The 251,602-nt window shown below is 39.5% G+C and overlaps 9 protein-coding genes, 1 long non-coding RNA gene and 1 pseudogene across 10 annotated transcripts; 10 read left to right on the forward strand and 1 right to left on the reverse strand.

Moving 5' to 3' along the window:
• The first annotated feature begins 8,423 nt into the window (after positions 1-8,423).
• On the forward strand, positions 8,424-20,940 carry LOC132149747 (cytochrome P450 2K1-like). Its single transcript, XM_059559152.1, has 16 exons — positions 8,424-8,760; positions 8,850-9,012; positions 9,106-9,255; positions 9,339-9,499; positions 9,614-9,793; positions 10,488-10,629; positions 10,711-10,895; positions 10,992-11,133; positions 11,210-11,396; positions 17,913-18,052; positions 18,227-18,387; positions 18,501-18,680; positions 18,769-18,910; positions 19,856-20,040; positions 20,244-20,385; positions 20,600-20,940. The coding sequence occupies exons 1-16, from the start codon at positions 8,554-8,556 to the stop codon at positions 20,794-20,796; spliced, it is 2,664 nt and encodes an 887-aa protein (XP_059415135.1). The 5' UTR covers positions 8,424-8,553; the 3' UTR covers positions 20,797-20,940.
• On the forward strand, positions 12,164-17,458 carry LOC132149601 (cytochrome P450 2K1-like). The gene is made up of 2 exons (XM_059558985.1): positions 12,164-12,393; positions 17,064-17,458. The coding sequence occupies exons 1-2, from the start codon at positions 12,196-12,198 to the stop codon at positions 17,244-17,246; spliced, it is 381 nt and encodes a 126-aa protein (XP_059414968.1). The 5' UTR covers positions 12,164-12,195; the 3' UTR covers positions 17,247-17,458.
• Positions 20,941-39,050: 18,110 nt separating the features above from the next.
• On the forward strand, positions 39,051-49,538 carry LOC132149588 (cytochrome P450 2K6-like). Its single transcript, XM_059558966.1, has 9 exons — positions 39,051-39,268; positions 47,467-47,629; positions 47,744-47,893; positions 47,975-48,135; positions 48,222-48,401; positions 48,489-48,630; positions 48,801-48,985; positions 49,066-49,207; positions 49,287-49,538. Exons 1-9 carry the CDS (start codon positions 39,059-39,061, stop codon positions 49,472-49,474), a joined length of 1,521 nt encoding a protein of 506 aa, XP_059414949.1. The 5' UTR covers positions 39,051-39,058; the 3' UTR covers positions 49,475-49,538.
• Positions 49,539-57,709: 8,171 nt separating this feature from the next.
• Positions 57,710-102,060, forward strand: LOC132149591 (cytochrome P450 2K1-like). Its single transcript, XM_059558970.1, has 9 exons — positions 57,710-57,928; positions 58,012-58,174; positions 99,651-99,800; positions 99,893-100,053; positions 100,213-100,392; positions 100,557-100,698; positions 100,803-100,987; positions 101,367-101,508; positions 101,870-102,060. Exons 1-9 carry the CDS (start codon positions 57,725-57,727, stop codon positions 102,055-102,057), a joined length of 1,515 nt encoding a protein of 504 aa, XP_059414953.1. The 5' UTR covers positions 57,710-57,724; the 3' UTR covers positions 102,058-102,060.
• A 15,528-nt stretch (positions 102,061-117,588) lies between these two features.
• On the forward strand, positions 117,589-136,553 carry LOC132149589 (cytochrome P450 2K1-like). Its single transcript, XM_059558967.1, has 9 exons — positions 117,589-117,829; positions 117,913-118,075; positions 124,411-124,560; positions 124,648-124,808; positions 134,634-134,813; positions 134,918-135,059; positions 135,149-135,333; positions 135,428-135,569; positions 135,911-136,553. Exons 1-9 carry the CDS (start codon positions 117,626-117,628, stop codon positions 136,096-136,098), a joined length of 1,515 nt encoding a protein of 504 aa, XP_059414950.1. The 5' UTR covers positions 117,589-117,625; the 3' UTR covers positions 136,099-136,553.
• On the reverse strand, positions 132,618-138,532 carry LOC132149604 (uncharacterized). Its single transcript, XR_009435041.1, has 2 exons — positions 138,188-138,532; positions 132,618-133,019 (listed from the first exon to the last, which is right to left on the reverse strand). It is a non-coding gene; the product is annotated as an uncharacterized LOC132149604 (long non-coding RNA).
• A 12,698-nt stretch (positions 138,533-151,230) lies between these two features.
• Positions 151,231-168,007, forward strand: LOC132149748 (uncharacterized). Its single transcript, XM_059559153.1, has 18 exons — positions 151,231-151,472; positions 151,562-151,724; positions 151,856-152,005; positions 152,089-152,249; positions 152,365-152,544; positions 153,906-154,047; positions 154,129-154,313; positions 154,407-154,548; positions 154,625-154,810; positions 155,985-156,214; positions 160,708-160,870; positions 161,514-161,663; positions 161,838-161,998; positions 162,112-162,291; positions 162,379-162,520; positions 165,663-165,847; positions 166,044-166,185; positions 166,398-168,007. Exons 1-18 carry the CDS (start codon positions 151,266-151,268, stop codon positions 166,583-166,585), a joined length of 3,057 nt encoding a protein of 1,018 aa, XP_059415136.1. The 5' UTR covers positions 151,231-151,265; the 3' UTR covers positions 166,586-168,007.
• A 1,763-nt stretch (positions 168,008-169,770) lies between these two features.
• On the forward strand, positions 169,771-179,548 carry LOC132149584 (cytochrome P450 2K6-like). The gene is made up of 9 exons (XM_059558963.1): positions 169,771-170,041; positions 170,168-170,330; positions 170,500-170,649; positions 171,198-171,358; positions 173,815-173,994; positions 178,059-178,200; positions 178,363-178,547; positions 178,635-178,776; positions 178,856-179,548. The coding sequence occupies exons 1-9, from the start codon at positions 169,796-169,798 to the stop codon at positions 179,041-179,043; spliced, it is 1,557 nt and encodes a 518-aa protein (XP_059414946.1). The 5' UTR covers positions 169,771-169,795; the 3' UTR covers positions 179,044-179,548.
• Positions 179,549-182,200: 2,652 nt separating this feature from the next.
• On the forward strand, positions 182,201-186,707 carry LOC132149586 (cytochrome P450 2K6-like). The gene is made up of 9 exons (XM_059558965.1): positions 182,201-182,467; positions 184,472-184,634; positions 184,739-184,888; positions 184,970-185,130; positions 185,217-185,396; positions 185,484-185,625; positions 185,773-185,957; positions 186,038-186,179; positions 186,259-186,707. Exons 1-9 carry the CDS (start codon positions 182,258-182,260, stop codon positions 186,444-186,446), a joined length of 1,521 nt encoding a protein of 506 aa, XP_059414948.1. The 5' UTR covers positions 182,201-182,257; the 3' UTR covers positions 186,447-186,707.
• Positions 186,708-201,660: 14,953 nt separating this feature from the next.
• LOC132149749 (ecto-ADP-ribosyltransferase 4-like) lies at positions 201,661-202,326 on the forward strand (annotated as a pseudogene).
• Positions 202,327-228,795: 26,469 nt separating this feature from the next.
• On the forward strand, positions 228,796-230,469 carry LOC132149596 (ecto-ADP-ribosyltransferase 5-like). The gene is made up of 3 exons (XM_059558979.1): positions 228,796-229,168; positions 229,258-229,373; positions 229,449-230,469. The coding sequence occupies exons 2-3, from the start codon at positions 229,323-229,325 to the stop codon at positions 230,196-230,198; spliced, it is 801 nt and encodes a 266-aa protein (XP_059414962.1). The 5' UTR covers positions 228,796-229,168; positions 229,258-229,322; the 3' UTR covers positions 230,199-230,469.
• The last annotated feature ends 21,133 nt before the right edge of the window (positions 230,470-251,602 follow it).

A 251,602-nucleotide genomic window follows, 5' to 3' on the forward strand; every position in this document is an offset into this window, starting at 1 on the left:
GTCAATCACTGCGTGAACAAGGCGGGGCTTGCAGAAGGTCAAGAGACTCAAATCTCAAGAAGAGGATTCAAGTGAGAGAACATGGATAAGACAGTTGTCCCGTGTACGTTTAGATCATTTCGATTTATGGCTTCAATATTTCATTTGCACTTGTGGGCGGAGATGAAATACTGCTTTCATCTGATTGGTCGAATCGTTCCACCTTCAGCTTGGTCTTTTCATTCTTTCAGGCAGAATAAGAGTCAGTGCGAGTGAAGCACTGTAATGTCTGAAACCACCGCTCACTGTTAATTAGCATAATATTTAAATCAGATGTAGCTGGGAACATAATTCGTGCTGCTGAGACCTGCAAATTATTTCTAGATTGTAGTATTGTATGAATATTGTCCCTCTGATAAATACAGTGCAAATAGTTCTGTCTCTTTGGATAACAGTGAAACAGTGGAAATGATAACAGTGAACAGTGGAAATAAAAATCAATAATAGACTGAACAGTTCCATGTCTGTAACATTTACCACTTTCATCTTTTAAGTCATAAGGAACTATGTATGTGTGTGTGACATTAATAAATAATTGTAAAAATTTATATAGTTACATTTCTGAAATAAAAATAGTAAAATTAGCTCTATGCTGCTCAGTGCTCCTGTAGCCTACCCCAGAGCGCCCTCTCGCGGCTGTAGACGGTAATGTTTTGTCTTGGTTCTGAATAAATGCGACTTATAGTCCAGTGCGACTATATAGGTTTTTTTCCTTGTCATGACGTATTTTTGGACTGATGCAACTTATACCGAAAAATACGGGTAACATTATTATTATTATTTATTATGAGACAAATTGACACAGACTAGAACTTTAATGTTTCACCAAATTCAGCTCAGATCTTCAGACTCGCTTGACTCGTGTTGCTGTATAACTGGCCAGACTTACCTTCCCAAATAATCCTATTTAACTTTATTTCATAAATTTAACTATATTTATTTCCACTTCACTGTTATCCAAGGAGACAGAACTATTTGCACTGTTTTTATCAGTGGGACAATATTTATACAATATTATAACCTAGAAATAATTTAACGGGGTCTCATGCAAGTCGCAGCAGCACGAATTATGTGCCCAGCTACATCTGATTCAAATATTAATTAACAGTGAGCGGTGGTTTCAGACATTACAGTGCTTCACTCGCACTGACTCTTATTCTGCCTGAAAGAATGAAAAGACCAAGCTGAAGGTGGAGCGATTCTTCCAATCAGATGAAAGCAGCGTTTCAGCTCTGCCCACAAGTGCGAATGAAATATTGAAGCCATTAACCGAAATGATCAAAACGTACACGGACCAACTGTCTTGTCCATGTGCTCTCACTTGAATCCTCTTCTTGAGATTTGAGTCTCTGACTTTCTGCAAGCCCCGCCTTGTTCACGCAGTGATTGACATGGCGCGAGGGGGCGGAGACGTGATCGGCTCGGAATGCACATTGAATTTTGCTACATTCATTGCGGGACATTGAATAAAAATGCAATCGGAAGTGTCTTGACTGTGGGTGTTAATGCATTTAAGAAAAATAGCATTTAAATGATAATTTGGCCACAGTTTTTGCTTGAACATATTATACATATCTAATCATTTCTGTAATACATTTTCATTTTCATTTTGCAACTTATAAAGCGTTAAAATTAGTATTCATTTTACATATTAAAACTGGTGTATTAAATGGCAAATGAAAATTATGTAATTTCATTTTCATTTTCATTTTGCACCAAACGTTGCACAAATGTTTTGGAAAATGTAAATGTAAATACAGAAATGCATTGCCATTTTACATATTGCATTGTCATTTTGCATATTACATCCCAAATTGAATATTGCTACCCATATGCTTCCATAGCACTGCTCATACAGCCATACTTGCCAGGTATGTGTGACAAAACTAGCCCATACCAGTCAAAAACAGCCCAAAAGTAGCGCAATGACCATATCAAATATCAAAACTCTAAATATGTAACTTCCATAGCCTAAGACATATTTTACGATCACTGTCATGTATATCATAAACACAGCTAAAAGGCTCCCTACTATAGTGGCCCTTCTTCACAAAACTTAATATCTATCAGTTTATCATACGTGGAATGCAAAATGTTTCATGGCAAACCTATATCCATACATGAGCTGCAGGAATCAGATTCGACTTCTTCACTCATTTAGATGTTTTCTCTGTTTTGGAGGTATGAAATTATTCCATATTCATTGTATCAAAATTGGTTAATACTTTAGGGTGAATAATTTTATCATAGTTTCATATTCATGCACCAACACATTGCTGCATCAGTTTTCAATTCTATCTAAACTTAATTATACATGCTGACACTCACATGATGAGTTTTAAACATCAGATTAGTCATCCAGAGAACAAAGTTTATTTTTGAACATAAAACATTTACAAAGGCTTTTCTAGTAGAATTAATTATTAGTTAACAACACAACAATAGTTCAGTACAAGAATTAGCAAAAGTTAGAATTTTTAATAACTTTTGCTAAATATTTTTTGCTAAACATTCAAATGTAAATATGCAGATATTTTAAACAACAATCTTTAATTAAACATTATACAAGGTTGCAGAATTTAACATTATATGAGACTGTTATTTAAGGTAATGATTAACTTCAAATGGTCTGCATGGTGTATCACAGACATACAGTTTATGAATCACTTTTTATGATACTTTTATGGAGTTTTTGTGTTCTTATTCTCTTTATCGTGTGCTGTGACAGATTCAGTTCAAAACAGATTTAGATCCGGTTCCTGCTCAGTTCCTGCTGTACAACAACAACCGATCACATACAACATCCCTCCAGCCTAAAATCTCAAGTTGTAATAATGTTTAAATATGTGCAAATGTTCTTCAGTTATACTGATCTGATTATGCTGAGGTTATGCCTGTTTAAAGTTAGATTTTTGATAGGTATATCTGTGGATCGGACCTGCTTGTTATTTGTTGTGCATTGTTGGAAAAGTAAATAACTTTTTTTACATATATAAACCAAAATGCATGTTTTAATGTGAATGCAATAATATTACTGCAATGACTGTGATAAACCTAAACTTTTATTTTATGCAGTAATATTAAATTATGTTCTTGTTTTATTTGAATAGGCTCTATAAGAATAATGATTCACCAGAGTCACATACAGCACATAGCAAGGCAAGGCAAGTTTATTTATATAGCAGATTTCATACAAAATTGTAATTCAAAGTGCTTTACATAAAAGACAGTAAAAAAAAATCATGAAGAAAAATAATCACAAAAATAAAACAAGCAATTTAAAAACTTCGAAAATCATAAAAAAATTACCTAAAAATAATTTAAGAAAGTTTAAAAAAGGAAATTATTTGACAAAAAATACAGTGCAATACATAAAATATAGTGCAATCAGTTCAGACATTGCATAGTGCTCATTCAATAAATGCACAGCTAAACAGAATGGCTAATGTTTTAGCACATCTGATCTCTTCTGTAAGTTGATTCCAACAGGCGGCATAATAACAAAAAGCAGATTCCCTTAGTTTTGTGTGAACCCTTGGTATTTCTGGCTCGACTTGATCCTAATGATCTGAGTGGTCTGTTAGGTTTATATTCAGTAAGCATGTCTGCAATCTTAGGTAATTGAGTGACTTATAGGTGAGTAAAAGTGCTTTAAAATCAATCCTAAATGTAACTGAAAGCCAATATAAGGATCTGAGGTCTGGTGTGATAAGCTCAGATTTTCTGGTTCTAGTCAGAATCTTTTTGGGAAGGCTGGTGAGGAGGCCATTACAATAGTCCACCCTGGTGGTGATAAAGGCATCAACAAGTTTCTCCAAGTCTTGACTGGAAACTAAACATCTAATTCTTGCATTGTTTTTTAAATTATAATATGCTGATTTAGTTACTGCTTTGACATGACTACTGAATCTAAAGTCTGTCTCCAGAATCACAACAAGATTCCTGACTTGATTTTTAGTTGTTTGACCCCTAGAGTCAAGATATGCATTCTCCTTGAGAACTCCATCTTTGTTCCCAAACGCAATGACTTTTTTCCATGTTTAACTGAAGAAAGTTCTGGCACATCCAGCTGTTAATTTAATCAATGCATTGGCAGAGGGAGTCAACGGGGCTGTAAATCTGGGTATCATCAGCATAGCTGTGATAGGCAATTTGGTTCTTTCTCATTATTTCAGTAAGTGGGAGCATATATAGGCTTAATAAGAGCGGTGCTGGAATCAAGCCTTGTGGGACTCCGCATGTCATGAGCATCCACTTAGACTTATGCTCTCCTATACTCACATAATAGCGATTGCTTCAAAAATAGACATAGTATATTTTTGTTATTGAGGCCGAATCTGTCTGACCTCTGCATAACTTTGGGATGTGCTAATCCCCTTCCTGACAATAATGATCCTCCAAGAAAAAAAGGAAGCATTTGCTGTCTGAGAGCATTTCACTGTGAATCTGACTTGGGTGGTTTGTCAGTCTCTCGAGTCTCAACAGTAGCAAAAAGAGTGCGAGTGTTGTTTAAGTTACTATTTATAAGGTCTGAGAAGAAACTCTGTCTAGCTATGGCTAGTTCCACATTGAAAGCACAAAGATTGTCACATCGCTCAGCTTTTCTGCATTGTCTTTTCATACTCTGTACTGCTGTTGATTTTCTCCAAGCTGATTTCTGTCTGTTTGTTTTCTTACTGACTATTATTGGAGCAATATCATCAATAACATTCTTAACTTTTGAGTTATAGGAATCAAGGAGAAGATCAACAGAGTCTGCAGAAATGCTTGGTGTTAAAGATAAAGCCTCCTTGAATAGTAAACTTATGTTCTTGTTAATGCATCTCTCTGAAAGAGACAGATCTAGATTCAGTGGAAGCAGAGATCAATATATCAAAGAAAATACAGAAATGATCAGATAGTGCTACATCCTTAATAATAATGGATGAAATGTTTTGACCCCTACTGATGATTAAGTCTAGAGTGTGTCCACCTTTTTGTGTGGGTGGGTCCATGCACATGCTGAATCAGGTCAAAAATGTTTAGAACTGTTATCATTTCTTTTGTAGTTTTGTTAGCCTTTTGTAGAGGCTGGAGAGTATTTTGGAGGCCTGTAAATAATGATAAACATAATGCGTAGAGCTCCTTTCAACACAATCCCTAGATATTCAAAAGACAAGTACTGACCAAACACACTTGCTTGCATTGATAGACATCTTTAAATAGAGCAGCTACACCTCCACCTCTCTTAATAATCCTGCATACACTCATGAAAGTAAAGTTAGGAGGGGCTGCTTCATTGAGGACTGTTGTACTGCAACTGTCTTCTAGCCATGTTTCATTTAGAAACATAAATCCAAATTGTTTGTGGTTATTAAGTCATTGATTAGAAATGATTTATTTTTAGTGAGCAAATGTTTAAAATGCTAACTTGATGGCAGTGATTTGTGTCTTTACAGCAATCTTAGTTTGATGCCTAATTGGCCACAGATTAGATGAGTTTGCCCTTCGGCTTGAGAAGGCCTTAGACTTTCTGTCACGTAATATAACAGAAATAGAAAAAGCTACAGGCACACTGGGTTTCAGTGGAATGTTGCTGCTATTATAAAGAAGACCTGACACATATCACTGAGAGCTGCTTTTAGTTGTTTTTGGTTCAGCTAGAGCAGATGGAGGGTTTGGACCCTGGCGTTGTGGCAGTGGTCAGAGAGCTCTCACTGGAGCAGGGCACTCAGGCATTCATGGTTGGGGGGCCCGCCATTTATTAGTTGATATCTGGGTGCTTGCAGCAAAAGACTGGGATAGTTTGGTCCCAGCAAACACCAATTCCTCCATTTTCTGTGAGAAACATAGGAGTGGAGATGCTGGAGAGAGGGATAATGTGTCTGGTGAGCGGGGGCTGTGCCTCTAGTGTTTCCAGGGCTGTGATATGTTGTCCTGGCTTCCCTGGCTGTTTTCCAGAAAGTTGTCCTTTGGTGCTGAGTCTTGGAGCTGTTCTGATGGGTCATACTCTGTCTGTGATGCGGGATGGTGTCCTTGAGCAGTGCTTGTTGTGATTGTGTGGTGTTATCAGCGTCCTTGTGGGATGTATCAACCACATTACGACTCGGACCAGGTGTCTGTGTGCTGAATGGATTGACACTCTGCTGAAGGATGACAGAGGGAGAAGTAGATATTGTCCTTAAGCACTCTTGCACCAAGTTTGCACCTTTTATATTGCAAGATCTTTGTAGTCGTTTGTTCAGCCCAAGCAACCGTGGAAACATTTTGTCCCCCTTGAGTGGTGAGTGGTCCACTGATGAACGACTGAACTTTGAGTCTTCAAAGTGTTTCAAAGAGTTCACTGAAGTCCTGCTTAAGGAGTTCTGACTGCTCTTTCTGAATATCATTCTTCCCCACATGGATGATGATTCAATTTGCAGTCTTGTGCTTCATCAGAATATTCTGAAGTTCCTTGTACATGCTGGTGTACTCACAACAACCCATTTTTCTCATGGACTGTTATTTATTTATTTATTTATTTTTTGATCACACAAGGTCCCTTCCTTACACAGCCACTATAAATGTGCTAGTGCATCAGTTGAGGAGAGTGCATCAGACAGACACCCATCCTCCAGCTCTCCAAAACTTATGGGAACATATATTCCAAGTGTTTTTGGGTCCCAAAACAATGTGGTCTAGTTGGATACAATATTGTCAAAGAATCTCTTGTGAACCATGCGGAGGAGTTTGTTGACTGAGATGTTGCTCATATTTTCAAGATAATGAACAATGAGAATGGAAGGATTTTTTTCTTTTTTCTGTCTCAAATGAATCAGTAAATGCAAGACATTTCACAAAACAAAGATGTTGCACAAGAATTCAGATCTTTAGTCAGTGTATGTCTACAGAAAAACATTTGTTTGCATTCAATTCGACACAAAAATGAACTAGACACTTAAACGTGAAAAACCTACAAATACATTTATTCATGGGGCTATTGGCTATGAAATTGTGTTTTCTTTGTACAGTTATTAATCAAGGTCTTAAGTGGAAAATATGTTGAATGTGGCATGTGCATTTCCATAAATCTGGAAGACTTTCTTAATGTATATAAGCAGTAGAATTTTTTAGAAAGGTAAATTTAAGGGAGAAAAAATAAGAATTTTAGGGTTAATCAATAAATTATGAATAATTTGTGACCCTCTCTGTGAAAACCCATCCTACTGTACATAATAAAAAGAACATTCTGTGAAAATATAACCTTAATATCTTTATATTAATATAGATTGAGTTAGACTATGTCAAAGATTTGCTTAATTTCTGACTCAAATCATGTTTTTGAGAAATTCAAATGTAAAGAAAAGCTTATATTTAAAACTGCAACACATTTGAACCATAATTATCCGGACTACTATGTGCCATATTCCATTTTAAAGCTCCTATTTTCAGTGATAAATACGTGATAATATGTCCTGGCCACAAGATATTAATAAGTGAGAATGTCATATTATGTAGTGGCCGCGTAATAATTTTGTAGAGATAACGACATCCTTATGTCGTGGCCTCGAAATGCTATTGTATGTTGAGGAAACGACATCAATTTCTCGTGGCCACGAGTTTAATGCGTAAACAAACCTGCGTTACCACAGCAACCCGGGTTTAACACAGATTTATTCATCATAATATTTATTTTGAATTAAAAAAATATTATATTATTTATTATAGAAAATATTTTATTATGAAATTATTATATTAACCATATACCTTGGCTACAGGACTTTATTATGTGCCAGTGGAGGCGCTAGCCCCATCAGAAACTTGCTTAGCCCCTAGTTTCATTTGTAAATGAAAACACAACAGGCTCATTTATCGTTTATCTGACAATTATGCCAATAAAGTTTTGACATGATGTGGTGATAATTGAGCGTGTTTTGTTTTAATTTACGAATTAATTTAATAATAATTCTAATAGTAATTCAAAATAAAATATTAATGAATACATCTCTGATAATCCCGGGTTGCTATGGTCGCGCAGGTTTTTTTATGCATTACCAACTCGTGACCATGAGAAAAACATGTCGTTCCCTCAACATAACATTTCGACATAAGGATGTCTTTACCTCGTCAAAATGATCTCGTGGTCACGACAAAATATTACATTCCCATGAGTTAATAAGATATTCCCAAGAATTAATATCTTGTGGTCACAACATATTATCACATTCCCACGAGTTATTATGTCGTAGCCATGACAAATCTCAGTGAACCGATCATGTCTTCTCCCAGGCACCGTAAAATATACATTTTAAACGCCTTTCTTTTATTTTTTTCTAATCGTCAGAGACTTTTTCACAGCATTGTGCTTCATATCAGATACTGAACTGATCATTCAGTGAAGAAGTATCAAGCTGCTGATGCAACAATAACAGCTCTATATTCTCATGGTTACTTTGTTTTGAATGAGGAATTCTCCCTGGGTTTACTTGAGGCTCCTCCCATTTGTACGTATTATAAGGGTTTGAAGGCAACAGAGTGTCTTTGCAGAAGTGAAAAATGGCTGTTGTTGAGTCTCTGCTGTATATTCCAGGTGTCGCAGGTACATTACTGGGAGCTTTGCTGTTGTTATTGCTCTTATCTCGCCTTTCCTCAGACTACAAATCTCAGAAAGAAGGGAAAGAGCCACCGGGACCCAAACACTTGCCACTATTGGGAAACCTGCTGACACTTGACCTAACGAGACCTTTTGACAGCTTTTGTGAGGTGAGAACTTTACATAAACACATTCAAACAGTAATAGTATCCTACCATTTTGAGATTTGTTTGTTAATGTCTTTCTCTGTGTTCTCCAGCTCTCTAAGACCCACGGGAACATATTCCAAGTATTTTTGGGTCCTAAAAAAGTTGTGGTATTAGTTGGGTACAAAACCGTCAAAGAGGCTCTTGTCAACTATGCAGATGAGTTTGGGGAGCGAGATATTACACCTGGTTTCAGGATACTTAATAATGGTCATGGTAATAATAACTACATTTTTTGATTTAAATCAGTTGATAATTTTATTAGCCTAGGACACTAGGCTCATTGTCTGATGGTTTTGTGTTGATCAGGGATAATTTTTTCCAATGGAGAGAACTGGAAAGAAATGCGACGTTTTGCTCTCAGCAACCTTCGGGACTTTGGGATGGGCAAGAGAGGAAGTGAAGAGAAAATCATAGCTGAAATTCAATATCTGAAAAGAGAATTTGATAAGTTTGAAGGTACAAGTTGAGACACGAACATGCAATCATGTTTTTAGATCATAAGATCCACTGAGAGACAGTTTGTTGTTTCCTCTTCACAGAGAAACCCTTTGACACGACACAGCCTGTGAACTACGCTGTGTCAAACATCATCTCATCTATCGTGTATGGCAGCAGATTTGAATACACTGACCCTCGATTCACTGAAACGGTCAACAGAGCAAATGAAAATGTCCGGGTTAGTGGATCGGCATCTATGATGGTATGGAAGTAGGATTTATATGTTAACCAGAAATTATTTGGTGACTTTGAATTTTTATTTTATAAATCGTTATTACATTAATTTCTTTCCTCTCTCTGAATATGTACTTATAAGCTATACAATATATTTCCATGGTTGGGTCCGTTCCTAAACAGCAAAAGGATTATTATGAGGAATTTGATGAAAAATAGAGCAGAAATTGTGAAATTAATAACTGGACTGCAGGAGACTCTAAATCCACATGACCCAAGAGGGTTTGTCGACTCCTTTCTCATCCACAAACAGAGTGATGAGGTATGGAAATCACCATGTAGCATAGAAATGCAGGAAAAGTAAAAAGTAATCAGTAGCTTTAATTAGTAAACCAATTTATACTTGCACACAATGGGCCCTATTATACACCCAGCGCAATGCGGCACAAGTGTTTTTGCTAGTTTCAGGTCGACACAGTACCCATTTCCCTGGCCTACGTCATGTTGTTTAAATAGAAAATGCATTTGCGCCCATTTGTGCGCTCATGGGCATGCTGGTCTGAAAATGAGGTGTGTTCAGGTGCATTGTTGGTGTGTTGCTATTTTCAGGAACTCACTATAAGACAGCAACATAGACCAACTCAAGCCTGTTCTAAAGTTTGGCGCAATTTTTTCTTTGTTATTTAAAGAGCGCGTTTCAATTACACCCAAAAAACACCCATTACCCATTAAGCGAATAGGGACAACCTGTTTAAATCATGACCATTTTCCTGTTGTTAAACTAACAAAAGTGGATTTAGACATGCCCTGAGTGCACCTGAACTTTAGATTATGCACTAAGATCATTAAATAGGGCCCCATATGCTAAACTTGCAATGGTTTTTATTTTGAATATATACAGTTTAGTTGAACATTTTGAATGAATTATAATAAAATAAGTACTTTGCAACATTTAGTTTTACTTGTTATTTTGGTAAAAAGGATAACTTTGTGCTTTGTGGATTTGAACTTGTCAGAAATCCGGCAAGAAGGACTCATACTTTCACCATGAGAATCTTCTCATGTCGGTGGGAAATCTTTTTGTCGCTGGTACTGACACCACAGGAACAACTCTGCGCTGGGGTTTGATGCTTATGGCCAAATACCCTCATATACAGGGTAAAAACACAGCAGAGTATTTCCTCAGTGCTGAATGTAAAGGTGTCCAAAGGAACAAATATGTGTTGTATTTGTGTGCAGCTCGAGTTCAGGAGGAGATTGACAGAGTGATCGGTGGACATCAGCCAGTGGTGGAAGACAGAAAGAAATTGCCATATACAGATGCTGTGATTCATGAAACCCAGAGACTGGCAAACATAGTACCCTTGAATCTCCCTCATATGACCAGCTGTGACGTTACCTTCAATGGATACTTCATCAAGAAGGTCAGAGACAAGAAGGAATCATTACATAACCAAATGAATTATAATACAGTACATGTAAAACATATTTATATTTGCTCTTTTCTCTCTATTTTTTAGGGCACCACTGTAGTCCCTTTGCTGACGTCTGTTTTGAAGGATCCAAACGAATGGAAAAAACCAAACAGCTTTTACCCAGAACACTTCCTTGATGAGAAGGGCCAGTTTGTGAATAGAGATGCTTTCATGCCCTTTTCTGCAGGTTTGTTAAAATTCACCCAGTGTTTCGTAGAAATAAATATTTGAATTGTAATTAAACACATTTTTTCTTCTCTCAGGCCGCAGGATGTGTCTTGGAGAGAGTTTGGCCAGGATGGAGCTCTTCCTGTTCTTCACTTCCCTCCTTCAGAGCTACCGCTTCACAACTGCACCTGGAGTGTCTGGAGATCAGCTGGATCTCAAAGGAGTAGTCGGAATAACGTTGAATCCGTCTCCACACAAGCTGTGTGCGATCAGACGCTCCTGATAATTCACACTCAAAACAAATGATGGCTTATTTTAAGTAAGAACTGTCATGATTTAGCTTGATCTGAGTAAATGCACAAAATGTTTATTTTGCAAATAACTTCAAAAACCTGATGAGAAATGTGAAAAAAAAAATCACTTTTTTTGGCATAACTCGTCTGTATGTGTTGTATTTGTTCATTTTTGTATTTGTTGTGATGTAAGAATTTTGTGGTAAAAAAAAGGTAATTTAACAAAAGTTTCTTAATCATTTTCTTAAACATGTTAACACACAAACTATTTTAACAAGATAAGACTACGTTAATATATTAATGTGTATTAGAATAATATTGCTAATGAGATAAACGTAAAGTTATATATATATATATATATATATATATATATATATATATCACTTAATAGCATTTTTGTTCTCACTTATCTATGAAAAAAATTTTATTTCCCACCCTTTGCTATTTGCTAGATCTTGTGCATTTTTTTTATTCATTACTGACAACAAATGTGCTGTACAAAAGCCTTGTCAGATTTGTTAATTTAAGAAAACATAAAATCACTATGGTACAGTAAACGTTTTAAAATAGATAATTGGATGAAAAATCTGTGCTAATCTGGGATTTGAAAATTACAGTGAACCTGTTTAAAAAATTTAATTTTGAACTGTTGCTTTAATTGTAATCTACTGTACATCTACAACAACACTGGTCTCCTCCTCCAAGACCAAATGTAGCCACTCCCACTTCACCTATCCTACATTTGAACTGCACGAGCCTCAAGGTCTTCTGGGTATTGTTCTGTGAACATGGCTCTCATGGAGGCATTTCTTCAGGTTTCCAGCACAGGAACATTAATCTGCTGCTTGCTTCTGCTCTTAGCGGTTTATCTCCTGTTCTTCCGGTCTCAGAGAGACGAAAATGAACCTCCAGGGCCAATACCATTGCCACTTTTGGGAAATCTGCCAATGGTGGACGTCAACAAACCCTATTTGAGCCTGTGTGAGGTAAGTATGAATGAGATCATTACTTTTGAATGACCAGTTCAGCTTTGCTTCGATCAGATTGTTAAAAAACCTGCCTGACAAGTTCCTAAAGAGCATAATTCTGTTTTTCACAGAAAGAAAATATATAATAGTTCAACCAGAATTGACAATTCTATCTTCATTTACTCACTCTTATGTCTTTCCAAACTCGTATGACTCCTTTGTTCCGTGGAACACAGAAGATATTTTGAACTTGCATAAAATGGACTTAACATTGTATGAGTTTGGTTCCAAAACGAAATAAATCCATTTTGGTTAATTTGAGTAAAAAAAAAAAAAAATGTTTTCTTCAAAGATGAAAACCACTATTTTCTGTTTCAAACTTTCACATCTTTAGGTCATAATATCATTAAAATAATAAATCCAGGTTTTGATTTTCAAAGATTTATTAGAAATTACTTGATAAAGTTATTTTTCATATTGAAACTGATGAAAATACACAACATAGTAAGTTGATCCACATATGCCACCCTCTGAACTTGGACTACTGGACTAAAAATATATTCATCAGTCCTCACTCCCAAAATGAATTCAACAGGTCATCTTGTTAATGCTTTAAATTAATTCCAGCAATAAATAAAAATTTCATCATGAACAACAATATCACCTTAAACCACACAATTTTCACAATGACATTTCCCTTACATTCAACCTCCAAAAGTGCAGTCATCTTTGCCATATTACATTCATTTAGTTGACTAATGCTGTATGCTGTCTAAACAAAAACATAAATAGCGTTAATACAAATACTTACCCTGACGAGCTACGCAATATCGCGTTCATAAAATGCGATTCATCTAATGAACGCGATATAGCGTACAGTAGCTTGTCAGGGATGGCATACAGACATACACTGTGCGATTTTCATCCGATTTTTAGCCGAATTCTGACCCGTGCGACTCTTTTTCGGGTCGGGCCGATTTTCAGCATTTTCGTTTGTCGTGCAGTGTTCATGCAGTGTATAAGGGGAAACGAAAGGCGATTAACCTCTCCCGACCGACAATCGATTGGTCGGATGGATTTCTGACATGTCAGAAATTTTGGTCGCTCCTCATTACCTCGACGATCGGACTGTACAGTGAGCACATAAAAATCGTGAGCTTTATTGGATTTACATCACATGCAATCTACTCGTGCGGTGTGAGGTGGTACCTTGCCGAAATCGCACAGAAATCGCACAGTGTATGCCCGGCCTAGTGACACTCACGCGGTGTTTGCATAGTTGATCACAGATGAAGTGAATTAAATGCAACATTTGTCAAAAACACGGCCGTTTCAGAAACGTTTTCATGAGCAACAGAAACACTTTTTATATACTGCTTACTACGGAGCCATCTGTTCAATAAAAAAGTTCAACATACTATTTAAATACTACGTAGCCCGGCACATCACCTGTAAGAGAGAGAGAGAAAAAAACAATCCGTGGTGACAGTTTTGCAGTACATCCCCTCAGTTTCTAAACTGTGCTCACGAATTCTTAAACTGTTCCTTCGGTTTAACAAATTGTGCCCACGGATTAATAAACCGTACCAACGATTTTCCAATCCGTGTGCACAGATTTTGTAAACCGTACCCTTCGGCTTTTGAATCCGTGCGCACGCTTTCGCAATCCGTTCCAACGGATTTATAAACCGTACTCACGGATTCATGTAGCAAGCGCCTACGTGTTAACATACAGTTTTAATTGAATATTATTATGTGGAATAGGTCTACAGCAAAGTGTCTTAAGTGATTCTCTATCGTACGGAGCGCGGCACGTCACCTGTAGGAGAAAAAAATCAATCCGTGGTGACGGTTTTGCAATCCATCCCTTCAGTTTATAACCCATACTCACGAATTCAGAAACTATTCCCTCGGTTTAACAAATCATGCCCACGGATTAACAAACTGTGATCACAAATTTCCAATCCGTGCACTCAGATATTGTAAACCGTACCCACGAATTCATAATCCGCGCGCACGCTTTTTAATAACCTTTTACAGTTTTGGAAATGTTTGTGTAGCCTACTATTCTTTCTTAACATTAAGACTTTTTGGTGATTTTATTACACTAAGCTCCCCCCAAAGTGAGATGCATGCTTCACTGTTAATGTTATTATTAAATAATTAGGCCTATTATAACATTATATTCAGTTAGGAAAGTAATGACAACATAACCGGCACATTATTTGTTTTGTATTGCTTTTTACCTTTTTTCTTCTTCTTTTTACCATTTATTTTAGACTATAAAACACAAGCGGCAGTGTCTTATCCTATTGGTGATTAATGTTAAATAAACGCCAAAAAGCTGATCATGGCCTTATAGGATACTATGAAAAATAGTGTTTAATAAACACAAATGAATCTGCCGGTGCGGGCGGAGCCACAAATCCGTGAGTTTACAAATCTGTGGGAACGGATTGCGAAAGCGTGCACACGGATTATGAATTCGTGGGTACGGATTAAAAAACTGAGGCTATGGTTTACAAAATCTGAGCGCACCGATTGGAAATTCGTGGGTATGGTTTATTAACCCATGGGCAAGATTTGTTAAATCAAAGGAACATTTTAAGAATTCGTGAGTATGGTTTATAAACTGAGGGGACGGATTGCAAAACGGTCGTCACGGATTGTATTTTTTTCTCCTACGGGTGACGTGCCAGTATTCATGAAGGAAAAAATAGTAAGCTAAATCGTGTGCACGTTCTAGGCTACTAATTCGTTCCCTCAATGTACTAAAACGTGCCCACGATTACTATTGCGTTCCCTCGATTTACTATTTAGTTCACTCGATTTATAAATTGTGCCCACAATTTACTAATAAGTTCCCTCGATTTGCTAAATTGTGCGTTTTAGTACATTGAGGGAACAAATTAGTAAATCGTGTGCAAAATTTATTTTTTTTTTCTTGCATGTCATGAACAGGGCTCCGATTTGTGAGCAGTATTGGAATTAGGCTGACCAGACGTCCCGAAAAATTTGGAACAGTCCCGAAATCAAATCTGTTGTCCCGAATCTGGCCCTAATTGTGCCAAAAATTATACTAAAGCAAAATCTAGAGTGGTTATTGTCTGATAAACATTAAAAACTATCTGCGGAGGTTGAGTCGTCCTGCAACCAGCCCCCGCCGGCTGCTCATTGGCTGCAGCATCTTTTTTCTAAGTTCTAAAAAAATACCGTAGGCATCTAGGCACAAATTTAGATATTAATTTATCTAATTAATCTATATGCACAAAGACAATATGACCTTTTTGTCCCCTTTTTGTTTTAAAGCTTGATGAAGAGAGCGCAAGTTACTGCAGCTGCAAGGAGGACAGTGATGCACGCGTATAGGAGTGATTGACAGTTCACGGCACTGTGTACAAAATATACTCTGCTACACAATTATTTCGTTATTTTTGTTTAAGCTTATGATCGTTAGCGTTACAGAAAGGTCTGATTTACGCACTGTTACAACAGTCATTGTTTTTTTGTTTTTTTACAATGACATTTGTGTTTGATTTTAATGTTGTTGTTTTTTGTGGCAGACTACAGACTAATGACAGACTGTTGATCTTTGAATAAAAATGTGTTTAGTTAAGGTTTGAAATTCATTATCTTTTATTATAGGCTACAAAAGTCTAATATCATAAGCCCCCCATCCTGTCACCAAAGACCACAGACAATAAATACATATAAATATAAATAAATACATACATAAATTAAATATGAGAATAAATCATAGACTGTATAAAAACAAGTACATAGTGTCCCTGACGTCACCCCTAGGCTTCCGCAGAGCATTTTTAACGCTCAAAATTAGCCATCTTGGCAGCGCGTCACTATGCATCACATTCCTGGATAATTGAAAATCAGTGTCAACAGTGGCAATCTATCTGTCACTCAAGTGGCCATGCCCTTAATTATGTGGAACATTAAGGCTTTATATAAAAGATGTCATGAAGGGCAAAATATAGCTATATTGACCAAAATTATTTATTGAAGGCTGTAAACATTTTTTTTTCACTGTAAAGTTGGCCATTTTAACATGGGGAGTCTATGGGATTGACTCCCTTTTGCAGCCAGCTTCTAGCGGCCAGTCGATGAATTACAGTTTTAAAGGGTTAGTTCAACCAAACACGAAAATTATGTCATACTGTAATGACTCACCCTCATGTCGTTCCTAACCCGTAAGACCTCTGTTCATCTTCAGAACACAGTTTAAGATATTTTAGATTTAGTCCAAGAGCTTTCTGTTCCTCCATTGAAAATGTATGTTCAGTATACTGTCTATGTCCAGAAAGGTAAAAACATCATCAAAGTAGTCCATGTGACATCAGAGGGTCAGTTAGAATTTGTTGAAGCATCGAAAATACATTTTGGTCCAAAAATAACAACAATTATGACTTTATTAAGCATAGTCTTCTCTTCCGGGTCTGTTGTGAGTGCGACTGCTGTGGCTGTTGAGGTACGACGCTGCTGACGTGTTTTCTGGTGCGCCCGATAACAAAGATAACACGTCAGCAGCATCGTACATCAACAGTCACAGCAGTCGCACTCACAACAGACCCGGAAGAGAAGACAATTTATTAATTTATTTAATAATTTTTTATTTCTGCAGGTACGGTCCTCCATACATAAATGCCTATAACACCTCTTTCAATCTTAATCAGATGGCAAAGCAGTACGGCCCAGTTTTCACAGTCTTCTTTGGTCCAAAGAAAGTGGTTGTGTTAGCCGGCTACAAAACTGTGAAGCAAGCTCTTGTTAATCATGCAGATGAATTTGGAGACAGAGAAATCTCGCCACTGTTCCATGATTTATCTAAAGGGCATGGTAAGATCACCCCAGTCTGATTTTTTTATACTTATTAGCATATGAGTTACATACAATGATGCATAGTTGCGTAACCTGCTACAAGTTTTTGGACACTTCTGGACATTTAAGTCACACTTATAGTAGTCTGTTATTCACATTTTAGATGTCACATTTCACATGGATTAGGTGATGCTCAATCTTTTCTCAGAACCAACTCCACTTTTCTGAACCTCTTTTTAATGTATTTTTAACCAGGTCTCTTTTAATGGACGTATGAATTCAGTTCTGAATATAAAATTTTCCAAGACTTATATTATAAGTCTTTATATTTTATATTTTATATAAGTATTTATATTATTAATGGATTTATATTTTGAAACAATCTTTATTATGTGAAATGTTTTCATTGAAAATATTAAACGTTAAAATGTATTGTAATACCATGATGTTTTGTTATATAATGCAAATATATTTATACAATTTTAATTGTGGCTCAAGTCCCCAAAGCCACTGTATATGCATAAATCTCGCATATGATTTACATTTATGCATTTTGTAGACACCTTTATCCAAAATGACTTGCTTCGCTTAGAAGGTCTTTATTTTTTATAAATTCAAGCATTTCCTAGGAATCAAACCATTGCTAGCACCACAGGAATAAGATTATCTGTAAGATTAATTTTAGAATTGAAACATCTTTGTAGGTATTATATTTACCAATGGAGAGAGATGAGACGGTTTGCTCTCACCAACTTACGAGACTTCGGGATGGGAAAGAAAAAAATTGAGGAGAAAATCATAGAGGAAACATGCCATTTACTAGAGGAATTTGAGAAGTTTGAAGGTAAAGTACAGTTATTAATTCAGCCAATGCTTTTAACAAAGAAAGATGCAACAACACATGATTTATCTTAAAGACACAGTAAGAACGTTACAAAAGTCTCCTTGAAAAAACACATGGAGATAAATACAGCAATGCAGACAGATGTGCTGAACACTACAGCTTGTTATTTTGTAGAAAACCCTTTTGAAACCACACAGCTGATGAACTACGCTGCCTCAAGTGTCATCTGTTCCATTGTGTATGGACGCAGGTTCGAGTATACAGACCCTCAGCTACGGAGTATGGTGGATCGAGCCAATGAGAGCGTCAGGCTGAGCGGGACAGCATCCGTGCAGGTTCTCATATTATTTAAATATAATCAGTGAGAATAGAGATAATTAAGTGGTTTATAATGGCATACAGTATTGCAGTATGGTCATAAATACATCTCTTGGTTTTTGTTCTCCAGCTCTACAACATGTTTCCTTTCTTAGGTCCATGGCTCAAGAATTTGAAACTAATCATGAATAACCTAGCACTCGATGTCAAAGAGATATCAGAGGTGGTGAGCAGTTTACATCAAACACTGAACTCGCAGGATCTCAGAGGCTTTGTGGATTCATTCCTCATCCGCATGCAGAATGCAGAGGTATTTATATAGGTCAATTTGAACTCTTATCTTATCTTGTTTTTGTTTTTTTTTAACTCTATACATCTCTAACGTATCATTTGGTCAGGAATCGGGAGAGAAGAACTCACTTTTCCAGAAGCAGAACCTTATTTTCACAGTCGCCAACCTATTCGTCGCTGGTACAGACACTACTAGTACAACACTGCGCTGGGGCTTGCTGCTTATGGCCAAATATCCACAAATACAAGGTATAATAGAAATTCTTAAAATATTCAGGACAGGAATATTCTGGGTTAATTGTGGCATAATAATAATAATATTTCCACATCAAATGCATTTCCTTTAAAAAATATCTGTGTTAGGGTGAGGCATAATATTAAAACACTTGCTATTCCAATAGTACAGCCACACAACGTGTGTTAACAAGATTTTCTGTTCAAGTTATGTCCACATTTCAAACACTGTAATCATGACAACACAACGCCATAACCATAAAAACAACATGTTTAAAAAAAAAAAACAGCTTTAGTAACCATTCACACAATGCATTTTCACACAAGAGGCAGGGCAGTGGAATGATAAAATAAGTATACTCCATTTTAAAAAGATGCATTCAGCTGTGCTGCCTTTGTATTGTTTTTCCATGTTAACATGCCCGCGATAAACTGATTCACGAACTTGGGAGCTGATTGAGAAGCACCCATTGTTTATAAGCACTTATGTTTGTCTGTGTCTCAGTAAACTCAGTGGTGCACACATTACTGTCCCCAATTTGTCGACATGATACTATGGCATTATCTGTGCAAAATACCGTTTTATGTGTTCTTAAAGGGGTCATATGACTTTGCTATAAAAAAAAACATTATTTGGTGTAATGACTAATGTAATGTAATGAGTTTATGCAGTTTAAGGATAAAAACGCATTATTTTCAACAAACTGTATGTTATTGTTTCTCTTCTATGCCCCACCTTTCTGAAATGTGTCAAAGCTCATTGTTGTGAAAAGCGAATTGTGCTCTGATTGGCCAGCTATTCAGTGCGTTGTGATTGGCCAATCAAAATGTCTCAAGCATGTGACAGAAATGTTATGCCCCCTAACATACTGTGATGCTGTCTCCCAGTATTAAAACTCGTTAACAATGAGCCATTTGTTGCATTCAGTGGGGACATAATTACTGATTATAATGATGCAGATCGGGTTCAGGAGGAGATTGACCGGGTGATTGATGGACGGCAACCGGTATCAGACGACAGGAAGAACTTACCGTATACAGACGCTGTGATCCATGAAACCCAGAGATTTGCAAACATAGCACCCATAAGTATCCCACATATGACCAGCTGTGATGTTCACTTCAATGGATACTTCATCAAGAAGGTTAGCATATTGTTAATTAATATAAGAAACAGAATTATTCCTAATACAACTGCAGATTCCTCCTACACTACCCCATTCCACCAAATTAAAATAATATGTAAAAATAGATAAAAATGAACATACATTTTTAAATGCATAAAATATTCATGCATAAAATAATATTTTGTGAGAAACATTAAGATGCTCTGTTTTTCCTTGAGCAGGGCACATGTGTATTTCCTCTTCTAATGTCTGTGCTGTGGGATGAGGATGAATGGGAAACACCCCAGAACTTTAACCCCCAACACTTCCTGGACAATCAGGGGCGATTTGTGAAGAGAGACGCCTTCATGCCCTTCTCTGCAGGTACAGTTTTCCATCATGCAGGGTTTGATTGTCTTCTTTATTCATGAAATATCCTTTTTAAATGGTCTCAAACAAATGTAGATGGGACAAGGCTTCTGTTTCTATTCCCTGATGAAAGGAAACAAATAGTTTATTTAAAATAGTTTTGATCATTATGATGTGTAGAGGTTAGTGGCCTTCTTTCTCTCTCTCTCTCTCTTTCTCTCTCTCTCAGGCCGCAGGGCTTGTCTTGGAGAGAGTTTGGCCAGGATGGAGCTCTTCCTGTTCTTCACCTCCCTCCTTCAGCGTTTCCGCTTCACTCCTCCTCCAGGAGTGTCTGAAGATGAGCTGGAACTCAGTCCAGCGGTGGGCTTCAGCTTGAACCCGACCCAACATAAACTGTGCGCAGTCAAACGAACTCTTTTACAGTAAAGTTGATGAATTATTTTGCGTTCAAAAAAATACAGCCTGCAATACATTTGTGTTCATTCTTTATATGCAAGGTGAAAGCTCAAAAATCATTATTTCATTTCGTTCAGCATTCACCAAAACAAACAAACAAAAACAACAACAATTTTTTTTTTTTTTTATAAAAAAACACCATGAAAACCATGTCATAATCAAGTTTGTCATTTTTTTGCACTATTTTTTTTTACCTTGCCATTTTGAATCAAAATGGTGTTTGGCAGACTGAAGCCCCTCCCATTCTTTCACTGGATTGCAATCTCAGAGATCTGGCTCCATTCAGTCAACAACCAGAAGATAGAGCCAAAGCCCAGTGTTTTTATTGTTTGACAATCAGTTTCACCTGGATGTACCATACAGTACAGAACAAAAGATCCAAGGATCTACAGTCCTATATGCATTTTAACATGCTGGTAAATTAACTTTTATTATTGCTTTTGGTGTTTTGTTTTATTTTATTTATTACTTTATTACTGTAGCGCTTTGGGTTTATGAAAAGCGCATTACAAATAAAATGTATTATTATTATTATTATGATTTCTGTATAGCATATTAAATTTAAGTCATTATACTGAATTTCTAAGGACAAGATAAGACATAAAGGTGTTTACAAATAAGAATAAGAAATCTATAAGGAGTTATACATTTACATTCTTATATTTAATTGGGCAAGATCTAGTTTCAAGATTTTTTCATCTACTTTATATCTAGTTTTCAAGTTGAGTACAAATGTGTCTGTGTATTTTTGAGACTTTGGGGCCCCCTACAGTTAAGATAATATTTAACTAAATTTCGCATACATAAATGTAAATTCAGTAAAATCCAACCTTTGTTTTGGTTCTTAAAAATAAATATAAATTATATTTTATCAAGACTGTTTATCATTAACCTATTTACTTGATTTGCCTACCCCCTGGCTGTGTGCTTTTTTGTATGTGTTATTGCAGTTCTGATTACATTGACTATGTCTGTACTTTTCATAAAATGTAATAACAATAATAATAATGGTGTATTCAAAATTATTTTTAGTTAATTCTTTTGATTAATGTCTGTTAATCATTAATCACACTTTTTTTTAGTTTTATTTTTTCTCTTTCAAAAACAAACATACATATATACTTAACGTCAAACAGAACATAAACAAAAATATACATATAACAAAAAGATACATATAACAAATATACATCATGAAGGGTAAAAAAATAAATTTTACACATAACATTTTTCAATATGAAAGGTGTTTTTATACATTTCTTGTTCCTAGTGATTGAAATCAATGATTCATAAAATATTTTAAGTTCTTTACAGAAAAATCATAAAGAAGGGAGTAATGGACATTATTTTTGCTTTATGGAACTTCTCAAGAAGATTTATCATCTTCAAAATGTTATCAGCTACATCTGATCCAGTGTAACAATTAAAAAAAAAAAGGATCATAGATTCATTTATTTTAATTATTTTATCAAATATATCAAAAACCAGCATATATACATGCTTCCAAAAGTCTTCGAAATATTTACAGTTACAAAATAAATGTGTAAGGGGTTCATTTTCTAAATTACAAAAAGAACATTTTAGTGAGACATCTTTTCTAAACTTGATAATAAATGTGTTACATGGATAGTACCTATGCAGTATCTTAAAATGTATTATTGCATATGCATTTGCCTTATTTGGCAGTAAAAATGTATTAGTTGCTGACCCTATTTTCTCAGTCGAAGGTAAGAAGAAGAATTGTTTCAAATTTGATGAGTGCTTTGGGATAACAGCTGACATCATGAGTAAGACATTTTCTAATATGTGAGTTAATACACTTAATATCCATCATATTAATACCTCCAATAACAAAGATTTGGAATTTGTCAGACCACTGAATTATAACTGAGATGTATTTTCACAAGGTAAAGCAAATTAGGGGAAATGCTTTTCACAACCAAATTATAATCTCTACAGGAAGATTCAATCCCTGAGAAAGAAACAAATTGCTGATGAGTATAAATCTCAACAATAGTATTCAGTAAGTCTGAAATAAATATAATCCCCTTATCAAATCATTCTTTTTTTTAATATACTCTTGTTTTTAGACAATACAAATTGGTTATTCCAAAGTATGCATGTATGTGAAGAAAAATTTTGCTTAAAGGCTATTTTCCATGCTTCTAGTGATTGCTTAGGCAAATTAGATAATTTTATAAAGTATACTGTGTTTGAAGTCACATGATAGTAGAAAGGATAACCCACCTCACTTTTCAAAAAAACAAGTTGGCGATATAAAACTATATAGATTTACTCTGGGCCAAGCAATGTTTAATCCAACTGATTTTAAAAATAATATTAAGAGTGCTAAAATCAAGGACAGTACTAATACTGTCTAAACTAATAATAGTTTTTCTTTTCACATATTCAGTGCTATTTTTCCAAAAAAACTTAAATAAAGCCCTGTCAATATCAAAACACATTTTAGGGTTGACATACAAAGACAGAGCATGATATACCAGCCTCGAAATTCACTCAGCCTTGGAGAGCAGAACATGCCCATGGATAGTCAGATTCCTTTGAGACCAGCAATTAAAAACTGTTTTTGCTTTAAGTAAATATTTAGAAACTTTGATTAAATTCTTTCAGATGAACATTTATGAATTATTATACCAAGATATCTAACAGTTAGTTTTACCTTAATTCCACATACATCTGATATACCAGAATGATGAATTGTCATAATCTCAGATTTATACTGGTTAACAGAAAGGCCAAAGGAATGCGAACACATTTTTAAAGCTTCTAATATAATAGGGACCTGCCTTTCGTCTTTTAGGAAAATACATGTGTCATTGACAAGTTAACTAATAGAAATAGTGCAGTCTGCAATTTGGATGCCCTCAATATTAGAGGGTGACACGGGACTGGATTTTCAAATCAGTCCCGTCCCATTCCCGCAAAAAAAATTATAAGTATAAGAAGTATAAAGTCGCTAATAAAAGTCATCTACAAATTTCTTGAAACTTTGGTTTCATCGGAAGAGCCATTGGTACCAGGACTGAGATCCTTTTTAATTCACCTCTTCTTTTTTCTAAATTAAATTAAGTAAAAAAAAAAAAAAAAAGTAGAATTTCTTTCTCTAAATTCTAACCATTTACCCCATGATCTAACAAATGCACATTTGGCCTTCTCTGCATAAACAACATCAAGATCTTCCTTCAATAAAAATAACTTCTCCTTGTCCTGCTCACTAGAAGAGGACAGACATAATATATTATTTATTTTCTTTATAATTGCAGAACTTCTCAACTCCTTTGCCTTAGAAAGCTGTTTGCCAAACTGTATAGAGAATTTCCAACACTCAAACTTAGAAAGTTCCCATTTTGCAATAGCAGACCCTGAGTTAGCTTTAAAATGTTCTATTATATTTTAAATACCTGAACAATCTAGAGGATTTTGTAAAAAAGAAGTATTCAGTTTTCAGTTTCCTGGACGTCTCTGAAAACTATTATGAGTCCCGGATATTTCAAGTGTCAGTACAGATAAGGGCAGATGAGGCTGAAAAATGGTAACTTTATTATCAGAAAAGTGTCCAGAAAATCCAAAAACCCAATTCAGGAAAAAATAGCTCAGGAAAAGCAATCCACCACAGTGAGAATAACAGTATTGCCACTGGATTGAGGGAGTCCAACCACGAAATCCAGCACAATATGGGACCAGGGACGGGATGGGATGGCAAGTGGCATTAACAGATCAGCGTGAGGAGAATTAGACGATTTATTTTGAGCACAGACCGAACAAGCCCCCATGAACCAGCTAATGTCCTCCGCCATGGCAGGCCACTAAAACCGCTGGTGGGTGGCAGCCAGCGAACTTCTCACTCCTGGATGGAACATGATCCTGAAGGAGTGACCCCACTGGAGAACGGTGGAGCGGAACGACTCGGGCACGAAGAGCAGACCTGTGTGACACCCCACGGGCACCCCAACTCCCTCCTGTGCTCGTCTGACAAGCTTCTCGATTCCCCGGGTAAGCGCCCCCAGTACGCATCCCAGAGGTATTATAGTGTCGGGGGGCAGATCGCCTGGAAAGCGAAAAGACGTGACAGTGCAACTGGTTTAACGTTTTTGGACCCGGGTCGTTGACAAGTGCTTGAAAGACCGCTGGGACATTGGATAAGCCGAAGGGAAGAACCTGATATTCAAAGTGCCCACGAGGCGTGTTAAACGCGGTCTTCCATTTGTCCCCCTCTCTGATCCGTACGAGATGGTAAGCATTGCGAAGATCCAATTTGGTGAAAAACTCGGCCCCCTGCAAGAGATCAAAGGCCGATGACATCAATGACACTGGTACCGGTTCTTAACGGTGATGTCATTCTGCCCTCGATAGTCTATGTAGGGGCACAGAGAGCCATCCTTCTTCAACCCCGCTCCGGCCGGAGAAGAAGAGGGACGAATAATACTGGCTGACAGAGAATCACTTAAATACCTCTCCATTGCTTCACACTTGGGCGCGGAGAGAGCGTACAACCGTCTGCGAGGCGGAGAAGTACCAGGAAGGAGATCGATGGCACAATCATACGGTCGGTGGGGATGAAGAGATACAGCCTGGGACCTGCTGAAGACCGCCCGCAGATCGTTGTAACAAGCCGGGACCCGAGAAAGATCCGCCTTCTCCTACTGTAGGGAAACAGAAACAGAGAACGGGGAGGGAGCAGACAAAACTGCTTGTCTCCACCTTGGAAACTTCTGAAGTGTAGGTTCTAGGTTGTAGAGAAAACACCACCTCGCACTGAATAAGGAATGATTTACAATTAGTAGGCTCACCAGCATACGTGGGGGGGCTATTCACTCTCGGCTCAGAGGAGAAAGTGGACGGGAGAGGCACAGGGGGTGGAGAGGCAAAATCTTCTTAAGTGAGATGATCGAGTCGACCCACCAATTCAGCGATTTGAGCCAACAGGGAGTCTACAGAGTGACGGGTGGAAGACAGTTCCATCTCATGCCGGCCCAGCATTGCTCCCTGATGATCCAAAGCAGACTGCCAAGTTGAGACTTCCAGTGGGTCCATTCTTGGTCAGTGTATGGTGTCAGGACAGATAAGGACCCAAGAGCAGATGAGGCTAAAAACTGGTAACTTTAGGTGGTGGTGTCCACTATGGTTTCTTCAGAGGTGGCGACACATGCTGCAGAACCTCAAGAGGCTGCAGCACTCACTTCAGCTCCTCCCCAGCAACTCACTTTCATCCTGTTATGTCACTGTCAAAGCAACCATTGATGAACAATGTTTGTATTAATGAACTCCCTCTTTTTTCTGTGGGTACTGCTGTAGAACTTCCAGAGGTGGCAGCATCCACTGCAGAACCTCCAGAGGTGTTTGTTAAAACTTGCATCTATCTACGTAGTACTACATTGTGGTTTACAACATTAAATAATAAAAGTGTCTGCTAAATGAATAAAGGCAAGGCAAGGCACCATTGTGCAGCAGCAAGCATCACAAAAAAAAGATCCTCAAGGTTGATCTAGGTAAATGTGTGCAAATGTATAGGGCCCCTTTCCTATATTTGCTCGTGGACCCCAATTCACTAAACTTGTATTTATACTCGGGACATTCCCGAATGGGTAACATTTCTTTCACAGGACATTAAAAGTACAAAAAATGCATGAAAATGAAATCTAAAATACAATTTATTTGGGCTACTATCTGAAATTCCTCCCACATTATTCTGCTACTACTGCCCCACTACGGCGACTGCTGCATAAGAAGAAGCTCAAGGTCCAGCTCACCACAGCCCCAGTATTGGCATACTTTGAAATCTTCAGCACCACCTGGGTGACCTGCGATGCTTCAGCTACAGCCATAGGAGCAGTGCTGTCACAGACCCAGCAGGGTGTTGAGAAGCCCATCACATTTGCACCGTCACAGGCCCTCAATCAGATGGAGCAGCGGTACTCAGTGGGGTACTGAGGCTACACCGCAGCATTTTCCATAATAGAGCAGGAGCTGTCCTGCTGGAACGAAACCTGTGTGGCACGCACCTTTAACACAGTCATCCCTAGCAGTGTGTAAGGCATTCTTCTTCTTCTTCTTGCATTATGGTGGATCGCATAATTATAAGTGCATTACCATCACCTATCTTTCAAGTGGACCATTGCCACTCCTAATTGAGATTGTCAATGGTCCATTTGGCAGTAATGGACTTACAAGTCTGCTGGCACCATTGTTCAGCAGGAAGCATCATGACAAAAAAGGAACCTCAAGGTTGATCTAAGTAAATGCAGTCAAATGTATAGGGTCCCATTCCTATATTTGCCCCCAATTCATTAAATCTGCCCCTGAATTTAATTATACTTGGGACTTCCCAAATGGGTAACATTTCTCTCCCCAGGACATTAAAAGTACAAAAATGCATAAAAATGATTTCTAAAATACAATTTATTATTAGAGAAGTGTCTTCACAGGGACGTGAAGCATTAGCCTGCATTAGCCGCGCTTTCACCCTAAGGACAGATCACCAGGCCCTGACTGCACTACTTTCCACATCTGGGAAAGGCCTCTGAGTCAACACCATGGCTAATGGTGGCATCGAACGCTTCCATCAGTCACTAAATGCACTTCCTCATCAGACACTGCTGCACTACAGGGCCACCCAACACTCTATGACGGGGGTCTCTCCAGCTTTCCTCATGCTTGGCTGTGAGCTTCACCTTCCCCTTGACAGGCTCAGCCCCGCACTGCCTCAGGAACCACTACCGAGAGTCAGGGCCTCTGTCACCCGCCAGCAGAGGAGGATGAAGCAGAAATTAGATTTCTTAGCATGCGTTAAAGTCCCTGACATAAAGACTGTAGTGATATCTGATTAGTGAGATCGCTACTGAGTGAGCCACGCCCCTAAGCAGTGGGTTTTGACACTGTGCGAGTGTTCAATAAAGTTCAGTTTCATACCTACTATGCTGTGTGATCAGTACGCTGTCTTGGCTCATCCCTGAACGCAACATGGTGTCAGAAGCGGCTAGAACAGTCTCCAACAAATGATAAACTGTTGAATAAGACGATAAACGCTGCGGCAACAGAAATGCTAAAGTAAGAGCGTAGTTTATGCTGTTTCCAACAAGAAAAAAGGAAGGTCAGCAAGCGGATCAGCGCGCGCTTACCCACCGCATCGTAAGTTAACAGCGGGGGAGGGGTGCGGTCGCCAGGCAACCGGGGTGCAGGCATTGGCAAAAAGGCCCACAGAAGTGTATTATGATTTAATGTACAAATGCTGAATAAATCGCAGAGGTTCGGAAAGATCTTCAAAAAGAAACAAAAATAAAACCAATAATAATAATCTACAAAGCAAATGGAGGAATTACCATCGCCTATATCTTCATATCAAATCCGACCTCCTGATCCATTTGATTTTACAAAGCATAATGACTTTGAAAGATGGCTCAGACGATTAGAAAAATTCAGAGTTGCAAGTAATCTTGCACAAGCATCAGATTTGCACCAAGTTAACACACTGATTTATTGTTTGGGAGACAAAGCCGATGACATTTTGTGCAGATTGGCCATGACAACAGAAGAGCGTGGAAAGTATGAAACTGTGCAGAATATTTCACTGGCAAAAATAAATGTGATCTATGAGAGAGCAAAATTTAACTCCAGGAAGCAAGAGCCAGGTGAACCAGTTAAGGATTTTATCACTGCACTGTATTCATTGTCAGAACGCTGTGCTTTTGGAACTTTGAGAGACAAACTTATTAGAGATCGAATTGTTGTCGGGTTGAAAGATGTCAAACTGTCAGAGCGCCTTCAACTACATGCAAACCTAACTTTGGAGAATGCTATAACTATGGCCAGGCAGAGTGAAATGGTGAGAAAAAAGCAGGCAGAACTTAGGCATGAAGAGGACGAAGAAGACCTAAAGCTAGAGGCTGTACACAAAGAAAAATACAGACAGGATTCGTCCAAAAGGTCAAACAAGTCAGGAAAAGGCAGAAATTGGACAAGTTTCCAGAAAAATGGTAAAGAGTCTGTCACTGTCTGTCACTGTCTGTCATCAGTGCAATAGGACAGGCCATTACATGAGCCAATGTCATTCAAATACAGTGCTTCATGAGGTTAAAGAGGACTGTGAAGGGCAAGCATTCCTCGGAGCTGTTGATTCAAATACTCAAGGCTGGTGCACAACCGTTCATATCTTGGAACAGCCTGTGGAACAGATGTCACGGCGATACCTGAATCAGTCTTCTCACAGCTTACCTCAAATAGCAACACTGGTCTGAAGAAAAAATGAAAAACAATGATGGGACCAGGAAAGCATGTCCTAGATGTGAAAGGGGTATTTTAAACCAGCATCTCTAGAAATGAGAAAAAAATAGAGGAAGATATCTATGTGGTCAAAAATCTATTCACACAACTCCTGGGCAGACATACCATTGAAAAACTTAGCCTCATTGCAAGACTGGATAATGTCACGGAATGTCAGTGGCTAGAGAAATTTCCAGAACTTTTCACAGGTTTAGGTGAGCTGAAAGAAGAGTACTGTATCAAGTTACAGCCCAATGCAACACCCTACTCTGTTAATGTAGCAAGACGGATCCCAGTATCATTGATGGAAAAAGTTAAAGAGGAGTAATCCAGGATGGAGAAGCTTGATATCATCAAGAAGGTAGAGGGATCTAGTGACTGGTGTTCGGGTATGGTTCCAGTACTTAAGCCTGACAACACGGTGAGAATTTGTGTTGACCTGACCAAACTGAACAGTGCTGTCAGACGAGAGAAGTTTATTTTGCCGTTAGTAGACCACACACTAGGCCAGTTGGGCAGAGCTAAAATTTTCACAAAGATAGATGCCAATTCTGGATTTTGGCAGATCCATTTGGCTGAAGAGTCTCAACCATTGACCACCTTCATTACGCCATATGGGTGGTATTCCTTTAAGAGGCTTCCGTTTGGTTTCTCCAGTGCTCCAGAGCTGTTCCAGATGAGAATGTGTCAGATTTTGGAAGGACTAGATGGAGTAGCATGTCACATGGATGACATCCTCATATATGGAAGTTCTCCTGAGGAACATGATATCATACTTGATGCAGCATTAAAGAAGCTCCAGAGTGCTGGCCTAATGCTTAACAGAAAGAAGTGTGAATTTGCAAAGAGAGAAGTCAAGTTCTTAGGCCACAAGCTGACCTCAGATGGATTACAGCCCGATCCAGACAAACTGGCTGCAGTTCAAAATATGCGTGAACCTACCAATGTGTCTGAGGTACGCAGCTTTCTTGGAATGATAAACCAATTAGGGAAGTTCATTCCAGACCTGGTTGAGAAAACAAAGCCTTTGCGAGACCTCCTCTCACAGAAAATCTGTGGTCCTGGGACACACCACAGCAGGAGTCATTTGCATTGCTAAAAAAGAGCTTATCACAATGCCAACTTTAGCACTCTTCGATCCGAGCAAGAAAACTAATGTCGCAGCGGACGCATCATCCTTTGGTCTCGGAGGAGTGATTTTTCAAAAGTCCAGTGAACCCATTGCGTATGCATCTAGAGCATTATCTCCAATGGAGCAGAGATATGCTCAAATAGAGAAGGAGACACTAGCTCTTGTTTGGGCATGTGAACATTTCAGCTGCTATCTCATGGGGAAACATTTCCTTCTCGAGACGGAGCATAAGCTACTTCTGAGCTTACTAAGCACAAAACATCTGGATGATTTACCACCAAGGCTGCGAAGGTTCAGAATGAGACTTATGAGATATTCTTACGAGATCAGCCATGTTCCAGGGAAACAATTCACAACTCCAGACACGCTTTCAAGGATGCCCTCTATGAGTGCTGTAACGGATGCTGACTCAACTCTCATTGAAGACACAAATATTTACCTCTCCCAAATAGGGAAAAGTTTCCTTGCTTCAAAGAGCCGCCTAGATAACATTCGACAGGAGTTAAAGAAAGACCCTGTATGCAGCCATGTAATGAGGTTCCATGAGTATGGATGGCCGGGAACGATGCAGGCCAACGACAAACTCAGACCTTACTGGTTGGAAAGAGACATGATTTCTATCCTTGATGGACTGCTTCTACATGGAACAAGGTTGATAATCCCTGCCTCGCTCCAAAGTTCAGTTCTGCTTCACATTCATCAGGCACACCAAGGAATTGAAAAATGTCACCAAAGGGCAAGACAGTCTGTGTGGTGGCCCGGCCTGAGTTCCCAATTGCGAACTATGGTGCAACAATGTGATGAATGTAGAAAGGCTTCCACGATGACTGTAGAACCGCTACAACCTACAGATTTTCCATCGTATCCATCGCAGAGAGCAGCTACAAGACTTGTTTGAGCTAAAGGGGAAGAAGTACCTTTTAACTTCCTCTGAAACCATTATTGAACATCTGAAAGCAGTGTTTGCACGGAATGGGGTGCCTGAGATACTAATATCTGACAATGGGCCACAATATAGCAGCGCCGATTTCAGGGAGTTTTCGAGGGAGTATCCAACGGTTTGAATCCAGTCTACGTGCTCGCACAAGAAATTCATACAACAAGAGTCATAGAGCTAGATCTCTATCACCACTGAAACCTGGACAGACTGTTTGGATTGGGGACCAATCTATCTCTGGGAAAGTGATCAGACAGCAGGCCCCAAGGTCGTTTGTCGTGAAAACCTCACAGGGTAAAATTTGCCGCAACAGACGTGCATGAGTACACAATGTTTAAAAAAAAAAACACAGATATTGTACAGTAATGTGAAAGAAAAAAATGTGATAAAAGATGTTCTCAAAGCAATAATTATATTTTATATTAGAGAAGCATGGCATGTGCTTAGAATTGGTTAAAATGGTTACAGTATGTTTATTATTCTACAAATAGTAACACTTTGGGGTTCACAAAGTTCATTGTTTTGGGAAGGGGAGATGTAGTGATATCTGATTAGTGAGATAGCTACTGAGTGAGCCACGCTCCTAAGCAGGGGGTTTTGACACGTACAGGTTTTCGTACCTGCTATGCTGTGTGATCAGTACGCTGTCTCGGCTCATCCCTGAATGCAACAAAGGCCACATATTGGGTCAGGGTCCACAGGCCCCACAGAGACAACAAACTCGCTTTATATTGGTCTGCTCGTCTCCAAATTACAGATCAGTTGGGCCCAGCCACCTTCTTGCTCAGCGACGGCACACAGTGGCATGCAAGCCCATTTTGCAAAGTGCCGCCCCAGCAAATACAACAGGGGTTACATCTCAAGCAACACCCCCAGCTTGCCAGGAAACCCCAACGCTTCAGCTGTTACCTCAGATAGCTCCTGCACAGGCTCCAGACATACTTATCAACCTGCCAGCTGAGATGTGTGTGCATAAAACGAATACAGAGGGAAATCAGCTTTGACTTTTTTCTTTCCTTTTTCAGCAGGGATGTCTTTGTACATAATAAACTTTTAACCTCAGATAAACAGGTAGAACAAAAGCAGTGTGCAAATTTAGAACACATAGATCTCTTCATGGAGGAGTAAGTTGTTCTATTTAAACTGATTCAGCTGAGATCAACATAGCACAAGTTGAATGCTCATAACTCTGTTATTGTTTAAACTATTTTGCTCCTGCCCCAAAAATTCAGGTCAATGTGTACAAAGTACACAGTGGAAGATTGCTGTTCTTGCCTTATACAAGACTGTAAAGCAAGCTCTTATGAACAAGGCTGATGAATTTCATAAATCATATAAAATATATAAAATGTAATTGATCGAAATACGCAGGGAAATGTCCATTTTAGTAACACTATAGCATTAAAAATATATTTTTATAGTTGCTAATCCCAGTCCTACCTCTAAACCTAACCATAACCAGGCTCTTTCTTATAAATATGCAGAGGATAAAGAAAAACATGATATACAGATAAATCACAATAATTTATTTACTGCAAAACTGTCAACAGCAGTAAAATAATAAATAATTGGTCTAGCATTGGTCTAGCATTCTGTCTCACTGTGATAAGAAGCAACATGGAACCACAGAAGCTAGCTGTTTCAAACACTACTGATGTTATATTGTGATTTTGGAGCAAAACGATATTAGTCTCATAAATTATCATGTTTGACTCTATGTTAAGCAAACATACAACTGCAACATACAAGATTCAAGATTCAAGATTTTTATTTGTCACATACATGGTTATATGGAGAGCATATGACCAGCAGTGAAATGTCAGTCAGGTCCACTCCATGGACAGTGCAATTATTAAAGAATACAAACAGAAGAAAATGATATATAAATATGGTATAGAAACAGTAAGATAAAAATGTAAGAATAAAATAAAATGCTTATAAAATCAAATGGGCAGGACAGTATACTGCAGACTTAAATATTAAGATTAACGGAAAAGTACAGTACAAGAGAAGAATGTGCAAACAGGTTATATAGGGTATTTACATAGCAAGTGACCATGTTAGTATATTTTACTGGTAATATTTTACAACTTACTGGTAATTAAGTGAAATCATGTAGAAGTTAAGACACTGAGTTTGAGTTTAGGAGCCTGGTGGCCTGGGGAAAGAAGCTCCTCCTAAGTCTCTTAGTTTTTGCCATCAGGCTGCAGAAGTGCTTACCAGATGGCAGCAAAATGAAAAGACAGTTATCAGGGTGGTTAAAATCCTCTGCTTTTGCAGCATTTGAGTTAGATGTCCTGCAGCGAGGAATTAGCAGTACATGGGATGCTCTCAGCTAAGTGCACAACTCTCTGCAGGGCTTTGCAGTCTTGACTGGAGCATAGAAAAAGGAGCAACTGCTTTATTTTGAAAAGTACATTCACGTACAAGATTATGTGGTTGTTTTAAAAAAGGGCAAAAGCAAAAAAGGGTAAGTGAGGGTTTAAAGAAAAAAAAAAGGTTTAAAACAGTCTAAATAGAATTGTGCAAGTAAAACAAATATGTGGGGTATGGGTAAGGTTGGCCATCGTTTTAATTTTTATGATTCCGATTATTGTCAATTCCTAACTTCAATTCCAATAAAGTAAACATAATAATAATAATAATAAATAAAGATAAAAAATCTTATAGGGTTGTCAAAATAGCAAATTATTAATTAATTAATTATATTCTAATTATATTCAAATTTAAAAAGCATAATTTCAGTTAGGGAGAAGAAAAGCTTTTGGCTTCTCTCCTGAGGCCACATAGGGTTCATCGAGCAAAATTTTACTAATGCACGTTTATTCAAAGCATAAGAAAACATGACTGTGGAAACAAATACATAATATTTAAAATAATGTTAATAAACAAATGTATAATTAATTCAGTTGCTTAAACAACTATAAACAAAACAGCGTCATGTATGCATGTATAGTTATTTAACTAAGTATTTTTAACTTTGTATTTACAAAGGGCAGAAAGCCAGTCACACATGAATAAATTTTTTTATTTAAAAACATGAGATGGAGGTGAATAGGGAACAAAAACCCACCATAAAGTCTTGAGATATGTTTTTAAAAAGTAGAACTTACATAAATTTTACATGACTTTCTAAACATGTGGCTCTCTTGTGCGAGACGCGAGTCCAACGGTGTCCCTCTGGAAAATGTGCAAAATATGTGTTCTGTGTGAAATAGTACTTGGTTTCAGTTTTGATGTAAACAAGATCTCCACATTGATGTTCTCTTTTTTTTTCTTCTAGGGGCTTCAACTGGATAAGCTAACATTAACCTTATAATGGAATGACACTTACATTGTCATCACATCTCGTGCTCCAATGATAAAGGTCAAGTATACTTCAGCCATCCACATTATGTCATTTTCGTCATCCGATTGCAGGCAATTTTTGGAGACCACGCGGACGGTGAGCATACGTGAGGTGAATGATGAGACAGAAGTGGTACTGCATGTCGAGCTCGACCGCCTTTGAAAGTTGTGCAGATGCGGCTGTGTGCGAGACGAGACGAAACTGAACACGGAATGTGAAGTATACCCAGGAATTATAAGCCAGCCTCCTTAATGTACACCTAAAATTCTTATTAAATGGTGTTTTCTGTCTTGTGAGTTACAGTGTTTTGTACGTCTTCATCGCATCTACCTGTCTTTAAGCATGCATACAGTCATGAGTTTCTGCATGAGCAGAAGCAGTAGAGGGGTAAGCACAGAGTTATCCAGGCTAGGCTAACCCACACAAGCCAGCTATCCCCACCATCGCACTGGCTAATATATGCTCAAGCCACAGGGGGGCCTCAGTTTGTTTCTAAATTTTGGAGAGAATTTTGTAAATTACTGGGGGCGATGGTTAGTCTTTTTTCTGGATTTCATCCTCAGAGTAATGGTCAGACAGAGAGGACCAACCAAGATCTAGAACGAGTGTTACAATGTTTAGTTTCTCAGAACCCCTCCTCTTGGAGCCAGCAGCTCTCATGGGTTGAGTACGCACATAACTAGTTACCAGTTTCAGCTAAGGGCCTATCGCCTTTTCAGTGTAGTTTAGGGTACCAGCCACCACTTTTTCCAGAATTGGAATCCAAAGTCGCCTCTGCCCCACATTTATCCAGAGCTCCGGGTGGGGGCACGCACCAAGGTTCAGGCCCATCGCCACCGGTCGAAACCTCCTGTCTACGTCGCAGGTCAAAAAGTGTGGAATTCGTCAAAAAAATTTCTCTCCGATCCGTCAGTAATAAGCTTGCGCCCAAATTTATTGGCCCATTTACTGTCACCAAAATTATTAGTCCGGTGGCAGTCCGCCTCAAACTCCCTCCGGCGTACTGGAGAATTCATCCGGTGTTTTATGTTTCTAAATTAAAGAAAGTTTTTGATTCACCAATGAATCCGCCGGTCCCGGTCAGGCCCAGTCCCAGGAGGCGTTCCTAGGGGAGGGGGTACGGTCACGGTTCATGGGTCAAGTGCGCTCATCTTGCGTCTCTGTCTGATTGTGTGCGTCTGTTAACTAAAAAAAACAGGAAACTAAAAAAGAAAGCAGGTGCAGGTTAGATTGGTGGTGTGGAGTTCATTCACAGCCTCGGAGAAGACGGTCTTCCTCCATACCTACCATGGTGATGTCATCTGCGAATTTGATTATGGTGTTGGAGCCATAAACAGGAACACAGTAATGGGTGAATAAGGATTAAAGAAGAGGGTGACAGGACAGAAGTAATTAAGGGCTGAGGCGGTGGATTGCTTCAGAACTGGCACAATGGTGTAGGTTTTGAAACTAGTGGGGACAGTTGCCTGGGCCAAGGACAGGTTGAAAATGTCCGTGAAGACCTCAGCCAGCTGCTTTGCACAGCACACGACTAGGTATTCTGTCAAAGCTAGCTGCCTTCAGTGCATTCACCTTACACACAGTGGAGTAAACATCTGAGGTGGATAGCATGAGAGGCAGTTCAATTGGTTGATGCTCAGCTTTTAGGGAGATCTCATTACTTTGATCAAAACGAGCATAAAAGTGATTGCACTCGTCAGGGAGGGAGGCAGAGCTGGAGGGAGGGGGGGCACAGTTTAGGTGGTTTGTAGTCTGTTAAAACATGTGGTGCATGTGGTTCACAGACTTACATGTAAGTAAGTAGACAGCTTGTTATCCTTCAGAGATAATATGTCTACTCAATATAATTATTACTCAAATGAATACAGAGACTTTAATACTTGGTACACCATATACAGTGACAGTAACAATCAGTGGATAGAGTTTGAATATAAATGGGTCATTTTAAGTAGAAAATTAACTACAGATATCACAAAACAGTAAGTTACTAAACCTAACGACAAAATCAACACTCTCACAACATAAAGTACATAATTGTACCTATAGGGGTACAATGGCTTGTCACTGGGGTTGTACCCTCAAGGGTACAGCTTTTGTACCCTTGGCATAGGCTTGGGAACATATATGTACCTTGTACGTATGTACTCAAAAAGGTACATACATGTACCTTGAGGTACAATAATAAGCCCTATGGGATACGTTAGAGTAGATTGTACCTTGGGTGACAAATGGACTCTTACTGTACCCCTATTTCTGATAATGAACCATAAATCAGTGTAAATACAACTCCTCATGCCCCAGTATATATATATATATATATATATATATATATATATATATATATATATATATATATATATATATATTAGGCTTGTCAGTCGATTCAAATTAATTTTCTGATCTTTGGTGATTTTAATATTCATGTCTGCTGCCAGTCTAAACATTTGGTGAAAGAGTTGGTAACATTTTCCATGAAGCCCGTATTTATATAATACATTATAAGTATATTCTTAAGGCATTCTAATGAATGCATAATGCATATACCATTATAATATGTTATATCAACTCATGACTAATCATAACAACAATCATAATACATCATAATACTTACATATATGTGGTTATAAGTTTAAGAGTATGATTATTTATAACACAATCATCACCATATTAAATCTACTTAATTTACAGTATAAAGGGCTAGATCATATCTTGACATTGTTTATTTAAGATCTGCACAGTATCTTACTACATCTTGTGAGTGGTTAGATGTTGAGTGTTATTTGAGTTTTTCCTTTGGAGCTAATGCTAATTTATTCTTAATAGCTTAATACTCCTACTAAAAAAATGTTTCATATGGTTTCATTTTATTTTGATGGTCCCCTTAATCAGCCGACTATAAGTGTCTTTGCCACTACATACCAACTAACTCTCATTAGAGTATTAGTATGCTCAAGAATGGTAGAATCTAGTATGGTAGAACAAGCTGATGTACTTGCAAAGACATTTATAGTATGTCAGTTTATCTATTGGTTGACCATCAACATAAAGTGTTAGCATATATTTACAATAGCAGACATACTAATGACTCCTAGTTGATATGTAGTTGCAGAGTTACTTATCAACAGCTGTCTGAAGGGTACCATCAAAATAATCAAACTGATATTACAATAAAAATAGTTCAAAGCAAATGTGTCATATTACATATTCATCTGATCTGATATGTGATCTTATGGCTGTTTGAGAATATTTTTATTACTACTAACTATAAGTGGTCTTTGACCGCTTTAAGTAAAGTAGCATCAGAAAAATGGCAAGATATGAGACATATAATACATTATAACTATGAGAAGTATAATCCATTGTAAAAGTGGATGCAACGTGTTCATTGTGTTATAAATAATCATACTCTTAAAAGCTATAACCACAAATAGGTAAATATTATAATATATTAAAACTGTTATTATGGATTTTAATGAGATGATACAACATATTATAAGTTTTATTATAATGCTTTATGCATTCATTATAAATGAAATTATGCTTTAAGAATACCCTTATAATATATTATAAATACAGCCTTCATAGAAAGTGTTACAAAAGAGTTTTTAGGTTTCATGGGCTCTCTTAATTTTGAACAGTTTGTTTCTTGACCCATGCACCAGAAGGGTCACACCCTGTACTTGGTGTTCTCACTTGGTTTTCCAGTGACTAGCCTTGAAATTTTCGACACTGCTATATCTGATCATTATCCAGTGTTTTTAGGCTCTGTATTAGTTGGTACGCACTCAAGACCATATCACTCTCAACGTTTATCTAGACATTTTGATTCTTCTACCGCTTCCTTCATTGATGTTTATTTATCTTCTAAGACCCCTAATGTTGTTGAATTCTCTCCACCTGCGTTCACCCTGATATTCTGATTGATATTTTTGATAGTACCTGCATTGCAAATCCAGTATGGTGAAAAAAGTGCAGCCCTTGTTAAATGGGCTCACTCACTCGGCCAGACAACAGTGCAGACATGCCGAATGCAGGTGGAGAAAGGATAAACTTCATATATCATACAAAATTTTCAGGCAATATCAAAATGCTGTTAGGGAAGCACAGTTTAAATATATGTCTGATTTAATTGCACAAAACTCTCAGAGAACTAAGGATCTCTTTAGCAAAGTTTATGCCCTTCTAAATCCCTCCATTAACATTTTATCTGAGGTACTGTACTTATCAACAGGCTGTTCTGTATAGGACCAAGATAAAATAAATTATTATAATATGGATTTTCTTACACCAGAAAGACATATATAAAACATCTCTCTATCTGGATTCATTGACAAAAATTGTTGAAAGCAGCAATATTTTAAATTATAATTAAGGTTAGTCAAGATGTTTAATTATCGAACCTATGACATTGATGTGATGTTTCCTTATTTGGATCTGATCCAAATACCTTGTTTCTGTTCAAAGGTTACATCTTATGGCCCCTCCTTTATATAGTACATAAGAACAGGACTACAACCCACATCAGATCTCTCTGACTATGGCTTTTATTGAAACATTACTTTTGCAGGGCTCTGGCACAGGTACAGTTTTAGGTGCCCTGCTGTTATGCTTGGTCATTTACCTGTTCTCCATCAGCTACAGATCTCAGGATGAGGGAAAAAATTATCCTCCGGGACCCAAACCACTGCCACTTCTGGGGAACCTGCACACACTCAACCTCAAGAAAACCTACATGAGTCTTTGTGAGGTAAGCAAAAATATTTCAGGCAACTGATTTTATTTTTGATGATTTTACCTATAGTGTTTTAACTTTTACCTGTAAACAAGCATACATTTACATCAAGTTTATGAATGGATCTCAGACATTTTCCAAAATAAAACAGACAGACAGAGAGAGAGACAGACAGACGGATAGATAGATAGATAGATAGATAGATAGATAGATAGATAGATAGTCAATGTCAATTTATTTATATAGCAACTGTAAAAACAACTGCTCTTCAATAAAATTTAAAGCGCCACTGTGTTCCATTGGAAGATAAGCCAGAGAGGACTGATTAATGCCCATATAAAGGGAGTTACAGTAGTCTAAACTTGATGAAGGCCTGAATCACTTTTTCACAGTCCTTAATAGAAAGAAATGGTTTTACCTTGGCTTGGCTATCAAAAACACACCCAAATTCTTCACTAATGATTTAACAAATGGAAACAGGGGGCCAATATATAAGCAAGAGGAGCTAGAGGCTTCTGATGATTCAATAACTATAATCTCAGTTTTGTTTTCATTGAGATGAAGAAAATTTACAGACATCCAAGCCTTCACATCAGCAAGACAAGCGAACAGAGTATCCATACCCCTCTTATCAGATTCCAGGGGCAGATAAATCTGCGTATCGTACGCATAACAATGAAATTAAATATAGTGCTTTTTAAAAATTTACCCCAGAGGAAACATATACAGTGAAAACAACATTGGAGCAAGGATAGAGCATTGTGGGATACCACAAGTAAGAGGAGCAGCACCTGTCGTGAATTCTCCAATATTAACAGAAAAGCTTCTTTTATAAAGATAAGACTGAAACCTTTTAAGACCATTTCCCTGAATCCCTACACAATACTCCAGTTGTGAAATGAGAATTGCATGGTCAACTGAATCAAATGCTCAGATCCAAATGCACTCAGATCCAACAGCACTAGCACTGCAGACTTGCCAGAGTCAGCAGTTAATAAAATATACTTTTCCAGTGCTGTTTCTGCAGAATGGTATTTTCTAAAACCTGACTGGAATGCTTCCAAAAAAAATTTCCATTCAGCTCTGCAATTGATGAAGTACTATGTTCTCCAGAATCTTCGACATAAAAGAAAATGTAGAAACTGGCCTATAATTTGACAAAACTGTTGGATCTAAGATGGGCTTTTTAAGAAGTGGATGAATAATGGCATGCTTCATCTCCATGCTTCATCAGCCAATTGTTCATAATCACTTGAATATAAGATCTAATCACCTCAAAAATGTATTTAAAAAAGAACATCAAGAGCCGATCCTGATGGTTTAAGCTGACCTATGATACCTTGCCAAAAAGTTTTAAACTAACTAAGGAATACTAGTGCAAGTAGGAGGGACAGAAGGATCATAAATATTCAACCTAATATCTCTAATCAAAAAAAATTTCTGATGATTCAATTCAATTCAATTCAAGTTTATTTGTATAGCGCTTTTTACAATACAAATCGTTACAAAGCAACTTTACAGAAAATTAAAAATAATAATAATAATACAAGACGTAGTCAGCTAGATGATGAACTATCAATATTATTAATTAATAGTAATTATATGATGCAGTCACACATGTAGCAATAATTGTTAGTTCTGTTTGTTGATTCAAGGTTAGGATCATCTGGGGTCCTCTGAGGGTCAGCATCATCTCTTCTCAGGTGTTCTGGATCCAGACTGGAGCTTGTGTAAATCCTAGTTACCACGGGATGTAAATCCCGTGGCAAAACATAGAAACAAGATAGAGACATCATTAGCATAGCTGCTGATCCAACAAAGTAAAATTAGTTTAACCCAAGCTAAAGAATAAAAATGCAGATGCAACTACACTCACAATTTAAGAGATACATTATTCGAATGCTTGGCGAAAGAGATGCGTTTTTAATCTAGATTTAAACAGAGAGAGTGTGTCTGAACCCCGAACATTATCAGGAAGGCTATTCCAGAGTTTGGGAGCCAAATGTGAAAAAGCTCTACCTCCTTTAGTGGACTTTGCTATCCTAGGAACTACCAAAAGTCCAGCGTTTTGTGACCTTAGGGTGCGTGATGGGTTGTAGCGTGGTAGAAGGCTAGTTAGGTACGCAGGAGCTAAACCATTTAGGGCCTTATAGGTAAGTAATGATAATTTGTAACAGATACGGAACTTAATAGGTAGCCAGTGCAGAGACTGTAAAATTGGGGTAATATGATCATATTTTCTTGACCTGGTAAGGACTCTAGCTGCTGCATTTTGGACTACCTGTAGCTTGTTTATTGACGAAGCAGGACAACCACCTAGAAGTGCATTACAATAGTCCAGTCTAGAGGTCATGAATGCATGAACTAGCTTTTCTGCATCAGAAACAGACAACATGTTTCGTAGCTTGGCAATGTTTCTAAGATGGAAGAATGCAGTTTTTGTAACATTGGAAATATGATTTTCAAAAGACAAATTGCTGTCTAATATAACACCCAGATTTCTGACTGTAGAGGAAGTAACAGTACATCCGTCTAGTTGCAGATTGTAATCTACAAGATTCTGTGTGGTGTTTTTTGGTCCAATAATTAATATCTCTGTCTTATCTGAATTTAATTGGAGAAAATTATTTGTCATCCAATCTTTTACATTTTTAACACACTCTGTTAGCTTAGATAATTGGGAAGTTTCATCTGGTCTCGTTGAAATATATAGCTGAGTATCATCAGCATAACAGTGGAAGCTTATTCCGTATTTTCTAATAATATTACCAAGGGGCAACATGTATATTGAAAATAGAAGGGGACCTAGGACGGATCCTTGTGGCACTCCATATTTTACTGATGATAAATGAGATGACACCCCATTTAAGTAAACAAAATGGTAGCGATCGGACAGGTAGGATCTAAACCATCTTAGAGCCTGCCCTTGAATACCTGTATAGTTTTGTAATCGATCTATGAGTATGTCATGATCTATGGTGTCGAACGCAGCACTAAGATCAAGTAAGACTAGAAATGAGATGCAGCCTTGATCTGACGCAAGAAGCAGGTCATTTGTAATTTTAACAAGTGCAGTTTCTGTGCTATGGTGGGGCCTAAAACCTGACTGAAATTCTTCATACAGATCATTTTTATGCAGGAAGGTGCTCAATTGAGCAGACACAACTTTTTCTAAAATTTTAGACATAAATGGAAGATTTGAAATAGGCCTATAATTTGCCAGTACACTAGGATCTAGTTTTGGTTTCTTAATAAGAGGCTTGATAACCGCCAGCTTGAATGGTTTTGGGACGTGACCTAAAGATAACGACGAGTTAATGATATTGAGAAGCGGTTCTTCGGCTACAGGTAACAGCTCTTTTAGTAATTTAGTGGGTACAGGATCTAATAAACATGTTGTTGGTTTAGATACAGTGATAAGTTTATTTAGCTCTTCCTGTCCTATATTTGTAAAGCACTGCAGTTTATCTTTGGGTGCGATGGATGAAACTGAAGTGTTAGACGCTGTAGAATCTACATTCGCTATTGTATTTCTAATGTTATCTATTTTATCAGTGAAGAAATTCATAAAGTCATTACTATTTAACGTTGGTGGAATATTTGAATCAGGTGGCGTCTGGTAATTTGTTAATTTAGCCACTGTGCTAAATAAAAACCTTGGATTGTTTTGGTTATTTTCAATGAGTTTGTGGATATGCTCTGCCCTAGCAGTTTTTAGAGCCTGTCTATAGCTGGACATACTGTTTTTCCATGCAATTTTAAAAACTTCCAAGTTAGTTTTTCTCCATTTGCGTTCAAGACTACGAGTTACTTTCTTGAGAGAGTGAGTATTACTGTTATACCATGGCACAGTACGTTTTTCTCTAACCTTTTTCAATTTGATGGGGGCAACAGCTTCTAATGTATTAGAGAAAATAGTGCCCATGTTGTCAGTAATTTCGTCTAATTCATGTGTATTTTTGGGTACAAATAGCAGTTGAGATAGATCAGGCAGGTTATTTGCGAATCTGTCTTTGGTGGCTGGAACAATAGTTCTGCCCAGACGGTAACGCTGAGACATATAGTTAATATCAGTTATACGCAGCATGCACGATACAAGGAAATGGTCTGTAATATCATCACATTGGGGTACAATATCTATAGCAGTAAGATCGATTCCATGCGATATAATTAGATCTAATGTATGATTAAAACGATGAGTGGGCCCGGTGACATTTTGCTTGACTCCAAAGGAGTTTATTAGGTCAGTAAACGCAAGTCCTAATGTATCATTTGCATTTTCAACGTGAATATTAAAATCTCCCATGATTAGCGCCTTATCAACTGTAACTAGAAGATCTGAGAGGAAATCTGCAAATTCTTTTAGGAATTCTGTATACGGCCCTGGTGGTCTATACACAGTAGCCAGAGCAAGAGATACATTAGATTTCTTTTGCATGTCTGACAGTGTAACATTTAGCAAAAGTATTTCAAAAGAGTTAAACCTGTATCCTGTTTTCTGGGTAACATTGAGAATATCACTATATATTGTTGCAACACCTCCTCCACGACCAGTCTGACGGGGCTCATGCTTATAACAGTAGTTTGGTGGAGTAGACTCATTTAGACCAAAATAATCATTTGGTTTTAGCCAGGTTTCAGTCAAGCAGAGTACATCAAAACTATTTTCTGTGATCATTTCATTTACAATAACTGCTTTGGGTGTGAGTGATCTAATATTTATGAGCCCAAACTTTAAAAATTGTTTTTGTTCATTTACTTTACATTTTTCTGGTTTAATTACGATAAGATTTTTTCTAGATCCTACATTATATTTTGACCTCACTATTCGGGGAACAGACACAGTCTTAATAGTTTTTACAGCACAAGTACTTTTATCATTTAAGCGGGTGGAACAAAACTCATCATAATAGTTATTAGAGAATTGTCTTACTAGTCACATGGAGCGAAGTGTCCTGGAGATGTTGTCAGAGAGCAGCTCCGCTCCGATTCTGCTGGGGTGTAATCCATCAGCGCGAAACAGCCTAGGACGCTCCCAGAAAAGATTCCAGTTATTAACAAATAGCAGTTTCTGTTCTTTACACCATGACAACAACCATTCATTTAAAGCAAAAAGTCTACTGAACCTTTCGTGTCCTCGTCGATACGTGGGCAGTGGTCCTGACACGACGATCGTCGCCGCGGGCGTCGTGCTGCGAACCGTCTCGATCAGGCTGCTGAAGTCCCTGCTGATGACTCTTACATCTGATGACCGTTCTTTTCAATAAGATCAGAAAAATACTTTGACTTTGCTGATCTCACTACTTTCTGATACTTTAAAAAACGTATCCCTTAGTATCTCATACAAGACTTGAAGCTTATCTTTTTTCCCACTTTCTTTCTACCCTCCAGCAGATCTGGTGTAAAGCACGAAGTATCATTGAGCCAAGCCTCATTTAATCTCAAGCAAGTGTCTACTACAGCGACTCACAAATCAGGCAACCAACTGGACCTTATCTACACATGCTGTTGCTCCGTGGACAACTCTTTAGTTGCTCCACTGCACAACTCTTTAGTTGCTCCACTGCACACATCAGACCACTTCCTCATTACTGATAACCTAGCACTTACTCCTGAATTGGCACACACTCCAACACAGGTCACCTTTCGACAGAACCTACGCTCACTCTCTCCATCTCTCCTATCCTGTGTGGTTTCATCCACACTTCCTTAACTCTCTCAGTTTTCAGCTCTGGCCACGAACAGTGCTACTGACACTCTTTGTTCCACTCTAACCTCTTGTTTAGACAACTTTTGCCCACTGTCGTCTAGACCAGCATGCACCACCTCATCTGCCCCCTGGCTGTCCGATGTTCTCTGTGAACATCGCTCTAAACTCAAGGCTGCAGAGAGGAAAAGGCATAAATCTTGAAACTCTAGCGACCTCAGTGTGTATCAGTCTCTCCTCTCTTCCTTCTCTGCAAATGTCTTCACTGCTAATACACATGGCTGGACTGGCCATTGGGCATACCGGGCATTTGCCCGGTGGGCCGACGTGCTTTTTGGGCCGATATCTCATACTTTTTTTTTTTTTTTTTTTTAAACGGCCCATAAAATTTGTACATCGGCGGCCCATTCGTTTTGTTTTGTTTTGCTTAATTGGCGGCGCTGGGTTTGTGCCGGTGTAATGCATTGGTCAAAGTCAGTGTTAGGTTTTTTTTCTGACAGACCAGCCCATGAAACACGTAGATCAGCGGCCCATTGGCTCTTTTCTTGATTGACACTGGGCTGGCCCAATCACAACTTTAAACGAGTGAGCGAGCAGCAGCAGTGTCGGTGTGTATCTGTTTTCCCCCAAAATAAAAGCTTGATGCAGTTTGCGTCAAAATAAAAGATCAAGTGCTTATCTCTTTCAAGTATAGAAATTGGTACAACTATTTAAGAAAGTTTCCTTTATTTTTATGTGCATTTTTTTTTTTTACAAAATATGGCTATTACTGTCATTGGATTAATATTATAACTATTATTATGTATAGGTGTAATGTAAATAGACACTGTAACAAATTTTTCTTTGTTTAATTTGCACACTGAATATGGGTAGGAGCTTTTAATTTTGAACTCTCAAAGTGCACCAGATTAATGAATTTAACATTAAAATGCACAAAATTTTCTCCTGGGGGCATGCCCCCGAACCCCCCTAGAAGGACTTGCCACCCAGCTTTTTTTCCAAGCTCTTGTTTTCACCAGACTGGACTATTGTAATATTCTCCTGGTGGGCCTTCCAGCATGTACTATCAAGCCTCTGCAGCTGATCCAGAAGCAGTAGTGAGGGTTGTCTTCAATGAGCCAAAAAAAGCTAACGTTACTCCTCTCCTCATCAGGTTACACTGAGTACCAGTAGCCACTCGCATAAAATTCAAGGTACTGATGCTTGCCTACAAGACAACCACTGGCATGGCACCAACATACCTAAACTCACTAGTTCAATCTTATGTGCCTTCCTGAAGCTTGTGCTCTGCAAGTGAATAAGGCCTTGTGGTGCCATCCCAAAGAGGTTCAAAATCACTAAGTCATTAAGGATAAACGTCTTGTCTACTATTTTCCTAGCGTTAATCAGAGCCATCTAGATCTGCAGTCCATGGTCAACTGTGGTTTCCAGCGAAGCGAGTGAAGCTGGCAGGAACACACTCCGCCTCAGTGGTGAGGTCAGCGAAGCATTGGAGGTTGAACTGGCCGATCTGACACGATCTGTAAAATCCATGCATATGCTGGCTCCAGTGAACATCATACAAAGAAATGGTTGAAATGTTCAAGGATCCCGATTTAGATGACAGAAGCCACTTGAGCTTGGCCGTGATACCTCCACGTCCTCCCCGTCTCCTGCGGCGTTTCCTCCCCGGTAAAAGGCATGGCACGTGGCACAAATAATCAAGTATAGCTGTCAATGATGGCAATGGAACAAACTAAGTACCACTTTGGACATAATTAAGTAGCTTTTCAGTGATATATTTAATGTGAAGCAGAGTTTGTCTATCATGCATTAAAATTGATGAAGCATTTCGTAAAATAACAAACATAAAACATAATAAAATAAACAAATGGGAAGACACACCAGGCTGCGAACGGCAAGCCATAAACATCAGTGCCATCATGCCAGAGCCATAGATAGACAGACACACAGATAGATAGATAGATAGATAGATAGATAGATAGATAGATAGATAGATAGATAGATAGATAGATAGATAGACAGACAGACAGACAGACAGACAGACAGATCTAGAATTGGTAACTGTTTTATTAAAGCAATAAAGCATTCAATATTTTATCATAGGTAAAAAATCAATCTTCTCATCAATGCCCTTTAGACTACATTGTTAATAGAGTATTCCCTCTTGTATTTTATTGCTTAGATGGTACACATGCAAAGTAAGCATTCGCTGCCACCCTTTTTTCCCCACAATTTTCAAATAAGATAAATAGGTCACCTAGTTCTCATACTGAGTAGGGTAAGACTAACTTGTAATGCATGGTTGTAGAGATAGGCATCGTGCCAGCAGGCAAATGCACATAAGTAGAGAATATTGTGTAAGAAGGCAAGCTGTGGCAAGCTCTCTGAATCCTGTGTTCTAACAATACTTTGTATACTTGTTATAAACCCACCAGACAGACCACAGATGAGATGATGCCGATAAATTATATATTTCTATAGCTCCATCTTTTCTGTCTTACAGCTGTCCAAACAATATGGGTCAGTTTACACTCTGCACTTTGGCCCCAAAAAAGTGGTGATATTGTCAGGATACAAGATTGTCAAACAGGCACTAGTGAACCTTTCAGAGGAGTTTGGAGACAGAGATGTTACACCCATATTTCATGATTTCAACCAGGGATATGGTAAGAAGGATTACACAACTTCAGATGATCAGTTAAAAACACTTTGTTTTCTGTAGATGTAAATGTCAAATTAGTTCAGCACTTTGAAATAATGGTTAAATGATTCTTCTGTAGGAATTGTGTTTTCCAATGGTGAAAACTGGAGGGAAATGAGACGCTTTGCTCTTTCTAACCTGCGAGACTTTGGAATGGGCAAGAGAAGAAGTGAACAGATTATCACTGAAGAAACTAAATATTTAAAAGAGGAATTTGAGAAGTTTGAAGGTAAGACTGCAAAGCACAAAACAAGATGATGCTGTGACTGAAACAGATTTGATTGTTAACATCATCTTCATCCATGTGTAGGAAAACCATTTGAAACAACTCTACCAGTGGCCATGGCTGTTTCAAATGTCATCTCTGACATCATCTTCAGCACCAGATTTGAGTATAGCAACACCAAGTTACATCACATGGTCCAACGAATTAACGAAAACACAAGGTTGTTTGGATCTACTTCAGTTCAGGTGCCCAGATATTTCTAATACATTATTTTGCAGGGGGGTTATGTACATTGTTCAGTTGTACATTATGCAGTTTTGCTTATTTGTAGCTCTACAACATGTTTCCTTGGATTCGTCCTTTTGTGACCAACCAGAAACGTATTGTGAACAATGTCAAAGAAGCGATCAGACAAAGCAAGGAAATAATAAAAGGTCTGAAAAAGACTCTGAACCCTCTGGACCCCAGAGGAATCGCTGACTGTTTCCTGATACGACAGCAAAAAGATGAGGTACTGCCCATAGTTTTAAATTAAATCAATTTGCTATTACATTCTGACATCTCATTTTCTTGGCTTTCACCATCATGATTTCTGCAGGAATCTGGCAAAACAGACTCTTTGTACAATTCAATGAATTTGTATTGTACAATAAACAACCTATTTGGTGGTGGTACCGACACTACTGCCACAACACTACGCTGGGGTCTTCTGCTCATGGCCAAATACCCTGAAATACAAGGTATGGCTGCATCTAAAACCAAGAGTATTGCATTATTTTATAACGATATGTATTATGCGAGTCTGCACATCTAATTACTGTATATACCATGCAAAGTGTCAAACATAGTCAAATATGCGGTAATTATGTTATAAACTCATACTGTGGTCTTTTATGTTCATTTAATGTAGCCAGGGTTCAAGATGAGATTGACAGAGTTATCGGTGGACGTCAGCCAGTGGCTAAAGACAGAAAGATCTTACCTTATGTAGATGCTGTGATCCATGAAACCCAGAGATTTGCAAACGTATTACCCCTCAATCCCCCTCATCAGACCACCTGTGATGTTCACCTGAATGGATACCTCATCAAGAAGGTCTGGCACCAGTAAGAAAATTCAGTGTTGTTGATTACGTGTTTTCACCATTTATCATTTATCTTCTGTGTTTTGTGCAGGGTACCAGTGTGTGGCCGCTACTGGCATCTGTACTGAGAGATGAAAATGAGTGGGAAACTCCTGACAGCTTCAACCCAAGTCATTTCCTAAATGAACAAGGCCAGTTTGTCAAAAGGGAAGCCTTCATGCCCTTCTCTGCAGGTGCAGTGGACTTCAAATTCACTACTTATATTGTGCCATCACAAATGTTTTTTGTTAATCTTTTGCTGTTTTTTCTTAGGCCGCAGGGTTTGTCCTGGAGAGGGTTTGGCCAGGATGGAGCTCTTCCTGTTCTTCACCTCCCTCCTTCAGCATTTCCGTTTCACTCCTCCTCCAAGAGTGTCTGAAGATGAGCTGGATCTCTCACCAGTCGTGGGCTTCACTCTGAATCCGGCCCCCCACAAATTGTGTGCTGTCAAACGGTCTTAAAGTTATATGCATGCTATATAATGTGTGTTACTTTAGGTTTTTTTTCTCCTCACTTGTGTATTGCATTTATAATTTTTTTTTAATGCTTATTTAATATAAGTTTATTATTTTTAGATCGATAACTATAGTGCTTTTGTTTTAAATTTGCATTTGCACAAATGTCAGATGCCTTTTTTATAATTTTATTTAATAACATGTAATAATAACAGCAGTTAAATCAGGATCTGTTTAAATGTCCCCAGTTGTTTGCAAACGTCAGTTTGATATATGACTGATTGACTATGTACTAGCTAAGATTGAACTGCCTAGAAGTGCCAGTAACTAAATATCAAAGATGATATTTTCTTGACCAAAACAATAAAACAAGATGAAGATAATAATGTTTTAATCATCATCTAAATGATCGTCAGGGCTGTAGCTAGTGGGGTGAAAGGTGGTGACGATTATAGGGGCCCATGGATGAGGAGGACCCCTGGCGATCTCAACTGACTGGTTGGTTGCGCTCAGCCTAAAAAGATGCTCAGGACAGTTGACAGATCACTGCTGTGTATCGTCACGAAAGCTTATCATATGCACATGTTGTTTAATCCGTGTCAATTTGAACATTCAAAAGAGTTTAAAGCATTCAAACCCAAGACGGAAAAACTCAACTGTGTACTTGCGCCCCGTGTTTGATGTGCACGCAGAGAGTTGGATCTCACAGACAGCAACACAGAACTGACTGAGCTGATGTGAACGGACCAATTCAGCACCCGCGGTGTTCTGTGCGCACAGGGCGCATGCAGACAGACGTGTCTCAAAGTGCTTGAACACCAAATTTGCATCTTCTTGCTCTCATACGGAAAATAAAAAAAATTATGCAAAAATACCCGTCTTGTCTTGTCGGTTACGTCTTAATTGAAGTGAAGTGACATTCAGCCAAGTATGGTGACCCATACTCAGAATTTGTGCTCTGCATTTAACCCATCCGAAGTGCACACACACAGAGCAGTGAACACACACACACACTGTGAACACACACCCAGAGCAGTGGGCAGCCATTTATGCTGCGGCGCCCGGGGAGCAGTTGGGGGTTCGATGCCTTGCTCAAGGGCACCTCAGTCGTGGTATTGAGGGTGGTGAGAGAACTGTACATGCACTCCCCCCACCCACAATTCCTGCCGGCCTGGGACTCGAACCCACAACCCTTCGATTGGGAGTCCGATTCTCTAACCACCAGGCCACGACTTCCCCACTTAATTGAAAGTAAACAGTGCAGTAAAAAATTGGATGTGCATCATTATAATGGTTGCATTGTCTCTTAAAGTGACCGCGCCTAATAGCTACTAGCTGCTGTCAGTGTCTTTAATAGTGCTCAACTGATTTGCTTTGTAGTTATAACCAGGGTGCAATTTGTGAAAAAAAACTGAGGGGGGGATGTTTTGAAACATTTGTATTCGTGATGTCATGCACTAATTAGCTTATTTATGACGCAAGTGCCTCGTATTATATTGCCTCCCTATGCTCACATACTGCATTTCATTCAGTCATTTAATTTAATTCTCAGTAAAATTGTTTTATTAATATATTTTAATGTTTATGTTGTCAGACAACTGAATGAATATTATAATGACTGAAACGTAGTGACTACATAACCAGCTCTCAAACATTAATCTGCACTGATGAAATTAAATACACATACAATAAAGTCAGTGGTTGTGCTGTGACTGATGTCGGCTATACTTGCTTGTAAAATAGAGTTAGAAGCAACAGAATATCGTTTTTTTTTTTTTTTTTTTTACTGAAAGTGCTGCTCTTCTCTGCGCTCGCTAAACATAGCAGATGCAGAGAGAGAGGCTCGCTCTGGGCAAGAGGACTTCGCGCTCGTGTGGCAGCACTAGAGACTAAATAATGATTGTCCAAAAAGTCGCTAGTTTTGTCACTAATCGCTTTTTGTATTTAATTCAATTGACGGATCCGTGATTAGTGGCGAGACGGATCACAAAACTTGTGTAGTAGCACTGATCACTTTGAGGGGGGGGGGTACATTTATTTAAAAAGTAATTAAGCACCCTGGTTATAACAAGAATTAATCCACAGTCAAACCAAAAATGATTCAGACATCATATATATATATATATATATATATATATATATATATATATATATATATATATATATATACAACCCGAATTCCGGAAAAGTTGGGACGTTTTTTAAATTTTAATCAAATCAAAACTAAAAGACTTTCAAATCACATGAGCCAATATTTTATTCACAATAGAACATAGATAACATAGCAAATGTTTAAACTGAGAAAGTTTACAATTTTATGCACAAAATGAGCTCATTTCAATTTTGATTTCTGCTACAGGTCTCAAAATAGTTGGGACGGGGCATGTTTACCATGGTGTAGCATCTCCTTTTCTTTTCAAAACAGTTTGAAGACGTCTGGGCATTGAGGCTATGAGTTGCTGGAGTTTTGCTGTTGGAATTTGGTCCCATTCTTGCCTTATATAGATTTCCAGCTGCTGAAGAGTTCGTGGTCGTCTTTGACGTATTTTTCGTTTAATGATGCGCCAAATGTTCTCTATAGGTGAAAGATCTGGACTGCAGGCAGGCCAGGTTAGCACCCGGACTCTTCTACGACGAAGCCATGCTGTTGTTATAGCTGCAGTATGTGGTTTTGCATTGTCCTGCTGAAATAAACAAGGCCTTCCCTGAAATAGACGTTGTTTGGAGGGAAGCATATGTTGCTCTAAAACCTTTATATACCTTTCAGCATTCACAGAGCCTTCCAAAACATGCAAGCTGCCCATACCGTATGCACTTATCCACCCCCATACCATCAGAGATGCTGGCTTTTGAACTGAACGCTGATAACATGCTGGAAGGTCTCCCTCCTCTTTAGCCCGGAGGACACGGCGTCCGTGATTTCCAACAAGAATGTCAAATTTGGACTCGTCTGACCATAAAACACTATTCCACTTTGAAATAGTCCATTTTAAATGCGCCTTGGCCCACAGGACACAACGGCGCTTCTGGACCATGTTCACATATGGCTTCCTTTTTGCATGATAGAGCTTTAGTTGGCATCTGCTGATGGCACGGCGGATTGTGTTTACCGACAGTGGTTTCTGAAAGTATTCCTGGGCCCATTTAGTAATGTCATTGACACAATCATGCCGATGAGTGATGCAGTGTCGTCTGAGAGCCCGAAGACCACGGGCATCCAATAAAGGTCTCCGGCCTTGTCCCTTACGCACAGAGATTTCTCCAGTTTCTCTGAATCTTTTGATGATGTTATGCACTGTAGATGAAGAGATTTGCAAAGCCTTTGCAATTTGACGTTGAGGAACATTGTTTTTAAAGTTTTCCACCATTTTTTTTTTACGCAGTCTTTCACAGATTGGAGAGCCTCTGCCCATCTTTACTTCTGAGAGACTCTGCTTCTCTAAGACAAAGCTTTTATAGCTAATCATGTTACAGACCTGATATCAATTAACTTAATTAATCACTAGATGTTCACCGAGCTGAATCTTTTCAAAACTGCTTGCTTTTTTAGCCATTTGTTGCCCCCGTGCCAACTTTTTGAGACCTGTAGCAGGCATTAAATTTTAAATGAGCTAATTAAGTGGATAAAAGTGTAAAATTTCTCAGTTTAAACATTTGTTACGTTATCTATGTTCTATTGTGAATAAAATATTAGCTCATGTGATTTGAAATTCCTTTAGTTTTCATTTTATTAAAATTTAAAAAATGTCCCAACTTTTCCGGAATTCGGGTTGTATATATATGTATATATATATATATATATATATATATATATATATATATATATATATATACATACATATCATTAATGTATGTACATGTATGTATTTGTTATTTTAACTGTTTGGAAATGGAGTGTAGTCGAGTAGTCGGTGCAACCCCTAATATATATATATATATATATATATATATATATATATATATATATATATATATATATATATATATATATATATATATACTATAGTTAATGTTAAGTGAGTATAGCAAAATAAACATGTCTGAATATTTGGTTGATTGTAATCCAATACATATCTTTATATTAAAGTCATCAGCCATTATCAAATTAATTTATTATTTGGAGCAGTGGGCAGCCATTTATGCTGCAGCACCCAGGAAGCAGTTGGGGGTTCAGTGCCTTGCTTAAAGGGTAAGTTCACCCAAAAAACAAAATTATGTCATTAATAACTCACCCTCATGTCGTTCCAAACCAGTGAGACCTCCGTTTATCTACAGAACACAGTTTAAGATATTTTAGATTTAGTCTGAGAGCTCTCAGTCCCTCCATTGAATCTGTGTGCATGGCATACTGTCAGATTTGCTTATGCATTTCAAACTAAAATTCTGCTAAAAAACCAACAACAACAAAAAAAAAAATCCTCAATTCTTCTTAATTTCTTTTCCTTTTTTCTCGGTGAGAACACAGATATTTTAATGCTTTCCCCTCCACATTTTCATAGCAAAAAGGTTTTGTTTATGTTATTTAATTTTTTTTTTACCAGTGAGAAATTCCACCTGCGGATTGTGACAATGGAGGATTTTTTTGGAAGTGCAGCATAGGCGTTTTCGCAGAGATCCACTAGAGGGCATACACTGCACTTTTAAATTATTTTATTTTATTTATTTATTTTTTTTGCATCTGCATCAAACTGAATTTCTTAAGATACACTAAATGTCCGCTTGTGTGATTCTTTCACAGAGCAACAACCACAAGCTTTTGTTTTGTTTCATCATCTTGCATTACTGATGTGGACCAATCCTTAAAAGCGCCCCACAGAAACATGATTATATGAAGGTTGATTGTCTGTAAAATAATTCTTATGTCAGTTTTTTTTGCATCAAATTTATTTTATGAACTTGTATTTCATGTTGCCAAATCTCAGTGACTCTCAGGTCATCCTGCTCTTTTCTATATCGTTATTGCTCCTGGCTGTCGTGTCTGATCTGTTTCTTTGAAACTTAAAATATTGCATTTTGAGAATTGAGAAGGCAAACTTGGGAATGTTAATGATGACAATGTTCATTAAAAATTGTCAAATGTATGCCATAATGCAAAAAGGGAATTTACATTGTAATCTTGTGTACTGTATCACTAAATTAACCTTGTTAATTTGGGAAGTCGTGGCCTAATGGTTAGAGAGTCGGACTCCCAATTGAAAGGTTGTGGGTTCGAGTCCCGGGCCGGCAGGAAAATTGGGTGGGGGGAGTACAGTTCTCTCTCCACCTTCAATACCATGACTTAGGTGCCCTTGAGCAAGGCATTGAACCCCCAACTGCTCCCTGGGTGCCGCAGCATAAATGGCTGCCCACTGCTCCGGGTGTGTGCTCACAGTGTGTGTGTGTGTGTTCACTGCTCTGTGTGTGTGCATTTCGGATGGGTTAAATGCAGAGCACAATGCTTGGTCATCATAAATGCAGGTCACCATACTTGGCTGAATGTCACTTCACTTTCACTCACTTCACTTGTGCAAAATCTAAGTACACTGTAAAACCCGACAAGTAAACTTATTTAAACCATGTAAGTTTTAAAACTTTGCATTTAAGTTATTAATTGATTAACTGAGTGCTGATTGAGAATTAGTGATGAACAGCTGCTGTTAACAAAAAAAATTACTGAAGAAAAGAGAAACACAAGAACTACTACAGCTGACTTCAGACACAGTCTTAGATGAAATCAACTGAAATAAAATACATGAAATCTCTCAAGATCTGATTAAACAACCCCACAAACAGCATCACCAGCTCCACTTATTAATAACCAGACTGACTTTATTTCTGTCAGACGTCTACAGAAGTTCTTATTGAGAATGAACTAAGGTTTAGATGTTGATTTATTGTTTCATTTGAAGTAACCATGTTAGAGATCAGTGTTTGCTTTAGTTGGTCTCTTGACCCTTGATTTCTGTCTTAGTCTTTTCTCTGGCTGTTATAACCGTGTGTTTCTAAAACATGTTTGTTGTAACCCAAGAGCCCAGAAGAAATGCCATCAGGTGTTAACCTGTACCTAGGTGTAGGTTGTTATACTTTATATTGGTGATGATAATCATCAATTATTGATCCGTATGGAGTCTAATCTCTGATGAAATAGATGTTGTGTAATTTGATTGATTATAGTAAAAGTAATTAAGAGCAAGTGGTTCTGTGATAATCAGTTAATCTGAATGACTTTTGAAACTGCGTGGTCTTCTACGGTGTACATAGAACGTTGTACGGTTACGGAACCCCTAAATTCTACATACTGTATTAGTACCTTAAAGATATATTAGCGTATTTGGGAAGGGTGTCACCCGTTTTTTTTTTTTCTGAGAGCGTATGGTTTAAAAAAAAAAACACATAGTATTCCACTATGTAATGCCATTATTCATCTTGAGCTTTTGTGTTCTTAAACCTGTTAGCATTCGTAGGTAAAAATCAAAACATGTTCCTGTCAACCCTTGACACAGTTAGTAATTAAAACAAATCATCCTCAGGCAGGTGAAGGTTCAGCCATGGGAAAGGAGGTCGAATGTCAACACTTCTTTCAGTATTGCAGCAACACAAAGGTATTTAAGTCACTTATAAATGTGTGAACCTCGCTGCATGGGATCACATGTCTGTGTGTCTCAAATGCTGCACAATCTTTTCTCTTTATTAACTTTTCATCTTTATTTATTTTATTTTATTTTTTTGTGAATGAGCCATAGATTCATCACAGTTACTAACATAATGAAGTACAGGTATAAAGGTTTTGCACAACAGTCATTTAATTACTTTTAGTCAGATCAGAATTGTTGAAATAGCTGTGTAGTATAGTAATGATTTTTCATTAATTTAGCCACTGTATTGAATAAATACCTGGGGTTATGTTTGTTTTCTTATAAAAGAAAAATAATCAGATATAGCAGTTTTTAATGCTTTTTTGTAGAATAGGGTAATTTCCTGCCAAGCAATATGAAATACCTCTATTTTTGTTTTCCTCCAGCTGTGCTATAATTTCCAGGCTGCTCTCTTAGTCTGGCCAAACATTTCATCACCCTGGACATATAAGGTTCTATTTTCCATTTTTGTCCAAATTTATTTATTCACATTCTTATTCTTTGAAAACTTATTTACATCAGCTGAATTTTTTTGTCTGTCTGTTTCTGTTTTAAAATTAATTGTGTTATACACTGATGTATAAAAGAAACTTGTTCCCTAACTCCCATATCACTATGTGGAATGCAAAAACTTTGAAGCTCAATTTCTTGAAATGGCTCACAATGCAGATATAACCTTATAATTCCAAGGTGACCAATTTAATATAAAGCACATTATCACTGAATGTAATGTGTGAGAGATAATCAGCCTAATGTCAAAAAGTCACACACCTAGTTTTGGGGATGAAAGCAAATGTTATCAAAGATTTTTACTAGGGCATCTCACACATCAGAAGAACAGGTTTTATTTTCTTTAATCTGGCCTGTTCTGTTGATGCGAGGGCGAAACCATATTCCAGTCGTAAGTATTTATATTGACAACAGCTTGAAACAGTAGATGACTAAGACCCGAAGGGAAGGAGAGGCTGCGAGGAGTCATGAACTCACGAGGAGGAAGAAATGAGATTGGGCCAGCTTTAGATCCTCTTTAAGATTAGTGAATTCTATTCTTTTATTACAGAATAGGAATCTTGAATTCAGTTTTGGTAAAATCCATCCATTTGGTTTTAATACTCATCCAAAAACATTTATGATTTGTGTGTGTCTGATTTAATTCTTATAAAGTTTATAATGCACACAAAATAAATAATAGAGCTTATACATTTTTTTTATGTTACTCATCTGAACAAATCATAAGGTATAGGCGAGAGATTACACAGAATTAAAGGTTAATAAAGGTCACAGATCTCTGTGTTATAGTTCAGACATGCTCATTATGTGCTGATTATTGTCAATTGAAAAAATATCACAATATTAAGTGCATATATAAAACAAAAAGCATGCAATACTATTGGTGCAAAGATTGTGTTAAACCTAAAGTATTGCTTTTATGGCCTATTATATTATGTTCTATGTTATACATTTCTGTCCTGTTTTAACATGCTGAAGAAGATTGCCAATTAATCACAGCATGACACATACCTGCTAATCACACCAACCTTTTCGTGTCATGGATTAAGATTTTTTTTTTTAGGTTAAGGACCATACACAGCCACTAGAAATGTGCGAGTGCATCAGTTGAGGAGAGTGCCTCAGAGAGAAAATGGCTGTTGTCGAATCTCTGCTGCAGTTTTCCAGCACAGGTACATTACTGGGAGCTTTGCTGTTGCTTATGGGTTTGTATTTGCTTTCCTCTGGATCCAAATCTCAGACAGAAGGTAAAGAGCCACCGGGACCCAAACCACTGCCACTGTTGGGTAACCTCCTGAACCTTGACCTCACGAGACCCTTTGACAGCTTTTGTGAGGTAAGAACTTGACACATTTAAACAGTAATAGCAGCCTAACCTTTTGAGATTTATTTGTAAATGTCTTTGTCTGCATCCTCCAGCTCTCCAAAACCTACGGGAACATATTCCAAGTGTTTTTGGGTCCTAAAAAAATGGTGGTCTTAGTTGGATACAAAACGGTCAAAGAAGCTCTTGTGAACCATGCTGAAGAGTTTGGCGACAGAGATATTGCACCTAGTTTCCGGATAATGAATGACGAGAATGGTAGGATGCTTCGTGGAGGGGTGTGTGGGGAAGTCGTGGAGGGGTGTGAGGGGAAGTCGTGGAGGGGTGTGAGGGGAAGTCGTGGAGGGGTGTGAGGGGAAGTCGTGGCCTAATGGTTAGAGAGTCGGACTCCCAATCGAAAGGTTGTGGGTTCGAGTCCCGGGCCGGCAGGAAAATTTTTTGGGGGAGTGCATGTACAGTTCTCTCTCCACCTTCAATACCACGACTTAGGTGCCCTTGAGCAAGGCATCGAACCCCCAACTGCTCCCCGGGCGCCGCAGCATAAATGGCTGCCCACTGCTCCGGGTGTGTGCTCACAGTGTGTGTGTGTGTTCACTGCTCTGTGTGTGTGCATTTCGGATGGGTTAAATGCAGAGCACAAATTCTGAGTATGGGTCGCATACTTGGCTGAATGTCACGTCACTTTCTTTTTTTCTGTCTCAAATGAACTGCAAACTGTAAATGTGTCACAATCCCTGTCTGTTTCTTGTGTCTTCATTATTGCCTTGTTCCCCTCATGTTTCCCAGCTAATTTATTACCATGGACACTCATCTGCTTGTTAGTTTCCATAGTTATCCATTAGTTCAGCTCAGTATATATATATATATATATATATATATATATATATATATATATATATATATATATATATATATATATATATATATATATATATATATATACTGTGTTTCAGCGCTTGTTTGTTGTTTCCCTGTTGATGGTCCTGTAGGCCCTTTTCAAAAGGAGTTTCCACCAACTAGTTAAACTAGTAACTAGTTAAAATTCGAACTCTGAGTTGACTTACTCTGAGATGGGACATTCAGAATTTTTGGATTCAGAACAGCTGAATTGTGCAAGTTCAGTCAACTCTGAGTAGGTTGACTGAGTTTAGCAAGTGCACCATAACTAAGAAGAGCCATGATCGATGGAGCTCCGATATTATGACTCACCATGCCAACATCTCCTGCCAAAAAGACATCTGCATCTGCAGACTCAATGCAAGTTTAATTCTTATCTCAATTATAATATCACAGCTGAAAACTGGCAAGGTAGGTTATTGAACTATTAATTTTCATCGTATCTCACGGGGCAAAAAGGAGAAGAAAAGAAAATTTTACTTCTAAATGCACTTCTTTTAGGAGCTAAAATGAAATAGGGTCTAACATACATGCTGTTGGTTAAGATGATTTAACAGTGTAATAATAAAAACTCCATAATCTTCGGGAAGAAGGAGGCGGGAACCGGCGGACAATCAACTGATATTTAATAATAATCAAAATAAACACAAAACAGAGCCTCAGCCCCTCGCGGACGACTGATGCGCACAAATCAAAATCAAAACCAAAACCTAAAATAAAGCCCAGGCCTGGTCCTCTCTCGTCCTTCACTGTCGTCGCTCCAGTTTTATATCCTTCCATCTCCTCTGTGGGACTCGAGACCGGTGGAGAGGTCGCAGGTGTCGCTGCTTTCCCAATCACTCCACCGGCCTCGCTCGTGTTCCCACATCCCTCGGCCCCACCCCACTCGTCACAAACAGGTTTATACAATTCTTCCTCTCCTATAGTAGAGAATGAGTGGAATTGTTCCTCAGGTTATCTATAGCATGCTATCTAATGTCAAAAAGTCACACACCTAGTTTTGCAGATGAAAGCAAATGTTATCAAAGATCTTTACTGGGGCAGCATGCTAATTAAAATAAAATGTATTTGAATCAAAATTAATTTTGTTTACATTTTTTAACTTTTGCTTCTAGTCACCTTTGTTTGTATAGCACCTTATATAATACTGGTTGTGTCAAAGCAGCGAACCAGAGGCAAAGTACAGTATATTACTATTACATAATGTAAAAAAAATTGTAGAGCAGGAGCTGGTGATGAAAATTTATACTGGATAAGTACGCTTATTTAAGTTTAGAAGAAAAATGCATTTCAAGTGCATTAATGAGTTGAAATTAAAATTTAGTTGAAATTAAAATTATTTTACATGTGCTAAAGTGTTAAAACACTATAGAAATCATATATAGTAATACTTAATTAGACAAATTGCACACCAGTAATGTTTTTTCTAAGGCACATTTATAAAAATTACTTTTAAATGTCCTTATTGAACTATAGCCTAATCCTGGGTAAGTCTAATCCTTGTCTGTGAAACCAGGCCATTGTCTTTAAAGTGAACTCTCTTTAAGTACACTTAAGTTGCCTTTAATTTAAATTATATTATCTTTTATCTATATTATATATTATTATTTGAAACACATAAAAAGTACACTTTTAATAAAAATTAAGCACACTTTTTTTCCCAAATGAGACGCCTCCTCACCATTGTCAACAATCTAAAAAATTATAGAGCGCACGCTGTTCGGTCAAGATAAGCAGCCGTGTCCACGAAAAAGAGAAGATGCACTTTTAATAGCGAATGGACCACAACATACTCTTGGTTAAGACCTGTAGATGTCGAAGCAGAGAGAGCTTTTTGCATTTTATGCAAAAGCAGTTTTTCTGTGGGACATGGTTGAGAATACGACGTGAAGCGACATGGTGCATGTGAGTACCACAGAATAAAAGAACATCATCAAGAAACATGCAAATCAGTGCAATTGTTTTTCAATAAACCAAATGACCCACAGGCTGACAAAGTGTCGGCAGCAGAAGTGAAGAGCATTTATCATACCATACATCACACACATTCATATCGCTCTACCGACTTCAGTAGGCTAAGTTAGCCCCAGTCATTTTTCCAGATTCTGAAATGGCTAAGAAAAAAGCTGTAGAAACTTTGGGTGATATTTTGGGTCAGGTGGTGTCTTAATCTTTTAGTCGGTGGGTTTAAAAATAAATATGGGCAATATATTACAGAAAGCTTGAATTGTCTACTTTTAAACGAAAATATTCAAACTAAAATAAATAGGCTACTCTCTGATTATGTAATCCATATGAAATGTGCATTTCTCTCTGGCGTTCATGGCGAGTCCGCATCGTCAACTTCATCTTTGCAGCGACACAGAAAACACCAGTTTATTACGAAACAATTAAATGTCTCCTTGCTAATTTAGACACATTCATAATCATTACTTTAACGGGTTCTTTGTGGCAAGCTTTGTGCGAGAAGTCATAACTCTTATTATCATGTAGGCTATAGCCTAGTAATTAAATAAATATAAAGGGGCGACGCATTTACTACTTTTAAAAAATGCGGGTCAGGAAGCGGGTCGGGTACAATATTTTCTTTTTCTTTTTTTGCGGTCTGAGTTGAGGGGTGGCTTAGTTGAAAACATCGGTCGGGTGCAGGTTGTTTATACATTGACCCGCGCATCACTGAACAGAACCTGTCAAACAAATCTAAACAGGTAAAGGCAGGGCCCCCTAGTGGTCGGGGCCTATGCTGCAGCCCAGTCAAGCCCAATTAGCGCTGTCACGATATTAGATCTTTCATATCATGGTTATTGTGGCCATAAGAATTCACAATATCGATATCGTGGTATCTATAGAAACCTTAGGTGGAAAAAGATATCAGTCAAATATTTTTTTACTTTGTTTATTTTTACTTTTTTATCCAATTAACATAAAGGTATCGATATACGCAGGACACACGACTTTGGCTTTTTCTTTGAAGATCCTTTGAAATAACAAGAGGGAAAATACTGTCAAGTTCAACAGTATGATGAATAAATATTAATGGTAAGACTTAATAAGATTTCATTTGTTAAGTTAATATTACTGTATTAACTAACATGAATGAACAATATATTACAAAACGAGTCTTTGTAGTTACGAGTTGTTAATTGTTCATGTTAGTTCATAGTGCATTAATGTTTACAAACACAACTTGTGATTTTAATAATGCATTGGTAAAGGCTGAAATTAACATGAAAATATTGTTTATTATTAGTTATATATGTTAACTAATGTAATTAACTAATTAACAATATTGAAGAATGACCACAGATGAGGTGCATGGCACTGTGACCAACTTAACATTTTACAGAGTTTAATGTAGCAATGTGGTCGCTCAGTTTTTCAAGATCAGTTTTAATCGTGTAACTGTTAATAGATTTGAACAAAAAAATAAAGTTACTACAACGAGTAAAGAAAATGCGGTACTTTTTAAAATAATCACCCTTTACTTCAATATATGAACACAGAAAACCGCTGTTAACAGCTTAATATAACATTTCCCAATCTAGTAAAATAGTGGCAACTTACTGAACACAGCTTTCCTTGGAGTAGCTGCAAGTGCTTTATCTTCTTCTTGTGTGGCAGGTGTCAGTGTTAAGGCACAATACTGCCACCTGGGAGCTCAAGCAGGTACTCGCGATGGAGTATTTACATGTGGTGTTATCATAAGAAAACTGTTCATTTTAAATATTAGAGTTATCGCTAATACCAGTATATTGTCTCACGATATTGATAATTGTTGGTTTAAATATCATGATTATCGTCAATACAGGAATATCGTGACACCCCTAAGCCCAATGTCTGGCCATGAGTTCACAAAACGACTTAAAGTACTATGTTTTTGGCAAGCATAGTATCATTGTATTGTGTCACACCAAATTTACACAAAAATGTGAAAGTCCCACTACCAAGATTACATGCATGACTTGCAAAGCTAGACTGATTTGGTGTCCAGGTGGTTTAGTCTTCCAAAATGAGAAGCCGAAAAGTTCCCCTTTTAAACCAGTCAGCAGACCAGACTGAGAGACCAGCAAACTAGCTTCAGCTTTTCATTCTCAGTTGGAATAAATCTTAACAACGGTAACGCATACATTTTTTTTTCACATCAGTCCCATTCATATGTAAAGATATATAAACAAGTATGCAGAAATTAGCATAAAATGAATACACAGGCAAATCAGCTTTGACTTTTTTCTTTCCTCTTTCAGCAGGGAAGTCTTTGTATATAATACACTTTTAACCTTAGATAAACAGGTAGAACAAAAGCAGTGTGCAGAACACATTAGACCTCTTCGATTTGTTCTAGTTGTTCTATTTAAACTGATTCAACTGAGTTCAGCACAGCACAAGTTGAATGCACATGATTCTGTTATTTTTTAAATTATTTTGCAGCTGCCCCAGAAATTCAGGTCAATGTGAACAAAGTACACTGTGGAAGATTGCTGTTCTTCCCTTATACAAGACTGTAAAGCAAGCTCTTATGAACAAGGCCGATGAATTTCATGAACCATGCACTCAATGGATCATTTTTATTATTTTATCATATTTATTTGTAACTCTTATGCAATTCTTGAATTCAGTTAAATGGAAAAGTATAATTAGGAATGGGTTTATGCAGCCTAGTCTTATTGTTTATAGGTAGGCAGATATCATTTGAAAGTTTTCATTGATACTGACAGTACAATATTGAATAATTATCTGTCTCACTGTGATAAGAACAACATGGAACCAAAGAAGCTAACTGTTTCAAACATGACTGATGTTATATAGTGATTTTGGAGCAAAACATGATATCAATCTCATCAATTGTCATGTTTGACGATATGTTAAGCAAACATACAACTGCAACATACAATATTCAAGATGCAACATACAAGATGGTTATATGGAGAGCATATGACCAGCAGTGAAATGTAAGTCAGGTCCACTCCATGGAAAATGCAATTATTAAAGAATAAAAACACAAGAAAATTCTATATAAATATGGTATTAGAAAAGCAAGATAAAAAAGTAAGAATAAAATAAAATACTTTGGCAGGACAGTATACTGCAGACTTAATAAATATCAAGATGAGCAGGAATGTACAAGAGAAGAATGTGCAAACAGGTTGTACAGGGTAATAACATAGCAGCAATAGAGGTAAAAATTGCCTGCAAGTGACAGTGTTAGTATATTAAGTATCTTACTGATAATTAAGTGAAGTCATGTAGAAGTTAAGAGACTGAGTTTGAGTTTAGGAGCCTGATGGCCTCGAGGAAGAAGTTCCTCCTAAGTCTCTCAGTTTTTGCCATCAGGCTACGGAAGCACTTACCAGATGGCAGCAAAATGAAAAGACGTCCTGCAGCGAGGGAAGAGCAGACCCTGAGATGCGCTCAGCTAAACGCACAACTTTTTTCAGGGCTTTGCAGTCTTGACTGGAGCATACAACAAGGAGCAACTGTTTTATTACTAATTTTGAGTACATTCACATTCAAGATTATGTGGTTGTTTTTAAGAAGGGCAAAAGCAAAAACAGGGTACGTGAAGGTTTAAAAAAAAAAAAAAAGTTTTAAAACAGTCTGAATAGAAATGTGCCAGTAAAAAATTATGTGGGGTATGGGTAAAGCTGGCCATCATTTGAACTTTTATGATTCCGATCTGGTCAACTCCTAATTTCAATTCCAATAGGCTAAACAAATAAATAAATAAATAAATAAATAAATAAATAAATAAATAAATAAATAATTAAAAAGTCTTATATATCATTCACAATTATAACTCTTATTGCACAATATTTCCTATAGCTGAATACTATGAATGAAAATCAACAGCCTAAAGAACACTTACACAAGGATGTGTGTGCAGCAGAGAAAACAGCCAGTGAGTCTTCTTGACTTATGCTGGGTACACACCAAAAGATTTTTTACATCTTGTAAGATTTTCAAAATGTGATAGACCACAAACATGAGGATAAAAAAATCCTAGATTTAACCGTTTTGCTCCTATAATGTGTGGTGTAACATGATGTGACAAAGACATCACTCCACACACAAACAGATTTCAACCAGTCTCGACTGTTAACACGGGAAATCTCACAAAATCTCGTGAGACTTCAGAATAAGTATTGCAGATGATATGCAGGAAGAAATTGCAATGATAGTTTTTGGAATGATTTGTACAGAAAATTCACGAAAAAAAAAAAACAATGAAAAGGTTTTGAGTTTTACACGACATGTTGTATAAACATTTGTGCTGTTGCCACAAATCAACAAGCTGATCCTCCATCTCAGCCTTCCACATCAATTTCACTTTGTACTGTGCCATGACTTCTTCCGTCTTTCATCATCTTGCTTTCTGATTGGATATTGTTTCGTTTCACATGATAATCTCCAGAGCGTGCGCACATTTTTCCTTGGTGTTCTCCCCACACATCAGGATTTCTGTTCGTAAATATTCAACATAGGGTGTGTTCTGCTCTCCAAAGCTGAGGGAGTATCGGAGAAGGAGGCTCTTGTTGACAGGTCACGTGGCAGCAGGAGAAGTATTCAGGAGCTGGAAAGAAGAGGGAAAAGAGACCTCGTGTTAGTAATGGTGTGAGTACCCTAAACCATCGTACAGCAGCATAATTATCTGAAGTGAACTATCTGTGAGCCTTTTTGTGAGTTTTGGCATAGTAAGTGAGCGGCCCAACCGTGGAGGAGGATTGTGGGTGAGCCGGGACCAGTGAGTGAGAGAAGACGTTGGGGTGGATCTCAGGCATACAATAACAGCGTACACCGTACTACAGGGTATGCCCCTACTTATCTAATGTTTGGCAGACATGTGCGGATGCCAACAGATCTGATGTTGGGAACAGCAGTGGCCGAGGAATAGGTGGGCCTGACAGAGTGGGTGGGCCGTCATCATCAACGCCTCCATTTTGCTTATAAGCAAGTCACCAAGCGGATACGAGTGGCCGGCGATAAGAACAAGCGGCTATACGATCGGACTGCACAAGAGGCCCCCCTACTCCCTGGTGAAAGAGTACTGGTGCGGGACCACAGGCGACAAGGTAAAGGAAAGTTGAGTGACCGGTGGGAGACCACTCCATATGTGATCCAAGGCCAGCAGCGGTCTGGACAACCCGTGTACACGATTCGCCCAGGAGGGAAGGCCGGGCCGGACCGGACCGAGTAGTCAGAGTAACCAGAGTGAAGAGCCAGCGGCCCCTCTATCCACCGTCCGTGTCCAGTCCTGTCATACTTGCTTGTATGTTCTTGTGCAGATTTAGCGGGTCCCTTTGAAGCGTCTACCTCCACGTCGACCCGTCACTCAGGGTACAGAAACCGCGAACACCTCCCGTACACTTACCAGTACGGTTTCAGTCGGGTCCCGGCCGCCATTGTGCAGCTCCACCAGCATCTGGACGACCCGCTGGGCCGCCTCGGAGTTCGCCACGAGAAGCAGCAGGTATCCATCGTGCATTCAAACTCCCAATACTTTGAAAAATTTGGTCGGCAACTAATAAACATTTACTGCCAAATAAGGCAAAGGAAATACATTTTAAGATACTGCATAGGTACTATCCTTGTAACACCTTTAATAACAAGTTTAGAAAAGATGTTTCACCAAAATGTTATTTTTGTAATTTAGAAAATGAAACCCTTACACTTATTTTGTTACTGTAAATATTATAAAGGCTTTTGGAACCTGTTCTCTATGCTGGTTTTTGATATATTTATAAAATAATTAATTATGAAGCTACAATCCTTTTTTAATTGTAATACTGGGTCAGATATAGTTGATAACACTTTAAAGATGATAATTCTTCTTGGGAAGTTCCAAGTACATAAAGCAAAAATAATGTTCATCACTCCCTCCTTTAAGTTTTTTTTTTTTTTTTGTATAGAACTCAAAATATTGTGTCATTACTTCTAATCATAGACAGTAAAAGAAATGGACACAGCGACCCCATTGGATTCAACGGAGACAAGTGAAGTCAATTAGAAGCACGCACTTAAAACAGCACGACTCAAACTGAGCTTGATGGCGTTTTTATTTAAGTGTTAATTTTTCGAAACTAGAAATCGGTCTAGCCAGTACTTTACCCAGGAATTGTCGGGCCACAACAAATTCTGAATGAGTCACTTCTGAATTAGTTAAGTTCATCATATCTTGTAGTTGAGCATCCAAGAAAGTGCTGTCACATTGTGGATCAAAAGCTGAAAGAGCTTCAATTAACTTGATATTTCTTTCTCTGAAACGCTCTGAGATTTCTGCAAGCACTGCATCCAAAGTACTGTAGAATAATCGTCTGAGCTCTTCTTGATTTCCAAAATCACCTTGAGCTTGGCCAGTGCTTTCCTCCAGCAGATATTCTTGAAGGCCTTTGTTGATGGTCCGCTTTCGTTTGGGAGGTCCTGGCATTTCAGTGTCGTCTGCCTTTTCCCACAGCTCTAAGAACTCAGATTCACTGTGCAATTTCGTAAGGCATTCTGAAGCACATGTAACTAATTTGACTGCACTTAGAAGGTCCATGTCCTCTGACTGCATCAGTTTGTTTGGAGCATCAAGCAGCAGTAGAATCTTATACACCATGTGGGCAATGAATTTGAAGCTCGTCTCTGATACTTCCCTAATCAGGCCAGCAGCTTCTATGTGCACCTCTGTCTCGTATCTGCAGTTTCCACTGATCTCGGCTTACAACAAAGAAATGCCTTGAAAAGAATTCAGAATTGTTTTGACTGTTTGAAAATGCCCTGTCCATCGCTGTTCAAGTAATTTCTTAAGCTGCTGTCCTCCATACAAGACAGCAACGGTTGGCTTCTTTATGAATTTATAAAGCAAGTTACACACATTAAAGAAGTCTTCAACCGCGGGCTCTGTGGATATTGCATGACCTACCACAAGATGGAGCTGATGATTGAAGCAATGCACATCATGCAAATTTTCTGTACTCCTCCTTTTTTTCCGGACATGAGAGAGTCCCCGTCATACACCTGGCTCAATATTTTAGAAGTACTTAGCCCATTCTTTTCAAGCTCTGTAATTATTGTGTTAGTAAGGGTCTGGGCATCCCCTTTTTCAGTTGTTGTCATGGAAAGAAGACACTCTGTGACTTGATAATTGTCTTTAACGAAGCGAACGATTATGGAAATATTTTCCATTCTAGTTGGGTCACGTGTGCCATCTACTTTGATTGTGTACCACGAGTCTGCAACTTCTCAAACTATTTCTTCAGTGACCAGACTGCTCATGTTTGCAATGACGTCATTTTGAATTTCGTGAGAACTGTACGTTGCATTGCATGGTATTGTCTTCATAACACTCCTTAACTCTGGATCTTTTCGGTGGGTATATTCGAATAATGAAAGGAAAAGTCCGCTTCCATCCTCTGTTAGACTATCAAAAGCATCTGTGCTTCCCCTTAGCGGCAAATGATTCACTACAAGAAACTCAATCATGTCCACTACAGAGGAGAGGTAGTAGTGATTCCTAGCTAATTGGTTACTGTTAACCATAGTGGAAATTTCAAGTCCACTTTCAGCCTGTTTTTCTCTGTCTTTACAGAGTGCCATGCTTGTAATGTGCTCTTGACGCTGCATGTTTGTTAAGGCCTTTTCCCGCCTCTACAGCGTGTTTCCAACAGTGAAAGCGTTGTCTGATGGAGATATTAGGTATTTCCTGCATGGAAAACAAAATGCAGCATCTGCTTCCACGGAGTATTCCAACCACTCCCGTGACGTATACCATGACGTAACAAATGATCGATGCTGGTTGTAGCAAAGACGAAGAGGAAAACATCTTAATTTAACCTGATTTGGTTTATCCTCACCAAGGTCGAAAGGCACTCTTGGCGGTCCAGGCATGCATGAGCTGGAGCATGAGGGCAGAGGACCAGTAGGTGTTGGTGTCTTGACGACTAGCGTGTCTACTGAGTTGCTATTGGATGCTTGCAATTGCACGGTCGCATCTGGCAAACTATGGGAGCGATTTATCGTATATACATTTTTATACTGCCGTATGGTAATCTATATAGCCATTACTGATGAATCACGCAATTGTAAGAAGCTCCCTGATAGGCTAGCGCTGCTAGGAGACAAATCTCCACCTACCACCAGTCTGACGGTCATGTCAGATTTTTGCCTGATATTTTTTAGGGGTTATGGTATGATTATAACTCGATTCAATTTAAAATGAGTAACGTTTTGTTTTTAAACTTTTTATTGAAATTACACATTACATTTTATATCACATTATACTTATTTAATTACGTTTTTATGTTCTATTGTGCCAGGCTTGGGAGGGCCCCCCCATGAGGCCGGCCCTGCGTGCCTGTTAGATCACACACATCACAAGGACTATGAATCCGCATCAAGTGTAAGTAATAAGGACCTAGTAATAGGGACCTAATTTTTTCAAGTGTCTAAAAGACATGAACAATTTTTTGAAAAACATGACTTATGAAACATTCATGCTCTTTAATAAACATATATTACATAAAGCATCCATATTTGCTTTGCATATCCAGATATGTCAGAGCAAGATATTTTCAGTTGAGACAGCTCAAACATGTATTTTAGTCTGGGACTAGCTTAAGCCTTGTCTGTGAAACCATGGGAAAAAGTATTCATCTAAAGGGATAGTTCACATAAAAATGAAAATTAGATGTTTCTCTGCTTACCCCCAGAGCATCCAATATGTTGGTGACTTTGTTTTTTCAGTAGAACAAAAATTATTATTTTTAGCTTCAGTCATTGCAGTCTCTCAGCAATACAATGCATGGCAAATGATAACAGAATAAACATACAGAAAAAAGCATACACAGACAAAACCATATTAACCCTGCAGCTTGTGACGATACAATGATATGTAAAGACACAAAATGGCCTATCTGTGCAAGAAACTGAACAGTTTTAATATATTTTTACCTGATTCACGCAATGTCCGAACTGTTAGAACTCTTGTGAGCGCACTTCACAGCAGCAAGTGCGTGATTCATTGTTCTACTTCTTCTTGCATTATGGCGGATCGCAGACTTATAAGGTGAATTACCATCACCTACCTCTCAAGTGGACCATTGACACTCCTAATTAAGATTGTAGGTAGTGTCAAAGGTCAATTTGAGAGATATGTGGCTGTAATGCAATTATACCTGCTGGCACCATTGTGGAGCAGCAAGCATCATGACAAACTGTGGGCCGTGGCCCCCGATGGGCCGTAGCGGTATTGCGGGGGCCGTGGTTAGGCTAAATCAAAATATTAAAATAATTTAAATATTCTAATTGTTATAAAATGTGATTTTCCCCTCTCTTTATTAACTGCGTCGTCAGTGTTGGTAATGTATCAGACACTTGTACTTATAATATGAAAAACAATCTCAAATGGAGTTAACAAGGTTTTTAGAATGGCCACATCTGAGCCAAGTGCATCGCTTTCATCTTTTACAGGTTATATAACATTTGTTGCTATAAGGGCGCTTCTTTTTTGTTGTTGTTGTTTATACACTTGGCCAAAATCTCATGATATAAATCATTAGGTGCTTATGCACAGGATCTTAAAATATACAAAAGTATGGCTAGATGGCTGGTAATCTAACCTACTTCAAACACACAAAACCAGCCTTTACAGACATAGTGTTTGAGTAAAGAAAACGCTGTACTATTAAAAAATTAGTTATTTATTAACCCTTGCATTGCAAGAGAGATCTGTCTACTTTAGGCTGTGCACTGTGTGTCAATCTGAATGTAGATGGGGTGAAGTGACGTGGTTCCACTGAGAGCTTGAGGATACAATGGCATTACAAAGTTTTACTGACAAGCTCTTTGTAAATTATTGTTAAATATTTGTAAAACCCTCTGTTTAAAAATAATAATTACGAATTATAATATAGATATGAAGTTAGGATATTTTTTCACGGCACACCTGACTGGGCTAGGCAGAGGCGTCGTGCCCCCTCAGATTTTTGAGCCAAGTGGATTTTGAATGCAGCTTTTAAAAGACAAAAAATAATAATAGAAAAAGGCGATTAATATTTTCTGTATTAATTACAATTTGAATACAATCACACCAGTATGATGAGATCATTCAGTACGTCATATCATCAGCTGCTAAAATCTGCGTTCGCTGGCTAGTGCTGAGCCAGAGACAGAATCGTTTGTAAAGCGCTGCATCATTAGCCTTTGGATGTTTGCGTTGCAAGTGATATTGCATTGTACTTGCACTACTGCTTTATTTTAATACCGTGAAGCATATTTTGTAAGTAACTTTGTTGCCATTTCTGTCGAAATGGGCCTACTTTTCGCTCACTTAATTTGGCTTGCTCAGCTAAATATGTTTGTAGGCATGTGGTTGAGTGTGTCAACGCACCCAGTGAGTTAACACACACATGCACGTGCACGTGCACGCGCGCACACACACACACACACACACACACACACACACATGCACTTTATATATATTACCATGAATCAAAAAAAAGAGAAAAAAAAACTTTTAACTGATAGTATGGGGCCATTCACATGTCGTGCCTAAAAACGTGTGGAAAATGCTAGTCGCGTTGCTATGTCCTTCTTTCCAAAGCGCTCGGGCAGTTGCGCTCCTGAGGCGTCTGCCGTTGCTAAGCATCCATCAGCTGCAGTATACGTTACAACAAGGAAATTTCAGTTTGAGTTCACTCCATTTTTCAAAAACAACTGGGAATTTCACCTGGAAGGAAGCTGATTGAGTTGTTTCTTTTCACATGAACTGGTGCGTTTGCATCATTCTGAAAAGCTGAGATGTTTTTAACTAGATGTGGTTTGGACGCGCTTGGAAATAATGAGCTTGTTGCACCGTGTGTGTATTGCGACTGTGCCGTTTCAATTATGAGCGCAAATACCGCATTTGAAATAACGAACTTGAGCACACAGAAGACGCGATATGTGAACGGCCCCTTCATCGCTCAAAATGTTTATTTTCGGTTAACGGTTAAACGGTCAATATGAGCATCCCTAATTGGCATATAAACAAAAACTAACATAAAACATGCAAAATTAATTAATTTTAAGCCACACAAAGCCAAAATGTTAGTATTTCTTGCTCGGAATCTGCCATAAAATAAAAGTTTATTGATCTTTGAAAAGGTGTACCTGGGTTTTTATGCCATTATCATTATATTAGTTGAAACTGGTCTTAGAACGACAATATTATCGTTTATTGTGATAATTTCTTGGACAATTTATCATCCAGCTAAATTTGTTATTGTGACAGGCCTAGTCAGATGTAGTGATGAAGAGGGGCGAGGAGTCTGTGTGTGTGGTGTGGGGGGGTGTCAGAGGGCAGAGTTCAGCAAGGAGACAGCTGTAGCGAAAAAGCTGTTCCTGAATCTTGTGGTCCTTGTCCGGTGGCTCCTGAAGCGCCTCCTGGAGGGCAGGAGGTTGAACAGTCCGTGATGGTGAGGTTAAACCATCTCACGTGATGGTGAGAGGAGTCCTTGAGAATGCTGCGAGCTCGACGTAGCATTTCCTCTGGATGTCCTCCATAGCAGGAAGGGGTGTCCCTGTGATGCGTTGGGCAGTTTTCACCACCATCTGCAGTGCTTTGCCTTCTTGACCAGGCTGGAGGTGTTTGTGGTCCAGGACAGGTGCTCCGAGATGGTGGTTCCCAGGAACCTGAAGCTGGAGACACGTTCAACAACCATCCTGTTAATGTGGATGGGGTCATGTGTGCTTCCTTTCTTCTTCCTGAAGTCCACAATGAGCTCCTTAGGCTTATTGGTTTTTAAGGAGCAGGTTACTGTCAGCGCATCATGTGGCCAGGTGCTGTAACTCTTCCCTGTAGGCAGTCTCATCGTTGTCACTGATGAGGCCAATCACTGTGGTGTCATCTGCAAACTTAATGATGGAGTTGGATCCATGCACAGGCTTGCAGTCGTGGGTGTAAAGGGAGTAAAGGAATGGGCTCAGCACACAGCCCTGTGGTATGCCGGTGTTGAGTGTTGAGAAAAAAAATCCATAACATTTTTGATAAAATACCAATTTTAGTCATGTCCCCTAGTTTACACCAAGTCCTGCTACCATAACACATTTCCCCTCTGAACAAACTTGGAACGTTCCAAAATATATTTTTTCAACAGGAAGTTGCATTATCCAGATCTTTTGAAGGCAATGGGGAGACCAAAAGTAAGTCCTCTCATTTTCTTTTCAGTATATTTGATGATATTTTCATCATGTCTGAGAGGTCATGTTGTGTTCTAACACAAGAGTTGTTTGATAATGCATGGAGTTAGTGTTCAGTGATGCATTGAGTTTGTGCTTAAAATCATTCTGTGATGTCTGACCAATGAATGTGTTTGTCTACTGGGGTCTGAAACAGAGAGGTTAAGTAAAAGATACGATAGGTTGATTTTAATCCCTGTATCTGTCTGATCCTTATCAAAAGCAACATTTGGCAACAAGGATGGCTGAAATCGCACTACCACATCCTGATCCTTTCCTTGCTCTACCGGGCAAGCCTCCGATTCCCTGGACTCGCTGGTTACAGTCCTTTAAGACTTTCATCTTGGCAGTGGGGTTGACTGATGTGAGTGCAGCCTGCAAAAAAATGGTGGTACTGCATTGCTTGGGAGCCGAGGGTCAGCACGTGCTAAGAGCATTAGCCTGCATCTGGGCCTGCAAGAGATGGCATGTGTATCTCTATGGTCGCACTTTCACCCTAAGGACAGATCACCAGGCCCTGACTGCACTACTTTTCTGGACAGGCCACAGGGCACTGAGGCTACTTCGCTGGTCCGACTATCTTTGCCAAAATAACTTTGACCTGAAGTTCACCCCAGGCACAGACAATGTTGTGGCTGATCTACTGTCCTGCTCCGCTCACCACCCACCCAACCCACCACACACACGCACACCGACACTTACCAGGTGAAACGGGTCATTGTACAGATTTTACACATACCCCTCCAGGCTGTCGTATCATTACAAGAATTGAAGGAGGTATTGGAACAGAACACAGTCCTTTCTCAGCTCTTAGTCCATATTCTGAATGGCTGGCCCCAGGGGGTACCACAGGGGCTAGTATTTTTTTTCCAGAATAAAGCAGGAGCTGTCCTGCTGGAATGACACCTGTGTGGCACGCAGCCATATCCCCTCATCCCCAGTGACCTACGTCAGCACATGTCTTTGCAATGGCTCACAAGGGCCACCTGGGTTTGTGAAGTTGAAGCAGTGCTGCAGAGACAAGATTTGGTGGTCGAGAAAAGATAAAGACATCGAGGCCCTGGTGAAAGACTATGCTGCCAATCTCTTGCTCGGTAAGACGTTTCACCAGGCCCCCCCACCCTTGCAACCTCTTGCTTGGCCATCGCAGCCCTGGGACCATTTGCAGCTGGACATATGCGGTGAGATACAAGGAGTTCCTCATCACCAACGCTTAGACAACAACCTAGTTGTTGTCTATGACCTGCATTTGAAATGGCCTGAGCTCATTGCCACCGGTTCTGTGACCTCTCAAGGCATAATTAACTTCCTGGACACTCTGTTTTACCACTAGGCCTTCCAAACACTATCACTACTGACAATGGCCCACAGATGATCTCAGCCGAGTTCACAACATACCTAAAAAACGTCTTGGTTACGTATGGCAGGTCTTGAACCTGATAAGCCAGGACAATAGTATCCACTATCCAGTGGGATAACCTCTGCTTGGAGACAGCCTTTCCCTTCTGCTGGCCTCCGTAACAGACAAAGAGCTGGTCTGAGGTCCTAATGCACCGAGTTCTGTCCACGTAGGTGCGGAGCACATGTACTGGACAGAGCAGCGCCAGGGCTGGTTCTGCCTCCTCCAGGGGCAGCGCTTGCAAATTCACCACCTGATCCCTAAAAGGAGTGGTGGGAACTTTGGGCACGTACCCAGGCCTGGGTCTCAAGATAACGTGAGAGTTAGCCGGCCCGAATTCCAGGAACGCTTCATCAACTGAAAATGCCTGCAGCTCCCCAACCTCTTCACCGAAGCCAAAGCCGTCAGGAGTGGGGCGGGTGGAGGCAGCAGAGGGCCGCCGGGGCAGCTAATGGTGCTGTCAAACGCTTCCTTTAGTCACTGAAAAACAGTTTAAGAGTGTAATTGTTTCAGGGACCTACTTACAGGCTATCCATCACACACTGCTGCACTACAGGGCCATCCAACACTCTACGGCGGTGGTCCCTCCAGCTTTCCTCATGCTTGGCCGTGAGCTTCACCTTCCCCTTGACTGGCTCAGCCCGCGTTAAGGTCCCTGACATAAAGGCTGCAGATTGAGACAAGAAACTCACTTCATATTGGTCTGACCCTCTCCAAGTTACTCATCAGTTGGGCCTAGCCACGTTCTTGCTCAACGACGACACACGGTGGCACACAAGCCGCCTCTGCAAAGTGCTGCCCCTGGCACATACAACAGGAGTCGCACCTCAAGGCCACACCCCCAGCTTGGCAGGATTGGGGTAATGCTTCAGCTGACATCTCAGATAGCTCCCGCACAGGCTCCAGACATGCCTATCAACTTGCCAGCTGAGATGTGTGAGCATAAACTGAGCGCAAAATGAATACACAGACAAATCAGCTTTTTGTCTGTGTATGTAAAAGTAAAACCTGTTTTTTTTCTCTATCAGCGGGGATGCCTTTGTACATAATAAACTTTTAACCTCAGATAAACAGGTAGAACAAAAGCAGTTTGCACATTTAGAACACATTAGACCTCTTCATGAAGGAGCAAGTTGTTCTATTTAAACTGATTCAACAGCACAAGTTGAATGCACATGTCTCTGTTATTTTTTTTTTACTTTTTTGCAGCTGCCCCAGAAATTCAGGTCAATGTGTACAAAGTACACCGTGGAAGATTGTTGTTCTTGCCTTATACAAGACTGTAAAGCAAGCTCTTATGAACAAGGCCGATGAATTTCATGAACCATGCACTCAGTGGATCATTTTTATTATATCATTATATCATTTATTTGTAACTCTTATGCAATTCTTGTATTCATTTCATAGGGACAGTATAATTATAAATGGGTTTATGCAGCCTGGTTTATGTGGGCAGATATAATTTGCAAGTTTTTATTGATGCTACGTTTCAGCGTTTAAAACACATAGAATTGTTTCGTATTTTTATCTTAATTTAGATTTTTAAACCCCTTAACCTACCCCAAATCTAAACCCAACTATTTTGGCAAATATAAAATATATAAAATGTAATTAACCGAAATACGCTGGGGGGAAATGTCAATTTTAGTAACAATATAACATTAAGCATATATTTTTATAGTTGCTAATACCACTTCTATCTCTAAATCTAACCATAACCAGGCTATTTCTTATAAATATGCACAGTATAAAGAAAAACATGACATACAGATAAGTACTCTAAATCACAATAATTTATTTACTGTCAACAGCAGTACAATAATAAATCATTTTCTGTGTCACTGTCATAAGCAGCAACATGGAACCACAGAAGCTAACTGTTTCAACTGATATATAGTTGAATAGTGATCCACTATTCACTATTTTTATTTTTTTTACAAATTTCAGTCTGGTTTCAGGGAGCTACATAGTACTGAATCAGCTTTGTTGAATGTTTAAAATTACATCTTACTCTGGATGCAGGTTCTGGCTGTATTTTAGTGTTGCTTGATTTGAGTGCAGCATTTGAAACTGTAGATAACACTATTCTTTTACACAGACTTGAACATGTAGCTGGGCTTCGAGGCTCTGTGCTGGAGTGGTTTGCCTCTTTTCTCAAAGGTAGAACATTTTCTGTCAAAGTAGGGAATTGTTTTTCTTTCCATGCCCCAATACATCAGTGTATCACAGGGCTCCATCCTGGGTCCTCTTTTGTTTGTATTATATATGCTTCCACTTGGTCATATTATACAGAGACACAATTTATCTTACCACTTTTATGCCGATGACACTCAGCTCTACTTTCCTATTAAAAATAATAATGGTTCCTTGTCTGGCTTGTTTGACTACCTGTGTGACATAAAATGTTGGATGGACATGAACTTCCTACAGTTTCTACTTTTAAATCTTCATTAAAAACGTATCTGTATTCTTTACAATTTGAATGATGGTGTTTATATTTTTACTTGTTTTAAAGGTTTTGATCCAGTGTATTAATTCTGCTTAAGTAGTGTTTTAATCTTCGTTTTAATATCTGTGTACAGCACTTTGGATTGCTATAAGGAATTGTTATAAGGGGTAATTGGCAGACTCTATTTTCTCATCTGGTGTTGTGGTTTTTTTTATCGTGTTTTCCTCCCCCAAATGCTTCAGTTTGATTATTATGCCATATTTGGGGGTTTCCGTTGCTGTCATTATGCTTCATTTAGTTCATTAGATCCCAGGTGTGTCCCTTTAGTTGCTGTGTATTTAAGGTGTGTTCTGCCCCTCATTTCCCATCCACTGTCATTTTGTGTTTTGTGTGGCCAGCTTTGTGTTTATTAAATAATTTGGATTTTGCATTACTCCACATCTCCACACCCTTACGAAAAATACGTTTATTCAAGTGTGCTATTAGTATGTTTCTTTAAAACTAAAAATAGGAAAGTATGCTTTGTTTACTTTTTATGTACTTCTCAGATATGGGCTTTATGTACTCCTCTGAAAAAAAAAACGTAAAATTACATTTAAGCATACTTGAATTATACTTACTAAAAGTCTAAATATATTTGAGATATACTCCTAGAATCTGTGTTTTCATTATTATACAGTAGAGGGCGCTAGTACACATCTTCTGTACAGAATTTCCAAAAAATCACAAGTGAAGAAGAAAAAAAGAAACAACGGATACTTACACATGTAATCTAACATGATCATCTAACATTAAGCAGCATCAAAACTGTAACGTTATGGAATAAAATGTCGACGGATGAAGAGGTAATAATTGCAGGCTAGCTCCATCTATGTTTTGATTATCATTCTGAATCCAATTCATTGTCCTTTTTCAGCTTTTTGTAAATTTTTTTTTTTTTTTTTTTTTTTTTTTTATGAAACTTACCCTCATTAAAGTGTTTTAAAAAAGAATGCATGAAGCTAGAAAAAATGTTTTTGTTTACAGGTAGATACCCTGTTCTTTTTTGTATGTTCAGATATTCATATAACAAAATATATACAAATTAAAACCTAAATAGGGACATAGTAGTATACTTAAAGTATGATGTAAAGTTTACTTAAAGAAAACTTATGAGCATACTTGCAGTATAAACCTACTAAACTAGTAGTTTACTGAGACTATACTTCAAAGTGTACAAAGTATTTAATTAGTAAACTATCAGTAAACCTTTAAGTTCACTTTTAGTATATTTGCAGTACAAACTACAAACATAGAGGTAAACTAGTTGTGTGCTCAAAGTTTCCTACTGTTACACTTAAGGTATACTTAAAAGTATACTTTTATATACTAGAAAGTTGGCTAATTTAGTCCAAAGTAGTATTGAAACATTACACTTACAAGTATACCACTAGTATATCAAAATTTACATTTTGTTGAACCACATTTTACGTAAAATACATACGAATTCTCATGAGATCACACTGGTTTATGAACATAATCCTTCCATTTGTGTTTCAAAAATAGCTCTAATTGAGAAATAGAAAGTTAAGTGTATTTAATTTTTTAAACGTTGCATTTATATTTTATATGCTGGGAAAAAAAGTACTTATCAACTGGCTGTTCTGTATAGGAACCAAGATAAAATAGTTCATACTAAAATGGATGTTCCTGCACCAGAAAGACACATAGATATAGAAAACATCTCTCTATCTGGATTCATTGACAAAAAAGGTTGAAAGCAGAAATATTTAAAATTATGATTAATTAATTAATTAATGAGGGTTAGCGAAGATGTTTATTATCAAACCTATGACAGTGGTGTGATGTTTCCTCATTTGGATCGGATCCAAATACCTTGTTTCTGTGATATATATAGTCTTGGGATTCCACAACTTCCCTTGATTTCCCCTCACAATTGATTGCTTATAGCCATTTTGTCATCCTTTCCGGCTCTGTATGTTTATTAGGAAGGATGTAGAACTTTAATTCATAATTTGTTAGTTTATTGGAAGTACAGAAAACGACACAGCAACTCTTCGGCGTGATTGTCCCGTGTATTTCTATTGGCGCCAAGGCAATGTTTTCCCCCACGGGCTAAATTCACATCACGTGACGGGGCGTTCCCAGACCAACCGTCTGTATCTATTCTGCCTGAAAGAATGAAAAGACCAAGCTGAAGCTGGAGCGACTCGACCAATCAGATGAAAGCAGCGTTTCAGCTCCACCCACAAGTGCGAATGAAATATTGAAGCCATAAACCGAAATGATCAAAACGTACACGGGCCACCTGTCTTGTCCATGTTCTCTCACTTGAATCCTCTTCTTGAGATTTGAGTCTCTTGACCTTCTGCAAGCCCCGCCTTGTTCACGCGGTGATTGACATGGCGGGAGGGGCAGACACGTGATCGGCTCGGAATGCATTTTCAGTGTGCACATTGAATTTTGCTACATTCATTGCGGGACATTGAATGAAAATGCAATCGTAAGTGTCTTGACTGTGAGTGTTAATGCATTTAAGAAAAATAGCATTTAAATGATCATTTTGCCACAGTTTTTGGTTGAACATGTTAGACATATCTAATCATTTCTGTAATACATTTTCATTTTAATTTTGCAACTTATAAAGCGTTAAAATTAGTATTCATTTTACATATTAAAACTGGTGTATGAAATGGCAAATGAAAATTATGTAATTTAATTTTCATTTTCATTTTGCACCAAACGTTGCACAAATGTAGTGGAAAATGTAAATGTAAATACAGAAATGCATTGTCATTTTACATATTGCATTGTCATTTTGCATATTACATTCCAAATCGAATAATGCTACCCATATGCTTCCATAGATAGATAGATAGATAGATAGATTTTACCTTGGGTAACCACAGAACTAATCTGTTTGTCAGATTCGAGAGAGCTATCAAAAAACACACCCAGATTCTTCACTAATGGTTTGACAAATGGGACAGCGGACCAATATCTAAACAAGAGGATCTAGAGGCTTCTGAGGATTCAAAAACTATAATCTCAGTTTTTTTTTTTCATTTAGATGAAGAAAATTTACAGACATCCAAGCCTTCACGTCAGCAAAACAAGCCAACAGAGTATCCATGCCCCTCTAATCAGATTCCAGGGGCAGATAAATCCAACAGTTTTTTTTTCCGAACATACTTTCCAAGATGGAAATTTTTTACATATTTTGTATGTATTTGTCAGTACAAGAGCAAAAAAGAGGCAAATTCGATGTTCAAGCGTTTTGAGATGCGAGGAACACGTTTTTCTTCCTCGCTTTTATATTGCATTTATTATAATTTTTTGTTAGTTTCGTTTCTACTGGAAACACATTGAATGTTTATTCATTTTTGATCGATAACTATAGTGCTTTTGTTTTCAAGTGTAAAAACATGCTAAATATGTAAATGTGACATTAAAATCATGCAAATATTGTTGGTAAAACTGATGACAGCACTTACACTTGGAAGCAATGTATGTAACAGTTGCCTACCGATGGTTTCTTTAACTAAAATATTAATCACTATATAAATTAACTTATCCAAATTGTTGGTGTCATTTTGGTTTTTAAATTTGCATTAGGGCAAATTGCTGATGCATTTTTTATAATTCTATTTAATAACATTTAATAATAACAACAGATAAATCAGGATCTGTTTAAACGGAAATCAGTTGTTTGCAAAAGTCAATTTGATATATGACTGATTAACTATGTACTAGCTAAGATTGAACTGCCTAGAAGTGCCAGTAACTAAATGTCAAAAATTATATTTTCTTGACCAACATAGTCACTGTCTCAATGAAACAAGATAATGTTTTAATGTTTCATCTATATGATCGGCAGGGCCATAGCACGTTGGGTGAAAGGTGTTGACAAATATAGGGGCCCATGGCTGAGGGGGGCCCTCTGGCGATCTCAACCGACTGGTTGCGTTCAGCCTAAAAAGATGCTCAGGACGGTTGACAGATCACTGCTGTGCATCATCTCGAAAGCTTGTTATATGCACGTGTTATTTAAGCCATGTCAATTTAAACATTCATAATAGTTTAAAGCATTCAAACACAAGACATGGACAGCAACACCGAACTGAGCTAATATGAAAAGGACCAATTCAGCACCGGCGGTGTTCTGTGCGCATATGGTGCATGCCAAAATTAAATTGGATGTGTATGTTTATAATGGATGCATTGACTCTTAAAGTGACCGCGCCTAATTTAGCTACTAGCTGATGTCAGTGTCCTTAATGGCTCTTGACTGATTTTCTTTTTAGTTATAACAAGAATTAATCCACAGTCAAACCGTAAATGATTCAGAAACCAGATAATATTTAAAAAAAAAAAAAAAAAAAAATATATATATATATATATATATATATATATATATATATATATATATATATATATTTTTTTTTTTTTTTTTTTTACTAGTAAATAGAGCTGAAGACCTTTGGACCCGATGGGACCCGATGTAATTGGCAACAATGAAACTTAATTTCGTTATTGCAATTTACCCATCTTAATTCAACATTTATCTTAATTTAATTTGTTAAAAAAGATTTTTATTGGAGTGTTGGTCTATTTATAGCCTAAATGAGCCTATGCATATTTAGAGTGCTGAGATCTTAAGATGTTACAGAGGACTTATTTTATTTCTTTATTCCAACTTCCAAGTGGCTTAGTCTACGTTAGCTATGAATAAATTATGTTAAAACATGTATAAATGACTCATTCTTGACAAAAGGGAAAAAGAACTGTGTGTGTACAGACATTTGAAAAATGTTGGGCTGTAAACGGGTTCGGGCTTTTAAAAAGCTGTCAATCAAAATGTACTTGTCGGGCTCGGGCCGAAATCTGTCGGGCTCAGGTCCTGTCCGGCTTAACTTTTAAGGCCCGATTATAGCTGTACTAGTGGGTGTACAGGACTGTGCAATTTATCTGATCACTCTTCATAACATTCTGGAGTATATGCAAATTGCTATTATAAACACTTAAGCAACAACTTTTCCAATTTCCAATATTTATGTAATTCTCAAAACTTTTGGCAACGACTGTTGTGTTGTCCTCACTGCAGTGTAGCAACTGTAGCTATACAACCAGCTAACTCTGATGCAAAATGACTACAAGTCGTAGTGAGCGATTTCTTGCTGTTTACTGTGGCTTCAAAATCATCTTACATGACAGAGTGAAAACTGTAACAAAGAAATAAAGTTCGAGACATTGCCTCTAGTGCTAACAACAAATGGATTACATGTGCTCACATTCTGTCATCTTCCTTACTTCTGTACAGGAAATAACCTCTAACCCCAAACTCCAGGTCTACATCAAATCAAAATAAAAGTCTCTATCAAATTAAAAGTCCCTAACATTTTGCCTTAATGGCAACGCACTCCCCGCCTGACATCTGTGAGGTCACTACACAAACAAGTTAGGTATTAACTAACCAGACGAACATCACTCTCTACTCAGAAGCAAAACAAGTTCTGTCACTGGTCTAAGGTACTTTTTTGAATGTCCTTGATCTGTGGTCTTCAATTCCACCTTACGGACCTTCCTGTCTTTTCCAGGAATAGCCTTTGTGACTATCGCCATAGGCCAGCTGTTGCGGACTGCTTGGTTGTCCTTGAGGAGGACGACATCTCCTTCTTGTAGGTTTTGTTGGGACTTGGTCCATTTCTTTCGGCCTTGTAAAGTTGACAAGTACACTTGTCTCCAACGGTGCCAGAACATGTTGGACAAGGCTTGTACTTGTCTCCACTGCTTGGTTAGGAGGTCTCTGTCCGTAAAGTCTCCTGGAGGAGGTGGGGTGCCGACTTTCTGAATTAACAGCATAGATGGTGTGAGAATGAATGGATCCTCTGGATCATTTGAAACTGGAACCAGAGGCCTTGCATTCATAATTGCTGCCACCTCTGCCATTAGAGTGCACAAGAAATCATCTTGAGTCAGGCGAGTGCCATGTTCAAGAAGCATTGACTCCAGGATCCTTCGAGTCACTCCAATGAGGCGTTCCCATGAACCACCCATGTGCGAAGCATGAGGTGGGTTAAACACCCAGGAGCATCCTTGTTGGTGTAGGTACCTCTGCACAGTGGTGTCTGGTTGTTCTGCGCTCATCCCAAGTTCTCTGCAGGCCCCAATGAAATTCGTGCCACAATCTGACCTCAGTTGTTTGGCTGGTCCTCTTATGGAAAAGAAACGCCTTAAGGCATTGACTATATGTGTAGAATTTAATGGAATTAAATTCTGCTATCCGTGTAGAATTTAATGGAATTAAACTTCAAGTCCAGTTCTTCCTGAATCAGTTCGGCAATTTCCACAGCCAAAACCGCAGCACACAGCTCCAGTCTCGGTATGGTTGGCTCAGATTGAGGAGCAAGTTTTGACTTCCCCATGACAAATCCAATGTCAGCAATGCCTTCTTGGATGGTCTTCAAATAGGATACAGCCCCAATGGCCATTGTAGAAGCATCACAGAACACACAGAGTTCCACTCGTTCTGCCTTGGTTAGAGAGATGCCTGTGTACATCCTTGGTATATGGAAGTGCTTCAACTCTTGAAGTGAGTTTCGCCAAGCCTCCCACTTGCCTAATTTATCTTCAGGTAATGGAGTGTCCCACTCTGAAGCCTCAGAATTCAGCTCTCTGAGAAGGGCTCTTCCTTGGATTACGACTGGAGCCAAAAAACCCAAGGGATCAAAAACACTGTTCACCATGGAGAGAACTCCACGGCGGGTAAACGGTTTTACGTCAGTTGACACAGAGAAGGTGAATGTGTCCCTAGCTACCTCCCACAAGAGGCCTAAGCTGCGTTGGGTGGGCGACTCCTTCCCACAGAGGTCTACCTCTTTTCCAGCTGCCACACAGTCCTCACTTGGGAAGGCTGCCAAGACAGCCGGACTGTTCGATGCAAACTTGTGGAGCCTAAGGTTGGACTCAGCCAATGAAGCCTGAGTCCTACGCAGCAAGTCAATGGCTTCAGCATCAGTAGGGACAGAACAAAGACCATCATCAACATAAAAGTGGCGCTCGACAAAGTTGACGGTGTATTGTCCATATCTTTGCGCACCCTTTCTGACAGCTCTTCTAAGCCCATAAATTGCCACTGCTGGAGACGGGCTGTTCCCAAACACATGTACCTTCATCCTGTATTCTACGACTTCACTTGCCACATCATTGTTCTTGAACCATAGGAATCTCAAATAGTTCCTATGTTTTTCTTCTACGAGGAAGCAGTAAAACATCTGCTGTAAGTCTGCCATAACAGCCACCTTTTCCTTTCGGAACCGCATAAGTACTCCCAGAAGGGAGTTGTTAAGATCAGGGCCAGTCAATAGCACATTATTTAAGGAGATTCCGGAGTGTTGGGCGCTCGAATCAAACACCACCCTGATTTGACCTGGTTTTTGTGGGTGAAACACTGCAAAGCTTGGTAAGTACCAACACTCTTCATCTTCCCTTAGTTCTGGTGCCACCCCAGCATGATCATTTTCCAGCAGTTTGCCCATGAATGCCACATATTGCTGTTCCATCTCCGGCTTTCTCCTCAAGTTGCGTCGAAGTGATTCAAAACGTTTGAGTGCTTGGCTGCGGTTGTTAGGCAAACGTTCTCTAGGCTGTCTGAACGGTAGTGGAGCGACCCAACTGTGTGAATCATTTCTGTAGACTTCTTCGTCCATTATTTTCAAAAAAGTCTCATCCTCAATTGATGGTGCCAGCTTGTTGTCCTGTTCGGTGCGATCGAATACATTTTTACCCAGCCTATCTTCTTTAGCCCTACTGGGCCCTAAGACACTTCTCTTGGGCTCTTTGCCATGAAGCTTATCCCTGACATGCATAACACTTGTGCATGGTTGGAGGAGCTAGGGCCGTTGACAATCAAGCACTGTTGTCCTGTAAATGCTGACATTTGGCTTGTGCGCATTCCCTAGGCAGACCTCTCCAACCACCACCCAACCCAGGTCAAGACGTTGAGCAAAAGGGGCGTTGGAAGGGCCATTTACTTGTTCCCTTACCTTGTGCACTCTAATTACATCTCTACCAAGCAGCAGGAGGATCTCCGCAGTAGGGTCCAACTCGGGAATGTGCTCTGCTACCTTGACAAGGTGAGGTTGATGAAGAGCGGCATTCGGCATGGGAATCTCAGCCCGGTTGTCAGGTAAGTCGTTACATTCAATAAGCGGAGGAAGAGGGATTGTCACTTTCCCATCAAGTGCTTTGACCATAAAGTCTTCAGCCCTTCTGCCAAATGTTTCCTCTGTGCCAGAGCACGTTCTCAGTAAGTACGGATATGGCTTACTCTGAATGTCGAAAAGGTCAAAGAAACTGGACCTCGCCAATGACCGGTTGCTTTGGTCATCTAAAACGATATATGCCTTGATGGCTTTGTCTGGACAGCCCTTGTGATACACCTTTGCTAGGCATATCTTGGAACATGACCTCCCAACTTGTCCTGCACCACATACTTCAGTGCAGCTTGAGCTGACGACTTCCCTGCTGTCGTTACCCTCTTCTTCCTCCCCGCCATTCTGTAGTGAGGTAACAGGAGCAGTGATCTTTGGTGGAGGGCCCGGATGAATAGCTGAGACATGCTTGGTGCTGTCACACTCAAAACATTTCACTACTGCAGTGCAGTCCTTCGCCACATGACTATTTGAGCCACAGCATTTGAAGCAGAATCCTCTCTCCTTCAGAAAGACTTTCCTGTCTTGAAGATCTTTGGCTCTAAAGGCTTTGCACTTCTTCAGTGGATGTGGCTTTGCATGTATAGGGCAGCTCTTAATTGGATAACTGGAAGTGCTCGACTCTGCTGGGGAGACATTGGTCTTATGAACTGCAATGGGGTTCTTGGTGCTTTTAAATTGGGGACTTTCAGCCTTTACAGCAGATCAGCTAGCATTTAAAAGGGCAAAACTGGGAACATTCCTTTTCTTTGCCTCATAGCACATGAATCTGGGAAAGAATTCAAATGGTGGAAACCGTCCTCCATTTTCTTCTTTATACTTTGAACCCGCAGAAATCCATTTTTCCTGAAGTCCATAAGGCAGCTTGGCTACTATAGGTTCAATGCCTCTTGCAGTATCCAGGTAGGACAAACCTGGAAAGTAGCCATCTTCCTTAGCACACTGCACTTCCATCAGCAGATCTGCTAACTCCCTTAGCTTCAGATTTTCTTTCGCTAAAACCTTGGGGAACTTGTCAAGTCGAGTGAAGAGGGCCTTTTCAACTGTCTCTGGCGCTGCGTAACATTCCTGAAGACGTTCCCAGGCTTTTCTGAGTGCTATGTCTGGACTTGCTACGTGCACTGAACGCAGGTGTTTCACTTGGTTGCTGGATTCCTTACCAAGCCATCAAGTCATTAAGTCTAGCTCCTCAGTAGCAGTGAGACCCAGCCCTTGTGTAGCATTTTTATATGAAGACTGCCAAGCACGATAATTTTCTGGTTTGTCATCAAACTCATACAAGCTTGCGCTCACCAGGTCACGTCATGCTAAATATTGCGCAAGATGTTCAGTTGCAGACATGCTCTGATCAGTTTTTAGCTGGGGAAAATAGCACGGAGCAGAAATATTCAAGTCAGTATGAAACTTCTTTGAATCGACTCGAGCATCCTCTCTGTCATAAAAAGTCTGACCATATGACAGTTCGGCTGCCGGTGGAACATAAGCATCGCCTAGATCATCCTCTGATAAATTCCCATTACCTTTGTTATTAGACTGTCGTGGCTCATGTGAAGAAACCGGAACCTGCTGGTATGAAGAGAAGGGATTGTTCGGACTGAAAATGAGAGTGCCATCTGTAGCAGGCTGAAAAGCCTGAGAGCAAGCGTTCATAGCTTCTCGCTTTGGGGAGCTAGTTGGGCCAAAATGAGTTTGGACGTATTCGCTCGCTAGCTCCATTTTATCTTCACCTGATGAGCCTGTTTCATCCAACACAATACACTTCGCAATTGTGTCTGCCGATTCCCAAACGGCTGCTTCAGCTTCAGCAGCCGCTGCTTCACGACACATGGCGAGTGTTTCCAGCTCAGTCTCTCTTTTTACCTTATCCAACTGTGATTCAGCTTCTTTAATTGCCTTTTCTATTTTAGCTTTAGCCTCTTTTTCTGCATATTCAGCACGTACTTTAGCAGCTGCAGCTTTAGCCCGTGCATGGATTACTGCACTCCTTGATGATGCAGATGAGTGAGAACTTCCACTTGCTACGGAAGACTTAGCACGTTTCCCTTCCATCTTGCCACGATGTTCAACACTAACTTTTCTCTGTCTTTTCACTGTGTTGTCCTCACTGCAGTGTAGCAACTGTAGCTATACAACCAGCTAACTCTGATGCAAAATGACGACAAGTCATAGTGAGCGATTTCTTGCTGTTTACTGTGGCTTCAACATCATCTTACATGACAGAGTGAAAACTGTAACAAAGAAATAAAGTTCGAGACATTGCCTCTAGTGCTAACAACAAATGGATTACATGTGCTCACATTCTGTCATCTTCCTTACTTCTGTACAGGAAATAACCTCTAACCCCAAACTCCAGGTCTACATCAAATCAAAATAAAAGTCTCTATCAAATTAAAAGTCCCTAACATTTTGCCTTAATGGCAACGTACTCCCCGCCTGACATCTGTGAGGTCACTACACAAACAAGTTATGTATTAACTAACCAGACGAACATCACTCTCTACTCAGAAGCAAAACAAGTTCTGTCACTGGTTTAAGGTACTTTTTTGAATGTCCTTGATCTGTGGTCTTCAATTCCACCTTACGGACCTTCCTGTCTTTTCCAGGAATAGCCTTTGTGACTATCGCCATAGGCCAGCTGTTGCGGACAGCTTGGTTGTCCTTGAGGAGGACGACATCTCCTTCTTGTAGGTTTTGTTGGGACTTGGTCCATTTTCATCAAATTAAAAGTCCCTAACATTTTGCCTTAATGGCAACACAACTGTACAGGACTCCCTGAGCTAGATGCACCCAAAGCCCTATCTAGAGCCCTCAAATTCTTACTGTCCTCAATTAAAGTTTGGATGCGTGTCTCTAATTCTGAATCTTCTCTGTCAGAATAACTATTTCCCTGCATTTATCACATGTAAATCCCTCATCACCGACAGAGATAGAAAAACATGTAGCAAGAGGTGCAAATAACAATAGCAGGAGAAGTCATTACTCAGCGTGCTTGATGAAATATTCTTACCACAGTTGTTTGATGAACTTGGGAAAAAAACTTTAAATCTTTAACGTTAAACTGATGCTTCTCGCTCTGCTTCTGTCTTCTGTAGACATTAAACCCCGCCTACTTTGTTTTGTTTGGCCATCTCAGTCATTTTGACATTGACGAGCGCTGTTACACCGCCTAGCCTTTGATCTGAAACGCCTAATCCGTAGACTAGCGCAAGTTAATTCTCACACTTTAATAGTATGTATAGCTCCTAACAGGCTGTGTGACTATGAATAATTATTACCTAAAGATTTATGTCAATATGCAGTTTTCCCTATTGCTCGCATGCCAGTGATTATCCCCCTGCATACCACTGTTGGCATGTGTGCCGTAGGTTGCCGACCCCTGTCCTAAAGCCTCTGATTAAATGTTCTATTGCCTAATCAGGTCTGTAGTCACTCCAGGTTGAAGTGTGACAGAGGTGAGAGATACACTCATGAACTTAGTGTCCCATGGGGAAAATGAATGGATCACACCACAACAATAGTTCAGTGTTCAGAGTTTAAAAAAGGGTAATTAAATGGAATCACATCATGTTAACTGACATTAAGTTATACAGTGCTAAACATATTATTTAAATGTAAATATATATACACATATTTAAATCAATGTTTCATTAAACATTGTACAATGTCATATTATTTATTTTATCACTTATTTTAAGGTATTGTTTGGCTTGGCATATAGCACTCATACAGTGTATTAATCACTTTTATGCTGCTTCTGTGTTCTTATTCTCTTTGTCATGTTCTGTGACAGATTTTGTTCAAAACAGGTTCAGCTTGGTTTCTGCTCAGTTTCTGTATAATGACCGCCGATCACAAACCACATCCCTCCAGCCTTTAATCTCCAGTTTTAATAATGTTTAAATGAGTGAAAATGTTCTTCCTTTACAATGTGTGTGTGTCTGATATATTTATTACAAAGTTTTAAATCTAAATAAAGTGAATCTTTATGTGGATCTTTAAGTGAATCTTTTAAAAGTGAAGTCAAATCTCGATTGGTGTTATTCATCATGAAACAAGGTGGCAGCATGCAAGAGATTGTGCTGGTTTGTAGTTTGAAATTTGATAACTCACAATATCTCTGTGGGTCACAATTCAGACCTGCACATTTTGCTGGCAAATAAACACATTATCACAATATTTAGTCAATGTATAAACCAAAAATCATGTTTTAATTTAAAAATAATGAATCAAGTGTAATAATTTAGGTCTGTGATTGTGGTAAACCTGACATATTGGTTTTATTGCTTGATTAATGTACTGTACATGCCTCGGTTAAACGGGTTGTAGAAGATGAATGATTCACCAAAGGGAGTCACATACATGCTGATGTTATTGTCACAGGTCGGGGTGGCCAAGCCTGACTGCACCCACCCCTGAAACCCAGGATCACCTCGGGGAGCGTACCAGAGAAACCAGACAGACGAGAGAGTATAAAAATGAACAAAGTTTTGTTTAGTTAAAAGCATTTAAAAGTCTCTGTACTAACTCTATGTCTCCCAACCAGACCGGGATCGGACCTCGGACGCCGGGAGGGCGTGGAGTCTTCGGGCAGTTCGTGCCCAGAGGATCCTGCGATCTGCACAGCAGAGTAAGTAATCACCGTCGGTATGTGTTCTTGAATGAGTGGTGGGCTTACGGCTGGGAGATGCTTCGGTTAAGACTGGGGGAGGAATAATTCTTGGGTCCACCTCTTTTCACAGGGACATCACTTGCGGCGTTCGGCCCAGAGGATCCTGCGATCTGCACAGCAGAGTAAGTAATCAACAGCGGTAGGTGTTCTTTAATGGATAATGGGGCTTACGGCTGGGAGATGCTTCGGTCGAGACCGGGGAAGGAATAATTCTTGTGTCCACCTCTTTCCACAGGGACATCACATGCGGCGTTCAGCCCAGAGGATCCTGCGATCTGCACAGCAGAGTAAGTATCAACAGCAGGTATGTGTTCTTGAATAAGTAATGGGGCTTACGGCTGGGAGATGCTTCGGTTGAGACCGGGGAAAGGAATAATTCTCGTGTCCACCTCCTTTCACAGGGACATCACATGCGGCGTTCGGCCCAGAGGATCCTGCGATCTGCACAGCAGAGTAAGTAATCAACAGCGGTATGTGTTCTTTAATGGATAATGGGGCTTACGGCTGGGAGATGCTTCGGTCAAGACCGGGGAAGGAATAATTCTTGTGTCCACCTCTTTCCACAGGGACATCACATGCGGCGTTCGGCCCAGAGGATCCTGCGATCTGCACAGCAGAGTAAGTAATCAACAGCGGTATGTGTCCTTTAATAAGTAATGGGGCTTACGGCTGGGAGATGCTTCGGTCAAGACCGGGGAAGGAATAATTCTTGTGTTCAGCTCTTTCCACAGGGACATCACATGCGGCGTTCGGCCCAGAGGATCCTGCGATCTGCACAGCAGAGTAAGTAATCAACAGCGGTATGTGTCCTTTAATAAGTAATGGGGCTTACGGCTGGGAGATGCTTCGGTTGAGACCGGGGAAGGAATAATTCTTGTGTCCACCTCTTTCCACAGGGACATCACATGCGGCGTTCGGCCCAGAGAATCCTGCGATCTACACAGCAGAGTAAGTCATCAGCATGTACACACACAAACTTCCCGCAAACAGGGAGCACGCTGAATGCCTGGGTATTGGTTACGGCGATGGTGGTGGGCTTTCGGAGTGGTGAGCGTCCGGCATTAACTCCATATATATGTTCCCCACACTCTGTAACTTCACTTCAAACAATTTATTATGTAAACCCACCACTTCAGGCACGGCACACCCACTCTTCGTGCAATTAGAGCCAGCACGCACCCAACGATTGCTCCGTCCACTTCACAACGTTATTAATCCCAGTACAGGTGTATACAATTTATCAAAGTCCCAGATCAGGTCACTTATCTTCCCTCTGATGATGATGGCGCGGCCTGGTCTTCACTTGCTTCCCATAACTCGCACCCTTTCCGTCCTTAATATCTCCACTCGATCGCTGATATATCTGTTGCACAGCCAGATAGCCGAAACCCCACAATAGTCCTCAACTACCTTCACACGCCAGCCCAAAACGTCCAAGGGATTCACCTCTCCCAGGGGGACACATCCGAAGAGAAGAACAACATCCGGGGAGAAGACAGCGAGGAAGAACAGCCGGGGGAACGAACAGCCAGTAGGAAAACAACACCCCCATGGTCTCTGTACTTCCCTTTTTATATGGTTACTCCGCCTCCATAATCCTCTCACAGATCGCCACATCAAACTCTCCACACCAGACGTCAATCTGTCATTAGCGCTGTTATTGTGGCGTAATGCGCAACCCGGAAGTGGACCGGTGTTACCGCGACACCGTCCCCGGGGGGAACACAATTCCAGCGGGACTTAGTTCCGCTTCTCTTTCGTCACCCCGTGACATACCCCCCTGCCAAACCGTTCTAGTCCCTAGAACGCCTTTCAGTCGCCCATTCTCCATAGCGTGCCGGGGGCCGACCTCGGTTCTCCCTCTGGGACCGTCGTGGTGGCGAGACAGGGTCGATGTCCGCAGGCATATCCATTGGGTCTCTGGGGGCCATTTCTGTGGGGACATTTCCCCGTTCTCCTGGGATCACGGCCCATCCTGCTATCCACGGGGCTACAGCTTCAGGCTCCATTGGCGCCTCCTCTACGGGGCTGGGATAGTTCGGACAGGGGCGGATCATGTTCCGATGGACCACTCTAGCGGGCCCGGCTTTTCCTTCGGGCCGAATCGTATATACCGGCTGTCCCGGCCGCTGCTGGCCCTCGACCACATATGGGGTACTCTCCCATCGGTCACTGAGCTTCCCCTTTCCCTGTCGCCGGTTGTCCCTTACCAGGACCCTTTCTCCTGGGAGGAGGGGGGCTTCCCGAGCCGTCCGGTCGTACAGCCTCTTGTTTTTCTTCCCAGCCGCTCGGATCCGTCTCGAGACTTGCTCGTATGCAAAATGGAGGCGTTGGTGGTGGCGCCCTACCCATTCGGTTACGTTCCCCTCCTCCTCGGTTGCTGCCGTCCCCAGCAATAAGTCGGTGGGCATCCGCACATGCCTGCCAAACATCAAATAAGTGGGGGCGTAGCCCGTGGTACTGTGCGTACTGTTATTGTAGGCCTGAATCAGATTTGGTAGCGCACTCACCCAGTCGCTCTGATGTTCTTGATCTAGCGTGCCGAGCAAGTTCAATAGGGTCTGATTGAACCGCTCGCATCCGCCGTTTCCCTGGGGGTGGTAAGTAGTGGTATGGATCTTGGTGCAGCCGTACACTTTACACAGCTCTCTGATTACCCGAGACTCGAAGTTTGGCCCTTGGTCCGAGTGTAGGAACTCGGGGCAACCGAACGGCTGGAAGACAGCCCTCCACAGAGCAGTGGCGGTGGTATTCGCCGTCTGGTCCAAGGTAGGAATGGCCCAGGAGTACTTGGTGAACAAGTCGGTAATGACAAGGATGTTCTGATAGCGGTCTGCTGGCCGACCCAAAGTCAAGAAGTCCATTGCGACTATGTGGAGAGGAGCCTTTGCCTGGATGGGGACCATCGGTGCTCGTGCCTCCTTCCTGGCTTTGAACAAGGTACAACGAGGACAGGCCCGAACGAAGGTACGTACCGTTGCTTCTAGGTTGGGCCAGTAGAAGTGTCGCCTCAAGAGAGAGACCGTTTTCTCGTGCCCTTGGTGGCCCAGCTGATCATGGTACGCTATCAAGAGCTCTTGCACCTGGCCTTCGGGGACAACGATCTGTCGGAGTTCCTCGTCCAGCCCCGGATCTCGGACAGACCTACAGAGTACTCCCTCCTTCACCTGTAGTCTGGCCCATTGTCCCAACAGCTTCCTTCCTGCTCCCCCTTGGGCCCGTTGTTCGGCCAACGTCGGTTTTCGCCCCCGTTCCAGCCATCGCATCAAGCCACTGATCTCCCTGTCGGCCTGCTGTCGCTCTTTCCAGCGGCAGGGGTCCCATCCCCAACTCACAGGCATCGCCTCACGTTGAGTCCCCGGCGCCTCCACAATGCCCACCATATACTCCTCTCCCTCGGGGTCTGGCGTGGGTTCCGGTGGGTCCCTCGGACCTTGAGCTTCCGGGAGTCGGGACAGGGCGTCAGCGTTGGTGTTCTCCCGTCCTGGCCGGTACCGGAGCTGGTAGTTATAATTGGCCAACTGGGCCACCCAGCGCTGTTCCACTGCCCCCAACTTCGCCGTCTGTAGATGCACTAAGGGGTTGTTGTCAGTTACTACCGTCACCTGGGCACCCCACAGGTAATCTTTGAACTTCTCGCTGAGTGCCCATTTCAGCGCCAGCAACTCTAACTTGAAGGAGCTGTAATTTGCGTCATTCCTCTCTGCTGGATGAAGGCTCCGGCTTGCGTAGGCTACGACCCGCTCTACATCGCCTTGTTGCTGGGCCAACACGGCCCCCAAGCCCAGGTTGCTCGCGTCTGTATATAAGACAAAGGGCTTGGAGAAGTCCGCATACGCCAGAATCGGCGCCTGCAGCAACTCGTGTTTCAGTCGCCGGAACGCAGCCTCACACTCGGGGCTCCACAGGATAGCCGGTGATCCGCGACCTCGGGGGCGTCCTGTCCCAGCCAGCAACTGATTTAGGGGCTTTGCGATCTTGGAGAAGTCCTTGATAAAGCGGCGGTAGTACCCCACGAAGCCCAGGAAGGACCGGACCTGCTTCACCGTCTGTGGGGCAGCCCACTCTCGTACCGCCGACACCTTCTCCGGGTCGACCGAAACTCCCGCCGCGCCCACACAGTGTCCCAAGAATTTGACCTCCCGCCGTAACAGATGGCACTTGTCCGGCTGGAGCTTCAGCCCATATTTCTCCATGGCCCCGAAGACCTGCTCAAGGTGTTGTAAGTGGGAGTCGAAATCTGGGGAATAGACAATCACATCATCCAGGTACACCAAGGCGGACTCCATCAACTGACCTCCCAGGCACCGCTGCATCAGCCTCTGGAAGGTGGCAGGAGCGTTGCAGAGGCCGAAGGGCATCCGGTCCCATTCAAAGAGACCGAACGGGGTGGTAAAGGCGGTCTTCTCCCGGTCGGCCTCGGCCACTTGTACCTGCCAGTAGCCACTTGCCAAGTCCAGCGTGGAGTACCATGCCGAGCGTGTCAAGCCAGCCAGGGAGTCCTCGATCCGGGGTAGGGGGAACGCGTCCTTCCTAGTGACCAGGTTCAGCTTGCGGTAGTCAACGCAAAACCTCCATGCGCCAGTCTTCTTCTGTACCAACACGATGGGAGCTGCCCACGGGCTGCTGCTCTCTCTAACAACCCCTCGATTGAGCATACCCTGCAGCAGTGTGCGGACCTCCGCGTACAGGGTAGGTGGGACGGGTCGGTACCTTTCTCTACTGGGCTCTGCATCTCCGGTGGGGATCCGATGTTGCACGACGTTGGTGCAGCCGTAGTCCTCTTCGTGTGCCGAGAAGACATGTTGCCACTTGCTCAGCAGGTCTCGCAGCTTCCTGGCCTGTGCCGGTCCCAGCTCCTCCCCTTGCAGGGAACTTCCCTTCAAGTGGCCGGGCACCTCCTCCCCTAGACTCTGGGGCGACGAGCTCGCTTGGGTAAGGGCCACTTCCACCACCGCGGGGTGTACTTGGCGAAAGCTCACGTCCTGGTCCTCCCGCACCTGATGGGGTTCTACCGGCGTTACCTTGACCAGCCGCTGATGTTTGTATAGGTGCACGACGTGGGGCGTCCCGTTCCGAACTCTCACCGGGATCCGTCCTCTTCGTGCCACGGCCAAACCTCTGGCGACTTCTACCTGCTGGCCATCCCAGTGGGGCTCCACCAACACCCATTCCTCCGCTCCTACGTCCCGCTGGGGGACTCGTACCCATACTAGGGCCTCGCTGTTCGCTGGCACGGACAGGGCATACCAGCACACTACCCGACCAGTCCCTTCGCGGCCTCGCCGGGCCCGGGACATCTGGATCCGTCGGCAGTCAGCGGCGATGCGTTCCCATTCCTGTTGTTCGGCCGGCGAGATCCCTCGAGCGGGCTTTGCCCGAAACAATTCTTCCCAACATGCAGATAATACATTCATACCTAGTAAGGCCCGGTGACTCCCCAAGCAGTGGTCCTTTACGATGATCACTCCCTTCTGGGGCACGATCACTCCATGGATCTCCAAGTCCGTCAGCCTGTAGCCAATGTAGGGGATGTCCAGACCATTTGCTCCTTTCAGGGAGAGCCAGGGAGCCTCCGTCCCATGCATCCTCTGGTTTCCAAACAGCTCTTGCGACAGGCTCTCCGCGAACAGGGTCACCTGGGATCCGGTGTCGACGAGACAGGGCACCTTCACACCGCACACCTGGACCTCCACCACTGGGCTATGCCCGACCAGCCTGTCCTTGGAGCCTGCTCCGATGGGTGGGTCATCTAAGGGGGTCCCGACCACACGACCCACTGTGGCCGGTCGACCTAAAAACCCCCCTCCGAACCTCTTCGAGGGCCACACTGTCGGCTGTAATGGCCTGGTTGGCCACAGCGGTTGCAGATAGGTCGTCCTTGCTCGTCCCACTCAAACTGGGGTCGGTTGGGCCGGTTAGGTCGCCTCCCTGCGTCCCTGTTCCCGTCCGAGTACACCCGGTCCCGCGAGATGGGCCTCACCTCTGGCCTGGTAGCCCCGAGACGCAGCTCGTCCACGAGCGTCTTGGTTAGCTCCGCCATCTGCTCCCGGACATCCTTTAGGAGTTCTAGCTTCAGAGTCTGTTTCCACTCCGCCATGTCGGGGACAGCCACTACGGAGCTACTTACGGCCGCACACACAGGGGGCTCTTTCACCTCAGCCTGATCAATCTCCAATGCCACCGCTTCCTTCTTTAGGTCTTCGAAGGTGAGTTCCGGCTCCCTCCTAAATTGGACTCTAAGTCCCTGGCGTACCGGGCCTTCCCTTAGCCCCAGCAGGAATTGGTCTCTCAACAGGGTCTCACCCTCTCCGAGACCATGGTCTGGGCGCCCCTGCAGCCTGGTAACTTGCTCCCGTAGTTGGAGGGCGAAAGCTCTGACGGATTGGCGGGGGCCCTGCTTGCTGCTGAAGAACTGGGCCCGGAGAACCGCAGTTGGAGTAGCGTCACCATACCTTTCCGTCAGGAATCTGAACACAGACTGGGCGGTGGTTCGGACAGCTTCGGGGGCGGCTTGGACTTCCCGCCGTGCTTCCCCGTCAAGGGAGTTGAGGGCAAACTGTAGCTGTTGAGTCGCGCTCAGTCCCTGTAGCCCGGCCAGATATTCGATCTGAGCCCGCCATTCGGAGAGGCGCACCTCTGACTCACTTCCTCCATATTTCTGGACCCAGGGGTTTCCCATGAACACTGGCATGACTCGGGGTGGGGCCCCCAGTGCCTCGTCGTCGGCCATCTGAGAATCCCTGGCCGCTCAACCCGAGGTGAAATCCTGCCGACTACGCCAAATCTGTCACAGGTCGGGGTGGCCAAGCCTGACTGGACCCACCCCTGAAACCCAGGATCACCTCGGGGAGCGTACCAGAGAAACCAGACAGACGAGAGAGTATAAAAATGAACAAAGTTTTGTTTAGTTAAAAGCATTTAAAAGTCTCTGTACTAACTCTATGTCTCCCAACCAGACCGGGATCGGACCTCGGACGCCGGGAGGGCGTGGAGTCTTCGGGCAGTTCGTGCCCAGAGGATCCTGCGATCTGCACAGCAGAGTAAGTAATCACCGTCGGTATGTGTTCTTGAATGAGTGGTGGGCTTACGGCTGGGAGATGCTTCGGTTAAGACTGGGGGAGGAATAATTCTTGGGTCCACCTCTTTTCACAGGGACATCACTTGCGGCGTTCGGCCCAGAGGATCCTGCGATCTGCACAGCAGAGTAAGTAATCAACAGCGGTAGGTGTTCTTTAATGGATAATGGGGCTTACGGCTGGGAGATGCTTCGGTCGAGACCGGGGAAGGAATAATTCTTGTGTCCACCTCTTTCCACAGGGACATCACATGCGGCGTTCAGCCCAGAGGATCCTGCGATCTGCACAGCAGAGTAAGTATCAACAGCAGGTATGTGTTCTTGAATAAGTAATGGGGCTTACGGCTGGGAGATGCTTCGGTTGAGACCGGGGAAAGGAATAATTCTCGTTTCCACCTCCTTTCACAGGGACTTCACATGCGGCGTTCGGCCCAGAGGATCCTGCGATCTGCACAGCAGAGTAAGTAATCAACAGCGGTATGTGTTCTTTAATGGATAATGGGGCTTACGGCTGGGAGATGCTTCGGTCAAGACCGGGGAAGGAATAATTCTTGTGTCCACCTCTTTCCACAGGGACATCACATGCGGCGTTCGGCCCAGAGGATCCTGCGATCTGCACAGCAGAGTAAGTAATCAACAGCGGTATGTGTCCTTTAATAAGTAATGGGGCTTACGGCTGGGAGATGCTTCGGTCAAGACCGGGGAAGGAATAATTCTTGTGTCCACCTCTTTCCACAGGGACATCACATGCGGCGTTCGGCCCAGAGGATCCTGCGATCTGCACAGCAGAGTAAGTAATCAACAGCGGTATGTGTCCTTTAATAAGTAATGGGGCTTACGGCTGGGAGATGCTTCGGTTGAGACCGGGGAAGGAATAATTCTTGTGTCCACCTCTTTCCACAGGGACATCACATGCGGCGTTCGGCCCAGAGAATCCTGCGATCTACACAGCAGAGTAAGTCATCAGCATGTACACACACAAACTTCCCGCAAACAGGGAGCACGCTGAATGCCTGGGTATTGGTTACGGCGATGGTGGTGGGCTTTCGGAGTGGTGAGCGTCCGGCATTAACTCCATATATATGTTCCCCACACTCTGTAACTTCACTTCAAACAATTTATTATGTAAACCCACCACTTCAGGCACGGCACACCCACTCTTCGTGCAATTAGAGCCAGCACTCACCCAACGATTGCTCCGTCCACTTCACAACGTTATTAATCCCAGTACAGGTGTATACAATTTATCAAAGTCCCAGATCAGGTCACTTATCTTCCCTCTGATGATGATGGCGCGGCCTGGTCTTCACTTGCTTCCCATAACTCGCACCCTTTCCGTCCTTAATATCTCCACTCGATCGCTGATATATCTGTTGCACAGCCAGATAGCCGAAACCCCACAATAGTCCTCAACTACCTTCACACGCCAGCCCAAAACGTCCAAGGGATTCACCTCTCCCAGGGGGACACATCCGAAGAGAAGAACAACATCCGGGGAGAAGACAGCGAGGAAGAACAGCCGGGGGAACGAACAGCCAGTAGGAAAACAACACCCCCATGGTCTCTGTACTTCCCTTTTTATATGGTTACTCCGCCTCCATAATCCTCTCACAGATCGCCACATCAAACTCTCCACACCAGACGTCAATCTGTCATTAGCGCTGTTATTGTGGCGTAATGCGCAACCCGGAAGTGGACCGGTGTTACCGCGACACCGTCCCCGGGGGGAACACAATTCCAGCGGGACTTAGTTCCGCTTCTCTTTCGTCACCCCGTGACATTATCACACCACATGTATCACATGTCCCTCCCGTACACAGCTGCTACAGTATAAATGCATGAGTGCAGGAGCTCAGAAGCTCAGAGAGAAAATGTCTGTTGTCGAGTCTCTGCTGCAGTTTTCCAGCACAGGTACATTACTGGGAGCTTTGCTGTTGCTTCTGGGTTTGTATTTGCTTTCCTCTGGATCCAAATCTCAGAAAGAAGGGAAAGAGCCACCAGGACCCAAACCACTGCCACTGTTGGGGAACCTCCTGAACCTTGACCTCACGAGATCCTTTGACAGCTTTTGTGAGGTGAGAACTTGACTTAAACACATTCAACCAGTAATAGTAGCCTAACATTGTGAGATTTGTTTGTAAATGTATTTCGCTGCGTCCTCTCAGCTCTCCAAAACCTACGGGAACATATTTCAAGTGTTTTTGGGTCCCCAAAAAACTGGTCCTTGTTGGATACAAAACTGTCAAAGAGGCTCTTGTGAGTCATGCAGAAGAGTTCGGCAACAGACATATTTCACCTAGTTTCAGGATAATGAACGAGCATGGTACGATGCTTCTTTTTTTCATTTTTGCCTCAGATGAACGTGCAAACTGTAAATGCTAGACATTTCACAAGACAAAATGTTGCAGAAACTTTCAGATCTACATGGTCTCTCCAGGCTAATGAAATGTACTCAAATGTGTACAACTAATACATTTTCATTATATTTGCCATGAAATGAGCTCATTATAAGGAAGAATACAACCAGCCACTGTAACAATGAAAAACCTAAATATGCTGTTATTAGGGTACAGTTGGCTTGAAAGTGAATGCTGTCTTTAAACAAGGAGTATAAATTGGTTCTCATAAATAATTAGTGAAAATATTTTTTTACATATTTAAAGTAATATAAATTCATTTGCAAATAGATTATTCATTAATTAACCTGCCATACAATGCTTTTAATAAATCTAACACTGTATATGTGCTAAAGGTCCAAAGTTAGTGTACTCAATGCATAATCATTCTCTAATAGTGTTGCAGCAGACTCATTGTCTGATGGTTTTGTGTTTATCAGGGATCATCTTTTCCAATGGAGATAACTGGAAAGAAATGCGACGCTTCGCTCTCAGCAACCTTCGGGACTTTGGGATGGGCAAGAGAGGAAGTGAAGAGAAAATCATAGAGGAAATTCAGTATCTGAAAGGAGAGTTTGATAAGTTTGAAGGTACAAGCTGAAACATGCACAGTACAAACATGCAATTATGTTCTTAGTTTATAAGATCCATTGAGAGATTATATGTTGTTTCCTCTTCACAGGGAAACCCTTCGACACGACACAGCCTGTGAACTACGCTGTATCAAACATCATCTCGTCTATCGTGTACGGCAGCAGATTTGAATACACTGACCCTCGGTTCACTGAAATGGTCGACAGAGCAAATGAAAATATTCGGATTAGTGGATCACTTTCTATCTTGGTAAGTATAATGAATATGTTAACCAGAAACTACATTTTGTCCACAGATACTACGAAATCGATTATTTACAGTATGTACAAGGCACCCATTTGTAGAATGAACTTCTGAAAGTGCATCTCTAGATAACATTCTCTTTTGTGTCTGATTGTCCATTTCTAGCTTTACAACATATTTCCATGGTTGGGTCCATTACTCAAAAACAAAAGGATTTTTGTTAAAAATATTATTCAAAATAGAGAACAGGTGATGAAGTTGATCAAGGCACTTCTGGAGACTCTGAATCCAGTAGACCGCCGAGGATTTGTCGACTCATTTCTCATCCGCAAACAAAACGATGTGGTGCGTTTTCAATGATCCCGTTTACTGTAATTATCAGAATATTCAGGTGGCAGGTGAAAATTAGCAGTTTGCTCAAGATCTGAATAGGTTTTTTCTTTTATTTTCTTTTTTTTTCTTTTGAGTTTATTCAATCAAACACTTTTTATTTTTATTGCATTTTACAGAAATCCGGCAAGACGGACTCATATTTTCATGAGGAGAACCTTATGATGTCTGTGACAAATCTGTTCGTCGCTGGTACTGACACCACAGGAACGACTCTGCGCTGGGGTTTGATGCTTATGGCCAAATACCCTCATCTACAGGGTAAAAAGACAATATAAGGAATATTTCCTCAATGCTGAATTTATTTTTCCCCATTTTATTTATTGTAGTCCAAAGGAACAAATATGTGTTGTATTTGTGTGCAGATCGAGTTCAGGAAGAGATTGACAGAGTGATCGGTGGACGTCAGCCAGTGGTGGAAGACAGAAAGAAATTGCCATATACAGATGCTGTGATTCATGAAACCCAGAGACTGGCAAACATTTTACCCTTGAATCTCCCTCATATGACCAGCTGTGACGTTACCTTCAATGGATACTTCATCAAGAAGGTCAGTCAGAAGCAGTGTTGGGGGTAATGCATTACAAGTAACGCGAGTTACGTAATCAGATTTATTCATTACACTTTTTGGTGTGAAAGGGCTTTTACATTTGCTATAAATAGAACTTCTTATATTAAAAACAATCAAGCCCTGCACATATTTAAAAAGTAACGTGAAAGTAATGCAAAAGTAATGTAACACATTACTTTCCATAAAAAGTAACTAAGTAACGTATTTAGTTACTTTTTTAGGGAGTAACGCAATATTGTAAGGCATTACTTTTAAAAGTAACTTTCCCCAACACTGGTCAGAAGAATAAATATGTATAAAGCCAAGAGAAGATACCATGTGTATCTTGAATATTTGGTCTTTTCTCTCTTTTTTTTAGGGCACCACTGTAGTTCCTCTGCTTACGTCTGTTTTGAAGGATCCAAGCGAATGGGAAAAACCAAACAGCTTTTACCCAGAACACTTCCTTGATGAGAAGGGCCAATTTGTAAAGAGAGATGCTTTCATGCCCTTTTCTGCAGGTACTACAGAAACTTCAGCATTAGATAAAAAAAACTTTTTGTGTCCATCATACTCTATCAACCAGCTGTCCAAATACATTATCCAACTGTCCAAAATCTGCAGACTGGTTCTGAAAAAATTTTGCAGGTCAAATACAGTAATTTCAAGATGATTAGGAGTTTTGCACGAGGGCGAAAAAAAAGGGCTCTGTTAATTATTTTTGTCACATTCCTTTATTATGTTAGAGTGCTGAGGTGTTTTGTTGCTGTTACAGAGTGCCATGCAGCTGTCATTAGCTGTGTTCCAAAACCTAGTGTGCTGCCTAAATAAACAGAATTTCAAGCCCAACAGACCATACAACTGACTCACTCTCTCACACAGGACACAGGATGTGTCTTGGAGAGAGTTTGGCCAGGATGGAGCTCTTCCTGTTCTTCACTTCCCTCCTTCAGAGCTACCGCTTCACAACTGCACCTGGAGTCTCTGGAGATGAGCTGGATCTCAAAGGAGTAGTCGGAATAACGTTGAATCCGTCTCCACACAAGCTGTGTGCGATCAGACGCTCCTGATACTTCACACTCAAACTTTTGCTGTTTTGGCATAACTCGTCTGCATGTGTTGTATTTGTTAATTTTTGTACTTGTTGTGCTGTAAGAATTTTGCGGTAAAAAAAGGTAATTTAACAAAAGTTTCTCAATCATTTTTTTAACCTGTTAACACAAAAATATCTTATCCACTTAAGATAAGACTACGTTAAGTTATATTAATGTGTATAAGAATAATATTGCTAATAAGATAAACTTAAAGATATATTTTACTGATATATATATATATATATATATATATATATTTTTTTTTTTTCACTTAATATAATTATGAAAAAAAAGTGCTTTCCCACCCTTTGCTATTTGCTAGATCTTGGGCATTTTTATTTATTCATTACAACAAATGTGCTGTACAAAATCCTTGTCAATATTTTTTTTAACCTGTTAACACAAAAATATCTTAACCACTTAAGATAAGACTACGTTAAGTTATATTAATGTGTATAAGAATAATATTGCTAATAAGATAAACTTAAAGATATATTTTACTGATATATATATATATATATATATATATATATATATATATATATATATATATATATATATATATATATTTTATATATGTATATATATATATATATATATATATTTTTTTTTTTTTTTTTTTTTTCACATGTAATCTACTGTACATCTACAACAACGCTGGACTTTTGACAGTCTCCTCCTCCAAGATCAAATGTAGCCACTCCCACTTCACCTATCCTACATTTGAACTGCACGAGCCTCAAGATCTTCTGGGTATTGTTCTGTGAACATGGCTCTCATGGAGGCATTTCTTCAGGTTTCCAGCACAGGAACATTAATCTGCTGCTTGCTTCTGCTCTTAGCTGTTTATCTCCTGTTCTTCCGGTCTCAGAGAGACGAAAATGAACCTCCATGGCCAAAACCATTGCCACTTTTGGGAATCTGCCAATGGTGGATGTCAACAAACCATATTTGAGGCTGTGTGAGGTAAGTATCAGTGATGCGCGGGTCAGTGTATAAACAACCCGCACCCGACCAATGTTTTCAACTAAGAACCGCAAACTCGGACCGCAAAAAAAGAAAAAGAACATATTGTACCCGACCCACTTCCTGACCCGCATTTTGTAAAAGTAGTAGCCTACAGGATAGTAAGCGTTATGTCCGCACACATAAGGCTTGCCACAAAGAACCTGTAATGATTATGAATGTGTCTAAATTAGCAAGGAGTCATTTAATTGTTTAGTAATAAACTGGTGTTTTTTGTGTCACTGCAAAGATGAAGTTGACGATGCGGACTCGCCATGAACGCCAGAGAGAAATGCACATTTCATATGGATTACATAATCTGAGAGTAGCCTATTTATTTTGGTTTGAATATTTTCGTTTAAAAGTAGACATTTCAAGCTTTCTGTAATATATTGCCTATATTTCTTTGTAAACCCATCGACTGAAAGATTAAGACACTACCTGACCCAAAATATCACCCAAAGTTTCTACAGCTTTTTTCTTAGCTATTTCAGAATCTGGAAAAATGACTGGGGCTAACTTACTGCAGTCGGTAGAGCGATATGAATGTGTGTGATGTATGGTATGATAAATGCTCGTCCCTTCTGCTGCCGACACTTTCTCAGCCTGTGGGTCATTTGGTTTATTGAAAAACGATTGCAATGATTTGCATGTTTCTTGATGATGTGCCTTTTTTCTGTGGTACTCACATGCACCATGTCGCTCACGTCGTATTCTCAACCATGTCCTACAGAAAAACCGCTTTTGCATAAAATGCAAAAAGCTCTATCTGCTTCGCCATCTACAGGTCTTAACCAAGAGTATGTTGCGGTCCATTCGCTATTAAAAGTGCATCTTCTCTTTTTCGTGGACACAGGCCATGGCTGCTTTGCTTAACCTGACCGAACAGCGCGTGCTCTCCAATTTGAGATTGTTGAATGTTGAGGAGGCGTTCGTGAACCAGTCAACAGTTTGATTGACGTACGACTCAGCATATCGACTAACGCTTTTATTGCTCTCCTCTGAACTATTGGACATAAGTTAACAGTACGTCTATGGACGTATCCGTGTATTTATTAGGCAGGGTCGAATGAAAAAGCAGAACAGATGCTCAATTTGCGTGAGGCGGGAGAAAGGGTAAAATTGCTGTAAATTACAACATAAAGCGGGAGAGGTGGTCACTCTATAATCGCACCAGTTATTCAGCCAATAAAGTGTAGGCCTATGTATTTAAAAATTGTGTCTAGTACTATATAAATTACAAAGGTGTAATTGGCATCTTTATTTCAAACGACCCAACCGACCGCGACCCGAATATAATTAAAAATATTTTTGGATGACTCGTAACTGCGGGTAACCGCGGATGACTGCAGGCACCCGCTCATTTCGGATCTACCCACGCATCACTGTTAAGTATGAATGAGATAAGTACTTTTCAATGACCAGTTCAGCTTTGCTTCGATCGGATTGTTGAAAAACCTGACTGACAAGTTTTTAAAGAGCATAATTCTGTTTTTCACATAAAGAAAATATATAATAGTTCACCCAGAAATGGCAATTCTATCTTCATTAAATCGCCCTTGTGTCTTTCTAACGCATTCTCATCCCAAGGCGTCATATACTGACCCTCTTGACATTTCGTCAACATCCTACGCATATGGTACCCTCTAGCGTCAATATGAGACAGAGATTATGGGTTAAGGTTAGGGTTAGGGTTAGGGTTAGACCGCTAGGAGGCGCCTTCTGGCCCATTTTTATCTGCTTCTAATATTGACGCTAGAGGGTGCCATGTGCGTAGGATGTTGACGAAATGTCAAAAGGGTCAGTACATGACGCCTTGGGATGAGAACGGTCTGGTCTTTCCAAACTCATATGACTCCTTTGCTCTGTGGAACACAGAAGATATTTTAAACTTGTGATATCCAAAACAAGTGGCAAGAAACTGGCAAGATGAAAAGCACTATTATCTGTTTCAAACTTTCACATAACATCTTTAGTGTATAATAACATAAAAAATTAAAACCCAGGTTTTGATTTTCAAAGATTTATTATACATTTTTATTATTTCTCCCTCAAAAATGCAATAAATCCATGATACTTTTTCCCCCTCGAAATACAATAAATCCATTGAATCAATATGACAGTTATTTTTCATATTGAAATACACACCATAGTAAGTTGATCCACATATGCCAGCCTCTGCACTTGGTCAATACTAATCTTATTTACAGGCACTGGATAAAAAATACATTCATCAGTCATTGCTCCCAAAATGAATTCAACGGGTCATCTTGTTAATGCTATAAATAAATTACAGCAATACAATAAAATTTCATTATGAATAAGATGATGAACAACACAATCACATTACACCAAATTAGACCACATTAGTGATGTGTCGTTCATGAACGAATCTTTTAGGTGAACGAATCGTTCTCGTTCACATAATCCACTGACTCGTACTTCTCGTTCAGTGAAGTTCCTCCCTTCACAGCAGCGCGGAGCTATAAGCAGCGCATGCGCAGCTCAGTTAACCGGGTAACAACCATTTCATCCTGTCAAAGAATTACTCAACCTCGAGCCAATAGCCTTCGAGTATGAGATGTGACAGAGTATGTGATTTGTTGAATGTAGTGAACGAATACACCCTTAATGAACGAGTTTCATACAGTCTATTGTCTGAACTAGATCTGGAGATCTTATCGTTCGTGAACGAAATGACTGAACTGATACACATGTCGTTCGTGAATGAGTTGAATGAGCTGATACATGTCGTTCGTGAATGAAATGACTGAACTGGTACCCATGTCGTTCGTGAATGAGTTGAATGAGCTGATACATGTCGTTCGTGAACGAAATGACTGAACTGATACACATGTCGTTCGTGAATGAGTTGAATGAGCTGATACATGTCGTTCGTGAATGAAATGACTGAACTGGTACCCATGTCGTTCGTGAATGAGTTGAATGAGCTGATACATGTCGTTCGTGAATGAAATGACTGAACTGGTACCCATGTCGTTCGTGAATGAGTTGAATGAGCTGATACATGTCGTTCGTGAACGAAATGACTGAACTGATACACATGTCGTTCGTGAATGAGTTGAATGAGCTGATACATGTCTTGTGCTTTGTTCATCTGAAAAACTTAATTAGACTTTATATATTGAATGTGATTATACACACATTTTAATAAAGCCAGATCAGTTTTTGTAACAAGTGAATACATTTGTTGACTTAAGACAACACATAATACACTTTTTTTTGCCATCTGCTGGCTTATTTTGTGTAATATGAAGAAATGGTGTGGCTTTGGTGTGAATGAAGACATTTTATTGGTTGATGCCTGACCAATGAACAATGTCAGCCATTGCGACTTGCCAAGAAAGATGTAATAATGCAACATCATTCATATGTATATTCTATTGCATATTGCATATTTCTGTACCAGAGCCGCTGAGAAAGTTGTGACACGCGGAGGTCTAAGAACTAAGCTAAAGCTAACACCGTTCCAGTTCTCTTTACCCAGCATGTTCCTCGCTAATGTGCGGTCACTGGTGAACAAAATGGACGAGTTACATAAAGTTATTGAGTTAGCCGGATGCTACATGCTCCGGGCAGAAAGAATGGCAGATGACTTCGGCAAGACAAGAGGTGGTGGATTGTGCATTTATGTCAACAAAGCTTGGTGTAGGAAGACTGTCATTGTTGGGAGACACTGCTCCGCTAACCTAGAGTTTCTCATGTTTAAATGTAGACCTTTTTATCTACCGCGGGAGTAGATAAACCACCATTATAACCGCAGTCTATATTCCACCGGATGCTAATGCCAAGCTTGCTTTGAACAAACTTCACGTGGCCATTAGTAAACAACAGACTGCTCAACCGGAGGCTGCTTTTACTGGTGCGGGTGATTTTAATCACTTCAAATTAAAGACAGTGCTCCCCAAATTCCATCAGCATGTTTCCTGCCACACCAGAAGAGACAAAACTCTGGATCATGTTTACACAAACATTGATGGAGCTTACATCGCAACCCCCCCCCCCCATATCGGCCAGTCTGATCACCTTTCTTTGTTTATCACCCCAAAGTATTCAGCCCTCATCAACTGTGTGAAGCCATCAGTGAGGACCATCAAAGTGTGGCCAACTGGAACAGACTCTTTACTTCAGGACAGGTTTCAATACAAGGACTGGAGAATGTTTGCTTCTCAGGCTGTCTGTGGCTCTCACACGGACATTGACATTGATATTATACCTACTCTGTACTGGATTCCATCAACACCACCATTGACAGTGTCACAACAGAGAAACAGATCACAACATACCCTAATCAGAAGCCATGGATGAACAAGGAGGTGTGACTTCTGCTGAAAGCTCGCAATACTGCCTTTTGATCAGATGACGCTCAGGCCTACAGCAAATCCAGGGCTTACCTGAAAAGGGGCATAAAAAAGTCCAAGTACTGTTACAAGCTGAAGGTAGTGGACTTATTTTCCAACTCAGACCCCCGATACATGTGGCAGGGCATACAGATCATCAGTGAATACAAGTTCAGCAACTCCACTCCAAGGAGGAGTCTCCTTCCTTAACGAGCTAAATGACTGTTATGCTCGCTTCAACAGTGACAGCAAGGAGACGGCCACCAAAAGTACACCCTCAGCAAACCACTAACCTCTCAAACTCACCTCCACAGATGTCCACACTGCATTGAGCTGGATCAACGCACGCAAAGCTGCTGGCCCCGATGGCATTCCTGGACGTGTGCTTAAGGCATGTGCAGAGCAGCTTGCATCCACATTAACAGGATGGCTGTTGAACGTGTCTCCAGCTTCAGGTTCCTGGGAACCACCATATAGGAGGACCTGTCCTGGACTACAAACACTTTCAGTCTGGTCAATAAGGCTCACCAGCACCTCAGGACACTGAAGAAGAACCAGCTGTCTTCAGCCATCCTGGTGAACTTTTACCGTTGTGCGATCGAGAGCATCCTGACCAGTTGCTGGTCTTTGCTGACTGCAAAGCACTGCATCACAGGGACACCCCTTCCTGCTATGGAGGACATCCAGAGGAAACGCGGTCTACGTAGCATTCTCAAGGACTCCTCTCACCCTGACCACAGACTGTTTAACCTTCTGCCCTCCGGGAGGCACTTCAGGCACCTTTGGACAAGGACCAGCCGATTCAGGAAAAGTTTTTTCCCTACAGCTGTCTCCTTGCTGAACTCTGCCCTCTGACACACCCCACACCACACACACAGACTCCTCACCCCTCCTCATCACTACATCTGATTTATTTATTTTTTTTAAGTAAAAAAAACTTTAAACTTGTTATTACTTGCACTACTGTCTGTTCATCCAGAATCCTGACCAATACATTTGCTAAATATTTTCTATGCACTTTACTGTCCATTGCACTAGTGTAAATGATGTTCATAGTTTCTGCCTATAGTGTACATACACTTTTACATAATCCATCTGTATATTATGTTCATAGTACACCAATCTGTATATCATGCTGATAGTATTTCAAATCTGTAAATTATGTCCGTAATACTTATCTGTATAGTTATTGTACATATTGTAGACCTTGTATATTCTGTACTTACTGCTTATTGCACTTCTGGTTAGATGCTAACTGCATTTTGTTGTCTTGTACCTTACATGTGCAATGACAATACAGTTGTAATCTAATCTAATCTACTCTACTCTACTCTACTCTACTCTACTCTACTCTACTCTACTCTAATGCTCTGAACTCACCGCCATGCGGTCACATGGTTCACGGAGCAATGAGTACTATCAATAGTACTTAACATCTCACACTGTCAGTATGTTTGAATGAGATTAATTGGGAAAGACAGTTCTCGTACTCCATAGTCAGATGTGACCAAACACCTTAAGTGTAACTTTTAACCAAAAAATAACTGTACTACATTTTAGCTCAGTCTTGTTTAGTTAATTTGAAGAGATTATGATACTAAATAATATGCACAATAATTATGATCCATGAATGACCATTTAAAATATAACATTTTCTAATATGCTTATTATTCATATTACAATAAGTATAGTATTTAGTATATATTTTTAAATTCCAGTGCAAATTGGCAAATTAGAGGCATTTGGTGGCCAGAAAGATAATATTCATATGTAATGCCATTGTTTAACCACTAGATGGACTTATCAATGTTTAATTAATACATGTATTTAGCTCTAGTTGCTCAAAACAGTATTGCTGGTCATAACTGCTTATACTAGGAATTTAAGGCAATGAAGATGTTTAATTCTTTTTCAAAACATAAAAATAATAAAAACAACAGAGTTATGTTGCAACTCTGGTACAGTGATATGCAGTGGTAAATACATATGCAAGATGTTCCATTATTTGTCTACCACTAAAAGCTATGGATATTCAGTAAAAATAGTTTGCAGTGTTTTACAAATAACTGATACATATGCATAAAACAAAAACATCTTTCTTGGCAAGTCACGATGGCTGACATTGTTCAGGCATTGATCAATAAAATGTCTTCATTCGCACCAAAGCCCCGCCCCTGGCTCTGCTCTCTCACATTTGCATATACAAGTGCACAATTGAGTTTTGCAACAGGAATACCGCAGAAGGAGTTGAAAAAGTCAAAGTGCTAGGATTTGAACTTGTACTGCCAGATCTGAGAGGTTGTAAGTGCTGACTTGACGTTGTGCAGCAAAACTGAAGTAAAGTGCAAAAGTAAATATATCGTAAACATTTGTGTATGTCAATTTCTTTGTGTGAATGTCATTCTACGCATTTGTGACTATTAATCTACAACTTCCAATTCAAAGCACGTGTGTTTTGATCATTGTCTGTGTGTGCAAATTGAAAGATTCAGCTTTTCACATCAGAGCTGTGAGTGTAAATTTCAACTTACAAGTACGAATGCTAATATGACAAGTTCTCACATTCAGATAAACAAGCTTTCGAGTTTAGTTACTGATTTACCTCCATACACTTTGCTTAAAGGCAATGTGTGCCTTGTTTTCTGTGCATTTGCATTCTCCTATTGCATTCTAATGTTCTTTGACCATTCAAAAGAGGGGTTTGCAGTGATGATCCTTTCAGTTTTTTTTTTTTTTTTTGGATAAAGAATGCTTTTACACTAAAGATCCTTGTGTTGATGTTCAAAGTTCTTGAAACCACAGATGCCAACAATAGAACCATCATTTTTAAGAGTGATATGCAAGCAGTTCATGAATCTAATATCGTGGCTCTGTGGTGCATTTGTAAATCAGTGCCAGTGCATTATATGGTGTTTAAAATAAGAAGCAATCATTTGGATGCAATCAGATTTAAAAATATGAGAAAATGACCAAAAATGTTGTAAACAGTTCAGTCACATGCTCAAGTGCTGTTAAAATAGATTTGGCTCTGGCCTGAAACTCTATTTTCTCATGTCAGATGAACAGATGCATTTTTATGCTGATGTGTCTCTACCTGCAGATCTATAACATGTGTCCATTTCTTGGTCCATGGAGCAAGTGAACGTCTTACAGGAGACTTTGAATCCGCTTGACAGCAGAGGATTCATCGACTCTTTCCTCATTTACAAACAATGCATACAACTAAAGTAGTATAGGAATTTATGCTTCATCCTGAGGCTAAAAGTTAATTATCTTACCCAGTACATGACCTGTTGCTCGTCATGATACAACCTCACTCATTCTGTCAGACTGCAGCGCCAGTGGCTGGGATCCCGGGGATACTGAGTGAGTGTGGTCTATCTGTGACTTCAATCGAGAGTGACCAATAGGAGAAGGCCTTTCATCCTGGTGGGTGGAAACAACCCACTAAGAGACAGCTTAACTCGCAAGCAAAACGTTTCATCTCGCAAAAAAAAAAAAAATAATAAAAAATAAATAAATAAAGAAACATTTTCAACTCGCAAAAAATTATGGCAGAAAAAAATGCAACATTTGTGGTTTTGCGATAAAAAAGTATTAAAGTGCACAAAGAAAAATATTTTCCAAGATTTGTATGCACTGCAAATACATTTGTTATCAGTTTCTTTAAGAAGACTTTTTTCTTTGCAGTCTTTTAATTACTTTTTAATTACATTTTTTTAATTACAAAATAATTTGTTTTACTTTCAAACACATAATGTTTGATTGAATAATAAAGACATAAAAACCATTCCATAAAAAAAACCTTCCTGGAATGCAGCATAAATTCCTTATTTGTTTGTAAGGTTAGTCTAATTTATCTTTCTTACCTCTCATATTGCAATAATGTTGCCACAGAATGTTTGATTATTGTCATCAGTGCATATTGTAGTTCAGTTTATGCAGGATGTGGAGAAGTGATGTGCGCATTATTTACATATGTTTAGTGCCATTTATCGTGTGGTATTTAATATCAAAGTATAGGGAAGATGTATATTAAGGTAAATGTTTGTTTATTGTATACAGATGGATTTTGAAATTTTTATTTGTTATTTTAGACTAAACCACATTTGCCACCTCTGTTAATTTAAGAACTGTACAATGCTGCTAGATGATGAAAAGTGACAGCCTGAAGATAAACCATTGAACAACAATCTGTCTCCTGTCACACTTCTTGCTGGAGTTACGGAGTGGACTAGCATTCCACCTAACTATAGAGAACAGAATCCTTTACAGTGAGGTTCTCTCCTGGTTAAGTAAAGGCTTAATAATTAATAATAATAAACGGAGCAATTCCAAGAGGGTCCTCACACCATACAAGGAATAAAGTCCTTGTTTTATTTTGACTAAAGTTCATTCTTGATTTTTTTTTTAACCTCTTGGCTCCACCTGCTACTATACAAAGTATATAAGAACAAGACTATACAACCTATGGCAAACCCGAATTCATGATGGATCTGAAACACGTTGTGAAGATCTCTCTGATAAGGCCTTTATTGCAGCCACTTCTCATACATGTGTCCATCACAGGAGCTTTATTTCCTACTTTTTTTTTATTTATTTTTTTTGCAGTTTTTTGATTATTTAACGGTTCTCCGTCAGCTCCAGCTCTCAAGAAGAGGGAAAATATCCTCCGGGACCCAAACCGCTGCCACTGCTGGGAAACCTGCACATGCTCAACCTCAAGAAAACCTACATGAGCCTTTGGGAGGTGAGCTATTGTACAAAAAATCTAATGATTAGAGACATTAAATTGTAAAGACAGAAAAAAATAAAGCAGTCATATAGTGCCATACATGGCTTTTAGACTTCCATGATCATTTGTCTTACAGCTTTAAAAAAAATATGGGTCGGTTTTTCACCGTGCACTTTTGCCCCCAAAAAGTGGTAATATTAACAGGATACAAGGCTTTCAAACAGGCACTAATGAACATTTCAGAGGAGTTTGGAGACATATGTTACGAATTAACAGAAGTAGGCAACAGACAGTGGGTCCAAATGCTGTTTAAGACCTTTTAATGAAAATCCACAAATATATACATCCCAAATATATGACGGACCCAAGAAAGGATCACCAGAAATACAGGGGGTAACACTTAACAACCACTCACACTAACAATAGCAGACCAGGGCTTAATATACACAAATGCAGGACCAAACAGGAAATGGAATACAGCTAAACCAGGTAGACACTAATGAAAACACAGCATGATGGGAAATGGAGTCCATAACCAGAACAACAAGCAGAGACACAACAAGGAACGCCCTTCAAAGTCTCACAGTGGTGCAGGCAACCAGGCGTGACAACAGAGATATTACACCCATTTTTCGTGATTTCAATGATGGATTTGGTACGAATTCATTGTATGTATTATCATTGGTAAATTTCCATGGTATTATGATCTGATACAATGCCATCACAATACTGTTGTCAAATGAGAAAGAAAGATTAGGAGTGTGATACAATAATCACAAAGAAATCACAACCATTTAAATTCAGCTTGATAAAATTAATGTATAAATTATTCCTCTGCAGGGATCTCATTTGCCAGTGCTGAAAACTGGAGGGAAATGAGACGCTTTGTTCTCGCAAACCTGCGAGACTTCGGAATGGACAAGAAAAGAAGTGAAGAGATTATCACTGAAGAAACACAATATTTAAAAGAGGAATTAGAGAAGTTTGAAGGTAAGTCTGCAAAACCACAAGGAAAATATAGTAATGTGTTTGACTAAATAAAGCACTTGGTTTAAAATCCATTCTGTAAGCAGAAATACAAAGTTCTGGCATGAAACTCTAGATGGTACAGTCTGATAGGTCTAATGCTGGGTACAAACCAAAATATTTTTTACATCTTATAAGTTTTTCAAAATGTGATAGACCACAAACATGAGGATAAAAAATCCTAGATTTAACTGTTTTGCTCCTATAGTGTGTGGTGTGCCATGATTTGACAAATACAGCACACCACACACAAACATATTTTCAACCAGTGTCTCAACTATGAACACAGGAAATCTCGGAAAATCTTGCGAGACTTCAGAATAAGCATGGCGGACGATATGCAGGAAGAAATTGCACTGATAGTGTTTGGAATGATTTTCACAGAAAATTCACGAAAACAAGAAAAAAAAAGAAAAAGGTTTGCGTGAAGTCATGGAAACGACAGGGACATGGTCTGTACAAGTTACAGAGTGAGCAATGGTCACAAGATCACACAGATATATATTTTTTATATATATAATTGTTGTTCTCAGGTCTCTCTTGGAAAAGAGATCTTATTTTCTTTGAAATTGCCTTTTTAAATACACTTTAAATAATTGTTATAAGATCTTACATCACTCTTTAAGAATGTGATCATTCACTTTCTGATTGGATATTGTTTACTTTCATGTGATAATCTCCAGAGCGTGTACGCATTTGTCCTCGGGTTCCCCCCACACTGATCATAAATATTTAACATGTTGAATATTTATGATTCGCGATCAGGGCGGCTCTGATGTTCTTCCGATCAGGTTCGGACACTCTTGACACACCTCACACCAAGAGAAAATATGATCAAATAATCTGTAGAATCATCAATATAATCGGGACATAGCTAGGATTGTCGTAAGGGGGGAAATCAGCCCAAAATCAGCCTGATTATCTTTTGGTGTGCATCCATCATAACTCAATCAGACCTAATGACATCATTATCACATGGCAAAGCTGATTGGTTCCCTCCTGTATTGGTAGCCAATGAGCTCGCTGCTCCGCATTCAAATATAGGACTACACTGTAAAAAAAAAAGTTAATCTTAACAGTAAAAAAACTGTAAAAATGCTACAGTAAAAACCTATTATTGGTTATCAGTAAGTTTCCATACTATATACAGTGAATAACTGTAATTAAATGTAATGTAGTTTTACAGTAAAATAATGTTAAAATTACAGTTTTTGGAAGTGAAAAAAGAATGTCATTGTTGAATTTAGAGTGAAAAAATGTCAATTGACTCCCAGAATTCCCTGCATGACACTTCAAAATTAATTATTTTTTTAATTATTATGTTTCTTCTTAGTTTTTTCTTATCAGTTGTGTGGGTTTTATCATTCATCTAAAGTTGTTAAATTAATGTTTATTGCATTATTTCAGTATCGTGTGTTACCATAATGGTGTTTAGTGTTTGTGTGAATGACACTGTGCACCTTCTATATATATATATATATATATTGTGGCGGGGTGAATAAGGACACGATGCGAGGATGCAGGTAAGTTTCCCGAAGGGTGGATTTTATTAGTGAAGTGGTGGGGGAAATAAGGTTGGCGTGAGGTGGTTTGGTGCTCTGTTTCTTCTCCGATTGGTGTGCTGTGCTGTGTGGGTCCATGCTCTCCCTGTGCGGTGGGGCTGGCGGTCACACACTGCTTTCTGTATGAACAACATAAGAAGGGGGTTAGCTGAGTCTTGTGTGGAGGGCGGGGAGTGGACCCTGACAGACCTGTGAAAGCTGCCCATATTCAGGAGAATCCGTCAGCATTCGCGTTGGCCATCCACGCTCGGTGTTGCATAGTGTAGTTGAAGTCCTGGAGTGCGAGGAACCACCGAGTCACCCTGGCATTTGTATCCTTCGCTCGGGCCATCCATTGTAGGGGAGCGTGGTGAGTTACAAGGGTGAAGTGGCGGCCGAGGAGGTAATACCTGAGCTCCAGGACTGCCCACTTGATGGCACCAATGTTTCTCTCTCTACCGTGGCGTACCGTAGCTCTGCGGGGGTCAGCTTTCGGCTTATATATATGACTGGGTGTTCCTCATCATTGTTGCCCTGGGAAAGAATTGCTCCCAACCTGGTGTCGGATGCGTCCGTCTCCAGCTCCGACGTGAGGGCTGTCTTTATCCGTTGGAATGCCGCCTCTGTCTCAGGGGTCCAAGGGATCTTCTCCGGCTGCCCCTACCTGGTCAGGTCTGTCAGGGGAGAAGCTAAGGAGGAGAAGTTAGGGAAAAAGCAGAGGTAGTAACCCGCCAACTGCCACGCCGGAACTGTCGCCCGTTCACACTTTTTATAAACAGTACCAGAAGGTGTTAGTACCATAAGGTTCAGAAGCTAAAGATAAGTCTTTGAATCTTAATTACATCTAAATTCTACATACTGTATTAGTCCCTTAAAGTTACATTAGCATATATTAGGGTCTTTTTTCTGAGAGTGAATGGTTTAAAAAAACACATAATATTCCACTGTATAATAATGCTATTATTCATCTTGAGCTTTTGTGTTCTTAAACCTGTTAGCATTCGTACATAAAAATCAAAACATGGTGTTTACGGCCTCCATGTTCCTGTCAACCCTTGACACAGTTAGTAATTAACGCAAATCATCCTCAGACAGGTGAGGGTTCACCACTTCTTTCAGTACTGCAGCAACAAAAATGTATTTAAGTCACTTCTAAATATGTGAACCTCGCTGCATGGGATCACATGTCTGTGTGTCTTAAATGCCACACAATCTTTTCTCTTCAATTACCTTTTATCTTTATTTATTTAGTTATTTATATTTAGATGAGCCACAGGTTCATCACATTAACTATAATCATGATCCACTAATGTTTTCATTTATTGAAGTACAGATAGAAAAGTTTTGCACAACAGTCATTTAATTGCTTTCAGTCCTTTCAGAATTGTTGAAATAGCTGTGTAGTATAGTAATGATTTTTCATTAATTTAGCCACTGTATTGAATAAATACCTGGGGTTATGTTTGTTTTCTTATAAAAGAAAAATAATCAGATATAGCAGTTTTTAATGCTTTTGTGTAGAATAGGGTACTTTCCCACCAAGCAATATGAAATACCTGAAATATGAAAACAATATGAAATTTTGTTTTCCTCTAGCTGCCCTTCAATTTCCAAGCTGCTCTCTTAGTCTGGCCAAACATTTCATCACCCTGGACAAGTCAAAATGTATTTATTTAAATGTTCTTATTTTTGAAAACTTATTTACATCAGGTGAAGCTTTTTTGTTTGTTAGTTTCTGTTTTAAAATTGTGTACATTTTGGCACTGTTGTATGAAAGAAACTTGTTCTCTATCTCCCATGTCACTATATGGAATGCAAAAACTTTGAAGCTCAATTTCTTGAAACGGCTCAGAATGCAGATAGAACCTTATAAGTCCAAGGTGATTTTTTTATAAGGATTTTAATATAAAGCACATTATCACTGAATGTAATGTGTGAGATATAATCAGTCTAATGTCAAAAAGTCGAACACCTAGTTTTGGGGATGAAAGCAAATGTTATCAAAGATCTTTAATTGGGGATCTCCCACATCAGTAGAACAGGTTTTGTTTTCTTTATTCTTGTCTGTTCTGTTGATGCTAGGGTGAAACCATATTCCAGTCATACGTGAAGTATTTATATTGACCATACTTAAAACAGCTTGAAACAGTAGATAACTAAGACCCGAAGGAAAGGAGAGGCTGTGAGGAGTCATGAACTCATGAGGAGGAAGAGATGAGATTGGGCCAGCTTTAGATCCTCTTTTAAGATTAGTGAATTCTATTGTTTTATTACAGAATAGGAATCTTTAATTCAGTTTTGGTAAAATCCATCCATTTGGTTTTAATACTCATCCTAAAACACGGATGATTTGTGTGTCTGTCTGATTTAATTCTTATAAAGTTTATAATGCATACAAATTAAATAATAGAGCTTTTAACTTTTTTTTTTATTATATAGTAAAGCTGTCTCTGAACACATCATAAGGTATAGGCGAGAGATTACACAGAATTAAAGGTTAATAAAGGTCACAGATCTCTGTGTTATAGTTCAGACATGCTCATTATGTGCTGATTATTGTCAATTGGAGAAAATATAACAATATTAAGTGCATATATAAAACGAAAAGCATACAATAATATTGGTGCAAAGATTATGTTGAACCTAAAGTTTTGCTTTTATGGCCTGTTATATTATGTTGTATGTTATACATTTCTGTCCTGTTTTAACATGCTGAAGAAGATTGCCAATTAATCACAGCATGACACATACCTGCTAATCACACCAACCTTTTCTTGTCGTGGATTTAGAATTTTTTTTTAGGTTTAGGACCCTCCCATACACAGCTGCTATAAATGTGCGAGTGCATCAGTTGAGGAGAGTGCCTCAGAGAGAAAATGGCTGTTGTCGAGTCACTGCTGCAGTTTTCCAGCACAGGTACATTACTGGGAGCTTTGCTGTTGCTTCTGGGTTTGTATTTGCTTTCCTCTGGATCCAAATCTCAGACAGAAGGTAAAGAGCCACCGGGACCCAAACCACTGCCACTGTTTGGGAACCTCCTGAACCTTGACCTCACGAGACCCTTTGACAGCTTTTGTGAGGTAAGAACTTGACACATTTAAACAGTAATAGCAGCCTAACCTTTTGAGATTTGTTTGTAAATGTCTTTGTCTGCATCCTCCAGCTCTCCAAAACCTACGGGAACATATTCCAAGTGTTTTTGGGTCCTAAAAAAATGGTGGTCTTAGTTGGATACAAAACAGTCAAAGAAGCTCTTGTGAACCATGCTGAAGAGTTTGGCGACAGAGATATTGCACCTAGTTTCCGGATAATGAATGACGAGAATGGTAGGATGCTTCTTTTTTTCTGTCTCAAATGAACTGCAAACTGTAAATGTGTCACAATCCCTGTCTGTTTCTTGTGTCTTCATTATTGCCTTGTTCCCCTCATGTTTCCCAGCTAATTTATTACCATGGACACTCATCTGCTTGTTAGTTTCCATAGTTATCCATTAGTTCAGCTCAGTATATATATATATATATATATATATATATATATATATATATATATATATACTGTGTTTCAGCGCTTGTTTGTTGTTTCCCTGTTGATGGTCCTGTAGGCCCTTTTCAAAAGGAGTTTCCACCAACTAGTTAAACTAGTAACTAGTTAAAATTTGAACTCTGAGTTGACTTACTCTGAGATGGGACATTCAGAATTTTTGGATTCAGAACAGCTGAATTGTGCAAGTTCAGTCAACTCTGAGTAGGTTGACTCTGAGTTTACCGCATGCCCCATAACTAAGAAGAGCCATGATCGATGGAGCTCCGATATTATGATTCACCATGCCAACATCTCCTGCCAAAAAGACATCTGCATACTTCAGACTCAATGCAAGTTTAATTCTTTTCTCTGTTATAATATCACAGGTGAATTGAATTATTCATTTTCATCGTATCTCACAGGCAAAAAAAAAAGAAATTTGTACTTCTAAAAGCATTTATTTTAGTGGCTTAGATGAAATAGGGTCTAACATACATGTTGTTGGTTTAGATGATCTAACAGGTTTATACAATTCTTTCTCACCTATAGTAGATATTGAGTGGAATTGTTCCTCAGCGGATCTATAGCATGCTATCTAATACAATACTGACGGCTGCATGGTTACAATTTTATCTCTAAAAGTATTGATCTTAGAAATAAAGTAGTTCATAAAGTCATTACTGCTGTGCTGTTGGGAAATGTCAACACCTGTTGATGCTTTATTTCTATGGAAGCATATGAGTAGCATTATTCAATTTGGGATGTAATATTTAAAATGACAATGCAATATGTAAAATGACAATGCATTTCTGTATTTACATTTACATTTTCCAATACATTTGTGCAACGTTTGGTGCAAAATGAAAATGAAAATTAAATTACATAATTTTCATTTGCCATTTCATACACCAGTTTTAATATGTAAAATTAATACTAATTGTAACGCTTTATAAATTGCAAAATTAAAATGAAAATGTATTACATAAATTATTAGATATGTATAACATGTTCAAGCAAAAACTGTGGCAAAATGATCATTTAAATGCTATTTTTCATATATGCTTTTACACTTACAGTCAAGACACTTACGATTGCATTTTCATTTAATGTCCCGCAATGAATGTAGCAAAATTCAATGTGCACATTGAAAATGCATTCCGAGCCGATCACGTGTCCGCCCCCTCCCGACACGTCAATCACTGCGTGAACAAGGCGGGGCTTGCAGAAGATCAAGAGACTCAAATCTCAAGAAGAGGATTCAAGTGAGAGAACATGGACAAGACAGTTGGTCCGTGTACGTTTTGATCATTTCGGTTTATGGCTACAATATTTCATTCGCACTTGTGGGTGGAGCTGAAACGCTGCTTTCATCTGATTGGTCGAATCGCTCAACCTTCAGCTCGGTCTTTTCATTCTTTCAGGCAGAATAAGAGTCAGTGCGAGTGAAGCACTGTTATGTCTGAAACTACACTCACTGTTAATTAGCATGATATTTGAACCAGATGTAGCTGGGCACATAATTCTTGCTGCTGAGACCTGGAAATTATTTCTAGGTTGTAGTATTGCATGAATATTGTCCCACTGATAAATACAGTGCAAATAGTTCTCTCCCTTTGGATAAAAGTGAAGTGGAAATAAAAATCAATAATAGACTGAACAGTCCCATGTCTGTAACATTTACCACTCTCATATTTTAAGTCATAAGGCACTAGATATGTGTGTGTGACATTAATAACTAATTGTAAAAATTAATATAGTTACATTTCTAAATAAAAATAGTAAAATTAGCTCTGTGCTGCTCAGTGCTCCTGTAGCCTACCCCAGAGCGCCCTCTCGCGGCTGTAGACAGTAATGTTTTCTCTTGGTTCTGAATAAATGAGACTTATATGTTTTTTTCCTCGTCATGACGTATTTTTGGACTGATGCAACTTATACCGAAAAATACGGGTAACATTATTATTATTATTTATTATGAGAGTAATTGACACAGACTAGAACTGTTTCACCAAATTCAGCTCAGGTCTTCAGACTCGTCTGACTCGTGTTGCTGTATAACTGGCCAGACTTACCTTCCGAATTTTATTTCAAAAATTTAATTATATTTATTTCCACTTCACTGTTATCCAAGGAGACAGAAATATTTGCACTGTTTTTATCAGTGGGACAATATTTATACAATACAGTATACAACCTAGAAATAATTTAACGGGGTCTCTTGCAAGTCGCAGCAGCACGAATTATGTGCCCAGCTACATCTGATTAAAATATTATGCTAATTAACAGTGAGTGTAGTTTCAGACATAACAGTGCTTCACTCGCACTGACTCTTATTCTGCCTGAAAGAATGAAAAGACCGAGCTGAAGGTTGAGCGATTCGACCAATCAGATGAAAGCAGCGTTTCAGCTCCACCCACAAGTGCGAATGAAATATTGAAGCCATAAACCGAAATGATCAAAACGTACATGGACCAACTGTCTTGTCCATGTTCTTTCACTTGAATCCTTTTATTGAGATTTGAGTCTCTGACCTTCTGCAAGCCCAGCCTTGTTCACGCAGTGATTGACGTGTCGGGAGGGGGCGGAGACGTGATCGGCTCGGAATGCATTTTCAATGTGCACATTGAATTTTGCTACATTCATTGCGGGACCTTGAATGAAAATGCAATCGTAAGTGTCTTGACTGTGAGTGTTAATGCATTTAAGAAAAATAGCATTTAAATGATCATTTTGCCACAGTTTTTCCACAGTAGCAACTTATAAAGCGTTAAAATTAGTATTCATTTTACATTTTAAAACTGGTGTATGAAATGGCAAATGAAAATTATGTAATTTAATTTTCATTTTCATTTTGCACCAATCGTTGCACAAATGTATTGGAATATGTAAATGTAAATACAGAAATGCATTGTCATTTTACATATTGCATTGTCATTTTGCATCTTACATTCCAAATTGAATAATGCTACCCATATGCTTCCATATATTTATCCATAGTTTCTTTTACATCATCAAGTTGTTTTGAGGTTTTGGATATGCTAAGGAATTGGGATACATCAGGAAGATTACTTACAAAGCAATCTTTTGTGGTATAGGTGATGGTTCTACCATACTTGTAACAAGAAGTACAATTTACAGTTTTAGTTATATGAAGTTGCACAACAGACACAGCTGTGGCAGTACAGAAATACAGAAAAGGCTCCTGTGGGAGTGGACACTGCTGCAGCAGTGAAGAAATTAAGGTAGAGGCTTCTGCGGAAACCGACACTGCTGCGGCAGTAGAGAAATACAAACAAGGCTCCTGCGGGAGCAACTACTGCTGCGGCAGTAGGCAAATACAGAAAAGGCTCATGTGGGAGCAGACACTGCTGTGGCTGTAGGGAAATAGAGGAAAGGCTCCTGCGGGAGCGGGTACTGCTACGGCAATGGGGAGATATGGAAGAGCTCCTATTGGAGCAGGCACTGCTGCAGCAGTGTGGGAATTAGTTAAGGCTCCTGTGGGAGTGGGATGCTGCTGGGATGGCTGGAGTGGGGATAGGTAATTATAGATGGATTAGGGGATGATAAAGGGGACTTGCTATGGTGGGTCAGGAGTTTGTGTGAACCGGGTTGGACTGGCGTTAAATGGGTTGGCAGATGAGGGATCGGTGAGCTTCTTTGATATGTAATCATTCTGACTTGCACGTAAGTCTTGAAGGCATCTGACTTCTGACAAAATCTTTGTCCTGATGTTGCTTAATACGGGGGGTGGTTCCAAGGCGAGATTGTTCGGAGGGATGGGTAGGGGTGTGGCGGAAGATGGAGAGAAGGAAGGGCGATCATGCAAGGAGGAGGAAACATAGCTTCTGGAACCACTTGTGGAGGAGTGTTAAGCTTGGGATGGCTCAGGAAGGGAGCGCTGAAGAAAAGGGGGGGGGGGGGGTGAGAGAGAGCGTGAATGGCGGGAATGGTGTAGATGCCTGCACCATTAGCAGTTGCAGCCTCATGCTAGGGTTGGACTGTGGGGCTGCACGCCTTGGTTAGGGTAAGGGGTTGGTAGGAAAAGGGACGTGGATGGGTCTGTGCCACTAGCAGAGGCATGCTCATGCTACAGGATCTGCTACAGGACCTGGAGGCCACTTAAAAGGAAAATAGGGGTAAGAAGTAGCAGGACGAAAATCTGAGATGTGAGGGCCTGTGTTGCAAGCGTAAACAGCTTTATGGAGGCATAACAGAGCCAGCCTCATGCTAGTATTTGCTACGGGAGCTGCAGGCCACTGAACAAAGAAATGGTTATTAGTAGCATGAGGGAGTGGAAGAGATGTAGACATGTTACAAATGGAGGCAGCCTCCCTTTTGCTTCTGGTGCTGTAGCCGTAGACCGTGGGAAGGGGGGTGGGGTTTGTGATGTCCTGAAGAGGCTGTGTAGCCTGCACTGCTAGCAGAGGCAGCCTGATGCTAATGTCTGCTACGGGAGCTGGAGGCCACTGGAAAGAAAAAAGGGTTTTAGAAATAACAGGATGGAAATACAGGGATATATGGGTCTGTGTTGCAAGTAGAAGCAGCTTCATGCTTGCTTTGGCTGCTTTAGCTGTAGGCCGTGGGAAAGTCGAAGGGTTAGTGACATATAACAGGACAAGCTAAAAATTCCTGGGTAGCCAACGGTGTTGCCGAATTAGCAGTCTGTTGCTAGATTTGGCAATTCCTCAAGCCTTGTCTACATTAATATGTTTCCATTGAAAATGCATCTTTTCATTTCGTTGTGGACTTTCAGCCTTTTTAGACGCCCTCCAGAGTGGATAAATGATGTTTTTACATTGTAGTATGGACTGTGAAAATGATGAAGCATGTTTAGTTTTGTAACGCATTGTACCAATACACGTTTATACCAATGTTCTTCCAACGTTTATTTTGCAGTTGTGCTATTCACTTTCATGCTGATATTTACTTTGCACTCTCGTCATATTGCAGTCCTAAAAAAATGACAGAACCTTTACTCACGATTGCTGTCCTGCAGCAACACACAAGTGCAGTTGCATTTTAGATAAATTCTGAGTGAGCGCACCAGTAAATGGTGAAATATTTCTATAAATGAATTGATCCTGTCAGAAAAATTGCATGAAACTTATGTCTGTATCATCTCAGTGGGGTTTTTATATGCACATTAAAGCAAATGTCATACTTCCAGACATTTCAGTGTGGATGATAAACTTTGGGAAAAAAAACGCCGCCTTTGCTTCTTGGTTAAAATGTGAACATCCGACACAATTGGGTCATAACGTTGTTTAACAAACTTTAGCTGCGGAAACCTGCATTGAGCGACATTACCTGAAAATTAATTCTTTTGCAACACACGGCCTGTGCCGCTAGCGGAGGCAGCCTCAAACTGCGCTGTGGCTGGAAGAAAGGTCAGATCTGGGACATGGCCCAGGCTCATTGAAGGCCTGTTGGTGCTGTGACCTAGTGCTCGAGGAGAACCGGATCTTGTGCGGGATAATGGTGTTGACGAGCGAAGTGAGCTAGTGGCTTTGCATGGTCTGTTGGCCACAGTTTGTGGCTGGTCGAGAAGAGATGCAGGTGCGACGAAGCCTGGTGCTCGGCAGCAGTATCTGGTGGGTTAGGATTGATCATGGGGCTGGCAAATTGTGGCAGATCTGAAAAAAATCCTTGGTATAGTTCTCTTCGTTGGATGGGAAATTGGGTCTGTGATAAGATGGCAAATGGAGCGAACCGAAAACTGAAAGACTAGAATAATGAAGGTAGGTATTTTAATTAATTATTATTATTATTATTACTCTTGCAGTAATTGGATAGATAGATGTGATTACTGATAATGAATTGGCCGTGTTAATTATCTGCGTGTGCTCCTCCCAAAATTTGTTAATAAAACATCACTTAATTAAATGAAACAAATTTGGCACACATATGAGTTTGTTATAAGGATTCATACACAAGTGAGTGGGATACAGCCAATTAAACAATGAAAAAACAAAAATGCATAAAAAATTTTGGCTTGAAATTGTGCATGTCTTCAGTGAGTATATGTAGGCAGAACATTTTCTTTTCTTTTACATTTTTGTTTGCCAGTATGTTTGACTCACTGCATAAGCATTCTCTACTAGTGTTACTGGGATTTTGAGATGTTTTTTTTGTTGTTGATCAGGGATCGTATTTTCAAATGGAAAGAACTGGAAAGAGATGCGATGCTTTGCTCTCAGCAACCTACGGGACCTTGGGATGGGCAAGAGAGGAAGTGAAGTGAAAATCATAGAGGAAATTCAGTATCTCGAAGGAGAGTTTGATAAGTTTGAAGGTACAAGCTGAGACACGTACACACATGCAATCATGTTCTTAGTTCATAAGATCCATTGAGAGACAGTTTGTTGTTTCCTCTTCACAGGGAAACCCTTCGACATGACACAGCCTGTGAACTATGCTATGTCAAACATCATCTCATCTATCGTGTACGGCAACAGATTTGAATATACAGATCCTCGATTCACTGAAATGGTCGACAGTGCAAATGAGAACGTTTACTTTGCTGGATCAACTTCCATGATGGTATGTATGCTTTATATGCTGACATTGGTCTATAGTTTGTTAACTACTAGGAATTAAAAAATCTATTAATAATGAATGTGGACCTGTTTTGTAGTGTTAGATGAAGTACCCAAATCAAGTACTGTACTTGAGTAAAAATACAGATTGCCTTTAAAAAATATAACTCCACAAAAATAAGTAAATAAGATTAGTGTAGAAGTTTATGTACAGATCTACAAATAAGCAAAATATAATAATAATAATAATAATAATCATTACCAAACCATGTCATACACCATTACAACTCTTGAAATTACAATGTCAGTTTAGTCAAGTTCAATATCAATTTACTGATGATTCAAGTATGCAATAAATGGAAAATATACCCCATTGAGGTAAAAAAATGTGTGTAAATATGTGGTCACAAACAGTATAAAAATGACATAACACTAGGCTACATGAACACTATGCAAGCAAAGTAGTTTTATAGAATTTGAATCTACAGCAGCTGAGAAGATGCATGCAATAATTAGTGATTTATTTAAGGTTTTAAGTCCATAGCAAACAGTCAGTGTCATACAGATCCCATCAATGTGGTTTTATTAACAAAGTTCGGGAGGAGCACAATCAGATAATCATCCAATTTGGCACAGGTGCATCTCGTTTAGCTAATCATCTTAACTAGCACACAAGCGTGTATATATATCCAATCTTTCTACCTCCTGTCCCACGACAGTTTTTCGGACGTCAATATTTCGGCATGGACGGTTTGTCAGCATTCGGTTCGCTCTTTCTGTCATCTTATCACAGGCCCAATTTTCCTTCCAACGAAGATCTCTATACTGGGGATTTTTCAGATCTGCCGCTTTTTGCTGGACCCATGATCACTCCTACCCCGCCAAATACGACCGCTGAACACCAACAAGTGTCAGCTGCTCTTCTCGCCAAGCCACACGTTGTGGCCAAAAGATCGTGCAAATCCCCGAGCTCGCCTCATTCGACAACACTATTGTCCCACCAGGACCGGGCTCTCTTATAATGCTGGATCGCACCAGCAGCAGGCTTTCAACCAGCCCGAGCCGAGCCCCAGTTCTCACCGCAGCAAGCCTCTCTCGCTTTTTCGGCCGTGGCACAGTTCGATGCTGCCTCCACTAGCGGCGAAGACCGTGCGTTGTAGTGATGTGTCGTTCTTGAAAGAATCAGGTTTTTTTTTTACGAATCTTTTAGGTGAACGGATCGTTCTTGGTTTACTCTCATTAATGAAGAGTTTTCCAGAGTTGTCATCCACACTGAGCGAGTTTCATATGAGTCTGAAAGAGATCAAGAGCTCTCATTCGTTAATGAAAGGACTAAACCGGTACACATGTCAATCTTGCAAAATGCTAAGCGCAGTTATAGGTACAGTGCACATATGCTTGTTTACATATTTAGCATACAAAACATAATTCCACGTTTAATCCCCGATTTATGAACGTGAATATATAGACCAATATATGAACTGTCTGACCAAACAATTAAAATGCTAATTATGCAAGAAAACCTCGTGTTTTGCTCATCTGAACAATTTAAATAGACTTTATATATAGAATGCGATTATGAAGACGCTAAAGTTTGTTAAACGACGTTATGACTTAACTCTGTCAGGTGACGATGCCACTTTTTAACCACGAAGCAAAGGCATTTTTCCAGAGTTGTCATCCACACTGAAATGTCTAAAGACATTACATTTGCTTTACTGTGCATGTTTAAACCTCACTGAGATGATACAGACATAAGTTTCATGCAATTATTCTGGCAGGATCAATTATTTAGGGACATATTTCACCATTTACTGGCATGATTACTCAGAATTTTTCTAAGAACCCAACTACCCTCGTGTTTTGCCGCAGGACAGCAAGTGTAAGTAAATGTTCTATTGTCTTTTTAGGACTGTAATGTGAAAAGCATGCAAAGTAAATATCTTTAGAAACCGCTTGAATTTGAATATCACATTACTGCAATTCACGTTACTGCTATAGACATGTCTATTGGTACAATGGTTAACAAAACTAAACATGCTACATCGTTTCAAAAGCCTCTGTTTCCACAGTCCATACTACATACAACAGGAAAACAGCATCCCAAATTTATCTGCTCTGGAGGCCGTTTACCAAGGTCTGAAGGCCAAAACGAGAGGAAAAGATGCTTTTCCAACAGGATCCTATCAATTCAGACAAGGTTGAGCAATTGTCAAATCAGCCAACAACTACAGCAGCCGAAGCAAGCACGAAGCTACTTTTACTTGAAACACGGGCCTGCACATCCCAGTATTTTCATCCTGTTACTTCTAACACCCTTTTCTTTTCAGCTTCCTTCAGCTCATGTAGCTCATGTAGCAGCCATTAGCATAATGCTGCCTCTTCTAGCAATGCAGGCTACACAGGTTCTTCAAGACATCACACACACCAGCCCCTTCCCATGACCCACAGCTACAGCAGCTGAAGCAAACGTGAGGCCGCTTCCATTCGTAAACGCGCCCTCAACTCTTCTGCTCCCTCATGCTACTAACCATTTTCCTGTTCAGTGGCCTCCAGCTCCAGATTTGCCAGAAGGCAGAGGGTACCAAGACCTATTAGTGGTCAGACCGATTATATATTAAAAAAAACTAACCGAACCCTCTTCAGCCAACCCCTCTAACGCCAGCCCATCCCATTTCACTCAAACTCCTTATCTACCAGCCTCAAAAAAAAAAATTTATGTCCATTCTCCAATTCAACCTCATCAGGCTCGCTTTTATGTCCAACTCCGGAACGCTCAATCTAAATTTGCGCTTGACCCTCTCTTCATCAACGACTTTGGTTAAAAATTTTAGTAATCGAGTATTCTACCAAAAATTCCATTGATTAATCGAGAAATATGATAAAATGTGTTTTTGCTTAATTATATTGACGCGATATTGATGTAGGCATGCGCAGTAAACTGACGGGTAGGATAAAATGTCAGGACACCGGACTTATATTTCGATGGGTTGACGTACCTTTTCAGTTCTGTGTATGTGATGTGACGCTAGTTTTACTTAAATCAAATGGTCAAATGCTCATGAAGTGACTGTCAGCAGTTCTGGAGATGTTGTTCATGTGTTCAAGTCCTTATTTAGTGAGACAGCAGATGCAGAAATTACCGCGAGCGTCACGCGCGCTTCTTCTGCTCCATTCATTAACAGAGACACACAGAACATGCAGGATTTACATTTAAATAGACAGTTCCAGATTAATATTTACAGATATTAGTCCATATCGTGATTTGATGTAAGTGCAATGACCTATTTTGATTAATTCATTCAAAAAATTGGCAAATTCCGTGCCATTCCGCGTTAAACTGTAAATTCAGTTTTTATGACTGGATTCCGCGATTCCATCCACGTTTTCTGCATCATGGAAATCATAGGGCCCTAGTCGTGGTATGCCAGCTCTATCTTGCAATGGACACATGCCACGACGTTCTCTTTATCAGGGCTCTCCCTTCCGGTGCAGCAGGGCAGAGGCTCCCTTCGGTCGCAGTGTGAGCCTTTCGTCTGTCATTGAGTTGTGCTGCGCGCTCAGTGGCGGACAGGGTTCTCCCTCCTGGTGCAGCAGAGCCACAGGCCCCCTTCGGTCGTTGTGACAGCCCTCCATCCGATGCATCAAATTACGCCTTGTATACAGTCGCAAGGGGGACTCTCCCTTCTGGTGCAGCAGAGCCGCAGCTCCCTTTGGACTTGCGAGAGTCCCTACATCAGTCACATTTTCTTGCCTACTCCGCATCGGACGGGGCTCCCCTCCCGGTGCAGCAGACCCATCGGGTCCCTTCGGTTGCAGGGTCATTCTTCAGTCTGTCGTTCTGAGTATGATGCATGCTCGGCGGTGGACGGGGGATCTCCCTCCCGATGCAGCAAAGCCATTGGCTCCCTTCGGTCGCAGTGGGAACCCTCCATCCGATGCATCAAACCACGCCTCTTATTCAGTCAAAAGGGGGACTCTGGTGCAGCAGAGCCGCAGCTCCCTTTGGACGCAGCGAGAGTCCCTCCATATGTCGCGTTTTTTCTGCTCATTCAGGATCGGACCGGGCTCTCCCTTCAGCAGGAACATGGCCCCCTTTGGTCGATGTGAGAGCCCTCCATCCGACGCTTAAAATCATGCCTCATATCCAGTCGCAAGGGGGACTCTCCCTTCCGGTGCAGCAGAGCCGCAGCTCACTTCGGATGCAGTGAGAGTCCCTCCATCAGTCGCGTCTTCTTGCCTATTTTGCATCGGACGGGGCTCCCCTACCGGTGCAGCAGAACCACGGCTCCCTTCGGTCGCAGGGTGAACTCCCCCGTCTGAGTTGTGTTGCATGCTCAATAGCGGACAGGGATCTCCCTCCCGGGGGAATAGAGCCGCTTTGGAGGCAGCAAGAGTCCCTCATTTTTTGATATATGGCATCGTGCTCCTCTCATAAGTGGCACGTAGGGCTTGCCGGTAAGACGTTGCGAGCCGCAGCTCTCGTCAAACACTGCACGGGCTCTCCTGTCACTCTGCATTTTTCTTCCCAACATGCATATTTTGGGGGGCAACTAAACTTAGCTCTCTGGCTGCTGTCCTATGCCTTTAAGCTTCTTTTGGGGAGTTATTTGGGTTCGGCCTATGCTCCTGGCATGGACCCCTCCCCCAGGACAGCACGCCAAAACATGACTACTATTCGCCTTCAAATTAGATGTAAGGGTGAACTCGTGAAATGTGGTTTTATTAACAAAGTTCGGGAGCAGCACGATCAGATAATCATCCAATTTGGCACAGGTGCATCTCGTTTAGCTAATCATCTTAACTAGCACACAAGCGTGTATATATATATCCAGTCTTCCTACCTCCTGTCCCACGACAGTTTTTCGGCATCCCTACTCCACCCCAACTTCTCACTTCTAATTTATTTACCCCAAATTAGGGATAGGGGGAGTTATTTGGGTTCCGGCTATGCTCCGGGCCCGGACCCCTCCCCCAGGACAGCATGCCAAAATATGCCTACTATTCGCCTTCAGATTAGATGTAAGGGTGAACTCGTGAAAATGGGTTTAAAGGGATTCTCAACCCCAAAATGAAAAATTTGTCGTTAATCACTTACCCCTAAGTCGTTCCAAACCTGTAAAAGCTTTGTTTGTTTTCAGAACACAATTTAGGATATTTTAAATGAAAACCGGGAGGCTCGTGACTTTACAACTGACTGCCAAGTAAATTAAAAAACATTATGAAGTGACAAGAATACTTTTTGTACACAAAGAAAACAAAATAATAAACCTCTCCTCTGTGTCTCTCTGCGTCAACGTAGCGCCATTTTGGAGAATTTCTGCTGAATGCTAGTGTACGTTTTCTGTGTGAGCCACGCTGCATGGATCTGCTGTTTTTTTTCAAAAAACAAAAGTGCAAATACATATGGAAAATGTATCCGTGTATCATGGCTGACACAGGGTAGTGGATATTCGGATATTCTCCCAAAAATTTCAGGCTTGAACAGTTAAGCGAAATGCTTACTGGATCGCTTTGATTGGATCACTGAATCAAAAGGTGATTGACTTGAGAACAGCTGCAAGTGAAAGTTTGATTAGTGAATGAACTGGAAATTGTGAGCATACTAAACAGGTTCTTTGAAAGAATAAGCTTGTTCATGGAGACATCGCAGAGTGGGTCTTGTTTTCTTCAGTTTCAAATAACAAGAAACAATGTTTTTTATTAAATGTAGTGTGATTTAAAAGTACAACATGTAAAGTATGATGATGAAAATAATAATAATAATAATAATAATAATAATAATAATAATAATAATTTTTATTTCAAGGTGCCTTTCAGAGCACTCAAGGACACCATACAGATGAGTGAAGATAATAGAATAAAGACAACAAACAAAAAATATTGACATTAAATTTACAATCAAAGAAAATCTGAGAATTCTAAATCAGAAATCAGAATTACGCTCTTAATTCCTATCGGTCCAACGCAATAACGAAATCTGAGCAAGTCTAAAAACTTAAACGGTTGATGCTGCACTTTACACTTTGGAAAAGTTAAATATATATATTTGTTAAATATGAGCAGGCCTACAAGCTGGGATTGGATACTTTATTAAAAAGTATAAAAAAAAAAAGTGTAAACAAATTGTTAAAAAAAGTTTATAGTAATAAACAACCTGCAGTTTAATGTTTGCATTTCGTTCCCTTACTGTACCGAAAATGAACTGACCCGTGACTTTGAAACCGAGGTACGTACCGAACCGTGATTTTTTTTGAGTACTGTTACACCCCTAATAAATATATATATATATATATATATAATGAAGAAGATCTGAGAGTATTTATTGGGATGTAAACATGAAGAAAATCAAGGCAAGTTTATTTATATAGCACATTTCGTACACAATGGTAATTCAAATTGCTTTACATATTAAAACTTTTATAATTATTAAAAAAATTACTTATTTAAAATGATTTTAAAACCGTTAGAAAATGATTTTACATAAAATAAAATAAAAAAACAGTGAAAATATAGTGCAATAAGTTCGGACATTGCACAGTGCTCATTCAATAAATGCACAGCTAAACAGATGAGTTTTAAGTCTAGATTTAAATGTGACTAGTGTTTTAGCACATCTGATCTCTTCTGGAAGCTGATTCCAACTGCGGGCGGCATAGTAACTAAAGGCAGACTCCCCTTGTTTTGTGTGAACCCTTGGTATTTCTAACTGACTCGATCCTAATGATCTGAGTGGTCTGTTAGGCTTATATTCAGTGAGCATATCTGAAATATATCAGAGAGATATTGTGGTGCAAAATTCTGAAGAGCTTTAAAAATTATAAGAAAAATCTTAAATCTTAATCTACTAAATATTTAACAGGAAGCCAGTGAAGATTGTAGAGAACTGGAGTGATATGCTCGATGGAGGAGGTAATTATACAGGCAGCAGAATTATGGACCAATTGAAGTTTGTGAAGGAGTTTGTAGGGTAGGCCAAAGCGAAGAGCGACAGTAATCAATGCACGAGGTAACTAGAGCGTGTAGAAGAATAGCTGTGGAAATTGTTTTGAGAAATAGACGAAGGTGGCTGATGTTTCATAAATGGAGATATGCAGACCAGGTAATATTGTTCACATGCTTTTCAAAAGATAACGTTCTATCAAGGACCACAGCCAGACTTTTAACCTAAGTAGATGGTGAGATTATAGAGTTCTCAACAAAGTGAAAAACTGTTTGTTTCTTACAAATTAAATTTGGTACCAACAAGGATAACTTCTGTTTTGTCAATATTCAGCTTGAGAAAGTTATGCGAAAACTTGGAAAGAAGGGTAGAATTTGGCTTAGAAGATACATAAAGCTGGGTGTCGTCAGCATATCAATGAAAACTGATGCCATATTTCCTAAAAATGTTACCAAGGGGGTAGTAATTAAATAATAAATACAAGAGGGCACAAAACATAGCCTCGAGGAACACCAGCTATACCAGGTGAAACATATGATCAGAATTTAAGTTGACCAAATTGTTTGCCCAGAGAGATAAGATCTGAACCAACTAAGAGGGACACCAGTAATACCTACAGTATAGAGACTAGTCTAACTAAGAGAACTTAATGAGAAATTGTATCAAAGGCTGTAGTTAAATCTAGTAGAATAAGTATAGTTAAAAGTATAGAATTGGCTGACATCAGCAGATCATTGGCAACTTTTACCACAGCAGTCTCTGTACTATGCAAACAGCAGAAAACCAGATTGTAATTTTTCAAACAGGCTATTTTTTAAAAGATGGGAATGAACCTGAGATTCAACAATTTTAATATTTTTATAAAAAAAATTGAGTGAAAGTGCAAATTGGAAATTGGGCAAAAATTAGCAAAATTATAGTGTCAGCTCCTGGTTTCTTAAGTCTTGGATTGATTACTGCAACCTTAAAAGATGAAGGAACCACACCAGAGTTGAGACACAAGTGTATAATATCAGCTACTGTACCTGATAGAGAAAGTAAACAAGCTTTGACCAGGTGACTGAGGAGTGGATCTAACTGACAAGTGAAAGACTTAGATTGTTTAATTAAACCTGATATTTCATCAACAGTTGGAATTTTGAAACTGTAAAATAGTGACAAAAGAGAATCTATAAATACGACAGATCAGATACCACATTATTTTGAGAAATTAATTGTTGTTGAATATTTCCATTTTTAGTATTAAAGGTCATTAAATTATCACATAGATCACTAGAATATACACTCATCTAAAAGATTATTAAGAACACCTGTTCAATTTCTCATTAATGCAATTATCTAATCAACCAATCACATGGCAGTTGCTTCAATGCATTTAGGGGTGTGGTCCTGGTCAAGACAATCTCTTGAACTCCAAACTGAATGTCAGAATGGGAAAGAAAGGTGATTTAAGCAATTTTGAGCATGGCACGGTTGTTGGTGCCAGACGGGCCGGTCTGAGTATTTCACAATCTGCTCAGTTACTGGGATTTTCACGCACAACCATTTCTAGGGTTTACAAAGAATGGTGTGAAATGGGAAAAACATTCAGTATGCAGCAGTCCTGTGGGTGAAAATGCCTTGTTGATGCTAGAGGTCAGAGGAGAATGGTCCGACTGATTCAAGCTGATAGAAGAGATGACATAACTGAATCCAATGATGAACTGCCTTTAACTATTCATTCATTCTATCATTTTGCATTATTGACACTGTTTTACTAATGAATGTTGTTCAGTTGCTTTGACGCAATGTATTTTGTTTAAAGCACTATATAAATAAAGGTGACGTTGACTTTAGAAGAGCAGCTTTGACTGAAATAACCACTCATTACAACCGAGGTATGCAGCAAAGCATTTGTGAAGCCACAACACGCACAACCTTGAGGTGGATGGGCTACAACAGCAGAAGGCCCCACCGGGTACCACTCATCTCCACTACAAATAGGAAAAAGAGGCTACAATTTACACGAGCTCACCAAAATTGGACAGTTGAAGACTGGAAAAATGTTGCCTTGTGTGATGATTCTCGATTTCTGTTGAGACATTCAGATGGTAGAGTCAGAATTTGGCGTAAACAGAATGAGAACATGGATCCATCATGCCTTGTTACCACTGTGCAGTCTGGTGGTGGTGTAATGGTGTGGGGTATGTTTTCTTGCCACACTTTAGGCCCCTTAGTGCCAATTGGGCATCGTTTAAATGCTAAAGCCTACCTGAGCATGGTTTCTGACCATGTCCATTCCTTTATGACCACCATATACCCATCCTCTGATGGCTACTTCGAGCAGGATAATGCACCATGTCACAAAGCTCGAATAATTTCAAATTGGTTTCTTGAACATGACAATGAGTTCACTGTACTAAAATGGCCCCCACAGTCACAAGATCTCAACCCAATAGAGCATCTTTGGAATGTGGTGGAACGGGAGCTTCGTGCACTGAATGTGCATCCCACAAATTTTTAAAATCCCACCAGTTTTAATGTATAAGCATTGCAAGCGACACCCCTTAGTTTTAAGTTGTCTTAGTTCTGGTGTAAACCAAGGTGCAGAATGAGTAAAATAAACAGTGCATGTTTTTAAGGGTGCAAGTGTATCAAGTACACTGTGCAGTCCCTCGTTATAATAAGAAACCAAGTCATCTAGAGAAAGCATTGCCCCTGAAGAAATTGTCCAGTCCTTCAGAAAGAGCAGATAGACCAATGGTCTTGATATTGCTAAATGAAATGGAACGACCCATGTTGGTGGTTTCAACCATTATGCTATGGAATGTAGTAAAGGAACAAAGTGCATCTCTATAGAACATCTTGTCATTCAGTCTTTCTTGTGTCTCTGAATTGCATTTCTAGATTTATAATATATTTCCGTGGTTGGGTCCAATCCTAAAACAAAAAAGGATTATTGTAAAAAATATTGTGCAAAGTAGACAACATATGACTAAGTTGATCAATGGACTTCTGGAGACTCTGAATCCCCATGACAGCAGAGGATTTGTCGAATCCTTTCTCATCCGCAAACAAAGCGATGAGGTATGTAATTTTTGCTCCACAACATTTTTGATAATCCCCTTTACTGTAATAATCAGAAATTCATTTAGTAAATAAATAAGCATTTTGTGGATTGCATTTGACAGCAATCAGGCAAGAAGGACTCATACTTTCACCAGGACAATCTTATGATGTCTGTGACAGATCTGTTTATTGCTGGTACTGACACCACAGGAACGACTCTGCGCTGGGGTTTGATGTTTATGGCCAAATATCCTAATATACAGGGTAAAAACACAGTCATATGAAGAGTATCTCCTCAATGCTGAATTTAATAAGAGTCAAAAGCAACAAAACATGTTTTCATTTGTGTGCAGATCAAGTTCAGGAGGAGATTGACAGAGTGATCGGTGGACGTCAGCCAGTGGTGGAAGACAGAAAGAAATTGCCATATACAGATGCTGTGATTCATGAAACCCAGAGACTGGCAAACATAGTACCCTTGAATCTCCCTCATATGACAAGCTGTGATGTTACCTTAAATGGATACTTCATCAAGGAGGTCAGTCAGAAGAATAAATACATATAAAGCCAAGAGAAGATACCATGTGCATCTTGAACATTTAAAGTTTTGGTCTTTTCTATCCATTTTTTAGGGCACCACTGTAGTACCTCTGCTGACATCTGTTTTGAAGGATCCAAGCGAATGGGAAAAACCAAACAGCTTTTACCCAGAACACTTCCTTGATGAGAAGGGCCAGTTTGTGAAGAGAGATGCTTTTATGCCCTTTTCTGCAGGTACTGTGAAATTTCAGCTCAAGGCCCTAACAATGTCGACATTAGGTAGGTCAAAGCAGTATTTGATAGTTATGGTCTTTTTTATTTAAAGGAATTTAGTTAAAAGAAAGAAAATGCAATTTTATGTTATAATAATGGATTATCTCATAATTATGATTTACCTTTTTTTTCTTTTTTTTTTAAAATGGCCTTCTATACATGTAAAATCTACACATGCGTGTGCGCGGACACACACACACACACACATACTCTCTCTCACACACACACAAAGATCGTGTTAAGAAAAAAAGTTAAAACTTCAAAATCAGCCATTCAAAATTCAGCCACTCTCTCTTTCTCAGGCCGCAGGATGTGTCTTGGAGAGAGTTTGGCCAGGATGGAGCTCTTCCTGTTCTTCACTTCCCTCCTTCAGAGCTACCGCTTCACAACTCCACCTGGAGTGTCTGGAGATGAGCTGGATCTCAAAGGAGTAGTCGGGTTGACTTTGAATCCATCTCCACACAAGCTGTGTGTGATCAGACGCTCCTGAATGAAGAAAATATCAGAAAAAAAACAGACACCTTCTCACCTCTATTTAGAAGGATTTGGGTGATTGTTGTTTTACGTCATCACATTACATTTATATTACATTTAGTCATAGCAGACGGTTTTATCCAAAGTGACTTACACATGAGGACATTGAAAGCAATCCGAATCTACAAAAAGAGCAATGATATACAAGTGCTATAAAAAGTCTCAGTTACAGTACCTTAACACAGTACACATAGCAAGGGGTTTTTAAATATAATAAATAAAAAGAAAACAGATAAAATAGAAAAAGAATAGAGCAAGCTCATGTTAGAGGTCTTTTTTGATTTTGTTAATTGTATAATAACTGAGAAGAAATGAAAATGGATAGAATACAAAAATATTAGAAAGCTACAGTAGTTAATTTTTTTTTAAGAAACAAAGTAGCAAAGTTTTTTGGTCTAGTTGGATAAACTGCATAGGAGTTTAGTGACTGATATATAGCTCCTATTTTCAAGATAATGAACAATGAGCATGGATTTTTTTTTTCTGTTGAAAGGAATGAAATTATTTCCTCACAAAATTGATTCTTTATGAAGCCAAACACTCAGGAACTCTCGCAATGCAAATGCCATATCACAAAACAAAGGGCCCAGGTACTCTCGCAATGATTTGATCAGATATGAAGATCTAGAAGAAAGAACATTTGCAATTTGGTCCCTTCACCCATCCTTCCCCCCTGGGTACATGGTCCGGGTCACTAAAAGTTGACAGAGAAATGCCAAGAACTCAAAACTTTTGTAGAATGGTGTTCTGCTGAGAAGGGTGTGTGTTCCCCTTTAGGGGTCTGTGAGAATATTTATCTCCAGCCATGTGTGACCCTGATGTGATCACGGGAACCTAAAGAACCAAAATTTATTTTATGTTTTTACAACTGATTTGAAGATTTCTTTGTTGTTTGGTCTGAGTATTTAAGGGAAGTGTATTTGTGGAGTGTATTTCATAGTATAGTATGCTCCATAGTATGTATCTTGCTGAAGTCAGGTATACTAATATTTAATCAAAAATTGTAATTGTGTTAAATACATTGTGCCCATAGAACACACTGTTTAGTGCTTTGTGCTACTGCCTGCACACATAGGTTTTTTTTAGAAAATAAACTAAACTAGCCAGAGTGCTTTGCTATGCATTTTAGACCATGTGTCTTACATTAGGATAACTGTTACATGTGTGACTGTTAAATTTGTTTGTCTGCTGCATGGATCACTTGGTCGTTCCCCATATGGCTACAGTGTCTATGTGCAGGAGCAAGGATGCCACATGGTTACAATGTGATTCACAAATGCACTATCCTTTGTAAATTGGCTTCTAAATGTTTACTTATGTAATTGCCATGATACAATTTTACCTGATTAAATATAAATTGTTATATTTGATTTATCCTAAACTCTCCTGAAATCATTGTGACTAGTAAACTGTGAGGAGGCTTTTGTTACCGCAAATCTTTTGCCGGGATAGGTCATTCTTTATGGCCTTTAATGTGTATGACTACTGAAAAACTAAATATTTTCATTCAATTCAATACAAAAATGAACTAGACACTTAAACGTGAAAAACATACAAATACATTTTATCATGGGGTTATTGGCTTTGAAACAGTGCATGCTTTGTGCTGTTATTAATCAAGGTCTTGAGTCAAAAATATGTGGTATGTGGCATGTGCAGTTCCATAAACCTGGAAGACCTTCCAAATGTATATAAGTAGTATATTTTTTTTAGATAGGTTGATTTACGGGAGAAAGAAAAGAAGAATTAGGCTGAATCAATAAATTATGAATAATTTGTGACCCTCTCTTTGAAAACCACATACATCATCATACATAATGTAAAGAACATTCTATGAAAATAAACCTTGATATCTTTAATATTGATTGAGTTAGAACATGTCAAAGTTTGTGTGTGTTTTTGTATGTGTGTGTGTGTGTGTGTGTGTGTGTGTGTGTTGTATTATGATTAATAACTCTTTTAACATCAAGTATTGTTGAATATTTTCAATTTTAGTATTAAAGGTCATTAAATTATCACATAGATAACTAGAATATACACTCAACTAAAAGATTATTAGGAACACCTGTTCAATTTCTCATTAATGCAATTATCTAATCAACCAATCACATGGCAGTTGCTTCTATGCATTTAGGGGTATGGTCCTGGTCAAGACAATCTCCTGAACTCCAAACTGAATGTCAGAATGGGAAAGAAAGGTGATTTAAGCAATTTTGAGCGTGGCATGGTTGTTGGTGCCAGACGGGCCGGTCTGAGTATTTCACAATCTGCTCAGTTACTGGTATTTTCATGCACAACCATTTCTAGGGTTTACAAAGAATGGTGTGAAAAGGGAAAAACATCCAGAATGCAGCAGTCCTGTGGGCGAAAATGCCTTGTTGATGCTAGAGGTCAGAGGAGAATGGGCCGACTGATTCAAGCTGATAGAAGAGCTTGAATCAGTCTGCTATCCTTCCAGCAGGATAATGCACCTTGTCACAAAGCTCGAATCATTTCAAATTGGTTTCTTGAACATGACAATGATTTCACTGTAGTTCAATAGGGCATCTTTGGGATGTGGTGGAATGTGAGCTTCGTGCCCTGAATGTGCATCCCACAAATCTCCATCAATTGCGAGATGCTAGCCTATCAATATGGGCCAAATTTCCAATGCCACGTAGAATTAAGGCATATCTGAAAACGAAAGGGGGTCAAACACAAAATTAGTATGTTGTTCCTAATAATCCTTTAGGTGAGTGTAGATGCAAAGGAAGGGTTTAAGAAGGCCGTAAGATATTATTTACAGGACCTTGTATTCCCTTAATCTAATCCAATTATATTATAGTAGTAACAAGATTTCGTTTTTAAAAGAGCATTCTTGTAAGAGATCATATGATCTGTGTACATTCAGTATCTTTATGAACATTAAGTCCAGTTTTAATGTATAAGCATTCCAAGCGACACCCCTTAGTTTTAAGTTGTCTTAGTTCTGGTGTTAACCAAGGTGCAGAATGAGTAAAATAAACAGTGTGTGTTTTAAGGGTGCAAGTGTATCAAGTACACTGTGCAGTCCCTCGTTATAATAAGAAACCAAGTCATGTAGAGAAAGCATTGCTCCTGAAGAAATTGTCCAGTCCTTCAGAAAGAGCACATATACCAATGGTCTTGATATTGCTAAATGAAATGGAATGACCCATGTTGGTGGTTTCAACCATTATGCTATGGAATGTAGTAAAGGAACAAAATGCATCTCTATAGAATATCTGTCATTCAGACTTTCTTGTGCCTCTGAATTGCATTTCTAGATTTATAATATATTTCTGTGGTTGGGTCCAATCCTAAAACAAAAAAGGATTATTCTAAAAAAAAATTGTGCAAAGTAGACAACATATGACTAAGTTGATCAATGGACTTCTGGAGACTCTGAATCCACATGACAGCAGAGGATTTGTTGAATCCTTTCTCATCCGCAAACAAAGCGATGAGGTATGTAAGTTTTGCTCCACAACATTTTTGATGATCCCCTTTACTGTAATAATCATATATTCATTTGGTAAATAAATATGCATTTTGTGGATTGCATTTGACAGCAATCAGGCAAGAAGGACTCATACTTTCACCAGGACAATCTTATGATGTCTGTGACAGATCTGTTTATTGCCGGTACTGACACCACAGGAACGACTCTGCGCTGGGGTATGGCCAAATATCCTAATATACAGGGTAAAAACACAGTTCCCTATCTGTCAGTCACTACGAGTTATGTCGAACCACTTATGGGGTCTCACTTGGGAGGCCAATCATCTCTCAGTTTAAGAGAAAACGCCAATGAAAATTGGCTAGTGGATTAACATTCCTGAGCCACTCCCCGTGCCAATGGGTATAAATAGGGCGGCAGTGACTGATATATAGCTCCTATTTTCAAGATAATGAACAATGAGCATGGATTTTTTTTCTGTTGAAAGGAATGAAATTATTTACTCACAAAATTGATTCTTTATGAAGCCAAACACTCAGGAACTCTCGCAATGCAAATGCCATATCACAAAACAAAGGGCCCAGGTACTCTCGCAATGATTTGATCAGATATGAAGATCTAGAAGAAAGAACATTTGCAATTTGGTCCCTTCACCCATCCTTCCCCCCTGGGTACATGGCCCGGGTCACTAAAAGTTGACAGAGAAATGCCAAGAACTCAAAACTTTTGTAGAATGGTGTTCTGCTGAGAAGGGTGTGTGTTCCCCTTTAGGGGTCTGTGAGAATGTTTATCTCCAGCCATGTGTGACCCTGATGTGATCACGGGAACCTAAAGAACCACAATTTATTTTATGTTTTTATAACTGATTTGAAGATTTCTTTGTTGTTTGGTCTGAGTATTTAAGGGAAGTGTATTTGTGGAGTGTATTTCATAGTATAGTATGCTCCATAGTATGTATCTTGCTGAAGTCAGGTATACTAATATTTAATCAAAAATTGTAATTGTGTTAAATACATTGTGCCCATAGAACACACTGTTTAGTGCTTTGTGCTACTGCCTGCACACATAGGTTTTTTTTTTAGAAAATAAACTAAACTAGCCAGTGTGCTTTGCTATGCATTTTAGACCATGTGTCTTACATTAGGATAACTGTTACATGTGTGACTGTTAAATTTGTTTGTCTGCTGCATTGATCACTTGGTCGTTCCCCATATGGCTACAGTGTCTATGTGCAGGAGCAAGGATGCCACATGGTTACAATGTGATTCACAAATGCACTATCCTTTGTAAATTGGCTTCTAAATGTTTACTTATGTAATTGCCATGATACAATTTTACCTGATTAAATATAAATTGTTATATTTGATTTATCCTAAACTCTCCTGAAATCATTGTGACTAGTAAACTGTGAGGAGGCTTTTGTTACCGCAAATCTATTGCCGGGATAGGTCATTCTTTATGGCTTTTAATGTGTATGACTACTGAAAAACTAAATATTTTCATTCAATTCAACACAAAAATGAACTAGACACTTAAACGTGAAAAACATACAAATATCACAAAACAAAGGACCCAGGTACTCTCGCAATGATTTGATCAGATATGAAGATCTAGAAGAAAGAACATTTGCAATTTGGTCCCTTCACCCATCCTTCCCCTTTAAAAAATAAACTAAACTAGCCAGTGTGCTTTGCTATGCATTTTAGACCATGTGTCTTACATTAGGATAACTGTTACATGTGTGACTGTTAAATTTGTTTGTCTGCTGCATGGATCACTTGGTCGTTCCCCATATGGCTACAGTGTCTATGTGCAGGAGCAAGGATGCCACATGGTTACAATGTGATTCACAAATGCACTATCCTTTGTAAATTGGCTTCTAAATGTTTACTTATGTAATTGCCATGATACAATTTTACCTGATTAAATATAAATTGTTATATTTGATTTATCCTAAACTCTCCTGAAATCATTGTGACTAGTAAACTGTGAGGAGGCTTTTGTTACCGCAAATCTATTGCCGGGATAGGTCATTCTTTATGGCTTTTAATGTGTATGACTACTGAAAAACTAAATATTTTCATTCAATTCAACACAAAAATGAACTAGACACTTAAACGTGAAAAACATACAAATACATTTTATCATGGGGTTATTGGCTTTGAAACAGTGCATGCTTTGTGCTGTTATTAATCAAGGTCTTGAGTCAAAAATATGTGGTATGTGGCATGTGCAGTTCCATAAACCTGAAAGACCTTCCAAATGTATATAAGTAGTATATTTTTTTTAGATAGGTTGATTTACGGGAGAAAGAAAAGAAGAATTAGGCTGAATCAATAAATTATGAATAATTTGTGACCCTCTCTTTGAAAACCACATACATCATCATACATAATGTAAAGAACATTCTATGAAAATAAACCTTGATATCTTTAATATTGATTGAGTTACAACATGTCAAAGTTTGTGTGTGTTTTTGTATGTCTGTGTGTGTGTGTGTGTTGTATTATGATTAATAACTCTTTTAACATCAAGTATTGTTGAATATTTTCAATTTTAGTATTAAAGGTCATTAAATTATCACATAGATCACTAGAATTTACACTCAACTAAAAGATTATTAGGAACATCTGTTCAATTTCTCATTAATGCAATTATCTAATCAACCAATCACATGGCAGTTGCTTCTATGCATTTAGGGGTATGGTCCTGGTCAAGACAATCTCCTGAACTCCAAACTGAATGTCAGAATGGGAAAGAAAGGTGATTTAAGCAATTTTGAGCGTGGCATGGTTGTTGGTGCCAGACGGGCCGGTCTGAGTATTTCACAATCTGCTCAGCTACTGGTATTTTCATGCACAACCATTTCTAGGGTTTACAAAGAATGGTGTGAAAAGGGAAAAACATCCAGAATGCAGCAGTCCTGTGGGCGAAAATGCCTTGTTGATGCTAGAGGTCAGAGGAGAATGGGCGACTGATTCAAGCTGATAGAAGAGCTTGAATCAGTCGGCTATCCTTCCAGCAGGATAATGCACCTTGTCACAAAGCTCGAATCATTTCAAATTAGTTTCTTGAACATGACAATGATTTCACTGTAGTTCAATAGGGCATCTTTTGTATGTGGTGGAACGGGAGCTTCGTGCCCTGAATGTGCATCCCACAAATCTCCATCAATTGCAAGATGCTAGCCTATCAATATGGGCCAAATTTCCAATGCCACATAGAATTAAGGCATATCTGAAAACGAAAGGGGGTCAAACACAAAATTAGTATGGTGTTCCTAATAATCCTTTAGGTGAGTGTAGATGCAAAGGAAGGGTTTAAGAAGGCCGTAAGATATTATTTACAGGACCTTGTATTCCCTTAATCTAATCCAATTATATTATAGTAGTAACAAGATTTCGTTTTTAAAAGAGCATTCTTGTAAGAGATCATATGATCTGTGTACATTCAGTATCTTTATGAACATTAAGTCCAGTTTTAATGTATAAGCATTCCAAGCGACACCCCTTAGTTTTAAGTTGTTTTAGTTCTGGTGTTAACCAAGGTGCAGAATGAGTAAAATAAATGGTTGGGTCCAATCCTAAAACAAAAAAGGATTATTCTAAAAAAAAAAATTGTGCAAAGTAGACAACATATGACTAAGTTGATCAATGGACTTCTGGAGACTCTGAATCCACATGACAGCAGAGGATTTGTTGAATCCTTTCTCATCCGCAAACAAAGCGATGAGGTATGTAAGTTTTGCTCCACAACATTTTTGATGATCCCCTTTACTGTAATAATCATATATTCATTTGGTAAATAAATATGCATTGTGTGGATTGCATTTGACAGCAATCAGGCAAGAAGGACTCATACTTTCACCAGGACAATCTTATGATGTCTGTGACAGATCTGTTTATTGCTGGTACTGACACCACAGGAACGACTCTGCGCTGGGGTATGGCCAAATATCCCAATATACAGGGTAAAAACACAGTTCCCTATCTGTCAGTCACTACGAGTTATGTCGAACGACATATGGGGTCTCACTTGGGAGGCCAATCATCTCTGAGTTTAAGAGAAAACGCCAATGAAAATTGGCTAGTGGATTAACATTCCTGAGCCACTCCCCATGCCAATTGGTATAAATAGGGCGGCAGGTGCATCCACTCATTAGATTTTTGCTTCGGAGCCGAGTGGTTGTATGAAAGCTGTTATACTCCACAAAGCCATTCATCTGCTGTGTCGGGAAGCTGTTCTGGTTGGGGGTACGGTGCAAACAGCGGTGTCCTTTCAGCGATTCCCCTGGGCGCTTCAACTAAGAAACAGATTTCCTAAAAGAGCAAATCGCGGACGATTCGTGTCTTTTTAAAGACGCCGTTTCGTCCGCGTCCTTCTGGATGCGGTCGTTTCCTGTTCTCTGACAATGGCCACGTTCGTTGTCTTCCGTGTCTGGGCATTCAGCACGCTGAATGCGCGTTCGTGGATGGTTCATGCACGCACTGCGTGTGTGACCATGGCAACACTGTGATCGCGTCTCCCCTTTCTTAAAGGGAAGGGAGCAGACCCCTCTGTCACTACCCGTTCCGGCTTCTCTGCCACGAGCAGAGGATCGCGGCTAGTGCTCTGGGAGATTTGAAGGTGACAGTGAGAGCTTCTCTGCCGGGCCATGCCCCACGGACCTCTTACCCCTTCCGCAGTGTTTGTCCTGTGCGGCTGCTGGGTGATTTTTCTGGGCTGTCTTATGGCAGTCCCAACGGGTCATTCAGTTTTCCGCCGGGGATCAGATGTCGATTGCAGCATCAGGGATGGGCTGTTGACCTCTGTGGATGAAGATTCGGCGGGGCTGCCCCCCTCGGGTGTTGTCGCCATTGCCGAATTGAACCCAGAGTTGACAGCCATGCTTGCCCGGGCAGCTGTGAGCATCAGGATGGAGGTGAATGCACCGCCCAGCCCTGAGTGCTCATGGCTGTTTGATTGGTTCTCGGTGTGGAGCGCGACTCACAACCATGTTTTACTCTGGTTCCTTTCTTCCGGGATTTACATGGGGAAGTGATGTAGTCGTGGATGGCCCCTTTTTACGGCGGGAAGCAGCTCATTTCGTTCCTCCGTCCTCACTACCCTCGATGGCGGGGCAGCTAGGGGTGAGTTGACATTCCCCAGCAGGAGAGTGCGATTGCGGTGCACTTGTGTCCGCAAAACGCCGCCACTGGGAGGGATAGTCCGCGCCTCTCACCCAAGGCCTGTAAGCTGTCGGCGGCGCTCGCTACCAAGGCTTACAAGGCGCGACATGCAACGGGCAGGCAGCTTCAGGGTCCTGGACAGGACCTCGACTGCTTTGGCACATCAACTGTCTGGAGTTGCTGGCAGTGCATCTAGCTTTACGACGGTTTCGTCCGCTGTTGCTGGCCAAGCACGTGTTGGTCCGCACGGACAACACTGCGGCTGTTTCGTACATCAACCGACAGGGCGGTCTACGATCACGTCGCATGTCTCAATTCGCCTGCCATCTCCTCCTCTGGAGTCAGACGTGGCTCAAATCGCTGCACGCTGTCCACATCCCGGGGGAGCTCTATCGTGCAGCTGACGCGCTCTCACGACAGCTCACATTTCCCGGGGAATGGCGACTCCATCCCCAGACGGTCCAGCTGATCTGGAGTCGATTCGCGGAAGCCCAGGTAGACCTGTTGCTTCCCACGAGTCCTCCCACTGCCAGCTGTACTATTCCCTGTCCCAGGCCCCCCTGGGCACAGATGCACTGGCACACAGCTGGCCTCGGGCTCTATGCAAATATGCGTTTCACCCAGTGAGCTTGCTCGCACAGATGCTGTGCAAAGTCAGGGAGGACGAGTAACATGTCCTGTTGGTTGCGCCTTACTGGCCCACCCGGACCTGGTTTTCGGAACTCATGCTCCTCGTGACAGCCCCTCCCTGGCACATCCCCCTGAGGAGGGACCTTTGGAATCTTTGGAACCTCCACGTGTGGCTTCTGGACGGGACGCGGCAGACCTAAGTGATCGGCCACCAGCTTTGGTAGACACTATAACTCAGGCTAGAGCCCCCTCTACGAGGCAGGCCTATGCTCTGAAGTGGAGTCTGTTCACGAATTGGTGTTCTTCTCACCGAGAAGAACCCCGAAGATGCCCGGTCAGATTCGTGCTTTCTTTCCTGCAAGAAAGGCTGGAACGTGGGCTGTCACCCTCCACCCTGAAAGTGTATGTGGCTGCCATTGCAGCCCATCACGATGCAGTGGACGGCCGGTCCCTGGGGAGGTATGACCTGATCGTTAGGTTCCTGAGGTGTGCCAGAAGATTACATCCTCCTAGGACACCCCTGATTCCCTCCTGGGACCTCTCTATTGTCCTGGCGGGACTTCAGAGGCGTCCTTTTGAGCCGCTGGATTAAGTCGAGCTTAAGTTCCTGTCTCTCAAGACAGCACTCCGGATCGCGCTCACTTCCATCAAGAGGGTCGGGGACCTCCAAGCATTTTCGGTAAGTGAAGAGTGCCTTGTGTTCGGGCCGGCCTACTCTCACGTTGTCCTGAGACCCGGCCTGGATACGTGCCCAAGGTTCCCACCACTCCCTTCCGAGACCAGGTGGTGAACCTGCAAGCGATGCCCCTGGAGGAGGCAGATCCAGCCTTGGCGTCGCTGTGTCCCGTAAGAGTGCTTGGCATATACGTGGACCGCACCCAGAGCTTTAGAAGCTCTGAGCAGCTCCTGGTCTGTTTTGGAGGTCAGCAGAAGGGGAAGGCTGTCTCCAAGCAGAGGTTGGCCCACTGGATAGTGGATGCCATCGCCTTGGCATAACATTCCCAAGGTGAGCCGTGCCCCCTGGGGGTGAGGGCCCACTCTACACGGAGTGGAGGGCACCCAACACCTTTGCGAGGTTTTACAACCTCCGTGTAGAGCCAGTTTCTTCCCGTGTGTTGGGTAACAGGTAAATTGGCGGGAAGGGCTGGCTGGGTGTCAAGCTTTCTGCGCCATTCCCCCTAACGCGGGGATGTGAGCGCCTTCTTCTCCCAGTAGAGTTCCCCGGTTGGCGTACCCTGGTCGAGCATCCTCCAGCACCCTCGGCAGTCAGACTTGGCGGAGCAGTCTGTCGCCAGGCCCAGTACTGGTGTTAGCTTTTATCCATAGTGACTTACAAATGAGGACATTGAAAGCAATCAAAATCTACAAAAAGAGCAATGATATACAAGTGTTACAAGTCTCAGTTACAGTACCTTAACACAGTACACATAGCAAGGGGTTTTTAAATATAATAAATGTAATTTTATTAATAAGATTCGGGAGGAGCGCGTCAGATACTTAGCCTAACCAACACAGGTGGACCATAATCAAGTAATCAATCATAATCAAATATCGATGACTTACCTCTATCCATTGACGGTTTATCAGCATCCCTTCTCTACCCCATTTCCTCACTTCAAGTTCACTTTATAAATAGACGGGGAAGGTGGGGTACTCTAGGTTCGGGCCATTCCCGAGCTCGGAGCCCTTCCCCGGACAGCACGCCAAATACGCATTCCGTACCTCAGCTAATTATATGTAAGCGTGAACTATTGAAATAAAAATAAAACAGATACAATAGAAAAAGAATAGAGCAAGCTCTATTGCTCTCGTGTTAGAGGTCTTTTTTGATTTTGTTAATTGTATAATAACTGAAAAGAAATGAAAACGGATAGAATACAAAAATATTAGAAAGCTAAAGTAGTTAGTTTTTTTTTGTAAGAAACAAAGTAGCAAAGTTTTTTGGTTTAGTTGGATAAAAAACTGCAGAGGAGTTTAGTGACCGAGATATAACTCCTATTTTCAAGATAATGAACAATGAGCATGGAGGATTTTTTTTTTTTTTTGTTGTTGAAAGGAATAAAATTATTTCCTGACGAAATTAATTCTTTATGAAGCCAAACACTCAGGAACTCTCGCAATGCAAATGCAATATCACAAAACAAAGGGCTTTGATCTCTTTGTGAAGCCAAACAATCAGGAACTCTCGCAATGATTTGATCAGATATGAAGATCTAGAAGAAAGAACATTTGGTATTTGGTCCCTTCACCCATCCTTCCCCCCTGGGTACATGGTCCGGGTCACTAAAAGTTGACAGAGAAATGCCAAGAACTCAAAACTTTTGTAGAATGGTGTTCTGCTGAGAAGGGTGTGTGTTCCCCTTTAGGGGTCTGTGAGAATATTTATCTCCAGCCATGTGTGACCCTGATGTGATCATGGTAACCTAAAGAACCAAAATTAATTTTATGTTTTTACAACTGATTTGAAGATTTCTTTGTTGTTTGGTCTGAGTATTTAAGGGAAGTGTATTTGTGGAGTGTATTACATAGTATAGTATGCTCCATAGTATGTATCTTGCTGAAGTCAGGTATACTAATATTTAATCAAAAATTGTAATTGTGTTAAATACATTGTGCCCATAGAACACACTGTATAGTTATTTGTGCTACATCCTGTGCACATTGGCTAATTTAGTTTATTCTCTAAAAAAATTTGGAGTGCTCTGCTATGCATTTTAGACCATGTCTTACATTAGGATAACTGTTTCATGTGTGACTATGTTAAATTTGTTTGTCTGCTGCATGGATCACTTGGTCGTTCCCCATATGGCTACAGTGTCTATGTGCAGGAGCAAGGATGCCACATGGTTACAATGTGATTCACAATTGCACTATCCTTTGTAAATTGGCTACTAATTGTTTAATTATGTAATTGGCATGATACAATTTTACCTGACTAATAATAAATTGTTATATTTGATCAGGGCTGGACTGGGACAAAAAATTGGCCCGGGCATTTTTGCCCAGACCGGCCCACTATATGATCATAAACACCACCGATCTTTGCACGCCCTTAATTATATGCATACCAACTCCTATTCATTAAAACCACTAATGCCATGTAATGAGTGAGTATAGGAACGAGTGAGAGTTAACAGATGAAATAAGTATTTTTTGTGCATTTTTTTTTGTAAAAATTTTGTGCATTTTAATGTTAAATTCATTAATCTGGTGCACTTTGAGAGTTCAAAATTAAAAGCTCCAACCTATATTCAGTGTGCAAATTAAACAAAGAAAAATTCAAACCTCTTTTAGTTACAGTGTCTATTTACATTACACTTATACATAATAATAGTTATAATATTAATCCAATGACAGTAATAGCCATATTTTGTAAAACAAATGCACAAAAAAATAAAGGAAACTTTCTTAATTAGTTGTACCAATTTCTATACTTGAAAGAGATAAGCACGTGATCTTTTATTTTGACGCAAACTGCATCAAGCTTTTATTTTGGCGGAAAACATGGTTTACAAACGCCTCTTATTAAATTTCTAGTGAATTTCGGTAATCGTCAACTATGCAGATGTGGAAATAATCTACACTCATGACATGGCCTAAGTGTTTTGAAAGTAGTTATGCTTACCGCAGGTTCTACACTTTCTCATCTCTCTCCTGATCCTCCGTCCTCACTATCATCATCTGCCACAGGAGCTGATGAAGGTCAGAAAACATATATTTTGACAGTTTACAGTGTCTGCTTTAAGGGCCTGGTTCTATTTTTTCACGCTATTTATCTGCACATTCCTTGCGTTTCTTCTCCATCTTTTTTTACAGATACACACTGACACTGCTGCCGCTCGCTCACTCGTTTAAAGTTGTGATTGGGCCAGCCCAGTGTCAATCAAGAAAAGAGCCAATGGGCCGCTGATCTACGTGTTTCATGGGCTGGTCTGTCAGAAAAAAAACCTAACACTGACTTTGACCAATGCATTACACCGGCACAAACCCAGTGCCTCCAAGTAAGCAAAACAAAACAAAACAAAACGAATGGGCCGCCGATGTACAAATTTTATGGGCCGTTTAAAAAAAAAATAAATAAATTTAAAAAAAAATTATGAGTATGAGATATCGGCCCAAAAAGCACGTCGGCCCACCGGGCAAATGCCCGGTATGCCCAATGGCCAGTCCAACCATGTATTTGATTTATCCTTAACTCTCCTGAAATCATTGTGACTAGTAAACTGTGAGGACACTTTTGTTACCGCAAATCTATGGCACGGATAGGTCATTCTTTATGGCCTTTAATGTGTATGACTACTAAAAACCAAAATATCTTCATTTAATTAAACACAAAAATGAACTAGACACTTAAACGTGAAAAACATACAAATACATTTTATCATGGGGTTATTAGCTTTGAAACAGTGCATGCTTTGTGCTGTTATTAATCAAGGTCTTGAGTCAAAAATATGTGGTATGTGGCATGTGCAGTTCCATAAACCTGGAAGACCTTCCAAATGTATATAAGCAGTAGATTTTTTTTTTTAGATAGGTACATTTACGGGAGAAAGAAAAGAAGAATTATGCTGAATCAATAAATTATGAATAATTTGTGACCCTCTCTTTGAAAACCACATACATCAACATACATAATGTAAAGAACATTGTGTGAAAATAAACCTTGATATCTTAATCTTTATTGATTGAGTTAGACCATGTCAAAGTTTGTGTGTGTGTGTGTGTGTGTGTGTTGTATTATGATTATTAACTATTTTAACATCAAGTACTTTATGTACTGCACTTTATTTTCTATATGTACTGCACTATATGTCCTTTCCTAAAAATCGAAAAACCGAAACATCAGATGCAAGTGCAATTGCTTCCGAATGGACATTAAATGTTTTATTAGGCTAATTCATTAAGAGTTATATTAGCCTACAATAAAAAGTAATATGTATTATATATGCCAATTAATATATATATATATATATATATATATATATATATTTTTTTTTTTTTTTTTTTTTTTTAAACACCTTTCTTTTATTTTTTTGTCATCGTTGGAGACTTTTTCACAGCATTGTGCTTCATATCAGTTAATTCATCTCCCTGAAGCATCATGATCAGCATTCACAGACCAAATATTCCACAATTTCAACACGATTCAGGCATAAAATGTCATCTCTAGATACTCCAGGTGGAGTTGTGAAGCAGTAACTTCCTTTCAGTGTCAAAAAATAAGCCGATTATCTTGGCAGAATGTTGAGTAAATATCGGGGTTGCCACAAAAAACTCCACACAGAAATCAGAACCCAGCTAAAGTCACATTTCATTATCAAAAGGTAACTCACATTGTGAAGCCCAAGAAATCAAGTCAGGAGAGTGTCCCAGACTTTTCAGCCAATCAGAGACGGGATTGGCTGTCATGTCTTTGGAAGGTGGGGTTCTAGAAAGTGCATGTGTTTGATGCAAACCAGTTTAACCTGCTTATAGTATAGTATGCCTAGCCCAATAAATCATTCCTCTATTGTAAATCATTGTGGATAAAACTTATAGAATGGATAAATTAAAAAATCTAATCAATCTCATTGTATATACAGTATCATACAAAACAAAAAGCTTGTTTGGTTATATTACCTCTATGTGATGAAATAGGTGTTTAATATTATGTACACATTTTTTTTAACTTGCATAAATTTATGGCTTTAGTTGAATTGATCATTCAGTGAAGATGTATCAAGCTGCTGCTGCAACTATAACAGCTCTATATTCTCAAGGTTACTTTGTTTTGAATGAGGAATTCTCCCTGGGTTTACTTGAGGCTCCTCCCATTTGTACGTATTACAAGGGTTTGAAGACAACAGAGTGACTTTGCAGAAGTGAAAAATGGCTGTTGTTGAGTCTCTGCTGTATATTCCAGGTGTCGCAGGTACATTACTGGGAGCTTTGCTGTTGTTATTGCTCTTATCTCGCCTTTCCTCAGACTACAAATCTCAGAAAGAAGGGAAAGAGCCACCGGGACCCAAACACTTGCCACTATTGGGAAACCTGCTGACACTTGACCTAACGAGACCTTTTGACAGCTTTTGTGAGGTGAGAACTTTACATAAACACATTCAAACAGTAATAGTAGCCTACCATTTTGAGATTTGTTTGTTAATGTCTTTCTCTGTGTTCTCCAGCTCTCTAAGACCCACGGGAACATATTCCAAGTATTTTTGGGTCCTAAAAAAGTTGTGGTATTAGTTGGATACAAAACCGTCAAAGAGGCTCTTGTCAACTATGCAGATGAGTTTGGGGAGCGAGATATTACACCTGGTTTCAGGATACTTAATGATGGTCATGGTAAAAATAACTAAATGTTTTGTTTGCATTTAAATCAGTTCATAATTTACCACCTTATTGTGTTCAATCCTTATATGGTTTATTAGCCTAGGACAATAGGCTCATGGTCTGACGGTTTTTGTGTTGATCAGGGATCCTCTTTTCCAATGGAGAGAACTGGAAAGAAATGCGACGTTTTGCTCTCAGCAACCTTCGGGACTTTGGGATGGGCAAGAGAGGAAGTGAATTGAAAATTATAGAGGAAATTCAATATCTGAAAGGAGAATTTGATAAGTTTGAAGGTACAAGCTGAGACACACACATGCAATTATGTTCTTAGTTCATAAGATCCAATGAGAGAAGTTTTGTTGTTTCCTCTTTACAGAGAAACCCTTTGACACGACACAGCCTGTGAACTACGCTGTGTCAAACATCATCTCATCTATCGTGTACGGCAGCAGATTTGAATACACTGACCCTCGATTCACTGAAACGGTCGACAGAGCAAATGAAAATGTCCGGGTTAGTGGATCGGCATCTATGATGGTATGGAAGTAGGATTTATATGTTAACCAGAAATTATTTGGTGACTTTTAAATTATTTTATAAATCATTAATACATCTTTCTTTCCTCTGTCTGAATATGTACTTGAATATGAAGCTATACAATATATTTCCATGGTTGGGTCCGTTCCTAAACAGCAAAAGGATTATTATGAGGAATTTGATGAAAAATAGAGCAGAAATTGTGAAATTAATCACTGGACTGCAGGAGACTCTAAATCCACATGACCCAAGAGGGTTTGTCGACTCCTTTCTCATCTACAAACAGAGTGATGAGGTATGGAAATCACCATGTAGCATAGAAATGCAGGAAAAGCAAAAAGTAACCAGTAGCTTTGATTAGTAAACCAATTTAGGTGTGCGGTGCAAATGTTTTTGCTAGTTTCAGCCTGTAACACTATAAAAACTTCATTATCACAGGAAGAAGGAGGCGGGAACCGGTGGACATTTAAATCAAAACTTTAATAACGAAATAAACATAAAACAGTGTGACAGCGCCTCGCGAATGTCTGCCGCGCACTAACTAAAACCAAACACAAAATAAAATCCAGGCCTGGTCCTCTTTCCTCCTTCACTGTCGTCACCCCTTTTTTGTATCCTTCCGATCTCCTCCGTGGGACTTGAGACCAGTGAGTGGAGCAGGTGTCGCTCATTTATAAATCACTCAATAAGCCTCGGTCTGTTCCCATGGCTCTCGGCTCCGCCCCACTCTTCACATACCCCCATCGCCCTTCGCAGGCTGGGGGGTACCCACGAGACTGACTGCGCTCTAGCACACCCCCCCCCCCCCCGGGAACTGATCTCGGTGGCTACAGGAACCTGGGGGAAAGGACAGACAGAAGAGGCGAGAGAAAAGGAGATCGAAGGATGAGGAGCGACAGAGACTAGAGAGGGACGAGAGGAGGAAAAAAATTAAATAAAATTGTTCTGGTTTCCAGACACACTGCAGCTCGGCCCCCCACCAGTTGTGTGAACTCTTCCGCGTTGCCTGTCGGCAGCACTGGATGGCCCTCAATGGACGGCATGACACTCCTCCGCCACCCGGTCGACGGCGACAGCTCCTCCGGTTTTGGGCAGCCGATAGGAGCCCCCTAATCCCTGCTCCTCCTCATTCTTGGCAGTCCATCCCTGACAACCCAGCCCCTCGCACACAAACAAAAACCAAACACAAAATAAAATCCAGGCCTGGTCCTCTCTCCTCCATCACTGACGTCGCTCCACTTTTGTATCCTTCCGATCTCCTCTGTGGGACTCGAGACCGTGCTGTGTTCAGGTGCATTGTTGACGCGTTGCTTTTTTGAGGAACTCACTATAAGACAGCACCATAGACCAACTCAAGCCTGCTCTAAAGTCTGGCACAATGTTTTTTCTTTGTTATTTAAAGAGCATGTTAGTCTAGGTGGGTCCACAATGCACAACTTGCTCTTATAGGGAATGGGAGATGATACTCGGTTAATAATTGGTTTATTGCATGTTACACCCAAAAAACACCCATTACTCATCAAGAGAATAGAGAGAACACGTACTTTGTACTGTTCTCTCTATTTGCATATGAGAAAAGTACTTTGCAACATTTAGTTTTACTTTTTATTTTAGTAAAAAGGATAATTTTGTGCTTTGTTGATTTGTTCTTGTCAGAAATCCGGCAAGAAGGACTCATACTTTCACCATGAGAATCTTCTCATGTCGGTGGGAAATCTGTTTGTTGCTGGTACTGACACCACAGGAACAACTCTGCGCTGGGGTTTGATGCTTATGGCCAAATACCCTCATATACAGGGTAAAAACACAGCAGAGTATTTCCTCAGTGCTGAATGTAAAGGTGTCCAAAGGAACAAATATGTGTTGTATTTGTGTGCAGCTCGAGTTCAGGAGGAGATTGACAGAGTGATCGGTGGACGTCAGCCAGTGGTGGAAGACAGAAAGAAATTGCCATATACAGATGCTGTGATTCATGAAACCCAGAGAATGGCAAACATAGTACCCTTGAATCTCCCTCATATGACAAGCTGTGACGTTACCTTCAATGGATACTTCATCAAGAAGGTCAGTCAGAAGAATAAATATGTATAAAGCCCAGAGAACGTGTGCGGCATGTTCAAGACATCAATGTTTTGGTATTTTCTCTTCATTTTGTAGGGCACCACTGTAGTTCCTCTGCTGACGTCTGTTTTGAAGGATCCAAACGAATGGGAAAAACCAAACAGCTTTTACCCAGAACACTTCCTTGATGAGAAGGGCCAGTTTGTGAAGAGAGATGCTTTCATGCCCTTTTCTGCAGGTTTGTTCAAATTCACCCAGTGTTTCGAAGAAATAAATATTTGAATTGTAATTAAACACATTTTTTCTTCTCTCAGGCCGCAGGATGTGTCTTGGAGAGAGTTTGGCCAGGATGGAGCTCTTCCTGTTCTTCACTTCCCTCCTTCAGAGCTACCGCTTCACAACTGCACCTGGAGTGTCTGGAGATGAGCTGGATCTCAAAGGAGTAGTCGGAATAACGTTGAATCCGTCTCCACACAAGCTGTGTGCGATCAGACGCTCCTGATACTTCACACTCAAAAATGATGACTTATAATCATTATAAGTAAGACAGTAAGAACTGTTATGAATTACCATATTTTCCAGACTATAAGTCACACTTTTTTTCATAGTTTGGCTGGTCCTGCGACTTATAGTCAGGTGCGACTTATTTATCAAAATTAATTTGACATAAACCGAGAGAAATGAACCAAGAGAAATTAACCAATAGAAAACATTACAGTCTACAGCCGCGAGAGGGCGCTCTATGCTGCTCACTGCTCCTGTAGTCTACAATGAAGACATAGAGCGCCCTCTCGCTGCTGTAGATGGTAATGTTTTCTCTTGGTTCTTGGTTCTAAATAAATGCGATTTATAGTCCAGTGCGACTAATATATGTTTTTTTCCTCATCATGATGTATTTTTGAACTGATGCGACTTATACTCAGGTGCGACTTATAGTTCGAAAAATACGGTAGCTTGATCTTAGTAAATGCACAAAATGTTAGTTGGCAAATAACTTGATAAACCTGATGAGAAATGTGTAAAATCCCTTCACACTTTTTTTTTTTTTTTTTTTTTACTACTGCTGTTTTTGTCATAACTTCTCTTAAGTAGCAGGTGCATGTGTTGTATTTTTTCATTTTTGTATTTGTTATGCTGTTACAATTTTGTAGTAAAAAAAGGTAATTTAACAAAAGTTTCTCAATCATTTTCTTAAACATGTTAACACACAAAAATATCTTAACAACTTAAGACAAGACTATATTAAGTTATATTAATGTATATAAGAATAATATTGCTAATGAGATAATAAATTTAAAGTTGTATTTTCTGATATATATATATATTTTTTTTTTCTCTTAATATCATTTTGCTTCTCACTTATTTATGAAAGAAAAAAATCAAAAGCCTTGTCAGTATTTCTTTTTCAGAACCGTTAATTTAAGAAAAACTTAAATAACTACAATATAGTAAATGTTTTAAATATAGATAATTGGATGAACAATCTGTGCCAATCTGGGATTTCAAATTTACAGTGATATACTTAAAAAATATGTTTAAAAAATATATTGAACTGTTGCTTTAACTGTAATCTACTGTACATCTACAACAACACTGGACTTTTTGACAGTCTCCTCCTCCAAGATCAAATGTAGCCACTCCCACTTCACCTATCCTACATTTGAACTGCACGAGCCTCAAGGTCTTCTGGGTATTGTTCTGTGAACATGGCTCTCATGGAGGCATTTCTTCAGGTTTCCAGCACAGGAACATTAATCTGCTGCTTGCTTCTGCTCTTAGCTGTTTATCTCCTGTTCTTCCGGTCTCAGAGAGACGAAAATGAACCTCCAGGGCCAATACCATTGCCACTTTTGGGAAATCTGCCAATGTTGGACGTCAACAAACCCTATTTGAGCCTGTGTGAGGTAAGTATAAATGAGATCAGTCCTTTTGATCTGTCTGTCCAACCAGTTCAGCTTTGCTTCGATTGGATTGTTGAAAAAACTGCCTGACAAGTTCTTAAAGAGCACAATTCTGTTTTTCACGGAAAGAAAATATATGATAGTTCAACCAGAAATGACAATTCTATCTTCATTTACCCTTACGAAAAAGTAGTATACTTCAAGTTTATTTTACTAAGTATACTTAAGTTCAAGTATATTTTTAATTATACTTAATGAAGCATAGCTTATTTTAGTAGTATACTTGTAAGTATACTGTTTCAATACTCCTTGGGACTAAATTGGCCCACTTACTAGTATATAAAAGTACAAAAAAAGTAACATTTTAAGTATACTTTAAGTATAACAGTAGTAACCTTTGAGTACACAACTACTTTACCTCTATGTTTGTAGTTTGTACTGCAATTATAGTAAAATTGAACTTATAGGTTTACTGATAGTCTACTAATTAAATACTTTGTACACCTTGAAGTATAGTCTCAGTAAACTACTAGTAGTTTTATACTGCAAGTATACATATGAGTTTACTTTAAGTGAACATTACATCATACTTTAAGTATACTGCTACAGTATGTCCTTATTTAGTTTTGAATTTGTATATATTTTGTTGTATGAATATCTGAACATACAAAAAATCCAAAGAAAGATCAGGGTATCTGCTTGTAAACAAAAACATTGTATTCTAGCTTCATGCATTCTTTTTTAAACACTTTAATGTGTTTCATAAAAAATAAAGAAATAACATTTTGAACAAAAAGCTGAAAAAAGACTATGAATTGGATTCAGAATGATAATCAAACCGTAGATGGAGTCGATCAACACCCCAAAGCTAGACTGTAATTATAACCTCTTCATCTGTCGACATTTCATTCCATAACGTTACAGTTTTGATGCTGCTTCATATCAGATGATTGTGTTAGATTACATGTGTTAGTATCTGGAGTTTCTTTTTTCTTCCTCACTTGTGTTTTTTTTGGAGTTTCTGTGCAGAAGATGTGTACTAGTGCCCTCTACCATATAATAATGAATAGGAATATTCTAGGAATAAATATATTATTATATTTTATTTTTATTAATATATTTAGAATTTTTGTAAGTATAAGTCAAGTATACTTAAATGCCATTTAAAGTATATTTCTGAGGAGTACATAAAAAGTAAATTAAAAGCATACTTTCCTTTTTTTTTTAGTTTAAAAGAAGTATAGTAATAGCATACTTGAATAAACTTTTATATAAGGGTACTCATTCTTGTGTCTTTCCAAACTCATATGACTCCTTTGTTCCGTGGAACACAGAAGATATTTTGAATTGCATAAAATTTTCATTTTATGGACAAAATATATCCTTTTTTATGTCCCCAAAAAAAGAAAATAAGTCATGTAGGATTGGAACTATATGAGGAACTATATAAGTAAATGATGACAGAATTGTACTTTTTCGTACACAAACTCTTCCTTTAAATGCCTATAACCAGAGGTGTACACGTTTTTTAGACTGGTTCTCATGAGAGCACATGGAGATTTGGTTTGCTGCTGCACATAGCTCATTAAATATAACTAGTAAGCCTTTTTCTGTGAATGTGCGAGTGTGGCGAGTGGGGCGGGGCCAAGAGCCGTGGGAACGGAGCGAGGCCGGTGGAGGAGATGGAAGGATATAAAAGAGGAGCGACGATAGTGAAGGACGAGAGAGGACCAGGCCTGGGATTTATTTTATGTTTGGTTTTTATTTGTGCGCAACAGTCGTCCGCGAGGGGCTGTCGCTCTGTTTGTGTTTATTTTATTATTAAAGTCTTTATTTTGATTGTCTGCCGGTTCCCACCTCCTTCTTCCCACGAAATAACTTTGTTACAGCGAGACTTTCGGTTTCATTAGCCCCTATGGAAATAATGAGAAGAATTACAAAGTGCAGTAAATGGTAAAACAGTTTGCAATACAAATCAGTGTGTTCATAATTAAGATAATACATTTAAATAATATGGTAAGACAGACCAATTTGCAATATCAAGCAGCAAAACAAGCTGTTTTGTATGGATAAAAATACAACCCGAATAGTTGGGACGTTTCTTAAATTTTAATAAAATGAAAACTAAAAGACTTTCAAATCACATGAGCCAATATTTTATTCACAATAGAACATAGATAACATAGCAAATGTTTAAACTGAGAAAGTTTACAATTTTATGCACAAAATGAGCTCATTTCAATTTTGATTTCTGCTACAGGTCTCAAAATAGTTGGGACGGGGCATGTTTACCATGGTGTAGCATCTCCTTTTCTTTTCAAAACAGTTTGAAGACGTCTGGGCATTGAGGCTATGAGTTGCTGGAGTTTTGCTGTTGGAATTTGGTCCCATTCTTGCCTTATATAGATTTCCAGCTGCTGAAGAGTTCGTGGTCGTCTTTGACGTATTTTTCGTTTAATGATGCGCCAAATGTTCTCTATAGGTGAAAGATCTGGACTGCAGGCAGGCCAGGTTAGCACCCGGACTCTTCTATGACGAAGCCATGCTGTTGTTATAGCTGCAGTATGTGGTTTTGCATTGTCCTGCTGAAATAAACAAGGCCTTCCCTGAAATAGACGTTGTTTGGAGGGAAGCATATGTTGCTCTAAAACCTTTATATACCTTTCAGCATTCACAGAGCCTTCCAAAACATGCAAGCTGCCCATACCGTATGCACTTATGCACCCCCATACCATCAGAGATGCTGGCTTTTGAACTGAACGCTGATAACATGCTGGAAGGTCTCCCTCCTCTTTAGCCCGGATGACACGCATCCGTGATTTCCAACAAGAATGTCAAATTTGGACTCGTCTGACCATAAAACACTATTCCACTTTGAAATAGTCCATTTTAAATGAGCCTTGGCCCACAGGACACGACGGCGCTTCTGGACCATGTTCACATATGGCTTCCTTTTTGCATGATAGAGCTTTAGTTGGCATCTGCTGATGGCACGGCGGATTGTGTTTACCGACAGTGGTTTCTGAAAGTATTCCTGGGCCCATTTAGTAATGTCATTGACACAATCATGCCGATGAGTGATGCAGTGTCGTCTGAGAGCCCGAAGACCACGGGCATCCAATAAAGGTCTCCGGCCTTTCTCCGTCCCTTACGCACAGAGATTTCTCCAGTTTCTCTGAATCTTTTGTTGATGTTATGCACTGTAGATGATGAGATTTGCAAAGCCTTTGCAATTTGACGTTGAGGAACATTGTTTTTAAAGTTTTCCACAATTTTTTTAAGCAGTCTTTCACAGATTGGAGAGCCTCTGCCCATCTTTACTTCTGAGAGACTCTGCTTCTCTAAGACAAAGCTTTTATAGCTAATCATGTTACAGACCTGATATCAATTAACTTAATTAATCACTAGATGTTCTCCCAGCTGAATCTTTTCAAAACTGCTTGCTTTTTTAGCCATTTGTTGCCCCCGTGCCAACTTTTTTGAGACCTGTAGCAGGCATTAAATTTTAAATGAGCTAATTAAGTGGATAAAAGTGTAAAATTTCTCAGTTTAAACATTTGCTACGTTATCTATGTTCTATTGTGAATAAAATATTGGCTCATGTGATTTGAAATTCCTTTAGTTTTCATTTTATTAAAATTTAAAAAACGTCCCAACTTTTCCGGAATTCGGGTTGTAGCTGGAAGTGGAAGACACCGGAAGCCAGACTTATAAAATTTTGAAATGGCCACACCCATGCTTACAAAAAAAAAAGGTGGATAAAAATTGTAATAATTAATAATAATATCATTGCACTTTAACTCATTTTTTTAAAATAAAAATGAACACAATACTAAAGTTTGATGATATTATTTTAAAACAGCTATCAAATAAAAATAGAATTAATTAATAGTAAACTTAAAAATACAAAGCTAATACTTACATTTTATTTTATTTATTTATATTTTTTTATTTTATTTTATTTTATTATATTAGTTTCTGACATTTACAAATCTGAAATGAGCAAGCTTTTATTTTGGCAGGTTGGCGGTAGGTAAATGCACTGCCTGTGGAGCGCAGCAAGGAATGCCTCCCACATTTCCATGTTGCACACTAAGAAGTAAAAATTAATTAATTAATTAATTAATTTGGAAATAAATACATTTGGGAATAAATATATATCAAAAAGAAATAAACATGAATAACTACATTTAAAAATAAATAAATATGAGAATAAATGGCAGACTAAGTAAATAAAAAGTTAAAAAGAATAAAAAATCAATTTAAAAAATAAATACATAAATTAATATAATAAAAAAGTAATAATAGAAAAGTAATAAATTCAGGGTTACATTTTTATTACAAATTAACTATATGTGTTTTTTTCAAGTAATTTATATCTTTATTTATTTCCCTGTTATTTTATTTATTCATTCATATATTTATTTATTTGTAATTTCTGCAGGTATGGTCCTCCATACATAACTGCCTATAACACCTCTTTCAATCTTAATCAGATGGCAAAGCAGTACGGCCCAGTTTTCACAGTCTTCTTTGGTCTAAAGAAAGTGGTTGTGTTAGCCGGCTACAAAACAGTGAAGCAAGCTCTTGTTAATCATGCAGATGAATTTGGAGACAGAGAAATCTCGCCACTGTTCCATGATTTATCTAAAGGGCATGGTAAGATCACCCCAGTCTGATTTTTTTTTAATACTTATTAGCATATGAGTTACATACAATGATGCAAAGTTACATACACTGTTACACGTTTTTGGACACTTTTGGACATTTAAGTCACACTTATAATAGTTTGTTATTCACATTTCAGATTGTGTTATTGACATTTCATCTCACATTATCACATTTCTTTTCTCAGAACCAACTCCACTTTTCTGAACCACTTTTGAAAGTATTTTTAACCAGGTCTCTTTTAATGGATGTATAAATTCAGTTCTGAAAGACTTGTTGTTTATGTTTTCAAAAATAAATTAATATTTTGAAACACTCTTTATTATGTCAAATGTTTTCATTGAAAAGTGCAATTTTTTTTTTCTTTTAATACCATGTTTTGTTATATATAGCAAATACATTTATACAATTTTAGTTGTGGCTCAAGTGCCCAAAACCACTGTATATTCATAAATATTGCATATGATTTATCTTTAATGCATTTTGTTGACACTTTTATCCAAAATGACTTGCTTCGCTTAGAAGGTCTTTATTTTTTATAAATTCAAGCATTTCCTAAGAATCAAACCATTGCTAGCACCACAGGAATAAGATTATCTGTAAGATTAATTTTAGAAATGAAACATCTTTGTAGGTATTACATTTGCCAATGGAGAGAGTTGGAGAGAGATGAGACGGTTTGCTCTCACCAACTTACGAGACTTCGGGATGGGAAAGAAAAAAATTGAGGAGAAAATCATAGAGGAAACATGCCATTTACTAGAGGAATTTGAGAAGTTTGAAGGTAAAGTACAGTTATTAATTCAGCCAATGCTTTTAACAAAGAAAGATGCAACAACACTTGATTTATCTTAAAGACACAGTAAGAACGTTACAAAAGTCTCCTTGAAAAAACACATAGAGATAAATACAGCAATGCAGACAGATGTACTGAACACTACAGCTTGTTATTTTGTAGAAAACCCTTTTGAAACCACACGGCTGATGAACTACGCTGCCTCAAGTGTCATCTGTTCCATTGTGTATGGACGCAGGTTCGAGTATACAGACCCTCAGCTACGGAGTATGGTGGATCGAGCCAATGAGAGCGTCAGGCTGAGCGGGACAGCATCCGTGCAGGTTCTCATATTATTTAAATATAATCAGTGAGAATAGAGATAATTAAGTGGTTTATAATGGCATACAGTATTGCAGTATGGTCATAAATACATCTCTTGGTTTTTGTTCTCCAGCTCTACAACATGTTTCCTTTCTTAGGTCCATGGCTCAAGAATTTGAAACTAATCATGAATAACCTAGCACTCGATGTCAAAGAGATATCAGAGGTGGTGAGCAGTTTACATCAAACACTGAACTCGCAGGATCTCAGAGGCTTTGTGGATTCATTCCTCATCCGCATGCAGAATGCAGAGGTATTTATATAGGTCAATTTGAACTCTTATCTTATCTTGTTTTTTTTTTTTTTAACTCTATACATCTCTAACGTATCATTTGGTCAGGAATCGGGAGAGAAGAACTCACTTTTCCAGAAGCAGAATCTTATTTTCACAGTCGCCAACCTATTCGTCGCTGGTACAGACACTACTAGTACAACACTGCGCTGGGGCTTGCTGCTTATGGCCAAATATCCACAAATACAAGGTATAATAGAAATTCTAAAAACATTAAAGGAATATTCTGGGTTCATTATGGTATAATAATAATAATAATAATAATAATAATAATAATAATAATAATAATAATATATCCCTATCAATTAATTTCCTTTTAAAAATATATGTAAGTGTGAGGCATAATATTAAAATACTTGCTATTCCAATAGTACAGCCACACAACATGTGTTAACAGGATTTTCTGTTCAAGTTATGTACAAATTTCAAACAGTGTCAACATGATAGCTAAACGCCATAAACCATTAACAAAAAAAAAAAAAAAACCTTAAGTTTCCATTCACACAATGCATTTTTTTTTTTAAACACAAGAGGCAAGGCAGTGGAATGACAAAAATAAGTTTACTCTGTTTTAAAAAGTTGACCTTCACAGATTTTGCATTCAGCTGTGCAGCCTATCCATTGTTTTTCCATGTTAACATGCCCTACAGTACACCACGTGTCAAACTGTCCTGCAGAGAGTAGCGCCAGCCAACTAAAAAACACCTGCCTGGAAGTTTCTAGTAATCCTGAAGTCCTTTATTAGCTGGTTCAGGTGTATTTAATTAGGGTTGAAGCTAATGCTTGGTTCCAATTGTATATAGAATCTGGAAATTCCGAAATCCCATTAAAAGTTGTAAATGGAATGCACTCTCAACTTCAGAATCTAATATGGCTGCTCAGTGCATCAACAGAAGAGAAACAGTAGTAATATACTTGGTGTCTCAATCAAGAAGTGGCACTAACTCCGCTGAGACAGCAGAGTATAAGGATATTAGTATTTCTGGATGACTGGTTAATTTGTGCCAGGTCAAAGGAGATGGCAGATCTGTATACAAGGGCAGTGTTAATGCATTTGAATGCTCTGGGTTTTGTAGTAAACCAGAAGAAGAGCTTGTTAACTCTGACCAGACAACCCTGTCAGAACAGAGGAGGGAGAATTTAAGGAACTGTGTAAGTCAGTTTCATCTGGTCTCTTTTAGCGCTGTCTGAGGTTGCTGGGCTTCATGGCTTCTGTCACAGCAGTAGTGCATTTGGGGCTACTATTCATGAAATATTTTCAGAGATGGGTTGCTTCTCTGAAATTAAATCCCTCCAGACATTTACACAGAAAGGTGCGTGTCTCAGCCCAATGCTTAAAGGCACTGCTCATCTGGTGGGACAAGGAATTCCTGATGGAAGGAATGGCAACGGGGGTAGTCTCAAATGGCAAGGCGGTCCCCACAGATGCGTCCTCACTGGGTTAGGGTGCGATCATGGAGGGTCAACCTGTGGATATTCTGTGTGCAGTTGGATTTTTGGAACTCAGCTGGCCTAATTCTTCAGTTAGAAAGAACTGCAGCTACTCCAGAGTGAACATGTCCAACCTCAATGTTTATTGGTTTGTATGGATATGCACAAAATGTAGTTTCTGTCAGAGAACAAATGAAGATGATAAATATACATGTTATAATATGAAATGAGAAATGACAGATGCAAAGATAAAACTATACACGCTATAGGAACTCTTTATAGAACTATACAATTGTCTGAGGCAGTAGTAAACAAAACTATACAAGAGCTTATTTTCACATACTGTATGAGCACTATGCAGCTTTATTAAACAGACCGGGGCTGCTGCTGCTTACAAGCAGTGTCAAATTACACTGTGTGTGTGTGTGTGTGTGTGCGCACTGTTCTAGTGCTCCTGTGTGCTCGTTGTTATAGTTATTAAAATGCTGACTGAATTTATATTTACAGTACATTGACTCACATGGCAAGCAACACTCTTATACAAATAAATAAGCATCTTTGATTGCAAATAAACAAATGATTTGTTGACAACGTGAGCATTTCAACTATTGTATTTATACCGATGTAATAATTTTTCTGAAGTAAAATAAACTGAATCACGCTATGACACACTCTGAAACACATCTACTGTGATAATAAATATTGTTACGGAATTATTAAGGCACAGCATTACCACAAAAGGGAAAAACAGACTTTAAAGGAATAAAGCCAGGGAAACTCCGAATTACTTTACTATGCTCGATGCTGCTGAACTGAAAACAGGTCTGGACAAGTTTGTCTCACACATGCGTGAGGCAGGGAATTTTTTACAGACAGAGCCAGTCAAAATAATGCATATAAATGGTCTGGAACTCCTTGCAGTTTCTCTGGCCTTAAATCACTTCCTTCCACAGATAAGGGGATGTTATGTGTTAGTCCGATCAGACAACACAGCAGTGGTTGCCTATATAAACACGGGGGAATCAGATCGAGGAGTTGAGAAAAAATATTGCTATGGAACAAAAAGCACTTGCTTTTACTCAGAGCAACACACGTGCCAGAACACATGAATATCAGGGGAGAACCGTTGTTGAGGGGGAATCCTCACTGGGGAGAATGGAGGCTCCACCCAGACGTACTTCAGGAAATATGGCGCAAATATGGTCAGGCAAGAGTGAATCTATTTGCCTCAGAGGAGAACACACATTGTCCCATGTTCTTCTCACTAAAGGGGATGAATACGCTGATGGATGGATTCAACTACTTTATTTGCATCCAAGGTGTCTTCCTCAGAGCAGAGATCTCCTCTCTCTGGCAGAGGGGAGGATCTTTCATTCACATCTGTAGAGGTGGAATATTTGGGTCTTGCCCATGAAATGGCTAACCTGAACCTGAAAAAAAAGGACAAGGAGGATAAGAGACTCCTAAGTGCAATGAATAAAGTAGGGGACTAAGGTGAATAGATCTCTCAAATGACACCCATGCTTTAACTGAAGAATAAAAGTAGGCTGCTTTTATAAAACGATACACAACATTTTCTTTAAACCTCCAAACAAGGCCCCACTTAAGAGCCTCCTTGCTTTTTATAAAAATAAAAAAGGATGGATGTGTGAACATTTTTTTGTTAAGCTAAATTATGTATAGCAAATGTACAACAAATGCATTGAGCTGAACTTGCTCTGAACCTTGAATATACCCTTTATCAATCAGTCTGTTTTTTTGTTTGTTGTTGTTGTTTTTTTTTTAAAGGCATGACATTTTGCATTTTCACTGTTCTGTGATTGACTTGTTAAATATAGCTTACTATGTTTGAGCAAGTCTTGTTCTTAGAAAGTTAAATTTAAAGTGTTATGTGTTTGCAGATCGGGTTCAGGAGGAGATTGACCGGGTGATTGGTGGACGGCAACCGGTATCAGACGACAGGAAGAACTTACCGTATACAGACGCTGTGATCCATGAAACCCAGAGATTTGCAAACATAGCACCCATAAGTATCCCACATATGACCAGCTGTGATGTTCACTTCAATGGATACTTCATCAAGAAGGTTAGCATATTGTTAATTAATATAAGAAACAGAAACGATTCCTAATACAACTGCAGATTCCTCCTACACTACTACCCCATTCCACCAAAATAATATAATATGTAAAAATAGATAAAAATGAACATACATTTTTAAATGCATAAAATATTCACCTTTTTGTGAGAAACATTAAGATGCTCTGTTTTTCCTTGAGCAGGGCACATGTGTATTTCCTCTTCTAATGTCTGTGCTGTGGGATGAGGATGAATGGGAATCACCCCAGAACTTTAACCCCCAACACTTCCTGGACAATCAGGGGCGATTTGTGAAGAGAGACGCCTTCATGCCCTTCTCTGCAGGTACAGTTTTCCATCATGCAGGGTTTGATTGTCTTCTTTATTCATGAAATATCCTTTTTAAATGGTCTCAAACAAATGCTGATGGGACAAGGCTTCTGTTTCTATTCCCTGATGAAAGGAAACAAATAGTTTATTTAAAATAGTTTTGATCATTATGATGTGTAGAGGTTAGTGGCCTTCTTTCTCTCTCTCTCTCTTTCTCTCTCTCTCAGGCCGCAGGGCTTGTCTTGGAGAGAGTTTGGCCAGGATGGAGCTCTTCCTGTTCTTCACCTCCCTCCTTCAGCGTTTCCGCTTCACTCCTCCTCCAGGAGTGTCTGAAGATGAGCTGGATCTCAGTCCAGCGGTGGGCTTCACCTTGAACCCGACCCAACATAAACTGTGCGCAGTCAAACGCTTGTGAATTATTTTATAGTAAAGTTGATGCATTTTGTGTACAATACAGCCTGCATTACATTTGTGTGTTCATTCATTATATGCAAGGTGAAAGCTCAGAAATCATGATTGTTAAGCATTCACCAAAAAAAACAATGAAAATTGTGTCATTAATCACTTCCAAACCATCCAAGCAACCATGTGCTGCATCCAAGCTTCATTCATCTTCGGACCACAAGTTAACATATTTTGTTATGTAATGTAACATATGTACTTTTTGTACACAAATAAAACAAAAGTAACGACTTTATTCAAAAATTTGTACTGTAGTGCCATTTTGGAGAATATGAGTTGGACGCAGGCAGCGTACACTTTTCTGTGTCAGCCACGCCACAAGGATAAATTTTCTACGTGTATTTTCAGTGTGATTTGAATGAAAACAGCACATCCTTGTTACAAAAGATCTGTCAATACAACCCTATTTGCATTTTCAAGCCAAAAATTCTAGGCTACATGATCCAGTTCTCGAAAGTCTTTTATGGCCTTATTTCAGTGACTTCAAAATTTTAGTTTTTCTCTAACCACGCATAATCATTGTTTTCTCAAAAACACAAACATATACACATACATGCAATTTACATATTATTGTACTGTAGCCCAGTTTGTACTGAATACAGTGCTTTCAGACTTTAGCCATGAATATGTTTAGAAGTAACTGAAAAAAGCACAAAAGGTCAAAACTTCTCTAGGCCCCCAAAACACCCTAGATGCTGGCACATGCTGGTAAATTAACTAACTACAAGACAATTGCAAAATACCAGTGTTTCTGATTAAATAAAACGATTAATTTAACAGATGTTTCATTATAGTTAATTTGATTTTAATAGTGTGTGTTTCTTTTTGGAGGTTTTTAAAAGTGTAAAATGTTCACTTTTGTCTTCCGTCTTTGACATCATATATCACATTTTGTTTGTTTATGTGGGATTGAAAAACGAATTCAGGAACTGTATACTGAATTTCACTAATTATATTGCAATTGATTTCTGTATTGCATATTAAATGTAAGTCATTATACTGAATTATTAAGAACAAGATAAGACATTAAGAGGCTTACAACAAGACTAAGAAACCCATAAGTAGTTATACGTTTACATTCTTACATCTAAATGGGCATATTCTATGAACTTTTGTTAGTTTCATATACACCTAATTATAAATAAGATACCCTAACCCTCACGGAAAACTGACTGCATTTTTTATTATTTGATATCTAGTTTTAAGGTTTTGTCAGGTTGAGCTCACATCTGGGTACAAATTTGTCTGTGTATTTTTGTGACTTTGGGGCCCCCTACAGTTAAGATAATATTTTTGCTACATTTCGTATTCATGAATGTAAATTCAGTAAAAATCCAACCTTTGTTTTTGCTTCTTAATAAATAAATATAAATTATAGTGCATTTTATCAAGACTGTTTGTCATTAATCTATTTAGCTGTGTGCTTTTTGACTTCGATGTTACTACAGCTTTGCTCATGCGCTGCTCAGAAGTGATGCATGTGGAAAACCAGGGGAAAGATCAAAACAAAACAACGGTCACTAATTAGAAGTACAAGAATGTCAGAGGATTATTTTGTTTTGTTTTACTTTTTTTTTTATTAAATATGTTTTTTTAAATTACTTCTGAAATCTAGGGGAGATGTGTTGTGCTACTGCTGACATCTGTGTTGATGGATGAGAATGAGTGGAAGACACCAAACACCTTCCACCATCAACACTTTCTAGATGAGAAGGGTCAGCTGAAGAAACGAGACGTCTTCATGCCCTTCTCAGCTGATTAGACTTGAACCTGATGTCAATGGATTGATTATATTTGAGTATTTTTTTATGACATTTTTGGTTTGTCCTGGTCCCAATATGTCCAAAAGCAGCCATTCCAAATGTTATTTTATTCTCTCTCAGGATGCAGGGCTTGTCTTGGAGAAAGTTTGGTCAGGATGGGGCTCTACTTGTTCTTCACCTCCCTCCTTCAGTGTTTCAACATCAACTAAACTGATCTATCAATCAACTGGGAAAAGTTCAGGTTTAATAAATATTTCTTAAACTATCCAAAAACCCAGTGCAATTACTATATATATATATTTTTTACATGAACAATGTACTGTTCTAGTTATAGTAAGCATAAAACCATGTCACATATAAAATAAGAATGGTGAAGTATGTCTGATTAAAGCACTTCCTGAATTGTGTGAGTTACTGCACCATTTTGGCAGCAAAAGCATCCTTTCTTAACTGGTGTCAGTGTTTTCTGGCGAAGTGCTAATTTATTTTCTAAAAGTGTGAAATCACCATCTATATATACATATACATACATATTATCGGGTGAAGTCAAACAAGTCGGCTTGTGGAATCAAAACAACAAATCAAGTTCAAGAGTGTACTTTATTAAGTTAATTCAAATGAGAACGAACTTAATTAAAATAACTTTTCAATTTTGGATTTTGAAATGTTCCTTTTTAGTTTTTTAAAATCATCATATACATTGGTGAGAAAGTTTAATCTTCCAAGAGGCTTGTGAATTGACAACATTATGGTCAATTATTCATACCTGAATAACACTGAAAATACTACTAGTCACTGGATAGAAAAAAGTGAAGAGTTAGAGAGCTTTGCATTTAAGTTAATCATGACAGGTGATCATCATAACACTTTTATGTACATTATTGTTACATATGGTGTGGACTGTGCTGCTCTGCAACAAATTATTTCCTCATAGTATCAATCTATATTGCTGATTAACATTAATAGGAAACTTTAGCACTAAATGTACAAGCATGACATTTCTCTCACTTTTGTATAAGCCTGGAAGAAATTGATGCTAAATCACTTGGTGTCTGTCAATTTTAAAACACTATTGCATAAATTAGAAAATTATTTAGTGATTTGCAAATGCTTCTAAGGCTGCATTTTTTATAATATTGTGTGTAGTTTTGTTGATCAGTATATGTGTATTTTTATAACTGGGTCACCTGCTGTATCTTGGCAAGGACACTCCTGTAAAATTGATTTTTCATCTCAGTGAGGGTCTCTCCTGGTTAAGTAAATGCTTAATAATTAATAAGGACCTTGTTTTTGACTAAAGGTCATCCTTGATTTAAAAAAAAAAATACCTCTTGGCAACACCCACTACTTTACAAAGTATATAAGAACTAGTCTATACAACCTACGGCAAACCCGAATTCATGATGGATCTGAGATATGTTGTGAAGATCTTTCTGACTATGGCTTTAGTGCAGCCGCTTCTCATGCATGTGTCCATCACAGTAGCTTTTTTTGCTACTGTGCTGCTGTTTTTGGTTATTTACCTGTTCTCCATCAGCTCCAGCTCTCAGGATGAGGGAAAATATCCTCCGGGACCCAAACCGCTGCCACTGCTGGGAAACCTGCATATGCTCAACCTCAAGAAAACCTACATGAGCCTTTGGGAGGTGAGCTATAGAGCAAAAAATCTGATGATTGGAGATTTTGATTACATTACAGTGTAAAGATATAAATAAATAAAGCAGTGCCATACATGTATGGCTTTTAGACTTTCATGATCTTTTGTCTTACAGCTGTCAAAACAATATGGATCGGTTTTCACGGTGCACTTTGGCCCCAAAAAAGTGGTAATATTGACAGGATACAAGGCTGTCAAACAGGCACTAGTGAACCTTTCAGACGAGTTTGGAGACAGAGATATTACACCCATATTTCGTGATTTCAATGATGGATTTGGTATGAATTAATTTACATTATCATGGTAAATCTCCATGGTATTATGATCTAATACAATACCATCACAATACTGTTGTGAAATGAGAAAGAAAGATTAGGAATGTGATAAAAGAATCTCAACCATTTAATTCAGCTTGATAACATTAATGTATAAATTATTCCTCTGCAGGTATCTCATTTTCCAATGGTGAAAACTGGAGGGAAATGAGACGCTTTGCTCTTGCAAACCTGCGAGACTTCGGAATGGGCAAGAAAAGAAGTGAAGAGATCATCAATGAAGAAACACAATATTTAAAAGAGGAATTTGAGAAGTTTGAAGGTAAGACAGCAAACCCACAAGGGCAATATAGTACTGTGGTTGACTAAATAAAGCTCTTGGTTTTAAAGTTCAGCAGAAAAAGTAAGCAGAAATACAGAGTTCTTGTATGAAACTCTAGATGGTGCAATCTGATAGGTCTAACTCATGCGGACCTAATGACATCATTATCACATGGCAACTCAGATTGGTTCCCTCCTGTATCATTAGCCAATTAGCTTGCTGGTCAGGATTCAAATAAATGACTAGGGCTTAACGTAGCAGTTGCAGCTTGCTTATGAAACCCTCCAACTTCCCCAGCTCCACCTGTATAGATCAGAGGGTTATTTCATGTATATTATATTTGCAGCAGCAATATTTCTTACATGCTCACAGCAGCATGTTGTGGATGTATTGGAAGTGGCAAGTCTTGGTACAGAAGCAGCAGCAACGTAGCAGATCTATTCCGCCAGGACCAAATACATAAACATTACCATGTACATTACCATGCCAATCCCTCCAAGTGTTGTCTTATTTCATTACTTATAATGAAATAAAATTGCTTTTTGCAGGAAAACCATTTGATACAACTAAGCCTGTAAACCTTGCAGTTTCAAACATCATCTCTACAATTGTCTATGGCAGCAGATTTGAGTATAACAACACTGAGTTTCATCACATGGTCAGACGAGCTTCCACGACTATGGAGATGATTGGATCAGCATCAGTTCAGGTAGGCTTCCCAGACATTTCTGTATGCAGTCCACAATTAATTCCTAAATTGAGCAAATGTGTAAAGTAATAAAGTAATTCAAAATATATTATAAAAATGTTTATTATTTGATTATTTAGTAGCCTAGTAATGTATTGTGGAGTATTTTCTAGTAGATATTTTTCAATTGATTTGTTACTCAAGAACTTATCTTGCTCGTGTTTTGAGTCATTTTAATTATTCACTCATTCAGGAACAAAACAAAAATTGTTCGTTTGTCTGTACACTATCTGCGCATTCACTTTGGTTTCTATTTGTCTTGCATTTGATATGCAGTTTTGGCAGTTTTGACGCCAAAGTCAATTTCTGCATATGTGAAATAAAAACTTGTGGTACTGAAATTCACATTCATGAAATCTTTTTTGAGAAATATAGATAAAAAAATGTAGAATGAAAATGCAAAAGGCTACTTTCGACTCTGCTTCGATCATCTGTCAACTTTCATTCAGCTTGAATTCCGGTCCAGAGATGAAGAAAACACCTATTCCTATTTCACAACCTATTTCTCGTCATTTAATTTAATTAATCTTGATTTCTCAAACTGGTGAACTTCTGTGTTTTTCTGTGTAGCTTAAAGTCAGTAAATAACGTCCTTAGTTTTACCATCAGTTCAAGCCTTAAAGGAGGTACAGAGAAGATGATACTTGTATGTATTTGCAGTACAAAAGCCACGATTAAGAAAGCTGAATCCACTGTGATGTGGCCCTGTCTCTCTCTCAAGCACACACATGCTTGATACTCTACACAGTTTGGTGGGAGACTTTGAGCGTTTTTAACCCCCCCCCAGATGAGAGCCAATGATGATTTTGTCTGAGCTATGAATAAAATAAAAAAAATACAAATTCACATTTTATTTGTATTATCTAATTATTTTAGTATAGAAAACTAAGTTTTGGGCTAATTATTTAAACTAATTATTTAAGCCCCATATCCTCACGAGTCACGACTCATGGTTCTCAACTTGAGAGGACATGAGAGGACTTTTTTTCATTATTTTCCCACTTTAGTAAGTTAACAAATATTCATTGTTGTTTTCTTTATAAACCCTCTAATAAAAATGTGGTGGACTGAGTCATTTCTGGCTGAATTGGACAGGCGATTTGAAGTGATCTTTCAAGGGAACTTCAAACTGCATACTCTAGAGGTAGCTATGGGGAACACCTCGTTGTGACCCGTGTCTGAAGCATACATTGAAAAAACACCCACGAGTTGATGTCACTGCCGGTATGACTCATAGACAGTAAAAGAAATGGACACAGCGGCCTCATTGGAACTCAATTGTGACAAGTGAAGCCCATTTTTAGCGATTTTTAGCACTTCCGTTTCTGACGCGCAGACTCAAACTAAGCTTGATGACGTCAGCAACCTGTCTGACAGATGTAAATCTTCTAAGTGGCTGTGCGTGCAAACTGCCATCGTTAATCTTGCAGAGGCGGCGAGCTTGAGCGGGGATTTCTTTGGCGTGAGTGAGCAGGAGTAAGTATTCTGATTAATTATTTTGTATAGTATTTTAAAATGTAATGCTAGTACGCCATATTAAGTTAATTGCCTGCGAGCTTCTCCTCCTGTCTGTATGGTAATTTCTCTACTGTGCGACAGAGAGTCGAGTGGTTATGACGCAATCGTTAGCCTTTTTTTACAAAAACTGTTTCTACGGGGCCATAATGTAACATAGAAGGTAATGGAGCCCTTTATAAAGGCAAAGTTGCAAATTGCAAAGTCAATGGGATGCTAACGCAAGTGAAGTTCTGCTACAAGATGGCAGCTCGCGGCTGACTACAACTTCCGGTCGACTTCCTTGCCGCCTGGTATGACTATGGATAAATAAGCAAGAGGATGCAGTGTTTCGTTCCCTAATCAGGGAACCATGGTTACATTCGTAACCTGAGACTCGCTCTTGGATTGTGACAGCTGAAGTGGATCTTGTGAAATGTGCTATCTCATCAACGATTACTCTTGAGAAACGTAAAGATGAAATAGGCTACGGAAGGACAAATATCCAAACTTTTTCAGACTACTGCAGTTTGCACTCACCGCGCCCACTGGTTTGGCTACATCAGAAATAAGTTTTCAGTTATTAGGAGAATCTGACTCCGATCTTAAGTGCCACAGGACAGATTCTCGGATCTGTCTTTACTGCACACAGAGAATGATTTTACTGAAAAACTATCAAAAGAGCTAGTTATAAAAAAGACAGTGGTCATCTCACAATTCGGAAAAAGAGGTGGGTTTTCTGCATTAGGAATTTTTTTTTTGTATGTATGTATGTTTAATAATAATATAATGTTATTTATGAAATTTAGAACAACTAAAACGTTTTTTTTGGCTTTTTGTGTCTCCCCCCTCCCAAGCTTAAAAGTGAAACTGCCTATGCCCAATGATAAACTTTTGGTTCCTTTCATTATGCTTGTTTGTAGCTCTACAACATGTTTCCTTGGGTTCGCTGTTTTGTGAAGAACCAGAAACGTATCTTGAACAATGTCAGAGAGGCCGTCAAACGAAGTGAGAAACTCGTGAATGCATTGCAAAAGACTTTGAATCCTCAGAACCCCAGAGGAATCGCTGACTCTTTCCTCATTCGACAGCAAAAGGACGAGGTAACTCACTGTTCACTTCACTCGACATGATGCTGATTCACTAATTTTAATACAATATTTGTGTTGTATGATCTTGGTAACACATTCATTGACATTAATTTTTGCATGAGGTATTAGAAAATAAACATCAACAATGCATTTAACATTAACAGCTAATTTAATTTCTACTTATGCATTTTCATCATTTTGCAGTTGAAGCCAGTGCAAGTTTATTTAAATAGCATATTTCATACACAATTATAATTCAGAGTAAAATAATCAAAATAGATGCATAAAAAGAAAATCAACAATAAAAATAACTAGGGCTGGTAATTTAACGCGTTAATTAGATCAATTAATTATGGAGAAAAATAATGGGTTAAAATTATTAACGCATTTGACGAACTTGCCAGACCTACAGTATGTGGATCATCTGTCATTTTATATTATATTATATATTATATTATATTATATATTTATATTTAGTCTAAGAGCACCCCCCAATAATAAGCACTGAGTACTGACAGGGGCTAATTTTGTGAGAATTCAGCTGGTTGGCAGGCTGGAAGAGCCTATGTACTCTGGTGGGAGCGACTTATGCGTTGGAAGGGTAGGCCCTTACAGCTGCTGGTAATGGACTACGTGATTTGGGGCGCCCAGTCGGCAGGGCTCGAGCTCTCGGGAGCTCACAGCATTGGAACGGGTGAGCCCTACTGGTCGATGGGTAGGAACAGCGTGATTATATAGCCCGACCAGGAGGGCCCGAGTTGCCTCGACTGGAATAGGTCATGGTGTCGGTGTATGGGCCCTACTGGCTTGCAAGCCCCTGTTATTCAGTGGGCAAAGAGCAGATGGCTGACCGAGAGGGCCCATGAAGCCTCCGACTGGAGATAAAGACTCAGGACAATGGATGTGTGGGTCCTCTCAGTTTGGCAGATAAAATGCCTTTGGGCTGACCGACAAGGAGGACTCTTGCGACATTCGACGGGAGTGCACGCATCGAACGTGTAAGCCTCGCTGACAGTAGAAAGGGAAAAGCTAAGTTTGTCTAGCCGGGAGACTATCGCTGACGTCCGATGGGGGCTTGTACTCATGGCATTGAACGGGTAAGCCTCCCTGGATGTAAGACGGAAAGGTAAAGTTGTGTGGCCAGGAGGCTCTCACCAGCATCCAACAGGAACTTCATGCTCGCTGTATCGGCTGGGTATGCTTTGCAGGCCGTAGAATGGAACAGGTAAGTTTGTGTGGCCGAGAGGCTCTCTCCGACATCCGATGGGTGCTCAACACTCGCAGCATCAGACGGGTAAGCCTTGATGACCGTATAATGGAAAAGGGGAGGCTCTTGCCAGGCTCCCACAGGAGCTGGATATTCGCATATTGGATAGATCAGCTTGGCAACCGTAAAAAGGCAAGGTGTCAAATGGGAGCACACGCATCGACCGGGTAAGCCCCGCTGGCTGAAGGATGGAAAAGGTAAGGTTGTCAAGCCGGGAGGCTCTCGCTGACATCCGATGGGAGCTCCCTACTCAAGGAAAACCTCTCCAGGCGTGAAACGGAAAGGTAAAGTTGTGTGGCCGGGAAGCTCTCGATGGCATCCGATGGGAGCTCGAACTCCTGGCATCAAATGGGTAAGCCTCGTCGAACATAGAAAGGAAAAGGTAAGGTTATCTAGCCTGGAGGCTCTCGTGGACATCCAATGTCGTAAGCGGGTAAGCCTCACTGGCTGTAGAATAGAAAGGTAAAGATGTCTAGCTGGGAAGCTCTCACCGGCATCTGGTGGGAGCTTAATACTCGCGGCAACAGATGGGCAAGTCTCAACGTACGATGGGAGCACACGGCATCAAATGGGTAAGCTTTGGTGGCCATTGAATAGAAAAGGTAAGGTTGTTACCTAGCACAAGGGCTGGTTGCCAGGCTGCATGCAATGTTGCGGCAGGTAGAGCCACGGTAAAAAGGTTGAGTCGAAGCGGGAAGTCTGTGGGGCTTTGCTGCGGTGAGATTGGGGGCACTGCCCAGGCTTGTTGGAAGCCTGCCACTGCGACTCAGTGATTAGGGACAGTCGGGCCTTGTGGGCAATGGAGCGAGGCGAGTTCGGGGCCATGCAAACTTTGTTATGGATTTAGGAGTGAGGTTGGCTGATTGCTGGGAGACTAATAACTTAGATCGTACAGATCTGCTTGTTTATCTTTGCGAGGACTGAGTATCAGAAGTAATCAGCGTTTGCTTAAGATTTAAACACGGTCAACTTCCCGATTGGAGGAACTGTAGGCACAACCGAAGATAAGCAGATGCTAGGGAAAATTGAAAGTGATGCTGGTAGAGGCGAGGTCAAGCCGCGGTTTCACCGAGAGTGCGCGGCTAGCTGAGCAGACAGCAGCGGCCGCAACGAAGCCCAGAGCTAGGCGGCCGTGTCTGTCAGATAAGAAGGAGCGATCCTGGGGTCGACAAATAGGCCGGAGAACCGAAAAATCCCCAGTATAGATCTCGTCGTTTTATGGGAGAAGCTGAGCCTGACACATAATGCCAAAAGGTGTAAACCGAATGCTGATAAACCGTCAATGGATAGAGGTAAGTCAGCTGTATTTATACTGTGGTGTTGATTACTTGATTGTGCTCCACCAGGGTTGATTAGGCTAAGTATCTGACACACTCCTCCCGAACCTTGTTAATAAATTGTTCATTTGGGTGAACCATTTGGCGCGATGAACCATTGGCCATAGTCGCGTTGGCTTTGAAGTGGCGCTGCACAGACTGATCGATGTATGACATCAAATTACAGCGAGAGGGATTCAAAAGCACAAGAAGTCCTCTGCTCTCTAAAAACTCTTGCGATACTTTGATGTCACAAACCGATTGGTCTGATGGTGATGATCCACTTCAAGTTGAACAAGCCTAATGATTCAGTGATTCAATGAACCATTTACTTCACTCCTGAATGAATCAGCCATTTGAACGAATCAAATGAATGAATAAGTGAAAGTGACGCGACATTTAGCCAAGTATGGTGATCCATACTCAGAATTCGTGCTCTGCATTTAACCCATCCAAAGTGCACACACACAGCAGTGAACATACTCGCACATTGTGAAAACACACCCGGAGCAGTGCTGCCATTTATGCTGCAGTGCCCGGGGAGCATTTGGGGGTTCAGTTCCTTGCTCAAGGGCACCTAAGTCGTGATATTGCCGGCCCGTGACTCGAACCCACAACCCGAACCCACTTATCACCACCTACTGGCAATTTTAGTTTATTATTTAGAGTATCATTTCATTAAAGAAATAATTTAATATTTTCACATTAATAATAAATCATAATAAAATTAAGAAAATAAATTATTAAAGTTATAGTTTACCCAACTAAAAATGACAATTCTGTCATCATTTACTCACATGGTCCAAAAGATTATATGTAATACATTTTATCAAACAAAATATTTCTTTGCTGAACCTACTTTTTGTCATCTCTGTTTGATGCTTTACACAACAATGACTTTAAATGATCTTTTCAGAATAATTTCTCCCAATTTGATGTGTGATTAATTAGATTAATTAATCATCACACCATGTAATTAATTAGATTACCAGCTTACCAGCTCACTTACCAGCCCTAAAAATAACATATTAAAATGTTTTTTAAAACTATTAAGAATTGTGTAAATACACAGTGAAACAGATGTGTTTTTAGTCTGTAACGAATATTTTGAATGAGCATGAATTAGCAATTAACTATTGAAGGCCTATATTTGTTAAAATTAGCCTAAATTAATAAATTCTGTAAAAAATATTGTCGTTATTATTAGTTTAAGTCATGATTTCTAATGCATTAACTAATGCTGACAGATTGAAATCATGAAGGAGAGGTTTCAGGAAAGTGATTTAGTGCCTTTTAATTTTGGAATCACAAGGGGCCACTCACTCACCAACAAGCTTCTTGGAGGACATGTAAAAGTAGTTAAGGGAATGAATAAGGTTTATTGTTTTAGAGTTTGTAATCACAACATAATCAATGTATTTTCACAATCTAATTTTTAATGTTTTGACATCACACTTTATTTTCCTTGGATGTCACCATGATAATGTGTGCAGGGATCAAGTGAATCAGCGACTCTTTTCCATTCGGTGAATCTTCATTGTACAATTAATAACCTATTTGGTGCTGGTACCGACACTATGACTACAACACTGCGCTGGGGTCTTCTGCTCATGGCCAAATACCCTGAAATACAAGGTACAACTGCAAATAGTATTTGTTCATAAAGTTCTTATTGAGCAGTCCATATTAAAAATTAAGTTGTTTATATAGTCTCGTCAAACTTTCTTGTTTTATCAATAAATTGTAAATATGCCTACAAATCAGGATTTTTTGAATGTTGTTCTGACTTGACAAAAGCCGAGGTTCATGATGAGATTCACCGAGTGATCGGTGGACGTCAGCCAGTGGCAGAAGACAGGAAGAACTTACCATATACAGACGCTGTGATCCATGAAACCCAGAGATTTGCAAACATAGTACCCATAAGCGTCCCCCGTCAGACCACCTGTGATGTTCACCTGAATGGATACCTCATCAAGAAGGTCTGGCTCCAGTAAGAAAATTCAGTGTTGTTGATTACGTGTTTTGGCATTATATTTATCATTTATCTTTTGTGTTGTTTTGTGCAGGGTACCAGTGTGTGGCCACTACTGGCATCTGTACTGAGGGATGAAAATGAGTGGGAAACTCCTGACAGCTTCAACCCAAGTCATTTCCTAAATGAGCAAGGCCATTTTGTCAAAAGGGAAGCCTTCATGCCCTTCTCTGCAGGTGCAGTGAACTTCAAATTCACTACTTATATTGTGCCATCACAAATGTTTTTTGTTAATCCTTTGCTGTTTTTTCTTAGGCCGCAGGGTTTGTCTTGGAGAGGGTTTGGCCAGGATGGAGCTCTTCCTGTTCTTCACCTCCCTCCTTCAGAATTTCCGCTTCACTCCTCCTCCAGGAGTGTCTGAAGATGAGCTGGATCTCTCACCAGTCGTGGGCCTCACTCTGAACCCGCCCCCCCACAAACTGTGTGCAGTCAAACACTCCTGATGATTTAAACATCTTCAATTTTTTTAATCTTCAGTCACATTTTGTTTAAAGGTTTGCATTTGTTTACAAAAAACTAAGTTACTGTTTGATTGTTTAAACAGATAAATGGACAGACAAACATCAAAAACACGACACAGAGAAAAACATACAATAGGTCTGCATCTTGCAATTGCCCCTGAAAAGATGAAATCAATGCAATATTTTATATGAGGCCCCTGATATTTTATTTTTTATCCTGTACAGTTTGTTGCCATTTTTACTTGGAAAATCACACAGACACTGCTATAGTCATGTGCAGCAGGTTTGTGGCAGTCCACTTCTCAGCCTATTCAACAATGCTATTGGTTGCTGAGCATGTTCCCTTGAATTCCCATTGTGAAATAATAATTTTAAGTCATGTGAAAACATCCACACAATTGCAGCACAAGCCTGTCAATTTTTCATCTGTTTCAAAGCAATAGATATTTATATCACCTCTCTCAAAAAAAGAAGAAAAAAAGAAAAAGATATGTAAAGAAAATCCAAGTTTTAGCCATTCACAATTCATATAATGCCGGCAGTACGTGGGAAAGGAGACCAGAGGCTGTTTTTTTATTTATTTATATATTTTTTAATGGATGTCAATGGAGGAAAGGCTTCACTAAGATGAATAAACAGCCTTTTATAGACGAAACGGCTCATCATTTAATGAATTGACAGCTGCTACAAACACAATCTGCTAATCTTCAACATGCTTTACACTAAACAATACTTTTGGATTAAACTAATTTTAGAGTTTACCACAAAAAAAAAAAAAATGCTGTTTTATAAGAGAAGTCACTGATCTTTTGTGACAGGTGGGATTCAGTTTACGGCACTTCTCACTCATTCCTATGTTATCCGTAAACGCGACTGAATTCGTTATTACCACACACGTGATCCAAATTGGCCATTATGCTTTCTCTAATAGTAAGTAATACAGACCCTCTCATCTCCTTATAGTAAGACAATCACTGGTTGAGTGCATCAGACAAGATGACGAAGAAGAAGTGGTGCTGCTGCAGAGTAAGTCCATCACAGAAAAAATAAGAATAGCTGCTGTAGCATCAAGTTTTCACCATGTTGAAGAAACGCTGTTTCTCTCATAAATTGCTGACAGTAGAATACTGGACAGTGATGTAATCTGCATAATTTACACTTCAATTATGAGACTATTGTACTAATAAATTTAACTGTATAACAGTTTCACTGCAATTCATGTTAAAATGTTAGAATTAAAGTACAATAAACATAATACGTATTAACATTGCACTTATCTGTACATAGTAAATGCATTTATTTTTAAGTGGTTGTTGACATCATGTCTAAAACGTCATTTAGTCCCCCCACCCCCCAAAAAAGAAACAACAATAGCATTACCGCTCGAATATGTCTTGCAATATCCATACGTGCAAATGTGCAAAAGGCCTCTTGGTCAATTTTCAAGGTCTGAATCTGGCTCAAATTGATACAGCAATATTGACACCATCCTTAACAGTACCAGAGCAGACAGAACTTGCTGCTTTGGGAAGGGGCGAGGCAGTACTGAAACACTTTCTAAACTGTTAGCTAATCACTGTACTGGGACAGTGCTAATCACTGTACTGGGACAGCTAACCAATCACAACACATTTTGTCTTTTGGAAGGTGGGCTTTCATAAAACCTGGAACTTTATGAGCCATTTGTGCAAGGCTGGGGAGAAAGATATTTAATAATGTCAATTATGTGAAAAATGATGTTTTTCGAAACACAAAGCATAGGAGAATTTTCTATACAGCCGCAAAACGAAATCAAGACTTTGTAAAAGAGCATAATAGGACTCCTTTAATGTGAAACTTTGTCACTATCTAGTTTTTATAGAGTTCTTAGCCCATTTGAGCACTTAGCTAATCACTATAAGCATGTAGCTATTAACTGCTAGCATGACTAGCATGTTGGAATTCCTGTTTACTAGCATGGGTCAAAAGAGCCAACCGACATGTCGATATGATTTTCTGTTGAAAAGGTATAAATGTTAACTAGGGTGTGGCTTAATAGCCTCATAATGATCCTGAGAGTCTGATTGGTTGCCTGATTAAAATGAGCCCACCCCCTAGGAAAAACACTGTTTCATGGGCGAGCCCTCACCATACTTTGTATAAGGGGCAACTTTGTTTTCGCCCGCCGGACGAACATCGTACGCCCGATCGCTTATAAAAGTCATCGCACACCATTCCCGTATAGGCCGCACGATTTCACGCCTGTTTCATTGGTCTGTGACAAAAACTGCGGGACAAGTTACGCGCCAAAATTTTTACGGATCTATAAGAATAATAAGTATGTGAGTCAAATCATTTCATAAAAATGGGACCTGTGGGTTGGAAAAAAACCTGACCTGCGCATCATTAATGTATACTACTCATCATTTGTAAATGTTTTACAAACCTGCCAGTTACAGGTTGTGTGTGTGTACAAACTTGTGTGAAAGATCTACAAATGATATGTAACACATTTACAACTGATGAGTAGTGTACTTTAGAATAGGGGATACAGAAAGCTTTGAATATAATTTATTCATGCATTTACACAACAGGTTTTGAATACTTTATAGTGTGTACTGCAATGTAGGGCTGACTGGTGAGGGTTTAAACAGATGTCATCTCTGATACATGGAGTATTTTTAACGCTGTGAGATAATGGTACAGTTTTGACGTTTCAATGGCTTATAAGTGAAAATAATATTTTAACTAGTAACTTAATAATGATTTGGAAATGTTTGAGTATTTCATGATATGCTATATTTTAAGATAACTTGTAACAGATTTGTAAATCGTTCGAATATTACTTAATCATTTATGAATGTATAGTCATGTTGTGTAAATGATTAGTTAATCATCATCACTTATAAATGCCTTAATGTTATCATAAAGTGTTACCAATGGATCCTACACTAGAATGACATATTAGGTATATAAAACATCTCTCTATCTGGATTGTTGAAAGCGGCAACATTTAAAATTATAATTATGGTTAGCCAAGAAGTTTAATTATCCTACCTATTATGTGATTTGGATCTGATTCCAAATGCCTTGCTTCTGTGGAAAGGTTACTTCTCATGGCCCCTCCTATACAAAGTACATAAGAACAGGACTACAACCCACATCAGACCTTAATGAATGATTGCTCTGTGCAGTTGTATGGTAGATCTCTCTGACTATGTCTTTTATTGAAACATTACTCTTGCAGGGCTCTGGCACAGGCACAGTTTTAGGTGCCTTACTGTTGTGTTTCATTATTTACCTGTTCTCTATCAGCTACAGCTCTCTGGATGAGGGTAAAAATTATCCTCCAGGACCCAAACCACTGCCACTTTTGGGGAACCTGCACACGCTCAACCTCAAGAAAACCTACATGAGTCTTTGCGAGGTAAGTAAAAATGTTATTTTACCTATAGTGTTCCAACTTTTACTTAAATTAGTACCATTTTATTAAAGGAATAAAGCATTCATTATTATATCATAGATCAGTGGTTTTTCAACCTGTGGTCCGTGTGGTATGTGGGCCGCCAATTACTATTAAAATAAATAATCATATTGTTAATATATGTAAAGATGTCAAAGTCATAACATAATAACATCATTTCATATATATAATTAAATAAATATATGGTGTGTTCAAGTCATGCATGAGTTGGGAAGTCGTGCTTACGACGGCATGTGCGTTCAAGTCACTTTCGTCAGAGCAAGATGGCGGAGTACTTTCTCTTAATTAATAACACAAAAATACAGCAATGTTCTGTTGCCACTGCCAACTTTATTGTTACAAGTTGCATTGTTATATTATAATGCCATCATATTATTCATCGTTGATTAACTTGCTGAGCTGTAAATACCTTTGCTGAGCGGACCCAGTCCGAGTTATTTTATGTTAATTTCCAGTCCATTGTGCAATCAATCGAAATCGTAATAAAATCACGATTTGAACGTGCGCGATTTCTAAATCGCTTTATAGCACGATTTACCGCGGCCCTGACCTCCCGCAGTATGCTATCTGATGCAATCAGAATGCACCGCGACTAGCGCGGGAACAGAACAGACTGGTCATATGCCTAAATCCAGGTTCACACACTGTCTGTGATGCGTCTTTTTTCCGAGCCCATGTTAACGAATCAGAGCATTCACACTGCACGCGATAAAGGGCTAGAAATAAAAAAGTGCAAAAATAATTAATATCTAGCACATGAGCATAGAGAGAGTTGTGAGTGCACATGACGCAGTTTAAGTGAGAGAAGAGACGTTTTAAGTGCACACACTCTCTCCGGACAAAAGCAGCATGTATCTGAGCAAGTACGTCTGGTATTGTGACAGAGCAAAGGAAATCTGCGTGCGAACATTATTTTAATGTGCTTTCGCTTTACAATTATGTGCTCTCGCTGCTGCTTCTGCACCGCTTACACATACTGTATACACAGTGCAAACGGAGTACGTGTGAACCTGTATAATATATAACAAATCTATTTCAACACCTGAGGCACCTCTACAGTTAATGAGCTCTATGAACAATGCATGGCATAAAAGAAAAAAAAGTACCTGGACACGGGATTTATTTATTTATATATATTTTTTGCCATAAGCCTATACATTTTGTTACACCTTAACTATAGTGATTATTTTGACGTATGTCTGTTCTAGAGACGTGACAAGTTTTTGATAAAGCTCTAGTTGGTTTTCTTTTGGAAATATGTTTCAAATTGATCCTGAATCCATTTATAAAGCATATCTGTGTGTGTCAAAATCGTGATTAAAATCGAAATCGCAATATTTAGCAAAGAATTCGCGATAGTTTTTTTTTTTTTTGTCCACATCGCACAGCCCTAGTTCATTCAATAAAGACAGTTAACAATCTAGCTTCTGAGTACTAAGTTATTAACCCAACAATAGCGGGGTCGTATATTTTTTTTGCAGTGGGCCGCCCAAAAATATGTGTTTGGTTGTGTGGGCCGGGAGTTGAAAAAGTTTGGGAACCACTGTCATAGATATAATAAAAATCTGTTTTCTCATCAATGCCCTTTAGACTACATTGTCAAAAGAGTATTCCCTCTTGTATCTTATTGCTTAAATGGTACACATGCCAAGTAGGCAGTCGCTGGCACACTTACAGTGTCCAAAAATGATAAATAGATCACCTAGTTTTCATACTGACTAGGGTAAGAGTCAATGGTAATGAATGGTTTTGAAGATGGGCATTGTGCCAACAGGCAAATAGAGAGCACAACAGTAGAGAGTACTGTGTTAGAAGGTAAGCTGGGACAAGCTCTCTGAATCCTGTGTTCTAACAATTCTTTCTGCTATAAATCCACCAGACAGACCATAATGAGATGATGCCGATAAATTATATATTTTAATACCTCCATCTTTTTTTGTCTTACAGCTGTCAAAACAATATGGGTCAGTTTACACACTGCACTTTGGCCCCAAAAAAGTGGTAATATTGTCAGGATACAAGGCTGTCAAACAGGCACTAGTGAACCTTTCAGAGGAGTTTGGAGACAGAGATGTTACACCCATATTTCATGATTTCAACCAGGGATATGGTAAGAAGAATTTCACAACTTCAGATGATCAGTTGTTTTTCTGTAGATGTAAATGTCAAATTAATTCAGCACTTTGAAGTAATGGTTAAATGATTCTTCTGTAGGGATCGTGTTTTCCAATGGTGAAAACTGGAGGGAAATGAGACGCTTTGCTCTTTCTAACCTGCGAGACTTTGGAATGGGCAAGAGAAGAAGTGAACAGATTATCACTGAAGAAACAAAATATTTAAAAGAGGAATTTGAGAAGTTTGAAGGTAAGACTGCAAAGCACAAAACAAAACGATGCTGTGACTGAAACAGATTTGAGTATTAACATTGTGTTCACCCGTGTACAGAAAAACCATTTGAAACAACTCTGCCAGCTGCCATGGCTGTTTCAAATGTCATCTCTGCCCTCATCTTCAGCACCAGATTTGAGTATAGCAACACCAAGTTACATCACATGGTCCAACGAATTTACGAAAACATGAGAATGACTGGATCTACTTCAGTTCAGGTGCCCAGATATTTCTAATACATTATTTTGCAGGGGGGTTATGTACATTGTTCAGTTGTACATTATGCAGTTTTGCTTATTTGCAGCTCTACAACATGTTTCCTTGGATTCGTCCTTTTGTGGCCAATCAGAAACGTATTGTGAACAATGTCAAAAAAGCATTCAAACAAAGCGAAGAAATAATAAAAGGTCTGAAAAAGACTCTGAACCCTCTGGACCCCAGAGGAATCGCTGACTGTTTCCTGATACGACAGCAAAAAGACGAGGTACTGCCCATAGTTTTAAATTAAATCAATTTGCTATTACATTCTGACATCTCATTTCCTTGTCTTTCACTGTCATGATTTCTACAGGAATCTGGCAAAACAGACACTTTGTACAATTCAATGAATTTACATTGTACAATAAACAACCTATTTGGTGCTGGTACCGACACTACTGCCACAACACTACGCTGGAGTCTTCTGCTCATGGCCAAATACCCTGAAATACAAGGTATGGCTGCATCTAAAACCAAGAGTATTGCATTATTTTATAATAATTTGAGTTATGCAAGTCTGGTGTCAACCAAAGTGTCAACCACAGTCAAGCTTTCAGTAATGATGTTATGAACTCTCATTCTTTCTTGTTAATTTAACGTAGCCAGGGTTAAAGATGAGATTGACAGAGTTATCGGTGGACGTCAGCCAGTGGTGGAAGACAGGAAAAACTTACCTTATATAGATGCTGTGATCCATGAAACCCAGAGATTTGCAAGCGTAATACCCATTAATCCCCCTCATCAGACCACCTGTGATGTTCACCTGAATGGATACCTCATCAAGAAGGTCTGGCACCAGTAAGAAAATTCAGTGTTGTTGATTACGTGTTTTCACCATTTATCATTTATCTTCTGTGTTTTGTGCAGGGTACCAGTGTGTGGCCGCTACTGGCATCTGTACTGAGAGATGAAAATGAGTGGGAAACTCCTGACAGCTTCAACCCAAGTCATTTCCTAAATGAGCAAGGCCAGTTTGTCAAAAGGGATGCCTTCATGCCCTTCTCTGCAGGTGCAGTGGACTTCACATTCACTACTTCTATTGTGCCATCAAATGCTTTATTTTAAAATCCTTTGCTTGTTGTTCTTAGGCCGCAGGGTTTGTGTTGGAGAGGGTTTGGCCAGAATGGAGCTCTTCCTGTTCTTCACCTCTCTCCTTCAGCATTTCCGTTTCACTCCTCCTCCAGGAGTGTCTGAAGATGAGCTGGATCTCTCACCAGTCGTGGGCTTCACTCTGAACCCTGCCCCCCACAAATTGTGTGCAGTCAAACGGTTTTAAAGTTATATCTATGCTTTAGAATGTCTGTTACTTTATGTTTTTTTTTTTTTGTATATTGCATTCATTTAGATTTCCATTGGAAACACATTGAATGTTTATTATTTTTTGATCGATAACTATAGTGCTTTTGCTTTCAAGTATAAAAGCATGCTAAATATGTAAATGTCACTTTAAAGTCATGCAAATATTGTAGGTAAAACTGATGACGGAAATTACACTTGGAAGCAATGTAAAGTAACAAGTGCCTATAGATGGTTTCTTTAAATATTAATCACTACGTAAATAAATAAACGTATCCACATTTTTGGTGTCATTTTGGTGTTTAAATTTGCATTTGCACAAATGGCTGACGTCTTTTTATAATTCTATTTAATAACATTTAATAATAACAGCAGTTAAATCAGGATCTGTTTAAACAAAAATCAGTTGTTTGCAAAAGTCAATTTGATATATGACTGATTAACTATGTACTAGCTAAGATTGAACTGCCTAGAAGTGCCAGTAACTAAATGTTAAAGATTATATTTGCTTGACCAACATAGTCAATGTGCCAATGAAAAAATATAATAATGCTTTAATCATCATCTACATGGATCAGCTCACATTTAAAGTCAAAGAGTGCCAACTTGCACAAACATTTTCTAACCACTGTAGCATGTTTAACGACTCAGTTTGAAACAGTCTGAATAGCGGTTACTGAATCAACATCTGATAGTTAAATGTTCTGCAAGAAGTCAATAACTTGTTCTTTATAAAAAAAATATAAACCTAGCTCCTCCTACAGACCAAGCTCTATGGTGACCAGGAGAAAACATGTTCGGTTCACGTTTTGTCCTAGCCACAAGATCATTTCTCGTCGAAATCCACAAAATCAATTTCTCGTTGTGGCCACTAGTTTAATGCATAAACAAAACCCATGTGACCACATCCACCTGCGATTATCAGAGATGGATAAAACATTTTTCTCCATCCCACAGTCTTGTAAATTCATTAACCGATCATGTCTTTTAATTTATCTTGTTAAGTATGACGTAAGGACTGCTGTTTCAGGGACCATGCTTCTATTTATTTCACTTGAGAATAACAGCCATTTATGAGCATTAGGGTAAACGTAACTATAAAGTTCACCAAAATCCACATTGAGACATTTTAGTGTACAAGATATTGGTTTCAATATTAATCTCTCACACAAGAATATTTCATTTTATTTTAAATGACAAAATCATTTTGATTATTATATACATCATTAAATGCAAAAACTGTGGCTGTGCTTAATGGATAAACTCTGAACACGTTTCACTCACTAAAATGCAGTTTGCACCATGATAAATTGTGAGGCAAAACTCTAATCACAAGAAAGCTCAATTTAAGCACAACTGCAACACAGCTTTTATCATTTACACACAATAATTCAACACTTATTTCTAAATATGTGAACGTGAACGTGAATACGTGAACACTTATTTCTAAATATGTTAATGTACAAAATATAAGACAGTTCAAAATGCAGAGATGATATGGGTGCAAACTTTAATCTGAGAGGTACGGAAGAGTGTGTATTTGAGGTTGAAGAAGAGGAGGATAAGGAAGAGCAAGACTAAGAACAGTAATTTCAGATGAAATCAAAAAGCTACTGTGATAGACCGTATTCTTGAATGTGGAATGATAGAGGCAGGACGAAGAGTTCAACCTAAATAGAGCAGATTCTCTGTGGCCACCATAATCAGTTGGAAAGAACAGCAAAAGAAGAGTGGAAGAGAATCTTGTGTAGACTACCAAGCACCAAGACTAAAGCACTCATTCTGCTAAACCTTAAACACGTTTAGGCAGTTAGGCTGTATTTGCAAATCGCATGCACTCTTTTTGGAAAACTCTAACACATTATCATTCACTTAAACAGTGATCAAACTGTGATGCATTTGTGCTGCAAAATGCTAAAAACAAGAGACAAAAGTTAAACACAAATAAAGAACAGTTGTCATCGTTTACACACTACGATTAAAAATTGTTCACACTTGTTTCTAATGATGTGATCAAACCAATTGTACAAAATATGAGTCAGTTCAGAGTGCACAAGTGGCACAGGTGACTGAATGATGATACAAATAATAGATTGACACAATCTGAGAAGGAGAGGAGGAAGAGTACATCTAAGAAGTGGATGATGAGGAGGAAGACGATAAGGAGGAAGAGAATGAGGAAAGAAAGAGTAAGGTTTAGAGAGTGTTATCAAGGCTGGATCTGTCAGACCAGAGGGTTTTTTCTCTTTGTCTAGCAAAAAAGACAACATTACTTGTGATGTGGACAGAGTCCTCAGGCCAGACTCAAGCATAAAGTCACTGACACTGATTTTACAATTGCACAACTTAAAATGCTATTTAATTTAGAGTTATGTTTGACCTTTTGGGCCTTTGCAGTTGGACTGCAATATTTTTTACAGTATCCAAGTGCTGAATATATACAAAAAATTAGTATTATTCAATATTCAGCACAATTATATTCTTGCAGTACATACAGTATGCCTATAAAATATGTTCACCTTACTCAGTTGCAATTACTATACTTTTTTTTATAGAATTGCAAAACTCAATACAATACTGTTTATGTAATGTTCTGTAAGCTGTGTTTTCCACTTTTCTCTGTAGTGTCTAATGGACTCTCTGTAGTGTTTATTTTATTGATTCATGTGTGTGTGTGAGATCTGAGAGCACTGTTTAATTTGGATTGCAAGTGAAATGGTTTTGCAGTGATTGTTTGATTTTGATGAAAGAGTCAAAGGTTTTTAGTGAATTCAGTTTGAGTGTTTGGAATTTAAGGTTTTGAGAAAATTAATGATTGCTTTAGCAATTCGGAAAACTGTAATATATGTATGCATTTATATGCATGTGTGTATATATATATATATATATATATATATATATATATATATATATATATATATATATATACAGTACAGACCAAAGGTTTTGACAGACCTTTTCATTTAAAGAGTTTTCTTTATTTTCATGACTATGAAAATTGTAGATTCACAATGAAGGCATCAAAACTATGAATTAACACATGTGGAATTATATATGGAATTATATACATAACAAAAAAGTGTGAAACAACTGAAAATATGTCATATTCTAATTTCTTCAAAGTAGCCACCTTTTGCTTTGATTACTGCTTTGCACACTCTTGGCATTCTCTTGATGAGCTTCAAGAGGTAGTCACCTGAATTGGTCTTCCAACAGTCTTGAAGGAGTTCCCCGAGAGATGCTTAGCACTTGTTGGCCCTTTTGCCTTCTGTCTGCGTTCCAGCTCACCCCTAAACCATCTCGATTGGGTTCAGGTCCGGTGACTGTGGAGGCCAGGTCATCTGGCGCAGCACCCCATCACTCTCCCTCTTGGTCAAATAGCCCTTGATGCCTTCAGTGTGACTCTACAATTTTCATAGTCATGAAAATAAAGAAAACTCTTTGAATGAGAAGGTGTGTCCAAACTTTTGGTCTGTACTGTATATATATATATATATATATATATATATATATATATATATATATATATATATATATATATATATATATATATTAGGGGTGTAACGGTTCACAAAATTCACGGTTCGGATCGATACGATACACTGGTGTCACGGTTCGGTTCGGTACGTTTTAGATACAGCAAAAAGAAAAAATTGGCAGATAAATTTCCTTGATTTTTTTATTTATTTTTATTTATTAAAACTAACAAAGTATGTTTTTTTTTTCATTGAACAATGATGGAGCTATTCTTTACCCATCTTCTATGGTGTTTTCTTAGCAGCATTCTGTATAAAACAAAAACAGCTCCTTATAAAAAAAAATGAAAATGTTATAACTCTATAACTCTTTATATTGAGTGTGTTTTTACTCAATTGGTTCTCTATAGGGCTTATGTTTTTTGGAACAAAGCAGGAATTACGGTCTGTCTGCAATGGGCTCGTGAAGGAATATTGTAACGGGGCTCAATTACATTAAGCATGTTCTTAAAACCCACATTTTCCACTACAGAGTAAGGCGCTCGCTCACTCAGTATGCGCTGAAGGCTCGTTGCAAAATGGCTAATGCGTTTAACAGACCAGAAATAGAAGATCCTCCAATAACCAACAGGTCTGGTGTTTGGGTGCACTTTGGATTCCCTGTAAGCTATAATGGTGATGATAGAATGAATGGTAAATAGTAAGGTCTCATATACGTGGCTATAACGTAAATGTAGCCTACCAATCGCAGTGGTGATGTCTTTTGCCCTGTTTGAATCCGTTGGAAATGTCTGTCTAAATGCTGCGGGGATAGTTTGTTGCGTGTATGTTTCTCCTTTTTTTTCGTCTTTTCCTTTTTGTATTCCCGCTGGTGTACCCTAGATGCGACATATCGTTGTTGTTTTTTTATCCACCACTCTCTTGCCATCACCATTATAGCTTACAGGGAATCCAAAGTGCACCCAAACACCAGGTTGGTGTTTTTTTCTTCTTCGAGGTTGTCAGGGGCGTTGCCTGTTACGTCGTTTGGGTTATTGGGCTACCGTGTTGAACGCATATCATTATATTTCACAATTTTTTTTATTTTCCAAATATAATTAATTAGTCCAACGAACCGTTCGGTCCATAATGCGTACCGCGTACCGAACCGAAAGCCTCGTACCGAACGGTTCAATACGAATACGCGTATTCGTACACACACACACACACACACACACACACACTGGCACACACTGTGTCAGAATAGTTCATTTGAAGCTGCTAAACTCCGGGGAAATTCAGTCCAATGATCCAGTAAGCAAATGCATTCAAACAATTACAAGTAAGCACGTGAGTCCGTTGTAATAATGCCTGTATGACAGCTTTTGATGAACTGATTGCACATTGTATTTATGCACAGGCCCAGATATTTCCATACATTCATGTTGTTTCCACACACATTCACGTGTACGTTGCTGTGTTCAGTTGGATTTGTGTACTGTAGTAGATATATGGAGTCAGCAGCCAGCTGGTTTAGGTTTAGTTTCTTTTTTTTTTTTTATCTCCATGTGGTCATTTTCTGTATCACAACTTGGCTTCTCTAAAATTTAAAAAAGTTTGCACTGTACACATACTTCAATTATTATTTTTTTTTTTATGGGCTCCTTATATCATTTGATTCTTTGATGTCTTTTTGACATTTTAGTGTCCTTTTTTTGGAAAGAAAATGGGTGTGATTTACTTGATTAAAATTTTTAATCTATTGACAGCCCTCATATATATATATACACACCAGAGGTGGGTAGTAACGAGTTACATTTACTTCGTTACATTTACTTATTTATTTTTACTTAGTATTTTTTTGGGGTAACTAATACTTTTCGGAGTATATTTAAAGATGGGTACTTTATACTCTTACTTGAGTAAATTTTGGGGGAAAAATCTGTACTTTTACTTCGTTACTGTGGGCGACGCTCCTCTCGTTACTTTATCTTAATGCAATAAATGTTATAAATGCTTCAGTGTATTCCAAACGCGCCGTCTACTTTTCTCTGGGCAATGAGCGATGCCCATTCGCGAATGATTCATTCTTTTGAGTCAATTCTGTTCAAAGGCTTGATCAAACCAATTGGCAAATGAGTGAATAGGTTCATGAATCAGTTTGAATGAGTCGTTCAGTTCCCTGCCGCACGCGCTGAGCGTCTGAAGTGGTTCACTCGGAGTTGTAACATTTAAGAACAGAAAGAGCGTTGAAGACGTGGCTTGATCTGCACTAAATTGAAAGCAAATCTGCAAAGGATATTATTTGCTAGCGATGAAGATCCTTATTAGATGAACACCGCGTGTTCTGTCTACTGTTTAACAGGTAATAACTTGGGCTACATTCGATTACAGTACACGATAGCACTGTGACATTAGTTTGTTGTATGTGTGTGGCTTATAACAGAGGGGAGTCAAGTTGAATGCAGCTTCCAAAAGACAAAAAATAGCCGATTAAGATTTTATTAATTTTAATACAATCACACCGGTGCGAGTACGTTCAGCGAGTCATATCATCAGCTGCTAAATTCAGATCTGTGATCGCTTGCTGGCGCTGAGCCAGAGATAGATGTGTTTTTACAGCACTGCGCATTATAACCAATCACACATGATTCTTTTGAGCTTATTAAAGCATTGGCCAATCAGAGGTGTTGCGATGAGTCTTCGCTGAAATGCCGGTGCCTCCTTCACTCGCTCGCTGACTGAATACCTCTTTCTGGCGAATTCTCTCATCAGAAACAACAAAGTGCAGATGTGTGTACGAATCTTTAACTAAGATATTGATTTCACAGTGTTAACAGTTTCAGTGATTTTAATGGGAGTTTCTGAGAGTGATTGAACTCGAGACTATCAGTGAAAATGATCTTTAATGTAAATGTCATTTGCTCTCTTTCTGAACAATGAAAGATTAGTAGCAATGTTTATATCACATTAACTTTCAATGTTAAATTCACATTTAATATAAAGTCGTTGTATTAAAAATATGTTATGGCATGACACCTATATCTGTTACTTAAGTAAACAGACAGGGTTTTATAATAAATTACATAAATTGGCGTAAAGGCTGATGAAATATATACATTTATACACACACATACATTACATACATTTTATCTATATATCTAAATAAAAATAGACTCAGTATATATGACCCAAAGTAACTAGTAACTAACTACTTGAGTAGATTTTTTATCCGATACTCTTTTACTCTTACTCAAGTAACTATTCAAGACTAGTACTTTTACTTTTACATGAGTAAATATTTCTAGAAGTACTTTTACTTTTACTTGAGTACAGTTTTTGGGTACTCTACCCACCTCTGATACACACATGCCTGGTCTGACAATTATGCCTATTAAGTTTTGACTTTTTAATTGTATTTACTGCTGTATGTGATGATAAATGAGCATGTTGCGTTTTCAATTACAAATAAAACACAAATGATTAATTCCTCAACAGTAGGCTAATTTTTACAAAACTATTCAGAACGCTACAAGATCGAAATGAAGGGAATATAAATAAAATACATAGCAGTGATTATAAAAATCGAACCAATAATAATAATAATAATAACTATAATATAAAAATATACATAAAAAAGATGATCAGTTAATGCACTCACAAGACTGTGGGATGGATAAATATGTTTTCTTGAAGACCTATTTTATTTTATGTACCCTTCATGATAAACTTCATTTGAATGCTGTTTACATTGTAATTTAAAAATGTAATAATTTTATAATTATTAACATAATAATTTCTTAATTCAAATATATATATATTCATAATTCTTAAATATCTAATAATCGCAGGGTGCTATGGTCACGCAGTTTGTTTACTCTGTCAACTCACAAGAAATGGATGTCGTTCTTTCAACATAGGATCCCGTGGACACATATGGACATGAGGATGTCATTACCTCAACAAAATGATCTTGTGGCCACAACATATTCGAGGCGTTCCAAACGTGATATATCAAAGCCGCCTCCTTGATTGTTTAGTTACGGTGACACAGAAGTGTGTTCCAAATTATTATTATTTTTAACCCCTACACCCTTCATCCCTTTGAATCCCTGACTCTGGAGGGAAGGAATTAGGGCATACGGATGAGCCCTTCTGAATGGAACACATGAAGTATCACGTTTCCAAGAGTTTATAGGATGTGGCCACGACAAAATTAAGCAAACCAAGTCCCACTCTACTTTTCTAACTTAAACTTTGGAGAAGTCTAATCCGTGAAGTGTTTGAACACACTGATTTGTTATCTGCAATGCGGGTCTGTTATTATTTAACACTGTTGTCCCAGAAATACATTTCAGTGTTCCAAGTGCATTTTTGACGCAAAAAGGTTGTGAGGCAGGGGGAAGAATCTGTGGATGATTGTCTAATTTTGTTGATGGTTAAATGTTCATTTATGAAGTGTGTCACTTATCCAGGTCAAAGAGTTACAGTAATCTACAATGACCCTTATGGTATCTGCTCAAGTTGGTAAAAAATATTATGAACAAGTAACAAATTGAAAAATTGGAGAATCAAGACAAATATACGTACATATATATATATATATATATATATATATATATATATATATATATATATATATATATATATATATATATATATATATATATACATAAAATATTAAATCAACTGGAGTATGATTGTGCGAATACAAGCCTGAACTACAAGGGCAAAATACAGCTCACTATGTTTTGGTTTTTTTTGTCCAGCCAAATGAATTATAAGTAGGACATTGGAAATCTGGAAATTAGATGTTTTAGTAATTAAAATGATCTTGATCCTGATAAAAAAATCCTGAACACAAACTTGACTTTTGACCCCTCATTTGAAGTTACCCTCCTCTGTCTCTGCATTGTCTGCAAAAAGAGAGAAGTCATGCCAAGGCAAAAGGCAGTAACTTCCACATTATCTATATTTGCTCGCTAATAAACAAATAATGATTTACAAAATCCACCTCCAGAAGTACTTCATGTGTCCAGTTCTTGGGTTCTGGATGAATCAGAAGAATCAGAAAGAGGACGTCTATGAAGACGTAGAGACTGCTAAAAAGCAGGAGAGAAATGCAGGAGCAAATGAACATCTTATGGCAGACCTTGAGCCCACTTGACTGAAAAGGATTCATCAACTTCTGCAAACAAAGCATACAAGTAAATTATTATAAGAATGTATGTTTAATTTTTTCCATGTTGTGAGAAAAGGCTGCATTTAAGCAAAAACTCTTCTGCTTGTGCAAAGTGGTTACAGCACCACACAGTGCTCAAAGTGGACTTAACTCGGACTTGGTACCAAATTCCAAAGGCATCATATAACTTTCTGCCATTTTGAACTGATTCAAATAATGTATTATCATTTTTACTCTGTCAAAGTTTGTCTTAATGGCACCAAATTTGGTTCAAATTATCAGTGTGCTTGGCTTTGTGATTTAATTGCTTTATTTACAATATAGATCTGTCATTGTTTGAGCTCAGTGATGTTATCAGTGATACTTCTGTAACAGACATTATTTGATTCTGTTATATTGCACTAATTCTGGATGTACGGGCGCTCTATATATGTGTGTGTGTGTGATGCATTTATCCCCTCGGGGCTTGCCGTAGATAGGCAATGGGCATGCACACTTTTCTCCTCTAGAGTGTCACGGGTTTTGGGGGAGTTCTCCTTGGTGTGAGGAATAATAAAAAGTCAAGAAGAGTTCAGACTCTCTCTCGTTTTATTGTTTTCTTATTACCGTATTTTCCGGACTATAAGTCGCACTTTTTTCATAGTTTGGCTGGTCCTGCGACTTATCAGGACTTAGTCAGGTGCAACTTATTTATCAAAATTAATTTGACATGAACCGAGAGAATTGAACTAAGAGAAATGAACCAAGTGAAAACATTAACGTCTACAGCCGCGAGAGGGTGCTCTATGCTGCTCACTGCTCCTGTAGCCTACACTGAGCAGCATAGAGCGCCCTCTGGCGGCTGTAGATGGTAATGTTTTCTCTTGGTTCTTGGTTTTAAATAAATGCGACTTATAGTCCAGTGCGACTTATATATGTTTTTTTCCTCATCATGACGTATTTTTGGACTGATGCGACTTATACTAAGGTGTGACTTATAGTCCGAAAAATATGGTACTAAGTGTTTAGGTGGACCCTGCACGAATGCTCGGTTACATTGGTGGCAGTGGTTTTGTTTTGGTCGCATTTACGTGGTTCACTGTTACGGCGAGTGTTTAACTAGTTAGTTTATATTCAAAATTTCTCTGTGGAGTTAGCACCCGCGGGTTCGACTTTGTCGCGGCCATCATGTGGTGTAAAGACGAGGATGATTTATATTCGAGACAGAACCGCGACAAGATTAACAGACACGTGAGAATTGAGTTACCGCCGCCTTTCTCTGGTGACGAGAAGCAGAGCATTCAGCAGGGCACGTCAGTTCGAAGTCGTGGTCAGAGCACTCACAGAGGGAGATGGCGCTGTGTCCTATAATTATGAACTGGCGCGTATTCTACCAACGCGGCTGTAACCCTGCACGAATGCTCGGTTAATCTTCTATTGATGTACAGTACGACCCATATAGTGTAGCCCTAAATAAGAATGAACTGAAGGATGTAATAATTTTCACATGTACATTTTCATTATGTCAAGTGTCGTAAAGATCTCACTGATACTGAACATGTTTATGTGCTTTATATGGTGCCTTTTACACAGATGCCATGAAATTCAGAGACTGGCTAACATAATACACACGAATCTCCCTCATTTAACTAGCTGTGACATTCATATCAACATATACATTTATATCTTCTCATCCAGAAGGTTGGTCTGGTAGGTGCCACTGCACAGTTCAGCTCACTTGTTTTTTCGGAGCTTTTCAAAGTGAACACAATTTTGTTAAATCATATAGATAATTTGTTCAGCAGAATTTTATTTTCTTGGCCTTTCTGGCTTAATTTGATAGTGCAGTTTGAAATGAGACAGGAAACAGAGTAAAGATACTAAAAGGGAACCGGAGTGGGAAAAGACCACCAGCCTGAACTCGAGATTAGATTAGATTATATTAGATTAGATTCAACTTTATTGTCAGTATGCAGAGTACAAGTACAGAGCTAATGAAATGCAGTTAGCATCTAACCAGAAGTGCAAGAATATAGTGTTCTATATACATAAAAGTGCAGAGTAAGTAAAGCTGTGATATACAGAATGTACAGTGGAGTTGCTATTTACAATACTGAGCAGAGTATATACAGAATATAAATATTAATGCAATGTAGGGATTGTATGTACATTACGAACAGAGCAATGAAGGATTATATATACATTATGAACAGCAGCAACATAAGAACATTGGTGATAAATACAGTTGGATGAGTGTGCAAAAATATTGTTAAACAATGTATTCTATTCAAAATAACAGTAGTGCAATTATAGTTTTTATAGAAATAGTTTACTGTGCTTGTACAGTAGCAACTTTAGACAGTTTATAGTGTAATAGCTTTAACCATGTGCAGTCTGTGCAAAATATGAATAGTGCAAATACATGTATGTAAAGTACTGTGACCAGTGCAGTAAGAACGCAGGTGCAGGTTAGATTGGTGGTGTGGCGTTCAGAAGTGTCACAGCCTCGGGGAATAAGCTCTTCCTGAGCCTACTAGTGCGAGAGCGTAGGCTCATGTAATGCCTGCCGGATGGAAGGAGGGTGAAAAGTCCATGGTTAGGGTGAGAGGCATCCTTGATGATGTTTCTTGCCCTGCCCAGACAGCCCTTGTGATAAAGGTTCTCGATGGAAGTTAACTGGATGCCTGTGATCCGTTGAGCAGTTTTCACCACCCGCTGGAGTGCTTTGCGGTCAGATGCGGAGAAATTGCAGCAGTAGAATTCAGAGAGGATCCTGGGACTCTGGTGAACTTTCTTAAGGCTCCGTAAGAAGTAAAGGCGCTGCTTTACCTTTTTGACCAGGGTGGAGGTGTTTAGGGACCAGATGAGGTCATCAGAGATGTGGATGCCAAGGAAATTGAAACTCGACACACGCTCCACTACAGCTCGGTTGATGTAGAAGGGTGTGTGTGCATGATTCCTAGTCCGCCTGAAGTCCACAATGATCTCCTTTGTCTTATACAGGGGATTACTGTATTAAATGCAGAACTGAAATCTATGAGCAGCAATCTCACATGCGTGTTCTGACTGTCCAGATGGGTGAGGGCAGAGTGAAGTGCCATTGAGATGGTGTCTTCTGTTGACCTACTGTGGCAATAGGCAAATTGGAATGGGTCTAATGTAGCAGGGAGACAGGATTTTAAGTGGGATGCAACCAGTTTCTCAAAGCACTTGCTAATGATGGGGGTGAGTGCAACAGGACGGAAGTCGTTAGGGACTAAGGCAGTGGAGTGCTTTGGTACAGACACGATGGTGGAGGTTTATAGATAATAAAGATAGTGGGGACAGTTGTTTGGGCCAGGGACAGATTGAAAATGTCCGTGAAGACCTCAGCCAGCTGCTCCGCACAGGCTTTAAGCACCCGACCAGGTATTCCTTCAGGGTCAGCTGCTTTCCGTCCATTCACTTTACACAGAGTGGAGTAAACATCTGATGTGGAGAGTGTGAGAGGCAGTACACTGGGTTGATGCTCAGCTTTGAGTGAGATCTCCTTATTATTTTGATCAAAATGAGCATAAATATGATTGAGCTCGTCTGGGAGGGAGGCAGAGCTGGAGGGGGCACAGAGTTAGGTGGTTTGTAATCTATGTTAGATTGTATGCCTTGCCACATACACCGGGGATCTGAAGAAATGAAGTGTTCTTTAATCCTCTGTTTATGTTTGAGTTTGGCCTGGCAGATACCCTTCCTCAGGTTGGCTCTGGCTGATCACCAGACCTGAAGGCTGCATCTCTTGCTTTGAGCAAGAGGCGAACCTCTCTGTTCATCCAGGGCTTCTGATAAGGGAAAATTGTTATTTTTTTTGAGTGTGGTCACTCTGCTCACACATCTGTTGATGTGCTCCAGGACAGAGTTGGTGTAAGTGTCAATGTTAATCTGAGAGTTTGTGGTGGCCTGGGCAGCAAACTCACTCCAGACTGTGTGCTGGAACTGATGTTGAAGAGTGGAGTCAGCACCTTCCAGCCAGATTTTAACAGTCCTTATTGTAGGTTTCACACATTTGATGACCGGGGTATACTTGGGTGCAGGAACAAAGAGAGGTGGTCAGACTGACCCAGGTGGGGGAGGGGTGTGACTTTCTAGGCATCAGTCACATTAGTATAAACGTGGTCCAATGTTTTATGTCCCCTTGTAGTGAAGGAGACATTTTGATGAAATTTAGGGAGAACAGATCTTAAAGTGCAGTGATTGAAGTCCACAGCAACAACAAAGGCTCCATCCGGATGCAGGGTTTGTAATTTGCTAATAGATGATTCTTCTGCACAATCTGACTTTGCTGCAGCCTGGAATTGAACTACTGGTTTCGTCTGGTCAGAGGAGAACTGGCCCCCCAACTGAGCCTGGTTTCTCCCAAGGTTTTTTCATAAAAGAATGCAGACACACAGAAGTCTTTGACAGGAGGTATTTATTGGACATTGAGTGATTAAGAAAGGATAGAAAACGTTTTTTTTTTTTCTGTGCCTGTATTAATTTTTCAGAACACGCACTCATTAGCCTATTAGCCATGTTAAAAACGGGGCAAACTTCCTCATCTCTCAGACTGATGTTGTTTGGCTGTGAGTGATTGACTTCTCTGCTTGCTGCTCCTGAACTCCTGAAAAAAACAGACAGAAAAAAAAAACAAGAGGATACTCTTGTGAACATAAAATTAAGTGACATAACACTCTTCATTCCTCTTAAGTGTTTTTGTGTTATGCTTTATCTTAACTGTCATTACTCTATTCATCTCGTTTACGTATGGTAACTCTCGTTCCCTGGAAGACGAAATGGAGATGTCACAAATTGAGATATTGCTTTGATAGATCAATCTATCGAAGTGTAAACTACATGAGTCAACGCTCATTGGCATGCAATTATTGCTCCCAGCTGCTTCTGATCACAGCATGGGTATAATAAGGCAGCAGGTGCAGTGCATACCAGCTTTTCGCTGAGGATCGGAGCTGGTGACCTGGCGGCTCAGCAGTGGTACAGCTACCACGGCAACAGGACATCGCCATTCCCCCCTTCATGGATTGAGGGTTACCATACATAACCAAGACATTCCCTGTCAGTCGGTCACTCTTGACATCACATCAGTGACTGAATTGGGAAACCCCTACCAAAGTGACATGGGTGCTGCCCCTTCCAGTACCCTGTGCTAGCCCCTTGCACCCCTATGAGGTGTAAGCCGGGGGGTCGGAACAAGTAGTTCCACTCACCATTGTCAAAGTATTACCTCATTGAGTGAGACTGGATAATATAGGGTGACCATATGAGCCATTTTCCCATGACGCGTCCTTAACAGGATTTCTATATTGCCTAAAACATCCAAAGCAGTTTGACCAATAACATGCAGGTATGGTACATAATCAACCAATTGTGGTGTGTGAGAAGGTGAGATATACAGAGAACGATCAAAGCAATGCAAAAACATGCACATGTTAGGTGTTTGTTCGTTCATTCAACTTGAAGTGTCGCTGCGCACAGATCATTGTATGACACCAAAGTACCAAGAGAGTGATTTGAATGCATAAGTAGCCGTCTGCTCTGCTTTCTATAGCTCTAATGAATGTCATACATTGATCAATCTGCACAGCACAAACAGCCAAAATCTGGATATTTTAGGCAAAATAAAAATCCTGGCAAGGACGCGTCCTGGGAAAATGGCTCATATGGTCACCCTAGCATGATACCAGGAAAATGTACCCGTTCCGCTTGGAACAGGGACACTGCGGAACCCCCATCCTTCCAAAAGGAGTTTTCAGAAAATACACATAGCATTTGTTTAGGTGTATATGGAAAAATTTGGTGCGATTAAAACCCTCTTGGGAAAACACAGGATCTAAGGCTATACCGTGGACAATACACATACAAGTGCCACTTAGGTCTCAATATAGAACCCAGCCTTCAACAGTTCTCACAGATTTATCATGAAGGCCTGGGGCCGGACGTCCTGCCACGTCCAGCTGCCAAGGGTGATGGAGGACAGCTCTCCTTCTGTTGTGAGACCGACATCTGGATCAGTTAAGGCCCACTGAATACCACTGGTATGCTCTTTGAAGAGGGCCCAGCATGTTGAATGGGTTGCTCTACTAGATCAGAGGTGCAAGAAGAGTGATGGTCCCCAAAGGGTTAGCTTCCTGCGTGTTTTGGCACCACTGTAATCCTCAAACCATCCACGCTACTGCAGGAAGTGGTTCTCGTCTGTCGGCTGCCAGAACGAGCCCCAGATTGCAGTAGCAGGATTCCTGAAGGTAGCAGAGACTAGTTCGCAACTCCGAGATGGGAACATGACGCACCCCTGAAGCTCTTTTAGAGAAATTTGCTCTTTAGGAAATGCTCTTTTTTCAGTGCTGAAGCGAAAAGCTGGTATGCATAGCACCTGCTGCCTTATTATACTCACGCTGTAATCGGCAGCAGCTGAATGCAATAATTGCATCCAATGTGCATGGCTCATTTAGTTTACACTTGAAGTAGATTGGTCTATCAAAGCAATATCCCAATTCGTCGGTCACCAACGTGACGTGACTATAGAATCTGAGGGATTCGACTGAATCAAGATGCTGCTGATCATTGAGGCTCTTCTTCTCATTTTAGCTGCTCTAGGACAGGTAAGCTTGTGTTCTAGTATGAATTTTACAGACATGAATACTGATGATGGATCATTATGATTCCTGTTGCTGCAGGATCACAGAACAGCTGCTGCAAGAAAGATATATACATTGGAAATGGCACCAAACTCCGTTGATGTTCAATATGATGAGTGCAAAGAGATAATGGCAAACTTGGTGACAACAAAATATCTGCAGATAGAAATCAATAACTCTACTGAATTTAAAAATACTTGGCATGATGGTGAAAATAAAGCCTAGAATCCAGAGGATAATTTGAAACAGATTCATTCAGTTGCCATTTATATGTACTATATAACAATAATTCTGTTGTGTATCAAAATTTCAACAACGCTTTCCATAGTGAGAAACAAAAATACAAAGTCAGTACATTCTCATGGTATTCACTTTTTGTTAACATATGCAACACCGATTCTGAAGAAAACACAAACTAAATGCTATTCAACATATTTTGGTACCACAGTTACATTTGCTAAGCATGTTGTGAACAATCAGATTAGTTTCGGCTCATTTACATCCTGCACTTTTGATCAAGCAGTAGCAAGTGATTTCAGACCTAGATCTTGTTTTGAAATTAAAACTTGTAAATGCTAGACCCCGCAGGGCCTAGGTGGAGCAGAAGGCTCTGGCGACCAAGGCAGAGGCGGGGTCCTGGAAGACCGCTGTGGAGCCGGAGTGACGGAGGATGACGGTGGAACCAGAGGGAAGGAGGAGCCCGACAGAGCTGGAGGGATGGAGTGACGAGGTGGAACCAGATCAGTGGAGTCCCGAGGCGGCGGATGGTCGACGACTGACTAAGGTGGAGCCGGAGGGACGAGGGAACCCGGTGGAGCAGGTGGGATGACAGGCCACGGTGGAGACGAGGGAGCTAGGAGCCAAGGCGGAGCCGCTGGGTCGAAGGACCGAGGAGGAGTCCAGGGCTCGGAGGCTGGAGGCGGAGACAGGGCCTTAACATGCCAAGGCGGAGCTGGAGACTGGCAGTCCAGCGGCGAACCATCGCGCCCAGATGGCGCGGACTGAGGGTGAGCTGCGGGACTGACTGGCACCAGCAGGGATGACGAGGAACTGGCTGGTCTAGGAGGAGGAGAGAGAGGAAGGATGGGAGGAAACACAGGAGGATCAGGGCTGGACGGAACCAGCGGTAGTGGAGCAGAGGGACTGGCAGGTTTAGGAGGAAGTGGGAGAGAGTACAGGAGACACAGAAGATTCAGAGCTGGGCGGAACCAGCGGAGACACAGAAGATTCAGAGCTGGGTGGAACCAGCAGAGACACCGGAGATTCAGAGCTGGGCGGAACCAGCGGAGAGACAGAAAATTCAGAGCTGGGCGAAACCAGCGGAGAGACAGAAAACTCTGGGCTGGGCTGAACCAGCGGAGAAACAGAAAATTCATAGCTGGGCGGAACCAGCGGAGAAACAGAAAATTCAGGGCTGGGCAGAACCAGCGGAGAAACAGAAAATTCATAGCTGGGCAGAACCAGCGGAGAGACAGAAAATTCAGGGCTGGGCGGAACCAGCGGAGAGACAGAAAATTCATAGCTGGGCGGAACCAACGGAGAAACAGAAAATTCAGGGCTGGAAGGAACCAGCGGAAATGGAGCAGAGGAGCTGACTGGAGGAGGTAGGAGCGGGAGACTGAGAGGGTATACAAGGGGATCAGGGCTGGATGGAACCCGCGGATAAACAGGGGATACAGGAATTACCTCCATAGACCAGTCAATTAGGTCCAGAAGTTGCTCCATATTTCCCGAGATCAAATACAGCTCACCCTCAGTCGCAGGAGTGTGGGCAGGGCTTTCCTCCACGCCCTCAATCTCCACGAGGACTCCCACGATGCTCGGTGTTGCCGGCTCACACACCTGATCAGTCGCGCTCTCGAGATCCTGCTTCCTGTCAGAGGATGGCTTGGGCTCTGCGGCTGCGGTGGGCTCTGGCTCCGTGTGTCGAGATGGTGGCTGGCTGGTCTCTGGGTCAGGAGTGGGGCTGGAGATATCGTCCTCGGCGGTGCAGATGGTCCATGACGATCCATTTTTCTCCAGCACCCACTCCACTAAAGCGGCGAAATCCTCTCGCGGACCGTTCGCTGGTAGGCGTGCCTTACTCCGCTCGCTCAGGCCGGTGTAGAAAAAGTTAGAGAGTGAGCGGTCGGGAAGTTAGTAAGGCACGCCAGATCTAAAAAGTCCCTGGTGTGGTCCTCCAGCGAACGGTCCAGTTGCTCCAGGCATAGGAGACGGACTGCTGGGATGGCCATTCCGGGAGAGGAGAAAAACAAAGCAAAAAATAAATGAAAGAAAAAACGCCGCTAATATAACTAAACTGTTAGGTCCGTGATTCTGTTACAGGTTGAGGTAGTGCTAAACGTAAAACAAAAGGAAGGACGAGGATCTGGAACAAATAAGGAGTTTACTGAAGACGACGGAGAATACAGACAATATACAAGATTACATTTAGCATTAACATACAGATATAGCTTTGACACATTAACAACGCTAAACATAGACAATAATCACGGACAAGGGAGAACTAAACAGACCAGGTATTTAAACACACAGGTGATGAGGGAACTGGGGACAGGTGAGGATCAATCAATTAACTAAAACAAGAAGAGGAAGATGACCAAATAAGGAAACCAAAAGTTCATAAACGTGACAGTAAAGGTATTTCTGCGATAAAATACTCCTAAACAGAAAGAGGTGTTGATTCCTCTGTATGAGAAGTTTAAAGTCACTGCTGTCAAGACAAAAGGGCAGAAAGGAGCCTGGTGTGACACTGTGTTCACTCTGAAAAGCACTGGAACAGTAAGTTACCTGAACTGTGGTGTTGATGTAAAACTAGTTAAAGACAGGGTCAAACTTTAAATCTTCATTCACCATGTTTCTTCAAAGTAAAAGTTTTATTATAATATATTGTTATTTAAGTAATTCTGAAAAACAACAACAACAAAACAATTCAACAGACTTTTAAAGGTGCCATTGAATGCGAAAATCACTTTTATAAGGTTGAACACAGTTGTGTGGCCACAGTGTGTGAAAACAACCAACCTATAATGGTAAAAAGCATAAACAGTTGCCAAACAGTCTCTCCACATGAGCAGTTCCAAACTATAACGTCATCCTCGGTGAAATTCCCGCTCATTTGTGACGCTCTCTGCCCTATTAGCATATGCATATCCTTGAGTAAGAATCTGCCATGTTTACTTGTTGTTGCTGCTGGAGGTACAATGTCAGCACCAAAGAGCAATTACAAGTGTTTACATAGAAGCTGAGCACATGGTGGTTAATTTCATTTTCAAAGAAAATGTCCCCGGAAAACTAAAAACTGAAAAATCCTTTTTGTTTGTGCTAACATTTTATACCGGACTGCCTCACAAACGGGGTTCAGTTCAGCGCTGGAGTTGTTCAAAGATTGCTTATGAAAGTGGGATCGATACCAACGCTTTGTGCGCAAACGTCCAGACTCCAGATAAAGTAAACCTCACGCATCATATTTTGTTTTCCAAAAGAGCTTCTAGACTCACTGTAAGGCTAATGTTGCTAAATCTACAATTGTCTCTACCTGTTTTCACTATGCTTCTTTCACGTACTACCAGAATGATTATGAATAGGCAGAGTGGGTAGAGTACCCAAAAACTGTACTCAAGTAAAAGTAAAAGTACTACTCTGAATAGTTACTTGAGTAAGAGTAAAAAAGTATCGGATAAAAAATCTACTCAAGTAGTTAGTCACTAGTTACTTTGGGTCATATATACTGAGCCTATTTTTATTTAGATATATAGATAAAATGTATGTAATGTATGTGTGTGTGTATAAATATATATATTAGGGATGCACCGAATATTCGGCCACCGAAAATTTTCGGCCGAAAATGGCATCACCGAAACAACACGGCCGAAATGTTGTGATGACGCAAACAGAAACCGCGACCTGCACATGCACCTGCATAGCGCAGACCACTAGCTCCCCGAGACATTCACTTCACACCAGTGAGAACATTCTCTCTATTCTTATTCCTTTATTCGCAGCACTAAAGCGTCTCCTAACAAAGAGATTAAGACGGACCACGAAGTGAAAACAAAGAAAAGTACAGTCTTATAGAGTCTGTTAGCACACGTCTCACTGAGATCTTTTCGGATCCTCTGCACTTCATCGCGAATGTGCTTGATCCACGTTATAAAGACCGTTACTTGGATGCGGAAATAAGGCAGCGCGCACGATAAATGATCCAGGCCGCGCTGGATGCGGAGAACCAGCGTGGAGACGGAGAAGCTCCAAGCGCAGGAGACTGAGATCAGAGCGCAGAAAAAAAGACTCGTCTCTGCACCAGATGAGGCGCATGCACCCTCGTTGTCTGATGTGTTCAGTGAAATTCTGCAAGAAAGTGCCTCAAATAATAATAATACGTTGGCTATTTTGTTCTTAGGCTACTATATGTGACATTATATATATATATATACACACACATACATAATATCAGATTGTAGCCATTTTTCTGCTAGATTTTCTGCTAGATTTCTGCTTTAATTTGATAAAAATGTTTATTTATGTCCTTGCCCTATTTAAATACACTCTCAAATATTTCTCAAATGTCAGGCAGATGACAAGCTCAACTGCTCAACAGCTAGATGGTTATCTGTCTGAAGTCCCCATCCACAGAAGTGATAACAGTCTTGCCTACTGGAGAAGTAATGCACTTTCTAGTCCTACAGAGAAAAATTTCAAATGCACTTCACCTAAATGCACTTTGTTTTTATGAGAGAACAGTTCATTTTAAAACCTTTCTGCAGGCCAGTAGGCCTGTACATTATTATTTAATATACACATGAGTGGGATAAATTTTTAGTTAGAATTTTATTTTAATACTGTGCATTGTTGCAATGTGCTTAATAAATATTTGCATAATTAGTAATTATGTATTTTTATGTTTTTTTTTTTAAATAATTTATGTAATTGTAATTATCTTTGAAACTTTAACATTAATTTATGCAATTGCAATGTCTTAATTTTAGTAAAGTTAGTACACGGTCATAGCAATAAATGCAATGGTACTAATAATTGGCATAATTTATTTCGGTGTTTCGGTTTCGGTTTTCGGCCTTGGTTTTCTCTTTTTCGGTTTCGGCCAAGAATTTTCATTTTGGTGCATCCCTAATATATATTTCATCAGCCTTTACTCAAGTCTTCAATGTCACATAATCCTACAGAAATCATTCCAATATGTTGATTTACTATCAATGATGTTCTTTTTATCATAATCCTAAACAAAATGTCACAGGTTCCAAAAAAATATTAAGCAGCAAAACTGTTTCCAGCACTGGTAATAAATCAATATATTAGAATTATATTTTTAAGGATCATGACTCTGAAAACTGGAAGTAACAGCTGATGAAAATTTGGATTTGCATCACAAAATAAATTATATTTATATATGTATAAATAACCTCTGACACAGAGAAGAGAGAAAACTCCTCACATGACCATTAAGTTACAGAACATCTGTCTGTTTACTTAACAGATATAGGTGTCATGCCATAACATATTTTTAATACGACTGACTTTATATTAAATGTGAATTTAACATTGAAAGTCAATGTGATATAAAAACTGCTTCTAATCTTTCATTGTTCATAAAGAGAGCAAATAACATTTACATTATCAAAAATCATTTTCACTGACAGTCTAGAGTTCAGTCACTCTCAAAAACTTCCATTAAATCACTGAAACTGTTAACAATGTGAAATCAATATCTTATTTACCGATTCGTACACACATCTGCACTTTGTTGTTTCTGACGAGAGAATTTACCAGAAAGAGGTATTCAGTCAGTTAGCGAGTGAAGGAAGAACCGGAATTTTAGCGATGACTCATCTGAACACCTCTGATTGGCAGTTGCATTCATAAGCTCAACAGAATCGTGTGTGATTGGTTATAATGAGCAGTGCTGTAAAAACGCGTCTGTCTCTGGCTCAGCGCCAGCCAGCGAAGTGAGCGAACACAGATCTGAATTTAGCAGCTGACTCGCTGAACGTTCTCAATCCGGTGTGATTGTATTAATATTAATAAAGTATTAATCGGCTATTTTTTGTATTTTGGAAGCTGCATTCAACTTGGTTCCCTTATGTTATAAGTCACACGTACAACAAACTAATGTCACAGGTATCGTATACTGTAATCGAATGTAGCCCAAGTTATTACCTGTTGAACAGTAGACAGCACACGCGGTGTTCATCTAATAAAGATCTTCATCGCTAGCAAATAATAGGCTTTGCAGATTTGCTTTCAATTCAGTGCAGTTCCATAGCCACGTTTTCAACGCTGCTGATGTTAAACGTTACAACTCTGAGTGAACCACTTCAGACACTCAGCGCACGCGGCAGGGAACTGAACGAATCATTCAAACTGATTCATGAACCTATTCACTCATTTGCCAACTGGTTTGATCAAGCCTATGAACAGAATTGACTCAAAAGAATGAATCATTCTCGAATAGGCATCGCTCATTGCCCAGAGAAAAGTAGATGGCGCGTTTGGAATAAACTGAAGCAGTTATAACATTTATTGCATTAAGATAAAGTAACGAGAGGAGCGTGGCCCACAGTAACGAAGTAAAAGTACAGATTCTTTCCAAAAAATTTACTCAAGTAAGAGTAAAAGTACCCATCTTTAAATATACTCAAAAAAGTATTAGTTACCCAAAAAATTTACTCAAGTAAATGTAACGAAGTAAATGTAACTTGTTACTACCCACCTCTGTGAATAGGAATGTGGTAGTTAGAAACTGCGTTTAACAGCAACGTGAGGATCAGTATCATGGTCATCACTAGTTAAACCTGTGGTATGCCCGAGAGCATGAGCTAGACTGCGCTCTTCTGAAAAGGGAGCCGGTGTTCCGGAGAATTCAGTTCCCTGTGCATGCGTGAAATCTTGCTAATCATAATTGGCAAAGTTACTAACATGTCATTAGCATGATTAGCAAGTGACTAGCATGTTTGCTAGCATGACTAACAAGTGAGTAGCATGTCTCTTGCATATTGTTAACAAGATTAGCAAGCAACTAACATGTTGCTAGCATAACTAGCATGTTGTTAACATGATTAGCAAGTGACTAACATGTCGTAAGCACGATTAGCGAGTGACTACGTGTAAAGTTCAGCAGGAACTGGTAACGTAACTTTTATTTTCTCTCATTATCTCTTGCTGTTTTTTTTCTCTTCACACTTTGAAGGTTTCCCAGTGATACAGGCTTGAGGAGGCAATGGGAAGTTGCAATAAGACGGGAGGGTTTTGTTGTGACTGAGTCATTAAAGCTCTGTAGTGAGCACTTCAAGCCTGATGATTTTGACAGGACGGGTCAGATTGTCAGGCTTAGAGATAGTGCAGCCCCATCTGTCTTCAACTTCCCATGTCATCTCCAAAGAGAAAGGCCCAATCCCAGTTCTATTTTATACCCCTTCCCCTACCCCTCCGCCTACCCTTTCCCCTTGTCCCTTGAAACAGAGTGTTAAGGGGTAGGGCAGAAAATATTCCCCTAAGGATTGGGAAAACACTACTATGCTGTCACACATCATCATTCGTCGTCTAGCTCTTACAATACACACATATACTGGTGTGCTGGTGTGCATTAGAGCCTTTAATTATCGTTCTGTATTAATGAGCTGCTTACTGACACACACACACATATCGGAAATCGCACAGCTCACACATCCAGGAGAAAATAAACTTGTCAACGCTGCCCCACCACTTTTATTAAATACAGTTTAAATACTGAATCGCTACATTATATTTTCCAGCGACGAGAGGATAAAATCGCTGTTTTTAAGTAAACTCACTCTAAAAAGATAAACGCACGGACGTGAATACACGCAACTTCCATTTCTCTCTCTCTCTCTCTCTCTCTCTCTCTCTCTCTCTCAATTAGGCAATATTTGAGAAAATGGTTTAGCGATTTCTTATTATTGGGGGGATTAGCCCCCATCAGTGTCTACGGCAGTAATCGCACTGATCAGACATGAACAATGAAGGTGGTCAGAGCAGCAGAGCATGTGATCCGACAAAACTCAAAGGAACAAGGTGTCAGTGTGTCCTTCGTCAACCGTTTTGTTCGGGCGGAGATTGGTACAGAGGATGTGTTCTTACTCGGGGAGCACATTGCAGACACCCAATTTGGAATTGAGAACCATCATTTCATGTTTGTGTCATTTGTGGTGTCTCTATCTCACAAAGTAAGGCTGCACTGAATTGCAAAATTAACTACCCTGGAGTTACAGAGTACCAGCTTACGCAAGAATCTGTGCAAAACAGTTCTTTTTCAAGGATTTTAGCTCCCCAGTCCCAGTTGCAAGCCTGACAGGGTAATGTAAGATGCTGGAATGACCTGGAATTATAATGTTTACTTTTCCAGGCCTTCAAAAAAAAAATTCTGAGTACAGTATATATGGGAGCTTGTATGTATATGTGTTACAGAAGGGTTGTGTTTGTGTGTGTGTGTGTGTGTGTGTGTGTGTGTGAGTGAGGGAGAGAGAGAGAGAGAGAGTGTGTGTGAGAGAGAGAGAGAGAGAGTGTGAGAGAGAGAAATAAATTCGAATGAACAATCAAACTTGTTTCTTTATTACAATATAAAATTCATTCATTTATACATTTATAAATATGCCATAGCCTACCATATGTCTTTGTTAAAGAGTGTAATACAAGGTCTTTCAGCATGAAAGCAGATATTTTTCAATGTGTGACAGCATCCTCTATCATAACTAAATCTCTGGCGTTTGTAACAAACCAATCCAGGTGAAAATCCGGTAAAAACTTATGATTATGAGTTATGATTATTGTAGTTGGGGATACACTTTTCTCAGTCAAAATAAATGCGGGGGGGGGGGGGGGGGGGGATGCAGCACATTGGGGACCCATCCAAGATCAGACCTCAGCCGCGCTGATATGACAGCTCCAATAGTCAGGGTCAGTCTATGAGGTGTCTATGTATATTATGTCCATGAGTATGATTAGCAAGTGACTAGCATGTTGTTAGAATGATTAGCAAGTGACTAGCATGATGCTAGCATGACTAGCAAGTGACTAGCATGTTGTTAGCATGTTTATCAAAGTTATTAGCATGTTGTTAGCATGATTAACAAGTGACTAACATGTCATTAGCATTATTAGCAAGTGACTAGAATGTTTTTAACATGTTGTTAACAATATTAGCAAGTGACTAGCATGTTGTTAGCATGACTAGCATGTCTCTAGCATGTTATTAGCACGATTAGCAAAGTTACTAGCATGTTGTTAGCATGACTAACAACTGACTAGCATGATCTTAGCATGTTAAGCAAAGTGACAAGCATGTTTTTAGCGCAATTAGTAAGTGAGTAGTATATCATTAGCATAATTAGCAAGTGGCTAGCATGTCATTAGCATGATTAGAAAGTGACTAGCATGTTATTAGCATGTTATTAGCATGATTAGCAAGTGTCTAACATGTTATTAGAATGATTAGCTAAGTTACTAGCATGTGTCAAGGGTTGACTCAGTATTTTGTTTGTTTTTGATCAGAGACATTTGGGCCTTATATTGTGCAGTGTCATGTGTGATGGTGTTTACTGTGTGCATTAATATATTGGCACTCTGAATTGTAGTGGTTATTTACTGTGCATTTGCATCAAATTTGTAGTGGGTTTCTATTTCTTAATCTGCCCTGCTTGACTCTTTATAGACACCTATTAATGGACAAACCTGGCAACCCGCTTCCTGTTTTATTATTCTGCCCATATTTGGACTGTGCTTCCTCCCTGCTAATGTGACTTAATTAATTCATTAGAACTTGTCACCATGCTCCACCTTTTTGCCCATATTTGGACGACACTTCCTGTGATTTGAGTAACTTTATTATTGCCTCTGCATTGCTGCTGATAATGGCATTTAGTGACTAATTCTCTAACAGCTGGCCATGCCTAGTTTGAAGGAGATAAAAACTGACTCTTTGGAACAGAGAGGGGTCTTGCCTGGTGGCTGCTGTTCTGCTGCCATTTTGTGTTCTGTGCACTTCCCTGCTCTGTACACGAAGCCCAAGTTCCCAGGCATCTCTGTTTGACCACCGGTATACTGCAGGTGGATTTTCTCAACGCTCTCTAATGTTGCCTAAAGGGCCGTAAATATATTTTATTACCACACATTGTGAATGTGTGTCCATTTTCTGTGGTGTTGGTGTTCATTGTGGTCATTTGCTTTTAGCCTCAGCAATACCTGTCTTATGGTTCCAGTGGTTGGCATTGTCCTGAAGACTGTGGCTATCCTCGAACCTCCCTCAACGCTCTCTAATGCTGCCTGAAGGGCCGTAATTATATTTTATCGTACTACAGTGTAAGTGTGACCCGCTATCTGTGATGTTGGTGGTCATTCGTGGTGCTCTCTTCTAGCCTCTGGATTATCCACCTTGGATTCCTGGGCCCAGTGTTGCTGTGAAGACTGCCTTGGTTACACCGGAATCTCTCTCAGCATTTGCTGTTTGCCGCCGAGAGTATCTTAACGTTTCCCTGTGGGTCGGACGACTGCCGTGACCTTCTGGACGTGTCCGCTTGACTTTTTGGAGGGAGGACCGCTGGAGCGAACTGTCGTGAAGCCACCGAACCTTAGCCTCTTTCCAAACGGCTTCAGAGACATCATTTTAGTGAACTCTTCCCCCTACGTAACACTATTTCTAGTTAGTGCTTGCTGTCTCAAAGACTATTTGTTGTATCCACACATTGACTGTCTGTTTTGTTTCTGTGGCTGGGACCTGATTTATTTTATGTAACGTTGGTCACTAGGTGACACATGTTGTTAAAACCAGCTAAAAACCAGCTAAGACCAGCGTGACAGTGCCAAAACCACTTTAAATCCATGCTTCAGGCATGTTTCTGGTCTGATTAGCAAGTAACTAGCATGTTGTTAACATTTTTCTATGCTGATCCAGCTTAAACCACTTGATTCAGTAAAAATACAGCTAAAACCAGCAAAGACCAGACTGTCAGTGGCCAAAACCACTTAAAAACCAGCTTGGGAGATCAGCCAAGCGACCAATTAGCTTAGGCTGATTTTAGATGTATTCTCAGTAGAGAGTTTTTAAGGTTTGTTATGGTAGTAGACAGCTTAAATACACCATAAGTATTATTTTATAAAGGTTTGCACCCCCTCAATGAAAGTCTATGGGGTTTTAGGTGGATTTGGTAGTCTGGTTTACGAAAACCATAAGCTGGATCAGTTAGAAAAGATATAGCAACCCCAGTCAGAGCAGTCTGAAGGTCTGACCCGAGTTTGGTGGTTCTAGCTTGAAAGCTCTAAGAGGAGATAGTGTCTAAAATTTGGCTCATAAGAAAAAAAATAATAAAAGAATTAAAAGTTAGTGAACTAACTTTGATGTTGGCTTGGCCATGGTGCAAAAGGGTCACAGTACTTGTGTGCCCAACATTCTTGAGCTGCCCCGCTGCAAAAAATAAAAATAAATAAAAAGAAAATACACCTGCAACAGTCTTTTTCCATGGTCCCTTGCTGTTTTATTATAATACATAAACTATATAATGTTGAAAAAGGTACAACAGTTATTGTTTTCATAATTTTTAATATTGACAATAGTTATTTTGTATTTTAATGAAGAATGTTTGTATGACAACAAAAATGGTCATTACTAAAATTAAACACAAATGTAAAATAACATGTCAACGATTTAATAAAATATAGATTAATGCTTGTTAAAGCAAAACTATAAAATTATAAATACATGAATACAAACAAACATACAAAAAAATAAAAATAAAAAAAGCAGCCAAGAGGAATGATTTTCTGTTTTTTATAGATTACAATTGAAGACAGAAAACAGCTGGTAGATGCAGTCTCTTTTAATATTCAATCCAGCATCAATACCCATTTTCGATTTATTTCTCAACAGTTTATGTTCACGTAGCTGTTTTCGTTTATATTCGCCAAGCTATTATGAATTTTGAAATAATTGTGTACTTGATTTGTCCGATCTACCGACGAAAAGCCCGAATCACTGTCCTCTGAAGCTAGAGAGATCGATGTTATTTTCACCTTAGACAAAAAGATCACACAAGCACTCATTTTAATCTCTATAATATATTCTTCTGTGTTGATTCGCTGCACTGTTTTAATTTAAAAGGCTGTCGTGACTTTTTTTCCTTCCAGTATTCATAAGCTGTATCACGCTGTCAAATGATATTTCATTTTGCACACATACACAGCTCAAAACACCTGAATTCTGCTCTTGTTGTGTTCTAATGGGTGGATTGTGCGCATTCGCTGTGATATTTTATTTTTAAAAGCTCTTAAAAAATATAAAAATGCTTTTATTCTGAGCTCGTAGTGATAACTGTGCTGGCTGATGCAGAGGTCATTTCTCTCTCGTCTTTCTCTTGTTTCTTTGGCCAGAGACATAATTTATTAATGAGATCTGACCCGGTAATAATAACATATGTTGGTTTAGCTTGTCAGCGTGAATGAAATGTGTATTTATTTGTCCGATCTCGCCCTGAAACGCGGCTGTCAATTAATGTGACTTTTTTTTTCCTTCGCGATGTCAAATAATATTTCTTTTTGCACACATACACGGCTCAAAAACACCTGGATTTTGCTCTTGTTGTGTTCTAATTGGTGGATTGTGTGCATTCGGAGTAATAATTTATTTTAAGAAGCTCTTAAAAAAATATATAAATGACTGTTGTGCAGCATCGAGGAATCGATGTGACGTTCAGCCTGACAGAGAAAATCTCACAAGCACATATAAACACTCATTTTCATGTGTATAATATATTCTTCTAATTGTTTTGTGCTGTTTCGCCGCAGTGTTTTAATGTAAAAGGCTGTAAATTCTCTATGTGGACTTCAAGTGTTCAGAGAATACATTGCGAGCTCGCGGGCAGTTGGCTGCCGCGAATATATCATTTTATTACTTTAAACAGTTCAGAAACATCTGAATTTAGCTCTTGGTGTGTTCTAATGGGTGGATTGGGTGCAATCGCCGTAATATTTTATTTTTAAAAGGTCTTAAACAAGAATAAATTCGCTCGTTGTGAGCTCTGTGGTGACAATGCCTGAGCTGAGCAGGGCTGATTCTTCTCTCGTCTTTCTGATTGCTCTCTGCCCAGAAATCAATTATTAATGAGCCCTGACCCCTGTAATGATCAGATATGTTGGCTTAACTTGTCAGTTTGAGGGAAATTGTATTATTTACTTGTATTTTTAACCGGTTTAAAAGTGAAACTAAGCCAGTCTCCTCCCTTCTCTCCCGGGTATTGCAACTGTAGGGGCGCAATTTTTCTCAGACAATGGAAGTCAATGGGAAATTAAAAAAAAATAATAATAATAAAAAAAAAACTTTAAGTCTGATCACTCTGAAAATATATAGCAACAAGCACCCCCCTATGCTGCAGGTGTCTGCCGAGTTTGGGGCTTGTGGCTTTAAAGCCCTAGGAGGAGATACGTTTGGAAATTTAGTCTCAGAAAAATAATAATAATAAAGATAAGAAGTTTAAATAGCATAACTAGAAGATAAAGTTCGACTGTAGAACTTTGATGTTGGCTTGGCCTTGGCCTAAAAGACCCAGAGTACCTGTGTGTCTAGCGTTCTTGAGCTGCCTTGCTGCAAAAAAAAACTACAACAGTATTTTTCTATGGACCCTTGCTGTTCTGTTCTAATAAAAAGACTAGGCTATGACAATAGCTTCGACAGAATTGGCTAGCTGGATGTGAATTAAGTCATGCAAATTGAATGGTATTTAGGAGATGATAGTTTTTTGATAATTACTATATTGGGCTTTATTAAAGTTTATTAAAAAATAATGAATATTTATTCATTTTTTATGCACATAATTTTTTTTAAACATTTTCAAGTCTTTGGACAGATCTTGAAGTGTTTGCTATCCAGTGACTCCATCGTGTGGATAACATTAGCATTGTGGCCTTCATTTCTGAACAATATTATGAAAGGGGCCTGTTAATATTTATTATAGACCACTGTAACTGTCTATAATCTAACAAACAAGTTTATTATGAAAATGAAAGTGTGTACACCATTTCAATTGGACGATAAAGAAATTGATAACAATAGTCTAATAGAGCATATTTTAGGGTTATAGGTGTTTAGATGTAGAAATGTACACATCAAATGTAAAATAAAATTTCATCGATTTAAATAAATATAGATTAATTCTTGTTGGAGCAAAAAAATAAAAATAAATAAATAAATACATGAATACATACACACATGAAAAAAAAAAAAAAAAAAAAAAAAAAGCAGCCAAGACGAATGCTTTACTGTTTTTTTATATAGATAAAAATGAAGAGAGAAAGCAGCTGGTAAATGAAGTAACTTTAATATTAAAATACAGTATCATGATTTATTTCTCAACAGTTTATGTTCACATGGCTGTTTTCGTTTATATTCACCAAGCTATTATGTATTTTGAAATAATCTTGTACGTGATTTGTCCGTTCTACGGACGAAAAGCCAGAATCACCATCCTGGAGCTCAAGAGATCGAAGTTATTCTGCCCTTAGACAAAAATAACTCACAAGCACTTGTTTTATTCTCAATAATATATTCTTTTAATTGTTTTGTGTTGATTCGCTGCAGTGTTTTAATATAAAATGCTGTAGTTTCTGTATGTAGACTTTTTTCCCTTCCAGTGTTCAGAAAACGGCGGTCTCATGCTTTCAAATAGTCTTTCATTTTCACACTTAAACAGCTCACAAACACATTAATTTAGCTCTTGTTGTGTTCTAATAGGTGGATTGTGTGCATTCCCGGTAATATTTTATTTGAAAAAGCTCATAAAAAATATAAAAATGCTTTTATTGTGAGTTTGTTGTGATACTGCGCTCGCTGATCGCAGCGATCATTTCTCTCTCATCTTTCTCTCTGTTCTGTGGCCAGACATCAAAAATAAATGTCCATATGCCACAGTATTTATACAGTTCCCAGATAATACAAATCATATGCTGTAAGTAGATTATGATTATGAACACTATTAAAACAATATTAAAATTAAAAAAATTGAATTACTACAAAAAAAAAATGCTAAAGATGTGCCACTGTGCAGGAGGAGCTAAGTAAACTTATCACTCAATCTAAACCAACAGCATGTTTATTAGATCCTGTACCCACTAAATTACTGAAAGAGTTGTTACCTGTACCCGAAAAACCGCTTCTTAATAAGCCCTTTCACACATACAGAAAAGTAAATCGCCGTAAAGAGATCATGTGTGAACAGGATCTTTTCAAAAATACTGGTAAATTCGTTCCGGCAATTTACCGGTATGAGAAGTTGTAACATTACCAGTAAATTGCCGGAATTCTGCTGTGTGTGAACACAGAGGGAAAATTACCGGTATGAGCACGTACGAGTTCAGAACGCGGTGACGTAAGACGTCTACTCCGGGCCAATCATAACAATGTGATGCATTCACGCACTGTTTAATAAAATAAAATAAATGTCATCCAACTGAAGCGACAGTGAAATTAAAGCGCTTCTCCTTATCCAGGCTGATGAAGAAATTTGTTGTCATCTGAGAGAAACTGTTAGTGATGCAGTAACGTATGATGAAATAACTGTTAACTGTCTCCGAGAGCAATGCATTCACAGGACAAGGACAAGTCAGGTCATCAATAAACTGAAAACATTGCGTCTTAATATCTAAAAAATTAAACAACCATCACAAACGAATTAGTAGTGGAAGTATTTCTTGTTCCTATTATGACTTTTGTCAATCTATTTGGGGATCCTGCTACTCCACAAATCCTGTAGCTCTAAACCAGTGGATCTCAACCCGCGGCATGTCATGAAATCACACGCGGCCCACCATGCCGAACACAATAAAAAATAATAATAATAACTTTTTTACAACTTATTTTGGTTTTTACATAGGGAAAACCACATAGGGTACAAATGAGAAGTCGGAGCAGAGAAGAAGAGTGCTGGACATTCGGCATCAACTTTCGGTTTGCCCCGCAACTCGCTTGAGGATGTTCAGCCCGTCTTTTTCCCAATTCTCCCAAAACAGCTTATACTACTGTTTCAGTTATTAAAATAGTTCAGTTTTGTATGTTTGGAGCAGTTTTTGATCGTTAAACAGGCCTATAAGTTTTGTTTTTAAAGGGGCCAGCAAAGAGAGAGACTTTACATACCCTATGTTTAATCAGTTTAGCCTTCTCAAATCATCACGAATTGTCTAAAATAAAGATATAAAACATTTCAAGCATGTAACGATGTTTTAACGTTAAACCCAGATAAATGTGCGCTATATAGAATATGTTGTGCGGAGAGTGCAAGATAAAGCACGCTTTTTTGGGACATATAGGTGCCAGCGCGATCATAATATAAAATAAAGAAATATAAAATAAAGAAAACTAACATGCTTTCTGCCGTCTCGACTTGAACAGGAGATCTTACAAAAATAAACCGAAACTCAGCGAATACATGCCTCACAGACATGATAAATATATCTATAGAAAGCTTTAAATTACTACTTAACGAAATAATAAAAACAAACAACAAAAAATCTCAATACAATCATAATCCGTATAGAAGGCGCGTCTGAGGAGATGACGAGTCAGGCAACTTCATCCTTAGGGACACAGACTCAGAAAACACTAGTTTATTAGTAAATAATTCAAATATATTTTTACTATTTCCCTCTGTCACATTCACGGTAATTACTTTTTCCGGTGCTTAGCGACATCTTTTGAACTCAATTTGAACGCAGAACTGTTGATAGACTATTTGATATGAATTTGGATCAGCATAGTCTACATTTGTGAACGCACCTTTTCTGCGATGTCGTGCGTCTTACAGACTGCAATTTACAATCGCAACTTCATTGTGCTATTAATCCTTTCAAGACGATTTTCACTAAATTGGTCAGCTCCCGACAGCATCGGGTGATTTATTAATGGCGAGTATAATTATTTAAACCAGTCGTCTATTACAATGTCTCTGTAACAAAAGCAGTTGCATGAATACTAAAGTTTGAAACAAAAATTAAACCATCAACAGAAATACTGATCACGTATTACCCTCCATGTTTAAAAATACAAGCACAGCTGTTTAGAGGTTATTGACGACACAGAATTTACCGGTATTTTGGAATGGATGTGTGAATGGTGCTTTTCTCGGAAAAAAGACGGAATGTCGTTGATTGTGTGAACAGCGCAAATATCATTAACTCGTCGTTATCTTTAGGTCATGTCCCAAAACCATTCAAGCTGGGGGTTATTAAGCCACTTATTAAGAAACCAAAACTAGATCCTAGTGAACTGGCAAATTATAGGCCTATTTCAAATCTTCCATTTATGTCTAAAATTTTAGAAAATGTAGTGTCTGCTCAATTGAGCACCTTCCTGCACAAAAATGATCTGTATGAAGAATTTCAGTCAGGTTTTAGGCCCCACCATAGCACAGAAACTGCACTTGTTAAAATTACAAATGACCTGCTTCTTGCGTCAGATCAAGGCTGCATCTCATTTCTAGTTTTACTTGATCTTAGCACTGCGTTCGACACCATAGATCATGACATACTCATAGAGCGATTACAAAACTATACAGGTATTCAAGGGCAGGCTCTAAGATGGTTTAGATCCTACCTGTCCGATCGCTACCATTTTGTTTATTTAAATGGGTATTCATCTCATTTATCACCAGTAAAATATGGAGTGCCACAAGGATCCGTCCTTGGTCCCCTTCTATTTTCAATATACATGTTGAGCCCTTGGTAATATTATTAGAAAATACGGAATTAGCTTCCACTGTTATGCTGATGATACTCAGCTATATATCTCAACAAGACCAGATTCAACTTCTAAATTATCTAAGCTAACAGAGTGTGTTAAAAATGCAAAAGATTGGATGACCAATAAAGACAGAGATATTAATTATTGGACCAAAAAAACTGTATACAGAATCTTGTAGATTACAATTTGCAACTAGGCGGATGTACTGTTACTTCCTCTACAGTCAAAAATCTGGGTGTTATATTAGACAGCAACTTGTCTTTTGAAAATCATATTTCCCATGTTACAAAAACTGCATTCTTCCATCTTAGAAACATTGCCAAGCTACGAAACATGTTACCTGTTTCTGATGCAGAAAAGCTAGTTAATGCATTCATGACCTCTAGACTGGACTAGGTGGTTGTCCAGCATCTTCAATAAACAAGCTACAGGTAGTCCAAAATGCAGCAGCAAGAGTCCTTACCAGGTCAAGAAAATATGATCATATTACCCCAATTTTACAGTCTCTGCACTGGCTACCTATTAAGTTTCGTATCAGTTACAAATTATCATTACTTACCTATAAGGCCCTAAATGGTTTAGCTCCTGCGTACCTAACTAGCCTTCTACCACGTTACAATCCATCACGCTCCCTAAGGTCACAAAACGCTGGACTTTTGGTAGTTCCTAGGATAGCAAAGTCCACTAAAGGAGGTAGAGCTTTTTCACATTTGGCGCCCAAACTCTGGAATAGCCTTCCTGATAATGTTCGGGGTTCAGACACACTCTCTCTGTTTAAATCTAGATTAAAAACGCATCTCTTTCGCCAAGCATTCGAATAATGTATCTCTTAAATTGTGAGTGTAGTTGCATCTGATCAAATGCGCATTCTTATTCTTTAGCTTGGGTTAAACTAATTTTTTTTACTTTGTCGGATCAGCAGCTATGCTAATGATGTCTCTATTTGTTTCTATCTTGTGCCATGGGATTTACATCCCGTGGTAACTAGGATTTACACAAGCTCCAGTCTGGATCCAGAACACCTGAGAAGAGATGATGCTGACCCTCAGAGGACCTCAGATGATGCTAGCCCTGAATCAACAAACATAACTAACAAATATTGCTACAAGTGTGACTGCATCATATAATAATTATTAATAATATTAATAATGTTCATCGTCTGGCTGACTACGCCTTGTATTCGTTTTTCAAAAAATCCTGTCATACGTGCACAAACTGACAGTCACCACTTATAAGCTACTGCTAAATATTGTAGAAACATAGTTTTCTGTAAAGTTGCTTTGTAACGATTTGTATTGTAAAAAACACTATACAAATAAACTTGAATCACCCTCATGTATTTCCAAACCCATAAACCCTTCGTTCATCTTTGGAACACAAATTAAGATATTTTTGATTAATTCTGAGTCCTCTCTGAGCCTCCCATTGACAGCAATGTAATTACCATGATCAAGGTCCAGAAACGTGGCAAGGAGATGGTAAAATAATCCATGTGATATCAGGGGTTCAACAATAATTTTACGAAGGTATAAGAATACTTTCTTTATGCAAAGAAAACAAAAAGATATATTTTGTTATTCAACAATGTGTCTCCTTGATTTCACCCTGGTGCCATTTTGGAGAGGATCCATGCACTGAATGTAAACAGTGCATGCTATTCTGTGTCAGCTGCATCACGCAGATATGCTGGAGGGTCAGAGAGGTCTCGGATTTATTCAAAAATATCTTAATTTGTGTTCTGACGATAAACAAAGGTCCTTACATGTTAAGAATGACATGAGGGTGAGTAATTAATGACAGAATTTATATTTTTGGGTAAACTATGTCTTTAAACCAATGCTACACTATAAGAATGAGAATAATCTGAATAATTACCAGAGGGAAAGGTTTATATCACAGAGAAAGTTCTTATAAATGTGTGTCAGCATTGTTTGCTTGAGTTGGTTCTAGTTGTAATAAAGTCCTTTGCAATGCCTTTTTTGAGGTAAATGTGAGACCTCCCTCTGACTCCACGGCTTTAAAACAGTTCCCTCCTTTTCATTGTCTCCCATAAAATAAAAAAACAACCATTAAATGTGGAGGAAAATGTTATTGAGATATATATATATATATATATATATATATATATATATATATATATATATATATATATATATGCATGCATGCATACATACTGTACATACACACATATACTGTATATACACACACATACGGTCAAAAGTACATACACCTTGCATAATCTACAAAATGTAAAAAAAAATACAAAAGAGGGATCATACAAAATGCATCTTATTTTTTATTTAGTACTGGCCTGAATCAGATATTTAACGTAAAATATATTAACACATTAAGAGAAAATAATAGTTGAATTTATAAAAATGACCCCAATCGATAGTTTACATAAACTTGGTTCTTAATAATAATTTGTTAGCTAAATGATCCACAGCTTGTTTTTGTTGTTGTTGTTGTTTGTTTGTTTTTTGTTTAGTGAACCTGCCTGCTGTTTTTCAGAAAAATCCCTTAGGTCCTGCAAATTCTATGGTTTTTCAGCATTTATTTGTATTTGAACTAATTGCAAGTTCAATTACTGTATAATTTTGAGATCCATCTTTTCAAACTGAGGGGATCATATGCAACTGTTATAGAAGATTCAAACATTCACTGTTTCTCCATAAGGAAACATAATGCATTAAGGGGGTGAATACTTTTTTAATTTAAAGATCAGTGTAACTTGAACTTATTTTGTCTTGAAACATGCAAGTATCTTCTGTAGCTTCTCAAGGGCAGTACTAAATGAGAAAAAAAAAATATATATATATATATGATTGTAAACTAAATTAATAGTGATCGATGTGGTTTGGAATTGGTAAAAGTGCTTAAAAAATATGATCAGAATGTTGACTCGCCTAATAATTATGGACACACTATCACTGTTGGGAACGTTACTTTAAAAAAGTAATGAGTTTTAGTTACTCACTACTTGTTCCAAAATGTAACTGAGTTAGTAACTGAATTACTCTATAATAAAAGTAACTCATTACCAGGGAAAGTAACAATTTGCGTTTCTGTTTAAAAAAAAAAAAGTTGCTATATGTCAAAGAATTTGTATTTTTTGAGCGGTTTTAACAAGTCAGTTGAAATGAGTAGAACAGACAGGTGTTCGTACATTACTTTTGATATTTATTGCACGTCAACAGACAGCAAGAGTTTTATCCTGCACTTCAAGTATTTTCTTTGTAAGAAATGTGTTTTTGGCCACTAGCTTTATAACGTTAGATGCATGTGTCGTTGTGAGATGCTTCATTAAATTAGAGTTGCTTACAACGAATGTCGCCAAAGTCTTCGCTCCTGGACATAATGTACACATTACATGCACATTCTTGCCCTTGACCACAATGGATTTGAAGTAGTGCTTATATCTCCACCTTGAAAATGCCAACTTTTCATAGGATTGCTCCTGACTCGCCATCTTTGCTGCTGCTGCAAATCTCTGTTTAACTGTTGCGTGTGTGAACTGCACTTTCTATCACGCGCGATGCAATATGTGTGGCGCCGCTGGCGCGTGTGCTGGCATGTGTGTAAAAACACCGGCTCTGATTGGCTACCATGAAACACATGACTCTACACATGATCTCTTTATTAACCCACCTCCTCACTAGCTGTGTGAGCCAGGGGTGCATTCGGATTATACAGTTTATTCAATCAATGCATAGTAACGCACCATATTTAATATCCAGTAATTTTAACAGCGTTGTAACGACTGGAAAAGTAATTAATTAGATTACCCCGTTACTGAAAAAATAACGTCGTTACCTAACGCCGTCTTTTAAACGGCTTTATTCCAAACACTGCACACTATATATGCTTTTCCACATCATAAATTTTATCCATGGTAAGCATTTTTGATTTTCCTGTAATCGAGTAATTTTGTCCTGCTTTGTGAGTAATGAAGATAATTTTATTCTGCTTACTGCCCATATGTGTGAAGTACAAACCCGATTCCAAATAAGTTGGGACACTGTACAAATTTTGAATAAAAACAGAATGCAATGATGTGGAGGTTTCAAATTTCAATATTTTATTCAGAATGCAACATAGATGACATATCAAATGTTTAAACTGAGAAAATGTATAATTTTAAGGGGAAAATAGGTTGATTTAAAATTTCATGGCATCAACAACACATCTCAAAAAAGTTGTGGCAATGCCATGTTTACCACTGTGTGACATCCCCTCTCCTTTTAATAACAGTCTTCAAATGTGAGGAGACAAGTTGCTCAAGTTTAGGAACAGGAATATTGACCAATTCTTCTCTAATAAAGACTTCTAGACGCTCAACTGTCTTATGTCTTCTTTGTCGCATCTTCCTCTTTATGATTCACCAAATGTTTTCTATGGGTGAAAGATCTGGACTGCAGGCTGGCCATTTCAGTACCAGGATCCTTCTTCTACGCACCAATGATGTTGTAATTGATGCAGTACGTGGTCTGGCATTGTCACGTTGGAAAATGCAAGATCTTCCCTGAAAGAGACAACGTCTGAATGGGAGCATATGTTGTTCTAGAACTTAGATGTACCTTTCAGTATTGATGGTGCCTTTCCAGATGTGTAAGCTGCCCATGCCACAGGCACACTGAGCCCTGATAACAACCTGGGTTGTCCTTGTCCTCTTTTGTCCGGATGACATGGCATCCCAGTTTTCCAAAAAGAACTTCAAATTTTGATTCGTCTGACCACAGAACAGTTTTCCACTTTGCCACGGTCCATTTTAAATGAGCCTTGGTCCTGAGAAAACGCCTGTGCTTCTGGATCATGTTTAGATATGGCTTCTTTTTTGACCTATAGAGTTTTAGCCGGCAATGGCTAATGGCATGGTGGATTGTGTTCACCGACAATGTTTTCTGGAAGTATTCCTGAGCCCATGTTGTGATTTCCATTACTGTAGCATTCCTGTATGTGATGCAGTGCCGTCTAGAGGGGAAGTCGTGGCCTAATGGTTAGAGAGTCGGACTCCCAATCGAAAGGTTGTGAGTTCGAGTCCCGGGCCGGCAGGAATTGTGGGTGGGGGGAGTACATGTACAGTTCTCTCTCCACTTTCAATACCACGACTTAGGTGCCCTTGAGCAAGGCATCAAACCCCCAACTGCTCCCCGGGCGCCGCAGCATAAATGGCTGCCCACTGCTCCGGGTGTGTGCTCACAGTGTGTGTGTGTGTGTGTTCACTGCTCTGTGTGTGTGCATTTCGGATGGGTTAAATGCAGAGCACAAATTCTGAGTATGGGACACCATACTTGGCTGAATGTCACTTCACTTCACTTCACTTCACTTCACTAAGGGCCGAAGATCACGGGCATCCAGTATGGTTTTCCGTCCTTGACCCTTATGCACAAAGATTGTTCCAGATTCTCTGAATCTTTGAATGATATTATGCACTGTAGATGATGATAACTTCAAACTATTTGTCATTTTTCTCTGAAAACTCCTTTCTGATATTGCTCCACTATTTTTCACCGCGGCATTGGGGAAATTGGTGGTCCTCTGCCCATCTTGACTTCTGAGAGACACTGCAACTCTGAGAGACTCTTTTTATACCCAATCATGTTACCAATTGTACTAATAAGTTGCAAATTGGTCCCCCAGCTGTTCCTTATATGTACATTTCACTTTTCCAGCCTCTTATTGCTACCTGTCCCAACTTTTTTGGAATGTGTAGCTCTCATGGAATCCAAAATGAGCCAATATTTGGCATGACATTTCAAAATGTCTCACTTTCAACATTTGATATGTTATCTATATTCTATTGTGAATAAAATATAAGTTGTTTGGTTAATATCCGTTACTTATTTGACACGATGCTATAAACACACACTGACCTCCTCAAGCTTTTATTTTGGCACTTCCGGTTATCTGCATTTTGAATTTGCATATTACTTAAATATTTAGTTTCACCCTAAACATTTAGATTCAACGTTTAGATTTATATTTAGATTTAACATTTAGATTTATATTTAAAATTTATATTTAAAATTTATATTTAACATTTAGATTTAACAATTTGATTTTAAAAGTGAAAAAAGTGATGTGACATTCAGCCAAGTATGGTGACCCATACTCAGAATTCGTGCTCTGCATTTAACCCATCCAAAGTGCACACACACAGAGCAGTGAACACACACACACACTGTGAACACACACCCGGAGCAGTGGGCAGCCATTTATGCTGCGGCGCCTGGGGAGCAGTTGGGGGTTTGATGCCTTGCTCAAGGGCACCTTAGTCAAGGTATTGAAGGTGGAGAGAGAACTGCACATGCGCTCCCCCCACCCACAATTCCTGCCAAAACCCTTCGATTGCGAGTCAAACTCTCTAACCATTAGGCCACGACTTCCCCTTTACTTTTAGATTTATATTTAGATTTAACATTTAGGTATAACATTTAACATTTAGGTGTAACTATTTAAAATATAGTTAATATATAAGTTGACAAATATTGTTGTAAATGTGCTAAAAAGTGATCGTCAAAAGTTTTTACCATTTTTTTAAACATTGTTTGAAGCTAAGTGTGACAAAAATGTTGCTGTTATTTTCAGCATGAGCCGCTTTACAAATGGCAGCCCATACATATGTACAGTTCCATTTGAAACAGTTTAGGTCGAAAAACTCCCATCTCATTTTCTCCTTCAACTTCAAAATCATCTTACATTTGTTGCAATGTAAGATGTTTTTGAATATATATTAATGACCAAACGTTTCACTAAATAAGGCCCTTCTTCCTCGGGATCGTGTAGAGCCCTCTGAAACTGCACTGAAGCTGCAATTTGGATCTTCCACCCAGGAAACCCCACTGAAGTCCCCTAACGTTATATAGGATATATAGAGAAAAACCCTGGAATGTTAGTGAATTAATCCTTTAAGAGTTAGCACTTAAACGTTTACATTGCTAGCTCATAACAAAGACTATATAAAACCCAAGATGTGTCAGTCATATAGTTCTGAATTCAGGAAGCCCCACCCTCTAAATGAAAGAGCCAATAGATATTCAGTCACTGTGGCTGCCGTTAGAAGCATCCCAGTTGCTATAGAAACAGTCAGCACAACACTGAGACCTCGTTTTAGGACTGTGCATGTGCACTTACTGAGCTAGCCTGAGAAATAAGCTTATTACAACACTATTTGAGCAAAAGTAACAACATTTGACACAGTTGTTGTCAAATTTCTTTGGCAATTTCAAATATGAAATGTAATCCTAAACTTAGTGAATAAACAGTGCTCTCTTCCACCCTCAATACCCATGGCTGAAATGCCCTTGAGCAAGTCACTGAACCCACAGTTGAGTGGGTTACCATACTTGGCAAAATGTCACAACTTTTTTTTTTTTTTCACTTTAATTTGATGTACTTCCGAGAGAAACAGAATATTGAATAAGGAAAGCAGAGGGCGTGGTTTGTTTGTTTTTCTACATCAAACTGATTGAATGTAATAAAGTAGGCATTTCATTCAGAAATGGAGGCAGATTTGAATGCAAGTTTGCAGTCTAATCACTACCTGATAAACCGTCAGAAGTCAGCAGATTTATTTTTCCTCCTTCCTCAAAATCCAAAAAATCAAACCATTTTGACCACAACCAGGGTGTTTTGGGGATTGAAAATAGGATCTCGGGAGAACCACATCCTAACACGCACCTCCTCACCATTTCTGTTAATTAAGTGTTCTTTCCTCCACGCACTTTCAATGCTAGATGACAGATGGAGGGGCTTGCTTAGGCTCATGCCTTAGGTCAGACTGACGTCATCACATTCGGTCCATAGTTTTAGAGGGGAGGAGCATTCTCAGATTATGAAGATTTTTGTGGATTGACTTTTCGTCCAAACGGATCCAGAATTTTGGGAAGAGTGAAACCGATATTTTTTTAAACCAGGTCCCAGAGTTAATAAATTTGAAAACGCCGCCTTTGTGTTTTTTGTGTGGACAGCAAATCCATATATTTTCTGAAATGATGATGTCATCAGTCCACGTCTCGCCCCTAGTCTGACACAGCTACATCACGTAACAGCAATAAAAAACATGAACAAATACTGAGCGCTTGTCTTTTTATCAACTAACATCACCATAGACTAATAAATGTATTGTTCCATGTTCATTTGTATACCACAAACAAGATTTATGCGCATATTCCAAGCCTTCTTTTCCATTTTTAGTGTATCTCTGTGGCAGAATTACAGCGCCACATACTGGTCTGGCATGTATACTATGTATGTATACTATGTATCGATTTTTGTTAGTTGTGGTTTCGTGTGAACACAGATATTTTTTGATACAAGGAAAAAAATAAGATCTGATAGAGACAGCTCTGGCTTTGTGTGGACCTAGCCTCAAGCCTGGTTTCACGTAGATGATTATCTTATAGTGCGCGATGAGTGCGGACTCATTATAGGTGAGCTCAGACGGGAAAGACTGTACCTCGTGTTGGCTTAATACGGATTATTTGACCAGAGAATATTTGTTTTTGACATGACTTAATTTAATGATAGAGACTTCAAGCTTTCTTTAGATATACTATATTTCTCATTTTCATTCATGTTAGTGACTAATTTCAGGAAGATTTTCACAGAGACTGAATGCATAAAGCGCACCATATTTGTTTGATTTATTTTACAAAATAAAAAAAATATGTAGTGTAGGCTATAAAAATAATAGGGCACTTGTGTATTTTTCAGTCATTATTAAATATATGAAAGAACTATGAGTTTCTCTTTGTAGTGTATTTTCTAGGTTTGATAACTTGAAAAATAAAGTAAACTTGGAAGTAACTTGAAAGTAAAGTAATAAGTAATCTGATTACTTTTTTAAATGCAGTAATCAGTAAAGTAATCAAATTACAATTTTAAAGAAGAAATTAGTCATTTGTAGTGGATTACTTTTTTTGATTGACTTACCCAACACTGAAGAACACAAATATCAGTTTGTTCAGTTTTACGGTCATAAAAGGACAATAAGTTATTCATCACTTTTAAGACAGAAGGTGAAGTGAAATTATACCCCTTAAATAGAGTTTATTCGTTATCTTTGAAATAAAGAAATGTACTGTATGTCCTTGAAAATTTCTCCTACTTTGCATCAGTCATGTTAATTAATTATTACACTTTGGGGAACAGATATAACATGAACAGAAAAAGAAAATATTGTCCTTTTTTAATGAAAACTGATGAAACTCCTCTCTAGACCAGATCAAGAAATGATGACGCAAACTAAACTGAATCACATTAATTCAATTTCAACTCAGTCAGACTCTGTATTACATCTGTATCATTGATAGAGTCAGAATGGCCCAAAGAACAACTGATCTGGAGTAAAAGCCTGAGGCGTGTGAAGTTTTGTTTCACATCTAACCAGAAGCCCAGAGTTTGTCCAGTGTGAAACCACACATAGACATTCACACATAGACCTTTATGATGAGCTCAACAGTTTGTTTAACACACTTCAGCTGTTATATCCCACAACTCACGCACACATTATCAGTGGTATAAAACAGCCACTTTCCTATCTCTTGTGTTGAAGAGTCGTTGTCGTCTGACTGTGACTTTTCTGATCTTCTAATCTTATTGTTGCTCCTGAACTCCAGAAAAATACTGAAAACAGAATCTGACAGAAAGAGACAACAGTATTCTCAGGTAAGTTTGGGCTTAAAGTAAAAGTCAATGTAATGCTTCCATCAGTGAATGTCACAGCCAGGTTTAATTGCATAGTGTTTTTTTTATAGGTTGTTTTCAGCATCTGATCTTCACTAGATCTACTAGATCATCTGAGGGATTCGACTGAATCAAGATGCTGCTGATCATTGAAGCTCTTCTTCTCATTTTAGCTGCTCTAGGACAGGTAAGCTTGTGTTCGAATATGAATATTACAGACATGAATACTGATGATTGATCATTATGATTCCTGTTGCTGCAGGATCACAGAGCAGCTGCTGCCACAAGAGAGATTTATACATTGGATATGGCACCAAATTCTGTTGATGATCAATATGACGGATGCACAGAGAAAATGGCAAACTTGGTGAAAACAAATTATCTGCAGAAGGAAATGAATAAATGTACTGATTTTAAAAACACTTGGCATGATGGTGAAAACAAAGCCAAGAATCCAGAGGATAATTTGAAACAGATTCATTCAGTTGCCATTTATGTGTACACTAACAATAATTCTGTTGTATATCGAAAGTTTAACAACGCTGTCCGTAGTGAGAAACAAAAGTACAAAAATGGTACATTCTCATGGTATTCACTTCACTTTTTGTTAACAGATGCAACACAGATTCTGAAGAAAACACAAACTGAATGCTATAAAACGTATCGTGGTACTACAGTTGAATTTGCTAAGGATGTTGTGAACAAAGAAATTCGTTTCGGCTCATTTACATCCTCCTCTTTTGATAAAGCAGTAGCAAGTGGTTTCGGACCTAAATCTTGTTTTGAAATTAATACTTGTAAAGGTGTTTCTGTGATAAAATACTCGAAGTATCCTGACCAGAAAGAGGTGTTGATTCCTCCGTATGAGAAGTTTAAAGTCACTGCTGTCAAGACGAAAGAGCAGAAAGGAGCCTGGTGTGACACTGTGTTCATTCTGAAAAGCACTGGAACAGTAAGTTACCTTAACTGTGTTGTTGATGTAAAACTAGTTAAAGACAGGGCCAAACTTTAAATCTTTGTTCACTGTGTTTCTTCAAGGGTGAAAGTTGCTTCTATTATATTATATGATTGTTTGATTAATTTTGAATTTAAAAAAAAAAAAAATAATAATCTCAAGCTTTTAAGTAAATCAACAATGATGCTTTGCACTGTAATAAAAGTTAGCAATCATCTGCTTTGTCTTCTTTTGATCAAGTTTAACATGTTACTCTGTAAGCTGTTAATGGGAAAACTGAGTAGACAAAAAACTGTATTCTATTTACATGAAAAAGTTATATTAAACCATAAACACTCTATTATTTAAGTAATTCTTGTTATAAAAGTGTAACGAATTAACCCTTAATAATCATCCGGAAGAAGGAGGCGGGAACCGGCGGACAATCAAATAACATTTAATTTCAAAATAAACACAAAACAGCGCACCAGCCCCTCACGGACGACTGGTGCGCACAAAATAAAACCAAAACACAACTAAAATCCCAGGCCTGGTCCTCTCTCGTCCTTCACTGTCGTCGCTCCAGTTTTATATCCTTCCATCTCCTCCATGGGCCTCGAGACCGGCGGGTCGAACAGGTGTAGTTCATCTCCAATCACTCCACCGGCCTCGCTCCCATGTCCCTTGGCCCCGCCCCACTCGTCACATACCCCCATCGCCCCTCGCAGACTGCGCTCTACTCCCCCCCCCCCCCTCCGGGGGGGCCGCTCACGGGGACCTGCGGGAACCTGGGGGTAGGACAGACGAGGCGAGAGAAAAGGAGATGGAAGGAGGAGCGACAGAGACGAGAGAGGGGAGAGAGGAAAAAAAAAAAAAAAATTCCGGTTCCCAGACGCACCGCTGCTCGGCCCTCCACCAGCTGGGCGATCTCCTCCGCGGTGCCTGGCGGTGGCACTGGACGGCCCTCGGCGGACGGCACGACACTCCTCCGCCGCCCGGTGGACGGCGACGGCTCCTCCGGTTTTGGGCAGCCGGCTCCGTCCCTGCTCTCCAACGGGGTGCGGCCCTCGGTGGCCCCGTGTACCGAGACCTGGGTAAAGGGACAGGCTTTGGAGAAAGAGGAGAGAGAGGGGTGGGGGGAGACAGAGAGAGAGAGACAGATGGAAGGGGTTCGCCGACCCCGGAACACGCCGCCAGCTGATCCTCCGCCAGTTGGATGGCCAGATCCAGCGACGCCGGCCGGTGGCACTGGACCCACTGAGCAGTCCTCTTCGGGAGACGTGAGATGAACTGCTCCAGCACCACGGTGTTGATAATGGTCTCGGCGTCGCTTCCTCCGGCCAACAGCCATTTGCGGCAGGAGTCCCGGAGCTGCTGGGCTAAGACAAAGGGCCGGCCCGCTTCGGTCAGTTCTAGCGACCGGAAGCGTTGACGGTGCTGCTCGGGGCTGAGGCCGACCCTTTGGAGCACTGCTCTTTTTAAGTCTGCATATACCAGGAGGTTCTGGACGGGCAGTTGTTGAGCAGCCTTCTGGGCCTCCCCTGACAGCAGTGGAATTATCCGGACCGGCCAGCTGTCCTCCGGACACCCACACGCCTCGGCCGTCCTCTCAAACAAATCGAGGAACGCTTCCGGATCATCTGTTGGCCCCATCTTCGTAAGAGGCATGTGGGCAGCAGGGCTGGAACTGGGGGAGGCCGACCTCGTCCGAACCTCCCGGTCCAGCATGCTCCGGAACAGCTCGCGGTCCTCCCGCTGGACCTGCATCATTGCCTGAAACCGATGTTCGTGGTCGGCTCGCAGCTCCAGCAGGGCTTGATGTTGTTCCTGATGCAGGCCCGCGAGCGATGTAATGAGCTCCGCAAACGGCGTTCCCGATGATCCTGACGGGGTTTGCATGGCGGCGTCGTTCTCCTTCCTTCCCGGGTTTCGGCACCAGTGAAACGAATTAACCCTTAATAATCATCCGGAAGAACGAGGGCGGGAACCGGCGGACAATCAAATAACATTTAATTTCAAAATAAACACAAAACAGCGCACCAGCCCCTCACGGACGACTGGTGCGCACAAAATAAAACCAAAACACAACTAAAATCCCAGGCCTGGTCCTCTCTCGTCCTTCACTGTCGTCGCTCCAGTTTTATATCCTTCCATCTCCTCCATGGGCCTCGAGACCGGCGGGTCGAACAGGTGTAGTTCATCTCCAATCACTCCACCGGCCTCGCTCCCATGTCCCTCGGCCCCGCCCCACTCGTCACAAAAAGCATAAAACTTTATCATATTTTCACAAGGATCCTAAACGATTAAATATGTAGAATGATATTGTCTCTCTAATATTTGTCTTTTATAACAAATGACCAGTAAAATTAGGTGCTTCAGAAAATGATCAACCTTAATATTAAGTATTAAATATAAGCCGTTTAATTTTCTGTTCATTTATATGAGGTTAGAAAATTCAGCAACTTCAAATTAATACAGTGTAAACTTTTTGGTCATGTTTAGCATCAATTTTATTTATTTATTTATTTTACTGCTGACTGAAAAAAAAAACTTTGTACTACTTAAGTGTTTTTTGTGGAGATTTCTTTGTAAAAGATGTGTACTAGTTTCTGGATTTCCAAATCCAGTTTCCTCAGTGTCTTGCCTTTAATTTCCATCTCAAGGTCCATGTGAAGCTTTCTGTTGTTCACTTCAATCTTGCCCTCTGCCAGCTCTATCTGTCTCTTAAGATGCATTTTGTGACGTCTGACAGTATGTGAATTCTGTAAAAAAAAACCTAACAATTAGCACAGCAAGATTTGTGAATAATGTAGATTTACTTTAGGCAATTCTCACTGTTACCAGGCTGCTTATCAGACTGAACAGCATCTGGAACCTGTTTAAAATATATTTTCTATTAGCAACACATTGCTAACTACTTATCCATCATGGACTAAAAATTTACACAAAATTGACATGACACCTCAAGCCTTCTGCATGGAGTCCAGCAACACAGTCTCATCATCGGCAGAAGTGCATTAAACTGCCGCAGATGTGCCTTCTCTCTGCCATATTCAATACAACTTGTATTAATAGTTTTGACAGGATGTGTCAAGCCTATGGTTTTGATAAAGAGTACTCGCCGGCAGATCATTGTCTGGTGGCTCCAGCGCAAGGTTAGGCAAAGTCAGACAGTCCACATAACCAAATCTAAATATTTGATTGTTTTCCATGTGCAGTAGTATGGCAATAATATACTTTGTATGAAGAGGCCAGTCTCTCTTGCTGGGCCAGAGTCAGTGGATGTCCCTCCCTGGATCCCTTCCATCACTGGCTTCCCTTTATTCAACTCCAGGACCAGCTCCTCTGCTGCCAAGTCTTGGGTTGGAGGGCCACCCCTATGCCAGAGACATGAGCCTTTTTTTATTGATAAAATCAATACAGACAATAAAATGTCAGCAGACACTATTCCCCTAATGTGTGTGTGTGTGTGTGTGTGTGTGTGTATATATATATATATATATATATATTTTTTTTTTTTTTTTTTTTTTATTATTTAATTATTTTTTTTTCATCAAATCACTTACCAGCCTGCAAAATGTTCTTGTACTAAATCTTGACTTGCTGCCATGTCCTTTTTTTCCAGACATGCTTGTTCTTAAAGGACTGATAAGAGAGATAAAATAAATAAACGATTATTCAATTTAGATTAGATAAAATCAATTAGAAAAAAAAGCTTAATGGATATAGCTAAAAGTGATATATGAGAGATGAAATAGACATATAAAATTAACAAAATAGATAAGATACTGTAGATGTGCATTGTGGATAAGCATGGCAGACAATAGCAGACTGATTGAACGCGCAACTAGTTCAAATAACCAGTGTTCCACTAAAGCCATCATAATTATAATTCAAGGAGTTACCTATCCACAAATAAGCAGTTGACGCTTTGCCTTAAATTTGATCAGTGGACATTGTTAAGGTTTTGTTTTGGGTTTCTTTTCTGTTCTAGTTTTCTTCTCTTTCATAGGTTACCAGATTAGTATCTACACCTGTTACCAATTTGGGACTCCATTTAAGGTGTCTGGCCTTTGTTGGAAGAGGAGCTTTCATCCAGATCCTGCATTTGTGCTCCGAAGCTGGACCTTAAATATTATATTGTTAATATACTATTGAACTTAGAACCTTTTTTGTTGTTGCGTCCTTGAGTCGGATGTACCAACATTCATGTTACTCATGGAAACACATGTATGATTTATTGCAAACACTTATCCATCCACTTATCTACAAAAGTGATAGATGAGATAGATGGAATAGACTGATAAACAACAAAATAGATAAGATACTGTAGATGTGCTTTGTGGATAAGCCTGGCAGATAATAGTGGACTGATTGAATGTGTTACTAGTCCAAATAACCAGTGTTTAAAAAAAAATGTAAATATAAGTAATATGAGAAATAATCATGGAATGCACATACATCATAGCAGCCTCGGATGACATGTAATCACAAATAAATCTAAAATTTGATAGAGTAAATCTGACCCGGTTACAGGTCTTTTTTACCTGACCCTTAAATGAAAGTTTGGAATCAATCAAAATACCGAGGTACTTGTATTCAGATACAACTTGTAATTTTTCCTCTAGTACAAATACGTTTGGCACTACACTTAAACTATTAGATTTGGTAAAGGACATACAATTTTTTTTTAGATATTTTTAACTGTAAACAGCATTTTTCTAGCCAAGCTGTGACATGAACCACAGATTGTGTAAGTTCCTTTCCAACTTGTGACACACTTCTTCCGTGTATATACAGTAAATAAAAGTGTATGTACTACATACATTTGACTGTTAGTGTTACGACAGATGGAAGGAAGATCATTGATGTACAATGTAAAAAGTAGAGGACCCAAAATAGATCCTTGTGGAACACCAGTGGATATACTTAGGTGGGCTGACTTACGATTCTGTATACTAACATACTGTGTGTGACCTGACAAATATGAAAACTTAATAATTAAGAAAAATTAAAACTTAATAATTTAGACATAAGAATTCTGTGGTTTACAGTGTCAAAGGCCTTCCTGAGGTCAAGAAACACACCCCCAACAACCCCTCCTTTAACAAAGCCAAACTGCATCGGATGTAAAGCACAATAACTATTTTGCAAATGATTAGTGATTTGCGCAGCCATCAATTTCTCTACAACCTTTGAGACTACAGGTAAAACACTAATATGTCTATAATTACTAGCAGAGTGAGGATCACCACTTTTGAATATGGGCACAATAACAGATGACTTCCAAGCAGAAGGGAACATCCCATGAGAAGCTGAAAGATTGATAATTTTAGTGATAGGATTAACTAATGACTCACTAAGTTCTTTAAGCATTACCACATCCATACCAAGTATATCCTTTGCTCTAGATTGTTTTAGAGATATAATTCAGAGACTGCTCCTTGAGTAAGGGCTTGTTCCACTGTATTAACTGGATAATCTTATCTATACTTATGAGAGAAACATTGAGCAATTGTGTCTACTGATTCAACAAAGTAATGATTAAGTGCTTCTGCTACATCAGTTTGATTGTTAGTCAGCTTCCCATTTACCATCAATTAGATTGATTACCTATCTTTTCTTTTGTTTTACGTAGTTCAACTGATTCCAGGTTGTTTTAGAATTACATCTTGCCTCTTCAATTATTCTCATGAAAAAATCTGCCTTTGCTTTTCTCAGGGTCTTTACCACCTTGTTCCGTAATGTAAAAGTTAAAATTTTAAGATGGTGGACGATAAATTACAATTAATACAAAAGACATCTGTGGCGATAGTATAAGATTCAGACCAATACATTCCAAATCTGCGCAATTTGCCCAAGCGATTTCATCACACTGGATGCTAGTTTTCACATAAATCGTAACTCCACCTCCCTTAGAACCAACTCTATCTTTCCTATACAATTTAAAACCAGGTACTTCTAATGCTGCAGAAGGAAAATTATCATGAGGCCATGTCTCAGATAAACAAAGAAAGTCTAAATTAGAGTCTAATAAAAGATGATGAATTTTATCACTTTTTGAAATAATATTTCGTACATTCAAATGACCACCTAAGAGACCCTTTGACTTGACTTTAGGATCCCAAATTGTTCTTGATTGATTTACTGTCTGAAAGAACGTCTCGGTTACGTACGTAACCCTCGTTCCCTGATGGAGGGAACGGAGACGTTATGTCGAACGACATATGGGGTCTCACTTGGGAGGCCAATCATCTCTGAGTTTAAGAGAAAACGCCAATGAAAATTGGCTAGTGGATTTAACATACCTGAGCCACTCCCCGTGCCAACGGGTATAAATAGGGCGACAGGTGCATCCACTCATTAGGTTTTACACTGAGGAGCCGAGAACGTGTCCCGGCAACAGCAACTGGTTCAAAGTTGTGGCATGGGGACATAACATCACCGTTCCCTCCATCAGGGAATGAGGGTTACATACGTAACCAAGACGTTCCCTATCTGTCGGTCACTACGAGTTATGTCGAACGACATATGGGGTCCTATGGAAAACGCCACAACCTGAACACCGTCACAACCCTGTGGCGCTACAATTGTCGGCAAGCCGTGGCGTGCCACAAAAGCTACGCTTAAGGTCGTAACCTTCCCAAAGCCCCAGCGCAAATTTACTGACCTTGGTACCGAAGGGGCCAAAGGGTGAGTACATCGCTGCTGGAGAAGGCCACGCTGCTGTTCCGCCCACATAAAGTTAATGGAACCTTAAGAGAAACCTTCAACCTTCAGAGAAAGATTGCTTCAAAACTTCCCTATTTGTTCTTTCAGCTTGGCAAGACAATGGGGAAGCGAGCCTTAGGAAAAGGTTGCTACGGAGACCACATCCTACCCTTAGGGAGGTGATATGTGAAGATACTGATATGGACTGACCCAGGGGGCAGTACTACATATGGAAGGGGTCTCTGAGGCAGGTCCTACCTTGGAGTAGGGATGGAACGGCTGCCAGAAGAGACTGACAGAACGGGTCTGTCAAGGGAAGACACGGGTTTGCCAAGAGGGAAACCTTACCGTGGAAAAATACACATATGGGATTACCTGTAGGGAATCAAGCCATATGGACACCTAGCCCAGTACAGGGACTGACCGGAGCTCCAGGCATGCTAACACCAGTACTGGGCCTGGCGACAGACTGCTCCACCAAGTCTGACTGCCGAGGGTGCTGGAGGATGCTCAACCAGGATGCGCCAACCGGTTAACTCTACTGGGAGAAGAAAGGCGCTCGCATCCCTGTGTTAGGGGGAAAGGCGCAAAAAAAGCGTGACACCCAGCCAGCCCTTCCCGCCAATTTACCTGCTACCCAACACACGGGAAGAAACTGGCTCTACATGAAGGTTGCAAAACCTCGCAAAGGTGTTAGGTGTCGCCCAGCCCGCAGCTCGACAGATGTCTGCCAGAGAGGCGCCGTGCGTCAGCGCATAGGAGGAGGCCACACTCCGTGTGGAGTGGGCCTTCACCCCCAGGGGGCATGGCTCGCCTTGGGAATGGTACGCCAAGGCGATGGCATCCACTATCCAGTGGGCCAACCTCTGCTTGGAGACAGCCTTCCCCTTCTGCTGACCTCCAAAGCAGACCAGGAGCTGCTCAGAGCTTCTGAAGCTCTGGGTCCACATATATGCGAAGCGCTCTTTTACAGGACACAGCAACGCCAAGGCTGGATCTGCCTCCTCCAGGGGCAGCGCTTGCAGGTTCACCACCTGGTCTCGGAAGGGAGTGGTGGGAACCTTGGGCACGTATCCCGGCAGGGGTCTCAGGACAAAGTGAGAGTAGGCCGGCCCGAACACAAGGCACTCTTCACTTACCGAAAATGCTTGGAGGTCCCTGACCCGCTTGATGGAAGTGAGCGCGATCAGGAGCGCTGTCTTGAGAGACAGGAACTTAAGCTCGACTGAATCCAGCGGCTCAAAGGGACCTCCCTGTGCAAGGTCAATGTCAATGTCAATGTCACCTTTATTTATATAGCGCTTTAAACAAAATACATTGCGTCAAAGCAACTGAACAACATTCATTAGGAAAACAGTGTCAATAATGCAAAAATGATAGTTAAGGGCAGTTCATCATTGGATTCAGTTATGTCATCTCTGTTCAGTTAAATAGTGTCTGTGCATTTATTTGCAATCAAGTCAACGATATCGCTGTAGATGAAGTGTCCCCAACTAAGCAAGCCAGAGGCGACAGCGGCAAGGAACCGAAACTCCATCGGTGACAGAATGGAGAAAAAAACCTTGGGAGAAACCAGGCTCAGTTGGGGGGCCAGTTCTCCTCTGACCAGACGAAACCAGTAGTTCAATTCCAGGCTGCAGCAAAGTCAGATTGTGCAGAAGAATCATCTGTTTCCTGTGGTCTTGTCCTGGTGCTCCTCTGAGACAAGGTCTTTACAGGGGATCTGTATCTGGGGCTCTAGTTGTCCTGGTCTCCGCTGTCTTTCAGGGATGTAGATGTCCTTTCTAGGTGCTGATCCAGCATCTGGTCTGGATACGTACTGGATCCGGGTGACTGCAGTGACCCTCTGATCTGGACACAGACTGGATCTGGTGGCCACGGTGACCTCGGAACAAGAGAGAAACAGACAAATATTAGCGTAGATGCCATTCTTCTAATGATGTAGCAAGTACATAGGTTGTTATGGGAAGTGTTTCCGGTTCCGGTTTACCTAATTAATGCAGCCTAAAAATCCTTTAACGAATTTGGATAATAAAAGCATATTAGTATGTTATGTGTATGCCAGGTTAAAGAGATGGGTCTTTAATCTAGATTTAAACTGCAAGAGTGTGTCTGCCTCCCGAACAATGTTAGGTAGGTTATTCCAGAGTTTGGGCGCCAAATAGGAAAAGGATCTGCCGCCTGCAGTTGATTTTGATATTCTAGGTATTATCAAATTGCCTGAGTTTTGAGAACGTAGCGGACGTAGAGGATTATAATGTAAAAGGAGCTCATTCAAATACTGAGGTGCTAAACCATTCAGGGCTTTATAAGTAATAAGCAATATTTTAAAATCTATGCGATGCTTGATAGGGAGCCAGTGCAGTGTTGACAGGACCGGGCTAATATGGTCATACTTCCTGGTTCTAGTAAGAACTCTTGCTGCTGCATTTTGGACTAGCTGTAGTTTGTTTACTAAGCGTGCAGAACAACCACCCAATAAAGCATTACAATAATCTAACCTTGAGGTCATAAATGCATGGATTAACATTTCTGCATTTGACATTGAGAGCATAGGCCGTAATTTAGATATATTTTTGAGATGGAAAAATGCAGTTTTACAAATGCTAGAAACGTGGCTTTCTAAGGAAAGATTGCGATCAAGTAGCACACCTAGGTTCCTAACTGATGACGAAGAATTGACAGAGCAACCATCAAGTCTTAGACAGTGTTCTAGGTTATTACAAGCAGAGTTTTTAGGTCCTATAATTAACACCTCTGTTTTTTCAGAATTTAGCAGTAAGAAATTACTCGTCATCCAGTTTTTTATATCGACTATGCAATCCATTAGTTTTTCAAATTGGTGTGTTTCACCGGGCTGCGAAGAAATATAGAGCTGAGTATCATCAGCATAACAGTGAAAGCTAACACCATGTTTCCTGATGATATCTCCCAAGGGTAACATATAAAGCGTGAAGAGTAGCGGCCCTAGTACTGAGCCTTGAGGTACTCCATACTGCACTTGTGATCGATAGGATACATCTTCATTCACTGCTACGAACTGATGGCAGTCATATAAGTACGATTTAAACCATGCTAATGCACTTCCACTGATGCCAACAAAGTATTCAAGTCTATGCAAAAGAATGTTGTGGTCAATTGTGTCAAACGCAGCACTATGATCCAATAAAACTAATAGAGAGATACACACACGATCAGATGATAAGAGCAGATCATTTGTAACTCTAAGAAGAGCAGTCTCAGTACTATGATACGGTCTAAATCCTGACTGGAAATCCTCACATATACCATTTTTCTCTAAGAAGGAATATAATTGTGTGGATACCACCTTTTCTAGTATCTTGGACAGAAAAGGGAGATTCGAGATTGGTCTATAATTAACTAGTTCTTTGGGGTCAAGTTGTGGTTTTTTGATGAGAGGCTTAATAACAGCCAGTTTGAAGGTTTTGGGGACATGTCCTAATGACAATGAGGAATTAATAATAGTCAGAAGAGGATCTATGACTTCTGGAAGCACCTCTTTCAGGAGCTTAGATGGTATAGGGTCTAACATACATGTTGTTGGTTTAGATGATTTAACAAGTTTATACAATTCTTCCTCTCCTATGGTAGAGAATGAGTGGAACTGTTCCTCAGGGGGTCTATAGTGCACTGTCTGATGTGATACTGTAGCTGACGGCTGAATGGTTGCAATTTTATCTCTAATAGTATTGATTTTAGAAGTAAAGTAGTTCATAAACTCATTACTGCTGTGGTGTTGGGAAATGTCAACACTTGTTGAGGCTTTATTTTTCGTTAATTTAGCCACTGTATTGAATAAATACCTGGGGTTATGTTTGTTTTCTTCTAAAAGAGAAGAAAAGTAATCGGATCTAGCAGTTTTTAATGCTTTTCTGTAGGATATGTTACTTTACCGCCAAGCAATACGAAATACCTCTAGTTTTGTTTTCCTCCAGCTGCGCTCCATTTTTCGGGCTGCTCTCTTTAGGGTGCGAGTATGCTCATTATACCATGGTGTCAAACTGTTTTCCTTAACCTTCCTTAAGCGTAAAGGAGCAACTTTATTTAAAGTGCTAGAAAAGAGAGAGTCCATAGTTTCTGTTACATCATCAAGTTGTTCTGAGGTTTTGGATATGCTAAGGAATTTGGATACATCAGGAAGATAACTTAAAAAGCAGTCTTTTGTGTTAGAAGTGATGGTTCTTCCATACTTGTAACAAGAAGTAGAATTTACAATTTTGGCTATATGAATTTTGCAAAGAACTAAATAATGATCTGAGATATCATCACATGGCTGAATAATTTCAACACCATCAACATCAATTCCATGTGACAGTATTAAATCTAGAGTATGATTTCGACAATGAGTAGGTCCTAAAACGTGTTGTCTAACACCAATAGAGTTCAGAATGTCTATAAATGCTGATCCCAATGCATCGTTTTCATTATCAACATGGATATTAAAATCACCAACTATTAAAACTTTATCTGCAGCCAGAACTAACTCAGATGTAAAATCACCAAACTCTTTAATAAAGTCTGTATGGTGCCCTGGTGGCCTGTATACAGTAGCCAGTACAAACATAACAGGGGATTTATCATTAACATTTGTTTCTTTGGATAATGTTATATGAAGTACCATTACTTGTACCATTAGTACAACATCAAACGAGTTATACTTGTAGCCTGCCCTCTGAGAAATCATGAAAACGTTGTTATAAATTGAAGCAACACCTCCACCTTTGCCTTTTAGACGTGGCTCATGTTTATAACAGTAATCTTGGGGGGTGGACTCATTTAAAATAATGTAATCATCAGGTTTTAGCCAGGTTTCTGTCAAACAGAGTACATCTATATTATGATCAGTGATCATATTATTTACAAAAAGTGTTTTCGTAGAAAGGGATCTGATATTCAATAAGCCAAGCTTTATCATTTGTTTATCCATATTGCTTCTGTTTTTTATTTGTTGAACCTCAATTAAATTGTTAATCTTAACCTGGTTTGGACGTTTTTTGTTTTTTCTAGTTCGGGGAACAGACACAGTCTCTATAGTGTGATATCTAGGTGAAAAAGTCTCTATGTGCTGAGAATTAACTGACCTCTGTGACGGGAGGCAGCTAGCAGACGGTCGGTTTAGCCAGTCTGTCTGCTTCCTGACCTGGGCCCCAGTTAGTCAAGTATAAACACTAAGACTATTTGCCATATTTCTAGAGAGAAGAGTGGCGCCACCCCAGGAGGGATGAAGACCATCTCTTTTAAACAGGTCAGGTCTGCCCCAAAAGCTCGTCCAATTGTCTATGAAACCTATGTTATTCTGTGGGCACCACTTAGACATCCAGCCATTGAGTGATGACAATCTGCTATGCATCTCATCACCACGGTAAGCAGGGAGGGGACCAGAACATATTACAGTGTCTGACATCGTGCTTGTCTGCCAGGTCAGTCTGCCAAATCTCCGAGTTGCCCGTGTCAGGGCCGCTTAGTCGTCTTCCTAGAGGACTTCGCAGCCGGAAGTGACACGGAAGTGGGGGGGGGGAACTCTCAGTACAGGGCGGCGCCCACGGTGACGAGCAAGCTGAGGCACTGCCCGCGACGGAATGGTGGCAACCGGAGGATCACGTCGTGGCGAGATGTGCTGTATGGCCTCAGTCTGCTGTTGTTCTGTCAGGAACTGCTGGGCACAGCCCCTGACAGCGTCGCCACACAGGACAGCCTGGGAGATGGGAGCGTCGAGAAAGTGCACTTTGTCAACGTCTCTCATACAGACCAGGCTGAACCAGAAACGGCACTACTGGACCACCAGAGTGGACATCGCCTTCCCTAGGGACTGCGTCGTGACTTTCTTCACCCGGAAGGGTGAGGTCAGTCGCCGTGCGCAGCTCCTGCATCAACCTCGGGTTGGTTCTACCCTCGTGCATTTGTTAAAGCCTTGGCTTTGTGAGTTTGCAGGATAGCCATGGCATGCAGAGCAGAGGCAGATTGGCCCGCAGCACTGTAAGCCTTGGCAGCGAGAGCGGCCGACAGCTTACAGGCCTTGGGTGAGAGGCGCAGACTATTCCTCCCAGTGGCGGCGTTTTGCGGACACAAGTGCACCGCAATCGCACTCTCCTGCTGGGGAATGTCGACGCACCCCTAGCTGCCCCGCCATCGAGGGTAGTGAGGACGGAGAAATTAAATGAGCTGCATCCGGCCGTAAAAAGGGGCCATCCACGACTACATCACTTCCCCATGCACATCCGGGAAGAAAGGAACCAGAGCAAAACACGGTTGTGAGCCGCGCTCTACACCGAGAACCAATCGAACAGCCATGAGCACTCAGGGCTGGGCGGTGCATTCACCTCCATCCTGATGCTCACAGCTGCCCGGGCAAGCACAGCTGTCAACTCTGGATCCAATTTGGACGTGGCGACAAAACCCGAGGGGGGTAGCCCCACCGAATCTTCATCCACAGAGGTCAACAGCCCATCCCCGATGCTGCAATCGACATATGATCCCTGGCGGCAAACTGAATGACCCATTGGGACTGCCATAAGACAGCCCAGCAAAATCACCCAGCAGCCACACAGGCCAAAACTGTGGAAGGTGTAAGAGGTCCATCGGGCGTGGCCCGGCAGAGAAGCTCTCACTGTCACCTTCAAATCTTCCAGAGCACTAGCCGGCAGTCCTCTGCTCGTGGCAGAGAAACCGGAACGGGTAGTGACAGAGGGGTCTGCTCCTTTCCCTTTAAGAAAGAGGAGACGCGATCACAGCGTTGCCATGGTCACACACGCAGTGCGTGCATGAACCATCCACGAACGCGCCTTCAGCATGCTGAATGCCCAGACACGGAAGACAACGATCGTGGCCGTTGTCAGAGAACAGGAAACGACCGCATCCAGAAGGACGCGGACGACACGGCGTATTAAAAAGACGCGAATCGTCCGTGATTTGCTTTTTTAGGAAATCTGCTCTCTTAGTTGAAGTGCCCAGGGGAATCGCTGAAAGGGACACCACTGTTTGCGCCGTACCGCCAACCAGAACAGCTTCCCAACACAGCAGATGAATGGCTTTGTGGAGTATAACAGCTTCCATACAACCACTCAGCTCCAAAGCATAAAATCTAATGAGTGGATGCACCTGTCGCCCTATTTATACCCGTTGGCACGGGGAGTGGCTCAGATATGTTAAATCCACTAGCCAATTTTCATCGGCGTTTTCTCTTAAACTCAAAGATGATTGGCCTCCCAAGTGAGACCCATATGTCGTTCGACATAACTCGTAGTGACCAACAGATAGGGAACCCCCTTATCCTACCTTGATTTACAGATTTTCTTTTTTACATTATGCATAGACTTTGCAAACACTTGTGAAGTACCTAAACCAGAATTCACAGAAAAGGAACATGTCGATGACTTGAACGGCGCATAAATCCCTTCATTCCCCAAGGGTATCGGTGGATGGGGATGTGGTGATTAAACTAAGTCAAGCAGCACCTTTACTGTCATCCTGGTTTTCCTAATTATACTTTTGTGCAGTACCCCTCCAGGGCCCATTCTTCATACATCGCTAACTCAGTTAGCTGGATTTGATTGTTGACAATTTGGCATGATCTTGGATCATGTTCTTCGAAGCTCATCCTGGACTTGCTGTCATAGCAACACAACCTTAAGCTTAAACCTGCTTGGGAGCAAGCTTACCCTTATGAAAAAGTAGTATACTTCAAGTTTATTTTATTAAATATACTTAAGTAAAGTTCAAGTATATTTTTAAGTATACTTTATGTAGCAAGTATACAAATATCAGTGTTCTAGTAGTATACATGTAAGTTTACTGTTTCAGTACTCCTTGGGACTAAATTGGCCCACTTTCTAGTATATAAAAGTATACTTTTATACTTAAAGTATGCTTTAAAGTATATTTTAAGTATAACAGTAGCAAACTTTGAGTACACAACTAGTTTACCTCTATGTTTGTAGTTTGTACTGCAATTATACTAAAAGTGAACTTATACTAGTTTAGTAGTTTAGTAAAAATTATTGAAGTTAGAATTTCCTGTACCATGACCACTAATTCACATATATTGTCATGAAATAAAACAGGTTTTGTTCAAAGTAGCTATTATTCACATATGTCTTTGATATGAATGAATATTTTAGTAATTAATTAAACATCGCTAAAAAGATAAAAAGATTTTAGTGCAAAAAAAATAAAAAATTTACTGATTAAAGTAACAATAGTCATAGTTTCATAGTTCTGTGGTGCCAGGGACAGAAGGTGTACATGATGGGGGTGGGATTCTGGCTCTTCTCAGTTTGTGGAGGAAGTAGAAACGCTGCTGTGATTTCTTGGTCAGTGCTACGGTGTTGTGGGTTCAGGAGAGGTCCTCTGTGATGTGCACACCCAGGAACTTGGTGCTGCTCACTCTCTCCACAGTCGCACCGTTGATGGTCAGAGGTACATGCTGAGTATGTGCTCTCCTGAAGTCAACAACAATCTCCTTCATCTTCTCCACATTCAGAGAGAGATGCACTTAAAAGATTGTGGGATGGATAAAAATGTTTTCTTGAAGGCCTGTTTTATTTTATGTACTCTATGTAACATTTATTCATGATAAACTTCATTTGAATCCTGTCTATATTGTAATTTAAAAATGTAATAATTTTATAATAATTAACACAATATATTTTTTTTAATTAAATATCTGACAATCGCAGGTTGCTATGGTCATGCAGTTTGTTTAATCAATCAACTCATGGCAACGAGAAATGGATGTCGTTCCCTCAACACAGGATCTCATGACCACATTTGGACATGAGGATGTCATTACCTTGACAAACTTGTTAACTTGTGGCCATGACATATTCGGTGCATTCCAAACGCGATATATACTGTAGCCCCCTGAAGGGAATTTTGGAGTGAAAACAAAGAATTGAAGGGTTGTTCAAAACCTAAGTGCTCAAACAAAATGTGAGATGAGAGCCTCCTTGATTGTTTTGTTGAGATGACACAGAAGTGCATTGCAAAAAAAAAAACTTACACCCTTCATCCCTTTGAATCCCTGACTCTGAATGTCAATGTCAATGTCAATGTCACCTTTATTTATATAGCGCTTTAAACAAAATACATTGCGTCAAAGCAACTGAACAACATTCATTAGGAAAACAGTGTCAATAATGCAAAAATGAGAGTTAAAGGCAGTTCATCATTGGATTCAGTTATGTCATCTCTGTTCAGTTAAATAGTGTCTGTGCATTTATTTGCAATCAAGTCAACGATATCGCTGTAGATGAAGGGTCCCCAACTAAGCAAGCCAGAGGCGACAGCGGCAAGGAACCGAAACTCCATCGGTGACAGAATGGAGAAAAAAACCTTGGGAGAAACCAGGCTCAGTTGGGGGACCAGTTCTCCTCTGACCAGACGAAACCAGTAGTTCAATTCCAGGCTGCAGCAAAGTCAGATTGTGCAGAAGAATCATCTGTTTCCTGTGGTCTTGTCCTGGTGCTCCTCTGAGACAAGGTCTTTACAGGGGATCTGTATCTGGGGCTCTAGTTGTCCTGGTCTCCGCTGTCTTTCAGGGATGTAGAGGTCCTTTCTAGGTGCTGATCCAGCATCTGGTCTGGATACGTACTGGATCCGGGTGACTGCAGTGACCCTCTGATCTGGACACAGACTGGATCTGGTGGCCACGGTGACCTCGGAACAAGAGAGAAACAGACAAATATTAGCGTAGATGCCATTCTTCTAATGATGTAGCAAGTACATAGGTTGTTATGGGAAGTGTTTCCGGTTCCGGTTTACCTAATTAATGCAGCCTAAAAATCGGATTTTATCGGACTTTAACAGATTTGGATAATAAAAGCATATTAGTATGTTATGTGTATGCCAGGTTAAAGAGATGGGTCTTTAATCTAGATTTAAACTGCAAGAGTGTGTCTGCCTCCCGAACAATGTTAGGTAGGTTATTCCAGAGTTTGGGCGCCAAATAGGAAAAGGATCTGCCGCCTGCAGTTGATTTTGATATTCTAGGTATTATCAAATTGCCTGAGTTTTGAGAACGTAGCGGACGTAGAGGATTATAATGTAAAAGGAGCTCATTCAAATACTGAGGTGCTAAACCATTCAGGGCTTTATAAGTAATAAGCAATATTTTAAAATCTATGCGATGCTTGATAGGGAGCCAGTGCAGTGTTGACAGGACCGGGCTAATATGGTCATACTTCCTGGTTCTAGTAAGAACTCTTGCTGCTGCATTTTGGACTAGCTGTAGTTTGTTTACTAAGCGTGCAGAACAACCACCCAATAAAGCATTACAATAATCTAACCTTGAGGTCATAAATGCATGGATTAACATTTCTGCATTTGACATTGAGAGCATAGGCCGTAATTTAGATATATTTTTGAGATGGAAAAATGCAGTTTTACAAATGCTAGAAACGTGGCTTTCTAAGGAAAGATTGCGATCAAGTAGCACACCTAGGTTCCTAACTGATGATGAAGAATTGACAGAGCAACCAGTTAGTCAAGTCTTAGACAGTGTTCCAGGTTATTACAAGCAGAGTTTTTAGGTCCTATAATTAACACCTCTGTTTTTTCAGAATTTAGCAGTAAGAAATTACTCGTCATCCAGTTTTTTATATCGACTATGCAATCCATTAGTTTTTCAAATTGGTGTGTTTCACCGGGCTGCGAAGAAATATAGAGCTGAGTATCATCAGCATAACAGTGAAAGCTAACACCATGTTTCCTGATGATATCTCCCAAGGGTAACATATAAAGCGTGAAGAGTAGCGGCCCTAGTACTGAGCCTTGAGGTACTCCATACTGCACTTGTGATCGATAGGATACATCTTCATTCACTCCTACGAACTGATGGCGGTCATATAAGTACGATTTAAACCATGCTAATGCACTTCCACTGATGCCAACAAAGTATTCAAGTCTATGCAAAAGAATGTTGTGGTCAATTGTGTCAAACGCAGCACTAAGATCCAATAAAACTAATAGAGAGATACACCCACGATCAGATGATAAGAGCAGATCATTTGTAACTCTAAGAAGAGCAGTCTCAGTACTATGATACGGTCTAAATCCTGACTGGAAATCCTCACATATACCATTTTTCTCTAAGAAGGAATATAATTGTGTGGATACCACCTTTTCTAGTATCTTGGACAGAAAAGGGAGATTCGAGATTGGTCTATAATTAACTAGTTCTTTGGGGTCAAGTTGTGGTTTTTTGATGAGAGGCTTAATAACAGCCAGTTTGAAGGTTTTGGGGACATGTCCTAATGACAATGAGGAATTAATAATAGTCAGAAGAGGATCTATGACTTCTGGAAGCACCTCTTTCAGGAGCTTAGATGGTATAGGGTCTAACATACATGTTGTTGGTTTAGATGATTTAATAAGTTTATAAAATTCTTCCTCTCCTATAGTAGAGAATGAGTGGAACTGTTCCTCAGGGGATCTATAGTGCACTGTCTGATGTGATACTGTAGCTGACGGCTGAATGGTAGCAATTTTATCTCTAGTAGTATTGATTTTAGAAGTAAAGTAGTTCATAAAGTCATTACTGCTGTGGTGTTGGGAAATGTCAACACTTGTTGAGGCTTTATTTTTCGTTAATTTAGCCACTGTATTGAATAAATACCTGGGGTTATGTTTGTTTTCTTCTAAAAGAGAAGAAAAGTAATAGGATCTAGCAGTTTTTAATGCTTTTCTGTAGGATATGTTACTTTCCCGCCAAGCAATACGAAATACCTCTAGTTTTGTTTTCCTCCAGAATGGTTAGTGCATAGGGATGAGCCCTAGGGATGAGCACTTCTGAAAGGAACACAGGGTACGAGTGTTTCCACGAGTTTATATAATGTGGCCACGACAAAACTAAGCAAACCAAACAAGTCCCACTCTAGTTTTTCTAACTTGGACTTTGGAGAAATCTAATCCGTGAAGTGTTTGAACACACTGATTTGTTATCTGCAATGCGCATGGGTCTGTTATTATTTAACACTCTTGTCCCAGAAATACATGTGCATTTTGGACCTAAAAAGGTTGTGAAGCAGGGGGAAGAATCTGTGGATGATTGTCTAATTTTGTTGATGGTTAAATGTTCATTTATGAAGAGTGTCACTTATCCAGGTCAAAGAGTTACAGTAATCTACAATGAGACAAAAGACAAAAAAAAAAAACATTCATACAATCGTACTCCAGTTGATTAAATACTCCAGTTGATTAAATAGATATATTTAATCAACTGGAGTACGATTGTATGAATACAAACCTGAACTGCAAGGGCAAAAGACTATAATGTTTTTTTTTTGTCCAGCCAAATGATTCAGGACACTGGAAATCTGGCAGTTAGATGTTTTAGTAATTAAAATGATCTTCATAAAAAATCCTGAGCACAAACTTGACTTTTGACCCCTTTTTTTTAAGTTCTCTGTCTCTGTATTGTCAGCAAAAAGAGAGAAGTCATGCCAAGGCAAAAGGCAGTAACTTCCACATTATCAATCTTCGGTTGCTGATAACCATTTACAAAATCAATATAGTAACTGTAGCAGCCCTTCAAGGTCTTGAACAATGTGAATAATCTGCATTATGAAAGAAAAAAAAATTAACTAGGTAAAAAAAATTTAAACAACTTACGGTATTTACGATTATTGCTGGAAAGTTATTTAGTCTTTGCTTCTTTACAGTGCTTTGTTATATGGAGGTGTTTGGGAGATCAAAATCAATCTAATTCATTTGTCTAATGCATCTTTTGTGTGTTTCTTACCGACCTCGACCATGATATTTGCATTTCAAAGCAACCTCAACCATAATTTTCCCTCAAGAGCAATGGGCCATGATTAAACGCTATTAGTAAAAACAGCCACTCATCAATATTTGTTTTACCTGCACTTTTATTCAGTATTGTGTGTGTCAGAAGTTCTTCAGTGACAGATGAATGATACACAGGCTACCTGTAGTTTAAACGTGGGAAGCTTTAATGGACAGTTATACAAAGGCAGAATACAAAGAGCCCACTTGACTGAAGAGGATTCATCAACTTCTGCAAACAACGCATACAAGTAAATTGTTATATGAATGTATTCTTAATTTTTTCCATGTTGTGAGAAAAGGCTGCATTTAAGCAAAAACTCTTCTGCTTGTGCAAAGTGGTTACAGCACCACACAGTGGTCAAAGTGGACTTAACTCGGACTTGGTACCAAATTCTAAAGGGGTCATATAAATTTCTGCCATTTTGAACTGATTCAAATACTGTTTTATCTCTGTCAAAGTTTGTCTTAATGGCACCAAATTTGGTTCAAATAATCACTGTGCTTGGCTTTGTAATTTAATGGCTTTATTTACAATATAGATCTGTCTAAATGTTTGAGCTCAGTGATGGTATCAGTGATACTTCTACTGATGTACGACCCATATAGTGAAGCCCTAAATAAGAATGAACTGAAGGATGTAATAATGTTCACATGTACATTTTATATATTAATATGAATATTTTGTAATATCACCCCCTTCACACGTGTGGATTTCAAAACAAATTTTGGTAAAAAATGTTTTTAGTGTTGCTATGATAAATAGAGGAGGATGTAAAACAGCCAAACTGAACCTCTTCAAAATTATTATCATATGTGTATGTATCTTCTGTACCAGGTTTGCCATGTTCCCTCTACAGCCCTATATTGATCATCAACTGAGTTTGGTGCCATATCCAGTGGAATTATCTGTCCTTCAACAGTTGTTCTGCGATCCTGCAGCAACAGGAATCATAATGATCAATTATCAGTATTCATGTCTGTAATATTCACAATAGAACACAAGCTTACCTGTCCTAGAGCAGCTAAAATGAGTAGTTATATGTAATATAGTTTTAAACCTGTGGTATTTAAGGAAAATGGCTAAATTATTTAAAAAATAAATCTGCAGTGTTCACTAATGAATGTGATATATTGACCTTTTACTTTAACCCAAACTTTCCTGAGCATATTGTTGTCTTTTGTCGGATTTTGAGTTTTTCTTTCATAGTTTAAGGTGTTCAACAGCAAGAGAAGAGCTGAAGATGTATTTGCTCACAGCCAGACGACAACAGTGATCTTCAAACTGAGCTGAGATGGGTTGAGATTTGGGTTGTTTTTTCTGTTATTCAGTACATGAGGGACTTATGCCACTGACCAAATACAATATAAATTTATAAGGTAGTTGTTAAGTTTTTGGTATTATAGGATTATGGATGGCATTATATTTACTTTATAAGCACTAATAAACAACCAATATGTTAATAATAGGCATGATAATAAGCAACTAGGATTATGGATGTCATGCATTATATGTATTTTATAAGCACTAATAAACGGCCAATATGTTAATAATAGGCATGATAATAAGCAACTAGGATTATGGATGTCATGCATTATATGTACTTTATAAACACTAATAAACAGCCAATATGTTAATAATAGGCATGATAATAAGCAACTCGTTTTTAGGACCCTATACTAAAGTGTTATCATAAAAAAAAAAAAAACATTTCTGCAATCAATTTCATGAATTACATTCATATGAGGAAGTCATTGCCTAGTGGTTAGAGAGTTTGACGCCTAACCCTAGGGTTGTGGGTTTGAGTCTCGGGTCGGCAATACCATGACTGAGGTGCCCTTGAGCAAGGCACTGAACTCTCAACTACTCCCTGGGCACCGCAGCATAAATGGCTGTCCACTGCTCTGGGTGTGTGTATACTTTGGATGGGTTAAATGCAGAGCATGAATTCTGAGTATGGGTCACCATA

The sequence above is a fragment of the Carassius carassius genome, chromosome 9 (genome assembly GCF_963082965.1).
Source record: "Carassius carassius chromosome 9, fCarCar2.1, whole genome shotgun sequence".
Lineage (NCBI taxonomy): Eukaryota > Metazoa > Chordata > Actinopteri > Cypriniformes > Cyprinidae > Carassius > Carassius carassius.

Bases quoted from the DNA above. Each gene is read 5' to 3' on its own strand.
- LOC132149747 (XM_059559152.1), top strand. From the start codon at position 8,554: ATGGCTGTTGTTGAGTCTCTGCTGTATATTCCAGGTGTCGCAGGTACA. The intron at 9,256-9,338 runs GTACAAGTTGAG...TCCTCTTCACAG, and splicing joins AGAATTTGATAAGTTTGAAG to AGAAACCCTTTGACACGACA. The intron at 18,053-18,226 runs GTAAAGTACAGT...GTTATTTTGTAG, and splicing joins GGAATTTGAGAAGTTTGAAG to AAAACCCTTTTGAAACCACA.
- LOC132149601 (XM_059558985.1), top strand. From the start codon at position 12,196: ATGGCTCTCATGGAGGCATTTCTTCAGGTTTCCAGCACAGGAACATTA. The intron at 12,394-17,063 runs GTAAGTATGAAT...AATCTTAATCAG, and splicing joins CCTATTTGAGCCTGTGTGAG to ATGGCAAAGCAGTACGGCCC.
- LOC132149588 (XM_059558966.1), top strand. From the start codon at position 39,059: ATGGCTTTTATTGAAACATTACTTTTGCAGGGCTCTGGCACAGGTACA. The intron at 39,269-47,466 runs GTAAGCAAAAAT...TCTGTCTTACAG, and splicing joins CCTACATGAGTCTTTGTGAG to CTGTCCAAACAATATGGGTC. The intron at 48,402-48,488 runs GTACTGCCCATA...TGATTTCTGCAG, and splicing joins TACGACAGCAAAAAGATGAG to GAATCTGGCAAAACAGACTC.
- LOC132149591 (XM_059558970.1), top strand. From the start codon at position 57,725: ATGGCTGTTGTCGAATCTCTGCTGCAGTTTTCCAGCACAGGTACATTA. The intron at 57,929-58,011 runs GTAAGAACTTGA...TGCATCCTCCAG, and splicing joins CCTTTGACAGCTTTTGTGAG to CTCTCCAAAACCTACGGGAA. The intron at 100,054-100,212 runs GTAAGTATAATG...GTCCATTTCTAG, and splicing joins GTGGATCACTTTCTATCTTG to CTTTACAACATATTTCCATG.
- LOC132149589 (XM_059558967.1), top strand. From the start codon at position 117,626: ATGGCTGTTGTCGAGTCACTGCTGCAGTTTTCCAGCACAGGTACATTA. The intron at 118,076-124,410 runs GTAGGATGCTTC...GTTGTTGATCAG, and splicing joins GATAATGAATGACGAGAATG to GGATCGTATTTTCAAATGGA. The intron at 124,561-124,647 runs GTACAAGCTGAG...TCCTCTTCACAG, and splicing joins AGAGTTTGATAAGTTTGAAG to GGAAACCCTTCGACATGACA.
- LOC132149748 (XM_059559153.1), top strand. From the start codon at position 151,266: ATGGCTGTTGTTGAGTCTCTGCTGTATATTCCAGGTGTCGCAGGTACA. The intron at 151,473-151,561 runs GTGAGAACTTTA...TGTGTTCTCCAG, and splicing joins CTTTTGACAGCTTTTGTGAG to CTCTCTAAGACCCACGGGAA. The intron at 162,521-165,662 runs GTATAATAGAAA...ATGTGTTTGCAG, and splicing joins CAAATATCCACAAATACAAG to ATCGGGTTCAGGAGGAGATT.
- LOC132149584 (XM_059558963.1), top strand. From the start codon at position 169,796: ATGATGGATCTGAGATATGTTGTGAAGATCTTTCTGACTATGGCTTTA. The intron at 171,359-173,814 runs GTAGGCTTCCCA...GCTTGTTTGTAG, and splicing joins TTGGATCAGCATCAGTTCAG to CTCTACAACATGTTTCCTTG. The intron at 178,777-178,855 runs GTGCAGTGAACT...GTTTTTTCTTAG, and splicing joins CTTCATGCCCTTCTCTGCAG to GCCGCAGGGTTTGTCTTGGA.
- LOC132149586 (XM_059558965.1), top strand. From the start codon at position 182,258: ATGTCTTTTATTGAAACATTACTCTTGCAGGGCTCTGGCACAGGCACA. The intron at 182,468-184,471 runs GTAAGTAAAAAT...TTTGTCTTACAG, and splicing joins CCTACATGAGTCTTTGCGAG to CTGTCAAAACAATATGGGTC. The intron at 185,397-185,483 runs GTACTGCCCATA...TGATTTCTACAG, and splicing joins TACGACAGCAAAAAGACGAG to GAATCTGGCAAAACAGACAC.
- LOC132149596 (XM_059558979.1), top strand. From the start codon at position 229,323: ATGCTGCTGATCATTGAAGCTCTTCTTCTCATTTTAGCTGCTCTAGGA. The intron at 229,374-229,448 runs GTAAGCTTGTGT...CTGTTGCTGCAG, and splicing joins TTTTAGCTGCTCTAGGACAG to GATCACAGAGCAGCTGCTGC.